This window comes from Sceloporus occidentalis, unplaced genomic scaffold (genome assembly GCF_023333645.1).
Source record: "Sceloporus occidentalis isolate IW3139 unplaced genomic scaffold, rSceOcc1.0.p SCAF_4, whole genome shotgun sequence".
NCBI classification, from domain to species: Eukaryota; Metazoa; Chordata; class Lepidosauria; order Squamata; family Phrynosomatidae; genus Sceloporus; species Sceloporus occidentalis.
This window is the reverse complement of record NW_028316984.1, coordinates 83,999,596-84,287,953: the sequence shown is the minus strand read 5'-3', so window position 1 is coordinate 84,287,953 and position 288,358 is coordinate 83,999,596. Positions and strand designations below refer to the sequence as shown.

Below are 288,358 nucleotides of genomic sequence, written 5' to 3'. Positions count from 1 at the left end.
TATGAGGTAGAGCTCTAAACTAAAACACACTTGTCTTTAAGTATAAGCGATGCTTATAGGGTGCTCATAGGGTGGCCAAAAAAAAAAAAACCCCAACCAGAAACAAAACTGATTATGTTTAGACCCAAGAGAAGTCCCTATGAGAAAAGACTATCATAACTGGGATATTGTGACACCAGAAGCTATTACGACACAGCCAAATGCTCAAACAAATTGTGACTTAAGTAAATCTTTGAAAAGTCACACTGCTTTATTATGTTCTACCTCAAGTGCTAGGCATCTTTCACTTTCTGGAGACATTCAAGCCATCAAATTTCACAGAAACAAGATTGTATGTGCCTACATCAGATGCATGACTGAGGAGATCTGGAGTTGCTGCTACCTGATGCCAGTTTTGCTTCTAAATGTGTTTTCAAGGGCAGAACCAAAGAGTTTAAAAGGCAGAAAATATTAAGAGTATCAGCTATCATGCTGTTTAGAGTTAATATAACTTCCTCAAGGCAAAATTTGCTGCTTATTCATCAAAGTTAGAGAGAAACACAAAGCTAAAAAAAATATACACAAGGAAAACATTAGGGAAGTTGGGGATGAATGACTAAAGGTCAAATCTTTAAAGCAGTTCTCACACCTCCACAAAGAAAGTCTTTTCCAGCAAACACAACAAATACTAAAGCAAGCAGGAGCCTCTGTAAGATCTATACTGCTCTATGAGCATTTCCTTCACTTTGGGCGAGGGGCAGTTCCTAGTGTAGTTTGCTAAAGAGATTCAGACGTGGAATAAAATCCTTCCTGGACAGCAACTAAAACAGACTTTTAAAAAAATCAAATAAATAAAAATATTTGTTACCACAACTCAAAAACAAGACATGTTCAAAGTGCAAGTTTTCTTTTACAAGCTTAGCACCCATTCTCTCTGCCTCTCCCACACAGAACCTTTGAAGCCAGAGCAACTGTACAAAAGAATGGCACTCCTCTTTGAAAAAGTGAGCACCAGAGTGCCAGTATTCCCTCCCTTTCCTTATGGAAGCAGAGGGAAGGATGCAAGGGGAAAGGGAGGGAGGGAGAATATATGCTGTTTTACAGCTCATCCTGCTGAGGGGTTCTAAAGTGCCAAGCTATATTCCCAAGCCCTAGAGGGAAACAAAAGAGCCTGCAAGGGTCAGAATTCTGTAATGCATAGAACAGGATGATGCAACTGGGGGAGCAAAGAAAGGTGCTGAGAAAGATACTGGTCCAGAGTACAAACACCTTTAATCTTGCAGCATGGTCAAGAAGCAAAAAGTCTGCTTACTTTGGGAGAGCAGGGAGAGGGAGAGGCTCTGGCTGCTTCCCTCCACTGCATTGCAAGAATTCTTTTGCTTTGTCAGTCTGCGTAAAGGCAACATTCCTCTTCAAGAAGGGAACTGTGAAAGAATGTGTAGTGATCCATGGGAGGGGGGAGAGGGGTAGCAGGCCCTTTAGTTATTTGACTAGTAGTTTAGTTTTCATCTATGTTGAGTAAGTTTTCCCCAATTTATTTTTTTTAAATACAAGTTCATGTTGTCCTAAAAGGCATGTGCTCCTTTCCCACTAAGGTCCTGCAGAATCCGAATCTTCAATTAGAACTTCAGTGGTAGCCCCAAGGATTTCTGTGTTCATGACGAGCCCTTCTGCATTCTCCCCACTAGCACTGTCAACAAAAATCTTGCCATCAGCCATTAGATTGACCCGGTCACTCCCACTACAATATGCCTTAGGCATCCCATCAGGGTCCAGCAGTAGACACTCTCCAGGAGTGCTATTTCCAAGGGGATCTGGAAGAAGAGAAAGGCCCTGGTTATCAGTGGGCTGGACAATAGATTCTGGACTGGTACCCAAGATATCAGTGCTGGTGATGAGGGCACCTGCATTGGCTGCCAGTGCTTCAGCAATAAGCACTTCTGGATGACTCTTGGCCTTATGTGCTACTACACTGTCCTTTTTCTCGAACTTCTTTCCACAGATATTGCAAGAAAACTGGTAAAAGGTATCTGCATCATGCTTTTTCATGTGCCAATTCAATGAGGCTTTCTGCCGGCATGTGAATCCACAGATCTCACATCTAAAGAACAGTGGGGTGGGTGAAAGAGAGAAAGATAGTATACATATTATAATAAATAATATTTAATTTTTTATATCACATCTTATATTGCAAAATCTCAACGCAGTGTACAAATAATGTAAATTTAGAACAATTTAAAACAATTCAAAGTAAGAATAAAGTCTGAAAACACATCAGACAGTTTGGAACAAACTAGAAACCAGGCACCTGTACAACATCTATCAAAAATATTTAGACCCCATAAGCTTTGATAAAAAGCCATTTTAAAATTGGTGCTGGAATAAAGCTAGTGTTGAAATCAATCAGACCTCCAAGGGGAGGCATGCCACAGTTTGGGTACCACAGCAGGAAATTAACTCTCTCATTTCCTCACATAGTTTATGTGGCATATAAATAAATCCTATTATTATTATTATTATTATTATTATTATTATTATTATTATCCCAACCTGTAACACACAGAGGAGAATCCATGCATGAACTGCTATGTCCAGCTGGCTTCCAATGGCAGAGATGGATCCAAAAGTACACCCAAACTACACATTTAGTTGTTTGGGGGAAATGCAAATACATTCAGGGCAAGCTGCCTACCCAGTTCCCAGACCAAGGAATCACCAATCACAAAGCCTTACACTCACTCGGATTAACTTTCAATTTACTGGCCTCACCCATTAAAGGTCCAAATTTATGCCCCTCCCCCGATTACAGCCTCAACAGACTGTAATAACAAAGGGAAATACAGTACTGTAAGTGATAAATGCCGTTAACATACTGATGGCACCCCACTCACCAGCTCTGTATACAGCATGTGGGATAGTATGGAACCCTGCGGCACCCTAGCTACATAGCCATGGAACTGAACAAAAATCTCCCCTTGTTACTTTCTAGAGCCAGCACTACAAATAGGAGTTGAGCTATTGTAACACAGTGCCTCCTACAACTAGCCCATAGAGCTTGTCCAGAAAGATATCGTGCTCAATTGTAGCAAAAGCCGATACTTCACACTGGTCAAAAAACAGACCAAATTAAGTCCAGCACATTTGCTTATTCCAAAGTATATACCATATACAATCAACTATAAGTCGACCCCATGTATAAGTCGAGGACAGGTTTTGGGGCCAAAATTATGGATTTTGATATGACTCATGGATAAGTCGAGAGTAAAACTTAGGGGCATGGAACAAACAATGCAAAGGAAAACAGTGCCAGAAAACTTTTCAAAATTCCAGCAGGAATAACTGTTTGTGCTCATATTAAAGGCTTTATGGATGAGAGAATATAAATTATTATTATTAGTAACCTTTATTTATAAAGCGCTGTAAATTTACACAGCGCTGTACATACATATATAAAGAGAGTACGAGTGTTTCCAGAACAGATGACACTTGTCTTTCACCAGGAGACCGTTCCTTTTTTAAAAAGAATTAATGTACAGTACAGTATTTACAATGACCCATGGATAAGTCAACTCAGGTTTTTGGAATAAATTTTTTTGACTAAAATTTCTAGACTTATACATGAATATATACAATACAAACATACACTTATCAAATAGAGGCAGTTTAAGAAGAAGCTAAAGATACATTGTTTTTGTGGGTTTTTCAGGCTATGTGGCCATGTTCTAGAAGAGTTTATTCCTGATGTTTCACCAGCATCTGTGGCTGGCGTGTGTGTGTGTGCGCGCACACACATACACATATACACGCACATACATATATACATACTGTGTGACCCTGGGTAGGGAGGATTGATTTCCATGTTAATCTGTGTATTGTTAATCTGTGTATTGTTCTGTTGTTGATGGCATGGCCTCAAGGTGGGATGATATGTAAAGAGAATTAGCATTTGCTTAATTAGTGGTCATTATCTACTGGGGAAACCCCTGACCCTGGATGGTTTCTCATGTGCATTTGCTGATTCCTGATTTTGCAAGCCTTGTCATAAAGATACATTGTCGGACTTCGTGAGGAAAAATAGCAGAAAAACAACAAAACACTACTCACTGTAATGGCTTCTCGCCTGTGTGGATCATTCGATGAACTGCTAGATTGTGGGAACTCTTGAAAGCACGGGCACAATATTCACAGATGTAATCTCTTTGATCTGTAAAGCACCACAAAGTAATTTACACTCAAGATTTTGCTCCTAAGTCAAATCCACAAGCACACAATTCAAAATGGCCATGCTACCATTCACAACACTAATAAGCAAATGTTTTAAAGGAATGAGGTAGGCACAGGTAACTATTTCTCAGTTTTAAATATTAAAGCATGTAGAAGCTTGTCAAGTACCAACACTCCTATCCTTACTCTCAAACCATTCACTTAACACATTCTAACTTTCCTTCTGCAATACCCCACTAAAGAGAAATGATTATGCAAAACTCACTAAAAACGTTCCATCGTAAATAAATTGTGTTAAATCATAAGCGTTAAGAGTGCTACACATTGTCCATTTGAAATTGTTAGGAGGGCCATTACATACATTATTCATTTACAAGATGTGTACTACATATATTCAAGACAGAAATATGTGCACACTTGCACATGTTCCTACAGAAGCTTTGTTGTTGTTGTGTGTCTTATGGTGACCCTATCACAGGGTTTTCTTAGCAAGATTTATTCAGAAGGGATTTGCCAATATCTTCCTCTGATGTTGAGCATGATTTGCTCAAGGTTATCAAGTGGGTTTCCATAACTGAGCAAGGATTTTAATCATGGTTCCCTAGAGTCCTAGTCCAACAATCAAAACACTACGCACATGCTGGCTCTCAGAAACTTCACCACTTGCCAATTCTAGGGGGTTCAGGTTACACCAAAATCAAGATATGTACAACCAATATGCACCATGAAGAAATGGTCAGAAAAGACAGAGGTAGAAGAGAGCAAGTATTTCTGGCAGAACAGAAGATGGTAAATCCTTGGCACATCAGAGATATGCAAAGGGATCTTGTAGCGCCTTTGAGACGAGCTGAAAAAAGGAAGCTGGTAACATTAGCTTCCACAGACTTTTACTTTCACAGCTCTGAACTAGTCTGGGGTAACATCTGGAGAGCTGTATTATTCCATTGTAATGGTCCCCTACAGTGTAAGGCTTATAATATGACGATAATAAATCACACAGATTAAGAAGGCCAAAAGAAGAAATCCCATAATAATAAGACATTGTTTTTTCACCTTCAGTGTTGGGTTATCTTGTGTACATCAAGTGGCATCAATGCCAATTAAATCCATTTTAATTCAAGGTTGCACTCAGTGTAGCAGAAAGACAAATTTTAGATCCTTTATTATGTGTACATCCATTTTATTTCTTTCTATATGGAAGGATGCCAACATCTACTAGATCTGAAATGTTCAACTGAATGTATGGAAGTACATGAAAAACAAGCCACCATGGGAAAAGATATTTCAGTTCATTAAATGTGGAGAGATGTTGTAGTACCTTTGAGACTAACTGAAAGAAAGAAATTGGCAGCATGAGTTTTTGTAGACTTCAGTCTATTTCCTCAGATGCATTAAAATTTGTATATTTAAGCAGTGTGGATGTTCACTTGTACTAAAAAATTTGTGGGATGATACATTGTGCAAGTATTTACACAGCTAGTTCAGACTGTGATCCCAACCCTCTAACTGCACTGGAGCCTTGAAGAAACAAAATGCAAAGTAAGTCTGGAAAGCAGTATTACTACAGTATTACTAAAGCATTACTGAAGTGTTACTAAATTGATTAAATATGTCAGTTTGCCTCTCTACTCTGCAGAGAAAACAAATAAACAAAGAGTGCAGAGTTGTAGAGCTTTCAAGTAGTTTTCCTTGCCTCATCTCGGCAAAATTAAATTCTAAAGTTACAGTTGCCCCTCTGTTTATGCAGACTTCAGATCCGCGACCCTCGCTTATTCGCGAGGAGCAAATGGAGGGGGTTAAAATGAGGCGCACACTTGCACCCATTCAAGCCTATGGGGCTTGAATATCTGCGAGTTTCTGTTTCCAAAGAGTGTGTGTATGTCCACAATGGATCCCCCACGAAAATGGAGAGCTGACTGTATATTGCTTTTTAAGCCCCGAAAACTGTTTTTGTTTGTTGTTAGCTGCCATCAAGTCAAATAATGAGAGACGTCCAAGCTACCCGATCATCACCTGTCCTGCTCAGGTCTTGCACACTCATGACTGTTGCTTCATTGATTCAGTCTATTCATCTGAAATGTGGTCCTCCTCTTTTCCTATTGCCTCCTACTACACTAAGCATTATTTTTGTCTTCTCTAGTAAGAATCATGTCTTCACACAACAACAATAATAATCTATTTCTATTTCCCGCCTCTCCCTACGGATTGAGGCGGGATCAAAACAAATACAGAGCATACAAATGTTTACAACACTAAAATTCCAATAAAATTAATATCATAACACAATAATGCAATATAATATGATATAGCATAAAATACAATAGCCAAACCAGAGTTGGAATTCACATCTTATATAGCCGAAAATAGCGAGAAAGATGGATATGTTGCTCATGTTGGCTCTGGTGGAAAGGCCAGCAGGAAGAGATCCATCTTAATGGCCAAAGTACAACAGCCTCATTTTAATCATCTTGGCTTCTAGGCAGAATTCAGGTTGGATTTGCTCTAACACCCATTTATTTTTCTTTTTAGCTGTCCATGGTATCCACATAACTCTTCTCCAGCATTTCATCTCAGATTAGATAATTTTCTTCCTATCAGCTCTCTTCACTGTTCAGCTTTCATAACCATACATAGAAATGAGAAATCCAATGGCATGGACAATTCTAACAGCAGCCCTTCAAAGTCCTAGTCTTTTTCTCATTTCTTGACTACAATCTCCATTCTGATTAATGACTGAGCCAAGGTACGGAAAATCTTGAAATATTTCAGTGTCTTCACTGTCTACTTTAAAGTTATGTAGATTGTCTATGGCTGCTATTTTTGTTTTTTTAATGTTCAACTGTAAACCTGCCTCTGCACTTTTGTCCCTGACTTTCTTCAGTGATTGCTTTTAAGTCTTTGTTATCTTCTGGTAGTAGTATTGTGTCATCTTCATATCTTAAGTTGTTGAAGTTCTTTCTCGAATTTTTAAGCATTCTTCCTCCAAGTTTAGGTCTGCTTGGAATATGATATTTTTGGCATACAAATTAAACAGACAGGATGATAAAATGCAGCCTTGCCTGACCCCCTTGCCATTGGAAATCATTCAATGTTTCTGTATTCTGTCCTAACAGTACAGACTACGACATTTCCTTCAGAGTGATCCATAATTTTTCATGATTTACACCATCAAAGGCTTTGCTATAATATATAAAACACAGACTTATTTTCTTATGAATTTCTTTAGTGCACTCCATTATTTAACGTATATTTGCAATATGATGCTTAGTACCTTTTTCTCTGCTGGACTCAGCTTAAACATCTGACATTTCTCACTCCATACACTTACACAGAGTAAGTATCTTTGTTGTGGAATTTTGATCATCCCTTTGCTTACATAGGTCCTGTTGTTAATGCAATCCCAGTGCTGCCTTTCTTGGGGATTGGAAATGTATATTGGGAGACTGTGGGCTAGAAATGTATATTGGGAGACCGTGGGCTATTTTTTGTTTTCATATTTGTTGACACATTTTGGTTAGAACTAGAGTAAATTCTGTCTATGTGGATTGAAGCAGCTCTAATGGTAGGCCATCTGTTCCTCGTTACTTGTGTCTTTCAAGTACAACTTCCACTTCACTTTTTAAAATTAGAGGTTTGCGTTCATATGGTTTTCTCTCAACTTAATCTGTCATATTTTCATTTCTTCTATATAATTATTCTGTGTATTGTTCCCATCTTCCTTTTATTACTTCTTGGTCATGCAACGTGTTTCTCCTTCCTGGTAAAAGAGCAACCCCACTCTTGGTTTAAATTTCCCTTTGAAAGAGGTCTCTTGTTCTTCCCTTTTTGCTGTTGCTTTCTATTTATCAATATTTATTTATTATAGTAGTTTTTCTTGTCCCTGTACACAAATCGTTGAACAGTTGTATTCAGGGTTCTGACTATTTCTGTCACCTTTTACTTGCTTCTCTTCTATGCTGAACTGCTCAACGAACTTCATCTGTCATTGTTGAGGTTTTCCATTAATGGATGGTAATTTATAATGAACAATTTATTTGAAATGTAACAATACTGATAAATTGAATATTTTATCAATATAAAATTTTAAAAAGCTATCATTCTATTTTTGTATTTACTTATACCCCATTTCTCCCCCACAATTGGGACACAAAGAGGCTTAAAAGTGGCCTCATTCATTGAGGCTTCTCTTTCTTTCTGATTACCTGTAAATATTTAATGAATTATTTTTGTTCACTTGTGAGTGTACGATGCTTCTGCTTTAAACAGTATCAGACATCACTCTTGAATTCTACATGAAGCCCTATGCTATGGGTGAGCAGATACATAGGGCACATGGGCCAATTATCACCCTTTTAACAGGCATGGGTGATGTGGTATTACATCTGGTTTTGATTTCAATCAGTCTTTAATTTTTTTGGCTGAAGTGGTTTAAGAATGTGCAGGTCTGGGAGTAGATTGCCTGATTTACTTATTTTTTAAATGGGTGGGGCTGGGGGTTTTGCCCTACAACCATATTACCTGTGTGGTGTTTGGCATGACGCAAAAGCTGCTTCTGGAGCCGGAACAGTCGCCCACATGAAGGATGAGGACACACATATTTCTTTTTCAATAAATGCTGATATTTGATGTGATGCTGAAAACAAAAAACAAAATATTAAAGTTGACAGATTATAAATATACTAACAGAAAAAAAAGGCTGTTAACCCTCAGTCTAGTATCCAATCTCAGTGCTCCAGTTTAAACATATTTGCGTCAACAGTGGAATATGTAAAAACCATTATTAGTAACTTCTTATAGTTTAAAATTTAAGAAAAGAAACACTGATTGTACAGTCTGTGGTCTCCTGGATGACTGAAAAGACACAAAGGCAGAGGGATCTTAATGAAGTTTATAAGTATTTATGCTTTCACTCAGAATTGTTTTGGGGGTTTTTTTGTGTTTTTTGCAAAGGCACATAATATTAATTGAAATAAAAATAATTTCAACTAGAGCTCAAACATTGCCACTCTTAAACAACAAAGCTTCTGAAAGCCTGCAAAGAGGTTATAGATATGTAACGGTTCCCAAGAGCCTTTAAAAAAAAAAAAACAACAACTCCAGGAGGAGAGCAACAGTTGGACCAGAAAACCAACTGGGTGGGGCCAATTAATCTATTTTCCTCTCAAAATTACACATCCTCCAAGTGGCCCAAGTGAAAAGCTATTTGGAGATGTACATTTTATAGTGGGGAAGTGGCTGGGTTAAATCACCCAACTTGCTTCTGCAATCTAGCTCCTGTCCCCCCACCCCCCCCCCCCCCCAATACACACAGTAAGCAGATGTGCATGATTATGTTCACTATGTGCAACTGCCTGGGGGTTTACAGGTGTCTTGCAAAATTACACTGTCAAAATGCTACCATTATGCAAAGGGATCTTGTAGCACCTTTAAGACTAACCATGGCAGACTTAACTGTAACATAACACAGAGAAGGGTACCCCAGAAAGCAAGTAGGGGTAAGCTAATAACAGTACAGAAAATCATCCCCCTCAGTACAAAAGCTAACTTAGGAAGAAATAACACTAAGAATAAATAACAATCAGCTTCTCCAGTGAGGCAATCCTTTGAGAAGATATGTGGAGAGAATCTGACCAATCATCATCAGCACAGAAGGAGGCTGCTAATGTTTTTAGCTCTTATCTTCAATATTGGCTGGAGAAAAGAAGCTGTTTAGCCTGGGAAGGCTTTTCACAGAACAGAAACTCTACTTTGCAGCCTGAAAGGCTACTGCTTTTACACTTAATAAGACAGGCAAAAATTGAGCTCTGCTTTATTCCCAAGCAGAGCTATGCTTTCCATGCCTGGTGAGCACAGATAAGAATTACATCTGGTCCTCCATACTTTACTTTTGCTGTGTCCTGTGCCCTCAGCAGCACTCTCTACTCCCAGCATAAATTCATTTAGAAAAAGGCACTGCATCAAAGGAAGAAGAAAAATCAAGAGAACAAAGCCTAAGCAGACCTTTGGATCTGACAATGAGAAGACCATCAGTGTGTTTTGTGCAGGCATTTTCAGTGGAGTACTATGCTAAAGGCCATAATCAGAGGAGGTCAAAAACAGAGTGTGAGGAGAGAACATTGAGACAGCACACAGTCCCAAAGCATAGTCCAGTAGCTTAGCGATAAAGGGAAGGAAAAAACTGGGTGACAGAAGAAAGGGAGGAATGAGTCAAGGGAATGGAAACAGTAGCATGTATGGGTGCTAAACAGAGAGAGAGCGAGCAACACTACAAGCATTGGTCATGTAGGGTAGATGGTGGGTAACGGCAGGAGAAAGAACAACTAGAAAAGACAGGCTCAAGCAGACATGGGGTTAGATGAGGATAATAGGATAGCCAATTCAAATGTGTCAATGCTGAAAGAAGGAGGAGGGTGCTAAAAAGAGAGGTGGAAATGTGGAAAAGAAGAGGAGAAGAAATCAGGGCAGATAAGTGTTAAGTGGGAAAGAGGCACAAAATCTTGAGTATTAGGGAAGGGAAAACAGAAAGTAGGCTTTAGTGAGGTGTAAGAGACAAAGAAGTAGTACTTGGCATTCTTACAGTTAGTGTATGTCACAGAGGTACTGCTTATCTCAGAGGCTAAACAGACTGGCCAAAAGGGCCAGCATCAGGGTGGACTGGGGGAGTGGTGGCTGCACTCCCTGACTCTACCCCCAAGCTACCATCATGCCGTCTGCCTGACCGCATGGCAGGCAGTGTTACGGCGTTCCTTTGATGCCACACACCAAAAGGAGTGCCAAAAAGTGCCACCACAGTGCCTTTTCTGTGCCCAAAAGGAGTGGCATTTTGCCATTCCTTTTGGGGATGGAAAACGCCAGATTGGGGCCACAGTATGCAGTTCTGCAGCCCAATCTGGCGCTCAGAGGGATGACGGCAAGCCACTCCATTGGGGCTGTCCATTTTGCCCCTCAGTTGATTTATAGTGGACAAAGCAGACAACTTATTTAATCTCCTAGAGAAACTATACAAATATACACAAACTGATTACTGCTATTAATCTCACCTGTAGATAGCGAGGGTGTGCAAGAACTGTGCCACATCCTTCCATCTCACAGCGTACATATTGTATTGGGGGCTTCTTCCTAAGAAACAAAGAAACAGGAGAGGGAAGAGGTAGAGTAAAGGGTATGCTAACATGTCAAATGCATTATACTTTTCTAACCGATAGGCTAATGAGGATGTGTTTTGTCTATTACAAGTAGTGTGCTGTATAAGAAGGCATCCTAATTTGTCAATACCCATGTCCAAATACATTTAAATAATGTTTAAGAAGTATGTCAAAGTCCAATTATCAAGAATCAATACATTTTCTAAAATCCACTGCAGTCCAACACAACTCCAGTACTGCTCCTTTGGGGCAGGAGTTTTAAAGAAATAATTTGTCATTCAAACCCAGAAGCAACTTTCTGGAACATCAATTATGTGAAAATCAGCAATGCACAGAAGATGACATTATTGCTTTTAAGACAACACTCAACAGATGATCTAAGTCACTTGGGTTATGTTTCTTTTATTCAACATAACTGATCCTTTGTTTTTAACCATAAAAACTACTAAAAGAGTAGACTCTATTTTGACATTTTGACTCACCTTTACTGAGCACACCACCTCAGTTGGGGAACTCAGATACAAACGAAGTGTAGAAATAGCACATAAAGAACGTAAACTTTATTTTAATCTCTAAAACAGGCTTTATTTAAAAAGGAGCAGCTGAAGATGTGTTAGGTTCCTCAAAGCAAGATTATAACACAGATATACTGTAGTTATTCAGTCTTATCAAACAGCAGCACCATTATTACTCCGTGCAGTCAACAGCAGAGAAACTATGCCTACAACCATGTCATACTATCATCTACTATAAAAAGGCACTTTCTCCCATTTTACAGCTGACAAACTAAAAACAGTGGAGGGATCTTTCTAAACAGTATCTTTAAATAACCACTATTCAGTAGCCACTTTGTATTGTATCATTTAAGCAAGAAAGACAAAAGCAACTCACCTCCTTTTTGGAAGTCGTGGGCTCTTGTCATCTTTTCTTCTCCTTCCTCTCCTAGGATATGAACAGGAGAACAAGATAAAAAGCTGAAGAGCACCAGAGTACATTTGCATGTGTTAAAGCAAACAAATATATGCAAGGTGGCATGATGATTAAGAGGAAAAAAAACCTAGACTAAATAGTCTCAGACTAGGAGCAAGTGGTTTCTACACAATTCTATCTAACTCAATAAATGTACTTCTGTGCAGATCTGTAAAAATTCTGACCCATACATAATTTACTTCAACACAACCAACTTCCAAGCAAAGGTGGAGAGAGCTCTGCGATAAATTCTGGAAGTACAGGATCCTACCCAGGAAGATTAATGAATAATACCTTCCATGTTTACAGAATCTGGCTTGATTTACCTGAGGACAAGTTCTCACTTCTTTTGAAAAGGAGAGAAAATTATTAATCAATATTGCAAAAACCTAAAGAAGATGAATGTCTTTCTTCTTCTTCTCCAAATTCTCCATGGAGGGATGCAGTGGAATCTTTTAAGGACATTTTGCAAATGATGAAGGCAATGCCTTGCCATGGCTGACATACCATACTGTAGCCCTCTGGGAAAGGAAACACACATCTATTCTTCAGAGAAATTCCAGGAAGAAGGGCAGTGGTGGTTCTTCTTTACTCCCTACAAAAACTTAGCATGCAGAGGAACCACTGCCTCCTTTGTTCTGCTAGATTCTCTGAAAAGGGGTGACTTCATCACTGATAAAGAAGAGGCAAGTGAGTGCATGTAACCTGGATGTATCTATGTAAGGGCCATGGAAACTGAAGTTCAAGATGTGGTTGGGGTGCCACATGCACAGTTTCCACAGGCCAGATTTTCACCCCTGTAGCAGACTAGATCATGCCATTTTCAGTTGTAAATCATAACCAAAAGTCATATATCTAAATGTATAATCTGCCACTTGATAAGGTCTCAAGGTTAAGTAACTGACTCGGAAGCAAAAAAGACTAAAAATATTATGGGGCCAGATGGGGCACATTAATTCCCATCCCTAATGTATCTGGTGCTAAGTACACAGGTACAGTGGAACCTTATTATACGCGAGGGATCTGTTCTGGATCCCTCCGCGTATAAAAAATCCGCCTATGCTCGAGCCCCATTGTTTCCAATGGGGCTTGTGCGCGGCGGCGCGTGAGGCGCAACAGGTGCGCACGCCCATTCAATTGAATGTGACGCGCCGCCCCTTCCGCCCCGGCGGCTTTGAGCGCCTATGCTCAAAGCCGCCTATAAAAAGGCAGCGTATGCGGAGGCTCCACTGTATTAGGAATTTTTTGTATAAAGTGGTTATGACCAATAATGAAATGTGTCCGGCAATGTAAATTAATTATGACTGAGAAAAGCTACTGGCAATGAGAAGGATAATCTGTCTTCATCCCGACATGCTCAAATGTGACTACTACTGTCAAAGGTGACAAGACTGACATATTTTTACGTCAAACGTGTGATTCTACTGGAGCAATTTACTCATCATCATCATTCCACCTTTCTCCCAAAATGGGGCTCAAGGCGGTGTGAAATTAAAAAGGAACATGACTAAAAACTTACAATAAGTTAACATTAAAATAGAATTAAATTAATTGTAGGATCAAAACAGTTCAGAACTATACTCAATAAACAAAATACAAAAAGATTTTTGAAAAACAATTGGGTTAAAACAATCCAGCATCCTTTAGCCTGTTCTTTTAAAAAGACTGTCAAAATAAAAAAAGAGCTTTGCCTGCCAACAAAAAGACAACAAGGAGGAGGTAATTCTGGCCATCCTCAGAAGGGAATTCCAGACTCTAGGGGCAGCCACCCAAAGGGCACTATCTCATGTCCCTACCAACCATGTGACAATGGTGCGACTGAGAGAAGGGCCTCTCCTGATGATCTTAGGGTCTGGGCAGGCTGATACGGGGAGATATTTCCCTGTTCAGGCTCGCACACACATTCCCAAGTACTACATGTGCGATTCAGTCCCAATAACTGTACACAGAACAACTTTATTGTCACGGCAATTCATAATAAACCAGAACACAGAACTTGCTTCTGCACTTGTTCTTCCTTGAAAGGATTATAACAATTTACAAAGTATAAATGAGATGTGCAGCAAGATGTTCTAGAACAATCTCATATATTTATCATTCAGTCACTATTTTTAATCAAATTTTCCAGTGATTAAATTCATTAGCAACAATAAATGGATGCCAATAAAATATCAAGTATTTCTACAGCAGCACAGGTGAGTTCACAGGCATTCACAGTGAAACTGGAAATAGTCCAATGCCCTCAAGGCGAAGCAGATGAGTTGAAAAGCAGTACATCAGAAACAATTCTTTGGTCGTGGTAAAATGAGTGTATCAGTTTTCCTTTCCCCATTAAAATTAACCAGAAAATATAAAGCCATCACACACTGTTGTAAAAATGTACAGCATTCCACTAACATAATTTCTATTTAAAGTTTTTATGTTATTTTTAAATCTCTTTAAGTGTATGTTACTTTTTCCTAATCAAACATTTCTGTTCAATACCTGTGAGCTGTTAGAACATTTTAAAAGTTATGTTTAGCAACTGTAAGTCAAAGATTATTTTTCTGGAATATGTCAGTTTTACATTTTCTGGAAACCCCATATCACTTTTCTTTCTTACAGACCTTTCCAGAAATATAAATCCATGTCCCCTCACTTGAGAGTAAACAAATCCATTTTGGCTACACAATGATCTATACTTGGAAAATTAAGCTCTTCATTAGAAGATGATAGAAAGAACTCTTTGAACAAGTTATGGAAAGAGAAATGCGCACAGTATGACATTCAACATCTAATTCAGCTGTGCTTGATTCTACAGAAATACATTCCACTGAAATGACTGGCTGTGATATATTTATACTTCACCTGCTTTATTACTCTACTTACTGTGCAATTCTCATGTAAATGAAGTTTCTAAATACTGCTCTTAAAAACTCAAAAGCAGTCAAACTATATTCTCATTTCTACCTAAAAATGTACTTCTGAGACAGCTATGTTTATTGTTCTCCTGCTATCCTGGCAAACAGTATCTGTTGCAGGGATAGGTTGGGATTGAAGAATAAGTACTCCTCCAAAACCTAAAAAAATTGTTAAGCATATCTGTGTACACTTCACTTAGCTACAGGATCTAATGTCCAAATATGAAAGGATCTTCAGAGGTTTCTAGGACTCCTCTGTGAAAACCAACATGTTAAAACATACCTGTGGCTAATTTCCTATAAATGTTTTGAAGCCAAATGATCTTCAAAATCAGAAAAAAAAGTGGAATTCAAAACTCAAAATATTTATAATCAAAATTGATCCTTACTACTGGCAAGCAATAATTTGTGTAACCAAAAAATAGCATTGTTGTTGTTCTAACACATCTTTCTCAACACTTATCGAAGTGCAGCCAAGCTGCATCAACTGAATTTCACCTGGAAATAACAACTGCTTGAGCAAAGTTAAGTGTTACACAAATTAGTTTATCCTGCTCAGTAATGTGTTTATGTTGCAGTTCAAGGTCAGAGACTGTCAGAACTAAAAATGGAGGGACCAACCTAACAGAAGGTGATGTAGATGTAGGAATAAGAATTCCTTTGACTTCAGATTCGGTATAAATCACTTGCATGGACTTCAGTTTCATCTGAAGCCTTGGCTGCACTGAGTATAACGTGAATTTTCAGAAAGCTACAGAACCGTACTCACTTCCTAGGTGGCTCCTCATCTTCCCGAAATTCACTTTCTTCTTTGACCTCTACTTCCACTTTAATTTCTTTCTGTTTTTCCTTTTCTTCTTTTCCCTTCCCAGTTTTTTTCCTTTGCTTTGGAGCTTCCCTATAAATAAAGACATCATATGTTTAAATTTTTAGCAAAATCTTTCCTCTCTAGATGCATCCTGTGGTTTAATTTTATCCTCATGCTTTTAGAGAATTCTTCATCATGGATTCTGAGATATTCAACCTTCTGACATTTCCCACTCCTATAATTAAAAAATACACACTTGCTTGGATTTCGTTTTTTAAAATCAGTCCAGTTGATAGAGAAAATTTAGCAGCAATAGCAGCTTCATTTATATACCACTTCATACTGCACCAAGCAGTTTCTAAGCAGTTTACAACTGTAAGCTAATTGCCCCCAACAAGCTGGGTATTCATTTTAGCGACCTCGGAAGGATGCAAGGCTGAGTCGAACCTGAGCCCCTGGCTAGGAGTGAAGTCACAACCTTGTGGTTTTGTGAGTGAGTGGCTGCAGTATCAGCATTTAACCACTGTGTCACCAGGGTTGATTGATATAAAATTTAATATAGGGAGTACAGTTGGCCCTTCATATTTGCGGTTTTGACTTTTGCGGATTTGATTATTTGTGGTTTTGATTAATATGTTCTCTCTAGGAATCTCTAAATCCTCTAGCGCAGCTCTGCTAGAAGTTGACCATAGAGTTGTGCTGGAGAACCTAGATGTTCCTAGAGATAACACCTGTCTAGGCATTTGTAGGTCCTCCAGTATGATTCTGTGATCAACATATGGCAGATGTTGATCATGGAGTTGCATTGGAGGACATGGAGATGCCTAGAAAAGTGTTCTCTCAGGTAAAAAGAATAGTTTTTTTTTTTAATTTGTGGTTTTTCCATATTCACGGGGGTCCTTCACCCCTAACCTCAGCAAATGTGGGGGGTACCACTATATTTATTTTGAATTACAACAATGTGACATTCTACTAGCCTTTAAAAGATCAAAATGACATCATATAATCTCTCTGAGCCTGGAAAATAAAAGTGAGAGCACCTGTCTAAATGAGGTTTATAGGTTTCATCTCTGGGATCATCTCTGAAGGGAACCTCTTCTTCACTAATTAGCATTTCTTCTTCATCACTGGAGGAGCAGGGAGAGGAAGAGAAATTATTCATACATCAGTGGATTCCCGGACAAAGAAACGCACAGTATAGAAATTGGACTCTTCTTCTGTTGCTTACACAGATTATTACACAACCTAAACAAAAGGCACTATTATGGGAAGATGCAGTCTCACCACAGAACAACCTCTTCAGAATATGTAACAGAGAGGACATACTATTTGTTCAATTACTAAGGATCTGTGTATCAGAAAGAATTCAAAATATCATTATTTAAGACATAAATACCATCCAAACCAAAATACAGCCTGTAGGTGACACACATCACCCACTGTTGTTTTTGTGACAATTTACCCCTCTCTTAAACTACATCACCAAAATTCAGCAACAATCAGAAAATGCCCTTTAAATAAAACAGGAAGTGTTTGTTTTAAAGTGATTTCCAAATTTTAAAAAGAATCACTGACAAACAGTAACATCCCTTTAAAATGATGGTCTCCTATCTGATTTAAAGAACATTTCTTTAAAAAGGAGTGGTTTCTGGAAGAGAGAAACCACTCCCCAGATGTTGCCCACCCCTGATTTCAAACCCTTTTCTTTGTTGTCTTAACCACCATTAACCTAATGTCTTTTTTTCTACTTTCATTTTCTAAATTCAAAGGACATCAAGCCAGAAGATAATTAAATACATTGGAAGCTTCAGAGTGGGGGGGGGGGGGGGGGGAGAGAGAGTCAATTATATCAGAGGAATGGCAGCAACAGCAATGAATGAAGACCCCATGACTGAAACTACTACAGGCTGTTACCACCACTAATGCAATCAAATCACTCCTAAATCTCCCCCTTTGAGAAAGATTTTTATCATAAGCAAAATAAACAGAATTTGGCTTAGGGCATAAAACTGGCCAGATGAACCAAATAATTCATTTTATATGTATTATCCTATTATTTCTTAGATTGTACGCCATAGGCAGGTTTACTCTTATATATTTATTGTTTTTATGTACAGCGCGCAAATCTACAGCGCTATACAAATAAATAATAATAATAATAATAAATCAAATAGCAACTTTTGACATTAAAGAGGACTAATCACCAAACTCTATATAAAATCACATTATATCACACTGTCGGTAAATTTCTGAAGTAACATACAACTCATGGAAAGTATGGAGTAAGTATGAATGATTATCTTTGGTGGTGGCAAATGATCGGGGGGCCACCTCGATCATTGTCCTGTGCACTGAAAAAATCTAACCTTTGATTCATTCCATACAATGTATCAACTAAATACTCTAGCATAGGGGTTCCCAACCTTTTTGACTCACAGAGCCCTTATTTCTACGGCAGAGCCCATAAGAGGGCTACCCTATATCTTACAAGGTAATAGTGTTTAGGAGTTTATATAAAAATACAGCAGGCCCTTTCCTTACGTGGGGATCTGTAGGGGGAAATCCACGTATGCTCGTACCCCATTGTAAACAATGGGGTGTGCGCTTGCGGCAGCACAAGCGCCATTTCTTTAATTGTTGCACAGCTTCTGCATAAGTTGAAAGCCACATATAGTGTGCCACTGGATGGCGTGAGCACACTGTATATCCTTTAATTTCATTCCTTTCATTTTCCTGGAGCAGCCACAGAGCACCTGGGAAGTGTATGCCGAGCCCTAAGGGCTGCTCAGAGCACAGGGAACCCTGATCTAGCAGATATTTGTTACACAGTTATTTTGGAGCAATATTTCAGATTGAAAGTTATTTTGTTAAAATAAGGGCTTCTTTAAGTACCATATCGGTAGGGAAGAATATTACAATCAGATCCATTTACCTTATTCCAGCTGGAGAAGAATGCTCTTCTGTGATTTCTAAAAAAGAAAATAATCTTTAGTAACAGATTAGCTTGATTTTTAGAGCTTACAATGTACTAGTACAATGAAATATAAAAACAATATAACATGCTAATCTTAAACAGTCTGCTTACATAGTTAAAAGCTATTCCCAGTTTCACATGATGTAAACTAACATGGAAATTACTTAAACAGCATCTATAACAATAAAGCAAGATGTGTGCTGCCCCAATGAACAGTTTGCATTTTAACTATTGGAACTATATAGCACTGTAGCTGATGTACATATGTAATGACAGACAAGAGCATAAGCGTGATTGGCGTTAAGTGCTCTCTCTTAGAAATTATAAGCTTTACATCTCCTACTCCTATCAACATTTTTATTTTTCAGTGACTGAAAGCAGCCATACCAAATTCTAGCTGGTCTGTGTTTGGTTCCGACTTGCAGATAAGCTGTAGTGACCCAGTCTTGGATCTAGAGCTCCGTGAATTTTCTGCATCACATTGACGAATAGCAGCAGTTGCCCTGTTGCTACGCCAGCCCCGACTGGGCCTGGCTGAACTAACTGGGGTTCCAGTAGTAACAATACTGGAGATGTCTTCCTCTTCTGTCTCTTCTTTGGGATCTGTAATATAAATATATACAATGAAACACCTGGATCAAGGAGGGAATTCTCTCTGTGCTTCCAAAATAATTCAACTGGAATGGCCCAAGGAGCACGTTATTCTTCTCCCAGAAGACAGATCTATCCATTGTGTCCACAAATCAGCCCAGATTATGTAAGCCACAAAGAGCAACAAGTTGGGAGTTGCTCCTCCATTAAAATATAATCAGGGAACCCAAAGTCCTGATAAATCTCACAACTCTGCTAAATGGCCAAAGTTGTTTTAATTAAATTATTACAGACTGCTTAACACTATTAACAGCCATAATATATATGTATGTTTTAAGTTTTAAAATTGTGTGTTTTTTTAAAAAAATAAGCTACATAACATCTCCTTATAAATAACATTTAGTTCTCACCCACTTTTCCCTATGGATCAAGGTGGGGAACACAATATAAATCATCAATTAAACCAGGATATAAAACAAATACATATTAAAATCCATCAATTAATACTTTAAAAACACTACTTTAAAAATAAACTGGATAGGCCTGTTGAAAGTGATGGAAACTCAAACCTTTTCTATTCCAATGATCATTTCTTTACACCATCTGAACATTCACTCATTACTCTTAAATAAGAGTACTAAAATCAAATACTCTTCCAAAATACCTTCAACAGATTTCCATATTCTCTCTAGAAATGCTTAATAACTCAACTGAATAGCCAGTCCCTTCCCATCTTACCAAACTAAATCATGACCCTGCATACAGTGTTTGAGGAAAAAGGAATGAACAAATGTTGATTTGGATAGCCAACCTGCAATATGTTTTAACTAATACACAACAGTTTTTGTTTCACTTTATTTCAACTCTAGCAGTTCCAGAATAGAAAAAGAAGGCTTAAACAAACCTTCATGTTTCTATTTATATTACAGTGGGCCCTTGATATCTGCCGTGTTTGGTTCTGACTTCCAAGACCCTCCGTGGCTACCAAAATCCATGGATGCTCAAGTCCCATTAAGTACAATGTGACAGTAAAATGAAATGATAGGATCACCTTAGGCTCACCATGAATTGAAGTCTTGCAACAGCAGCATAAAATGGCAAAATTAAGGTTTGCTTTTTGGAATTTATATACTTTTAAAATATTTTCAAGCTGTGGATGATTGAATCTGTTGATAAGGAATCCACAGATATGGAGGGTCGACGGTATCTCTTTATCTGTATCTCTTAATACATTCTTATTTTTCCCCTATAATTTTGTCCTAAATACTGGGTACTCCAGAACAACCTGAAATGGATTTGTGAATAGCACTAAGATCAAATTTTGACGAAAATGAATCCAGTGGTTTACATGCTTTATTGATATAAGAAGCATGTGTATTTATACACAATTGAAATTTTATGAAAGAATAATATCAGAGATTGTCTGATGTTAACTCTCTACAAACTGGAAAAAAATGAGAGGTTTCAAGTGCAACCAAGGTCTAAATCCAATTTCTAGTCCCAATTAAAGTAGAACAATTGACTCAATTATCCAATGGTAAATCATTGGTATCCACTGGGGTTTGGTTGCAGGACCCCCACTCCCATGGATAGGGAGGGCAAACTGTAAATAGTCCCTCTGTTTTTGCAGGGGATCCATTCTGGACACACACATACCCAGTGAAAATGGAAAATCACCGGTATTCAAGCCCCACTGGTTTCAATGGCAGCGCGTGCCACAAGTGCACACCCAATTTTGTCTCGCTCCCTTTGCCACCCATGAATGGGCAAGGGACACAGATTCGAAGTTTGCAAAAAAGGAGGGGCAACTGTACTTACATAAATTCCACTGATTCAGTGGATCTATTCTAGTTTAGACTAAGAATTAGACTTAAGCCAATGTTGTTTTTAAGTAAAGCCAGGTAGTTGAAGGTAGAAGGAAAGCTAGTGGTAAGAGCCATGTTTGTGGTGTAGCGGTTTGAGAATTGAACTTTGACTCTGAAGACCAGGATTCAAATCCTATCCGGGCCATGTAAACCACTGAGTTAGCTTGTGCAAGCCACACACTCTCAGCCTCAGAGGGTGGCAATGGCAAACACCCTCTAAAGAAGCTTGCCAAGAAAACCCTATGATAGGTTAATCTTAGGGTCACCATAAGTCATCAATGATTTGAAGGAACACAACAACAACAACGCCTACATTAAAACAGAACAGCAAAATTATTAAACTTTGCTTTAAACACTCCAGTTCGAAATGATCCACTTGATTATTCTTAAAGTAGTTCTTCACAGTTTTACCAATGCAAGAACAAACAGATATTTTTAAAGGAGCTCATCTTTAAATACATCCACGCAGAACTGCTGAATAAAACAAATTCTGGGGAACTATTTAAAAGATTAAAACTGTAATACAGACAACTGCGGTATTTACCACCAATTTTAACTGAAGGTGCTAGAGATTATATCTGAACTACGCACTGTTTTTTTAAAAAAGGTAAAATAAAGGTGGCAACTAAGTTAAATTTTAAAATGTAATTTACAAATAAGATAACAGAATACATCTGGAATCCCATGAAGCTGACAGTCATTTCAGGATTGCAAGGAGGAAGTACTTCACACAAATACATGGAATCCACTGCCATGAACTGCTTTGATAGCCACAAGCATTTATTCAACTTTTCAAAGGACAAAACAAATTCATATCACAGTTATTACACATGATAACTAACACTGACATCACTGTTCCCTAAACAATACTTTTCTGTTACTAAATACTGGGAACAAGCAACACTCATCATTATCTAGGGGGCTCAATAGATGGGCAGGAAGGGGTGGCGAAACGCTACTCCTTTCTGCGCCGGATCGTTGCCGTGGCAACCGAACATAGTGGCAACCACACGTCACAGCAACAATCCACGCTATATGCCTGCGCACCATGATGACGTCCCTTCCGGCCAGCGCCATTTGCATCATCATGGTGCGCCCCATGTAAACAGGTGTGCGCTATCATGACGCCTGGGCAGTGGACTAGGGTTCTCGGCCGTGCGGACACCGAACCCTAGTCTGCTGCACACAGACTAGGGTTCAGCATCCACACGTCTGAGAACCCTCGTCCGCTGCCTGGGTGCCGCAAACTGCCGGTTTGTACGGGGCCAAAGTTTTGTTGAGGCACATGGGGTTGGTCCCTAATTGGTTAGACTTCTGGGCTAAGCAGGCATTTATTTTAGTCTACCAATACTTGCCAATATTTTTTATGAACAGCATTCAGATCTTACCTTTGACTGCAGCTTTATCCAGATATCTGAAATAAAAGTTGAAGAAAAACGTGATTGTCCGTGCAACCTTAAGAATAAAGATAAGGATCATTCTAAGCACTATAACAGCTTTGTCAACTACAGGAAAAGAGATTCCACCTAAACATTAGGAGGAACCGCCTCACAGTGAGAGCTTTTTGACAGTGGAACACACTCCCTTGAAAGCGGTGGAGTCTCCTTCCTTGGAGGTCTTTAAACAGAGGCTGGATTGCCATCTGTTGGGGGTGCTTTGATTGAGATTTCCTGCATGGCAGAATAGGGTTGGACTGGGTGGCCTGTGAGGTCTCTTCCAACTTTATGATTCTATGGTGCTGATTTCTCTTTCACAAGTTTAGTCACAAGAACAGTAAAGCATTATGTAGTGATTAAAATGCTAGATCAGGGCTAGAAAGAGCCACATACCCACTCAGCCATAACGCTCTACTTGGTCCAGCTACTATTGCAGAAGCTATCTTGCAGAATTGTTTGGCTACAAGTGTTGGTACTACAGGTTTAGGACAAATCAAGTGCTTCCAAGAGAGAAATATTAGTAGTTACTTCCCTTTTGAAGTACATGGTGACTGTGTCTCACAAACACTAATTTAAATTGTTTCAATGTAACTACTAGGCTTGGAGTATCGAATTCTGACTGTGCTCCATACATACTTCCTGGAGAAGCATCACTCCGAAATTTGAAATATTTAAAAGGATGCCTGATTGTACAAGAAAACAGAGTGGTGTATGTTTTGAGCACTGAACTATGGCTCTGGAGGCCAGGGTTCAAATCCCTGCTCAGCCATGGAAGCCCCCTGGGTGGCCCTGGGCTCCTCACACTCCCTGGCCTTCAGGAGGAGGCAAAGACAAACCCCCTGCGAACAAGTCTTGCCAAGGACAAGAGCTGGCCCCTCTTCCACCAGCCTCAAGACTGAGTTAAAGACAATGCTGCTCAGGGAAGCCTTCCCTGGCCTTGCATGACTGTTACCTGGGGTCATTTTTAATTTGCTGTCTGAATGCTGATATGTATTGTATTTGATTACGTTCATAGAACGTGTGCCACAGGCAGGTTTGTTTTATCTATTCTGAACTGTATGTGTAGAGCGCTATACAAGTAAAGCTTAATAGTCATGGTAATAATAATGCCATAGGGCTGGGCCATGGCAGTTAAGGCCCTGTCAACCTGCAGGGCGGAGGCAGCCCAGGTGAAGTCGAATGAGTCTCCGTTTCCTCCAGCAGGGCAGCAGCAGAGGCTTCATGTGGAGGGAGGGGGCTTGTTTCCTGCTGCTCCAGAGACTGGGACCCAATGGAGCAATGGATGCAAGCTGCAGGAGGAGAGAGTCCTCCTCAACCTTCGGAGGGGCTTCCTGAGAATCAGGGCTGTCCAAGAGTGGAAGACACTCCTTCCTCGGAGGCCTTTGAGCAGAGGCTGGAGGGCCACCTGTCACTGGGGATGCTTTGAAGGAGGGTTCCTGCATGGCAGAAGGGCCAAGGGCTACTCACGCGCCACGCGGGGTCCCCTTCTTGGCGGCTGGCGGCGGCGGAGGGGGTTCCGCTTCGGGGCCGGTCGGGGTCTCCTCGGGCTCCTGGCTCTGTCTGCGGCGGCAACAACGTCGCCGGGGATACTCGGCCTTCCTTCGGCGGGAGGCGGCGGCGGCGGCGGCAGCGGCGGCGGCGGCGGCAGCAGCAGCAGCTCTTCCGCGCTCGCGTCCGCCTCGGAGGACCCTGCTGCTGCTGCTGCCGGAGTCCTCCTGGGGCTGGGCCTTGGGCGGGGGCCGGCGTCGGCCGGGGAGAGGCAGAGCCCGCTCCTTGTCGTCTCCCTTCTCTTCCGACGGCGAAGGAGGGGGCTGCTGGAGTGGCTCCTGATGCTGCTGCGGCGGCGGCGGCTCTTCCTCGTGGCTCTGCGCCTTCTCCGAGGCCCCCGGCATCAGAGCAGCTGGCGAAGCGGCGTCTGCGTCTCCTGTCAGCGGCGCTCTGCCCGCGCGAAAAGGGCAGCGGCAGCACAGCCTCCCCGCGCGCGTGGCTCCAGAGCCAATCAAAACCCGGTGCAGAGTTCGGGCAGCTCTCAAGATCCCGCCCACCCAGCTCCCGGAGGCCAATCAGGGGAGGAGATGGAACACACACACACCTCTTAACCCGCTTCGATGCCCAAGCCGACCAATCAGAGTCGCAAACGGCGCGGGCCAATCAGCGGCGCGGAGTGTCCCTTCGTGCGCGAGGATGCGCGCGCGCACGCGCGGTAAGGCAATCCTGGCAGTTCCAAAGCGCGCTCACGCAGCCGTTTAACAGCCCTTTCCCCGCGAGAGCGCGCGCCCGCCCGCCCGCGTCAAAACCCTCAGTAGTTCGAAGGCGCACCGCTGTGGGAGCCCTTGCTGCAGGGGCACCTTCGCCTAGCAAAGCTAAAACTAAAAAAGTCCCCCCTCGGCTACCGTCGCCGCCCACCCTCCAGCATGGACCGGGCTATAGATCCCGCTCAGTTTGCAAGAGCGAAAGAAGAACAAAAAATAAAGCAGAGCCGATACCTTCCCAAGTTCCTCTCTCCTTTTTCGCACCGGAGTTTGAAGCCCGAGGGAGACTTAGTTTAGGTTAAAAAAAACATTGCCGCTTCTCCTTTAAGAAAAAAAGGCCCGGCCGAGCGGCGGGGGAAAGTCGGAGACAAAATGGCGTCCCGAGGGGGAGGGGGAGGTTTGTGGGAGACGCACGCATTTCCGTCCCTGTTTCGGAGTGCGCATGCGCTATTCCTGACGGGCATGATGGGAGTTGGAGTGCTTTCACCTACTCGCCGTAGAGCGCAAAGGGCGTCAGTCTCCCCCGCTCTTCCATAGACTTCCGGCTTCAAGATGCGTTCGTGTCTGAGAAGCGAAAGACGGCAGGAAACTCGCTCCCCAGTCGCCCCGCTTGGCCTTTAAAGGGCTGGAGACGGATTCCCCTGAACGGCTCTGTTTAAGTTTGTTTACTGGATGTAACTATAAAGTAGTTACCTTTAAGTAGTTCCTTTTAAGAGGCAGGGCTGCATCCTCCCCAGAAGCAGAGGCAAGGCCCTCCTGCCTCCCTCCCCTCTGCCCTGCCCTGGAAGAGGGAGAGAAGAGGAAGGGGCGGCAGCGTCGCCTTTGCCTTTTGGGCCCTGCCTTATGGGTTTATTCATTGCATTTGTACCCTGCCCCTCAGCCCTAAATTAGATGCTTCCCTGCCCTCAGGCTCACAACCTGAAAAGACAGGGCAGAAAAGGAGAAGGGAATGGTGGGGGGAAGGGGTCAGCTCCAGGGGTTCTTCTCTCCCTCAAGAATTTGATCAGGAGGGCTTTAAACTGAGTTATGTGGGGGAGGGAGACAGTATTCTGGAAGGCAAAAGGGCTGGAGAAAATAGGCAAACTGACACAGAGGGAACAAGGCAAACAGTGCAAGGACCCAAAAGTGGGAGGCAAAAGAACTTGCACAGGCAGCAAGTAAAGGGAACACATGGGCTTAGATGTCTCTAAACTAATGCACAGAGCATGGGAAATAAGCAAGATGAACTTAAACTCCTAGTACAACAAAGCCAGTATGATATAGGCATCACTGAAACCTGGTGAAATGAGTCTCACGATTGGAATGTAGAAATAGAGGGGTATAACCTTTTCAAGAGAAATAGGCCAAACAGGAAAGGAGGAGGAATAGCCCTATATGTCAGGGACATTTACACCAGTGAAGAGATCCAGGACATCAATCATGGAAGCCAGGTGGAGAGCATCTGGATAAAAATTAAAGAGGAGGGAAACAACAAGGATGTTATTGTGGGAGTCTACTACAGACCCCCAAGTCTGACTGAGAAATTGGATTATGACTTTCTAGAACAGATGGCCACACACTCAGAAAGGAGAGATGTAGTAGTAATGGGTGACTTCAACTATCCTGACATCTGCTTGAAGTCAAACTGAGCAAAATCCTCAAGGCCTAGCAAATTCCTCATTTGCCTTGGAGACATTTTTTCATTGTCCAAAAGGTGGAAGAGGCAACAAGGGGATCAGCTATTTTGGATCTGATCCTAACTAACAAGGATGACCTAGATGATGGCATGCAAGTGGTGGGATCCTTAGGTGGGAGTGATCATGCACTCCTGGATTTTGTTATACAATGGAAAGGAAAGGCCAGACATAGTCAGACATGCATTCTAGACTTTAGGAAAGCTGATTTTAGTAAACTTAAAGAAATACTAGGGGTGATCCCATGGTCAGGAATACTAAAAGAGAAGGGAGTTCAAGAGGGATGGGACTTTCTCAAAAGGGAGATACTGAAGGCACAATTTCAAACAGTTCCAGTGAGGAAGAAAAATGGGAGATGCCTCAAGAAACCAGGATGGATGACTAACTGAATTTTCAACTGAGCTAAATTTTAAATGGAACATGTATAAGAAATGGAAAAATGGGGAAATCACCAAAGAGGAATTCAAAGAAATAGCTAACAAGTGTAGAGATAAGGTCAGAAAAGCTAAAGCACAGAATGAACTCAGACTTGCTAGAGAGGTTAAGAACAACAAAAGGGCTTTTTTGAATATGCCCACAGCAAAAGGAAGAAGAAAGAGCACTGCATGGAGAAGATGGCAAAATGCTAACAGAGGACAGAGAAAAGGCAGAATTACTCAACACCTTCTTTGCCTCTGTGTTCTCAGAAAAGGAAAAGGGTGCTCAACCTGAGGATAATGGAGCAGAGGACAGAATAGGGGGATTTCAGCACAGAATAAGTAAAGAGATAGTAGAGGAATACCTATGAATATAAGTCTCCAGGACCAGATGAACTACATCCAAGGGTATTAAAAGAACTGACAAATGTAATATCAGAGCCATTGGCAATAATCTTTGAAAACTCCTGGAGAACAGGAGAAGTCCCAGCAGACTGGAGGAGGGCAAACGTTGTTCCCATCTTCAAAAAGGGGGAAAAAGAGGATCCCAACAATTATCGTCCAGTTAGTCTGACATCTATATCAGGAAAGATTCTGGAGCAGATCATTCAACAGAGAGTCTGTGAACATTTAGAAGGCAATGCCATAATCACAAAAAGTCAACATGGGTTTCAGAGAAACAAGTCATGCCAGACAAATCTAATCTCTTTCTTTGATAAAATTACCAGCTTGTTAGATGAAGGGAATGCTGTGGATATCGTATATCTTAATAATAATAATAATAAAAATTTTATTTATATACCGCCCTTCCATTGATCAGGGCGGTGAACAACATAATAAAAACAATACATACAGTATACATATTAAAAACAACTTAAAAACCCCGGTCAGCCATCCATCTTGCCGACAACATAGGGAGGAAGGCCATCTAGGACTTCATTCGGGGAATGCAGTTCGAAATAGAAGGGTTTTTAAGTCCCTTCTAAACTGAGCCAGGGAGGTAGCCGAGCGGAGCTCTGTGGGCAGCGTGTTCCAAAGGGTCGGGGCAACGATGGAGTACGTCCTCCTCGTTGTAGAGGAGAGTTTGGCCCCTGGAACCCTAAGTAGTTGCTGCCCAGAAGTTCTGAGGGTGCGGGGCGGAATGTATGGGGAGAGGCGGTCCTTCAGGTATCCTGGGCCCAAGCCATGTAGGGCTTTATCTTGATTTCAGTAAGGCCTTTGACAAAGTTCCCCATGACATTCTTGCAAACAAGCTTGTAAAATGTGGGCTAGACAAGGCAACTGTTACATGGATTTATAATTGGTTGACTGGATGAACCCAAAGGGTGCTCAACAATGGCTCCTTTTCATCCTGGAGAGAAGTGACCAGTGGGGTCCCACAGGGTTCTGTCCTGGGCCCGGTGATATTCAACATCATTATCCATGACTTGGAGGACAAAATTGGGGGCATACTCATCCAATTTGCAGATGGCACCAAATTAGGAGGAATAGCTAATACCCCAGAGGATAGGATCAAGATTCAAAATGACCTGAACAGACTAGAAAACTGGGCCAAAGCTAAAAAAAATGAACTTCAACAGGGAGAAATGTAAGGTACTGCACTTAGGGCGGAAAAATGAAATGCACAGATATAGGATGGGGGACACTTGGCTGAATGAAACTAAATGTGAAAGGGATCTAGGAGTCCAAGTAGACCACAAGTTGAACATGAGTCAGCAGCGCTATGCAGCAGCTAACAAGGCCAATATGATTCTAGGCTGCATCAATAGAAGTATAGTGTCTAGATCAAGGGAAGTAATAGTGCCACTTTATTCTGCTTTGGTCAGGCCCCACCTGGAATACTGTGTCCAGTTCTGAGCACCACAATTTAAAAAGGACGTTGAGAAACTGGAGCGTGTCCAAAGGAGGGCGACTAAAATGTTGAAGGATCTGGAAACCATGCCCTATGAGGAAAGGCTTAGGGAGCTGGGGATGTTTAGTCTGGAGAAGAGAAGGTTAAGAGATGACATGATAGCCCTTTTAAAATATTTGAAGGGATGTCATGTTGAGGAGGGAGCGAGCTTGTTTTCTGCTGCTCCAGAGACTAGGACACGGAACAATGGATGCAAACTGCAGGAAAAGAGATTCCACCTCAACATTAGGAGGAACTTCCTGACAGTAAGGGCTGTTCGACAGTGGAACAAAATCCCTCAGAGTGTGGTGGAGTCTCCTTCTTTAGAGGTTTTCAAGCAGAGGCTGGATGGCCATCTGTCAGGGATGCTTTGATTTAGATTTCCTGCATGGCAGGGAGTTGGACTGGATGGCCCTTGCGGTCTCTTCCAACTCTATGATTCTATGATTCCCTCTGATGCCTAGACCAAGGCAGATGGACTGGAACCCATCATTTAAATTGGTTTATTAATATTAATTTCTGTAACATGCGAAAGGTTACCACACATGATCGCTGGCAGTCCGAACGCACTCCGAACACAATCATGCGTCAATCCACAGTTGAGTAAATTCGGTGAACTAGCAAAGTCACAAACCCTACTCCTAGGCAACTCCGCACTCAGTGCGCTGTTTGGTGTGATGTGCATGTCTCCTTTGGTCTTGGTTCCCCCCCAATCTGGAAGGGAGGGGGTTCGCATGAAGCCATGCTGCAATTCCGCTTCAATTATGTTTCCACTTGTCCTTCAGCATTGCTGAGGGGGGGCTGCTGCCTGATAATTAAGGGGCATAAACCAGGAGCTATTGGTTAACCATTCTACTCACATTATAACATGACAAGAGTGAATATACGCTCGTTCTAACGTGAAAAGAGCATGTTCTTTCAACCATTCTTCCCCCCTCCCCAACCTCTTTTGTAAATTGTGGGGTTCCTTGGTTCCTCTCTCTCACTCATCTAAATATGCTATGCTCCAGTCATCTGGAGTCTCACTGAGCATGCGCAAGGGTGCCAATTCGCAATTAAGAACCCATCAATGTTATGGCTTACTTTGCACAATCTGGGTCGCATTCAGGGAGGCCATTACAGCGAATTTAGGTGTGATAAGTAATCATGTAAATGCGTGAATTTTCGAATTGACCTTGCTTTCTTCTCTTTCGAAATTGAGAGCCTCTCATCCTGTGTGATAAACTCACAAGGCAGATGCAATGGAGGGAGGGCTCTCCTGCTTGTCTTATTTAGATTAATCGCCTTCCCAGAGGAGGGCGACCAAAATGGTGAAAGGTCTGGAATCCATTTATTTATTTACGTTATTTATACCCCACCCTTCAGCCCTAAGGTTCTCAGAGCGGCTTACAATTATTATTTTTAATAGGACGGTTCCCTGCCCTCAGGCTTACAATCTAAAAGACACGACACAAAAGGAGAAGGGAATGGTGGTGGGGAAGGGGATGAAGTCCAGTGGTTCTTCTCTCCCTCTGATGCCTGGACCAAGGCAGATGGACTAGAGGGAGAGCTCTTCTTCTTCAGGCTAGCCCTGGTGGAGTTGGGCCAGCCTATTCACTCCCTGCCAGGGCGAAGGATGACAGTTATGGAGGGAGAAGCCTCTATCTTCAGGCTAGCCCTGATGGAGCTGAGCCAGCCTATTCCCTCCCTTCCAGGCCGAAGGATGACAGTTATGGAGGGAGGAGCCTCTTTCTTCAGGCTAGCCCTGGTGGAGCTGGACCAGCCTATTCCCTACCTCCCAGGCCGAAGGATGACAGTTATGGAGGGAGGAGCCTCTTTCTTCAGGCTAGCCCTGATGGAGCTGAGCCAGCCTATTCACTCCCTCCCAGGCTGAAGGATGACAGTTATGGAGGGAGGAGCCTTGATCTTCAGGCTAGCCCTGATGGAGCTGGGCCAGCCTATTCCCTCCCTCCCAGGCCGAAGGATGACAGTTATGGAGGGAGGAGCCTCTTTCTTCAGACTAGCCCTGGTGGAGCTGGGCCAGCCTATTCCCTACCTCCCAGGCCGAAAGATGACAGTTATGGAGGGATGAGCCTCTATCTTCAGGCTAGCCCTGATGGAGCTGAGCCAGCCTATTCACTTCCTCGCTGGCCGAAGGATGACGGTTATGAGGAGCGGTTTAAGGAGCTGGGAATGTTTAGCCTGATGAGAATAAGGCTAAGAAGAGATGTCATTTCATCTTCCTTCCAGAAGAAGATCATCCCTGTTTCACAGTTCAGATCTATAGCAGAAGACTGGGGTCATAAAACTACAATTCCTTTCCCCCGCTGGCCATCTGCCCCTCCCGTTTCAAGTCACCTTTTTCTACTGTGTCATAACCGTACTCCCCCCCCAAACCATGTGCACCATTGCAGAATCAAACTGCAGGCAACTGCCATCCCATTGAACCTCCACACAGTCACACATGTGACCCTCCACCATGACTGAGCATCATAGCAGAGCTATACCCATTAAGATGCTAGTAAGGTACAATCATGCCCCCCTCTTCACCCCATGCTGCCTCATCGACTATTTGGTTTGTGTATGTTGCAATGACATGTGTCCAGCTCTGGGCACCACAGTTCAAAAAGGATGTTGACAAATGGGAGCATGTCCAAAAGAGGGGCACCAAAATGGTGAAGGGCCTGAAAACTATGTCTTTGGAGGAAAGACTTAGGGAGCTGAGTATGTTTAGCCTGGAAAAGAGACAGTTAAGAGGTGATATGATAGCCCTGTTTAAGTATTTGATGGGGTGTCACATTGAGGATGGAGCAAGCTTGTTTTCAGGTGCTCCAGGCTAGAACACAGTACAATGGATGCTAGCTATAGGAAAAGAGATTCCACCTTAACATTAGGAGGAACTTCTGGACAGTAAGATATGTTCTACAGTGGAACACACTCCCTCAGAGAGTGGTGAAGTCTTTAAACAAAGGCTGGATGGCCATCTGTTTGGGATGCTTTGACTGAGAGTTCCTGCATGGCAGAATGGGGTTGGACTGGATGGCCCTTGTGGTCTCTTTCAACTCATCACAAGGAGAGTTTTGCAGCTCTGATCCGAAGCCACTGCGGTTCCAACCATGTGAATTCACGTTAAAACATGATGTATTCTCTCACGTGATTGCTTTCGGGGTGGGGTGGGGGTCATTCCAAGGCTGATCCACATTCAGTCCAAAGTGACTCCTCATTTTGGTGAATTCGGTAACAAGCGAATTCACAAAAATTGTTTCCAAGCTCACTTAGATTTCACTCCGAATTGGTCTGGTGTGGAATGCAACTTTGCTTCCATCCTGGTACACCCCCCTAAACCTCCAAGGTCCCACATTTCCAATGATGCTGCACTGCAATTTTGCCCCATTTGCTTCTGGTGCTCCTTCAAGAACGGAGAGCACGTTTGGATGTAGCTGACAGGGATGAAACAGGAGTCTGGGGGGAGAAATGGGAGCAATGGTGTGGGCCATCAGAGGCTGGGGAAGCAACAAACTCCAACTCCCACAATTCCATAGCACTGAGTCAAGAGAGTTAAAGTGGAGTCAAACCGGATTATTTCCCCAGTGCAGATGCAACCTAAGAGAAGGCAACTGTTACAAAGGGAAGGAGAGTGGATTGGATTCAGGGAGGTAGTACTTTAGGGAGCATGGAGAATAAGGGAAACCGGATCATTTCTGCACTCCTCCAAAACAGGTCTCCTTCAGATCCAAAGGATTTACTTCCAAGTAAACCTGCAGCTTCTACACTGATTATTTTGCAGTGAAAGAAATTTATTATTATTATTATTATTTTAAAATTCCTTTCACTGCAAAATAATAATAATAATAATAATAATAATAATAATAATTTTGCCTGTGATACATTCGGATGAAGCAGAGGGCATGCAGGGATAGGTACATTCCCTATCATTCACGTGAGGCTAGCATTCACGTGAAAGTGGAACCAGGAAGTGGCCCCCTTCTTCACCCCGTAAGTGCAAAGGTTCATGATGCGTTCAGAGCCCCACTGAGCCTGCGCAAGGGTCCCAATTTGAATCATTGAATCCACATGGTATGTACTGGTGTGATAATTTAATGTGCACTCGCTCCGCTTTGACTCAGGAATTACCACAATTTCATTCTTCATGTGTGATAATTCATCACATGATTGCCTTGGATTCGAATTTACTCTGCTTCCCCTTCACTTCGGATTGGCTCTGGATTGGAGTTCCAGTCTCACGTGTGATAAGGGCCTATGATTCTATGACATCAATTGGAGGTGTCACACTTTCACGTCTTTCCATTGCTGCCCTGCTGCTCGCATATGGTGGCTCTGTCCCTTTAAAATGTGCACTTGTCTTGGATCAGTGTGTTTGCACACGGGGTGGGGCTTCCCCTCCCCCCCACCCTTAGAGTGAGCAAGGCACAGTTTCTGGCCACTTCAGGGGCATGCGTCATCTATACACCACACCCCTGAAGTGGCCCAAATCACTTCTTTTGGCCTATCTATTTGAGAGCTATGACATATAGACTGATTTTCTTCTAAATTTCTTTGGTGTGCCACAGTATAATCCCTAGTGCTTTTTCCTTTTCTGCACCCAACTTGGATATCAGTTTTGAGCATGACTTGGTGCCATTCCAGTTGATACTAATAAAGTTATTGTCCAGCTGCGGAATCTGAAACTAGTACATAGAATGGTGGTCTGTGGATTGATGGTGTTCTACTGCACGTTCACAGAAAATTATGTGGCTACAATAATAATATGGCACAAATATGGTACTGGCGGTTGGCACATTGGTGTAAACATGTTCATCCTCTGCATCTGATAGCTTGAGAAGCACTTCTCTAAGAAGTGACAGAAAAAGAAAATGGAGGGCAAATGGGAAATAGTTATTTTCAATTTATTTTGTATGGATATTTTTGTGGGGAAGGGCAAAGCAAGCTCCTTATAGCAATTCCATCTATTAAGCCAGGCTGGTCTTTCTCCCTAGTAATGTTTTTCTTTGAGTAAGGGAGTGCAGCATCTCAGTGCCCTTTGGTTCCTTCACTTGTGGCCAATACACATTCACTTGCTCCTTAGATTGGTGATAGTACTCCTTTCGTTGTACTTCAGTTGTGTAATGTTGCCATTCAAAACAAGTGTTACATAAGATAATCAGTGCAAAAGTCTGCAGAGATTTACACAACCTCAGGGCAGGACTTTGGGCAATTTCTATGTTGAAGAAATATGGAGTACATATTTGCTACTGGACCAGACTATCTGGTCCAGGAATCTGAAGAGGTAGGCTCAAGTCTATGAAAGCTCGTGTTACAAGCTTCTTTGTCTCAGTTAGTCTCAGGTTATTGCAAAACATGAATGAAAAGGAACCTCCAACTTTGCCTGGTGTTCTTTAGGTGAAATAGTTTCACTATTTTTTGTCCACACGTATTCTAATTATACCCAAAAGTGAAGGTGGGGACATTCTGATTTCCTGGGATCTGTGATTTATCTCTTTGATTGAAAACACATGGCAATGTATGTTGGAAAGTAACCTTAGTTCACAATCTGGTCTTTAATTATGGTGGATTTGCTGTGTTTCTTATAGGCTTTGACCAACACATTGCTAGAACCAAACTCTGACCTTGTTGTTACACAGATTATAACAGGCTCAGTACACATGGCAGGAAGCAGCATGGTGCCGCTGCTTCTAGGGTTCCGGAGGGTGCAGCAACCACACACTCCGGAACCCTAGAACATGCTGCCACCGCCATCATACCGACATCCCATCCATACGGGGGCCACCAGGATGACGTATGCAATGCATAGCGTCCACACATCGTACACAGGAAGCGGCGTCATGCAACCCTTATGACGCCGCAAGGAAGAAGCTGCTCTAGGCAGTTTCTTCCTGGCTGTGTATCGTTCCCGTGTGGTTTGGCTGCTCCGGGAATGATACACAGCAAATAGGGGTGGCGTTTCACCACCCATATGTACAGCCCCATAGAGAGAAAAAGCAAAGTGTCACACTTGGGACTTACATCCTATGAAATAAGTCCTTTACTGTTCCCCAGGGGAAATTTTTAAAATACCTTTTGTCAGTTCTTATATGTTAGCCGACATGCATTTTTTCAAGTAATTTCTTACTAGATATTAGGGAATAAGAGCAGCATTAAGTAACTCTGGCCCAGTACAGATGGGAAGAAAGCACTATCGTCAGGCCAAAATTAGGGTTCGGGAGCACGCAGCAACCACATGTTCCTGAACCCTAGCGCACAGCGCTGGCACCATCATGGCAGCCTCCCATCCACACAGGGGCTGCCATGATGACGCAAGCACCATGCAGCATCCAGACACCGTCATGGTGGCACCCAGAAGCCACTCTAGGCATCTTCTTTTTGCAGCACATCGGTGCTACAGCGTGAGGCTGCTGTAGCACCGACTCGGGGCAAAGCCAGGTGGCGTGGAGCTGCCCATCTATTGAGCCCCTCAGCCATATAACACTTTAAGAAATGGGATATAAACAGCTAGTTTTGTAAACAGTCCATTACTGTCTGCAAGTCATTGCATTCGCACATACACTTTGAGTAGCTATAATTTCTTTACATCATCAAATGGAGTATGTCAGTTATGAAAAAAATATTTATTGAAACATATGCATAACAAAAATAAGATGTTGCTGCTTATGGTGACGGTAGAGATGACAGATATAATCAAATGAAAATATTACAGATTTTTGGTCTATTCTCACAACCACAAGTCCAATGTGCCATAAGATTCTATTCTATTTTTTTTTAAATTACTTAATAGTTATACTTGAGAAGTGTTTTTGTTGTGTGCTTTCAGGTTCTGACTCATGGCAACCCTATCATGGGTTTTTCTTGGCAAGATTTGTTCAGAGCGGGTTTACCTTTGCTTTTCTCTGAGACTGAGAAAGTGTAACTTGCCCAAGGTGACGGAGCAGAAATTTGAGCCCCAGTCTTCAGAGTCATAGTTCAGTGTTCAAACTACTACACCACCCTGGATGTACATGTTTACAAATGACAACATTATTCATAATGCAAAACAATTTGAAAAGACATTTGCAGGTCTTTATCTACAATTACCATACAACTATTTTCCCCAATTCAAGTAGGAATTATACAATAGCATTTATGATGCTCTTCATTTGCAAACTGACTCTGACATCCAGTGGCCAGTTTAAATAATGCAGGTTACTATATTAATTAAAAGCCAAAAAGTCTTCAGTGGGGAGATCCAAGCCAAACCCTCTACCTAAGGACACAAGAGCCCTTCCAGGATTAGACTAGAGGTCCATCTATTCCAAAATACTGATCAGTCCATTAAAGTTTATGCCATGATAAATCTGTAGGGTTTTAAGGCGCCACAGGGCTCTGTTTGGACTCTGTTGTACTTTGGGCATATCATGACATGACATGACTCATTTGAAAAGGCAATAGATGATAAAGTAGGAGGCAGGGGGATAAGTGGATATATTCAATCAAGGAAGTCATGGTCCTGAATTTTCAAGACTGTTGATGACAGGGTAAATTGCAGGTCTCTGATTCATCAGGTCACACAGTAAGTTGAGGCCAACATGATTGCAATTACAAAAGATGAGGGTAGGGAACTGTCTAATTTTTTTTTTAATGTAAGCTGCTCTGATAGCCTTTTGACTGAAGAGCGGGGTATAAATACTATAAATAAATAAATAAAATTAAACAATCAATTGAATCAAACATTCATTTTAAACAGTTAAAAGAATTAAAAACATATTAAAAACAGCACGTTAACTTTAACTGGTTGGGGTAGAAGGATGTGCAATGTATCTGCTGTTTCTTGATACATTGCACATCCTTCTACCCCAACCAGTTAAAGCTGGGGGGATTGTTTGAATAAGATCTTTGCTGGCAAAAAGAGCAGAGAGGAAGCCACTTTTGGAGGGAGTTGCATAGGAGAAGCCACCGGGAAGCAGTGGTGTCACTGGGGTTAGTGTCACCTGGGGTGGTGCTCTCCTTCCTCCCTCCACTCCCACTCCCTTGGTCACTTGTCCTCTGGCCGCCACCTGGAGACACCCAGAAAAGGTTGCTGGGGGGGGGGGGCAGATGGGCAAACAAGGCAAAGAATGGGAGAGAGACAGTGGATGAGGCTTTGGGCTTCCCCACTGCAAGGGGAGGCTAGCAGGGTCATGCATGCATCTGCCGCCCTCACCTTCTTTCCTACTGGTCTGGCTACCTTGTCGAAGGGAGCAAGGGCAGCAGGGAGGCTTGCAGTGGTGTGCATAATTCATCCATACATCTGCTGGCCCGTCCTTGACTTTCCCCCATTGCCTTGATTTCCTTAGTGAAGGGAACCAGGGCAGTGAGGGGGCCAGCAGGGGCATGTGCCCATCACCCCCAGTGTCTTCCACACCCTTCCCCTAGTGGATGAAGGGCCAGGCTGGATATCACCCCCCCCCCCTTTATGGTGTCACCCAGTACAGACCTCACACCTCACACTCCCTTAGTGACCCCATTGCCAGGAAGGCCCTCTCTCCTGTCCTCACCAGACAGGCCTTTGAGGGAGTGTGTTAGAGACAGTGCACTCCCCCCGAAGAGTGTTCGATGTAGACATGTTCCCATGGGTAGATATAGGGCTTTATTGGTCATAAGCAGCATTTGAATTTTGGATATCTCAGTTGAGTTTGTAGTTTCATTTGCCTGGCCTGTAAAATCCTACAATGTAAAATCTTTTCTTACCACATCACTGCACTGTATTTGCAAAATCAGGTTTCCATCAACAGCTGTTTATGTGTTTATTTTACACATTTTCAGCTGCACTTCAGCTGAACTCTATTCTTCAACTGAAAAGGTTTTAGAGCAGCTTACAGATCAATTAAAAGGATTCAAGCTTACAATCTAAAAGACAGAAGGCAAAAGGAAAGGGGAGATAAGAAAGGAAAGGGAAATGAGAAAATCTAATAATTATGAATAGCTGCGACAGAAGCAGTTCAAGGCAAGAAGCTAAACAGAATTAGGGCCCTTTCAGTGAGCGCAGTGGGTAAAGGGCCAGACTGGGTGTCACCATCCTTTGGTACCACCCCACACTACAAACCCCAGAAATCCATAGAAGTTCAAGTGCAAACATAGCACTATATTTCTGTAGTGTAAAAGGGCCCTTAGTCTCAGAGCCAAGCTAATGGGGGGGGGGGGGGGGGGCTTCCTTCTCATCTCTATTTTGTTGTAATGGAATGGCAGCTGTCAGTCAAGTACTGAATCTGCAGCACTTAACACTTCATTTGCCTTTGGATAGATGCAAAGTTCTTTACAATTGTATCATTCCCTATATGATTAATGTTGTGACTTTCAGTCACAAGGTCAACTGTCTCTATGCTTTCTCCAAACTCATGTATGAGCAAACTGAAGAACATCATTCTGAATGTGAATCCCTGAGTAACCCTTGGAGAGCTGTCCATTTACCATTTATACTGAAGTGGGCAACCAGGGAAGGTTAGGAGCGTATAATTTTGCTCACAAATCCTTCTAGGAGTATGGGGGCATTTTCTATAGATTTTGGGTTTCACAAAAGGACTTTCCTGGGCCTAAATTGGCCCAGGGGAACAACAAAATGTGGTGAAAATGAACCCCCACCCTCCCTCAGTGGACATTTTAGGGCAAGTAGGTTTTTTTTTTTAATGTTTTCAATCGGGTGGGGGTGGGGGGTGGCAAAGGAGCTTCAAACATGATGGAAATGCATTTCATACTGTCTAGTGCATTAGAGGTACTCTGTTGGGGGTAGAAAATATATGAGAGAATGGCCTCTGGGAGCCACAAAAACAGCCCTGGGGCTGCATGTGCCCTACTGGGCACACTTCGCCCACCCTGATTTATACCATATACTTTCAGTTCATTAATCAGTTACTAATTCACAAAAAGATCTGTCTTCTTATCTCTTGATTGCTTAATTTACCCAGGTATTTTAGGAAGAGAATTTTCATAAGTCCTTTGAAAGTCCTAGCATATAGTGTGCACTAAAGCAGTCATTCCCAACTTTCCTCCTCCTCCTCCTCCTCCTCCTCTTCTTCTTCTTCTTCTTCTTCTTCTTCATTCACATGCTTGCTAACTCTCTGATTGCTGATTTTTTTCCTAGCAAAGGTTCTTCTTCTGTAACATAAAATTTATGTTTTATAACACTAACTTTAACAATGCTTTCTACCAGTTCATGTAGGGTTGTGATTAGGCTCATCCTTAATTCCCAAGTTTCCATCACTAACCCTTTTGACAATGTTCCAATCCCTGAATAAGAACGCTACATGCTTCTGTTATGAGAACAGCAATTTGACATTTGAATTCTTTAGGATTCAGTTCTCTTCAGCCTCTTGGGAGTGAATGCCTTGGATTTAATGTAGCTTAGTTATCAATAAACAAGCATGGGTTTGAACTGTTGAGGACTTTGGGGCATGTGTAATGTCTGGATCCAGTGATCTTCTTTTTAAAAAAAAGTAAACTTGAAATATGTTCTGTCATCTCTATGTAATTTAGCTCCATAACGGCCTTTCCTGAAAACTGATGCAACATTGCTATAGTTTCCCTATATAGTATCTTCCCTTAGCATTACTTTCATATCTTTGTTATCTGACAATCCAAGTACAGGCAAACCTTAATTAATAAAGTAGATGTGTTCCTGAGCATTACTTCTTTAAAAGAAAATTTGTTCTCAGAGACAGAAATAGCATGGAAAGAATAGGGATAGGTTCTTGCACCGCCAAGGAAAAAAAGCCATTCTGCATGTTTCAGCAAACTTTTTACAAAAGATTTACAATATACACATGCAACATTAAACAATCAGATCAGATAAGCTTTGGACAAAGTAAAAAATATAATCTTCTACAAACCACTTGAAAATGCACACCGGGATTATTTTTTTCCTGAGCCTCCACTTTTCTCATGATTTCTATTTTGGTGGCCAGATCTATGTTTTTTTAAAATGCAAAGGGAAACTGATGAAACAAATTTGTCTAATTTCCCCATTTCTCTCTATTTTGCTCTTCACACATGCTCAGTAAGGGATTCTGGAGGCCACGGCTGTTTACCTTGCCTGTTGTAGGCAGGCACATACAGCTGTTGTAGGATCCTTCCCGTTCTTTTCCAGTTTAGGACTTTTTCAAGGACGGGAGCATAGCACGATGCTCCCATCGGTGTTGCACGATTTGGCAAAGATTTTCAGATGATGTAACACAAGATAACGTCAGGATAATTTTGGCCACTTTTCATTCATGGGAAAATTTATTCACGGGATAATGGCAGAATTATCCCGATGTCACACAACATCATCTGAAAATCTTTGCCAAATCGTGCAACACTGATGGGAGCATAGCACAATGCTCCCATCCTTTTTGCCCATTTGAAAAAGTCCTTAGACTTTATTGCATTGTTTACTGCAGACATACTGCTACAGCCTAATACTGAAAGTCTGTGTTTCTCCAGTCCTCCTTCACCCACTGCCAAGTTCCTCCCAATGCCAATGCTGCTAAAATCTTCCTGATAAGCTGAGCACTAGGAGGAAAAGAGGGGCTGGGCTGTTGAATGAAGCTTATTTGTCAGAGACTTAATAACTAGAATCATGTTAGTACATTACACCAGAGTAATTGCATCAACACCGACAGTGGTGTTGGGGAGAAATTGCCATGTGAGTGCAGTGAAGGAGGTCAAGCACTGAAAAAATAGACTGCTCAGGGGTCTAATCTGCACTGCAGAAATAATGAAGTTTGACATCACTTTAACTGCTATGGCTCAGTGCTATGAAATTCTGATATTTCTAGTTCATTATGGCACAAGGGTTCTCTGAAAAAGAAAGATAGATAGATATCTCACAGAGCTAGAAAATTCCAGAATTCCACAGCATTGAGCCATGGCCATTAAAACAATGTCAAACTGTATTATTTCTGAAGTGCAGGTTAGATTTAAACCAGCAGATTTGGACTGGCTTCCCTTGCTACCACCTTGCCACCCTAAGTAATAGCACAACCACAAGCATGCTATACCAAGAGGATCCTGGCCTTAATATTGATAGAGGAAACTTTACAAAATCAAAGACATTAGTTAGAAGTTGAAAGAACTGAATCTTTTCAGGATGCTTGTTGGTTTTGTAAAACCACACCCCCAGAAGCTCAGATTCAGAAGGGTACAAAGAATTCCACTTTGCCAGCATAATTCATGAACAAAGGTTAAGAAACTATGGTCCAAACCCCACTGCAGAAATAATCCAGTTTGAAACCACTTTAACAGCCCTGGCTCAGTGCTTGGGAATCCTGGGAATTGTAGTTTATTGTGGCAGCAGAGATCTCTGACAGAGAAGGCTGAATGTCTCACATAACAACAGTTCCCAGAATTCCCTAGCATAGAGTCAGGGCAGTTAAAGCGGTCTCAAACTGGATTATTTCTGCAGTGTGTTTGGGACCTTTGTTAACTGAAGTATGGCCGTTATCATACGTGGGATATGTGCTTCCATCCCGAAGGAAATGCCAAGCAGGGCCAATTCGAAAATAAGCCAAATTACGTGATTAATTACTACATGTGACGAACGACACTGTGGTCGTACCAAATGTAAAGCGGAACGAGTGCAAATAAATTATCACAAAAGTACATACCATGTGGATTCTCCAATTCCAATTGGGATCCTTGCGCATGCCCAGTGGGGCTCTGAATGCATCGTTAACTTTAACGCTTCCGGGGTGAAGAAGGGAGCTGCTTCCTGTTTTCTGTGTCCTGTTTCGCATGAATGCAGGCTGCACATGAAATATAGATGAGAGAATAGATATATATAGTATCTGTGGGTACAGGCATTTGGTCTACACACATTATAAGTTCACTTTATACATACATATCTGCACATATAGATGGACGCACCTACGCATATATGTATATATATGTGCCACCAGGAAAAGTGTCAGAAAGTATGCCACTATATGCTCCAAGCACATGTAGTTGAAAATAGAATGTGTGTGCTTAAGCCCCTCACGGCGTGTGTGTGTGTGTGTGTGTGTGTGTGTGTATACACAAACATATACATATATACAACTATGTGTATATGTACACACACTTATATACATATCTATATATATCTATATCTATACACACACACACACACACACACACACACACACACACTACTTCCCGCATGGGTGTGCCATGGGCTATGTATGAACATTTATATACATATTTATATATACACATTACTTCCCCCATGGGCGTGCCATGGGCATGGGCGTGCATGTGTGTGTGTGTGTGTATGCATATATATATATCACAAACATGTGTTGGCAAAATAAGATACCTCCCTCCCCATCACATTGGATGTACAACGTGCCCGGGGACATCAGAATATGACTACCCAAAGTAAACCCCCATTTGCAGATCTGGGGGGGGGGGATTTGCATACACTGCTTTGTTCACGTTAAAATGATCACATATGCATTTTCCACTAGCTCTCCGCCCATACCATCAGAAACATCTGCTTTTCCCCCTTGCCAGCACTAGAAGTGGAAGGAGTACCAGAAGCAAAATAGAAGCAAGATTGCAGCGAAGCTTCATGGGAACTGTAGTAGCTTTCTAGGTTGGGGGAGGAATACCAGGCCCGAAGCAAAAATGCATTCCATAGCAACACAACTTTGAACTGAATGCAAATCAGCCTGGGAGAAGGTAGTTCACTGAATTTAGCTATTCCAGGGTTGACTTTGGCTCGGCCTCCGAACAATTCCACAATGACAGCGATTGCGTGTGATAATCTCTTGTGCATTAACATGAATACCCTTGATTGACTCCGGGATGACTTTGGAATAGACTGGAAGTTTTCATCGTTTGATAATGACCTATGTTTGTTCCTGTCCTACTTTTTGATTATCTGCTTCTGACATAAGACTTCTTATTGCCTTTATACAGTATATATTTTTCTGTCAATCAGAGATTTAAATTCTCCCTTCTCCCAGTCCTTCCACACACGTGGGCATTTTTGTAATGTTAACATACAGGATTTCTGAGAATTATGTCTCTTCTTGTTTCTCATAGAGGCAAGTTATCAACTTTTTAAAGGCACATTTTTGTGTCTTTCATTATTTTCAAGACTTTGTTCATGAACTATGCTGGCAAAATTTTAGAATTCTTTGTACTCTTCCGAATCTGAACTTCTGGTGTTGTGGTTTTAAATAACCTACAAGCATCCTGAAAAGATTCAGTTCTTTCAACTTCCTTCTAACTAATGTCTTTGGTATTGCAAAATTTCCTCTTTTAAAATAAGGCCAGGAACCTCTTGGTGTAGCATGCTTGCGGTTGTCCTATTACTAGGGTTGCATAGTGCTAGCAAGTGAAGTCAGACCAAATCTGCTGGTTTAAATGTAATCTGCACTTCAAAAATAATACGGTTTGACACCACTTTAACCACCATGGCTCAATGCTATGGAATTTTGGAATTAGCTTTCTTTCTTTGTCAGGGAGCTCTTCTGCCATAATGAACTATAGACCCCAGAATTCCATAGCATTGAGCCATGGCAGTCAAAATGATGTCAAACGGCATTATTTCTGCAGTGCAGATTAGACCCCTGGTCAGTCAGTATTTCTAGTGCCTGACCTCCTTCATGGCCACTACATCCACATGGCAATTTCCTCCATACCAACACTGTATGTGGTGTTGCAATTACGCTGGTGCAATGTGGCTCACCAGTTAGGATGCTGACTGACAATTGCAAGATTGGCAGGCCAGCAGTTCGAGGCCCAAGCACCATGTGATGGGGTGAGCTCCCATCGCTAGTCCCAGCTTCTGCCAACCTAGCAGTTCGAAAGCATGTAAAAGTGCAAATTGATAAATAAGTATCACTTTGGTGGAAGGTAACAGCATTCCATGCAGTCATGCTGGCTACATGATCAGAGTTGTCTTTGACAACGCTGGCTCTTCTGCTTAGCAACGGAGATGAGCACTGCCCTTACAGTCAGACATAACTTGACAACCTTGTCAAAGGGGATACCTTTACCTTTACCTTTTTAAAGTACAGTGGGCCCTTGGTATCTGATGTGGTTTGGTTCCAGGACCCACCGTGGATATTAAAAGTCCCATTAAATACAGTGGCATAGTAAAATATGGTGTCCCTTACATAAAACAGCAGAATCAATGTTTGCTTTTTGGAACTTATATATTTTTTTAATATCTTCAAACTGTATGGTTGAATTGGTGGATAAGGAATCCATGGATACAGAGGGCTGACTGTAATGTCAGAATTCTAGTTATTGTGTGACCCTTTTGGACTTTCTCGCCACTTTCTGCTTATGTGTGAAATTTGATAGTCTCTCTAATTCAGTCATTCTTGATCTTTGGTCCTCCAGATGTTTTGGACTTCAGTTTCTAGAATTTTTGACCATTGGCCAAGCTAGCTGGGAGCTGAAATCTGAAACGCCGGGAAAACCAAAGGTTGAGAACTACTGCTCTAGTTAGCATACCCTCCAATTGTGCCAATTTGGTAAGGTCAGTCCTGATTAATCCTCTGTCATCCCAATTTTATAGCTGCTTTCAAAATGTCTCAATTTCTGTGTCTTCCTCCCACTTTCTCCCATGCCCTCAACTTTCTTCTGCTGCAACTGAGTTCAAAGTGCAAAAGTTGTTTATATTCAATTAACTCAGCAGGGAAGAGAGGAAAGGAGAAGAGAGGGGAGAAGAGGAGGGTGTAGACTCTTGCATTTCCTTTTAGGTCAGGCAAAAGCAAATTGATGCAGCTTCTCCTAGCTTGGTTGCTCTTTCTTGTTAATAGCTTCTGCCATCTAGACTACTCTCTGATGTTGCTTGTGTCCTCGTTTTCTTCTGTAAAATGCTGGAAAGTGTCAGTTAGTCCCTTGATCTATTGTTCTAAGACAAGAATCATTTCTTGAATCTGTTTTCTATGTTTGCAATAGGTTATCCAAAAGTACTTCCTATAACTGTTGGATGTAATGCAGGGCCTTTCATTGCTAAACTCTACTCATGTGGTTTATACAGAATATGTATTTATTTCATTTCATTTCTATGCTGCCTTTCTCCCAGAAAGGCATCCATAATATTTTTTTAAAAAAATTAAACAATAAAGATGTTTTTAAATTTTTACAAGAAAAAATTCTAAATAATTAAAATCAGCTAGCTAAAAACAGTATAAAAAGCATAGTATAAAATGACATAAAACCTACAAAACTTGAAAAAGATATCTAAAGCACATGCCCCATTTAAAAGCCTGCCTGACATGATTGGGCACAAGTAATTGTGTGTCTAGGCTGGCAATGTTTTCACATTAGATCTTATTTTGTTCTTTGCTATCTTAATATTAACCTTTTATATGTTTTCTGGATCTTTTTGTCTCCCTCTCAAGTATGTAGGCCTGGCATTTTATTTTACAGCTTCTCTCCAAACAAAAAGTATGTCAGAAAATTGTACTCATGTGACTGTACATATGAACTGCAATGTTTGAGTGTGTTGAAGAGGAAGGGGAATCATCTCCCTTTGAGAGATAATTGTGAAATAGTCAAATTATGAGATGTTGATATAGCTTTCTTCTACTAGAAGAAATGGGAAGGGCCAAATATATGGACATAGTGGAACCAACTCATCAGACTGTTTTCAGTGCTTTGATAATGAAGGAGAGAGGGGACTATAGCTAGGAAAGGGGACATTGGGAAGATCCTGTCTTTCAAATTACTTACTTGCTAATTAGCTTACTTGCTGTTCACCGCTATGATCTTTGGAATAGCGGTATATAAATAAAACAAATTATTATTATTATTATTATTATTATTATTATTTAAATACCATGGTGCGTTCAGCTCAAGATGGATAACTGCCTGCGGTACAAAATTAGAGGAAACTAAAAATGTGTGTACATGCTGCCTGCTGAAGTACAGGTCCTGTACTGGTTGTCTCATCCCGCTTGTTTGGTCAAGACCTTTCCCAATGGTAACTTCTGTAATGTGGTGGGAGAAAGAGACTAAGTGTAAGACAGCTGCTAGTTCAAGCCAGCTATGTGTAAGCATTGCAACCATCAGTTGCCAACTAAGGAGACTGGGAAAGGCAGGAAGAAGGATATGGAGTGGTAGTACCACTTCTGTCCCCTCCAGTATTGTCCACCTAAGGTAGTCATATCACATTGTCTAATGACAGGGCTACTGAGGCTTTTCAACAACCCAGTATTCTCATCATAAATAGATCAAGGGAAGTAACAATACCACTCTGTTCTGCTGTGGTCAGACCTCACTTGGAATACTGTGTCCAGTTCTGGGCAGCACAATTCAAGAAGGATGTTGACAAAATGGAACATGTCCAGAGGAGGGTGACCAAAATGGTGAAAGATCTGAAAATCATGCCCTCTGAGGGGCAGCTTAGGGAGCTGGGTAAATTTAGCCTGGAGAAGAGAAGATTAAGAGGTGACATGATAGGCATGTTTACATATTTGAAAAAATGGCATATTGAAGATGGAGCAAGCTTGTTTTCTGCTGCTCCAGAGAGTAGGACAGGGAGCAATGGATGCAAGCTCCAGGAAAAAAGATTACATCTAAACCTTAGGAAGAACTTCTTAAGAGTAAGAGCTGTTCGGCTGCCTCAAAGTATGGTGGAGACTCCTTTGAAGGTTTTATACAGAGGCCAGATGGCCATCTGTCAGGAGTTCTTTGATTGTGTCTTCCTTCATGGCCAAATGGGATTGGACTGGATGGCCTTTGTGGCCTCTTTCAATTCTATGATTCTATGAAATACAGAAAGAGGAATTATGAATGCCAAGAGAAAAGTAAATTTCAGACTGCAGATCTGTAGTCCAAAAAAGGAACTGTTCCAAGCTTTGTGAACATCAGCGTATAACTGACATCTTTAGGTTTTCAGCATCTGTCAGGTCATAACCTCAGTGATTCTTCTACTCATGAGCCATCAACCCAGTTTGAAAAGAATCAAGGAATGCTTTAACCTCTGTTTGTAAAATGCAATTACTCAATGCAACAGCAGGGACGTAGCCAGGATTTTAGGAAGGGGGGGGTCCAGACTAAGTGCCACCATTATAATGGGGCTTGGGTGCAGCGGCACAGCAGCACACACCATTCATTTTTCTAATGGAAGGGGGGGTCCGGACTCCAAGAACCCCCCCTTGGCTACATCCCTGGCAACAGGATAGGTACCTTACTGACATGAAAGATAACCCAACAGTCACATCAGATTTGTACGTATCTGAAACAATCAGACTGTTACCACTTCCTGTTCAACAATTTAAGTACGTTTTTTAGCTCTTCAAAATATGACTCATGGGGAGGGGGTGAGAAGTGCTCAGCTTTTAAAGAGGGGAAGTCCTGGTAGAGAGGGGAACTAAAGAAGTCTATATGAACTGCCATACCACACATTCACAGTTGTGCTCATTTCTGCCTTGCTTCTACTACCCACCGGGCTTATCAATCTTTTGGGGAACCTTAAGCCGATTAGAGAGAAAAACGTGTGCAAATAGTCAATGGATGATTTAGGTAAGTAGCTCTTTTTCTCAAAAGCAAAAGAACAGAAGCTGAAGGAATGGGATCTAAGTGCAGAATACTAGGATGTTGCGTTTTGCTTAAAGTCTACTTCATGGAAGGGAAGAGGGAGAATTGTGGAGATGAAGATATCAAGCATCCATTGAAGCAAAGTTTTCTGGCAGAGGCTTTGAGCCCTCAGCAGCAGACAGTTTTTTCCAGGTTTCTGACTTCTGGGCAGTTGAGAAAACTAAAAAGAAAAAGAAAAAAGATTTTGTTGGAGGAAATGCAGCAACCTTATTTAGATCATTTTTTATGTCCCACCAGAAACTGTTTCCAGTGTAAATAGTTCACAGAAGAGGAACAGAGCATGGAAAGATTTTTGGACTAGATCTCTCAGAATCTCTGGCGAACATGATCACTGGGGATTCTAGGAGCTGTAGTCCAAACAAGTAACTTTTCCAAACCCTGTTATGGAGTTGACACCTGGCCATGGCTTGGCATTAAATCTCAACTATTTCAAAAAAACAAAGTGGGTGTCACAGAATCAACCAGAGCTTGGGACAGTTACACACCATGCTTGCGATTCTGATAGTTGTACTCCAAAGTTACATTTGCAAGTTCTTGTAAGGATTGTCTCTGAACCATAGGCCAAGAGATAACAGAAGGGAGCTATTTGCTTGTGAGCCACATGCTGTCTATGCTTGTTGACCCTAATATCATAAGCTAGGAGGGAACTGGCAGACCCTGCATCAATCCATTTCCTGTCCAGTGAGTCTCCTTAGTTTCTCTTTGGTCAGGGGAGATAGATATCAGGGATATATGCCCAAGAAAGGAGATGGGGAGGGGACAACATCTAGAATACTGTGTCCGGGTCTGGGCACAGTTCCAGTTCAAGTAAGATGTTGACAAGCTGGAATGTTTTCAGAGGAGGGTGTCCAAGATGGTAAGAGATCTGGAAACCATGTCCTTTAAGGCATGGCTTATAGAACTGGGAATGTTTAGCTTGGAAAGAGAAGACTGAGGCTCGACATGACAGTCATTTAAAACTATTTGAAGGGATGTCATATTGAAGATGGAAAGATCTTGTTTTCAGCTGCTCCATAAACTAGAACAGAAACCGACGGACAAGCCAGTGTGGTGTAGTGGTTTAAGTGTTGGACTATGACTCTAGAGAGCAGGGTTCAAATACTGGCTTGGCCATGGAAATCCACTGGGTAACCTTGGGCAAGTTACACTCTCTTAGCCTCAGAAGATGGTAATGGCAAATCCCGTCTGAAGAAACTTGACAAGAAAACCCCAACGGTTCCCAACCTGTGTTCTATTAAGCAGTTAGGTTCCCAACCTGTGTTCTATTAAGCAGTTAGGGCTCCATTGATCAAAAAGATTGGGAACCCAAGGCTTAAGGGTTGCCATGAGTCAGAAACAACTTGAAGACACACAGTAACAACAACAACAACAACAACAACAACAACATGTTCCAGATGGAGCAAGCTTGTTTTCAGCTGCTCCATAGACTAGAACACAAATTGTTGAATAAAATCGCAAGAAAGAAGATGCCTCCTAAATATTAGGAAGAATTTCCTGATAGTAACAACCGCTCCACAGTGTTTCAGATGATAGTGGATTCTTGTTTTTTGAAGGTCTTCAAAGAGAGGGTGGATGGCTATCTTTCAGGAATATTTTGGTGATGTGCCTGCATAGCAGGGCTTGGACAGATGACCCTTGTAGTCCCTTCCAACTCAATGATTCTGTGATTCTGGCCATCTCATCTCTCTGAAGATACCTATGTCTGCACAGAGACCTGCTTCCACCAGTCAAGAGCAGTAAGGAAAGTTTTAGCCTTATTAATCTGAGGGTGTTAGAAAGCATAGTGGGAGGTCAGGTATATGGCGAAGGGTTAGAAAACTTTATATTCTGATGTATTTTTCTCTCCCACCCACCCCTTTTTTTGCATTCTTCATCTTCACGGTTTTTAAAAAACATTTACATGCAGTTAGAAAAATTTATAATGACTTGCCTACCAGTCTTGAGCCTCTTAAAAAGAGTTCTGGGGTCTCTGAGGAACCATATAGTAATTTCCATAGGGAGAAACAATACCTCATCCCATAGGTTTGGAGACTGTAGCTGAGTGGCATGGATATAGAAAACCTGAAAAATGGAAACAAAATTCTTCTGAGAATGGATAGTAATGGATAATAATTAATTTTGACTCAATAGTATATGTGGTTGTAATGATATAGTAGATCTTTGGGGATTCTTTTTTATAATTCATTTTTATTAAACACAAATAACACAACAACAAACTCAAAATAGCTTATACATATATATGGCTAAAATTACTATACCAAAACTACAAACAAAAAAACCAACAACCCTAACGTAACACAAAAACTAACAAACACTCTGACTCCCTACAATGACATCATTGGAGGGTGCAGGGGATGTGGGGGTGCGGAGCACACCGAGTGACATCTAGAAGAGGGAGTGACACTTGATTAGGCCTCCCTCCCACTCTGGTACAGGAGGGGTGTATGTATGTATCATTGCTAGCTGCTCTCTCCCTAGGCTTCCTCCCATGGGGGAAAGCCCAGGAATGAAGCAGCAGAAGGGATGCATGTGTGCACTTCCCACACCGAGTGACACCATAATTAGTGATGCCACTGACTCCCTTCCTCCCCCAAATTGATGGTTATATCCCCGTTACTAATATGCCTTTAATTCATAATACATAAAGCTTCTGTGATATAAGGCCTGAAACAGACGGGCCCAAAAAAGCAGGTTCTGGCCACTTCATGGGGTGTGGTGTTCAGATGATGCAAGCCCTCAAAGCAGCTGGAAGCTCCTCCAAAGCCATACCAACACAGCAGTAGCTTGGCTTTCCAGGAGCGGATTAATAATAATAATAGTATTTATTTATATTCCACTTTTTCGCAAAGGAATCAAAGTGGATTACAACAGTATAAAATTAGAACATCGTACAATTAAAGTTACATTTTAAAAAGAAAAAAAAAGAAAAAATCAATTCCTGATGGTGGCCCATTTGGGACTGCGGTGGCAGCCTGCTTCAGGAGTGGACCATCCAGTCGCCATGGTCCCAATCTCCTGATCAGGCCCAGAGTTGCCTCTGGTTGTTCTTTCATGCTGGTCTCCTTCACCCTATAAGCAAACTCTGTTCAGTTCACAAATCCTAAAACTGTTAACTGACCCAAATAGGAATGTATGGAAGAAATAAACATTTCCCAACTTTAAAAAAAAAAAATCAAGGATTTCAACTTAACTAGGGTTAACAGTTTGCTAGAAAAAGTGAAACAAACAGGTTTGCCTATCCCGTAACAAAAGAAAGTGGTTTGGGCATAACACTGTATCATGTGGGACACATACAAGTAAATTACATTCACGTTCACACTGATTCCTTCTAACATGTAAACTGGAGTATATGATAAGGATGGAAAGTACCAGCTTTCCTTTCCGCAAGGGAAGAACATACCATATATAATGAAAGAGTGTACGCTATATAGTAACAGCATCTTTCTTATGCCTTCAAACATCACTAATTTTGGTTATTTTGTGAGGGGAAAAGCTGTATGATTAACCACTTACTCACATATTTGAAAGACAAAAGAGGGGCATTTATACACCCTGACAAAACTAGAAGTGGCAGATACCAAATATCAAATTGAGGAAGAAGAAATGATGATGTGTCCTTTAAAGGTCTCCTCCCAGTCATGACAGAATTATGCTGCCTAAAGTTGGTGTTAATTTAATTCTTCAGAGGTTTGGTTCAGTTCATCTCTATTACGGTCATAGACCAGCACAAAGAGGATTGGTAAGGAATGTGAGATATTATATGAAAAGAAGACATGCTAGTGAATCATGCTGAGTGGAAGAAGGTGCCTTGCAGGGCTCAATAAAGGGGTGTGAAACAATTGTATGTATGTCCAGAGCTTGAAAAGGTTATTCTTTTGGACTGTATCTCCTAGAATCTCTCAGCCAACATAGCCAGTTGCCACAGTGATAGAGGATTTCTAGGAGCTGTCAACTGAAAAGTAACTTTGACAAGCTCTGTTTACAGCAGGTTAAGGAAGATGTAAAGAAGCAGTGCTTACTGATTTATGCAACTTCTATCCCAAGCTGTCTTTTATTTTAAAAAGAAAGGGAATTTTTATTTTATTTTAAATGCAGCAAACCTTTATCATTGGACCCTATTGCATGGGGTTAAAACCCCAGCTAACCTTTCCAGAATTCAGTCCTATTTTGGGATGCAGCTGGGTGCTATCGCATAGAAATCACCGCCAAAATCGCTGCCTGGGTACATCTCAGATACATCCCAGGTCCTGTAAGCTGCTTTGGTGACCATTTTTAGAAGTTGGAAACTTCTGACTTCTAAAAATGGCTTCTGAAGTGGCTTAGAGGACCTGAGCTGCATCTGGGATGAACCTGGGCAGCAATTTCAGCGGCAATTTCTTTGTGATAACACCTGGCTGCCTCCTGAATTAGGACTGAATTCGGGAAAGGTAAGCTGGGATTTTAACCCCATGCGATAGGGTCCCATTGCCAAAGATGGGAGGTATCAAAGAGCATTTAAGAAACAAAAACACAGAGAAAAACTATTTTTTCCCTCCAGATGCTTTGTTGGCAGAACTGGAACAAACCTCACTGAGTTTGAATGTGAGTGATTCAGAACCAGCAAAAGTTTGCTTTCTTCTGGAACGTGACAACAAGGAAAAACCAGCAGCAACATCAGCAGAGACCAATGCCACTCAGCACAAGAAGTTAGCCCCAGGACCGCCAAAGGTATTTTCCTTATCTTGTCTACCTTCCATAAGTTACAAGTTAGGGAAAAGTGAAGTTCCCCATGGTGAACTGCATAGCAGGTTGTCTCCACAAGAGAATTCATTCCTGTCTTTGGTGCATGTGCTCTGATGTCTGATTTGTAATATCTAAATTAAAAACTCAGGAAGCACAAAATGTGGCTAAGATATGAAAAAGGTCACTATAAAATGAAAGATCTATCACAAATGCAAATCTTGAATCCCTTTCAGCAGTTTTGAAAGAATACCAGGACCCTGTTTCAGCAGCTCTGATATCACTGTTGTTATATTTCTTCCCTGCCTCTTCTCCTCCCAGGGCCTCAAAGTTAAAATAAAGTTGAAAAAATTAACATCCTACAAAAGTTAAAATATGATTAAACTTGCCACAAAACTAAAAGCAGTTAAAATTAAAATTAATAAGTACAACAATAAATATAAACATGATAACAAATTTATGGAACCATGGGTCTGTGTTGGCATGCATGCTCCAGATTTGGTCTGGCAAGGACATTGTCCAACCAATGGGATCCCGCTGACATCTGCCCCACTCCCAGTCCCTCCCTTTACAGACAAAATAGTGGTGGCAGCTGTGCCAGGGGTACATTAGTTACTGGTTGCTCTGCCTCTAATGTCCTCTGTAGGCACATAGTTGCTTGTGCAAGCGTGGTTGCACCTTTCTTCACTTCAAACAAGTTTGATGTAAAGTAGCATTTTAGTTACATCACTGAAGATGACCTTTCAAGGTATAAAAATCTTTCTCACAAAAAATGCAAAAATTGTCTCCCTCTGGGCAAGGTTATTAGTGTTTTTGTGCATTTTCATTCCACTTGCCCAGAGGCATCACATTTTGCCCAGATGGAGAATATTTTCTGCAAAATAAATTCTTGCCCCCACAAAAGTCTAAGGATGCAGAAAATCATCAAAGAAGGGAAAAGAGAACTGTCATAAGCTGTAGAGATGTGTAAAGATACCCTTTGTCATGGACAATGAGACAATGTATTAATATTCTACATACCCTTAGTCCTTTTTCCAGAGCAAGAGACAACTCATAGTTGCCCTCATCCTCTATTGCAGAAGTTAATTTGTCTGTTTTAGCCTAAATCCTGTTGATAGTACTGACTAGGGCAGAATTGTTATTTGGGAGGCAATGCCCTCATTTCCCCCTCCTGTTAGCTATATCCCTATACTTGCTCCAAACTAATTTTTAAAGGAACACATTGGAAGATAGCCACCCAAACTGAAGAGTACTCTAGAAAAACAGGAGTTCTAATAATTTCTCATGTTTCATCTCTTCTAGAAATTTAATTTAATAATTGATGGAATAACCAATTTTAGAGATCAGGATATGTTTGGATAGCTTTGGGGGAAGGCAATGTTCTCTTTGAAAATCTACTCTCTACTTCCAGGTGCTATCAGGACGCAGCATTCAACATCGGGAGGAAGATGTAGATAATATTTACAGGTAAATGCGACAGCAAGAAGGCAGACCAGGCTTCCAGTTGCACTGGCCCCTTGTGCTTCATGTTTTCTCCATTGTTAATGGCCAAACGCCTAGTTTTCAAATTACCTAAACATTCCCTAAAAACTTAATTACCATTTCCTCAAAAGTTATTATAGGTGTAACTGCTTCCAGTACAATTGTATGCACAACTATGCCATAATAAGTCCCATTCAGGTCCCATATACAATTGCAGCCAGATTCAATGAATATCTCTTGAAAGACACACATATCTCCATTCAGCTGTATCAAAATTCCTTTTTAAAATGCATATAACAGTTAGGAGTTTATCACACGGGACGAATTTCTCTTAATTTCGAATGAAAAGAAAGGGGGGCCAGAACGCATTTAGGTGAATTAGCTAGTTTCTTCAGAGGTGGTTTGCCATTGCCATCCTCTGACTCTGGAAGTGTGATTTGCCCAAGGTGAGCCATAATTCAAACCCTGTTCTCCAGAGTCTTAGTCCAACAAAGCCCTATAATATGCTGGCTCTCAAAAATTCCAGAATTTCATAGGATGCAACTATATCAGTTAAAGTGGGACAACAGAATCATAGAGTTAGAAAGAACTAAAAGAATAATCTGATCCAACCACAGGAATACACAATGTGTTTTGATTGCGTGACAGAAACAGACCAACAAATATTACTACTTTTGGTCTGAAGGATATCCAGATCTCAATTTGTAGTTCCTCTCTCTGCCCAGACCACACAATTGGAATTTTTTTTATCTCCTCAATTGCGCTAATTTCCGGTTTCCATATCGTAAGTCTGCTTTGAAACTCTATATAGAGTGTGGGTGGGTGGGTTTTGTTTTGTTCTTTTACTCCATTTTGTCTTATGGATGATTTTAGAATCTTCAGTGCTATTATCTTGTATACACTCAGCTCAGCTGATGGTCTAGAAATAGCTATGCATGATTACAATAGCTTTTGTTTTTGTATTAGAAATATGAAACTTAAGAGCAGGATGTATTATGTTAAGAAATGCTTTGACAAATTTTACCCACACAGATGATTCAGTATATTTAAAGCAAGCTCACACCTGCTTCCAATAAAATAGTTTTTTTATAACAAAAGGGGGAGGGGGAAAACACAACCTATCATTTATCCTCATTTTCATCTTGTGATGGATATGCTTTCTATAAATTTGTTGAACTCTAGTCTGATCCAGATGGCCTGATTTTATCTGGGTTAATTGGTCATTTGGGTCATTCACTTGAACATCAAAACAGGGAGCTGAACAGAGACTACATTCACACATCCCATTCTACTGATCAGCAGCCCAAACAAGTAACATTATAGGCACTCCTCTAATAAATCTGTCCATTCATTTTTCTCTGTGATTATCTTTGTTCCACAGCTGTTGGTTTAAATATCTGTATGAGGATACAGCTCTTTTGAGTCCCTAAATATCTGTATGGACATATCAATTCTTTTTTTCCAGAATAGGGACCAGTATTAATATTTTAAACAGAAGGAACATGTATCCTCATAACTCAAATTTTACTGAGTCAGTAATTTCCCTGAGCTGGAAATTATTCTGCCCATTTTCAAGTACCACTGAGTGGTAATTTCTGGATTCTTAAAGTGTGTGAAAACCATTATAAAAAAGAACAACACAGCTTAATGATTGTTACCTATAAAAGATACATATACCATTACTTAACCAGATAATGATCTTAGTCTAATTTTAGATCAAAGGCAAGCAACAGTAGCCCTCCAGATGTTGTTGGACAACAATTCCAATAATTCTTCCACTATTGGCTATGCTGGCTGCGACCGATGAGGGTTGCGAGCTAAGAATACCTGGTGGGATACAATTGTCCACTCTTGTTTAGACGAATTAAATGAGCTAAGAAAGGAGAGGAGGACTAAATTTCCACTTGTCTGATAATTTCCTTGGAACCTTTCAGTTACTTCTCAAGTGAAACTTCCTATTCTGCCAGTTTCTCAGATGTGTTTTTAAAAAGTTATTCATGTTATGTGGCATTTCTATAACATTTCACAAGATGGAGTGTGGGTTCTATGCTGACACACTCTCGTGTGAAATGGAGAGAATTAGGGTGAGGATAGGCAGGCAAAATTTTTGTATGACTTATTTAATGCAGAGACACTGAAACACTTTGGAATAGAGATGTTGAAATGTTTGCTTGTTTTTAAGACTTGGTTTCTGCTGGCACATTTACTGAGATGCTACATCATTTCAGCTTAATGTAAAGATCCACCAGCAGTTATGCTATGCTAGCACTATGCATTCCTCATACTGAACACCACTGTAGCACAACTTATGAGAAATGGTGGATGCATATAGCTAATACCTGATTGTGCAATGGACAGAGACAGTCCATAATGCACACTGACACATTGCTTTGGGTGCATTTTTAAACATCTGCAATAGTTCTGCATCCAGAAATCCACTCCTCTGACCATCAGCTGGATAGGGCCATTTTGCGTTGTCCAAAAAGGTCACTCTGCATGTGTAATGCAACTTATACCTGTGTATGTCACCAAAAGGCCCCTGGCTATGTTTCTTTTTCAGACTACAACTTCCGAGGCCCTGCCCAGTGGGAGATGATAAATTTATCTGCTGTTACAAATTAAGCATTCTGTTCTGTTTCTTCACTCATAAATGTGCCTTTGTTTCTTGTGCAGCAAGGTGCCCACTCCACAGCCCCTGCACTCCTCACCTTCTTCCACCTCAGCTGCTCATCAGCTGGATGACCTTCTGGCTTCCCTGGGAACACTTCAGTCTAAGGTGATGTGTGGATACCTATACCAGTCTTCCCCAACCTGTGCTGTCTACTGTAAATAAGTTTGCCTTGAACTCTCTTCTGCCCTAATCAGCATGGCCAATGGTTAGGAACCCTCAGGGACATAGCCAGGATTTTGGGAAGGGGGGGGGGGTGTCCAGACTAAATGCCACCATTATAGTGGGGCTTGGGCGCAGTGGTGCGGCAGCACGCACCATTCATTGTATCTAACAGAAGGGGGGTCTGGAACCCCCCCTTGGCTATGTCCCTGGAACCCTGAGGATTCTGGTCAAAAGCATGTGAAGGACACCAATTTGGGAAAGGCCATCCTACATTCTTTCTATGTGGCACAGTATGCTCTTCATAATATAGCAAACTAGGGGCCTTGCCAGCGTTCATTGAACTTGCATACTACAAAAGTAGCATGGGCAGACGGAAAATAAAGGGAGACTTTTAGTAAAAGTTGAAAGGATATACAGAGGGTGGAACAAAAGAGGATGAACAATGTCCAGGGCACCAGTGTGGGAAATAGTCTTACCAGAAAAAATGATTAATATGATTAAGCAGGAAGATCTGGGAGGCATAGAGCTGGAAGGGAGCTAGATGTTATAACCTGTGTGTGAGAGAAGGAGACAGTGGGGAAATTGGAGCTCAGGAGTGATCCTTCCAGTGCGCTCTATTCTCTCCAAGGTCCATCTCAAACATAATAAACTGAACAACACAGAATACTGTAGGTCCATGGGTGGGGTAGCCCAGAAAGGGCTTTGCAGAAGTAGGAAATTTTGAGGAGTGTGGTGATAAGAACAAGGAGCCATGACCAATATAAAAGATGAATTTATGCAATACTTTATACCACAATTGCATCTTTGCCTAGAGATTATTGCATGAGAATAATCTTGGTGCTGTATTTATGTCAGGTTATTTGAAAATTAATTTTTTCCATTTGAAATAATCTGTTAATGACCCCCTATCCTGCTATGGTTTAGTAATCATTTTGAGTATGAATGTTTCATTCCACTGTGATATGGGAGCATAGTGGGTATGGTATAGGTGGGTTTCATTACTCCTTCTTTGGGGATTCCTTGGGGACTACCAGCAGGGAAACTGCAGGCTACTTCCAGTGGTTGAGCTGGGGGGACTCCAGGATTCCCAAGAGGTCCCAAGAGAACCATGTATATTCATTCTCTGTTCACTAGTACTTTTTAAATATTTTTAAAAGGAGGGAGTAGTGCAATAGCACAGTCCTAATGTAATCCTAATAAGGATTCATGCCCAGGGAAACCACAGTTTTAGGAAAAAATTAAAGAGTATATATACAACAGTTTAAAGAGTAATATGCAAAAGTAGAGCCAGGCAGGTATTAGTTGACAGGGAAAACATAGAAAAAATGCTTTTGGAAGTGGTGTGCTATGTTTTCATGTTCCCAATCTGTGCTGGAAATGCAGTCAGCTCTATAATAGTGTTATAACTCTGGAATTGCAGCTTCTTTGATTTTCTTTTTGTAAAGAAAGCAGGAGCAGGAGGTAGGGAGAACAAGGTGGTATGAATGGTATTGTTGTGTTTCATGTGAGAGAAAGTGAACATGGGAATTAAAGCCACTGAAGCACAAATGCACTGATGGTTCAAAAGAGTGCATTGTTATCTAAGTACAAGAGAAACAGTTTTCAAATGGAATGACTCCTTTTATATTTTAATTAACATTTCAATTTCAAAATACAGTTCATTAGAGAAATTTGCTAAAGAATGTTCCATAATATTTAATTTTTAAAAAGAAAAGTGGGGGAATATAGCAGTATTGAGTGTACAGGTGAATTGAATTGTGAATAAGTGAAATGTGCTTAATCAATGTGAATTAATATCTGGAGATATAAGTGATACAATGTTGATTCTTTTGAAGGAATAAGTAGGGAAGATAGTAGACTGGGTTATACTAAAGCACATTACTGTAAAAGAAAGTCATTCAGATGGCAAGAGATGGTCCAGTATTGGCAGAGAGGAAGTATGAGACGATGAAGTACATTAGGGAAGGTATGTGTAAGTGGAATGAAGATATGAGAATGTGTTATGATGGTAGAAAATGGATGAGGGTATGTAAAATGTATATGAAGGTATGAAGAAGTGATATGATAGGATGGATCAAGTGAGTTTGAAGAATATATGTGCAAAGGAAGATGGAGAAAGGAACGATGAAGAAAAGATGGGTATTCAAGGAGATACATGGATCAAAAGAAAGAAGAAAATGTAATATGAATAGAAGGATAATATACACACACACACACACCATCGATATCTCCCAATATATCATGTTACTTCTTCTTTCTCTTATCCATCTATTCATATTACATTTTCTTCTTTCTTTTCTTTCTTTCGTTCGTTCGTTCGTTCGTTCATTCTTTCTTTCTTTCTTTCTTTCTTTCCATGTATCTCCTTGAATACCCATCTATTCTTCATCGTTCCTTTCTATATATGGCTATGTAAACATTTTATATATTTATAGTTTTTTGTGGTTTTTTTCGGGCTATGTGGCCATGTTCTAGAAGAGTTTCTTCCTGATGTTTCGCCAGCATCTGTGGCTGGCAACTTCAGAGAAGATTCAAGAATCTTCATTCCTCTGAAGATGCCAGCCACAGATGCTGGCGACACATCAGGAAGAAACTCTTCTAGAACATGGCCACATAGCCCAAAAAACCCACAAAAAACTATGGATGCCGGTCATGAAAGCCTTTGACTCCACATTTTATATATTTGTTTATATATTTGTATTTGTGCTTATAAGTTAGATGTGTGTTTTTATACTTAATAAAGTTTACATTAAAAATATAATGACCCAAAACAACTGGCTAGTGTGATAAGCACCGTGGTATACATTCTTAAAAACTAAATATAACTGACATAAAATGTTAAGACTGGGGAAGAGTTTAATGAAAGTGCTTCCAAAAATAGTGAAAGGAGGTCTTCCAAAGGGAAGATAAAAGAAGACATTAAACAGGGGAAGAGGAGTAGATGGTTTATATTTAAAGACAAGAACTAGGAGGTTAATGATGAAGGATGCTTTATATCTTTCACATGACACACAGAGAAAGTCATGGTTCATTTGTTAACATGGTGACTCTTGCCTTCTGGGTATAAATGACTGGACTCCTAATTGGAAAAATAAGAATGGGAGGGAGGGAGGGAGGGAGAACATTCACGTTCAAGTCACATATAGGATGCTATCAGTTCTCATGCAGACATCCTTTGCTTTTTTGCAGATTTCAGATGCAAAGGGCAGTCTTGAGCAGTCACCATCAATAGAACACAAAACTACAGACAATCTCGATAGTATACTGAAGGATCTGACACATGATTTGCAGGACCTTGGTATTGCCACTGTGCCCAAGGGCCACTGTGCTTCCTGCCACAAGCCCATAGCTGGAAAGGTGAGAGAAAGAAATCATGAGATGTAAATATGCCTTTCTTCCTGTTCACTGCCTTATCATGGTGGCCATGAAACAATTGCATATTTGTCACTGCCCAAAATAAAATTCTTGCAGTGTGTTCAGTTTGGCCCAGGTGGAGGGAACAGCCCTCTTCTCCTGCAACCTGTTCTTATTATTTCTGTCACATACAGCTGAGGATCCTGCCTTATCAACCCAGAGACTGTGTTGCTTACTGAGCAACCAGGACCCTTGTTAAAATACCATATATATTGCCCTGAACAAATTTGATCCCATGTGATTTTGGAAGCCAAACAGAGTTGTGCCACCTGCAGAGATCCAGGAAACATTCCTGGCTGAAGCCCTAGAAAGCTTTTGGGGCCAATTAGAGTCAACAATACTGAACTAAATAGACCAGTGGTCTGATTCAGTATATGGTAGTTTTTAATGTTCCAAAAAGAATGGTCCTTTTTAGAACATGTGGCACCTATGACAGATAGTTTAGTGGACAAGAAAGTGGGCCTCTGAACCATACCTTTTACAGGGCCATTGCTGAATTTCTGCTTTCCAGGTAGTTACAGCTCTGGGAAAGACATGGCACCCTGAACATTTCCTCTGTGCCCACTGTGCAAAGGAAGTGGGCTCCTGTCCCTTCTATGAGCGGGAAGGCAAGGCATACTGCCAAGAAGATTATCATCAGCTCTTCTCCCCTCGCTGTGCTTACTGCACAGCACCCATCCAAGAGGTAGGTAATATTGGCCCTGCCTTCCAGCTGTAATTTCTCAATTGACACATTTCCAGTTCGGAGTGAGGAGAAAGTGAGGGGTATGTCCACTATCTCTTTCTATTTCTTTTTCTCTTTTCTTGTTTACCTACCTTTGTCCTTCTAACTACAGAGGATCTTCTGTTGTTGTTGTTAACTGCTATCAAATCAGCTTCAACCTACATCAACCCCATGAATGAGAGACTTCCAAGTCATCCTGTCCTCAACAGCTCTGCTCAGGTCTTGCAGACTCAAGGCCATGGCTTCTTTGTTTGAATATATCAATCTAGAATGTGGTCTTCCTCTTTTTCTGCTGCCTTCTACTTAACAAAGCATTATTGTCTTCTCATGATATGGCCAAAGTACAGGGCCGGCTCGCCCATATCAGTCACATAGGCAGTCGCCTAGGGCGCAAAAAGTCCAGGGGTGCCATTTGTGCTCCTCTTGGAGCGTGCACGCACATGTGCACAGCTCCAGCCCCAGGCAAGCAGGGCACCAAAAGCGCTCCTCCTGGCTTTGCTGGGCTGCACAGCCAGCCATGAATGAGCAAAGGGCGCTTGCCTGGAGCATGCGCGTGCACACAGCTCCAGCCCCAAGCAAGCAGGGTGCCAAAAGCACACCACCTGGCTTTGCTGGGCTTTGCTGCACCTGCTCTTTGCTCCTTGGCCCTTGCAAAGCTTGGAGGAATCCACTGGCTCCACTCGCACTCTGCCTGGCTTTGCTTAAAAGGCAAAACTCTGCTATTAATCCTCTGATGACAGCTACAGCACCTGTGCCCTGTGTTTTCCACCCAGGTAAGAATAGACAAGGTGCGACATTTAGCTTTCTCTCTAGGAGGGGTCCTCTGGTACAATTGCAAACTACGAATTCCATAACTCTAGCATTAAGGAGTTAAAGTGGTGTAAAACAACATTGATTCTCCAGTGTGATAGCAGCCTGAATTAAAGTGATGCAGAAAATGTTGTTGTTAGATATTTGGCCTTCTCTGTTGGAGAGCTCTGGTGCAACTGCAAACTACAAATTCCATAACTCTAGCATTAAGGAGTTAAAGTGGTGTAAAACAACATTGATTCTCCAGTGTGATAGCAGCCTGAATTAAAGTGATGCAGAAAATGTTGTTGTTAGATATTTGGCCTTCTCTGTTGGAGAGCTCTGGTGCAACTGCAAACTACAAATTCCATAACTCTAGCATTAAGGAGTTAAAGTGGTATAAAACAACATTGATTCTCCAGTGTGATAGCAGCCTGAATTAAAGTGATGCAGATAGTGTTGTAAGATATTTAGCCTTCTCTGTTGGAGAGAATCAGATTCTCATCAAATCCTGGTCTCCACAGTCATAGAATCATAGAATCATAGAGTTGGAAGAGACCACAAGGGCCATCCAGTCCAACCCCTTGCCATGCAGGAAATCTAAATCAAAGCATCCCCCACAGATAGGCTTGCCATTTCACAGCAGTGGGCGGGACTTTCCCGCCTCCTGGGGACGTGCCCGGTCTCTCCCCGCCCTCCCCCACATTCCTGGGTGGCTGCCCGACTTAGGGCTCCCAGGGCTGCTGCCTCCCTTTCATACAGTGCTGAGCAGCAGTGCTGGAGCAGCAGCAGCGGCTGGAGCTAGCAGGGGGCAGGGTCTGCTGCTCTGCCCTGCCCCTATTGGCCAGCCCTCTCAAGGAGCCAGCCCTCTGCTTCCTTATTTGGGTATGCTCCAACTCCAAGCAGGGAGGGCTTTGCACTCAGGCAAGCTGCTTTTAGTTCTTCCCCTCTTTCTCTTTCCACTCCTTCTCTTCTTGTTATTCCGTTTTTTCTTCTCCTCTTCTTCCTCTCCTCATCTTCTTTTTCTCTTTGTTCCTATTCTTCTTTCTCCTCCTTTTCTTCTTTCTCCTTCCCCTTTTTTTCCTCCTCCCCCTTCCTCCTCTGCTGTTGCTGTTGTTATTGTTGTGTGCCCAACTCCTTTCTGACTTATGGCAACCCTGCCTCTAGCCCTCTTATTTACTCCCCTCTCTCTAAGCCCCCCTCCTCTTCTTCTCAGGGGTCCAGGGCTTCTCAAGGCTTTGCCCCCATTACAAAAGAAAAAAGACTTTGCAAGGGATCTGACCCATAAATCCCCCCTAAGTTGAGACATACCTGGGGAAAAAGAGCGGGTGAGGGGTTTGGGGGGGGGGGTTGGGGGAGGCAAGGAAAAGGAGGAAGGGGGGAATTGCTAAGAAGGCTTGGGAGTGGGAAATGTAGTTTGCAGTGGCAAAAAGGGGTGCCTGTGGTCTTTCAAATCCTATGCCTGCTTGGGAGTGGGACTTGTAGTTTGCAGTGCAAAAGGGGGTGCCTGTGGTCTTTCAAATCCTATGCCTGCTTGGGAGTGGGATTTGTAGTTTGCAGTGGCAAAAGGGGGAGCCTGTGGTCTTTCAAATCCTATGCCTGCTTGGAAGTGGGACATGTAGTTATAGAATTGGGCAGGGGGGGGTATTTGGCCAGAAAGAGAAGTACATTTCTGCCATCTGTCTAGGAATAATGCCAAAATGTCCTCCATTTTGAACAGCCGAAAAAACATGCATTTATATTAACATTTTTTTAAAAAAATCAAATTTTTCATGTGTCCTCCATTTTTTAAAAATGTGTCCTACATTTGAAAATGTAGTCCTACATTTGTCCTACATTTGTTCCGGTTTGGAGGTCCTGACTTATGGCAACCCTACCCACAGATGGCCATCCAGCCTCTGCTTAAAGACCTCCAAGGAGGGAGACTCCACCACTCTCTGAGGAGTGTGTTCCACTGTCGAACAGCCCTTACTGTCAGGAAGTTCCTCCTAGTCCAACACACAAAACATATAAAGCTACATCCCAACCTCCAGGAAGAATATCAAAATGTTTTCCATTTTGAGCATGACTGAGAAACATGAATTTATATTGTTTTTATTAATGTTTTTGGCTTTTAGTTGGTTGTGTTCTCCATTTATTGAGTGTCCTACATTTGTCGTACATCATGTCCTACATTTTTCCTACATTTTGAGGGGCTACCGGGGGGGGCACCAAAATATTTCTTGCCCAGGGTGGCCAAATATCTAGAGCCGGCCCTGCCAAAGTACAATAGTCTTGGTTTAGTAATATTGGCTTCTAGTGAGAGTTCAAACTTGATTTCCTCTAGGACCCATTTATTAATTTTTTTTGGCAGTCCATGGTATCCACAGAACCTTTTTCTAGCACTCTGTTTCAAATGAGTGACTTTCCTCCAATCCACTTTCCTCACTGTCCAGCTTTCACAACCATAACTAGAAACTGGAAATACGATGGTATGGACAATCCTAACTTTAGTATCTTTACACTTCAGGATCTTGTCTAGTTCCTTCATAGCTGCCCTTGCAAGTCCTAGATTTTTTGTTTGCTTGTTTGTTTGTTTGTTTGTCTGTTTATTTTTTGATTTCTTGACTTTTTAGTGCTGGCGTCCAATGATTCTTTCTCTTTTTTGTTGCAGAAAATTCTCACAGCCATGGATCGGACCTGGCATCCAGAGCATTTCTTTTGTGCCCACTGTGGAAATGTATTCGGCAATGCAAGTGAGTCTTTCTTTTCCAAAGTCTGTGTCAGTTCGTTTAGCTTTTGTGTATCTGCTTATACAGCATTGTTCATATAATGTCCCAGAGTGTGGCAACATTATGTTTTGGAGTTCACCTCTCAGAACTGCCAGTTTCTGTCTAAACAGGCTTAGGACTACAGCATCTTGAAATAAGGCAGATCAGGGAAACTATTCCACAAATCTTCTAGTACCATTACAGATAGTGCTCAACACTAAATCGATCCCTTCCCATCTGACATCATGCTTGCACCCAGCCCTTGGAATTCCTTTTCCCTCTTCTTTCCCCTTCAGCCCTTTGTACTACTAAAAAACTGACTCTGGGAGGTTTGTGGAAGGTTGTGCTGGTGGTAGCTGTTCCATCAGTAGACTACCCTATGGGATATCTTTCATACAGTATTGGTATGAACTACAGGATACAATGGGTGGGTACTCTGGAGGAGGTGAGGGAGTGTTTTCTTTAGGTTAACCTGTATTATAATATGCATTAATGTAAAATCAACCAGATGCTGCTCATAATAACAGCTTTCTCTCAGATTCATTGTCACTGCATGCATTTTATGTTCACACCCATTCTGTCTGCTCAACATACATTATAGATAAGATTCATATGTACCCTACTTCTGCATAAAGCTCATGTGGTCACAGCCTCTCAGTCAAGACAAGCCTACTTCTTAGGATTAAGACAAACGGGGGGGGGGGCAGAGTTTGGGGGGAAATCATGTACAACACTTTCAGCTCTAGGAAGTATTGGTTCAAATACATACCACTGAGGAAAAATATGATTGTCATAAAGAACTAGATGCATTCCAATGGCCTTTTAAGATGACACATAGGTTACACTCTTGTAGTTATATACTTGAGAGTAAATTCCACTCAACTCACTAGGACTTGCTTATGAATAGAAATCTGTATGATTACATTGTCAACATAAATGAACTGTTGCTCTACAGAGGAAGCTCTCTCTCTCCAAACACACACACACACACACACACACACACACACACACACACACTTCCTCTCACAAAAATACATTCCCTCTCCCACACAAATACAAATGCACACACACTCTCTCAGCTAGGACATTCACATGTGGAAAAACGAACATCCCCTCATTTTCTTAAGACACACACACAGGCTGGAAGAAAGACCTTGAACTGTTCATCACCTCCTGCAGCAATGTCCCTGCCTCTCCTTTTCTTCTTGTTCAGCTTCTCCAAAAGGAAACAAAGGCCCTATACAGACAGGCCCAAATAAAGCTGCTTTGAGTCACGTCTTTGGAGGTATGGTGTTTCAATGATGCATGCGTCCTAAGAGTCTGGAAGCTGCACCAAAGCTGCACTCCAGTCCTTAGGACTGGAGCGTGGCTTTGATGTGGCTCCTGGACTCTTAGGATGCATGTACCATTGAAACACCATACCTCCAAAGTGACTCGAAGCAGCTTTATTTGGGCCTGTCTTTATCAGGCCAAAGATCCTGACAGCCTCCATCCACTTCTGATTGGTTGTTTGCCTCCCCAAGACTGCTTCCCAACCACATTTTGGTTGACTTCCAGTAGTCATGCTGAATTCTGAATCTGGAATTCAGTCAAGATACAAAGGGATCTTGTAGCACCTTTGAGATCAGCTGAAAGAAAGAAGTTGGTAGCATAAGCTTTCACAGACTTAAGTCTGCTTCCCCACATGCACCTGATGAAATATAGACTCAAGTCTATAAAAGCTAATGCTACCAGCTTCTTTCTCTCTCTGTTACTCAAAGTTGCTACAAGATCTTTTTGCATAATGATCCAGACTAACATGGCTATGGAGTTTATCACAAGGGGGAAATCCCATGCAAAAAAGGAGGTTTAATGATTTTCACACAACGTCATTGTTAAACTAATGTTAACCTGAACGGAAAGTAGAGGGAAAGTAGACAAAAGCTGCTTCTTTTTACTTTTGGAAAATCCCCAAAATAAAAAGGAGCAACTTTTGTTTATTTTCCGTTTGGATTAACACAATTTTAACAATGGCATGTGTGAAAATCAACCTGCTTTTGCGGGGGGGGGGGGGGTGTGTGTTACCTTTTAAATCACATTTTTGCACAGGATTTCACCTGTGTGTGATAAACTCCAAAGTCTTGAATTCAGTCAAGATAGTTAGTATACCAGGACCACTGTGTATTCACAGGGACAGTTGGGCTGTTTTGGGCATCTTTTGTGAGCAAGGTCTTAATTATGATTAGGTTATACAAGGAGTAAGCAACTGCTATGGCCTGGGCAAAGCCACATTGCCTTCCCCATGGGATCCTGGAGATCTATTCCCATGCCATCCCCCGCCACCACCACCCCTGAATATTTTTTTAACCTTAAAAAAATGCTTCATTTTTTTTTAAACCAAAAAGAGGCTTCATTTCCAGCCAGGAACTAAACTAGAAGTCAATTTACAGTTTATTTCCTGGTTGAAAAGAGACCTCTTTTCAACCTGCTGCTATCCCAAATATGTGCATGCAGGAATTTTTAATGAAAATGTGCAAGTGCTGGAGGCACTTGGGAGTCTTGCGGAGTGGGTGTCCCACCGGCCACTGGCTGCACTTTACCCATCGCTAGGATAGATCCATTGAAAACAGTGGGGTTTAACTCAGTTATAGCTAACTTGGCTCACCAATTTCATTGGGTAACCTCTTAGCTAAATCTGGTTCCAGTCCATCATCCAAAAATAATCTCTAAATTTACTCAGACTGGTCTGTTGTAAGGATCAGCCAGTTTTCATAACTGATAGTCCATTTGATCTATGAAGGAATTGTTGCCAGTGCTTTTGGAAATGTTAATGTGAAATTTCTTGGGGGGAATCCAGTCGTTGTCTGCCCTAGGAGCTAGAGAGTAAACTGAGTATTAGCAGACATTCCTGTCTTTCAATGGCCTTCAGCACCACAGTTCTCATTAAACCAGGGGTGAGAGTCATGTGGCCTTTCAGAAGATTTTGGGTTGCAAATGATAGCCAATGGTGACAGAAGAAGGGTTTTGCAGTTTAGCAATATGTGGAGGTCTGCCTGACTCCCACTTCTGTATTAAATGCCTCTAAGGAATAAGACTATACAAAATGTATTTCAGGAGGTTAGGTTTAGGAGGGATGAATGTGTTTTAACTTCTTGGCTAACTAGATGGTATGTCATGAGCATTGTTTTTCCTTGTTGTGAATGACCCTGAGAAAAGCATAAGCACAGCCATACCCACTGTGGGGCATTGATCACAGAGTGGCACTAATGTGCTCCACCAGGTCCTGTTCCAGTAATTGGGCCCCCAGTGGACTGTGGAGCACTTAGTGTTTCATTCAACTCCCAAAACTATTAATTATGCAATGCAGAAAGTTTTGTGGATGATGTCTGCCTCTCCTCCCAGGACTCATAAGTGTGCTTGGCTCCCCTTGCCAGCTCCTGGCAACTGTTCTTTGTCATCATCACTAAGAACAACCTCCCACTGTTATCACTTCATGCTGCTCAAAGTAACTTAAAAATTCATTGGAAGCCATTTCTTCATCCATGGTGTGATGACTCCAGTTCTGGTATATTAACTGCTTTGTGCAACCACAGATTGTTCCTCTTGGGCTGTAAACATTTAAGAGGAACTGTCACCACAAGAATTTAGCAAGGTACTCTGTGACCCTGTGGTGACCTGCCCAAGGCAGTACTAGATTATGATTTGAATCAGTAAGCCTTGCTGTAGCGAGTGATCATGTGCCTAATCACATGAACAGTATGACTGTCTGCTGCTGAGCTTGTTAAAGTTCCTTTTTTTAAAATAACACCTTCCAGAATCCTCTACCCAGCATGGCCATTGGCCATTAGTAGTTATGTTTTGCTTTGGAGATATGAGGAGCCCATTTTGCTACTATGGATCTACTTTAGTTATGGAAAATACATTTGACACCAAGTCAGAGAGGTCAGCTGCAAAGATCCTGACCACAAGGGCTTTACATTTCCAAGGAAAGCACCCTTGGCAGTAAAAGACCTGAGGTCTTTGCAAAGAACACCCAAGAATGTTGCTCACTAGCATTTCTCCGGAAGAGTCATTCAATTCAGGATGAAAAATGTGAAATGGTGGGGAAGGGATATTTTTTTTCACATTTAAGACTTTTTTTTATTATTTTAGCATGAGCTTTCATGGATATAAACCCACTTCTTGGGATGCAGTACCAAGTGGATGCATCCATAGAAGTTTTGGGGTTTTTTTTATATATATATACCGCTATTCCAAAGATCATAGCAGTGAACAGCAAGTAAGCTAATTAGCAAGTAAGCTAATTTGCCGCTAACAGTCTGGTTACTCATTTTAACAACCTCGGAAGGATGCAAGCCTGAGTCGAGCTTGGGCCCTTTTGCTGGTCTTGAATTCGCAACCTTGTGGTTTTGAGTGAATGGCTGCAGTACAGGCATTTAACCATTGCGCCACCAGTGGTTATATCCACAAAAGCTAATGCTAAAATAAAAACCAGTTAATCTTAAAGGTACTGACACATTTCTTTTTTAAATCTCCTCCTCCCTTCCTTCTTTTTATGCTGCAAGAGACTAACACAGCTTTGAAATCAACCCAGGATGGTAACACTTGCTGGGACAGTTTCTCAGCAAAATGAGGGCCCTTTTTCTTTTGTCTTCTTTAAACAAGATGGCATGTCTTCAATGCTGGATAATGAGTTCCCTATTGTAAAATGGACTCATGTTTGTCTTCCCATGCCTTCCTCTACAGGTTTCCATGAGAAGGATGGGAAGCCCTATTGCCAAAAGGACTTCCTGGCCCTTTTCTCTCCAAAGTGCAGAGGCTGCGACCGGCCTGTCATGGATCAGTATTTGTCAGCTTTGAACACTGTCTGGCACCCTGAGTGTTTTGTGTGTGGAGTAAGTATACAGGAGCGCTTATTCCAGACAGAAATTAGAGCTTGTTGCAGTTAGAAACCATTTGAGGTAGTTGGGTAGGAAATTTATATTGGCCTCAAAATTTAGCTACACCCAATAAATGAATAAAGTTATTGGGTTTTAAGGAATCTAATTTCATATAATTGTTATTATTGTTGCACTTCTAACAAAGTTTCCTCTCTTTTCAGGACTGTTTCTGCAGCTTTGACAATGGCTCCTTCTTTGAATTAAATGGCCGCCCCTACTGTGAGCTTCATTTCCACCATCACCAGGGGACAGTGTGCCAGGGTTGTGGGAAGCCCATTGTTGGGCGTTGTGTCAGTGCCATGGGGTACAAGTTCCACCCAGAGCACTTTGTCTGTGCTTTCTGCCTTACTCAGTTGCACAAGGGCATTTTTCAGGAGCAGAATGGCAAAACCTACTGTAATTCTTGTTTCAACAAACTTTTTGCTTGACTGGGTGGTTTGAGCAACTTAATGCTTTCTCAAGCCTGCCGCTCCCCTTTTTCAAGAACCAAAGCCTAACGAAAATGGGGAAAAATCCTTAAAGGGGGAACAGCTGGAATCTTGTGCCCCTTTACCTATTGAACTTAATGGGGTTTACTTATAATTAAAGATGCATGGAATTAAACTGTAAGAAATGCAGTGATATAAAATACTGCTGTAGCCTCCATTTCCACAAATATACCAATCTGCTTCAATACATCCAACTCATTAAGTTTTCGGCAATAGCTCTATTCCAGTGCCTTTCAAATAACCTACACAAGTTAAGTATCTGGTCCAATACTGCAGCTGAGTGAAAAACAGTAGCTTATTTCATATTTGTAGTCTCTGAGGTCAACCAAGTAATATCAGCTTTTCAATAAAATCTTTTTTTTTTCCTGCTATGTAGCTAGTCTCTCTCTTTCTCTCTCCATAGATAGATAGATAAGGTAGACAGATAGTTATTGAAAAATATTAATCTATAGAAAAAGTGAGTAATTCAATGCTGAATGGATAGATGGATGGATAGCAACATACAGCACAATCTATACTTATTTGCTAAGCAGTAAGCCCACCAAATTCCCTAAGGCTTACTTCCTGGTATAATTGTAGCTGGACAAGGCAAACCATCCTATATAGCAGTTAATCTGGTTGCCACAGAAGGAGGCAATCCACTGTGACTTGAAGTCAACAGGAAAATTTCTTGCACCATGTCTAGGACTTGTGTAAACTTGTGCTGATGGTGTAGTTTAACTCTGGGATATTAGAAAATATGGCATGTGCATGCTTTGACTTTGTTGCCCATACTGTACTTACCTTTCACCTTATGTTGACCACAGTGGTAGAATTCAAAAGATATAGCCATTCCCCTTCTTGCCTCACAGCAACCTCTGCTTCTTTCTGATTTGAACAGAGGTGAGAAAATACTTTAAATACAATGGTGGCAGTCACTTAAAGCAGAAAGATGCAGTCAGTTTTCAGTTCTTTGTTCTTTCCTCCACATCCTCCTCCTCATGTACCGAATAGAACACACACACACACACCAATTTTCATGGGAATAGGACAAACATGCATAAAATTCTTGTGGTTTCTCCCTCTCCCTCATATCTAATTTGGCTCAGAAATATACATAGCCAAGGTAATGCTCAAATGAAAAAGCAAATAAAATAAATTTAATATTATGTTGAATAAGTGCCATAATCCTTCCTCCCTTAGAAAGCTGAGTTTGGTAGCAGTGCAAAAGAGGAAAATAGCTTTCAATGTTTGACATGTTTCTTGTTTGTTGCACTAAGAATGTGCATTCTCATAGTTGGTGCACACCAAGTCCCACGCTGGTTGTTGTTCTACTCCCCCAAGCTATTCCTTCCTGCAAATAGGCATAAGGACCTCAAAAGTTTGGAACCAGCTTTGCTATGGGGAGCAGACCAGAAATGACTGAAACTGATTGTTGCGTGGAGGCACTAACACAAGTAAGCCAGCAAGCCCCTTACTATGAGTAAGTTGCTGCTTGAGGTTTAGAATGACTCATCTGTCAGGGTTTCCTCTAAAAATTGTGATCACCAATTCAATTGGGAGGGAGTGGAAAATCTTGTATTGACTTCTGATCAAGGAAATAACACCTCTATTGCTTTTGTGTGGGGCTAAAAAGCATGAATGTAAAATCATAGAATCATAGAGTTGGAAGAGACCAACAAGGGTCATCCAGTCGAACCCCCTGCCATGCAAGAACTCACAATCAAAGCACCAACCACAGTAAATTATACCTTCAGCCCTCCATATCCACAGATTCTTTATCCACAGATTCAACCATCCACAAGTTGGAAATATTTTTTAAAAAGTATAAATTCCCCAAAACAAACATTGTTTTTGTCATTTTATGTAAGGGATACCATTTTACTGTGCCATTGCACTTGTGCATCCACAGATCTTTTTATCCACTGGCTCCTGGAACCAAACCCCAGTAGATACCAAGGACCCACCTATAGTGGCCATTAGGTGTAAAGATGTTTTTAGCCCAGTTGGCTTTCATTAGATAATTTTGAAGCATTTGTTTTAGTTTAGAGATTCAATGTAATGCAAAAGTTCTCTCAGCTAAGAAGTCCTCCTGCCTTGTTCTTTTGATCAGGGAGCATTCATTCTTTGCCTGTCACTTCAGCTGCAGATAAGGGAACAACTATAGAAGTCTGATAACCACAGCAGTACTTGCAGTCAACAGTGGGCCAATTTGGAGAAATTTCAGATATATTTCAGTTAAAAAAGTCAAAGTGGTCCTAGCCATTATTTCTTTAGCAGAAATTTTAGTACTAAAGGTAAAAATAGCATGCAAAGAATAGGAATATGTTCCTACACCATAAAAAAAAGCGCCTGTCTCAGTAAACTTTTTATCCAAAACTTACAATATGCACATATGAAATGAAACAACCGGATAAGCTAAGTCTTACAGAAGTTAAAAAACAAATAAACCTGTAATATTTTGAACCTTCTTGAGTCCACTTGAAGGCTTCTTCCAAAATGTATCCAGTGATTTTTTCCTTTTCACCAGGTTCACACCACTCCACCACCACCTTCCACCTTTCTGACAATTTCCATTTTGGTAACCAAATTTATAGATCTACACTGTTTTATCATGGTTACAGGGACTAATAAAGCAGTCTTTCCCCCTCCCCTTCTTTTTCTTATTCTAAAGCACTCACATGAAAATGTATCTAAAGCCTCAATCCTTGTGAGGCAGGTTGAGGAAGTTGTCAGTATTTTGAAAAATTGTGCTCTCTCTTGTTGTTCTTCTATACAAGTCAAAATGGATTTTAAAAAAGTCTAATGATTCATTTTTCTTCATGATGTAGCAAAATACAAGAATCTCAATTTAGTCACCCTGGCTTCCAGGAATAGTTCAGGTTTGATCTGCTCTAGAACGCATTTCCCAAGACACGTCCTCCATCTCATCCCTGTATGAGTCACCTCAAAATCTGACCAAAATCTGACCATTATCACACTACACTGTTATAGAGCTATATTCCACTTTAACTGTCATGGCAACCTCCTGTAGAATTTTGGGGATTGTGGTTTAGTAAGGCCCTAGATCTCTCTGGCTGGGAATTCTAAATGGCCCTTCTTAAACTGCAAATCCCAGGATTCTATAGGATGTTGCTATGACAGTTAAAGTGGAAAAGTTAAAATGTTGTCAAATACAGTCAAGTTTCAATGCCCTCTTCCAAGTCAAAATTCCAAATTGGGGGGGGGGGGGGGGGCTCATGAAAGCAAAGTGGGGCTTGCTATAATTCATGATGAACTAATGAGGGGAGGTGGCAGCTCCTGCTACTGACCCACAGGAAGAAGAGGGGAAGGCAATTCAGAGAAGAAAGACGTAGCTGGCCTCAGTTCTGAGGGGAAGGGTGCACTTCATCTAGGAAGGCATTCTCATTTCTTTTCCCCTTGAGAGCAGTTGCAATTTCTTCTTCTGAATTATTTTTGCATGTGACATCAATAGGATATCAACCATTATGTTTTAAACTGATTTGCTGTTTTTTAAATTAATTCTTATTGGTTTTAACATCAAGAGAAAACTGGGGTGGGGGGTGGGGGAGAGAGAATCAACTGGTTTGCTTTCTTGTAAACTTTCCAAGTACATTAGATTCCAATTAAAACACATACCTGGGAGTGTATTTTTGTCATCTCTACCTATCAAAGCCTTTCCCTGGAACCCCCTTTATGATGACTTATCCCTAAAGCCTCCTGCCTCTTCAGGGTTGTCTCCTTTCTCCCAATGAAAAATATCTGTCTCTATCACAGGGCATTGGTGGCCTCTGATAACATTTGTTGCCCATCATGCCCACTAATTCATCTGGTGGATAGGATTTTTGTAGTGCTTAAAAAAACAAATCAAACTATTTGTTTGACCATAGATGGCAGTGGAACAAAATAAATGTTGTGTACACCAAGAGCAATACTCATATATTTTATTAATGGCCAGAATTCCCTATGACAATTACAAATGTGTAACCTAGAGTTTCACACTCATAACAGTTACATATCCATGATCTCAACATAGTCCCTAAACTACATCCAAGGGAAGGCTGTTCCACAACAACAGTTTAAACTCTCCTTCTATCAACTGCCTCTGTGGATCTATGTGCTGCTTTACATTGATTTGTCTTTCTTTAAATATACTGTTTGAGGAAAAACAAATCTCAAGGGTTTGGAGTTAGCAAATTTAACATGCTCAGTCTGGAAATACCTCCAGACCTTCAGGCTGCAAGTCGCAGATTCATCATGGTCACCCTGCTCTTGGATGCAAGAGGAAAAGACCTGATGGGTCAAGCTTCGGAACTGGGCTCTTAGGCTCCTCCTCTTCTCTTCATCCCACAGGATACCTCATGCATGATGATTTCCAATGCAGAATGGTATGGGCAAGATTCCCCTCAACCACCTCTCTCTCTCTCTCTCGCTCTCTCTCCTTACAAGAAAGCAAACTACTTTTGCACTTTGACCTCACTTTGCAGCAATTAAAGTAAGCTGAAGATAAAAGGGGAAAGTGGGAGGAGGAGAGAGAAATGGGGACATATCAAAAGCAGCTCAAATAGTGGAACAGTAGAGGATTAACTAGGATTGTCCGTGCCAAATCAGCACTGTTGGAGAGTATGTTAGGAGGCAGGTAAGGTGCCTGACAAAATCCTATCAGCTTAAAGCAAGCGACCTCCATCTGTTGTTGAAGTACCATTCTCACAAGAATTCATCACTGCGCAGGCTGGAAGGCATGGAGAGAAAATGGAATGGGTGAAAGCTACAGCTTCAGCACTCTGGCTGACAGATGACAGAACGCTGATGCAACTGAGCCTAACTGTGGTGGGTAGGGTCTAATTTTTTTAAAAAAAGATGCAAAAGTCAGGCAAAGTGTAAGTGTCTCTTAATAATAATTTATAATGTGTATCCTGGGAGAGAAGAGATGTGGCTAAGGGCATATTCATTCTCTGAAGTTAAGCCTTCTTCCTGCATAATACAGGGATGTATCAAAGTGTGTCGAAAGAGCAAAAAGAGATACTCTGAATTTTTACCACTTTTCAGACTTGCATTTCTCAGATCACTCATATAATCGCTGTAAAACTGATTTGATTTTCTAGCTCGATATAGCCCTGCAGTGAAGAGGGCTTGAGGAAAAAAGATTTCCTTTATACAAGACCCAAGTTCTTAAATATTTGTATATGAGCTATGCAGAAAATGCCAGAATAAATATGAAAAAAAACAAAAAACAACCCTAGATATCCTAGCCAAAGAGAGTTAGAATGCAGGGAAGGAACCCCTCTGCAAGCACAAAAAGGCTTGTGAAGATAATGTTTTATCTACAACATAGCCCATGACAATTGGCTACATAATAATGAATGAATGTAAACTCACTTATGGTTGCTGAAAACAGTGTGAAAGCCCTATGGAGAAGAGATAGGATGAAGAATCCCTGGTATGAGATACATTTATAAATTATAAATGCAATTAGCCGCAAGATGTAATCATCTTACATGAAAGAGAGGAGCTGAGTGTAGAGAGAAATGCTGAAAATGCCCCAAGAGAGCAGTAAGATTAGTATGGCCAAAGGTGCCCTCATACATTTGGGATGATGAGGAGAGACTTCACCTCAGAGAAGGCCTGTGGTGAGTAAATGGCCTGCTAATCTCACCCAGTAGTTAAATTGAGCCTCACAGGTTGCTGAGAGAAAGTAGCCCACTCCAGATGAATGAGAGAGACACTTACAAGCTTTGCTTAAAACAAGAGATGCCTTGGATGCTTATGTTGAGGAAAGAGGTGATAGATGCCACATTTGTGATACAGAAATTCCACAGAGAAAGAGTTCTGGCAAAGGTTGCCAGGAGCAAAATAATAATCTCAGGTGTGGATGAGATTGTAAACCATTCCAGAGAGAAATGAAAGTAAAGAAGAATCACAGGGGTAAAATCAGGAATATCCCAATCTTGGGAAGTTTAGAAAAGACCTTTGCTAGGCCACCTTATTTGACCAAGTTAATAGTACCCAAATTTAGGGTGGCCTTTACCACAGCCCACTTCAGTGTTCTTCCCTTTGCAGTTTGATAGGGAAATATAAGAACCTCCCTTATGAGAACCGGAGTTGCTTATGTTCTGACTCCTCAGTTGAATCACTCTAGCATATTGTACTGTATTGTCCATTCTATCAAGGTATGTGTTCCTCTTTAATTTATCCAATCTTACAAAATTTACCGGGTAGAACAGCTAATTACTATTTGACTTTATTACTCGAGGATGTAGATCCACTAATTACTGAGAATTTGGCCCGCTTTTGTGCAGTTGTTATTGCCACATGCAAAAAAATCATTGAGGGTCAGAATCACTGGTAATAGTTGGAAACAAGATCTCAGAAGAATGCTTCCTTTATGGTGGTGTGTAAGGTTCTGTTTTCTTGTATATTTTTGTTTTGTTTTAATTTGATTTTACCTAGATCATTATTTTTATATGAGTGTTATATTAATGTGCATTCAATTCTGAGATATTTTTGTTCAAAGAGCATAAATAAAGATTGAAAGAAGATTAAAGGCTGCAGAAAGCTGAAACACTACCTAGAAAAAATGTGAGTGAATACATGTGGCCAAGTCTCGGTTAAAAATGGGTTCTTTAAATACTAATAATAAGAGGCATGCCTCCTATAAAGGAGATATAAGCCAGGGTCAAGTATTTAGACGTAGGTCCGAACACAATAATGAGAAGCACTGGCACAGAACAGTCAATGAAGGAACAGGCAAACAGGAACAGTAAATCTCAGGGCAAAGAGTGATGTAAGAGAATCAGCATGATGTATGAAAATGGCATGTAAAATGACAGAGATAAAGTCTATGTACAAAATATGTTCTATAGCTTGAAGAAAGGTTGTAAAGAGTTCTCCTTCTAAAGATGGTGTATATGATGAACAGGATGTAAACACTATAATAAACTATATTTCAGAGGAAGGAACCAGGAAAACCACCTCTGAGTATTTATTGCCTAAGAAAACCCTATGAATTTCATGGGATTGCCATGAGTCAACAGGTAACTTGAAGGTGGATGAATGTGCACACAAGCACACACACACACGATAAATATGATAAGACATAATTTGTTGTGATGGTGGTGGGTTGTGTGTCTTCAACTCGTTTCTTATTTATGGTGACCCTAAGGTGAACATCTAAGTAGACTTTACCCATTAACTCTGTTTGGTGTAGTGTAATCCATTGAACTAAACTCCTTGAAACTACATTGTAAGGATGTGTCTTACACAAATGAGGCCCTTTGAGTTCCTAATTGCTGAACATTAGATAACAAAAAGGGACATTCAGTAAAGAGCAGCTGTCTCTTCTCCTAGACACACAGAGGGTAAGAGAAAAAACTATGGCTTCACAAGAAATCTCCAATCATGTTTATGACAAGCGGTCTATAAAGAACTGAGTTCATAATTGTTTTAAGAGACTTGAAATGCTTTAAAAGGGATAGAACTATATTTGAAATGTTGTACTTTTATGTTATATGGTATGTTTATTAAAGTAGGCTTATGAAGAGCAGCCTTAAGCAACTAGCCTTGCTCCAGAAATCGAATGAGCCAACAACCAGCTGGGCTCCAAAGGGACAACAGGCCAAGAAAAGAGGGACTCCATAAAGAACTGATAAACTCACACAAGGAAGGCATAGTCTTCCAGTAAAGAGCTGACACCTGCTTCTCTACAGGACAAAGAAGACAGAACAGCTACTGAGCCTACATAGAAAACCACCCACTTAGAGGATGTGGTGATGAACATGAAGATGCTGAGATGACTATCTCTCCAAAAGACAGGTTGCTTCATAGTCTGAGCACATGCAGGAAGCAATCCAGAATCATAGAATCATAGAGTTGGAAGAGACCACAAGGGCCACCCAGTCCAACCCCCTGCCATGCAGGAAATTTCAATCAAAGCATGCCTGACAGATGGCCATCCAGCCTCTGTTTTAAAACTTCCAAAGAAGGAGACTCCACCTTACTCCAAGGAAGGAGTGTGTTCCACTGCCGAACAGCCCTTACTGTCAGGAAATTCCTCCTAATGTTGAGGTGGAATCTCTTTTCCTGCAGTTTGCATCCATTGTTCTGCATTCTAGTCTCTGGAGCAGCAGCAGGTAGTAAAAGAAATGGTTTTAATATATATATGTTGTTGTTGTTGTTGTTGTTGTGTGCTTTCAAGTAATCTCTGATTTAATTACCTAAGGCGAACCTGTCATGGGGTTTTCTTGGCAAGTTTCTTCAGAAGGGGTTCGCCCTTGCTATCCTCTGAGGCTGAGAGAGTGTGACTTGCTCAAGGTCAACCAGTGGGTTTACATGGTCTAACCTGGATTCAAATCCTGATCTCCAGAGTTACAGTCTAGTGCTCAAACCACTAGACCATGCTGGCTCTTATTATATAGCTACCGTTTATATACTCAACTACAAGTTTAGAAATTTATGCCCCAAAATTGACCCTAAAATCCTGGATCAACTTATATACAGGTCAATAACTATTACTGCTTAGAAAGGTCTTAAAACAAGCAAGCCTGATGCCCCACTCTTGGTGACTCAAGGCACTGTGTTTTCCTCTCTCTGTGTGTGTGAAAAAGGTTCCCAGTCCGATTTGCAGGGCTTCTCTTCCCATGGAAAAAACCAGCTCATTTAACACCACTTGCTTCCCTCACCAGTCCAATTTGCAAGCCTCCTCTTCCCATGGAAGAAACTCCATATTTAACACCACTTGCTTCCTTTCTCGATCAATGTTTAAATCTCTTCTCCAGCAGCTAGGAACTGATGTTAGGTGGTCAGGAGAGATCCAGAGAAGGAGAAGGAGGGATGGAAGTGGTATTTTCCCCTTTCCATCCTTCCTTATAGTCCCCATAGTTTTACCCTCAACTTATCTATGGATCATATCAAAATCCATGATGTTGCCCCTGAAACTTTCCCTCGACTTATACATGGGATTGACTTGTACACAAGTATATGCGGTATCTCAATTTATATTTGTTTATTTATATATCTTAATTTACTACTCTGCATAGCAGCTAATAGCTATATTATCATTTTTCTTTGGAATCAATTAATTGTATGTTGGTGCAACTCAAATAGAATGAATTATATAACTTTCTTTCAGCTGTTGATAAAGTATGGTCAGATACAACAGAAAAGAAAATCTGATAAGCAGTACATGGCATATGACTCAGGAAGTATTATCTGTGTAAACTGAATGAAATATGTCAATTAACTTTATATTTTCATATTGACAGGTTCAGTTTGAGGGGATATTTGGAAACTATTACATATACAAGAAAGATGGCACTATGTTAATGATGATGGAAGTAATATCAGCATAGGATGGAAACTGTATAACACAACAAACAAATCACTCTCTTTCTCGTGTTTTACTTTTTAAAAAAATTAGACAGGACCTCCTGGTGTGAAATAGACAATATTAGGCTGAGAGAAAACTGAATAAAATTTGTAAAACCAAATGAATTGTTCTCAACAGTGGTGTCGTTCAAAATAATTAACAATGGTTCTGTAATTTTTTTGGTCAAAATATGTACATGTTAACCAAACATGTTCCTTGCAACATGTAGTGGTGGTGATGATGACAATAATAGCTGGAATTAATGATTGCAATTACTAACCTAGAGTTATACATTCATAACTGATTTATACAGTGCATCTTTGGTATTCACTGTGGTGTGATTCCATGACCCTCCTGTGGATACCAAAATCTATGAAAGCTCATGTCCCATTATATGCAATGGCATAGTAAAATGGTGACCTTACATAAAATGGCAAAATCAAGTTTTGCTTTTTGGAATTTACATACACACACACACACACACACACACAGAGTCATCCCTCCATATTTGCGGATTTGATATTTGTGGATTTGATTATTCACGGATTTCATTAATATGTTCTCTCTAGGACTGTCTAGGTCAGGGGTCGGCAACCTCCGGCCCGTGGGCCGAATGCGGACCGCGGGCGCCTTTCTGCCGGCCGCCGGTCCCTCCTGCCGCCAAAATCGCCGCCGATTTCGGCTGCTCTGGCCACCATTTTGAAGGGCAAAATGGCGGTACCCATTAGGAGGCCCGATGTGGCCTCCGGAGCCCTGAAACAGGGCTCCAGGAGCTGCACCGGTCCTCTGGGAGGCCCGATGCGGCCTCCAGAGCCCTCAAACGGGGCTCCAGCAGCAGCACCGGGCCTTCAAATGGGCGCCGCCCATCTCCCTCCTGGAGGAGGAGGCAGAGAGAGAGAGAGGGAGGGAGGGAGGGAGGGGAGGAGGGAGGGAGGGAGGGGAGGAGGAGAGAGAGAGAGAGAGGGTGGGAGGGAGAGAAGAGAGAGGGAGGGAGGGGAGGGGAGAAAGAGAGAGAGAAAGGGTGGGAAGGAGAGGAAAGAGAGGGAGGGAGGGGAGGAGAGAGAGAGAGAAAGGGTGGGAGGGAGAGGAAAGAGAGGGAGGGAGGGGAGGAGAGAGAGAGAGAGAGGGTGGGAGGGAGAAGAAAGAGAGGGAGGAGAGAGAGAGAGAGAGAGAGAGAGAGAGAGAGAGAGGGTGGGAGGGAGGGAGGGAGGGAGGGAAAGAAAGTGGTTTGAGACAGTGGCATGCATTTTTTGCTGTTTTGTGGCCTTGCCTAGTCACTTCCATTCTTGCAAATATTGCTCTTATTATTGTTGTTGTTATCCTTTGGTATTCTCTTTGCAAAATCCCCCCACATGGACTTGCTTGCTCTTTTCTGGGTTGAGACAGTGGCATGCATTTTTTGCTGTTTTGTGGCCTTGCCTAGTTGCTTCCATTCTTGCAAATATTGCTATTATTATTGTTGTTGTTATCCTTTGGTATTCTCTTTGCAAAATCCCCCTGCCTACATGGACTTGCTTGCTCTTTTCTGGGTTGAGACAGTGGCATGCATTTTTTGCTGTTTTGTGGCCTTGCCTAGTCACTTCCATTCTTGCAAATATTGCTATTATTGTTGTTGTTGTTATCCTTTGGTATTCTCTTTGCAAAATCCCCCCACATGGACTTGCTTGCTCTTTTCTGGGTTGAGACAGTGGCATGCATTTTTTGCTGTTTTGTGGCCTTGCCTAGTTGCTTCCATTCTTGCAAATATTGCTATTATTGTTGTTGTTGTTATCCTTTGGTATTCTCTTTGCAAAATCCCCCCACATGGACTTGCTTGCTCTTTTCTGGGTTGAGACAGTGGCATGCGTTTTTTGCTGTTTTGTGGCCTTGCCTAGTCGCTTCCATTCTTGCAAATATTGCTATTATTATTGTTGTTGTTATCCTTTGGTATTCTCTTTGCAAAATCCCCCCACATGGACTTGCTTGCTCTTTTCTGGGTTGAGACAGTGGCATGCATTTTTTGCTGTTTTGTGGCCTTGCCTAGTTGCTTCCATTCTTGCAAATATTACTATTATTATTGTTGTTGTTATCCTTTGGTATTCTCTTTGCAAAATCCCCCCACATGGACTTGCTTGCTCTTTTCTGGGTTGAGACAGTGTGCATGCATTTTTCCTGTGTTATGGCATTGCCGGCCCTAGTAGCTTCTTGCAAATATTATTATTATTATGTGGCTCCGCCCCCGGAGGGTGGAAACTCTGCCCCTGACATGTGGCTCCGCCCCTGGATAGTGGAAGCTCCGCCCTGGCATGTGGCTCTGCCCCAGAGGGTGGAAGCTCCACCCCTCGTGTGCGGCTCTGCCCCGGAGGGTGGAAACTCCACCCCCCGGCTTCGGCCCCCCAGTTGTCCGAGGGACAGCAACCCGGCCCCCGGCTCAAAAAGGTTGCCTACCCCTGGTCTAGGTCCTCCAGTGCAACTCTGTGGTCAACTTTAACTAAAAGTTGCACTGAAAGACCTAGAGATTCCTAGAGAGAATACTCTACTAGGCATTTGTAGCTACTCCAGCGCCATTCTATGGTCAGTGTATGTTGGACATTGACCACAGAGTTGCACTGGAGGACCTAGAGATTCCTAGAGAGGTGTCCTCTCAGGGAAAAACATGGTGTTTTTGTTATTTGCGGTTTTTCCATATTCACGGGGGTCTTGTTCCCCTAACCCTAGCGAATATGGAGGGACAAGTGTATTAATGTTTTCAAGCTGTGGATGGTAGGAATCCATGAATAAAGAATCCGTGATTATGGAGGACTGACTGTATTCATGATCTCTAGTCAATAGCATAGGGAATTTGTAAGTATTATAAAAATCCCCTCATTCTGTGATCTCTGGTGCAAGGAAGAATTGCAAGAGGGATCCTGCTTCTGACCATCACACCAGAGATTATTTTCAGGTGAAGGGTAGAAACATTAGTCGGCTGAATCTCAATTGACAGGAAACCAAGCCCTTGACACTTGCAGTGGTTGCTACTGGTAAACCACAAAAGGGGTGTCGGGCCAAGAGATGACACTTAGCCATGCAACTAACACTGGGGCTAATTTCAGCACTAAAGAGATTAAAGCGCATTTAAAGCATCCCACAAATAAAGTGAAAATGGTGACTAATTGCGCAAATGATTATCACATACAATTGCACAAATAAAGTGATATTAAAAATGCATTGTCGCTGAAATCCAGAAAGTAAAAATATGTGCATTAATTCTTCTTTGTGACCACTTTAATGGTGGGTTTTGTGCGACGTCATGTGAAATTGTTTTGTGTAATTACACGATTTTTCCCTTATATTCACAGGATAAACCCCCAATCTTTTTCATGTGATAATCTCCTTAGGTAGTTTTATCACTAAGTAGCACATGTAGAATTCTGGCCAAAAATAATAATTCATGCAACAAGCTTTTGTTTTGTTTTGTTTTGTTTTAATTTTATTGTCAAAACTCACCATTTCCTGTCAAACAATTACAAACGAGACCACAAGGCTACTTGTGGCATTGAATACTTGGAATTCCCTTTCTTCTTGACCTGTCTTAAAAGCACTTTCTCTTGTTGGGAAAACTGGAAAAGAGGAATTGATTGGAGAAATATGTGTGGATACACACTTGCCTACAGCAGAGGGAAGGGATCAGGGCCATGGTTCTCCCTCTCTTTCTCCCTCCCTCTTTTTCATTCTACCATGTTCTCCCACCTTTCTTCTTTCCTTCTTCTTGACTTTCTTTCCCAATGGGAGCTGCCTATGCGGTGGTGATTAACTCCTATTTCTCTTTAGCTACCTCACCACTGTGCACTACTGTGGCAGAACCAGGACTGTCCAGGAAAACATTTGGCTTGCTGCTGTTGTTGGAGAGGGCAACTTTGGATGAACCAAAGTATGTGGCAATTGGAGGGGGAGTGTGCAACAAAACTTTTCATTTTCTGTCCTCATAAGAAGCAGTATGCGAAACCTGACAAATGTAAACAATATGTTAAGGCGAACCAGTGAAAACCAGCTGAATGACACTACTGGTTCTCAGTATTATGTAATTCAATTTCAGTATAACTGGGAAATGTTGTCAGTGTAAACATCTAAGAATGAAAATTGGAACATATCTTTCTTGCTAATCATTCCTGAAAGGCATCCATTGTAGGTTATCCAATATGGTGGAATGCTTCCAATGGAATAACATACTGGGACAGAGCAATTAGCATTACGCAAGAAAGCAAAGATTATGTAACAAATTTGTATGTGTGGGATGTCAGATAAAGAGCAGGGAAAGGGGAAGCTGAGCCCTAACATACATTTTGTTCATTATTAAAAACTGAATGAAATGGCAGAATGAACAAGGGGTCCATTGGCTAAGGAAAGTCAAAGGTACAAGCATCCTGAGAGTATGAATAGACAGACAAATAAATAACAGACCTGAGAAGACAAAGAAAAATATTTCACAGACTTGTCACTACGTGTCTTCCCCATTATAGGAACATTGTGGGTTTCTCCATTTTTAACAGAACATACAAATCTGGAACAGTGAATACACCTCTGGTTTCAGAGGTGCTACTTCAAAGCTTCATTTAAGGTTTCAGGGTTCACTTATGGCACTTGTATCTTTGTGTCCTGTTTTATTATTGTATTGCTATGTTATATTGTTTTATTATTTTCATGTCAATCGTTATTGCTTTGTATTATCCCCACTGTTGTAAGCCGCCGGATTCCCAGTGATTGAGCAGGATATGAATATAAGTCCCCAGGACCTGATGAACTACATCCAAGAGTATTTAAAAAACTGGCAAATGTAATATCAGAGGAGGGCAAACGTTGTCCCCCATCTTCAAAGGGGGGGGGGAGAGGATCGGAACAGTTATTAACCGCTTAGTCTGACATCAATACCAGGAAAGATTCTAGAGCAGATCATTAAACAGAGATTCTGTGAACATCTAGAAGGCAATGCCATAATCACAAAAAGTCAACATGGGTTTCAGAGAAACAAGTCATGCCAGACAAATCTAATCTCTTTCTTTGATAAAATTACCAGCTCGGTAGATGATGGGAATGCTGTGGATATAGTATATCTTGATTTCAGTAAGGCCTTTGACAAGGTTTCCCATGACATTCTTGCAAACAAGCTTGTAAAATGTGGGCTAGACAACGTAACAGTTACATGGATTTGTAATTGGTTGACTGGCCGAAGCCAAAGGGTGCTCAACAATGGCTCCTTTTCATCCTGGAGAGAAGTGACCAGTGGGGTCCCATAGGGCTCTGTCCTGGGCCCAATGCTATTCAACATCTTTATCAATGACTTGGATGACAGAATTGGGGGCATACCTATCAAATTTGCAGATGACACCAAATTAGGAGGAATAGCTAATACTCCAGAGGGCAGGATCAAAATTAAAAATGACCTGAATAGACTAGAAAGCTGGGCCACAGCTAACAAAATGAAATTCAACAGGGAGAAATATAAGGTACTGCACTTAGGGCGGAAAAATGAAATGCACAGATATAGGATGGGTGACACCTGGCTGAACGAGACTACATGTGAAAGGGATATAGGAGTCCAAGTAGACCACAAGTTGAACATAAGTGAACAGTGTGATGTGGCAGCTAAAAAGGCCAATGCAATTTTAGCTGCATCAATAAAAGTATAGTGTCTAGAACAAGAGAAGTAATAGTGCCACTCTATTCTGGTCAGGCCCCACCTGGAATATTGTGTCCAGTTCTGGGCACCACAATTTAGAAAGGACGTTGAGAAACGAGTGTGTCCAAAGGAGGGCGACCAAAATGGTGAAGGGTCTAGAAACTATGTCCTATGAGGAAGGACTTAGGGAGCTGGGGATGTTTAGCCTAGAGAAGAGAAGGTTAAGAAGTGATACGATAGCCCTGTTTAAATATTTGAAAGGATGTCATATTGAGGAGGGAACAAGCTTGTCTGCTGCCTCTCCAGAGACTAGGACCCAGAACAATGGATGCAAGCTACAGGAAAAGAGATTCCACCTCAACATTCGGAGTAACTTACTGATAGTAAGGGCTGTCCGACAGTGGAACACACTCCCTCGGAGTGTAGTGGAGTCTCCTTCCTTAGAGGTCTTTAAGCAGAGGCTGGATGGCCATCTGTCAGGGATGCTTTGAAGGAGGGTTCCTGCATGGCAGAATGGGATTGGACTGGATGGCCCTTATGGTATCTTCCAATTCTATGATTCTATGATATAAATAAATCCTATTATTATTATTACCCCATAGCCATCAGCATTTTTCATGAGGTCAGTGCTTGGTGTTTCTGGCTTGTTCATTTTAGCCACCTATCTTCAACAAATCCTCACTCACAACCCCTTTTACATGCTCACTATGTACTGATGTTTCCTGAACATCAAAATGCAGCCTTACTCTGGGAGATGTTCTGATGATAAGTGCCCAGTTTTTGTTTACCTTTCTGGTGCCATCTACTGGCACTTTTCAGTGCAACACTGGACAGTTTTTTTCTGAACCAATTGTACTTTTCCAATTTGCTAAAATATGTGCTTACTTTTCCATTCTTGTCTAGCTTAGTGAAGAAATCTTCACTGAGGTAGATGCAGAATCTATAAATCATGCATGAGGTTAATTGGCATAGCTTATTTTGGGGAAATCATCTTCATCTATCATAAATCTTCTACATCTGGCTTTTCCTGTTTCAGTTCCTCTGGGCAATGTCTTTCTGGTTTATTCAGAAAGCATTCTGACAAGGATTTTCTCCTTTAATTCACCCTCTTTGGCCACATTCTCTTTGAAGCTTATTTATAAGCAGCTCTAAACATGGTCTTCTTTCAATCACATTTATGAGAGGTCCAAATGATTCTAGCAAGCAATTTTGGTATTTTGGTATTATTCCTCCGCTGTTCCTTGACTCATCTTGTGTAGCTCAATTGCTGGTTCAAGCACGATGTCAAGATGGGAATTAAGATTCTCACTTTCTAGCAATGTCATACCATAAATCTATCTTAAAACAAAGCTTTTGATTTCAGTCTTTCTTGTCATTTAATTCCCTAAGTGCATTCCACATACCTTGAGCTGCAAGCTCATATATCTGAGTTGATCATCCACACTGCTATTCATTTTCTATTTTTCCTGCCCTGGCTGCCTTGCATATTCATTGCAAATCTCTCTGTTTCCAGGACCTCAAGGGATTAATCCTAAATCAACAACACCTGCATCTTAAACTTCCAAAGATGAAAATTGCTGTTGTTCAGCTTTGTAAATATGGTACTCATGGTACATATTCATGCTAAATTCCATTGTTTCCCTTTTTCTGCCATGGGTTCTAGTATGATTAACTTAATTCCTTAGCTGTCTTGGGTTGGACCCCATCATTAGTCTTTTGCTAATGATTCCAAACCAGCTTCCACATAGTATGTTTTCTGTTAAGGTAAAGATCCTTTGGAAAACTACATATCTGGGTGAAAGGAAAGATGAAGGATCTGCTACCACTGGCAACAATAAGAGAGAATGGGAAAAGTCATGTTGGGAAGACGTAAAGATAAGCCTCAGTCTATAGATGAGAAAGCAGCAAAGCAGGCAATACAAAGCGGGTAAAGTGAGAGAGACACCAAACTGAAAGTTTACATTGAACAGAGAGAGGGAGATGTCAAGGTCAAACTGCAAAGCTACCAGTCCAGATGCAGTCATTCTGACTGACTGAATGACTCCGATGAACCAGACAGTATTGTAGGACTCTGAGTCAAAGCCGTTACATTTCAGATGTGGGGGGAAAAGACATTGAAAGGTCAAAAACCTGGATGAATGACAGATAAAAGCAACTCAGAACATTTTAAAGAATGCCTATAAACGCATATATATGTGATTCTTGTTAGAAAAATGATTTTCTGTTGGAATCCTGTTCATGTCAAGGCACTATGGATTATCTGTATGAATTAACCCATCTGGCCCATATTTCAGGCCTTTTACTATGTGAAGAACATCAACTTCACCATTTCATCTGAGAAGATTTTCTTCAAGAACGGTAAGGTTCCAGCTGCATATGACATTATGAACCTACAGATTTCACTCAATGGCTCCTTACAAGTCATGAAGGTTGGACAGCTTCACTCTGGATCTCTTGTGGAAAAGTTGCTCATGATTCAGGACAGAGACACTATGTGGACAAAGAGTTCTACTCAGGTAACTACACTGCATATACAGAACCCTTCCTTGCATTAGGCTGTGACTGTTGTGAGCCCTACTAAATCTCCTTTTTCTCTCTAATATTAGGCCATATGCATAAAGGGAGTCTAACTTCTCTGATTCTCACACTTTAGGGAGATTACCATACGCGGCTTTTAAATCACAATTCCCCTGGAAAGGAAGCGGCATCAGCTATGCTGATCGCACAACACCATGTCCCCATAGCTGCTCTGTTCCTGACCCATCCCTTTTCATTAACAGGGAAAGCCAGTGAATGAACCGCCAATTGCGCAATGCCCCAGGTGTGAAAAGCCATTCCTGGTCTCTTGTGCAATTGGCAGTCACATGATGTCACAATCCCCTCCTCCCCCCTTTCCCCGCTCCCCCTCATTATTATTTTTTCATTTTATTTTATTTTTTTCTCAGTTTTTTCTACAATTCCAGAGCTATGCAGCTCTGAAGCTTTAAAAATCTTTTTAAAAGATTAAATCAAGGCTGCAGCACTCCAGAACTGTGAAAAAAATGAATTTTAAAAAAACCCTATAGGCATCCTGGGTAAGGCATAAGGGAGGGAGGGCAGAGTTAAAGAAGAAGACAGGAAGAGAGTGTGATGAAGGCAGTAGCCCCTGTCATGCTAATGAAAAAGAATGTGATGATGCCTGCTCTAAAATTGGTATGTTGTCATTTTTATGGCATATCTGCAACAAGAAGGGGTCTGGTGTAATAAAGCCCTAAGGCACAATTCCATCATTAGTGGCCAGTTGTATGTGCAGAGAGAGAGCGACTTGAAAGTTCTGAATCAGGACCTTTTGACCAATTCAAAGATCACTAGTGTGGAGAGGAACTTATGTTGCATTCCCAGACTTCTCTGTCTCTGCTCAGCTGAAATGACAGTACTTTGAGGTTCTTTCATCATGCTAGGAACTCCTAGCAATAGCAAGTACATTTCTATACCGCTTATAAGCGGTTTACAGCTGTAAGCTAATTGCCCCCAACAAGCTGGGTCCTATGGAAGGATGCAAGGCTGTGTTGCCCCTGAGCCCCTGGCTGGGATTGAACTCACAACCTTGCAACTGTGAGTGAGTGGCGGCAATACCGGCATTTAACCACTGTGTCAACCCAGATAACATCCCTACAATCAATACGGGACCAAGTAAAATAATAGCTCAATTCGAGTTCACATTCTGCATAGCAGCAATGAAAGGCGAGCATTTCCTACAGTGGCAGCAGTTTCCTCCTGTATCAGAGCAAAAACAGGACACAGTTGCTCTCATGTCCTGCATGTGGGCTTCATGTGAACAATGGTATGTAAAAAGAATGCTTGACTACATAGATTGTTGACCTGATCCATCAGAGAATCCTCATAAAATGTCCTACATCAAGCCAGAGCCTTGAGAAGCCTTCTGAATCTTTCAGAGTTGCACAGAAGGCACCATGTTCCATGTTGTGCATTCTTTTTCACATCAAAGTGGTACACAACAGGAGAGGCAGCATATAGTGCCATGTTCCATTCTTCTCAGAGACTAAATACAGGGGTCCCACTCTCAAACTTACTTTAGAGAATGATGCTTAATTTCATAAACTACAGCTCCATTGGCCATGCTGGCTGAGGCAGGTGGGAACTGGAGTCCAACAACAACCACAGATTCCCTGCGTGTATTTAAATGGGCTGAATATAAAAGGCCTGTGCTTGTGTCAATACTGGTTCCACAGGCAGAGGAGAAGAAGGTGGGCAGATAGGGGGAGAAGCGGCTTAAACAGTACAGTCGTAACCATGCTTGTTGAGAAGTAAGGACTTCTGACATAGTAGGAGGTAGGACAGCATTGCTAGATGGAGAAACCAGTGGCTGCTCATGATAGCTAATTTCTGTTGGGCTGGATGTGGTAGTAACGCTCCCCCACTAGTAGTAGCAGTTTACTTCAGCATACCAGAGATCTGACCAAGACTTCCTCCTGCTTTTAGCTTGCTCATAAAAGGAAGGAAGGAAGGAAGGAAGGAAGGAAGGAAGGAAGGAAGGAAGATCTGGTAGACAAGGTTCAGGAAAGAAGACTCAGATGACTAGAGATAGATGATCAACAGAATTTTATGGGGTCAGAAAAGGTGCCAAGTATGGCAATGGGTGAAGAATCCATGACCCTGAATGTATTAACCATTTATGGGCAACCTTTGGAATTCCAGATGTTGTTGACCTGCAACTGCCACCAACCTGAGCCAACATAGCCAATGATGAGGCAGGACAAGAGTTGCAGTCCCACAATCTTTAGTGTTACACAAGTCATCCACCCTGATTTAAGCTTTTTTAAAAAAATTACCCTTCTGGTTGTTATCAATAGGTTAAACAAAAAGTCTTATGACTAATAAAACTAACATATTAATTATGACATGATCCATCTTTTTTCATCCTGGTACTTCCTTGATGTTAAACTATAGCCTTCATCATTTGCAACAAGCATGGTCATGATTTTGAGGACAATGGGAGTTGTAACCTAACTAGGTTGGTGAAGGCTGGGTTATGTCATAATAAATTTGTTAGTCACACCACAGACTCTTAATTTTTTGCTGCAACAGGTTATAACAATAGTATAGGCTAGAATGTTTGACCTATGCCTGGGAAGAACTTTAAAACATGTGGGACAGAGGAGCTGATTGAATAATATTCTGTTGTAATAGATTACACTTTATTAATCATAGCTCATTACTACTCTGCACAATCAGCAGAGCCATATATAGATATACTAGATATAGTTACAGTGGTATCCCTAGGATTGATGTCACCCGGTGAAGTAACTCATGGTATCACACACACTCCGTGACCTCCTCCTGCTTCACACCATACAGAATCCTTAGCAATGCTTTTTTTTTTTTTGCACTAATGTTATTCATAAATTGTAATTCCCATATACCACTGAGTGTAATGCTAATAAATAGTTATGACACAAACAAGTAGCAAAATTAAAATTATACCTTCAAATTACAATATCATATGCACAACCTAAATGTATTTACATATGCATAGTGAAGAGTTGGTTAAAATGTGATAGTTTTAAAGAAAATGTAAAAAGAAATTAAAAATTTAAATTTCAAAACTTAAAAGATTAAATTTAAAATTTTGCAATTTGAATTTTAAAAAATCCTGGTGCCTCTCCTTTCTCCTCCCACAAAGTGCCACCCTACTCTCACCATCTTTTAAAACATTTTAAAGGGAAGCTGATGAATGCCACAACCCATTTCTGCTAAAAGGTAGGTGTCTTACAAGCAGTGATGGCACCCCCCCTTAGGGTGTCACCTGGTGCAGTCCTCACCCCCACACCCCATAGTGACACCACTATATAGATATATATGTAGATATAGATATAGATAGCTATGTATGCAAGGCATGGAACTGGGCTTTCTTGGTGCACAACTAGTCTGGGGATGGAACAGATTTTTTTACACAGCATTGAATATGTATTAAACATAATGTTTCAGGGCATTCAGCTGACATGTTAACAGCTCACATTTATAATTTCATCATGGAGGGGCTTTCTTCTCTTGAAGAAATTGAAGCAGCGACTTCTACTGGTTATAGGAAAGGACAAGTCTCTCCCTTTCAGAGTTCCCCTGAGTGATGCAGTCTTAATTTTTTAAAAAATCATTATGTAGCCACAATGTGACTCTGTTTCTAGTATTGTGTATGATGATGCTACACTATGAAAAGAAAGCGTGTTTCATTCTGTGAAAAAGAAACATGTTCAGTAACAATCACTGTTCTATGTACACTTCTCCCCCCCCCCCCAGATAGTGTCAACTGCTGGAAGTGCTCATGAGGACAATGGCCTAACCATTTACAAGACCGATGTCTCCCAACCATCTTTGACTTCTTGTCCTACACCAAACCCTTGGGTGCTGCTCTGGCTACATGCAATTCCTTGTTTTTCCTCCTCTCATTCTCCATCTTATTCATCTTCATACTTGACCACAACACACCCATCGTCAAGGACAACAACCGTTCGCTCAGTTACTTCTTCTTGATTTCCCTGTCTCTCTGTTTCCTCTGCCCACTGAGGTTCCTTGGAGGTCCCTCCTTGCTCACTTTCTTCCTCCCTCAGGCTGCCTTTGGCTTGGTCTTTGCTGTTTGCCTCTCTGCAACACTGCCCAAAACCTTAACAGTAGTGATGGCTTTTAGGTGTCTAAGCCTGGCAGCTACTAGCAAAAGTGGGTGGGGTGGGTATAAGCTCCCTGGTGCAACCACTCTTTGCTGTTGTAGGTGTTCTCTGGATAATGGAATGGCCCCCATTCCCAACACAGAACCCTTTAGATAGGCCCAAGTGACCCTGGAGTGTGACAAACGTTCCCTGGAGTTTTTCTACACTGTGTTGGGGTACCTAGGTTTGCTGGCCATCATCAGTTTAGGAGTGGCCTTCCCAGCCCACCAGTTGCCAACAGCTTTTAATGAGACCCAGCACATTGCTATTAGCATGCTGATTTTCACGTTTGTCTGGGTCTCCTTTGTGCCATCATATCTCAGTGCCAGCAGGAAGTATACTGTGGCCGTGGAGATCTTTGTCATCTTGGCCTCTGGGGCAGGGTTACTGATTAGTCTCTTTTTCCCCAAGTGCTACATCATTCTCTTGCAACCTGAGAGGAATAACAGGAATCATCTGCTTGGGAGACACTTCACATACAACTGAGCCTTTGTTTATCTTCAACCACTGAACATGTATATTTACTTAAAAGTCCTCTACATTCTACCTTGCTTTTAAAGAAAACACTGAAATAGCTAACCACTGCAAGATATAGATAGGTAGACAGACAGACAGACAGACAGACAGACAGGTATCGAGAGAGAGAGAAAGAGAGAGAGAGAGAGAACATATGTGCACTACAGTTATATCAATTTGATGTCACAAACTGTCATGGCTCCATCCTATGGAATATTGGGATAGTTTGGCAAGATACTAAGAATCCTCTGCTAAAGAGTGCAAAAGGAACGTTGGGTACTTACCGTGACACGTTCATTTCCTGCAGAGAAGGGTCCTGGCATCCTGTAATCTGGGTTTAGCTCCTCCTATTTGCTCCTGTAGGCAGGGACAATAAACAAAAGACCGGCCCCTATATAGGGAGGAGCTAGCTCCCCTGAGCCTCAGTCAATAACAAGCCAAGTGACTAGTAAGGTAATCAAGGAACTGAACTTTAGTAACATCAGCTAAGGGTTAACTAGAACACCTTAGAAAAAACTAGTCCAAGAACAAACAAGAACTCAGAAAAACCAATCCAGCAACAAGAAGAAGAACAAGGCAGGTCCACCAACAGGCAGGCAGGGTCGGAGGCCGCAGGCAGCACCCGGGTGGGCAGGATGCCAGGACCCTTCTCTGCAGGAAATGAACGTGTCACGGTAAGTACCCAACGTTCCTTTTCCCAGCAGAGAGGGTCCTGTCCTCCTGTAATCTGGGATTTACAAAAGCCCTCTCGAACTGGGAGGGAGGTGCTGCTAGGAGACTGTGGGCCCCGACACAATCTGTTGGAGGAACCTCTTTTGAAATGACACCTCTATGGACTGAGACACATCCAGTTTGTAATGTCTTATGAAGGTCGAAGGCGACTTCCGTGTGGCCACCCTGCAAATATCTGACAGGGAGGTGCTAGTGGTCAAGGCCGCAGAGGTAGATGCACTCCTGGTTGAGTGCACCATCAACCCCTCGGGTGGAGTGAGATCAAGAGTTCAGTAGCTCTTTTGAATACAAGACCTGATTCACCTACTCAGAGTCGAGACTGGTACCTTGCACCCCAAAGAGTCCAGGCGAAAGGAAAAGAACATCTCAGATGACCTTAAGGTTGAAGTCCTCTTGATGTAGATTTTGAGGGCTCTGCACACATCCAATGTGTGCCAGGTCTTTTCCAAGTCCTTCTTAGGATCGGGGCAGAATGAAGGCAGGAGAATGTCCTGTGACACCTGAAAGGCTGAGTTGACCCTAGGCACGAAGGTAGGGTCTGGACGAAGGCATACTGAGACAGGCCTAAAAATACACAAGTCTTTATGTACCGACAGGGCCCCAGCTCTGACACCCATCTGGCGGAGGGAATGGCCGCGAGGAAGATGACCTTGAGGGAGAGGTGTTTGAGGAAGGCCTCCCAAAGGGACTTGATCGGACCAACCGTCAGAGCCTTTAAGACCGTGTTCACATCCCAAGATGGAAAACGATGTCTGGTGGGCAGGCCCTGTTGGAAAACTCCCCTTCACAGCCTCTTAATGTGAGGATGGCTGCCATTCTAGCTGCTCTCGTATGGAGCAGAAACGACGTGATGGCAGACACCTGCCTTATAACCATATTGGGTCAAGCCCTTCTTAATGTCATCTTGGATGGACTATAGCAGGTCAGCCACTGAAAACCTGAAGCAGTTGATGAGAACTTGCCTAAGCAGTGGATTATGTGATCAATCAGAATAGAACCTGATCTAATCTGGACCTATGGCAGCTTCCAGCCTGTCACTGATCACCTTGTCAACTGGTTATAGCAATGAAGGTGATATTAAGGTGATTTCATTTGTAGTAATTAAGACTTACCACTCTGAAAGAGGAATGTTAATGTCTGACCTCCAATTAAAAATTTCAAAACAATGTGCAGTTCTTTACTGGAACATCTGTGACCTGTGTAAAATAAGACTAATCCCATGGTTAGGCAAAGAAGACACTGGATTAACCTTTATCTCGCAGACATTGGTGAGTCCATGCAGAAACATAGATGCACTCTGTGTTAACAGAGCATGTGGTCAGAATTAAGTCTGATTTCTTTTGAGGATGAACTTGTCTAGAGACTTCAAAAATCACCCCAACTCCATGTAGTAGACTATCATCAACCTGTATGAAGGCTGAGGGGTCTCGCGGCTAAATGAACTGCTGATTAAGGAGTCATGAAATGGGAACAGAGGCCTTGGCAAGGATAGCCCTCTGGTATCTAATTTCGAGGAGAGAATTTTCTCCACAAAAGGGATCTGTCAAAGGAACACAAACCTAAATTTAAAATAGTATAGTGGGCCCTCGATATGTACTGGAGTTGGATTTAGGACTTTGCATGGATGCCAAATCCATGGAAGCTCAAGGCACATAACATATAATCGCATAGTAAAATGGAGTCTCCTATATAAAATAGTAAAATCTTAGTTTGCTGTGTTGTATTTTTGTTTTGTTTGTTGTTATTGTTTATATATATATACATATATATATATATATATATAAGCTGTGGGCATAAAGGTGGCTGGTGTAAGTCTCTATATGGAGCTGTATGGTATATTAAATCTGAGCATTTTTGCTAGCAGAAAACAAGGCATAGGCACTAGGGAGTCTGTTTTTCCAGCCCCAAAAGGTAGTAAACAATGGCGTTGTTTGGACCAGACCATGCCATGAAAACCCAATCAGGGATAAGACACTCACCCACACAGCAGCTAACCTTATAACCATAAAATCATAGAATCATGGAGTTGGATGAGACCACAAGGGCCATCAAGTCCAACCCCCTGCCATGCAGGAAATCACAGTCAAAGTATGCCCAACAACATGGAAAGGAATCTTGTAGCACCCTGAGACCACCAAAGAAAAGAGATTAGCAGCATGAACCTTCATGGCCTTGAGCCCAATCCATCATATGCATGATAGATCCTGTTACAATAGGCTTTTCAAGCCAGGCAGCAGTTGAATGGCAAGCCCATCAGCAGGCATTCTTATTTAAAATTTAACAATCTAGACAAGGTAAAAGGTAATTGTGATTTTTGTGGCAGACCCCTCAGGGCTCTGTAGGATGTCTGAATGGGATCTGAAGCAACCCCTTAGTAGAGAAACCTGATTATATTGTTTTAAAACACTCATGGAGGAAGGGGAGTTTCTCCTCCCATGGAGAGGAGTCTGTCTGTTTTTGATAAGAATTCTTCTTAACCCCCTGTATTAGTGAGAACCATCTCATGGAAGAAACTGTGTTGTTTTTGTTTGTTTGTTTGTTTAGTTTCTTCCCTTTAACAGACATCTCTCCAACAAAGAAGGGAAGGCAAGGGGAGCCACATCTTTTGAGGCTAGCTGACTGAGGTTCACTGTGTTTTATAACAGGAACATAATCCTTTTGCCACTAAAATGGAGTTTGGTTGGTCACCTTAATCCAATATATCTATCACCTCATATGAGATGTTTTTACCAAAGATCCTCAAAGCATGTAAGCATTAGAGGTCTGTTGAGTGACCAGAGACCTTCTCCTTGCTTGAGTCACCCTGTTTATTAGCATTTAAATGAATCTGTATTGTTAAAGCTTATGCTCTTAATGAGAAGTGCTATGGCTGATAACAGTTTGCACAAAGGAGGTAGAACCATGTGCTCTGGACCTAATGGAGACAGTGATGGAGGCTCATAAGGAGGCAAGAAAAGTCATCATGTGGCTTTTATGGCTAGCCCCTCCCTTGAAGAATTAGTTTCCAGGCATCTTCTCTGGCCTGGAAAAAGGAGAGGGGGGTGAGCAGAAACAGCACAACTCAAACCTCATGTGCTAACATTAATAAAATGAACACCAGAAAGGTTAACCAGTATCTCTTGTAAATCTGAGCCCCCAGACCTGTTGATGTGGGGGCTCTCCCCTCCTTTATTTGCCCCATCAAGGGAGGCTGCCTGGGCAGTGGCTTATTCCAAGCACTGAGGAAACTGCTCTTAAGTTAGCAGTGACTGAAGACCATTGCTAATCATGGGTAGATAGCTGCCTATGGCCTGTAGTGTAGCCCTGATACTCACAGGGCATTTTGTTTTATTTATGTTTAAAACAGCCCCAACTTCAAGCTGGGGTTTACAGCTTAGCCCTTTTAATTTCAGGCAGGCTTTATAGTAACCTGGCTGCATGATAGAAGCTAGCTTGGTCCTCAACTCCCTCCCACTTGCATAGGTAGCTGGGAAGGGCAGAGGGGCTGCTGTGGGCCATGGCTCTACATTTACCTCAGGTAAGTCTGCGTCCTGAGAAAGGATAATCTCTGATGGAAAGGAGAGGCCAAGCGCTCAAGCTTTTCTCTCAAGAGTGCCATGGTTTGGGGCAGCCAAACACAATTGGGGGTGAAGGGAACTCTCCACCCATGATATCCACAAATGGTTTACCCCTTTTTGTTGTTGTAATTTTTGGGGAGGGAACACAGGAGGATTTGTATCCATGTGGTCTCTCAAAGAATCCTTGGGTTGGAAGAGATCCCAAGGGCCATCCAGTCCAACCCCATTCTGCCATGCAGGAACTCTCAATCAAAGCATTCCCGATAGATGGCCCTCCAGCCTGTTTAGAAGTGGGTGGCAGAGGCCCTGTTCTCTCTGGGGAGGACATGAAGCCATATTGTGCTTTTTTGTGGGATGCTCTGTGGCAGCCTAAAAAGACCATTTTAGAGTTGGAAGCTTCAGCTCCTGCTGGGCCAAGTCCAGCTTCCTTTACAGCCATGTGTCTGTGCAACACAGAGGAGGAATCCTCTGCCTCCTTACACACCATCTCATTATAAGAATTCAAAAGGAATGTGCAGGAGCCCTGGCAACACCACCATGTGTTTCCCAGTCTGCAAAAGGATCCCCCACACCTGTTAGGGTCCTGGATGCCATTGGGGCCAGAGATGGGAAGGAAGGGGGAGACCAAGGGTTAATGCCCCCATCTGCCCTCCTGGCAGAGTCCCAAACCTTATGCTAGGCATAGTGCCTGCAATGGCCATGGCAGAGGCCTCATGGCAATGCCTGCCCTGAGCGAGGGCATTAGATCTGGCAAAGGTTCTTTGGTGGCTAGAGAGAGAGGGCCCCTGGTACTCACCATTCTCCGTGACTTCTGGCTGGCTTGCCTCTCTGACCTTGGCCATTTCAGGCTGGGCAGAGGTGATGCAGAGAAATCCTTTGCCATGGCTTTTGGCTGGCCTGTCCTCTGAACTCTGGCCCCAAATGGGCTGAGCAGGGAAGTTTCCATGACTTCTGGCCAGTTTCCTCACTGATCCCTGGCCTTAAACAGGCTGGGCAGAGGTGATGTGGAGAAACAGAGACATGGAGGGGATACCCCTCACCATCTCTTCCCACGGCTCCCATGTGCTGCAATGCTGCTTGCAGAAATCTCCAGTGCTCCCACCATGAAAGGGGACAGCTTTGGAGCAGAGGGAGAGTCATTGGCAAAGCCAAGACCTTTCTCCAATCCTGGGAGCCCTTGCCATTTTAAGTCTTCTTCATGCTTCCAAGGCTGTAGTAAAGAAGCTGCAGAGCAACAGCAAACACATCCCAATGGGTCTCCCTCTGAAGCCAGCTCCCTCTGTTAAGCTGGCAGACCCTGAGCTAGGGAAGCCTGGGTTAAGGATGGCCCTTCACCCATGCTCTCAGGGTCCTCTGCCATAGCCACCACCAAAGAAGGGGGGAAAGGCAGGTGAGAGGAGAAGAAGGGAAGGCCAAGAAAACTCTCAAACCACTTTTGTAGAAAGGAAAAACTTCGCTGGCTCGAATAGAACATCCGGCTAGGAGCTTAGGCAGGAACAAGACTGAGGCTCAGGGGGGCTAGCTCCTCCCTATATAGGGGTCGGTCTTTTGTTTATTGTCCCTGCCTACAGGAGCAAATAGGAGGAGCTAAACCCAGATTACAGGAGGACAGGACCCTCTCTGCTGGGAAATGAACGTGTCACGGTAAGTACCCAACGTTCCTTGTAGTGGTTCTCTGGGTGTTTTGGACTTCAGCTCCCTGAAGAGCTAACCAGCTTGGCCAACACTTAGAAATTCTGGGAACAGAAGTTATGGGAGCACCTGAAGGACCAAAGTTTGACCACCACTGTTTTAGTGCATTTTCCCCAAATCACAGCAAGTGCTTCATGAAATGACAAATCCCAAGATCCCATAGGATGGAACTTTGATGATTAAAGTGATAGCACACTGATATAACTGTTTAGTATATAGAATCATAGAAAGATACAATCATAGAGTTTTAAGAGACCCCAAAGGGCCATCCAGTCCAACCTCTGCCATGCAGGAATACACACTCAAAGCACTGCCAACAGATGGCCATCCAGCCTCTGTTTAAAAACCTCCAAAGAAGGAGATTCCATCACACTCCAAGGCAGCATATTCCATTCTCAAACAGCTCTTACTGTCAGGAAGTTCTTCCTAATGTTTAGACACAATCTCTTTTGCTGTAGTTGGAATCCAATGTTCTGTGTCCCAGTTTCAGGAGCAGCAGAAAATAAGCTTGCTCTCTCTGTGCAACTCTGAAAGTATGACATTCCTTCAAATACAAGAGCTTATTGTTCATGTTTTAAAACTGGCTCCACCCTCCTACGCTGGAGCCAGGGCATGGGATGGAGGTGAGGATTATTGCTCTCTAAACCGCCGCCAAACTGCCAGCCACCATCAGCCTGCGTCCCAGCTGGGCCTAAGCCCCACTCTCCCACCACTTTTTAGAAGTTGGAAAGCTTTCTGACTTCTAAAAAGTGCTGGCGCAACGTGGTTGGGACCCAGGATGATGGCAGCTGGTGATTTGGTGGTGATTAGTGTACAATAATCCCCGCCTCCATCCCATGTCCCGGCTCCATCCCAGGAGGCTGGAGCATTTAATGGGACTTGAGCATCCAAAGATTTTAGTATCCATGGAGTGTCCTGGAACCAAACCCCAGGGGATACCAAGCGCCCACTATTTTTAAACATGGCTATCATTCACCTCTTCCTCAGACTAAACATACTCAGCTCCCTAAGCCACTCATATTGGCTTTTTTTAGCTGCTGCATCACACTGTTGACTCATATTCAACAGATCCATTTTGTATGTACTTTCATCAAGCCGGGTTTCTCCCATGCTATATCTGTGCATTTCATTTTTACTGCCTAATTGTAGTGTACCTTACATTTTTCTCTGTTCAATTCATTTTGTTAGTTTTGGCCTGACTTTCTAATCTTTTATGGTCATTTTGAATTCTGATCCTGTCCTCTGCAGTATTGGCTGCCCCTCTTAATTTGGTGACATCTGCACATTTGATAAGCATGGTCTCTATTCCTTTGACACCCTGATAGTCACTTCTCTCCAGGATGAAGAGGGGCAATCGCAGAGCACCCTTTGGTTTCAGTCAGTCAACCAATTATAAATCTACCTAACAATAGCATTATCTAGCTCATATTGTACTAGCTTTTTTGCAAGGATATCATTGGGGACCTTATCAAAGGCCTTAATGAAATCAAGATATACAGTGGTACCCCGGGATACGAATTGATCGCGTTACGAAATTTCCGGGGTACGAAAAAGTTAGATTGGAAAAAACTGTTCCGGGTAACGAAAGATTTTTCGGGTTACGAAATTCATTTCGGCGCGAAATTCAAATGCGAAGCGCGGCTAGCGGCTTTCCAGCGCTAACGGAAAGCCTTTTCGGGTTGCGAAATGTATCGGGTTACGAACGGCGCCACGGAATGAATTAATTTCGTAACCCGAGGTAGCACTGTACTACATCCACAGCATACCTCTCATCTATCAAGTTTGTAATTCTATAAAATAAAAAGAGTTAAGATTAGTATGACATGACATGTTTTTGAAAAATATTAACACCAGAGAAACACAGGAGGGTCTCAAAAATAAAACTATGCCTAACAGACATAGGGAAAACCATATAGGTACCAAATATAATATAAAAATGAACAAAAAATAACAAGCCTGACAACTAAAGAAATGAAGTAGTGTTTACTCCAGGATACAAGACTTGAGGTTGTTGTGATAGAAATAATTCTCTGTGAAGTTGGTTTGTTTATTATTCCACTACTATAGTTTGCCACCTGAGGAAGCAAAGTAGTATTTAATCCAAAATACAAAGTTGGTGTGATGGAAACAATTCTTTTCATGGACTTCCATTTAGCTTTTTAGCAATTTAATCAAGCACTGGTATAGTAAATAAACTATATATTAATTATATTAAATACTGTTCGTCAGTAAAGTTAATTTTGCAAAACACTGTTACTTTCTGTATTTAAGTTATATGATTATATAATTGTTAGTAACTTTCTTCATTTTTTTTGGTTTGTGTAATTTTAGTTCATATTATTATTGTTATTATTATTATTATTATTTACTCTCTGTATGTTCTTTAGTTACATTTTTGTTCATTTTTTATATTATATTTCGTACCTATAAGGTTTTCCCTGAATTTGTTAGGCATAGTTTTGTTTTTGAAAAACTCATGTTAACTTTTAGTGTGGATACAGTCTGATGTAGCTAATCAATGAACAGAGATAGAAATAGCACATGACAATTCAGAAAATGGCAACATAACTGAGTTTACAACTTTTCAGGTTTCTTGACCACCACACTCTGTTTTAAATTCTTTCTGCAGTTTTCCAGTATATTCAGAGTTAAATTCCTTCATGGAGATTTCACTGCACATTTTGTCTCACACAGAGTAAGAAGCCCTGCAGCTACACATGCTAAAATATCCTTTTTATTATGGCATTATACTAATGAAATCCAATTCAGTTGCCAAAAAGACAAGAGGTGGGCAACCTGGAAATGTTATTGGACTGCAATTCCCATGGGCCCATCATAGCCAGTGGCAAGGGATGATGGGAATTTTTCATCCATCATCTGGAGGACTCAATTTTGCCCAACTTTTACAGACATTGGCATGACTCTTCCTTCTTGAAAATATATTTAAACATTCAAATTCAAAACTAGCTTTCACTACTGAAGAGCTCTAGTATGGGAGATGTAGAAAAGATAAAGCTGTTTTGTTTGTTTGTTTGTTTGATCCCACAGACACATATCTTTCTCTCTTGGTGTGTCTGTGTGTTTAATTTCTGGACCATCATAATTATTGTTCATAGCAAGCAACAATGGACCTGTGTTAATCCACCATCAGACTCATTCATATGTCTACTTTGGAGATGGGATGACCAAACTAAGGTTTGTCATAACTAAATATTAACTACAACACCACACTGCCTGTCCACTACAGTCAGTGAGGGGTATTATGTCACTTACTATGAATTTTGTTAACCCAATTCTGCTATATTTCCTTCCCCTACGCAGCTACCCTGCTCATTCTGCTAATGAAGCTCTGGAATTTCCCCCCAAAGTACCTGCTCTGGTGGCAACACTGATTACAGTACTGTGATGATACAGAGGCATACAATATACAGCATTCACTCGGTACATTTTAAATACTTATTATTGGCTGTTCTTCTGATGCTGATATATAGATTAGTTGATGGGTGGATACTTTTCTGAAAGCTTCTCTGGATAACCATAGTCAGTGTGTTGTCCCCAGGCGTTGCCAGTTCAGGATGCTTCTTCGAGATGATGGTTATGCTGTGAGTTTCATTGCCCCATTCATGGAAGGTCAAGAGGTTGTTATCTTTTAGTTTGTAGAGCCTCTCATTTTCCTTCAGTGTTTCATCCATCTTTTTTTCTTCCCAGAGAAAATCTGTTAAGGAAAAGGATGGAATAGCTCCACACTGCCTTTTTCTGGAGGTACTCTTAATCACAGAAAGTTATAGTAGTGTTCTTGGGGGTTGGGGGGTTGGGGGGGTTGGGAAGCCAACCAAGTTCTTAAAGCTTTTAAATAGAAACCTGAAGAAATATTGGGTTTTGATGAACTCCAATTTTGTCTACCAAATGTGACATGGGGAGTGGAATCCCCTTTACCCTGAAGCCCTTAAAATCTTCTCCAGAGGGGAAAATATGGTGGGAAGCAACAAGGAAAAAAAGGAAGTCTGGCAGCATGAGCAGAAGCCTTCTTATGTGGCATGATGTGTCACCCTGTGTTTATTTTTTGGCATTCTAGTTCCAAATTCCATAAAGCCATCTGGTTATGAAATATAATTTGATTATTGCGATGTATATCAACACCCTCCAAGTGAACAATTAACATAATGCAACAATTTGCAAATGCTGAACTGTGGAATATGATTAAACATCTAAAGTTACTGCCAACCAATAAACTCTTTTAAACATAGGGGGAAAGTTTAATGCGGAGATATTCTACCTAAAAGGAAAGTCGCTCACACTCTTCCCCATCAGGAATTTACCAGTATTTGAGATTCCCTCACAAGACAGGACTAGAAGGATTAGGCCACTTGATGAAAATATGGCAGAATCTGTGGTCTGGCCCTGATTCAGCTATCCAGACATGTGCGTGCATATGCACAAGGCACATCTGGGATCCAATGGATTTGATATAACACATCTGTAGAGGCAGATGGAACTGTCTAATCATGCCCAGTGCTCATTGGCAGAGCTGGAGGGAGACATCAGTGCCTTCAAGCCAGAACTCAGAATGTTACTTTTAGAAAGTAATTAATTCAACGAAGCTATAGTACTGAACCCCCCAAAACTAGTTACTTACCATTATAGTTACATGTTTTACAATTTGGCTTTTTCTTCTCCCAAAAAGTTAATTCGTTCATTTAAAAAAAATTAACTGCAATGCCACCACGTTCCCTTTTAATTTTTTTATTTTAAAGATTTAAAAAATCCATTTCCATTGGGCATTTGTTAATTTCTCCAAATGTAGCTATTATAGGACAACTCCAAAACATATGCATTCAGGAAGCTTAACGTTTGGATATCAGAGTAATATAGGCATCATTTATTGATGGAGAAAGGGAGAGAGATTCTAAGATATATTTATGAAGCTGGAGCACTCTTGGTGCTAACAGACTCGAAAAAGCATTGTATCATCCAACTGGAAACCCATCTGGGTCAGGAGACTCCCCACCTCTCTTATTTGTTATAACACTGATAATTTCTTCTAAGTGTAAAGGTTCTGAAAGAAACTGTTGCTGTGATATGGAAAGATGCGGAAAGCAGGTATGAGACAGGAAAGTCTCTGTATCCTAGGAGGTGGAGCTAGCAACCACTAGATCTATATAACTACTTCTTCAGTCTTTATGATGGAGTACTGAAACATTCTTGGCCCAACCATGAAGGGAATGACCTAGAGCCATGAAACTTACATGCTATTCCAAATATTCACCTTGAAGTTCCACATAGTTGGCTCATTGTTTTTCAAGTTTCTTTAACTCTTCCAAAAATATTCTGATGTCATTTTCATTGCTTCATTTAGCATAGTTTTGGGATGCCTTCCTTTGAGTCATTGGATGTTGTCCATTTATTTTGGCAGTGGAAGACGGTGGCTTCCTTGTTAGAAAGGTAGTGACTCCACTCTAGGTTTTAGCCCCAAATTTATAAGAGCTGTTTAATGTGCTGAAGCTATTTGGGGCTGGTATTTAACACTTTGGACAATTCCTTTAAAGTGTGGAGCAAAACCAAGTGTGAATTCATCACCTCCATTGAATGTCTATTGTAAAACTATATGTAGAGTGCTTTAAATGGTTCCATTATCATCATGAGATTAATAAAGTGCAAGCAGTAGCTCATGATGTAGATGGAGCATTCCTACCCACCCTGCCTCCCAATTCTATGACAGTAATTAAGAAAAATAGCCTGGTCTACATGGTGATCATTGTCAAATGGAATGATTTAAATTGGCATCTACCTGGTTGTCACAACACATGCATCAGAACTTAAAAACAAGCGCCAAACAGGCTATCAATTCAATTGAATCTGGCAATTCCAGACTGAGTTTTCTTCTAGGCCAGAGGTGGGAATCACACATCCCTTCCAGCTTCTGCTGGTTTGCAACAACCAGTGTTCTTCATCATTGGCTTTGCTGGCTGAAGCTGCAGTTGTTTCCAACCCATGTGGACCCTCAGGGGAATCTATTTTGAGGTTTTCTTGACAATATCTCTCCAGTGGTTTCCATGGCTGAATGGGGAATCAATTTCCTGGAGTTTTAGTCCAACACCAAGACCACTACAACACCCAGGCTCTCGTGTGCTACATACTTTTATTATTATTTTTAATAGAATCACCAATAGCTTTTTTTAAAATGGAAAATTGCAGGCACATTTAATCTTATCAGCACATGAAAACAGCTAAGTTTCAGATAAACAGATCCACAGTGGTCTGTTTTTTTAATGAAGAATTTTTCCAGGGCACGGGTGGGGGAGGTATCCAAACAAGGATCTACTTAATCTTCCTATGTTCCTAGTCTGCTATAAAAATGACAGACAGCACAGAAGTGGCCATAAACCAGAAATCTAGAGAGAATTAGAAGGTGTCATGTAGAAGGAGAGTCCTAAACATCAGAGGAAGGAAGTGATTCATTTTCCTTTCTCTTTTGATTTTTGAGCAGTTTATTCAAAAATGGCACACACCACAAAAGTGTCCCCAGGCCAGAGAGTGTGTATGTGCTGTCAAGTTGCCTGTCGACTTATGGTGACCCCATTAATCTCATGGGGTTTCCTGGGCAATGAATATTCAGAGGTGGTTTGGCCATTTCCTTCCTCTGAAATATTGCGTACAGCACCTGCTATTCCCCGGTTACCTCCAAACCAAGATTTGGTTTTGTTACCCTCACAAGGAAACCATTTTTATCTCAGTAATCACCTGAAGTAAAACAGAGGCTTGCTTCTGTTTAGACTTTGGACTGGATGAATCTGATGGACATCTTTACTTGAAAATATATTGTGGAGATATATAAGAAAATGAGGTTGCCTAGCTTATTTTGTCCTCCAACCACTTGGTCACTGTCTTGAACTAGTTCTTACTGCAAACTGCGCCATTTCTGACTACCTGGCACTTGACTTTCCACTATCTGATCATCATTTAATCTCCTTTGCTCTTACTTATACTCCTCCTCCTCGCCATACTATTCAAGGCCATTTTCGTGATCTTCAATCTGTTGACTCTAACCATCTTGGTCAGACCCTGGATTCATCTCTCTCTTCCCTAAATCTCGGTAATTCTGCTGATTCAGCAATGTCTTTATTTAACTCCACTCTTTCCTCGACTCTTGACCATTTTGCCCCTGTCTCTGTACGCACTTCTTCCTCTAAGACTAGGCCTCAGCCCTGGCTTACCCCCAACATTAAGTTTCTCCGGTCCTGCTCTAGAGCGGCCGAATGTCTTTGGAGAAAGTCCAAAGAGTGGGCTGATTTTATCCATTTCAAATTTGTTCTTTCTTCCTTCTCACGCGCCCTCTCTATGGCAAAACAGAATTATAACAAATCATTGATCTCCGCCAATGAGAGGTGCCCGCAGCAATTATTCTCCACTTTCAACACGTTGCTTAAACCTCCCTCTCCTCCTGTCTCTTCATCATTCTCTCCTAATGACTTTGCTAACTATTTCATCTCTAAGATTACCACTATTCGCTCTGAGATAGTCCCTCCTGATTCTTCTTCTGCTCTTAATCTTCTATCGCCTTCACCTAACAAATTTTCTGTCTTTCCTCCTGCCTCTTTGGATGAACTCTCTACACTTCTGAACTCTTCCAAACCTGCAACCTGTCCTCTTAATCCAATTCCTACTCCTCTTCTAATCTCTATAGCTCCCTCCTTTCTGCCCTCGCTTCTCCATATCTTCAATCTCTCTCTCTCTCTCTCTACAGGCTCCTTCCCGTCGGACTTCAAACATGCTCTCATTTCCCCAATTCTGAAAAAACCTTCTCTTGACCCCTCCTCTTTGTCTAGCTATCGTCTGATTTCTCTTCTCCCCTTTCTTTCTAAGGTTTTGGAACGGGTTGTTTATTCGCGCTGTCTTAAGTTTCTTGAAACCAACTCCATCCTTGATCCCTTTCAGTCTGGTTTCCGCCCAAGGCATTCCACAGAGACAGCTCTCACTAAGATCTTGAATGACCTTTTACAGGCCAAGGCTAATGGCCTTTACTCTGTTCTCATCCTTCTCGATTTGTCTGCAGCCTTTGACACCGTTGATCACTGTCTTCTAGTTGATATACTCTCTGACCTTGGGTTCTCAGACTCTGTTCTTGACTGGTTTAGATCTTACTTGTCTGGCAGATCTTTTGCAGTAGTTGCAGGTGGTCAGACTTCTTCTCCTGTTCCCTTATCTGTTCGAGTTCCTCAGGGCTCTGTTCTGGGTCCCCTTCTGTTTTCTCTCTACACATTGTCCTTAGGAAAACTCATCAGCTCTTTTGGTTTTTCCTACCATCTGTATGCTGATGACACCCAGCTGTATCTTTCTGCCCCTGACCTTTCTCCAAGGCTTGAACAGCAAGTCTCGTCTTGCCTTACAGCTGTCTCGCAGTGCATGCGCCATCGGCGTTTGAAGCTCAACATGTCCAAGACGGAGCTTCTTGTCTTTCCTCCTAAGCCCACCCTTCAACACTCCTTTTCTGTCTCTGTGGACAACATTTCTATTCAACCAGTCCAGCAAGCCTGCAGTCTTGGTTTTATCTTTGATTCTTCTCTGTCGTGTATCCCTCAGATCCAGACCACAGCCAAGGTTTGTAGATTCTTTTTGTACAATATGGCCAAAATCCGACCATATCTCTCCGCCTCTACTGCCAAGATCCTGGTCCATGCCCTAGTGATCTCCCGACTTGATTACTGTAACGTCCTCCTGGCTGGGCTTCCTCTTTCTCACCTCCGTCCTTTAATCTCTGTCCAGCATTCAGCTGCACGCATTATCACTTCCACCCACCGCTCTGACCACATCTCTCCTGTGTTGGCATCCCTTCACTGGCTCCCCCTCCCTTTCTGCATTCAGTATAAGCTCCTGCTGTCGACATTCAAAGCCCTCCATGGACTGGCCCCTCCTTACTTATCAGACCTTCTTTCTCCTCACCTTCCCACCAGGGCCCTCCGTTCTGGTAGTCAAGGGTTCCTGTCCCAGCCCAGGATTTCCTCTGCCCCATCCCAGATTCGCCCCCTTTCACTTGCTGCCCCTCACTCCTGGAACCTTCTTCCCCCACAAGCAAGAGCCATCACTTCTTTAACTAGCTTCAAAACGGAGTTGAAAACCATCCTGTTCAGAGAAGCCTTCCCAGGCATTGCATAATTGTCGCTTACTATCTGATGTTCTTTTGTTGCCTGTTTATCGAACCATTTCCTGTATTGCTATGTATTGTATATGTATTATCCTACTTGAGAGTATGTATTTTCCCTGAATGAAGATTAACCTTCCATTTTGAAGCCAAGCCCTCCCTCCAGTCCATCTGCCTTGGTCCAGGCCTCGGAGGTAGAGAGGAACTGCTGGACCTCTTACCCTTTCCCTCCACCACTCCCTTCTCCTTCTGTGTCATGTCTTTTTAGATTGTAAGCCCGAGGGCAGGGAACCATCTAACTAAAAAGATTGCATGTACAGCGCTGTGTAAATTTACAGCGCTTCATAAATAAAGGTTAATAATAATAATAATAATAACAATAAGTAAGGGACTGTGCTCCTGTCCTTTTAATGGTTATGCAGAAGGGAGAGTCACAACAGGTGTTCCTTGTCACACAAGCAATGCCTGCTGAAATTCTTCTATATTACTCTGCTATATAACTCTATATATTCTTCTATATAACTCTTCTATATAACCATTAAAGGGACAAAAGCCCTGCCCTTTATTTCATCTGACAACCATAAGAAAAATACAGAAGAAATATATGGTTACTACCAATGAGCATTCAGCCCCCATATACTCCAGACATCCAAATAATTCAGAAAGCCCAGTTGGAAAGCATCTATTGACAAAATGAAATATTTGATTTTACCTCAGCCTGTGGCAATCTCATAGCTGCAGACTACTACTTTGTGATGATGGCTCCAAGTACTATCACCAATTCTGAAGGAGTCAAGGTGACTTCTGCCATTGCAACAAAGCTATCAGTTTTCCAACTGACCATGCAAAACACAGCTCAATACAATTTATGTTTGTTCAAGAATAAACTCCAGTGCAACACTTTCCCAGGCTACAAATCCCAATCCCATTTAAGAGGTTCTCAGTTCCCCAAAAAAAGATATCATTCTGTCGTCCTTTACAATTAATTTTTGCCTCTCCATTCTTGTTTCCAAAATAGACGCACTCTGACTTTACCAAATAATGGTAAAATAATTTTACCATTTTACCAAGCTCAGCTTCAAATTCATATTCAGAATGTCCAAGCCAACATGAAGCAATTTGATCGAAAGTCATTTACATTATGATGACATTTTCATGTTTACATTCTTCACATTGTAAGAGAAAGGACCAATTTCCTGTTAAGATTTTCCACATCCTTCTCGACTTCCTTACCACTGTCTTCCAAAAGGGTCTTATTTTTCAAAATTACAGTTTCTTCTATCTCTACAAATTTTCTAAATATCACTTCATCTATCTATACATTCTTACAATATCAATATGAAAATAGCATGCTAAACCATAAAACATGATACATTTATAATGCTTAAATATGCCACCTAGCAAACACGGGCAAAATGCTATTGTGATGTAAATAGATCAGTTCAGTAAGTTTATTGTTCTAGTCAAAAGCCATGGCAAATGTAAGAGAATAATAATAATAATAATAATAATAATAATAAAATTTATTTGTATCCTGCCCCTCTGAGAACAATTGGGGCGGCTAACAAAGTTAAACTACAGAACATTTTAACTTAAGAGAAGTATCCATAAGTACAAAAAATATGACAAACATGGAAAATATTTAAAAAATTCAGAATTAACATCAGCAAGCTCAGCTTCAAATTGGTATTCAGAATATCCAAGCCAACTTGAAGCAATTTGATCATGCACTGAAAATATATTGCTAACTTTTGTAGATGACAGCTGTGCCCCATTAGAAGAACTTGGGGATGTAGTTGGAACACCAACAAAAAGCATATGTAATGAATATCTGCCTTGCAAAATTCCTCAGTGAGAGTACACCTTCAATGAACAGCCCTCATCCAGCCTGTGGATTATGTTTCCTTAGCTTTATGACAATACCATGAGGAAAGCCTTCCCTCTGTGCTTCAGGCAGTTGTCCTTTACTTGATTGAGAACTTTCTCCAGAGCTCTTTTTACATCTTTGTTTCTCAAGGTGTAAATGATAGGATTCAGCATTGGAGTGACAACAGCATAGAAAACAGATATCATTTTGTCCATGCCAGAAGACCGGGTAGAACGTGGACAGAGGTACATGAAGATGACTGTGCCATAGAAGATGGTAACCACCATGAGGTGGCTGGAACAAGTGGAGAACGCCTTGTGTTTTCCAGAAGCAGATGGGATATGGCAGATGGTAAAAATGATGAGACCATAAGATGTCAAAGTCAGAAGGAAGGACGTGAGCACAACCACTGCAGAGACAAGAAAAACTGTTGTCTCAGCCAAAAAGGTATCACCAGTTGACAGCTCGATCAAGGGACCCGTGTCACAGAAAAAGTGGTTGATCTGGTTGCTGCTGTTGAAGGGGAGCTGGGAGATGGAGGCTATGGACAAGAATGGAGTCAGGAAGCCACTCAGCCAAGAAGCCAAGGCCAGGCTGGTACAAGCACAGCCATTCATGAGCAATGGGTACTGCAGTGGGTGGCAGATGGCTAAATACCGGTCATAGGCCATGGTAGCTAAGAGGAGGAATTCTGTGGTACCAAAGAAGAAGAAGAAATACATCTGCGTCATACAAGTCCAGAAGGAGATGGCACGGGGGCCAGTGAGGAAGTCCACCAGAAGCCGGGGAACAGTGACTGAGGTATAGCATATTTCGAGGAATGAAAAATTGTTCAGGAAGAAGTACATAGGGATGCGCAGATCCACATCCATGTTTGTGATGAGAATGATCAAAGCATTTCCCAGGAGTACAAAGAGGTAGGCTGTCAAGAAAGAGATGAATAAGAGGAACCAGAACTTCTGGAGCCCAGGGAAGCCCAGCAGGATGAATTCAGGAGTTGAGGTGGCATTCAGCATATTTTCGGTGTTGCCTGTACAGCTAATAGAGAGGAATTATGAGAAGGAGAGTGAGGAATTGGATACAAAAAATGTGGTTGATGAAGAAGACCCAAACAGAATACATAACAACAATACATAACAATCAGCATTCCCAAGGTGACTTACAATATAGGATTAAAAACAAATACAGCTAAAACAATAGAGAATACAGACTTTAAAAAGAAATTAAATAAAGAGCCATATTAAAAATATAAACAGTTAAAAAGCAATTGCAACATTGGGATGCTGATAAAAAAAATCCATGCCAGTCCACAAGCTATCAATTGCCAGTATATGACAAGTTTCCAGGAAACTATGCAAATATCCATATTTCAATATGACACAATTACAGTATTTGTTCTGTGCTTTAAGGAATAAAATAGCTGATGTTGTAGTAAATTTAAGAGCTCCTAAATAATACTGAGTTAGATGAGCCAGTAATCTGGCTCAGTATAAACATGCATTCCTAGGAGCTCCAGTTTGCTCAATAAATGACACTGCCACAATTTTGTAGACCTTTGAAGCCAATATTGTAGACTTTTAGGGTGGAAGAGTAAAGGGGCTTTGAATCTAATAGTTCATTAGCATTATAGGAATGGAAATCAGATGGAAAATTTACAGATCTTAAAGATAAAGCCCTCTGGTATGTGGACATATTTGGTAATGGTTCCACTCTATTTGTTCTGTTCATTCATCCATAGTATTGTCAAAAGCTGACCTTTCCAGGATATACTAAGTCCATCTTCCATACTCTATCCACCCCATGTATGTGTCACACTCACATTTTCTATACATTTTGCATAGAACCGAGAAGCAAAGAACTATACAACAAAAACAATTTTTTGTTTCTAACAAATGAAATAACATATACATATAGGATTAAATCCAGTTGACTCACCATGTTTCCATTAATTAAGTGGATCTACTCTAGTTGTGACTAGCTATTAATTTAGACCTTGATGTACACACAATTTTACAGCAACTGTTTTCAGGGATTGCACTAGATTTTGTTAAAAGCCAGATATGGTGTGTAAATGGGATACTGGGAGGTAACTAGTTGGTGGAAGTTGGGAACATGCTTTAGTGGCCAAGGAAAAGACGTCTATGGAAAGAAGACCTCCCCATTTCCATACCCATGCCTGGTATCTCTCCAATTTTCTAAACCTTTTATAACTAAGCTTTTTGTGGGTTTTTTGGGCTGTGTGGCCATGTTCTGGAAGAGTTTATTTCTGATGTTTTGCTAGGTTCTGTGGCTACATCCTCAGACAAGATGCCAGCCACAGATGCTGGCAAAATGTCAGGAATAAACTCTTCCAGAATACGGCCACATAGCCCAAAAAATCCCACAAAAAAACTATGGATGCCAGATGTGAAACCCTTTGACTTCACTTTTATAACTTGTCTAGACACCTTTTCATTTTTTGTATGCAGTCATTTTTAAAAGGCAAGAATGCTATGCTTGTCTCATAGCAAGCTTGGATCAGAGATGCAGGGATACATTCACCACTTACCTTAAATCACAGGGTTATGTAGCTGTTGTTAAAATAAAGAGAGAATCCGTTTGCTATATCTCACTAGCCTAGTTCACTCTAGTTCACAGAGGAAATAATCACTCTAAAATAACACTTTTTCCCCAGGTAGTGGGGAATGCAGAGGAAGAATGTGTTCATAGCTCTGTTGGTTATTGCTTTATTAGGATTAGAATCTAGCCCTACATGCTGGCCAGTTTGGCATTGCCTTCCCAGCTTGCCCAGAAGGGTGCTGACAGATGCACAACCAACACCTGACTACAGAGTTGTATCTCTGGCTATCTCAGCTGGCAAACTGAACTGTGTGGGTGGCATGACACTAGAGCAACTGGTGGGAGGTGCTGTGCTTCTCTAACTTCTGTGGAGGGCCCTAGAGAGCTCCAGAATGCTGCTTGTGGTAGATTTACATGACAATTATCCCTTTGTAAGGTCATTGGGAAATTGATCAAGATCAATTGTGCAAAACATTAACTATTTTACAGTGTTATGTAGGACACATGACACCTTTCCATCCTCTTGGCAGAGCTGGAAAATCCAATGGTAAGGAACAATGGGAATTGGTTTTATCAACAACTCCATGCTGTTGTTTGCACATGCACCCATATTGCCAACCTGTGGGGTAGTACTTCAGTATACATATAAAGGAAAGAGAGGGTGGAGGTGGACAATGCATCCAGGAAAGACAGAAGACAGTGAGCTCCCAGCTGCTTTCTTGGCTCTCAGCGCATTCACACAACATAAATAACTCACATGGACCAGTGCCGTAATCACAATGTATCTGGCCATTGAGAGAAAAACTAGGTTAGCCTTCCCAGTCTTGGTGCCCTCCATAATTGTATTATAACCTCCAGCAGCCAGTCCTAGCCCACGTGACAAAACTGAAGAAGACTGCGTTAGGCAATACTGTTTCATCTCTTTTTGGCTTCCTTTCTTGTTACATGGCTTGAGCATGCATAACACAGTTTTTAAGCTTTGACTTCTGCTGTGGCAGTGAAAAATGGAGCAGCTCCTAGAATTCAGTTCAGAAACCTTTTCCCACCTTATTTCAACTGGGATATTTAATGTGGCAGAATTCCACTATTCTTACCAACGCATGACTTTCAAAAATGTGGGATTACCCCACTGAAGTGGACCCTTAGTGTAGGGTGTCCCCTACACCCTGTGCAGGCTGGATTGGGATGGGTGGGACTACCTGTAGGCCAGATTAGATCCACTGGCTAGAAGAGTATCTCTCCTGATCTAAGTGTTGTTCAATGGATGTTTGTGTTTTTTTAAAAAATAATATTTTTTGACAACCAAGAATTTCTTTCCAGCCTCAGAATAAAATATCAAGCAGAGATTCAAAGGTAATTTTCTTATACATAGCCTTATACTGTACATAGTTCTGGCTCATTGCAGGAGAAAATAGTATCTTGAACCAATTATTCTGCAACTTTATTTGATACTAATCCTCATGAACTCAGTTTTAAAATGATCCAAGCCACTAGCACCATAATAGATAGATAGATAGATAGATAGATAGATAGATAGATAGACAGACAGACAGACAGACAGACAGTCAGTTCTGGAAAGTAAGTTGGAAGAAGAGATGGCTGAAGGCTTTGAATATAAAAACTTGAAAGTAAGTGGCCTTAGCAATGGCACCTGGACAAGAGAAAGGGGACAAAGAGTAACAGGCCTAGAATGGACAACATGGCAGGCAATTCATTCTACAGTGTGTTATAGTAGCTTAGAGAAAGTTTCAGCAAGAGCTGCTAGCACTTTAGCACAAATAAAAATTAAATTTACTAAATTGTCCTAGATTCTCAACGACATCAAATTAACAACTATGATACCTTGGACAAGGCTGTAGTACATGACAAAAATGACTTGAAGACACACAACAACAACAATAGTCTACTTTGTTGATAGGGATGGGGAAACTATTTCACAATAAGTATGGTGAGATGAGAAAGACTAATTGAAATTGAAGTAACCTTATACTCTAGTGGGTAATTGCCATTTAAATGGTATTGATATTCTACATTGGCTACTTAGGGCTAGTTTACGCGTACATGTATTATGCGAACTGGTGTGAATTTTCTCACATTCCCATTGATGGTTCATTGTCTACACTTTCCTGTGTAAAATCACATCTAGAATCATAGAATCATAGAGTTGGAAGAGACCACAAGGGCCATCCAGTCCAACTCCCTGCCATGCAGGAAATCTAAATCAAAGCATCCCTGACAGATGGCCATCCAGCCTCTGCTTGAAAACCTCTAAAGAAGGAGACTCCACCACACTCTGAGGGATTTTGTTCCACTGTCGAACAGCCCTTACTGTCAGGAAGTTCCTCCTAATGTTGAGGTGGAATCTCTTTTCCTGCAGTTTGCATCCATTGTTCCGTGTCCTAGTCTCTGGAGCAGCAGAAAACAAGCTCGCTCCCTCCTCAACATGACATCCCTTCAAATATTTTAAAAGGGCTATCATGTCATCTCTTAACCTTCTCTTCTCCAGACTAAACATCCCCAGCTCCCTAAGCCTTTCCTCATAGGGCATGGTTTCCAGACCCTTCAACATTTTAGTCGCCCTCCTTTGGACACGCTCCAGTTTCTCAACGTCCTTTTTAAATTGTGGTGCTCAGAACTGGACACAATATTCCAGGTGGGGCCTGACCAAAGCAGAATAAAGTGGCACTATTACTTCCCTTGATCTAGACACTATACTTCTATTGATGCAGCCTAGAATCATATTGGCCTTGTTAGCTGCTGCATAGCGCTGTTGACTCATGTTCAACTTGTGGTCTACTTGGACTCCTAGATCCCTTTCACATTTAGTTTCATTCAGCCAAGTGTCCCCCATCCTATATCTGTGCATTTCATTTTTTGCCCTAAGTGCAGTACCTTACATTTCTCCCTGTTGAAGTTCATTTTTTTTAGCTTTGGCCCAGTTTTCTAGTCTGTTCAGGTCATTTTGAATCTTGATCCTATCCTCTGGGGTATTAGCTATTCCTCCTAATTTGGTGCCATCTGCAAATTGGATGAGTATGCCCCCAATTTTGTCCTCCAAGTCATGGATAATGATGTTGAATATCACCGGGCCCAGGACAGAACCCTGTGGGACCCCACTGGTCACTTCTCTCCAGGATGAAAAGGAGCCATTGTTGAGCACCCTTTGGGTTCATCCAGTCAACCAATTATAAATCCATGTAACAGTTGCCTTGTCTAGCCCACATTTTACAAGCTTGTTTGCAAGAATGTCATGGGGAACTTTGTCAAAGGCCTTACTGAAATCAAGATAAAGCCCTACATGGCTTGGGCCCAGGATACCTGAAGGACCGCCTCTCCCCATACATTCCGCCCCGCACCCTCAGAACTTCTGGGCAGCAACTACTTAGGGTTCCAGGGGCCAAACTCTCCTCTACAACGAGGAGGACGTACTCCATCGTTGCCCCGACCCTTTGGAACACGCTGCCCACAGAGCTCCGCTCGGCTACCTCCCTGGCTCAGTTTAGAAGGGACTTAAAAACCCTTCTATTTCGAACTGCATTCCCCGAATGAAGTCCTAGATGGCCTTCCTCCCTATGTTGTCGGCAAGATGGATGGCTGACCGGGGTTTTTAAGTTGTTTTTAATATGTATACTGTATGTATTGTTTTTATTATGTTGTTCACCGCCCTGATCAATGGAAGGGCGGTATATAAATAAAATTTTTATTATTATTATTAAGATATACGATATCCACAGCATTCCCTTCATCTAACAAGCTGGTAATTTTATCAAAGAAAGAGATTAGATTTGTCTGGCATGACTTGTTTCTCTGAAACCCATGTTGACTTTTTGTGATTATGGCATTGCCTTCTAAATGTTCACAGACTCTCTGTTGAATGATCTGCTCCAGAATCTTTCCTGATATAGATGTCAGACTAACTGGACGATAATTGTTGGGATCCTCTTTTTCCCCCTTTTTGAAGATGGGAACAACGTTTGCCCTCCTCCAGTCTGCTGGGACTTCTCCTGTTCTCCAGGAGTTTTCAAAGATTATTGCCAATGGCTCTGATATTACATTTGTCAGTTCTTTTAATACCCTTGGATGTAGTTCATCTGGTCCTGGAGACTTATATTCATAGGTATTCCTCTACTATCTCTTTACTTATTCTGTGCTGAAATCCCCCTATTCTGTCCTCTGCTCCATTATCCTCAGGTTGAGCACCCTTTTCCTTTTCTGAGAACACAGAGGCAAAGAAGGTGTTGAGTAATTCTGCCTTTTCTCTGTCCTCTGTTAGCATTTTGCCATCTTCTCCATGCAGTGCTCTTTCTTCTTCCTTTTGCTGTGGGCATATTCAAAAAAGCCCTTTTGTTGTTCTTAACCTCTCTAGCAAGTCTGAGTTCATTCTGTGCTTTAGCTTTTCTGACCTTATCTCTACACTTGTTAGCTATTTCTTTGAATTCCTCTTTGGTGATTTCCCCATTTTTCCATTTCTTATACATGTTCCATTTAAAATTTAGCTCAGTTGAAAATTCAGTTAGTCATCCATCCTGGTTTCTTGAGGCATCTCCCATTTTTCTTCCTCACTGGAACTGTTTGAAATTGTGCCTTCAGTATCTCCCTTTTGAGAAAGTCCCATCCCTCTTGAACTCCCTTCTCTTTTAGTATTCCTGACCATGGGATCACCCCTAGTATTTCTTTAAGTTTACTAAAATCAGCTTTCCTAAAGTCTAGAATGCATGTCTGACTATGTCTGGCCTTTCCTTTCCATTGTATAACAAAATCCAGGAGTGCATGATCACTCCCACCTAAGGATCCCACCACTTGCATGCCATCATCTAGGTCATCCTTGTTAGTTAGGATCAGATCCAAAATAGCTGATCCCCTTGTTGCCTCTTCCACCTTTTGGACAATGAAAAAATGTCTCCAAGGCAAATGAGGAATTTGCTAGGCCTTGAGGATTTTGCTCAGTTTGACTTCAAGCAGATGTCAGGATAGTTGAAGTCACCCATTACTACTACATCTCTCCTTTCTGAGTGTGTGGCCATCTGTTCTAGAAAGTCATAATCCAATTTCTCAGTCAGACTTGGGGGTCTGTAGTAGACTCCCACAATAACATCCTTGTTGTTTCCCTCCTCTTTAATTTTTATCCAGATGCTCTCCACCTGGCTTCCATGATTGATGTCCTGGATCTCTTCACTGGTGTAAATGTCCCTGACATATAGGGCTATTCCTCCTCCTTTCCTGTTTGGCCTATTTCTCTTGAAAAGGTTATACCCCTCTATTTCTACATTCCAATCGTGAGACTCATTTCACCAGGTTTCAGTGATGCCTATATCATACTGGCTTTGTTGTACTAGGAGTTTAAGTTCATCTTGCTTATTTCCCATGCTCTGTGCATTAGTTTAGAGACATCTAAGCCCATGTGTTCCCTTTACTTGCTGCCTGTGCAAGTTCTTTTGCCTCCCACTTTTGGGTCCTTGCACTGTTTGCCTTGTTCCCTCTGTGTCAGTTTGCCTATTTTCTCCAGCCCTTTTGTCTTCCAGAATACTGTCTCCCTCACCCACATAACTCAGTTTAAAGCCCTCCTGATCAAATTTTTGAGACAATTGGCAAAAACATTTTTGCCAACTGGCATGAGATGAAACTCATCCCTTGCCAGAGGTTCCTCCTCATGGAACTGCAGCCCATGGTCCAAGAATCCAAACCGTTCTTGGTGGCACCATCTACGGAGCCAGTTATTCACCTCTGCTATTTTCTTCTCCCTTCCTGGACCATGCCCTTCAACTGGGAGAAAAGAGGAGATGACAACCTGTGCATCCATCTCTTTCAACTTCCTACCAAGAGCTTCATAATCCCTTATGATATTCTGAAGGCTATGCCTTGCAATATCATTGGTTCCCACATGAACCAAAAGAAAGGGGTAATGGTCAGTAGGCTTGACCAGTCTTGTCAGCCTCTCTGTCACATCACGGATCTTTGCCCCAGGGAGACAGCACACCTCCCGAGATATCTTGTCAGGCCCACAAACCAGTGGTTCAGTACCTCTCAGCAAGGAGTCCCCCACGATCACCACATGCCTCCTCTGAGGCTTAGCAGCAGCTGTTCCCTTTAGTGGAACTCTCAGGGTCCCCTGCTCTGTCCACAAAGTCTGTCCCTGCTGCTGTTCCTCATCATCCTTTATAGTAGAGAGAGATTCAAATCGATTCTATTTGCATCTATTTACACTCTCTCTGCCAAAAATTTTACACTCTCTCTGCCAAAAATTTTACACTCTCTCTGCCAAAAATGTGCAGTCACCCATGCAAAGTGAATGGACAACCACATATACAATAATGTACATTTCTGCGGATTTCCATGGATACTCCAGTACAAACTGTAAATCCTTTTTCGTGATGTTTAAGGGTGTTTTGTTTTGTTTTGTTTTGTTTTGGAGGAGAGATCAAAAAGCCCAAACTCCTGCAATGTACAGATGTGAGAGCAGGTCATGAAGGAAGCTGACAGAAAAAAACCCCAAAACAAATTTGAGATGTGGTGCTGGAAGACAGTGTTGAGGATACCATGGATAGCCAAAAGACAAACAAATTGGTTCTAGAACAGATCAACTCTGAATTTTTTTTGAAAGCCAAGATGACTAAATTGAAGCTGTCATATTTTGGCCGCATTATGAGGAAAAATGAATAATGGAAAAAAAAAACAACAATGATGCTAGGAAAAGTGAAAGGCAGTAGAAAGAGAGGGAGACCACATGCGAGATGGCTAGACTCAATCAGGGAGATCATGGGCCTGAACCTGTTGTAGCAGAGGAGAGATGTAGAGGAAAAGGAGTCTTGAAGACATCTCATACACAGAGTCGCCATAAGTTGAACATGACTTGAAGACAGCTAATAACAACAACAAACTAAGTAATGTATTCTAGCCCAACCTGCCACCCATCCTTAAGAGCCAGGAGCTACATAGGGCAAAGGAAGTCTGTTCAGTGCAGATCGGGGTGCTCTAAATACAGTGAGATAGTAAAATGGTGTCCATTACACAAAATGGCAAAATCAAGGTTTGCTATTTAGAATTTATACTTTTGGATACTTCCGGTGGTATGGCCGCCCGATAAGCACCTCAAAGACAAGGCTCCGAGAGGTGCTTGCCTTTCACGGGGACTAGCGCGCCCGCGGGTGATTTCCCGGACGCGATCCAAACCCCGAAAGTAGGGGGTAATAGAGGGGCTCTCCTAAAACCTCCCGCACCTCCCACGTCCCCCCGGAACAGCTAGCTGGCGAAGGCGCCTGCCTCGCCAGCAGAGGAGGAAGAGACGCGGAGGGGGACGGGTAGGAAGAGCAAGCCACGTCCGTGTAAGTGCAGCCGCTCCGCGGCTCAAGGGCTGCCACCATCTACTGCAATTAGCAACTTGTAAGCAGACAAATTATCTTGTTTCCTTTCTGTACTGTGGAGGGACTTTCCAATACTGACTCCACTGGCATTGCGAGTTATCTCATTGAACCTTTGGGAGATTATCTAAGGAGATCTAAGTGGAAGGAATATACTGTTTACCTTTATTTTTACAGAAGCTCTCAGCGACTTGGCTTTATAAATTAAAAAAAAAAAAAGGAAAAAAGCGGGGAACATTGGAGTAAGCTTCAAAGTAAGAGCATTTTTGTGAAGATTGGGACATGGAAGATACTAAAAATTGAGGATTATTTTCCTACAAGTGTCTGTCTCCATTGTTTTTTCTTTTTTACTCTCTTTTGTGTAAACCCAATCGCTTTTGGATTGAAAGAACCAGAAAGTTAATTGTAAAACGCACAAAATCGCTCTGGAGGATCCGAGTAAATTATGGAGGACATTGTAGACTGAGGGAAGATCCACCTGCCTATCCTTAACTTCTAACATATCTTATCCGGGAATCTATAAGGGTGAAGGAGCTAAGATACTTTGGACTAAACGGAAGAAGGAATTGAAGGCTCGAGTCACTGTTTACTGCTCCATTAAAACTGTGTGAATCTGATTTAAGAAGAAACGCAGAAAGAGGAGAAGGAAGGAAGAAAGAGATAGAGTGAGAAAGAGAGAAGGGGAGGGAGGGAGAGGAGGAGGGAAAGGAGAAAGTGACCTGATTCAGACGTGATTTGTTCAGGCTTGCTGTGTTTTTTCTTCTGGGGGTTCCTTTTTTCCTTTTTTTTTTTTTTTCTCTTTGTTTTCTTTCTTTTTTCTTTTTCCCCTCTCTCTTCCCTTTCTCTTCAGGGAGTCTCTGCTGGTATCTCTGCAATAACTGAACAACATTGTAACTCCTCAATTGAATAATATTGCAACCTGGGGAAGTTTTTGGGGTGGATACAGTTTGGGTGTTTGTAACCTTTCCTAAGTGGGACTAGAGTTATTCTCTACCAAGTGGTTACTGTACAATCTTAAACATTGTATACTTAGGTTTTCCCCCCTTTTCATTTATATCTCTCAAGGGAAGAAAGAGCCAGGACTCTAAAACATTCAGGTTTAACAGAATATAATATTTATAAGTAAGCTGGTAACAACTTCCACTCTCCCCTCTCTCTCCCTTTCATTCAAAAAGAGTACAAGTTATAATCAGCAACAGCTGTTACAGTAGCTTGTGATTTACTGTGCTCAAGGGCATCTGCCGAAACATCCAGCTGATAATAATATAGCAGGGACAGTAATTGCTTACCAAAGGATTGCAATTGGTAGAAGTGGAAGGACACCTTGTGGGCAGTTGATGTAAAGTAACTCTATTGACTATTCTTTTTAGGTAGAGAGTGGGGCCCTCACCCAGTAGTCTAACAGACACCTTAGTGATATCACTGTCAAATTAAAGGACTAAAGTTCATAGAAGCAAGTTAAATATAAAGGATTACAATCTATAGATTCAATCTAAATATACTAGTATAACTTAAATCTTTAAGAAAGACATCTGATTAAGAAATATTCTGAGAGAATTTAATTTAAAAGTAGATAACAGAGAAATTCGAATATAACATCAACTTAATAAAAGTAAAATAAAAAGAAGAGTAAGCCCCGTAACTTGTAATAACTTAAAGAATTTTACATCCAGGTGCCTGTTGGAATAGAGGATTTTGAAGAAAGTGATGCCAGTCACACTAAGAAATATGCCACCAAAAAACACCACCCAAAGAAGATTATCTACAGATGTGAACCTTAAAGGTGAAGACCAATTCAACCAACTGATGGAAGCAATAAAATGCTCTCAACAAGAACTGCAACAAGAAATTAGGGAATCCAGAAATGGGATGTCAGCGGAATTAAAAGCTGAGACCAAACTAATTAGACATGACCTGGACAAAATTAATAAAGATATAAGTAAAATCACAGGGAAAATAGAGAAACTGGAAGCGACATCAAAAAAACTAGAGAAAAGGGTAGACGAAATCTCTATGATACAACAGCAGGAGCAAGAAACGATGCTAAAGGTGCAATTAAAGCAAAGAGAGTCGTGCCTAAAATTAAGAGGAGTCCCGGAGCAACCTAATGAAGACTTGTATGCTTTCTTAACACCAATCTTAGCAAGATATTTAGACAAAACCTCCCAAGATCTCAGTTGGGAGATAGATCGGATGTACCGTCTGAATTCGAGGATAGCAAGAGAGAAAGGACTCCCGAGGGACATTGTCATATATTGGATCAGAAAACGCATTAAAGACGAGTTATTACAGAAAAACTTCAAAACGAGATTGGTTATCCAGGGGGAAGAAGTCCACGTGTACAAAGATGTCCCCTCAAATATTCTGAAGAGGAGGAGGAGCTACAAATTTCTGACGGATCCCCTGAAAAAACATAGAATTTCATATAGATGGGCCGAGATAGAAGGAATATCACTGATTTGGAAGCAAAAAAGAGTTAACTTGAACTCATTAAGCGCAGCTCAACTATTTTGGAAGACATATCGAGAGGAAATTGAAAATTTCAGGACAAGAGAAGAAGACCATTCGGCAGACGAAGAAGGAGGGGGACCTGAAGACGAAGAATTGCTGGGAGAAGAACTGTTGTCAAGGGAGGGAGTAACGGGCGAGGATTTGGACTTAAATACTGAAAACCAAGAGGAGAACAGGGGGGAAGATCTGGAATTCTGACTATTAGACTGAATAGGTAAGTACTAAGAAGGAACACAAAAAGAACCAAGATTAGTAGTAAATCAGACTTGTAGTTGCATCAGTGGAAGTGAGTGGAGACTAGCAAAGGGAAAATAATAAAGAAATAAATAAAAAATGAAGCTCACAACTTGGAACGTAAAAGGAATGAATTCACCAGTGAAGCGTAAGAAAGTGTTTAATATAATTAGGAAAGGGGGTTTCAATCTGATTTGTTTACAAGAAACGCGTATTAAAATTAAAGACAAAAAATATCTAAAATGCAACAAATTGGGTAAAGAATTTGTCTCGGCGTCTAAACAGAGGAAAAAAGGAGTGGTGATATATGCCAAAGAGAGCTTGAACCCAAAAGAGATATTTAGCGATTCTGACGGACATTATGTTGGCATAGAAGTGGACTGGGGGAACGCGAAAATATTAGTGATAGGCATATATGGGCCCCAAATAAACAAAGGGAAATTTTATAGGAAACTTCATGAGAAAATTAACACATTAGGATATATGGAAATCATACTATTAGGCGATTTCAACGGGGTGGTAAACCCAGAGATCGATAGAAAATCGGACAAAAAAATAGGGACAAATCAAGGGAAACTTCCCAGGTCTTTCTTTAACCTGGTTAAAAATCTAGATTTGACTGACGGGGGTAGACAGTTATATAAAAATAGGACAGAATTTACGTTTTTTTCTGAAAGACACAATTCATTTTCCAGGATAGATATGGCCTTTTTTTCCAAATCTCTGAATGCACAGCTAACCAAGACTGACTCTTACCCAAGAACAATTTCAGATCACAATCAAATTTCATTTACATTAAAAGAGGTGGCGAACTCCTATAATTGGAGGCTTAATGATGACCTATTAACAGACCAGGACTTCATTAGCGACACAAAACTAGTAATTAATCAATATTTTAAAGAGAATATGACAGGAGAAACAAAAACCACTGTCGTGTGGGAAGCCTGCAAGGCAGTGCTGAGAGGACATTTTATGCAACATAACTCAATTAAGAAAAGGGAAAAATTAGAGAAAACGAATATATTAAATAAAGAATTAGAACAAAAAGAAAAAACGCTATTAAGAAACCCAGCTAATAAAAAGGTAAGGGAGGAAATTAAGATACTTCAAAAGAAAATAGATATTTTAAATATTTCCGAAATAGGGAAAAACCTAAAAAAGGCAAAACAAATCACATTCGAACATTCTAACAAGGTCGGTAAATGGTTAGCTGCAGAGCTAAGGATAAGGAAAAACAGAGGTATAATATCAGAGATTACAAATGAAGAAGGGTCCTTGGTTCGCAATGAAAAGATCAGAGAAGTTTTTCTAAATTTCTATGAAGGCCTATATAAAGCACGACCTTTAGACACAATGGAAAGTAAGAACTATGTGGATAGGGTAGGCGTCTATACTCCCACCCCAGAACAACTGGAGAGACTAAATCAAGAAATAACGTTAGAGGAAGTCACCCATGCTATAAATAACTCCAAGGAAGGTAAGGCCCCAGGGATGGACGGATTCACGGCGAAATTTTACAAAACATTTTTAGTAGAATTGGCTAACCCTCTAAAAGAAACTATGAATGCCATTTTGAGAGAAGGAATCCCGCAATCATGGACTGAGGCATGCATAGTTGTTATCCCTAAGGAAGGCAAAGATTTCAAGGACCCGAAAAATTATAGGCCCATATCTCTCCTAAACCAGGATTACAAAATTTTTGCAAGTATATTAGCCAACAGACTGAAGGAGTGCATGAGATGCTGGATTGACACTGAACAAAGAGGCTTTCTTCCAGGCAGACATATGCAGGATAATTTAAGAATAATATTAAATATATTGGAGTTCTATCAACTAAGAACTGACAAGAAGCTAGGTATATTGTTCGCTGATCTGGAGAAAGCCTTCGACACTGTTAGCTGGGACATTCTACGATATATTATTGGAAAAATGGAACTGGGAGACAAATTTGAACACTGGATTAAGGAGATATATAAAACACAATCAGCTAAAATTAGTATCAATGGTCAGAGATCCCAATTTTTCCGCATAGAAAGAGGTACGAGACAAGGGTGCCCCCTCTCACCACTACTTTTTAATTTAATAATTGAACTCTTAATCAAAGATATAAAATGTGACAGGGAGATCAAGGGACTGAAAATAAAAACACACTCGTATAAAATAAGAGCGTATGCAGATGATTTGGCAATTATACTTGATGAACCTAATGAAAGTGTAGAAAGGGTGATGTCAAAGTTTGAAGAATTCGGTGTTATCACAGGATGCAAGATAAACAAAGATAAGTCAGCTTTTTTAATCAAAAATTTAACATTGGAAGATGAAAAAGAGCTATACATCAGGACGGGTATAAAAATACAGAAATCTGTGAAATATCTGGGTATAAACCTTTCTAATAACAACAGAGATTTATTTGATAAAAATTACAAAATGATCTGGGAAGTTATAAAGGGGGATATGAGGAGATGGAGTAAGCTTAGGTTATCCCTGTTTGGAAGGATGGAAGCAATTAAACTCTCGATACTCCCCAGATTGATCTTTTATTTTCAAATGATCCCGATACCAATAAAGAAAAAAATATTTAGGAATTGGCACAAAGAAATTTCGTCTTTTATCTGGCAGGGGAAAAAATCCAGGGCTCGGTTAAAAATTTTACAAGATTCAAAACAAAGAGGCGGATTGGCGATACCAAATTTTGAATTATATTATGATGCTTGCTGCCTGTCGTGGTTAAGAGAATGGATCAACCTTGAAAATGACAATATGTTAGCCATTGAGGGGGCAGGTCTTCGGTTTGGGTGGCATGCCTATCTTATTTATGATAAAGCGAAAAGTAACCCTGAGGTGAATAATCATTGTATTAGAAGGTCTTTATTAGACGTGTGGAAAAAATATAAGAAACGGTGGATATCTAAATTACCAGACTGGGTGCCTCCTACGGAGGCGCTTCAGAGGAGGGATACCATCCAGAACGGAAACTGGCTTACATATAGAACATTATTAAATTTCAACATGGGTGAAGCAAAGCTAAAGACTAGAGACAAATTGGAAAGCGAGGGAATTAGGATTGACTGGTTTCCATACAGACAAATCTTTGAAAGATTTCGTTTGGATAAAAAACAGTGGGGATTTACAGGTAAGAACAGAAATCCAGAAATATTTAAAGCTATTCTGGCAGACAAGAAAGGTATGATTGGGAGAATATACGACATATTACTGAGAGAGGACATGGAATCGGAAGTAATTAAGGAGGTAATGGTTAAGTGGGCTAGAAACATTGGACATGAACTAAAACTGGCAGACTGGGAGAAATCATGGCGGGATATCAAAAAATACACTGTTTCGCAACGAATCAGAGAAAATTGTTACAAATTATTTTATCGCTGGTACCTGACACCCGATAAAATTTCTAAAATATATAAGAACAGTTGCAACACTTGCTGGAAATGCAAAAAGGAGCCTGGCACTTTCTTCCATTGTTGGTGGTCTTGTGAGAAAATAGGGAAATACTGGGATATGGTCAACTCAATATTATCAGAAATGTTAAAAACTCAAATAGACAAGAGGCCAGAACTGTATTTACTGAATATGATTGATGTATCCTTGGAAAATAACTGTGGTAAAATTTTGTTCTACTCGATCACTATAGCAAGAATCCTGCTGGCACAAAAATGGAAGGAAGAAGCGATCCCGGACAAAGAGGAATGGCTATCTAATCTCTATGAAGCAATAGAAATGGATAAGCTAACGCAAATTCTAAGAGGAAAACCAACAGAGATAGTTAATGAAAACTGGAAGCCTGTGACGGATTACCTAAAGAAAATTTGGGTAGCCTAGGAGATTAATGGATGTGCTAAGGGGTTGTAATTTGGAGATACTTGGAATATAGGATATTTATAGTTTACATAATTGAGAGAATGGAATGTTACAGTATGATAGAATAAGTTGGAATAGAGATGATCGCTGAGATTGACAAATGAACCGAGTAATTTGTATAATCCGATCAAATTAAGATAATCTCAACAATTTTATTATTTTACTTGAATATCGTAGGTTAATAGATTTAGGTGTAGTCACAAAAAATGTAATGAAGGAAAGAAGGTCACGATTTGTTATTTGGGAAATAAACAGTACGGAAAGGAAAGGAAGTTGTATGAATGTTAAAGTGAGAGAGAGCTAGAGAGAATGAGAAGATTAGAAGACCCAGACTCAAGGTCTGAGATAGAACCTGTAAGAAATTAGAAAGAAGTAGGAATCGGGTTTTAGAGTCTTGAGTACGGTATTGTTTGAACATTTGCTATAGTAGAATGTCTGGAATATGTTGTTTGAGATGGGACTATTTGTTCTATAATTTTGATGTCGTTGTCTGACATGTTGTTTGATATGTGATATCAGAATCTGTATACATGTTTGTTTTATATTAATAAACTTTATTAAAAAAAAAAAAAAGAATTTATACTTTTAAAAAACTATTTTCAAGCCATGGATGCTTGGCTCTGTGGATAAAAATCTGAGAATACAGAGTGCCTACTGTATTATGCTCTGATTATTAATACATTTATTGTGACATACTTTATCAGAATTTTATGGTTTGAGAATTAGGATAGCCAAAAATCTTACAGGAGTTATGTTGATTCCCAGGAGCTATGATCCTGTTACTCAGTGGTTAAAAAAATATTCAAAAATTGGAGCAAACTAAAATGATCATTCTTAAGAACACCTATAAAAATGTTTGCAATTCCATTTTTAATTCATATTTCAAGCAACACCACTGAAACAAAACTACAAATATTTAACAGCTGACAAAGGTATATTGTCTAATTTGCTTCTAAAGGCAAGAAATCATGCTTTGCACAGGCAAACAAATATAATTGATTAAAAAGGCATATTTACAACTCTACTTTGATGCTTTTTGAATAATGTAAATGATGCACACTAAAAGAAATGCATCCACTTTATGGGCACACCTCAAGATACAAGAATATAATCTTGGAAATCAGGCCTTCCATTTATGAATATATTGAATCCAAAAAATAAGCCAAAATAAAAATTCTTTTTAAAAATATTCTTTAATGGTTTATCACCATAAATGCAAATCCATCACCAATAACCACCTTTTTATGATTTCCAGTTTTATCACTCAAATAAAATTGGCCAGTTTAAACAGTGGACAGTAAAAGTAACCTAGCACTGTTCCCTTTAATCTTTATTGTGCTGATTTGAAGCTGCTACTTGCTGAAAGAGACAAATAGGGGAATGCATTCCCATTAGGACTGAACAAAAAAATTGGGGAATATCTTGCATTTTCCCTAGAGTCAACCTTCAGTTTCTTGGGCCTCTGAATACAACTTAGAATCCCAAAGGAACTTGTTAAGAAGTTTTGTTGTTTTATTCTAAATGTGACCCTGCACATTTAATAAACTTGGAGTTGGTGCTGTTATTGTCGATGCAGTGCCACCAAGGAGGAAATTGCTGTACAACTGTACATAATCAGTATATAGCCAAAGTCTCCAGCGTGTACTGTTCTAAACAGTAACAACAGTATGACTCTGTAAGCTATTAAGGAGTAAGATTATTATTTCTATGGAGCAGCATTGCCCGTAACAGCACTCAGAAACTAAGACAAGAATGTGCAAGTGAAAGAAAGTTTGCTGTAGTGATGGAGATAGGGAATGCTCATATTTATATGTATTTATGTGTCTGTGTCTGTGTGTATATTCCACCCAATAAGCACTTGCAGTTATCATATCAATATGCGAACACATGCATTGCTGCAACAGTGGTCTTTCTCTTTTAGAGTTCTACCCGAAGTGCAAGAACACTATATTTTGTATTTAATTCAATTTAAATAGATAGCACTATGCATACTGATTTTCTAGACTAACACAGATATGTCTTTTAATCCTAACATGATTTAAAAACAGAAAAAAATAGTGGAAAAGTATTAAGTAACTCATCATTCAAGCCAGGATGATATAGTGGTTTGAGTGTTGTCTAGAACTCTAGGGCCCTTATCACACAAGCAAAATTTGAAGTTATCCCAGGGTCAATGTGAAGGCAATGTGAAGATCAAGGCAATGCAGGGGCAATCATAGGGTTTCAAGTTTGTTTATCACACAACACCAAACGCAATCAGGAGCCATCTTAAACACAATTGGGGGTCATTCCAGGGTCATTTCAGGGTTAGGTAAATTCAGGGAAAAAGAGGATTTACCTAACCCTGGAATGACCCCCAATTGTGTTTAAGATGGCTCCTGATTGAAACTCCATGATTGCCCCTGCATTGCCTTCACACTGACCCTGGGATAACTTCAAATTTTGCTTGTGTGACAAGTGCCTAGAAGACTAGGATTTGAATACCACATCAGCCATAGAAACTCACTGGGTGGCTTTGGGCAGGTCACAGTCTCTCATCTTTAGTAGAAGGCAATCACAAACATCCTCTGAATAAAATTAACCAAGAAAACCCTATGAAAGGGTCACTATGAATTGACTTGAAGGCACATGATGATGATGATGATGACGACGACAAGGCATCAGCCACTTGGAGCTTCCAGAATACACATATTCTATACGTGTAGTGTTTCAGCAGTACTTTTTGTTTTCCACAGCATCTCACTTGAAGAACATTGTATTTATAGTGCGTTGCATTTTCTCCCACATTATTGGCAGCCAATCATTGGAAGGGGGTTTGCAATGAATTATACAATGAATTACTTGTAATTTTCCCAGCTCTGCATGTAACCCAGCTTTTATCTGCTTATGTGAGAGGAACAATTACTCAAAACTAATCTGAATCAATACGATTCTCTGCCCTTGTCTATCAGAGCCTGTTTTGAATTGTTAACTCAAAGCACCATCCTGTTCCAAATCTAATGTCAGACATCTTTACTCTCACCTGCCTAACAACTCTATAGAGCAGAAGCTATTGTAAGATAACATTAAGAGAGAGAATTTTCAAGCTTCTTTGAGCCTGAAGTACTGTGGAACCCTTTGTGAAAGGATGGTAGAAAAATGGTAAATATAAAACGTTAAGGGAGGCTTGTGAAGCATAATTGATTGAGAAGCCCTGCCTTGAACTTCATGTTCAAGTATCTCTCAGGAGTTCTTATCTCATCTATATTCTCAAAAGCAGATGCACACAGGAGAGAAAGCCACATTCACACATGTTCTCTATGAGAAGATCTTGTAGAACCAAACAAAGAAGGCCAAGCAAAGTTGCAAAGTGTCCAAATGACACTGACGAGCTTCTTTTAGTATTGGGCAGAAATAGATGCTGAGAAGCTGCTAGATTTGGAAGGTAGGTTTATAAATATTTTCCAGCTTCAGGAAAAAGAAATGTGCAGAGACCAATCTCCTGTCTCATTAAGGATGTCAATTCCTTGATCTCTTTAAGTCCTTGTTGTAATACTGCTATATAGAAATTCTTCTGAGAATCTCTGTAGGCATTCCAGAGTTTCTAAAATAATCTCTGAAAGAACTAGCTATAGTTAGAACAATTCAAGACTATCAAGATCTTCAGTACACTCAGACACATACAAAATATGGTTGTTTGGTGCCCCTTTGGCTGACAGAGGTTCTGTCCCTGTAATAGCTGGAATCTACATAGTAATACATTGCTCCAGATGGAAATGGAGTAGGACTTACTTTATTACTTGAATTTGCATGCTGTGCAACCATTAAACCTACAGAAGTTAATTTCAGAAAAGAAAAGGAAGTGGTGGTGGTGGAACAGAGGAAGAGGAAAAACAGAGACCCATGACCTTTTTCTTTGGGTGTGTACAGAGAAAACCTTTATTCTGCAGCCACCTAACTTCTTTCACACAGCATAGAAAGCAGATACTGTCTTCTGTTTGGAACCCTCCTCAGTCTTCTTGCTGCTTCCTCCATCTTTTCTTTTACCATTTAAATATCTCTCAATAAAAGGAAAGGTGGGCTAGTATCACAATGCCTTTTTACTGGAAGTCCTAGAAGCCCTGTTTAGAAGTAGCCTTATATTTACCACGTCACTGGTAAAGGTCACCAACTGCTTCAGATGCCTCTTATCAAATTAGCATTCCCCACAGCAGAGGCAGGTAAAGTACGGCTCCTAAGCAGAAAACGTATGACATTCATATTCTGGAAGGCTGTTTTTGTGACAAAATGGACTGGATCAGAGGTAGGCAACCTGCGGCCCGCAGGCCGGATGCGGCCCGGCGAGGCCTTGGAACTGACCCCAGCCCGGTCCTGCCGCCGATTGCTGCTGGGGCCTTTGGCCTCTCGCGCACAGGGGCAAGGGGGGCAATTGTCTATAGACGCCTCAGAAACATGCATTTATATTAACATTTTTTTAAAAAATCAGCAATTTTTTTGCGTGTCCTCCACTTTTTTTAAAAAAAGTGTCCACCATTTGAAAATGTTGTCCTACATTTGTCCCGGTTTATTTATTTATTTAATTTAAAAAAATTATTTAATTATTTATTTTTTGGCTTCGGCCCTCCAGTTGTCTGAGGGACAGCAACCCGGCCCCCGGCTCAAAACGGTTGCCTACCCCTGGACTGGATGGAGGGTATATTCAATAGGAAAAAGTTCTGGGGTTGGAGCGGAATCCAAGGGGATGGATAGTACCCTTCCCTAGAGGCCAGATTTGGCCAATGGGCCACATAAAAACTTGTAAGTTGAGCCAGCAGCCGTATTACCCAGAAAATTGTTGCTGGCCTTTGCAAGCTAAGAACAGTTGTTGCACTGAGACTTACTCTAGAATAATACCTAGAATAGAATTGTGCATACTTAATGGGAAACGTTTTACATTGGTAAGAACTATATTCAGAACTTGCAAGTGTAACTTTTCTGGACAATAACTCCCAGAATCCCCACATTAGCCTAGACACTGTCACAAAAAATTAACTTTGTATGGTCTGTGGATCTGGCCCTGCCCATGTTTTTCTGTTCCCTTTCAATTACACTATCTTACATTGTTTACACTGTAAGCAAAATTTCATGTTACACAATCTTTCAGTCATGCATTGCAAAAAGGCAGCAAATTCCATACCAGACGCAGTGCAAACATAGCTGTTTCCCCAAAATCTCAAGAGTGATAGCAATAAATCTATTTTAGAAATTATTAACCTAGCTCTGTTTGCTTGTAAACCTTTACAAAGTATGATCAGATCATCCCCTGACCATTCATTAATTCATTCAGATATTTATATTCAGCTGTTCACTACTCAAATCTCAAAGTAGTTTTTGTGGCAAGGCTGTTTTAGTCACTGTGAAAAAGTGAAGAAATAGTTATCACCATCCATCCCTACAAAACTATTATGTCCAGAGTCTAAATTATCTATCTGCAGCACTAGATACGTCCTGAAAACCTCAATGGCAGCTGAGAAACTTGCATTTAAAAATGGGAGACCTTTAAACCATCCACTCTCCAAAACAGAGAAGGAAATTATCGTTTTCAATGCCCATAAGAAAGTAATTGTCCTAAATACCCTAAAGGCATTAGATCCTATCTGATCTCAGAAGCTAAGCAGGATCAGGCCTAGTTAGTATTTGGAAGGGAGTCTGCCAAGGAGTACCAGGTAGTGTACTGTAGGTTGTATTTCAGAGGAAGGCAGTGCTGAACCTCTGAATACTCTAAGCTTAAGAAAACACCATGAAATTAATGGAGTCACCCTAAATTGACAGGGTCACAAAAATTAAACTTGGCACAGTATCAAAAGCTGGTAAGAGTTCAATTTCTAGAATTCCATGCCTATTAAGTAATTGTATAATGTCTACATATTTCCCTCCCCCTTCAACAGCACATTAACTTTTTGGCCTTGAAAGAAAGTTAGTTTCAGTCTCAGAGCAAGGAACGAGTCACCAAGCACTCTTTCCTCTGGACCAATGTTACATTATAGGCCTAATGGAGACCTGATGGGATGATTCCCATGACTGAATTATTACAGTTTAAGGGTATACAAAAAGAATATATGTGACTGAAAAGGAGGAGAAGTGGCATTATATGTCAAAAACAAACTCACTGGTACAGAAACCCATGAGGGGGATCAGAATGGACCAGCTGAGAACATTTGGGTAAAAAATAAATAGCGACATAAATAAATGCATCATTGTGATAGTTTACTATAGGTCATCAAACCAAAAAGAAGTAGTGGACGATGCTTTTCAGAAGTAAATTTCAGATATCGCAAAGATGCAAGAATTCATAGTTATTTGTTGTTGCTAGCTGCCCTCAATAATAATAATAATAATAATAATAATAATAATAGTTAACATCGGCTCATGGTGACCCTGTGGCTGAGATCTCCGAGTCTCGCTGTCTTCCACTGCTCTGCTCATTTCCTACAGAAATGACTGTATATATTAGTTCCAAGAAACAGAACTCCAGAGTACGATTTAAAAATAGTTTTATGATTGAAAGATAATAATCATCCACGCACACTCACTCACATACTGTACATGTTCAAGGAATAAGCAATGAAATGTGATAGCAGATAGTGACTTAAGGGGTTGCAGAGGGAGATACTGTACTGTTTCAGATGTGGAGCTCCAATCGGGAGATACCAGGAAGAGAAATATCTCAGCAAGCTGCCTTAGGACCATGGCATGCCCAGCAATGCTTAGGAGTCAAGTGGGATACAGACAATGGTAGCCATATTTATAAGGCAAAATCTGTCCCAGGGCAGAATTAGGGATTAAAGGATAGCTTCCAGGGGACAAGAATGAGAAGGGATGTTGTGAATGGCTGGATACTCAAATGTCCTTGGACAAAGAAGTATCACTCCTAGAGGAAAATGTACTGGGATTTCTGTTCACTTGTAAAACTATTGGCCACCATCACTCCTATAAATGCAGGGATTATGCAGATCCCACTCTTGATGGCTCTATCCTGGCTATGTGCTGTTGAGCTCCCTCATACTGAGCCTCCTGGATCTTCTTATATGGTAAGGCTAGTTTCTCACACTGGGGCATCATCTAGCTACAAGCTCTACACATTCCTTTTGATATCAATATATCTTTACACTTTAGGAACTTGTCTAGTTCTTTCATGGCTGCCCTTCCAATTCCTAGTGTTCTTCTGATTTCTTGACTGTAGTCCCCATTCTGGTCAGTGTTTGATCTAAAGTGTGGTAAATTTTTGGCTATTTTGATTTCCTCATCGCCTAGGATGAATTCATGTAGACCTTCTGTGGTTGTTATTTTTGTTTTCTTAACATTCAGCATTAAGCCTACTTCAGCACTTTCTCCTTTGACTTTCTTTAGTAATTGTTCCAAGTCTTTTTTGTTTTCTGTTAGCAGAATGTGTCATCTGCATATCTTAAGTTATTGATGTTCCTTCCACCTATCTTCATTCTTTCTTATATAATAATATAATAATATATAATCTATTTATATTCCTCCTTTTCCCGAAGGAATCAAGGAAGATTACAAAACAAGATCAACATAATACAAAACAAAATACAAACAATAATGCATTAAGCTATCCCCTTACACCCCACCATCATTACATAACAAAACATAATAACAGTAACATAGTTATACAAAAGGTTAAAATACATAATACAAAATATATAATATAGCATAAGAATCAAGACATAACATGGCACAGTAATCTAAAGGACAATGCTCCACTCCCCCTGGACAGCAAAACCACAATCAGATGTGGTTTTTCTTTTTCTCTGTAGTCTGTTCTAATGGCAGCCTCCTGTCCAGAGTACAGGTTCTGCATCAGGACAATCAAATGTAGTGGCACTCCCATTTCTTTAAGAGCATTCCATACCTTTTCATGATCTAAGCAGTCGAAGGATTATTATTATTTTTTTGGTAACCAATGAAGCACATGCTGATTTTCTAGAATTCTCTGGTGCGCTCCATTATCCATCATGTTTGGAATGTGACCCCAAGTGCCCCTTCCTTTCCTGAGCCCAAGCTTGCACCTCTTGATTTCTTGCCCTATACATGGTAGAAGGATTTGCTGCAGAATTTTGACAAGACTTTGTTTGCATATTAAATTAATGCAATGTTCCTGTAATTACTGCAATCTTTTGTGACTCCTTTTTTGTGGGTGAGAGTACATATTGATTGCTTCCGATCTGTAGGCCACTGTTTTGTTTTCCATATTTGTGGGCAGATTTTAGTTAGGACTAAAGTTGATTCTGTCTCTGTGGATTGTAGTAGTTCTATTGGTATGTCATCTGCTCCTGGTGATTTGTTCTTCCCAATCACTTTGTGTAGCTTTCTTTCACTTTCCAAAATTTGGGGTTCATCTTCTTATGTTTCTTCTTCCTATGTGTCATTCTTCTTTTTCTATTTTTTCTATAGTTCTTCCATGTTCCTTAACAGCACATTTAAAGCTCAAGGGCATATAGACATGATAGATTGATTGAGATAATAATCTGCATAATCTCTGCACTGATAAGAATGATGGTGGGTGACAGACCTGGGGTTTACAAATAAACAGAAGTCCAAGTGCACTTCCTGCCAGTAGCAATATTCTTTTGTCCAAGGACATTTGCACTGATAGCCCAGCCATTCTCAAATTCCTTGCTCCCTCCTCCTTCCTGGGAATTCTTTCACTTCCCGAAACCTGTGCCAGGATGTTTTGCCCTATAAATATGGATGCTAAAACACCTCCCATTCTGTCTCATTTGAATCTCAGGCAGGCACTCTTTCCATATCCCACCTGACTCCTCAGCATAACCTGGCCATGCCATGGTCCCAAGGCTGAGATATTTTCCTAAGTCGCTATTTGTTACCATCTTTATATTGTTAGTTCTTGTGTGTGTGTGTGTGTGTGTGTGAATGGATGTCTCATGTGAACATTATTTTAGTGCTAAGCTTGTAATATGTATTGAAATGAAGAGAACATGGGAAAAGATACTCTGGTTGTATCAAAATAAAGAAGAAAGAGCCCTCTACACCCAGCCAGTCTTGGCACTCTCCAAGGGATGGTTCAGACATCATAGCATCGCCTTTAGTATCATGACCTGCTTCATTTTTTATTTGATCTCAAGCAATCAAAGAACCTTTTAATACAACACATATAGGACCTAAGCATGCCAATTGTCTCAATTTTATTACATCAGCCTGGAGTTGAAGTCCAAAATTTTTGGAGGACCAAAGACCTCTGGAGGACTCTAAGGACAAGAGCCATCTGCTGGTGTTGGCATTTGGTGAGAGCTGCTCCTGGTATTGCAGAACAGCTCCATTCCAAAGTACATTGCATTTCACATTCATACTAGGTGCTGAGACTGGGGTACATGTACACTAAATTATCAACCACTTTAAGACACTGTATAAAAACAAATCCTGAAATATCTCTACAACAGTTGGCAAACAGATGCCATATATGATTTCCACATTTTCTGCCTCTATTCCGATTTTCCCATTATTGACCTTATGTCCTAGATTCGGGAAGCTATCTCAAGTATAAAATTCTCCCAGTAAGATGAAGCATTTCATCTGTGAAAGCTATCACCAGATAATCTTAAAGCTACAGTGTTGCAATTCCACCAGTACACAATAGGCAGTAATGTATTAGGGGCTGTACAGGCTTGGGACAAAAATAAACGAAACTGTGTAGTTCTCCTTTTAACAGTTTTTTTTACTGCAGATATCACCGTACTGATCTGTACCTTTAAGTCAGTTGTGTTTGGCACAAGCCCAAGCACGGCAGCTACTAGTAAAACACATACCCTCATGTCTCCAAATACAAGAACATTGAAAAGCAAACTGTTGCAACAACATAAATGCATAACATTACAGTGGACCCTTGGTATCTGATGTTTGGTTCCAGAGCCCCACCATCAGACACTAAAACCTGTGCATGTTCAAGTCCCATTAAATACAATGGCACAGTGAAATATATCTTATATAAAACAGCAAAATCGAGGTTTGCTTTTTGTAATTTATATTTCTTTAGAATATTTTCAAGCCTTGGATGGTTGCATCCATGGATATGGAGAGCTGTCTGTAGTTGTTAAAGTGAACCACATCCATCTGGTTTATTTGTACCAAATGAAGGATGTGATGGTTGAATCAATTCTTCTTTGTCCACTGGATCTTTCAATGAAGGTTTTCTTTCTCTAAAGAGCAAGTGGGCCCTGCCTCAGACTTTGCAAAAGCTGCTTGAAATAGGACTTCTTTTAAATCGAAGTTGTAGTACTGAGGCGGGTTATAGACCGCCCATTTGGGGCGGTCTAGACCCGCCCCTTTCCCCGGAGTATCGGGGCCTCAGTGGCCAGAACGGCAGCTGCTGACGCCCTGATCCGCCCTTTTCAGGCTGCGGGGAAGCAGCAAAACGCCGCTTCCCCGCAGCCTGAAAAGGGGTGTCCCTGGGGCTTCAAGCCCCAAGGACACCCTGCGGCGGCGGGGAGAAGAGAAAGGGGCCGCTTGGCCCCTTTCTCTTTTAGTCCGCTGGGCGCAGCCGTCTGAAGGCTGCGCCCAGCGGACTAAACCAGGAAGGAGCTCCGAAGCGGAGCTCCTTCCTGCTCTGTGTTCAGGGCGCACTAAGTGCCCTGGCGCGGAGCAAAGACGTCACGTCCGCGCCGCCCCGTCTAGAGGCGGCGCGGCCGTGACGTCCTCACGGCAGCAGCCATATGCAAGGGCCGCCGCCGTTTAGTGCGTGACGAACATGCACTAGGGTTAGGGCAGTGCGGAAGCACCGCCCTTTTGTAACCCTAGTGCGTGCTCGTCACACACTAAAGTGCCGGTCTGTAACCGGCCTAAGTGTAGTGAGGTTCATTGTAGAATTCTCCATGAAACCTCTATACTCTGAGATTCCGAATAGTAAAGGGAGGGGGTAACAAACAGCCTTCTGGCAACTGGACTCCTTCAGCTGGAGTCATCATTACTCCAAGATCAGACATGTAACCCAGCCTCCAGAATGACACCCTGGGAAAAACATCCAGCCACATTCTCAACTACTTGTCTGCTTAAGATTTACAAGCCAACCTTTAGTAAGCAGCAACTGGCTACCTTTTGTTTGTCCAAGTCATGTTATCTGTGAATTATCTATTTTGCCACCCAGTCACTCTGTGGTGGCATATCTGTGTGTTCTCTCAAAGCCTCACACTATTTACATTCATGGGACTGGAAAAGAGAGTATTAAAATGGGTGAATGCATGGAATGTGTCTGTTTCTGTTTAACAGCAGTACTGTACTAGAAATCTAGATTTCACTCTTCCTCTCTGTTGCCCTCTCCCCCTTCCCCCAAATACCAATGGGAAACTGTCAGAGTGAATTATTCTTTTGGTTGCTGACTGAACTTTGGAATGGTTCCAACTGGGTGAGCAGTAGTGTTATTGAGCTAGAAGTACAATCCTCCTCTTCCCTCCCCTATCTGGCCTCCAACCAGTCACAAAAACAATAACAAAAAACAAACCAATAAAACCAGCCACCATCAATTTTATAACCTAGTTCTGTAACTCATTTAGGAAACCAGAAGTGTTCAAGTGAATAGGATGGGGTGGAGGCAAGTGAAGCGGTTAAGACTAGCTCAAGGCTATGGTGGTCCACGAACCAGTGTCAGTCCACAAGCCACTGACTGCTAGTCTGATGTATTTTCAGGAAAGAAACAATTAGAACCAATGGGATCAGGTATGGTACTGGTCCCTGGCATGCTTGGGGAAAATTTCTAATCTCCCATACAAAATAGCTTGAGATAAGGGGTTATCTCCCTTCACGGTTTTGAGCTTTATCAGCAAATTTTTTGATCTTTCTTCCCAAGGGGGACAGATATTGCTAAAGGCAGGAAATGCTAGTTGAAGATCAAAGGCATGAAGTTATAGAAGTTCAAAGTCAGCTAGTCAGCTTAGAGCATTCATTACTAAGACTCTCCAAACAGCCTTTTGCAATTCATAGTAGACAGTGATAGGCTAAACAGGTCAAGGAGAGGGATTATAGGAGTTGCATTTCAATGCCACAAGTAGCCCATCCTCTCCTGTCTTAAATAGACGGACTGTTGTCTTTATTATAAATAGGCTTTGGAGATTTCTCATGCAAACAGTTGTTTTCAGTGAAACAGTTTCATTCTCACCCAAGACCTACCAGGCCAAATCTCCCTCAACACCTTTTATGCACAGCTCCTCCCCACTCCTTTCTAGAATGTGTACTGAGCCCCTAAAACATGGAATCAAGAGCATTCAGAAGGGGAGGGATGGACCAGAAGACGAGCAAGCAAATCAGAGAAGAGAGAGAAAGGAGTGTATACCTCCAGAGACAATCCACTGACTGCTTATATAGCATATTTTATATAAAATGCTGTAGGAAATTTGTTTCCCCAAGACCAGAAGGTACACTCACTCTTTCCCCTCCCACTGCATTCTGTAAACGACCTTCATTCAAACAGATGCAGCAGCTTTGGTAGATGCAAAAATTGTGAAACACTGGAAAACAGGAAATTATATGACTTTAAAAGTTGTTGTGAGAACGAAAAAAGAGAAATAGTAGAGGAGGGCTGTGTGTGAACATACTTCTGTACTCTGGCACCAACAGTTTTTAAAACAAAAAGTAATGATGGAGCCAGATGGTATTTCAATCCTGCTGATTTAACCAGCAATGATTAAAGGTGGGTGACAGCAGTAGTGTATTTTCTTTCTGCTTTTGATATCTCAACTGGAAAGTTTTGGGAATACAGGAGGCAACTTTGACAGCAGGGGGTTAATTTTTCTCATCCACTTCAGAGTTTTCCTTACACTGGACATTAAAGGGACCTTTTAAAGCTGCATTTTCCTCATTTGCCCTGCATCACAATACCAGCAACTTACAAATAGAACTCAGAACTTGCTGTAAGAGGAATAGGAAGCAGATTCTAAGGTAGTGGAGTTGTTAGGGATGAAAAGAACTGTGTAAAAAAATCCCAATCAATTGGAAGATTGGAAAGGGGGTTATATTTCAGAGCAAGGAAATGGCAAAACCACCCCTTGAGCATTCCTTGCCTAAGAAAAGCCTATCAAATCCATGGTCTTGCAGTAAGTCGACAAGCAACTTGAAGGCACACACATACACATACGATCAACTTTGCCTTGAATAAATTCTTCACTGGTAGGTATTTCACAGTACATTGCCATTTTAGAACAGGGGGAGGCTAGTCAGTGGGTCAATCCACAAAAGGTCGTGGAATTTGGCCATCAAGACAGCAGGAGGGAGAACCCTGGATTTGCCTTTCCAAAGATGTCTTGTTTTGCAGGTTGTCTCTTCTAGCGGAACCACGGCTAACCCCACTTAACATCCCAGATCAGACAGCTTCTGGTGCCTTTAGGATATTTAGCCCCCCTACACAGCCATCCTAGAGTTGCCATAAGTAAAAAATGCCTTGAATACACACAATAACTATAGCAAAGTATTTCTGCAAGCTTCCATGAGTGCATGTTTTCTTGAAAAAAAGTTGCACATTCCTCAAGCACCTTGTGTAAAGTGCCACTCTCCTGTCTTGACAAATTTAGTCTCATTTTTAAAATAAGTTACACCTCCTGCTTCTAAGATTACTAGTGTCCCCACAAGTGCTTGCCATCATGTGAAAAACAAGGCGTTTGCTCCCCAAGTGGGAAAGAGCTTGGTTTTGCTGTCATGCATCTGAAATTCTGTGGAGGACAACACTTAATTAGATGAGGTGCATGAGTCTGCATGCTGTCTGTTGCACAACCTCTTTTTCAGAACTCCAGTTCACCTGAGAAAGTGCAATTCCACACAAAGCAAATTCAGCCTGGCAAGAAAATTAAAATATGAGAGATATTGAATAGTATCAAGCAAATCCCATATTTAGCAGAATTCTCAAATGAAGACATACTTAACAAGATGTGGAGAAGGCACATCCATTTTAACAAATACACACTTTAAAACTTTATTTATATAAAAATCATTTCATTTTAAAAGCATTACAGAGTGAGCGCAGGACTCAAAGAACAGCAGGATGTTCCCCTCCCCCGGGGTGCAAAGGAAAAGCCAAAAAAAAAAAAAAAAAAAAGTCAGTGAGTTATTAGTTCTTCCTACAGCTTTGAATTGGTCAGTGGGGAAGGGTATTTTTTGGTAGTCTGGAATTTTAAAAAGAAAATAGTGTTTTACATTAGAAAAGGTTGAGTGACTCTGCCCTTAGAAGGCTGATATACATGTTTAATCCCTCCCACGTCCTCAAATGGGGTGAGAAAACACCTGGGATTGGAGCATGTCAGAGGTACCAAGAATCTTCTACCTTATTGTGCCTTCCCTCTTACTGTTTGTGTGGCGCACATTCCAGGAGCCAAGGGCAGCAGAGCTCCCTCCAGTTAACTAGGCTGAAACAGTTTGGAAGGAGGGATGAGGTAAAAGGCTGCAATCCTCTTCAGTACAGAAAAAGACGGAATCACCAATATGGTGCCCAGAGCTTGCCACTATTGTCTCCTTTACTGCTGCTTTGTTGATTAGGATAAAGATCTGTCAGCAGAGCCTAAATTCCTTTCATTCCCTGAAGAGGTGAGCCATTAAGGTGCACATCGTGATTCTTACCCCATCCTACTTTCACCTCCCCCTCTGCAGCCCACAAGCCTTAAGTAGTTGACAGATTAGTTCCTGGTCTTCCCACACTTGGCTCCCAATATGTACTACTCAAGTCCTTCTGTCAAACATGGGGGCAACAGAATTCTGGCTCTGATGTAGGGAATAGGGAGAGAGCAGGAGCATCATAGGCTCTGTGCCAAAATCCCTCTCTCCAGTCCAGGCAACTATTAACCTTCTTCACTTGAATTAGAAAAGCACCAAGCTATTTCACAGTGGCAAAGAAAGGCACGTGTAAATAGTGACAGATAACGGTTTCATTCCCCTGCCTGCATGGGAGGATCTAGGCAATATTTACAAATGGCCTTCTCTCCTCAACAACCTTTTGCATCACCAAGCCTTCCCCATTTCATCAGCCCCACCACCACCACCACCACCCCATCCTCTGCCTCTGCACTTTGCAGCCTGCCTAGGCACCCACCACAGAAGTCAAAATTGTCCATCAGCAACCCAAAACCTGACACCTTTGTGTTGTCCCCCCACAGTGGAGAGCTAAAATTGCCAGTTAAGAAATCTGAACACTCTTGTCCCTTTCCACCAACTTTCACATACTCCCATCCTCTTCTCTCTCCCCACACCCCTGCACTCTAAGCTCCTCTGCTCCCACAAATAAATAGCTCCTTCAACTTGGAGTTAACCCATCTAGAAGCAATAAAGAAATGGGAGAATACAGATGCAAACCCACACATTCCTCGTCAGCCTATGAGGATACAGAGGGCTATCACCTCAAAGAGGCACACTTGGCCTAGATGCAGTCACTCAAACTCCTTTGTCAATATTTCCCACCCTTCTCCCTCACAACCACCACCATCATCCCCACCCCACCCCACCAGGAATGTTCCAGTATTCCCAGCATCCTTTGTTGAAAAAAATGAATCACACACAAAAATATATTCTATAGGCTAAGAGAAAAAGGAGATGAGTTCTCTTTCTCCCTTCTCTATGAAGAAAGCTGACATCTCATTAAGGAAAAAAACCTAGTTCCAGTATGGTTGAGTTTAGCTGAGATCCATTTGCACCAATGGCTTCAACCACTGTTGTGGACGCAGCAGAAGCTTCTACTTTTTCAAGTGTCTGCCTTAGTTGCTCAAGAGAAATCCATCAGGAGAAATATTTGGTCTTCAGGAATGCTGTTGGTTTTGCTTTATTTTTTTAAAAAAGAAGAGAGACAAAAAGTGTCCAGAGGATTGGATGCGCAGCCATCTAAGGGAGGTGTGAGGCGCTGCGGGCATAAGGCGCCAGTCATTTTGGCTGGGTGGCTGGACTTGGTGCCAAGAGATTAAAAAAAAGTCAATCCATTTCACCACAAAGAGTTATACGTAGTATGTTATAAACCCAAAACAGAGAAGGCAGCCAGTGGCAACACTAAATCTTCTGCTGTAGAGAGAGAAACAAAAAGGCTAAGGTTAGTATTAGACTCAGTACAATTCCCACAAGCAACAGGTTTACATAGGGCAAGCAGAACACAGATACAGAATCATCAAGCAGCCAGACATGCATGTTATCTTGAAGCTATAAATCTCTAGAAGCAGATTGGTTAAGCAAGAAATCAAATCTGACCCGATGATATTTCTGATTGGAGGAACAGGTCTGATTTCTTCTCTCCCCTACCCGTGTGGCCCCATCCACCCACAACCCATGCTTAAATGTAGAAGCCATAGAGCCCTGTCAGAAAGCAAAGACATACCATAGGAGGATAAAGCAACTGGTCATGCTCCTCAAGAGATTCTTGCCCTTCCTCCTGCTGCAGACATAGGTATTGTTAGTAAGGGTGACATCTGATATAGGAGAGGGGGAGAGGGGGACAAGAAGTCTAAAGGGAAAGTCATCAGAGAAATAAGGCAGAAAAAGTCAAAAAGGTTAAGATTAGCTACTGGGTCTTCCACCAGGGTGGGGAAAGGATGATATGCACCAGCATTTGTCCCTCTGCATCCTCTAATTCTAGAAATCCTTAGCCTTTCAACCTTGGACAGTGGGCTTTCCCTTCACAAAGAGCAGCTACTTAAGAATTAAATTTCCTTCTTCACTGCTTCTTGCTACTTCATTCTGTAGGGTAAGATCTCAAAGGCCTCAATCAATGAGAACCCCAGCTATTTACCATCAGTGGTGCTCCCTTCATAGATTCCATGTCTTCTCCAGATCGTTCCAATGTCCTATTGTGGTCCCGTTCATTCAGTGTAGAGTAGTTGTCTAAAATCAAGGAGTATTTAATATGAAAAAATTTAATATAGATGATAGCTAAACAAAGTAGTGGGGAAACCATCTTCCTGCACAGCAGAGTTGGTCACTCCACACATCTCCAAAGGTTCTGGGCTGCAACCAGAGCTTGGAAATATTAGTGTTGCCATTAACATCAAATTGTCACGGAAAACTGACTTATTAACATGTATTATTAAGGGAAATTGATAATATTAATTCATCAGTTGATTTATTAAATTGTTAAGAAATCATTTAAATTATTAAAAATGGTTACAGCCATCCCAAAATTAACTCCAAAATGTTAACTAAAGTAAAACATCAGTTCTTGCACCTTAAGTTAGAATGACTGGTTGTTTTTGTTTTGTTTTGTTTGTTTGTTTAAATTGTCGCTGCAAATGATGATATAGTAACATGATTTATAGTAAAAAATTGCTACTAGTAGCATTTTGATCAGAAGTGGGGAAGTGTGGGTCATGAGTTGAACATGGGCCTAAATGTCCATTTTTGAGCCCCAAAGTTCTCCTGTTGATACCAGATTCCTCCATTTTAATAAAAAAGTGCCAATTTGCAGCCAATTTGTCACCTGAAAACCACCCAAAATGGTCCCAAACTAGCTTCAAATGCAACAATTTTGGTCACACTCAAACCCCACAAGTTCTCCTTCCTCAGAACAAATATTAGCCAAAATGTCAGCCAGAGGTGGCAGACATCACTTCTAGTATGCCCAAACACAATGGTGTGGCCTTGAGCAGGCTGCAGCGGCTAAAATAGCCACCACACCTCCCTGGATAGTTGACCATCCATGACTGTAGGCAAATGGAAGACTGCAATAGCTTCAAAAGCTGAAGTGTCTCCCCACATGTTAACAGCAAGAGCACTGGTATATTTATGCAATTCAATGCAAAAATCCGGCCTATGATGTTGCTCAGTAAAGTCAGTACTTGCATGATAAGCAGTGCTGGCCATGATCCAGCACAGCACCTATAACAGTCAGAAGACAGATGGACTGGAGGTGTATTGCTAGATATGCAGGGATAGGTAACTCAAGAGCCTTGTGTGTTATAGTGGCTTGTGTGTTCAGTTAGGATTCTGGGTAACTAGGGATCAAATCTCCTCTTGGACATGGAAACCCTCTGGGTGACCCTGGAGAAGTCATGCTCTCTCAGCCTCAGAGAAAGGCAATGGCAAACACCCCTCTGAAAAAATCTTATCATGAAAACCCTGTAACAGGCTCACCTTAAGGTTACCATAAGTCAGAAACAATCTGATGGAACACAGTAGCAGCAGCAGTAACTGTGGTCCATCAGGTTCTTCTTGAACTGCAACTTCCATACTCCCTCACCAATGGCTTTGGTGGTTAGGGCTGATGGTAATTATACAGGCAAAAAATATCTGAAGCATCTCACTTGTCCAACCCTAATTTAGGTAGGTGACAGAAAAGGCATTGTAGATAGTCTCAGCACCATTTTGGAACTGTGCAGAAGGGGTCATCTGCTGGACTGGTGGGATCTATTCACTAAAACCTCTCCTGAAGATGTCAACATGCCAAAACATTATCTTGTGTTTTCAGCCAGTGATGTTCCCATACCTGATCCCATGTTGCCCATCTGGATCTCCTCTCGTGAGGATTTCTTGTCTAGAAAGAACAGTTAGAAACAAAAAAAAATAATAATAATAACACCTAATCAAAATCGTTTACATTTGACTATATAAATAACTGTTCTGTCAAGAGTAGTTCACTAGATAACAGGCTCTGCAGAAGATTATCATGTGGAGGATGACTGTAGCCAACTTCAACTTTCTTTGATGAGAGAGCAATTTTCTTGCTCTGACAACCACTCTTTCAGAATACAGTTTCAGGGTTTCAATTTCTTCTCAGTCACAGAAAACACACCAGGTGACCTTGGACAAGTCACACTCTCTCAGCCTCTGAGGAAGGCAAAGGCAGACTTCGTTTGAACAAATCTTGCCAAGAAAACCCCATGATAGCTTTTTGCCTTAGGGTCGCCATAAATCAGAAATGACTTGAAGGTATGTAACATGACTTTCTGTAGTGTTTGTAACACTGAATAACTCCACTTCTATTTCAATTTATATCTTGCCCCTTGATGGAGAGCCTGTCAATGCAACTCGCAATGACTAGACAGTGCATGTTTTAATCACACATTAACTTTACAGGTAAAACCGTTCTTAAGAAAACTTTAATATTGCTAAAAACTATAATGTTGCTAAGAACACCCCCAAAAGGCACTCCTAAAAAGTAAATACATTTGTCAGGCTCTCAAATACCATAAAAGGCAGTTTGGGAATATATAACTACTGCACTAATACATGGCAGATTGCTTTCTCTTAGAGAGACGTCCAGCACACAGAAAACTTAGATGCCAGGTCAAAATGACTTCAGATTGCTGTGTGCAACATCTGGCATCTCCTCTTCTCTCCAGGTGTGCCCCACCCAAGAGTATCAAAATATGTAATCTGTAGATGTACTAAAATGATGGGTTCTGAGGAAGTCTGAAATAGAAAAGCACCCCACTGCTAAGTATTCTTAAATATGTAGTTCTAATCACTGGGTTTGATAGCATAGAGAATATACAAATGCTAAAAGAGATTAAAATAGGGCTGGCAAGGACTCACATCTGATATCTCTGAAAACTGCTTTCAGTCAGTACGGCATGCGCTTATGCATACGGCAAGCCCCATAGGACAAAATGGCGGGTGCACCGCCATAAGAATAAATGGAATTTCACTTTATGCGTTTTCTCCATATGCAGGATAGGTGGGAGGTGGAATGGATCCCCTGCTCATCAGCCCACTGTACTCAAAAATGGCCCCATCTGGTCCACCTCCATGTGAGGCAGCTTTCCTTGTTCCTCCATCACACTGAGTCATTTGATAATACATGACTGAAGGCTTCTCTCTCTCTCTGAATTTAGGGAGTCAAACTGATGTAATTGCCATTCCTGTACTTACCTCCTTTTTGGTTCTTATCAATGAGAGGCAAGGTGCTGTCATCAAAGGAATTGCCACCCTGGCTTCTAGAGGTGTTATTCAGGTTCACCTGAAATGGAGGAATTTTTTCAGTAGGTTTAAGAGCTCAAGATACAAGGCTCATATGGCTAGGTACTTTCTCAGTACATGGCAGCATGTGTTGCCATTTATACAGCTCCTAGAAGGTACAAATTAGACTTTTAACTCACGGCTTGGATCTACAGTGGGTTTTTTGTTTGTGTTTTGTATTATTCTGAGCCGGTGTAGTGTAGGGGTCAGAGCAAAGGTTAGCAATTTTTTTGCCGGGTGGTGGTGGTGGTGTCTATGCCTTTCCCCAGACATTGGCAGGCTGCACTTGCACATTTTTCAAAAAAGGAGACTCACTTCCATTTTTTTGAAAAAGGCTACCGCAGGCTTAAAACAGGCTGGCAAGGATGGGGAAATGGGAAGAGCTGTTTTGTATTGCCTTTAAAAGGCTGATTACACTCACTAGAGGCAAGACCGGCCAATTTTGTATCAATTTTTTCCTAGGATGGGAAGTACCAGAGAGGCTAAAGGGGTGCACTGTGGCTTAATGCAGCCTGCTGGCCACACTTTGCCCACCCCTGGACAAGGATTAGGGAAACAGATGTGCAAATCTTTCCTCAGCCATGATCCTCCAGCCGTGGCAAACTAGGCAAGTCTCTACTGATCTTGTAGCCTCACCTACTTCAAAGGGTTGTTAGAAGAAAAAAGGGAAGTGTTACATATCTTGCCTCAAGAAATGTCAAAATATACAGTTGGCCCTCTTTATACACGGATTCTTTATACATGGATTCAAGCATTAATGGCTTGAAAATATTCAAAAAAGTATTAATTTCAAGTATCAAACTTTGATTTTTCCATTTTATATAAGGGACACCATTTTGCTATGCCATTCTATTTAATGGGACTTGAGCATACACTGATTTTGTTATCCATGGGGACTCCAGCGGATAACAAGGGTCCACTGTAAATGTAATACATAAAAGATTGGAGCTCTGCTGTGTTTTCAAGCATTTCATAGGGCTGGGTGCAGTGAGAAGTCAGGACTGACATGATCCTCTAGTTCTACTAAACAGCCACTGAGAATAATTTTCAACTTGACTTGGCCTAGTTTCTATGTATGTGCTTTTTTTTTTTTTTTACAAAAGGAAAAAGAAAAGAATAATAGTGCTTTACGTAATAGTGACTTACAGGAACATCCAATCACAGATCTGACAGTATAATGTGTAGAAAGGTCATCAAGCCCATCTCTGACTCATATTTTACTCCAAACTATTTCTGTTCACCTCCAGACCCTCCCATTCCCTCCTGCCCAATACCTGGAAGTCAGACTTCTTCCATCCTTCTTTTTCCAGTGGCTTCCGCAACTCTTTATAACCCCAGATGGTTTGCAATACAAGAGCAGCTGCTCTGACCTCTCTCTCTGAACGGTTCCTAGAAGATTAGAGAAACACAACTGTATGACAGAAGAACTAATCCCGCCTTCTCAGTGGGCAGATTTTATCCTCCAGCTATTTAAGAGCAAAGCACCCAGTTGTGTAACCAACCTTAAGTATGCATGATTTTACTGCATTGCTTTTATATGTAATACTAATGTATTATTATTAAAGCATTATTTTTAACCATAGTGTTTTAATGTTGTTGCTGGTGGTTTTTTTTGTTTGTTTGTTTCATGCTGGTCTTTGACCATAATAAAGTATATTCTAATCCCACCTGGCCCACAAGCACTTGATGAGGGAGACTCTGTGGAAGAAAATGGGGGAAGGCACAATCTACCCAGTTCTCTGACTTGGGGGTTGTACATACCCAGATTTGTTGATCAGCACCAGTTTCTCAATGCCTTGTGTCTCCCGCAGTTTCTTTGCCGCTTCCAAGTTGTCCACAATAACTTCATTGATGGTATTTAGCACAGAGACCACGGTGTCTTCAGAGAGGTTCTTAGCTGGTGTCTGCTGTCCCCCTGGCAAATTATTCACTAAACTGGGGATGGCATGTTTACCTACAAGTGTAGATCAGATCTCCAATTAGTTTAGAATGGACATTATGAACAGAGGTGGGCAGAAGACAGAAGGGCAAGGGAACTCTGTATCTTGCAGACCTTTGCTTGAGAGCTTCAAATACCAATAGAGAAAGCTCTTGCCAAAAATAGTCATTTTAGACAGGGGCCAAAAATGCTATTATCTAAAACGTAGAAGACTGCAAGTACCACAGAGGAGGTTTACTGACAGGTTCAGAGGTATTCATTTCAAAGCTCAGTTTTGGACTGAGAATCCTGCAGCCTTCCAGTTACTATTAGACTTCAAATCCCAGCAGCCTTATCTAGCGGCTAATGTTAAGGAATCCTGGGAACTGCAGTCTAACATATGGAAGATCAAAGAATGTCTATTCCAGAGCTACACTGATTTGCTTGTCTGCCTGCCTGCCTACCCACCCATCTAATTTATATGCCAACTTTTCATGACACAAGACCTAAGGCAGCTTACAAAGGCTAAAAACAATATTTGCTTTGAAAAAACAAATTGAGAATAAAAAATTAAAACACAATTAAACAAACATCACATCAAAATACAATTACATTTTGCACTGTGCAAGAGGTATAAAAAATTGCCTCCAAAATATGTGCATTATGGTAAGCATTTCCAGCACATCTGTTTCCCCTACCCTGATCCTCCAGAGGGTCTAATTTTTTTCTTGGGTGTTTGTGATGCATTTCTACCATGTTTTAGGCCCACCCTTGGCCAACTTAGGCCCCAAAGAGACCTTTTTCTAAATCACAGTGACTTTTACTTGCATCTTGTTGTTTAAAAATGGCTTCCTTTTTGGCTTAAAACATCCAGGAAAGTGCCATAAAATGGTAAACATGCCCCTTTGTCCCCTTGAGGGCATCTGGGAGCAAAAAAGGTGACTTTTATTTTTGTAGGAGCAGGTCGGGGAGATGAGACCCCCCCAAATTCTCAGGGGGGGCACTAATGCAGCCCTCAGTCCTTGCACAGTTACCCACCCCTGTTTTAAAGCTTCCCAGGAAGCAAAGGGGCAGTTTTATTAACATAAAGAAGTCACCTTTTTGCCCTATACTGCACAGAATTCCTTCAGCTAGTATAACTAGCAGTCATGCTGATGGGGGACTTCTGGAAGTTGTCAAAATGTAGCTTTCCAAGTTCTGCTTTAAATGACACATTACTTGCTCTCAAAAACTTAACACCTTGTCCTTTTTCTGCTCTCACCTATCAGCTCTTTGTTACGGGAATCCACCGCCAGGTTGCGCAGAGCTCCAGACGCCGCTTTCACCACACGCTCTCCATCATGTGTTAGAAGGTCAGCAATAGAAGAGAGGCCTTTCTCCTGGCGCAATGCAGAACGAATGTACCGCCCATACTGTTAAGGAGACAGCACAGCTTGAAAGGAGAGCTATGGAATACGTGACAAGGGTTTGCCTCCATATACAGAACTGCACTTTTTGCTCATAATGCCAAAACAAAATGCCTGGTTTCACCCACAATCTCCCTAACAGGGTGGGGATTTATTTTCCATACAAATCCCCACAACCAAAGCCCCCAATCAATTCAGTACTGAGCAAATATACATTTTCCCTGAAAGTAGCTGGCTATTTTTACAGTTAAACACAGAACTGGTTGCATGCCTTTCTACCACAATGTTGACTTCGCTATTCCATTCCGGAAATTCCACACTGCCCCAAGGCTCTGGAGCAGAGACAGAAGAAATCTTTGGTCTCCATCTGAAATCTTATCCAAAGAAGATTAGGACACAAGGCTCCTGCAGCCACAGAAGTAGTGTTGGTTTGTTTCTAATTTTTCTGTGGCTGCTGATTTCAAAATTCAATGTGCCAACCACAAAAACAATCAGAACCTGCATTCTGATTGCTAGGACTATGCAAGTAAGTGGGACAGAGGGGTGATGGAAGAAGGCAAGCAGAGCTGCTTAATTATTCCCTTCTCTATCTGCCCCACATTCCATCTTCTGTGAAATGTGTTCCAGGCTCTAGCTGGAAGTCAGTATTTGTGCACTCTTTCCCTCCTCAAGGAGCCTCTGCTAAATCTACAGAGCGGAATGGGAGGTAAGACCCAAATCTAGGAAAATTCTCCATCATTCCTCTATTAGAAACTCTGGGCAGCTGTAAATAATCCCATCCAGACAGTCTTCTGAAGTTAGAAAGTGAAGGTTGGAAGGATAATAAGGGCAAAATGTATGTATGTATATGGAGAGCAAGAGGGGGGAAACTGGGGCAGGATGGGATGGAGTAAGAGAGGACCACTGGATGGCTGAGCACACAGAAAAAGAAATTAAGGACGAGACCTACACATAATTCTCTCTCTTGCATGGAGAAATTATGTAGCAGGAATCTTCTCCCCAAAACTTCAACCAAAGGCCAAGAACATATTAAGCAGTTTATTATTTTGTGAAATCAAAGGCTTTCATGGCTGGCATCCATAGTTTTTTGTGGGTTTTTCGGGCTATGTGGCCATGTTCTAGAAGAGTTTATTCCTGACGTTCCACCAGCATCTGTGGCTGGCATCTTCAGAGAATGGTTTTATTCTGTCCAACTTTGTTCCTAACTATATTATTAACCGCCTTGAGCTTCTTCTTTTTTTTCTTAACTGAGGGTGCAAGAAAAAAAATTACAGAACTAATGGGCAGGCCATTATCCTCTTGCAGTTCCCAGTAAACATCTGGGAATTGCTTCTTTTGAGTGAACAACAAGTGATGGGCAAATTAAAGTGAGTCCTCACACATTCATCACACAAGCAATTGAAGAGGGTGCATGTAGAAGTCTCCCCACTGGCAGAATTTTCACTGGACCTGCCAAGGCAACCAGCAGGAGCCCGAACAGGAAAAAAACACCTCAGGAGTTGTTGGGTTTTTTTTTTTGGGGGGGGGGGATTCTAACTGCACCTCAAACCAGCAGATCCCTCCCTCTTTGTAGCAGTATAAATGTTGGATGGCAGGTGTGTCCAAATGGACACAGAGAAATGGGCAATAGGGGCAACCTACCCCTGGTGCCAAGGAATCTTCTTCTGCTTTGCCCATTGTCTGACACCCAAGCCTTTCATGGCATTTCCATTTTTTAAAGAAACACACATGCTCCAGTTTCCAGTCATTGCCTCTCTCCTTTTTTCCCCCACCCTTTCTTTTTGTGCTCACTCACCATCCAACGGCCAGCACAGAGATTCTGGATGGCTCCTGCTGAGGCTTCTAAAATAGCTTGGGCTTTGCTCTCCTTCAACAGTGAAATGTATATACGGACAATTTCTGGCTGGAAGAGGAGTTCATAACCTACAAAAAGATGCATAATAATAATAATAATAATAATGCTTTATCTGTATACCGCTTTTCCGGTGATCAAAGCGGTTTACATCAAAACACAGTTACATACAATTTACAAAATATAAAATCTTCATGTATCAATAGCATAATAAAAATACAACCATAAAATCTAACAGTCCGTAAAGTGAACTTCTATCAGGAATGATATCTATAAGGAGTCACACGGGTATGCTAGCCTAAATAAAAGTGTCTTCAAAGCCTTCTTAAAGGCATCCAAGGTAGGGCAGACCTGGATTTCATCAGGGAGATTGTTCCAGAGAGTCGGTGTTGTTGTCGCAAATGATCTTTTGTGAGTTGTTGTCAATCTCACTCTCGGGCACTCTAAGAGATGTTTCCCTGTTGTTCTGAGAGTGCGGGGTGGATTGTGTGGGAGGAGGCGCTCCTTCAAGTAGCTCGGGCCCAAGCCATATAGGGCTTTATAGGTAATAACCAACACTTTGTATTGAACCCGGAAGCTAATGGGCAGTCAGTGAAGAGATTTTAATACTGGTGTTATGTGGTCTGCCCTAGATGTTCCAGCGACCAACCTGGCTGCAGCATTTTGGACTAACTGAAGCTTCCGAACTTGGTACAAAGGTAGCCCCATGTAGAGCGCATTACAAGGCTACATTATAGATCAGAGGGAGAAAATCATTATATAGTACAGCAGGTGTTTTTGGACTGTAACTCCCAATATTCCTCAGCACTGGAAATAGTGGCTAAGGCTCTAGGACTTGTAGTCCAGCAACAAATGGATGGCCATAGGATTCCGACCCATCACATATGAACCTCATCATGTTTGTTGGCCCTTTCCCCTTCCCATTCAAGATAAAAGGCAACAAACAGAAGCAGAAAGTTGTGAATCTGGAATGCCCTTCGCAGAAAGGCCTGCCTGGTTAACAAAGCTTATTTGTTCAATGCCAAGACAAGACATTCTTACTGTCATAGTCCTCTAGATCATTAAAAAACATCCCATGCACTTTAATGGCCTGAATCCTATTGTTAGACCCAACTAGAGTGGGTCCATTATATGAATGGAGCTGACACAAAGGAACATCTATCAAGTTACCACTCAGTCAACAGGTCTACTCTAGTTAGGACTAGCTAGTTAACATTAGGACTTAGTACAATGTGTTATCTATGTAGTATGAATTGTTTTGGTAAACAACTACAGAAGTCTTGTCACAATGCCACAGAAATATTTTAAAGTTCTAAATCCAGCTGCTCATCAGGAATAGTCATCCAGTATCAATACAATACATGGAAGAATATTTTCATTTTTAGATTTGGCAGTTTGCCAGTGATTTGCATCCAATCTTCCATTCTACCCTGCAGCTTCTCTTCCACTACACAAGCGACATGCTGCTTTTCTTCTTCTTCTCCTCTTCCTCTTCCTCCCTTCTTTAAAGCTCATGCACAGTGGTCACTTGAGGCCAGGTGACTGAGGCTACAGAACCAAGCTGCTCTTTTTTCCTCACACACCTGCACACCACACCTTTGTTAGACTTGGAATCATTTTTAAGGGTGGAAAACAAAAACAAAACAAAAAAATACGCCTCTTCACCCAATCCCAAATAAAACATGCTTCGACAAAGCAGTTCTGTTTCTGAAGGCTGAACGTAGGGAACTATATGCAACAAGGCACACAAGAAGTCATGCAGTTGAAGAACATGTTAACCCTTCTGCTTCCAAAAGGCAGTGTGGCAGGAAGAAGGGAAGAGGTACCTATTAAAAACATTAGGAGTTGCCTCTCATGCCACATGGTACTACTTGTCCACCAAGCCTAGAAGTGTCTATTCTGGCAATGGCTCTGTATAGTCTCTGATAGAGGAATTTCTCTTCCTCTGTTTGAAGAACACACTCAAATGTTGGGATTTTCAAATTACAGCTCCTAGAATTTTCCAGCCACATGTTCACTGCCTGTGGCACTCTGGAACATGAGACACCGAATCTCTTACATAAATATTGTATTACATGTTGAGTACCTCCTATCCGAATGCTTGAGACCAGAAGTGTTTTGTATTTTGGATTTTTTCAGGGGACCTATATTTGTATATACATAATAAACAATGCACAACACAAGTAGTGATGTGTTCCAGACCCCCTGAGGAAAACAAATTCCTCAGATGCTCAAGCCAGCATTGTCCCCAATGTCAATGCACACACACGGCTGCACCACCATTAGGGACAGCCCCCGTTGTCCTGTGATGGCATGTGCACACAGCCACACTGTCACTGAGGACAACGGAACTTAATGGCGGTTCAGATCTACGGATGGCAAATCCGCAGATAGCAAGGGCCGACTGTACTATATTTGGGAAGCTGCAGAGATGTGAGGTTGAAAAGCGACACAAGAGATATGTAGCTAGAGGATCTGTGAAATGGTGGCAACCCAAGCATAGTTCTTAGTATGAATCCATGCCTACCCCCATTTAACAGATTCTCCCACCTCTCTCCAGTCTCATGTCTTGTTCACTACATGTGTTGTATATGAGACATGAGGCTTAAGAGAGACTGAGGAGCTGAGAGACTAATGAACAGGAGTGTCACAACCACCACTTCAAAGGCAGAAGCAGATGGTAAAAAGTTTCGTGTTTTAGAGGTTTGGGGGTTTTAGATTAGGAATACTCAATCAGTAGTTTTCTTTTTTTAATAAGCAGGAATACAGATGAAGCCTGCTGCATCCATGCTGGAGGAAGTGCTTTTAAATCCTAAATTCCTTTGCATGGGGAGGGGGTAGCCCTCCCATGGAGATTCTCTTTCTTTTTTAGCTTATGATCTTTAAAGCCCTATACAGGTCGGGCACAGATTATCTGAAGGAACATATTGTCCCATATGCCTCCCATGCTTTGAGATTTTCTGAGGAGCTCTCATAACATTTTTGTATAAGAATTAGGAACAATACCTTTTGCAGGGGTTGTTCTTTTGGGGAAGTCCATGATATCAGTAGAAGGATCCTCTGTTGGTTTTTTACCTTGAAACAAATAAGCAATATTGGGAGTGAGAGAGGTGAAGGAAAGGAATTCCAAAAAGATCCAAGCTGCCCAAAGGGAATCACCGGGGAATTTGGTATAGACTCCCTCAAAATATATGAGTGAGAAAGCGGAAGTAGGGGGCATAGGCCTTTCCTTTAAATAGAAACACCAGACATGAACTAAGGGTTTTATATGTGTAAAGCATGTGATGGTCTGATACTGTATGGTCACCTCTCCAATTGAACTTAGGCTCCCAAGGCCAGAGAAGCTCTTGAGTTATCAGCCTTTCAGCACTATCAAGCAGAACATATTTCATGTCTTGCTTGTTTTATCCTTAACTATGCCATCTGAGCTTCAAGATTAGAATTATTGCCTTCTTTCAAGCAGCTGTTGCCACCACACTCAACTTTAAAGGAAGAGACTCACTGCTCCCCCACTATTCCCATCTAGACCAGGAAACATGTAGCATGCAAGTCCACTCAATGTATTTGGATTAAGATCCAAGTGGGACCAGGTTCTGCATCCAAGAGCCTCAATAACAGCCAAACAAAACAAGGCCAAGTTGATATTTCTCCAACAGGCATTAGTCATTTTCTTCAAAAGCCATGCTTCTCAAAAGGTAACTTGGGAGTGGGGTAGGAAATATGATTACAAAGACTGCCAGAAAGTCAGAAACATGAGAAGTAACAAGGATGGAGGAGAGGTTGTTCACAGTGAGGTAAGAAGTATGCAGAAACTCTTCTAGTTAGTCAAATATTTTCTTCTAATAAAAAGTACTCTCAGAAGTCAAGTATGACTGCTGTTTTCATGGGCATTATCTCTGCCACACAGAGATCCTTCATGATTTCATGAAAGAGGCATTTCACATGGGCTTACCAATGTGGGTTACCCAAGTTCGTCACAAAGTGTACCCTCAAAGAACTGAAATCAAGCAAGCACCTCTCCACCCTAAAAAGCACCCATGCACAATATATACATTTCTAAATATGCTTGTTGCATACATGCTTTCAACAGCTTTGGGTTTACACCTTAAAGTGTGTGGTACATAAAGTGGCTTTAAAACTAGTCCATGCTACATTCACTATCCCTTTTTCCTTGCTGGAACATTCTGACACTTTCCCCTAAATAGAGGACAAAGGTAAGAAGAGATAAGAGGTCATTCTCATCTTCCCTAGAGAAAAGACCAAGCAGTACAACAAGGTGTCCCAATACATGATAGAGTCATAGTGGTGAGAACTGCAGCAACAATTTGATGTCATATGTTTTACAAGAACAAGCATGCCAAAGAAAAACAAAAACAAAAATAGGAAAAAGCTCGACTCACCTCTTGCAAACCACTCGTCTTTTGGCAGGAGAGAAGGACAGGGAAGAAGGGAAGCAAGAGAGAAGAAATGCCAGCAGGATCACAGGACATTTGGAAGAAAACAGGGGGGGAGCAAGGAGGAAGGAAGACAGGCCACAAATTAGTTGAAGACCATCCATCACCATGATTGCCACACAAACAAAAAGCCCACCATTACAAGTCGTTAGGCCTTGAAAGATAAAGAGCAAAATAGCCAAGGGATTACCACAGCTACAGAATGCTCCTATGGAAAGCAGCAGCAGTAACTTGTGCTCTGACCGCAAGGGGGAGTTTAAAAATCTTCAGGAACTAGCTCCTTTTCCTCCCTTTCTTGCCTCAACACTCTACCCAACATCCCCAGTGGGCTGGACAGACCATGGGAACCAAAAGCCATACCTTTGCCTTTTTTGGCACCAAAACAGCTGGCTGCATGCGGACCAGTGTTGTTGGCAGCACTGAGAGGGGCTTCCTGATAGCGCTCTGCGTGGGGGATCTCGCGATGCACCTGGTACGAGAGGTTCCTCAGGAGGCAGACACAGTTTTCCACAAGCTGACACAGGAGAAAAGACAATTCTCCAAGTTAGATGTCAAAGTTACTGAAGTTCTACAGGTGCGGAGATCCACACCCACACAAGCACAAGTATGACAAAAAAACAGTAGCCCTCAAGGAAGCATCCTGCAGCTCAGAAAAAAGGGAGCCTACTTGCCCATGCCAACTCCTAAGTCAAGAGAGCTAGATACACTCAGCTCTCCTCCCTACATTTAGAGAGAAGGGTAGAGACCAAGGGTTACAATTTACTGTGACAACTCTGCTCTTTGCAGAGCTAGGAGAAGTAATGTTTGAGAGGCACCACCACCCAGAATCCCCCAAAGAAATATGGGAGTTGTTGTACAAAAACAGTCATTTCCCTCAAGGTCTGGTTAAATGAAGGAAGTGCCAATAAGAAGAAGAAAATGATACACACCAGTTGTATTAAAGAGCCAAAATGTTTATGAACTGCTTGTTGGCTTGGAGGGAGGGATTATGCCCACATGTCACCTTCTCTAAGTCAAATGAAAGATTGCCAGAGGTACTGATCATGATAGCACAAGGGCAAAGGGATAGAGGTAGCTTCTTCCAGCACTAGGCAGACTTTCCTAAGAATATGGGAGAGGTCTAATTTGCGCTTCTGTGCTATTTTCATTTTGCATGATCTGAGGGCATGGAGACAAACTAGCATTCCCAGAAGCAGTGGTGCAATAACCCACATATGCCAAAAGGCAATATAGCCTTCTTAAATGACTCATCATGAAAGAAACCCTATAAAAATAGCTGGAGGAGCATGAACCATACTGTCCCTTGCACATGGACCTATGAAACCAGAGGTAAAGAAATAATACAGCCATATTGCACCCAAGAATAAAGATCAATGATTGCCCCTCAAGCCCAACAAAACCCTGGCTCTCTGCCCACACATTGCTCTTCCTCTGCCCCCAAAATTGGGTAGAAGAAAAGCCCCTGAAAACAAATATTCACTCAACCAGAAGAGCAAGCTGCAGAAAGAATCACACTGTCTCTTCCACCCACTTCTTTTTACCTTGCTATCTAAATCTTTCTGGCCAATTTCAGACTGAACGATATATATAAGGGCATCCACAAGCCCATCACACTCTCGCAGCTTGCGGCGGGCTTCACTTCTCTCTGAGCTGACGTTTCTACAAAAAGAGAAGGAAAACTATTAGAATTATATCACTAAGAGAAGCAGACAGACTTTTCAAGGACACTAGTTTTTCTCCCCTCCCCTTTTCCTTTTTACATTTGGCCAAGCTTCCACTCTCTCCCAGGGGTGATGGTTTGCTGGATGGGAATTTCTAGCTTCTACCATGTTAAACTTTGTATAACATATCAAAAGCCTTTCAGAAGCTTCAGCAAACACCATCATGCTGAGTCCTGAGATTTCAGCCGATTCTGCACTTTAGCCTCTTAGAAATTAAACTGAATTTTAGTCAAATGCTCTCTAATCTAAGCAGGGACAGTCCAGCCATCAAACACTTCACAGGTTACCACTTCTTGCAAGAATGTGAGGACAGCCAGCAGCTTTGCTTTGTTCATTTCCACCACAGCCCCTTTCAACATCAGATTATAGGGAAAGACTCCAACATCTAGGGCACCAGTGGCCTACAGTCAAAAATTTAACAGTAAAGCAAACAGAAATTTTTGCTTTAATAACTGCACCTCCAGTTCACCAGAAGGCACCAAATTTATCCAAAACTGTGTCTCCAATCTAGCACTACACCTCAGGCCTAGCAGATACTCCAAGAGTTGCAAGGTTTCTTCAAAGTGCCTCTTCTAAATAAGAGGGTGAGTCTGATGTCATAGTCAGTTTGCTGGATTCAGAAGATCTGGACTCTAGTTACCACAAAGTCATGAAGTTCACCAGATGATCTTGAACCAGCCCCTACCTTACAGGGATGTCATGGGGGCAAAAGGAGTGAGTGAGTGCCACATACACTGCATTGACAACAAATAAATGAATAAATCTCATTGCTCCTATACAGAAAGCCTTTGGGACCACAGAGATGCACTCCATCTTACCTAAGGCAGCCAATGGTATTCGTGAGCACCGACTCCCACTCTATGTGGCGGGGTTTTGAGTCTTCGCTGGGCTCTCTCTCCCAGCCAGAGCGTGGAATTATCACCTCATCTGTGAGGGCATGTAAGGCATTATCCACAATGGCCATCTTTATTGAGTCATGAGAGGAAAGGTTCCACAGCGTCCCTATAACAGAGAGTCAATCATGAGTAAGGAGTAATTGCATCAGAAGAGCCCCAAAAGCTCACCTCACACATCTGTCCACTCCCTCAGAGAGAGACTAGTGACTACCTGTGATGACTTCTGTAAGGTCCATATCACGTGCTTTCCGCAGAAGCCGCACCAGAGCAGGGACGCCGTCACAGTTCTTGATGGCGATCTTGTTGTCCTGATCCTTCCCAAAGGAGATGTTCTTGAGGGCTCCACATGCCCCATAGTGCACCTCCTTCTTGGGGTGGTCCAGAAGCCCCACAAGTACAGGAATGCCCTTCAGCTTGCGCACCTCTGTCTTCACCTTGTCATTACGGAAGCACAAGTGCTGAAGGTAGGCTGCAGCATTGGACTTGACTGCATCTAGGCGGAACCCCAGCATGGCAATCACCTCAGGAAGCTCAGGTTGGCGCCAGTTTCCTGGGGGCTGGCCTCCTTTCCTCAGGCTATCAAGGCTTGCCAAGCTGCCTCTCTCATGCTGGGCCAGCGGGGCCCAATAATACTGGTCCCTAGCCAAGTCATCCACCAACATATCCTCATAACTTCTGCAAATAAGGGAAGAAAGGAAAAAAAGAAATGCAGCAAGTGAGAAGATTAGTCATCCAAACCATTACTATTGGTAATGTTAGCCACCCCGAATGTGCTGCATCACCACAACAACAGGGTATACACTTTTAAAAAATAAGTGCATGTGTGTGTGCCATCAAGTCACCTGTCCACTTGTGGCAACCCCATGAATTCCCATAGGATTTTCTTGGGCAAAGAATACTCAAAGGTGGTTTTGCCAGTTCCTTCTTCTGAAACATAGCTTACAGCACCTGGTATTCACTGGGGGTCTCCCATCCAAGTAACCAGGGCTGACCAAGATCAGATGGGATCTGCTTTTTGGGTATTTAAGACCCCCAAAATACAAAAGTATAATTTTAATTTTGCTAGTTGTTTTATGTCACAACTATTATTACATTAAGTGATATATGGGAATTAAAAGTTATGAGTAACATTTATTACAAAAAACTTTGCTAGGGATTCTGTATAGTGTGGTATGGGAGGAGGTCAGTGTGTGTGTGTGTGGGAGTGACACCATGAGGTATTGCACAGGGTGACAACAAGCCTAGTGGTGGCACTGCAAGATGGGCCACTCAAGCAGGGCGACAAAAAAGATACAGTCGGCCCTTCTTATACACGGACTTTTTATACACGGATTTAAGCATACACGGTTTGAAAATGTTCCAAAAAAGTATAAATTTACCTTGATGTTCCATTTTTTATTAGGGACACCATTTTGCTATGTCATTATACTTAATGGGACTTGAGCATACACGGATTTTGTTATACACGGGGGATCTTGGAACCAAACCCCAGCATATAACAAGGATCCACTGTACAGTGCTACCTCGGGTTACGAAATTAATTCGTTCCGCGGCGCCGTTCGTAACCCGATAAATTTCGCAACCCGAAAAGGCGCTGGAAAGCCGCTAGCCGCCCGCTAGCCGCGCTTTCAGATTTGAATTTCGCGCCGAAAAAAATTTCGTAACCCGAAAAAATCTTCGTAACCCGGAACAGTTTTTTCCTATCTAACTTTTTCGTACCCCGGAAATTTCGTAACGTGAGCAATTCGTATCCCGGGGTACCACTGTAGTACAATAGCCACTGCTAATGCTACTACTTTGAAAGAACGTACAGCACCAAAATGTCTGTATTCTAATGGCCACCCCACTGGCAGCACCACTGGTAAAAGAGAAAGTGGAAGTGCACTGTCAGGGTCATCAAGTAAGAAAACTTCAAAAATAAAGGTTGTACTTGCTGGGGATGCTCTAGCTGGAGTTCCAGCACTAAGTGGGGTTCTTCTTAAAGGCCTCTGTGGCCCCTTCTAACTCTGTTCTTCTGTGATTCTATGCTAAGTCACCCACTCTTGATCAACTCTGATCAAGGACAGATCCAGCAGGAGGCAAGGGAGCATACACTTGCTCATCATTCTCCCTTATGACTCCAGTATTTTGGAACACCAGAGGATTAATTGCAGGCCTTCAGCTCATCTTTCAGTCTGGGCTTGAATGAGAAATGTCCAATTAAGAACATTAGCAACAATGTAGCTAAGCGAGGCACAGTAATTGATCCTTAAGAGGGTTGAGAATGAAAATTCTGAAGAATTTCGTTTTTAAAAACCCTGTCACTTCTGTTACTTGGGATTTGGGGGCAGGGGAAGGTTTCCAGTACTGTTCAGGAACAATTCCCTCTCTCCTTTTTAATCAGCATCTGAAAGTGATTTTTCTAAATCTATCTACTAGACGGCAGGTTGGTGCTATTCATGCCTAATTTCCTGGGTCAGCCTTCTTGGTCACAAAGGCAGTGGATTATGGGAGTTGCTGTTCATTACATCTAGATGATGGAAGGCTCATCAAACTATATCAAGAGTTATAACACCAATGCCTTATTCAGCCAAGTGTTCTACTCTACCATACTTTCTAAATGCAGCAAGTACAGTGGGCCCTTGGTATCCTCTGGGGGTTGGTTCCAGGATCCCCCATGGGTCCCAAAATCCATGCGTACTCAAGTCCCATTAAATACAGTGGCACTGTAAAATGGTGTTCGTTATATAAAATCAAGATTTGCATTTTGGAATATATATATTCAAGCCATGGGTGGTTGAATCTGTGGGTAAAGAATATGTGGACATGGAGGGCTGACTATAAGCAAGGCAGAGGATTCTCAGGTGAGATTTCAAAGACAGTAGATTGGCACAAAGTGCAAATGCTACTATCAGCACATTTCAGGCAAAAACTAGCAGGCTATGCTCAAGTGTACACTTTTTTTTAAAGAAAGGGTTATTTCTTACAATCTGGTTTAAGGTGATTTCTGCTCCCCTGGAACTCTTACATTCGATGCTGTTGGGATCAGGCAGAAGGGAGATGGTCTGGTTTTCCCACCAGCTCAACAATGACTCCAAGCATACACGGAGAGAGAAATCCCAGAGGTTCAAGCAGGATTCAGGAAAGGAAGAGGCACTAGGGATCACATTACAAACATGATGCCTAATGAAGTGAATTCCTACACACACACACACACACACACACCCCAGCATGTGCTTTATAGACTATAGCAAAGCCTTTGACTGCATAGATCATGAAAGGCTATGAAATGCCCTTAAACACATGGGAGTGCCAACACATCTGATAGTCCTGATGAGGAATCTGTACTCAGGATAAGAGGCTACTGTCAGAACAGAACATGGAGAAACAAAATGCTTCCCAATTGGCAAAGCGGTGAGACAAGGCTGTATCCTTTGATCCTATCTGTTAACTTGTATGCAGAACATATTATAAGAAAAGCAGGCTTGGACACAGAAGAAGGGGGAGTGAAAATAGGAGGAAGAAATATCAATAATCTAAAATATGCAGATGACATAGCAGAAAACCTCAAGAGACTTGGGACACCAACTAAGGAAGATCAAAGTTCTTCTTTGATCTTCCTTAGCTGGTGTGCAAAGGCAGGCTTAATGTTGAACATAAAGAAAACAAAAATAATGACCATCAAAGACCTTCACAAGTTCAACCTAGACAATGAATAAATGGAAATAGTAAAAGAATTCCAATACCTGGGATCAAACATTGATAGAAATGGGGGCGGCAGTTAGGAAATCAGAAGAAGATTAAGAATGGAGAGGGTGGTTATGAAAGAACTAGAAAAGATTGTACTGTAAAATGCAAAGATATTCAACTGAGCACAAAAGTTAGAATCATACAAGCCATTGCATTCCCTATTACCATGTATGGATGTGAGAGCTAGACAGTTAAGAAAAAAGATAGGAAGAAAATCCATTCATTTGAAATGTGGTGCTGGAGACAACTGCTGGGGATCCTACAGACAGCCAAAACAACAAACAAATGGGTCTTGGACCAGATCAAGCCGGAAACCTCCCTGGAAGCCAAGATGACCAAACTGAGGCTGTTGTACTTCGGACACATCATGACAAGGAAGGACTCTTTGGAAAAGATAATAATGCTGGGAAAGGTGGAGGGAAGTAGGAAGGCCACATGCTAGATGGATGAACTCTATTAAGGAGGTCACAGTATGGGGTTGCAGGAAGTAAGCAGAGCACTGGAGGACAAAGTCTTAGGGATGTCTCATTCATAGGGCGCCATGAGTGGAGATTGACTATGAGGGCAGTTAACAACAAAATATCTTTGAAAGTGCTACTGAAATACAGTAATGCAAGACCTGGTTGGGTGGGGATTGTGGAAAGGAATACAAAAGCTCTTCTCATCACCAGCTTGAAACAATGGAAAGCTACAAGTCAGCAAGCAATAGATGCTGATCTAAGTACAGAAAGAATCCTAGACTGTCTGAACTTTTCTGTCTTCTAATGTATGAGTACTGTCAGTGCTCCATATCCATGGATTTTTTATTCAAGCATTCATTGTTTGAAAATATTTTTTAAAATACAAAAATTCCAAAAAGCAAACCGGGACATCATTTTACTACCCCACTGTATATAATGGGACTTGAGCATCCATGGGTTTTAGTATCCATGGGGGGAATTGAAACATACCCCACTGTATATGATGTGCTTATACAGATTACGTACATGCACTGGAGCAGGAACATCATTTAACAATGAAAATGCTTCAGCTTTCTATGTGCATGCATGCATGCATGCTCTCTCTCTCTCACACACACACACACACACACACACACACACACACACACAAGACCTACAGTCTCCATACAAGGATTGTGGGAAAGATGTTGGATGAGGCTAATTAGAACAATAAACAGGGCTAGACAAGATTTTCCAGAGCTCTCATAGGCAGGTTTAACATTGTTGAGACCCTGAGTTTCCTTCAATTTTACTGCTTTTTGTTAAGCAGGAGGGGAATGAATGAATGAATGAAATTTTATTTCTAGACCGCTATTCCTTGCAATCACAGCGGTTTACAAAAACACCATCAAAACCAATACATAGCCCAACAATACAAAAACCCACCCATACCATTTAAAAACAATACAAGGGAGGGTCTGTCTTCTTCAGGCAGGCAGTTGGAGCCAGCCTGCCTCTCTCCCCCCACGATGGTGGTTGAAGGGAGGGCTTTTCTTCTTCAGGCAGGCAGTTGGAGCCAGACACAGATTTTGTCATTTTGGGGAAGTACTTACTGAACATAGGGTTCACTTGTGCTCTCTCCACATTTGTATGCAAAGAACAGGTCAGTCCACACACACCCTCTTTTAAATGGAGAAACTTAATCACAGAGAAACTGGGTCCTTTATCTATTCCTGATTACAACACATACTTTGAAAGGCACCTATGAAAGTTGTTACTATGCTGCAGCAGACCAGCCAGCGAAGCATGGGTGTGGAGAAAAGCAGCATTAGTGTGCTCATGCCAAGAAAAACCTGCCAGGGCCTAGCTTTTTTACAATTCTACCCTGCCCATCTCCACCAAAACAAACTTTGGCTGCCCTTCACTGAAACAGAATCAATTCACTTTGACCAGTATACTTACTCCTATGCTTGGTGACACAGAATGAGGCAGTTGGGAAATACATCACTGCAATCTCTACCAAATACAAGTGTAGAACAAAAAAAAAAACCCCACCCAGCCACTGTGCTATCAGGAAGTGCACTGGACATCTACACTATGTGTAATTTGTGCCCACGCAGAGCCAGTGCCAAGGAAGTACAGCTAAAGCCTTATCCACTCACCATCTGGAATAATTCTGTACACAGGTATACTAGATTTAAAGAATTCAATGGAAGGGGTAGAGGAGAAAGGACTCTCTCCCACTGCAGCCCCCAAGTCCAACTTTTCCCAGTATTTGGCCCTCCAGATGTTTTGAACTTCAGTCACCAGTCTCCAGGCCAAATGGCCAATACACTGAGATTCTGGGAGTTGATATCCAAAACGTCTAGCAGGCAACAGACTGACAAACACTGTTTTCCTGGAATTCAATTTGAAAAAAGACAAAGTTCACCAGCAGAAAATATATGCTGTGCTAGCAATCTCTTGTGGAACTAAAAAGCCCCTAATTCAGCAGTGCTCAACATTTGGTCCTCTAGGCATTTTGGACTTCAACTACCACAATTCTTGAGCACTGGTCATACTGGCTGGGACTTCTGGGAGATAAAGTCCAAAACAGCTGGAGGACCAAAGGTTGAGAACCACTGCCCAAATGAAACCAGAAATCAAATTTACACTGTATCAACAGAAGTATAGAGTCCAGATTACAAAATAATAATAATACCACTCTGTTCTGCTTTTGTCAGACCTCACTGGATTACTATATCCAGTTCTGGACATCATATGGACAAACTGGAACATGCCCAAGGTGAGTCAGATGATAAAAGGTCTGGAAACTCAGAGACATGAGGAATGGCCTCAGGTGATGGGTATGTTTAGCTCAAAAAAAAAAAAAAAGGGACGGACAGGTGATATGATAGCCATATTTAAATACCTGAAGGATGTCACACAGAAGATGAAGAAAGTTTGTTTCTGCTGCTCCTGAGACTAGGAGAGAGGCTAAATTGCAAGAAAAAAGATTCCTCCCAAACATCAGGAAGAACTTCTTGGTGGTAAAAGCTGTTTGACCATGGAGTGCCGTGACTGCTTTCAAGGGTGGTAGACTCTTCCTCTTTGTAGGTCTTTAATCAGAGTTTGGAGTGCTTTAGCTATGTATTGCTGCATGGCAAGGAAGTGGACTATGTGGACTTTGCAGTTCCTTCCAGCTCTATGATTCTATGATCTTGATGTACTATGTGCATGTATTCATGTAGCCCCCTGGCACCTCTATATGGGAGACAGCAGGGAGATTCCACAGTAACAGCACTGGGACAGACCTCTGCCTGAGATCATGCTGAGTTGTTTCTAGGGGGACAAACTGATCCACATATGGCATTCACCAATATTCTCAGTGTATGGACTTGCGCTCTTTGATCTTCACATTCATCTGTTGGAGGTAAACATTCATCTGCTGGTATACTCAATAGTTCATGCTTTGAAGGCCAATTACCCTTGAGTTACACTACATGTCAGGATAAGAAAGGCTGACTTTCCAAATCTACTCAGTCTTTTAAGGGTTTATCAGTTAAGAAACCAGAAAGTGAGCCGTTTCTGGACACTAAATATTTTTGGACACCATCCCACCCAAGAGGACACCAGACTTTCAACTTTCAGATCATCCATATCTGCAGATTAGGTAACATACAGGATTCCTGTTTTTACTGCCCTGCCCATACAGTGTCAGCCTCAAAAATACAGACTGATCCCTGTACTACTGATCACTGTTCCATGATAAACTATGAAGAGACTTTGGCTAGACTTTCCAAGCTACTGAAGACAAGGTGCATTTTCTGTGTAAACTGTTCTTTTGTCTTGAAGGATGTTGTTTAGATGAGTTATCAGGCAGCAGAACCTGTCATGGTTAGGTAGCCCTGGCAGATTTCTGACTCTCTCTCTCTCTCTTTCTCCCCACACATAGTTGGTCCTTCTTATCCATGGATTTTTTATCCATGGATTCAAGCACCCATGGCTTCAAAATATTTTTTAAAAAAGTATAAGTTCCAAATAGCAAACCTTGATTTTGCCATTTTATATAAGGGACACCATTTTTTCCTTCCATTATATTTAATGAGACTTGAGCATCCACAGATTTTGGTATCTACGGGAGGTCCTGGAACCAAACCCCAGTCGATAGCAAGGGTCCACTGTATACATGTACACACACACACACACACACACACACACACACAAAATCAACATGATTTAATGAAAGCAACATAGCTCTTATAAGACAATCCATAAATGTCAAAAACCAAGTTTTAAAAAACTCTTCCAGTTAACACTATTAAACCACAGTTCTTTAAAAACAATAGCAACAACAACACTCCTGAAGCAAAACAAAAGTAGTGTACAAAATCAACATCATGAGAACTACAAAGATGTCTTTTGCCTCCTTAAGGTATCAATTCAGATTCTGTACCAGTGGTTCCTAACCTTTGGTCGTACAGGTGTTTTGGACTTCAGCTCCCATAATTCCTGTCTGTTGGTGAAGTTGGCTGGGGCTTCTGTGATCTGAAGTCCAAAACAAATGAAGGACCAAAGGTTGGGAATGACTGTTTTATATCATTTCCAGTCTGTATTGAATAAGAAATCTACTCTTTTGTTAAATTATACCAATAATTTGTTTGGATACACTTTAACAAGCAATCTTTCAAGGGCTGCATGGTATCCAGTCTAGTTCTGGAGTGATTTTCCTAGGACATTTATCAGGGATAGATATGTGATTGTAGACAGACTTCCCTAGAAGGCACTGTCTACTATTACCTTGTTTCCTTGCAATGAATGATTGAGAAGCAGGCATTCACTCCTTTCTCAAGCAGAAGAAAACTGGAAGTATTGTAGATTCAAATCTACTGGCATATCTCTACATGATTATTTTCAGTAGACTGGCAAGGTGTTCTGACTCCCAATTGTTTTGACAATAGAGAGCCAGCATGGTTTGTATGTTGGGCTATGGCTCTGGAGACTGAGGTTCAATTCCCAGCTCAGCTATGAAACCCACTGGGTGACCTTGGCAAGTCACACTCTCTCAGCCTCAAAGGAAGGGAATGGCAAACCCCCTCTGAACAAATCTTACCAAGAAAAATCCATACTAGGTTTGCTTTAGGGTCACAATAAGTCAGAAATGACTTGAAGGGACACAGCAGCAACAACAACAACAAAGTATAAACCGACTCCTCTCTCACCTACATTATATGGCTGAAATAAAACCAAGTGTGGGTTTTTTGTGTGGAAAGATTGTGAGCTCCATTCAGATTTATCTATAAGTGCCCCAATATCCTCTGAAACACAAAGAGCAGGCACATACAGCATTCCTTATCAGACCAGTTGGTCCTGCAAAATGATCTCTGAAGAAACAAGCAGAAAACTACCCATCCAGACTGCAAGCGCCTTATGTGCCTTCCAAAGGCAGATGACATTTCTTACAAACGCTATCTATCTTGCAAACTTGTTCATACAAGACATTCACATAGTTCTGGTTTATTTTTGAAGCCACACACACTGCTGCTTGCATGTTCTAATCTCTAAAATCACAGAGAATAGAGGAGATACTTGTTCAAGTTTAGCCCCTCCTGGCTCCCCCTTTCCTGTACTGAATTCAAAGCAAGGGGGAGCTTCCTAAACCTTGGTGTAAAGCCAAACCCTTTGGTCTGAAAACAACTTTGGAAAATTGCATTGAAGTGCATCATATGCTCTCAAAGCAAGAGCAGCAACAGCAAACAAGACCAAGCCGATGCCCTTCTGTGAGTGCAAAGGGGGGAAGGATCTTCTACACAGAGACCACATCGTCTCCTAATCCTCTATGCATATAAACTCTTCACAGGTGGGCCCCTCCAAACCTCATGGTACATTAAAGCTAGAGAACATGGCACACACTCAAAACTGGGAAGGCCCTCCTTCACAAGGGCAAACTGTCACATCACAATGGAGAGGGGTAGCAGCCATACTGGACTAGCTGCCATAAATCAAGCCAAAAGAAGCCCTACGAAACCTGAAAGACTACCTTATTAAGGAGGCTAAGCCACCTTCCATAAGAACAGAAGGAATTGGGGGTGGGTGGGTGGAGAAAACCACTCAAGTCAGGATAGTAATTAAGGAGACATGGATAAGGGGTCAACTGCAACAAAAACATGGATTCCACAGATTTCTGCAATCTTTATCAGTCTCTACAGAACAAAGCAAGTTTCTCAACTGGCCAGCTGGAGGCTGAAATACACGCATGCAGATTCCGTTCATAGCAGTTTTTACAGCAGTGTTAATTATATGGTCCTGGATCAGGCTGATATACTATAGAAAATAAACACCACTTTTAAACTATAGTCAAAGACAAGGCAAATGGTTTAATCTTTCAGTCCTCTGACCAAACATAAGAGTAGTATTACTACTAGCAGATTTCTTACAACAGCCACAATCTTACCACAGGGAGTTTATTTTTATTTTCAGAATGAGCAACTAGATCTGCCAGAATTCTGGGACATTTTTCATAGATTTATATTCCACTTCTCCATCAAATGTTGCTCAAAGCAGCTAACAAGAAAATACAAAGCAAAATTAAAATATCAAAACACAAAAAAGAGATAAAACATCAATATCAAAGCCGAACATACCTGCAGGAAGACATATTTGGTTGAGAGAAGATCATCAGACAAGGAGACTACACAGGTCTTGCTTGTCAAGAAATTCTAGACTACAATTCTAGACCAGACACAAAGAAAGTCATATCTTAGTTGACACCACTACCACCACCGTGCCCTTGAGATGTTGGCAGGACAGAAAGAAGAGTGTCCACAGAGGTCCATAAAACCAATCAGGATTTTATGGGAAGACACAAACTTCACGATAATCAGTCATGCGGAGCTTTGTAGATCACAAACAACACTTTGAACTGTGTCTAGAAATGGACCAAGAACCAGTAATGTAAGAATATGGGGATCCCATATCCTCCCATTTAGTCCTGGTCAACAGTTTGGCTTCATCATTCTCAACTCTTCAAAGGCATCCCCCAAGGAAACAATCTGAACATTTTTGCTGCAGAAAAAGCGGAAGTGAGTGAGCAATTGTAGTCTGCCAGATACTATTGCACTACAACTCCGATAAAGCTACATGACTGGCTATGCTGGTTAGTGCTGACAAGAACTGCAGTCCAACAGTCCAGTCTGGAAAGTTATATTCGCCCATCCCTGAATTACCTATATGGTTATTGTATGCTACTACAGGGACAGAGTTTGCATGCTAGAAACATTTCTTACCACCACAAAAAACATGGACATCCAAGCTGAGGTCTGAATCCTTGGATACATGTTCACCGTGGCCCTCCAAACAGAGCTAGAACCACTGTCTTCCAAATAGTCCCAGCCACATGAATCAGAATGACATAGTCATTGAGAGGCTCAACAGAACCACTCATCCGCCATTAGCAGTGCACACACTGTTATTTTCCTAAAGAGCTGGACTTAATACATAGGTTATGACATGCCATGAGGAAAGGGGGGTACTTGCTTGTGGAGAAATCACTAATTTTCACTACAGCAGTGTTCAGAAAGCCAAGGGGGAAACAGACAGAGAGGATAACTGCCACAATCCTTCCCCTGGATTCCTTGATCAGCTAGCTGCAGTGTAAGTTCCATCTCCTCCTTCTGCTGTGGCCCTTCAGCAGCTGGCTAAAGTTATTTGACAGCTAACCCAATGGCTGCTGTAAGCTAGCAGATGGCAAAGAGCAGAACCTGCTGAGGTGGCTTCTGAGCAAAGAACTGCCGTGCACGCTCTATGCTACAGTCTGATGTAATGATTGCTGCTAAGTGACATCTGAAGGGAGAAGCCTAATGGTGTGGCTTCTGAACAGAACATTAAGGCTACATTGGACATGATGCAATATGGGAGATCCATGATCATGACATGCCATTTAAAAAGGACAAAGCTTGCAGATAGATTCCTGAATTAAGATCAAATATGTGGCAAGCTAGTGAACCAAAAACCTCACTTTTCCCTTCAGGACTGTTTATTTTTCCCTGTTGCATGGGGAGAAATTGTTCAAATGGTGATTAAGCTTCACCCACCCTCAGCAAGATACGCAGGAGCTCAAGAGTAGTTTTAATCAAGGTCCAGGCTATCTGAAGGACTGTACTCTCCAATATGAGCCTGCCTGGACACTAAGATCATCAGTCATCCTTCAGCCCAGCTACCTTCCAAAAGTACATCTAGTAGCAGGGCCAAAAGAAGCCTGATACCATGAGAGTGGACAGTCTTTTAATAGCCTGCCTGGATCTAAGCCATATGGGGTTTTATGGTGCTGACTGTAATTGTCATCTACAAATAATCAAAACTACACTAACTTCTCTTGCTACAAAAAGGGTCTTTCAACTGTATGAGTGCTATATTTTTCTTTTACTGGTGTGCTGTGAAATGGTACTTTAACTCTGTTATGCTCTTATTCATTTTATGCATTTGCTTCAAGCCACCCTGAGCTTCATTCATGAAAGGCAGAATACAAATTAAATCAGCAAATATTCTGATGAAAGAACCCACAGTGGAATGCATACAATGGGCAAGCTAACAGATAAGCAATGACATGCCTTCACCTCTTCTAGACTACGCCCTTCTACTGCCATAGACGTCAATACAGCACATCAAGAGCTACCATGACATATTGCTCTACTGAGCTGGATGCATATGTTATGGATTAACAAAGGGGTGGTAGTGGAATTCTTCCTCTCTGATTATGTCAAGTAGTGACTATTACACAAACTGGTCAATTAGCATATATTTTATCTACACGTGCTTCATTAGAACTGTAGACTGTAAAGCAGAAGACGGTGGGCAGAACCGGAATGTTCTGGTATCATCAAGGCTTAATAAGGAACGTCACCTCAAAGACAACACATCTGTATGTGCTTTCTGCCATAATACCTGAAAGCCAATAATAGGCGACTCTCATTTCAGAATCAGGTGTTATGTATTGGAAATAGAAATATCAAAACTGTGGCCAGGTTTTGTTATTTTGTTTCCTGTATAGAGACTCACATGAACAGTTAATTGCACCTTTACTGCCATCTCACCCAGGGCAACTCAGACGATTGTTATGTAAATTTTCATTTGAAGACTGTGATTCTGGGGTCAGAATTAAAACTAAAATTTTAGCAACTGTTATTAAAACGCAGGCTACAATCAAGCCTCCTGTTTTAAATTGCACAATTTTATTTTTTTAACCAATTCATTTATTTTTATATGCTTGCCACAGCATTTCAATTTCAGTACCAGATACATATTTTTGATAAAAAGTGGGCCCACTGGATTGGCAGGCTAGCGATCCATGTATTCGACTGCCTGTGGATCACCACTCCCCATATTATTCAATGGCAATGCATATAAATGGATGTACTGACACGTAGACACACACGTTACCACCCACTGAATAATATGAGGCTTTAGCATTGGCATTTTTCCCATCCACAAGGGAGGAATCCCAGAACCGAACCCCCATGGATGGGAAGTGTCCACTGTATGTTTGTTTTAGTATAACTATTAATATGCTTTTTAAGTTGATCATGTTAAATGAACTCAAACAGTTTTATACACCTGCCAAAGCTCTTCGTTGTGAGCATCAGAGGTATATTTCTGATGTACGATTACTAAAGTATCAGTATGCACCATGTTAGTTTAAACCAATAATTACCAAACTTTGGTCCTTCAGATGTTTTGGACTTGACTTGAAGTTCAGGGCCCAACACTGAGAAAAGGGCAGATAGCGAACACAGGCTGCCATTAAGAGAGACTGAACCCACAGAAGACAGTGGGAAGGTGCCCCAAGTAAATAACCAGTACCCTGTCCTATTTTACTAGATGCCTTAACCAGTCTCTTTTACTTGAATGCTTTGGGGAAATGATCAAATTCATGATAATTCTGGCATTTCCCCCTTTTCCAACTAGCTACACACTCTTCAGGATTATGGTAGAAGGGGAGTCTACTCAAATGATATGCATGTGGTTATTTTTAACTACAGCCTAAAAATAATCACATGCATATCTCTACAAGCTAGTAAGTGTGTGTGTGGGGGGGGGGGACTGCTTTTAAAAAATTAATTTCATGTTCCCAGGATCTTACAGTGGCCACTAGACTGTGTCATGTTTACAGTCCATTAGTTTTGTCAATTAGATTAGTCAATCTAGGAGAGATTCAGTCCTTCAAAGGAATAAGCTTTAGATCTGGGTAGAGAACCTCTGGCCCTCCAGATGCTTAGGAATTCATTCCCTCCAATGCCCCACATGGGACAGTCAATGGCAAGACAATATAGGAGTTGCAGTTCAAAATATCTGGAGTGCCCAGGTTGCCCCATCCTTAAGTTTGCAAGAGAAATAGGACTCATGTGGCCCTCCATATGATGTTGCACTGCAACACCCAGGATTTCTCACCATTGGCTATGCTGGGATGGGACCTGCAGTCCAACCACATTTGTAAAGTCAAGGGTTTCCAACACATGGTTTAGAATCTGGAATTCATCAAATCTAGGCATCACACATCTACTTGCATGTATACTGTTCCAGCAACCACGGTCCCTTGGTCCTGTCAAGCAGTAACCATTGCCAAACCAGGGGAGGGCGCCCGTCTGCTGCTGTAGTCAGCCTGATTGCTCAAAACACCTTTAACAAGGGAAGGGAGAGAAGGCTAGTGCATTACATCATTGCTTTACGTTACATCTTGCACACACTCTTGCTAACTGTGAAAAGTAAGCTAGTATTAAGTCCACCATTGCAGGTAGGAGACTTCCATAATGTCACTTAGTAAGTGCACAGATGAGGCAAGGTCTACAGTGGGGACTTTATATTCCAGAGTCAGCCCCAACATTAGCCTCAAGCAAAAGTATATAAGACCAAAACAAAAACAAAAACATGGCTTCACATCCTGATGCAACACCACCTAATATGCATGGCTGGACATGTCAGGTGGGACATATAAACCCTTTAAAGAAACTTCTCTGGACAGAACATTATACAAGGTGAGAAGCTAACAAAAATATAAACATCTACCTGACCTTAAAAATGTTAGTGAAATTGATATTGAAAGGCCAATGCTATTTTAGGCTGCATCAATAGAAGTATAGTGTCTAGATCAAGAGAAGTAATAGTGCCACTGTATTCTGCTTTGGTCAGGCCCCACCTAGAATATTGTGTCCAGTTCTGGGCGCCACAATTCAGAAAGGACATTGAGAAACTGGAGCGTGTCCAAAGGAGGGCGACAAAAATGGTGAAGGGTCTGGAAACCATGCCCTATGAGGAACGACTTAGGGAGCTGGGGATGTTTAGCCTGGAGAAAAGAAGGTTAAGAGGTGATATGATAGCCCTGTTTAAATATTTGAAAGGATGTCATATTGAGGAGGGAGCAAGCTTGTTTTCTGCTGCTCCAGAGAACAGGACCCGGAACAATGGATGCAAGCTACAGGAAAAGAGATTCCACCTGAACATTAGGAGGAACTTCCTGACAGTAAGGGCTGTTCGACAGTGGAATGCACTTCCTCGGAAGGTGATAGAGTCTCCTTCCTTGGAGGTCTTTAAACAGAGGCTGGATGGCCATCTGTCAGGGATGCTTTGATTTGGATTTCCTGCATGGCAGGGGGTTGGACTGGATGGCCCTAGTGGTCTCTTCCAACTCTATGATTCTATGATTCTATGATATAGACTGGCTAGTTCTGGAAGTTGTTCTATTGGGGGAAGACAAATTCAGATGTAAGACAAAGGCAGGGAACCATTTAAGTTCAGAGCTTCATTTCCTCAGGAACACTGAGTGGGGCTGAAGAGTAGACAAGCACAATGCCAAAAGCGGACAAGATCCCTTCTCACACACTCTTTGGCATTTCCCCATTTTCCAACTAACTACACACTCTTCAGGATTATGGGAGAAGGTGAATCTGCTCAAATGAGTGGGGTGAAACAGTTAGGTGGCAAGGAGGTAGGGCCCTGGATCAGATAGGGAGACCCCTCAGTTTGGTGGTCGCCTTCTTCCTGATATGAACTCTGACAAACTTCCTAGAACAGTAAAGAATATTATTACTGAACAGGCACTTGATCGAGATTAGGCCATGTTCGGGAGGGTGAGCCAGAAGAGAATTACGTTTTCCTTCACTGATTTCAATGGTCACTTTTTATCTTAAGAAGTGAAACTCAGCAAAAAATTCCCCTAGATTCTGCTCCTTCTTAAATCCCAAGAGCAGAATTCACAGAAGAATTCTAAATCTTGCTTTCTAGATTGTGTTGTCACCCAAAACTACAGTACCACATAAAAGAGTAAGGTAAAAATAAAGATCCTTCACCATTCTATTCCTTACAAAAGAGCATAAATGCACTAATGCATCATTGGTTTGATGGTCAATTTATAAAGCATGGCAGAAATATCAGCACACTACCAAGGACAACTCTATTATTACCTGAGTCTCTGGCGAGGATCAGAAGGGGTCCCGGTCCGTCTGGCTGTACCATAGTCTGGCATTGTGCCGTAATCTAGGTCATCATATCCCACGCTGCGCTGGTCATCCTCCAACCCATAAGGTTCTGCGTGGAAGCGGTTCAAATCCATATTGCTACCCCCTACCCGCACCTGTGGCTGAGGACCATAGACATCTTGCCGACTGGGAGCCCGGTAGCCATCCATAGAGGGACGGTAACGCTCATCGATGCGGGTCACACGAGACAAGCTTCCATAGTTGTGTTCACTGCCATGGTAGCTGTCCTCATATGGGCGGCCATAACCATCTGGGTAGTGGTAATTGCGTGGGAGAGTAGCTGTGCCAGGTTGGCTCATGTAGGCACCAGGACCGCCATTGGTGTTTTTCCGGAAGTTCCTATCTATAGTCTGGATGTAGCTGTTAGTAACTGGAGATCCATCCACAGGTAACCCATCTGAACCAACTGGAACTTGCTGCACTGTGCGTGTTGTCATTGTCTTCACTACTTTTTTCACCTGTAGAATGTGTAACATGAGCTATTAGTCAACAGGCAGTTCCTCTGTCAGTAAGTCAGAGTGCTAAGCTTGGATCACTGTTCATTTCCTGTAGCTTAACTGGCCTATGACCACAATAAATACTGTTGTTATTTTCCTGTAGTGTATTTCCCCAGTCATCCCACAGGGCAGTGCTCTCTATACTCTCCACTGCTGCATACATACACAGTTTCAGAAACTCTCACCACCTCGCTATTTAGTAGAGATGGGAACTGTGCAACCTTTCAGATGCTGCTGAACTGCAATTCCCAGCAGCCCTAGGTGGGGAATGCTAGGAGTTACGAGTTTAACAACATTTAGAGGACTGCCCTGCTATTTACAGCACTGTCAATGCCTACAAATCCTATGTGCTGCAAGAGGATAAAAAACTGAAAGATGCAGAACAATGCAACATGGTAATTGATTAAGCAATTAAGAAATGGTGGTAGAATCACATGCTTCCCCCCTGCCAGAACAACCCTCTCCCAGCCCCCACTGGCTAAGATTTCAAATCATCAGCTAAGTTAGAATCTTAGAGTTGGAAGGGACCACAAGGGCCATTTAATCCAAACCCTTGTCATGCAGGAATACACATCTAAAGCACTACTGAAAGATATCCATTCAACCTCTGTTTAAAGACCTCCAAAGAAGGTGAGTCCACCATCCTCTGAGTCAACCTATTTCAGTGTTGAACAACTCTTACAGTACAAAAGTTCTTCCTAATGTTTAGGTGGAATCTCATTTCCAGTAATTTGAAGCCATTGGTTTGGGTTTTAGTCCCTAGGACAGCAGAAAACAAACTTGTTCCATGATTAATTTAAACAACGTAGATAACCTTTAGTCCTCCATATGTTGTCTGACTGCAACTCCCATCAACCCAGAATCCCATCAAGCCTAGCTACCAGAAACAATGGCAAGGGGTGACCAGAGTTGTAGATGAACAACCTACAGAGGGCCACCAGATGCTCTACCTCAAGAGGAGGAAAGATGTGGCCTGCAGTCTGCCACAAGACATCTTCCAAGCTGCCATTATTATTATTATTATTATTATTATTATTATTATCCAGGACAAAAATTTCCAAAAGCTATTAAAAAGCACTGCAAAATTCAGCATTCGTGCTCCAACCAGCCTCCTAACCTCACAGAAACCTCAGGATAAAGATAGAAGAAAGTCTCTCAAAGATCAACAAAAACACAAAGCTGGAAGCAATGTGGTCATGTGTTGCTGCAGCCTGCTGAGGGGAAAGAGGGGAGAAATATGTGTGAAAATGGTCCCCATCCACAGTACAATTACACATACTGGCTCTCCCTGATGACAACATCACCACCAGTAGAACTGTTAGTAACAGTAAGGCCAGAATAGGCAGAATTCATTATCCAGAAGACATTTGAAAGGGAAAGAGGCAGGAATGTATGATGATGTATACTTCTCGCTACTGGCAGACCAGCTGACAACACAATGCTTGCACTGACCTTTGGAGATGATAACAAATGGAACAAGCCATCATGTGGAAGCAGCTTCAAATAATTATATGAAGGCAGCTGCCAGAGAGAAAAATGTTAAGTGCCACTTGTTTGTGTTATCAACTTTTATTTTGTTATCAGAAGTTTTTTGCTGATACATATAACCCTCATCTCTTCCCTATCCTGTTTCCATAGGACAGACACATTCCAGTACACATGAAGCATGAGATAAGTTAATTCCTTTCTAGTCCCTCACTGTGGTCTCTGTGCGACGAGTTGTCCCATCGTCGGAGGTTTCAACTGAAACAACTGACATGGCACCCTCTGGGTCCTCCTCCATGGTGTAAGTCTCCTCCACAATCTGCCCTGGCTCCTGCATCCTGGGAATGGTGCTGTAGATAAGATGACTATGGTCCTAAGAAGATGGAAGTAGGAACAGCACATCAGCCTAATTCTGCCCAGTCAATACTAAAAGAGCTCATTCCCCAGCACACAGCTTAGAAAATTTACTTGGTTTTGACTACAACTCTCAGTATCCCCCAACCTGTACTGGCCACTTTCTAAAGAAGCAGATTTTTCTAAACCCTGCCCCAGCACTACTTGCAAAATTCCCTCAATACCTAGCAGCTACTCCTGGAAACAAGCAAAACTTTTTCTAGACTTGCTTGTAGCCAGCTTTTTGTTTTATTATCTAAACTGACAAGGTTCAGATGAGAGCTATGATTCTATTGCATTGGTCAAGGTTTTCAAACTCAAGCTGTAATTCACAGCAGAGATATGAATCAAAGAGGATAGTGTCAATCAGAAGGCAAAATACTGGATAACAATCAGTTCAGAAGATGAAATGTTTAACTCTTCCCACCCCACAAGCACCCTACACTTCTATAACCACCAACAATTCCTTTCCTTAACTGTCTATCTCTTGTAAGAAAGAACTGGGAGACCTTGTACACCTCTAGATGTTTTGGACTCTAATTGCACAACCCTTGATCACTGGCAATACTGGGAGACATAGCTAAAAACATCTAGAGGATACAAAGTTGTCTAGCCCTGGTAGAATGGTCCTCCAGATGATGTTAAGACTACAAATCCCAGCACCAATAACACCACAATAAATGGTGAGGAATGCTAGGAGTTGAAGTCCAACAAAATGTTGAGGGGCACATGACTCTAAATCTATTATAAGAGCTTATCAGCACTTTGTGGTAAAATATAGCTCCCCCCCCAAAAAAAAAAAAAAAACAGCAGGAGAATCAAACCTACCAGATTTGGATTCAATTAATCCAAACAACCAGGTGTAGCACCACCACCACCTAAATAAGCTTCAGCCAGTGGTGTCACTAGATGGACGCAAATTGCACTGGGTGACACCATTAGAAGAGGCAACACTGGGCAGCAACAAGGCATCCCAAGCCCCCACCTCCCAAAGGAAAGGGGAAATTCTTCCTGACATGCCACTCCCCATTTGGGGTGTGAGGACGGGGATGAAGCCACAGACCTTTCTTTCTGCTTCCCCTCCTGTAGCCTCCCCCTCCTGCTCAGTTTGGCTCCTTTTCACCATTGTCCAGAGTGGGGGAGGTTGTTTGCTGTGACTTGCTCTTTCCTTGAGGGTGGAGATCTTTTGTAATTAAAAACAATGTTCTTACTCAGGGGGGCATCCCATTTTGGCGGTATCAGCTGGAGGGGGAGGGGGACTCTGGGTTCCCCAGGATGAGACCCTCCTTCTCATCCACACCCTCTTCTCAGGAGGTCCATGGAAGTGACACCATGTGTTACCACACTGGGTGACACAAATCCTAGTGACACCACTGGCTACAGCTCCTGGTGAAAGAAAAGCCCTTAGTCCCTTCCTTTCACCTGTGGTCCGTTGAGTTTCAGTTCTGAGAATTTCTGCCTCTCCAGGTCAGCATTGCCCAAGAAACGGCCGTTCTGCAAGAGACAACAGTGGTTAAGCCTCAAGAACGAGTGGGGAATCCACCGCTGGCAACTGGGCAATATCCATCAGGCCAATACATCCCACCATGAGCAAGAGCATAATTATCATAAAAATGTCTAGCTTATATATTTTGAGAAGCCAAGACACAATGGCTTTTGCTATCCAAAAGTGACATGGTAGAAAATGGCTGCCTGGGGTATACAGCTCTTTTGAGGTTTGCATGGCCCTGCCCTTCTGGAGAAGTATATAGAATTACACCTACCAAAAACCTTATTTTGAAGAAAATGGCACATTCGAGAAATGACTCAAAACACAGATCCTATGCAACCCTACAGCACCAAAAGCTCTTACTACAGTAGTTGATTTAAGCACAGACAAGGACACCTCGAGACAAAATTCAGAGCAGGGGGTGGGGGACGACGACAAATCACCCACTAATAGTTCACGAATCTCAACCACCTCTTCACTCAACAGCTCTAGGGTGAGCCATCTTAAGAGATATATCACCTCCCAACTAAAAAGCAGGAGTGAGCAACTGCAGGGAATCAACTGGTCTAGGGGCAAATTTTCTACTCCAGGGAACAATGTGGGGGCTACACAGACAGGTGAAGAGCCAAAAAGAAAACAAAACACACACACATACACAATTCACAACTTGCTTTGAAAAGCATGTCATGTTTTAATGTTAACAGAACAATGACTGAAAAGGAGAACTGACACTAGCAACCTCCAGGAGAGACAATGCATTTTTTACAGGGGTAGACAAGGAACAGTCCTGAGAATCTGGAGATGTCCCAGCCTTGCGAGGCCACAACGAAGTCAGGACTACATTGTGCCCACCCCCGTTTAAAAGGAACTACAGTTGGCCCTCTATATCCATGGATTCTTTATCTACAGATCCAACCATCCATGGTTTGAAAATATTTTGAAAATATATAAATTCTGAAAAGCAAACCTTGATTTTGCCATGTTATACTATTCTATTGTATTTAATGGAACCTGAGCATCAACAGATTTTGGTATACATGGGTGAGGGGTTGTCCTGGAACCAAATCTCAGTGGATACCAAGGGCCCACTGTAAATGCAATGAAGCATTCTAACTTAGTGTACAATTCCTAGTCTGTTTGGCTGCATTCTTCCAGCATGCATCCAAAACAGTTTTCACCCTCTAGCGGACCAGTAATTTTGAACTCCTTGTGTGAAACAAGACTCACACAGTAGCATGTATATTCTACATTTAAGCTTAAAACAGATATTCTTACCCTCTGAAATTGTCTATTTCCTCATCTGTATCCTGTAGGTTAAAGGGGTAGAATGGAAACAGCCAGCAGAAACCAAACAGAAAGGGAAAAGAAAGATGAGCTTGGCCTAAAAACCTCATAGAAGTCATCTGAGGTACCTCCTATAGCTTACTGAGATATTTCCCTTATCATAATTCATTCCTCTATTCTTGCAAATTTAAAAGTTGGCAACTACATTTGAGGACATTTTATTATCAATGCCTAAGACAGGTATTACCGCTATGAGTAAGGATGGCTTCATTTTATTGTCTGGCCTTCTCTTCAGTTTATTAGTCCTTTTGTCTGCCTCACCTATTTAAGAGCACTTCTTGCCAAATATATGACAAACAACTAGAGGAAGCAGACTTCAACTGCTGCTTGAGCTTATACAGCAGTTTGTATAAGGCACTGGCAAGCAGCATCTTAAAAAACTTTAGGACAATTTTTTAAACTGCAGAATATTCTCCAGATACCAAAATACTCTAGTGCGGTGGCTTGTTAGGGCTTAACTCTATTTTCCTGCTGCACACCTGTCACACAAAAAGTAGCTGTGCACTCTCACATGTCACTGCATTAGCACGTTTGAGAAGAACTGTGAATGCAAACCTAGCAAGGCACTATGAAATTTGACCAAACCAAGGATGGGCAGCTTCCCAGTGATGAGTATCTGTAGTAGACTCTAGAAGCTACTAGCAGCTGCACTGCTACTGAGATATGGTAGGCGGCTTGTGTGGCAACCCTCCGTGGTAGATCATATAGCCCTTTGCTTCTGGAATGGAAGGGTGACAGTCCTTCCCCCTCGACTTTGAGCATCACTGCTGAATTTTGATCTCTAGTGAGCCTGAATGTTGCTTGTTCCAGTTAAAGGACATGTTATTTAGCCTATCTTTCAAATCAGTCCTAAACAAAAAAGCTGCACTAAACCAATGACCAAATGGGCATGGGCAAATACACTTGTCAAGTAGCTATTCAAGAGCATAAAAAATATGACGTCCCTAAACCAAACTGCTCCACAAACTATTTCTGACAAAAACCAAGCTACCAAGGCGGCACTCCAGCAGGCACCATCCAGCCTGCCCACCTCACCTGAGGCAATTTTTACCTGCTGCCGGCGGGTGAGAGTGCCGTTGGCCATGGTCTGGCTGGCATCCTGCGGGGAGACACGGACACGCTCCAGCTGTGCAGAAACATGGCGCCGTTCTTCCTCTAGTGCCCGTGTCAGCTTCTCAAACTGTGCCTCCTGCTCTTTGACGGAGGCAAGTATACTGGCAGTCGACTCCACTTCCGAGTCATCCATGGTTGTGAAGGCCCCACGTGGGGGAAGAGTGGGTGCAAGGCAGGGAGACGCCACAGGGTTTATGAGAACTGACGTCACACAGAAAGAGGGCTGGAGGGGTAGAAGGAACCCCTCACTTCATATACAATTTGGGGAGAAAGTAAGAAAAAGAAAGAAAGATCTTAGGTCAGGAAAGAAAAGAGATTTCTTTTAAAAAACTGAATAAAGCCAAGTTCCACCTAATGACCCCTTCCTGCTAAATCAACAAATCAGGAGGAATCAAGATCACCAACTTCCCCAAGGTAACAACTGCAACATGTCGACTGGTTCAAGCAAATTTTAAAAAAAATCTTATTCACAAGGGTACCTCTTTAACAGTGGAGAAGCAGTCATGCTGGGTAAGGAATCAATGACTAATACTGGGCAGAAGAGATCCGGCCACCTCATGATGGTATATTAATTCAAAGCCTTATTTTTAAAGGCCGGTGGTTTTATCATGGTTTTATTTACTGTGGATTCAGGCAATAATTTCATCATAGAAGGCTATGGCCTTCTTCTGTTCCTCTGTGCTACGGTTTAGCTCACTTGATCTACTAATATTTTTTTTCATAAATTTTCATTAAAATCTTGTCAAATCCTACTACTTATGCTACAGAAAACAATAGACAAAAGAAAGCAGCTGTATGATTTAGAATTTTTACAATGCTGCATTGTTAACTTGGCTCATAATAGAGGGATATCTGCCTTGAAATAGCAATTTGGACTACAGTCTCAAAATTCTTCTTGTAAACAAGTCTGGTCAGAGTAGTCTTTTGTTGTAAGGCACAAAGCAACTACTGGTTAATCGTTCTTATTATACTATTTATGATATAGAGGTCTTTATGTGAGGCCACCTCTATATGTATGGCTTTTATGTGTCTAGAACAAAATGGCTGCAATTTCCAAATTCTATTGTATCAGCATTTTCAAATCTGAATACCCTGTATAGGGCCAATGCCTTGTCTCCTAAACAGGAAGCTGCATGTCAGCTTAGTCCATATGCAGATCCTGTTAGGGGGCAACAGTCTCTACTTCTATAAAGACATGGCATTTGTAACCTAGTGTCTTAATTCAAACACAATACATGTGGTTGGAAGGAGCAATAACATGCTGCCCTTTGTATAAATAAAAGGTTTGCAATATAAGGTTGTTTACATGCTTTTCAGTAACATATTTACAAGAAGACATCACTGGTTCTTGGTCTTATCCAGCTTGCCCAAGATATTATGAGGTCTGAATGTCCATTTTCTTAGCTGTGTACTTCCTTGTAGATTTATTCCATTTTGTAGACTGTAGACTAATTTGTTCCACTTCATATTTGCATTTTAAGCATTTACTATGTGTTACCCAGAGAATCTCAGTTATGAAGCAATGAAGAAATGCAATAAATAAATTTGAGAATTTAAAGTGGGAAGGAATATCGCTTGTTTAAACTGCTTGAATTTATTTATTGGTTCAACGTATTTCTCAAGATGTGTTCTTTCCTTCATCATCTTTTATCATCTTAAAGCCACAGGTGTTGAGCTATAAAACCCTGAATAAAACCCTGTCAGGAATCCTAACAAAGCCAATAAGATAGGTAAGGAGAGCAAACCAATTTACAAACCTCATCATTAGACCTAGGGCTGATGCCAGCGTACATTAATAATAGGGCATTAGCATATGTCCAACAGGAATATCTTGAGACACAACCTATTTATAATGAGTTGATGAAGCTGATCTGTTTTAATGTAACCCACCCACAGACATTTATAAAAGTGGTTGAGTGGAAGGAGTTAAGTCCTATGTTTGCATATCCCCCTCTCTTCCCTCCCTGTCCATGGAATTTCTGCTCCTCTTACCACAGGAGGAATTCCAAATATTTAAGATGGTTAGTCTAGAGGTAATAGAAACCACCACCCAGATTGACAGAGAACATCATGACATTACAGACTGATTTTCCATATCATACACACCTGTGAAGGAAGGCCGGTCTGAATTGATTGGTTAAGGCACAGCTTGGTCTAAGTGCAGAAAATCATGGGAGAGGCAGCCCAGCCACCAACAGCAAGGAAGCAGGAGAAAAAAAGGCTGCAGGAACAGCAGAAAGGGGAGGGAAAAAATACAAGTGTGAATTTAAAAAAGACAGCAAAGGAGGCAAGTGAAGAAGGATGTACTAACAACACTGTATAATTCCACCATGTAGCCAAAAAGGGATGCAAGTTTTAATACAGTTTTGCAGTTAAGTCAACTAAAATGAAATAAATTCATTAACCAGTAGAGGAGGTCAAGGGAAGAGGGAAGGGACGCTCCAAAAGAGAACTACTCAGTTTCAGGAACTACTTTTGAAATTGCCTAACCATGGCAATCATTCTGAAGGTCTTCTCTTCCTGGGTGCTGCTAGTTATTCTATTGTTTAGTTTTTATTTATTGGCAGAGCAATCCTATAGCTTAACAAGAAACAGAGATGGAGGTAGCTGTCCCTTCCTATGCCCCACTAGCACAAATGGGCACCCATCCACACCTTTTTGGGGGCCTTTTGCCTTCTATTCCTGTCAGCTGGAAGAAAATAAACTACAGGAGTTCCAACACTGGCATAGTTTTTGCCCAGGTTTGGACTAGGTGGGTATCAGAAGGAATGACGTTCTGGATCCTGAATCTCTCCTGGCATGCCTCCTTTTCCAAAGGAGTAGCACTGGCTGTATCATGAAGCTGAGCCTCCTTTCTGAGATCTAAAAAAATATTTCAAACTACAGATATTTGGATTTATTTTGTTACAATTTTAGTGGATAATTATCATTCTGAAGTTTTAACAAGAGTTTTGGTTGATGATGCATCCTCTGGAGGTGACTTACACAAGTGTGAAATGTATGGACGCTCCTTAGAATTCCTAATTCAGAGGGGATTTAAAATATTTGCATTTGTCTGATGGAAGGCAGAGTCAGGAGGGGTGATTCCCTCTGTCATTTATATCCCACCTAAGGTAAAACTTGTGGAAACATGCTGGAGGATGGGTTTTTTTTTTTAAATTAAAAAAAACCTAGCAAAAGACGAGGAAAAAAACAACAACCAAGGCAGGGATGACGTGCTTGGACTAGTCAGGCCTCCAAGACAGATAGCGCCTCAACCCACTTTCCCACGGTGCTGGTGACACACCATCTGCTAGAACTGATTTAACCGTAAGGCCATGGACATAACCACTGGAGGAAAGGAGATATCTTTGAAGAACACTGAAAAAAAAGGACAAATGTAGCAGAATCCCATGACCATTATCTGGAACATGCTGTCCCATTCTGTGGTTATCCAACAGTCACAACCCACAGCTTTCCTTCACAGTTTAGGAGTCTTTCAATAAGTAATCCCCACCTGAAAACACCCACCCACCCTAAGACTGAAAAGTTGGCTGGCAAAAGCCAACAGCCTTTCATACAGTTGCCCCTCTGTATCCACAAATTCTGCATCCACAGATTCAACCATCCATCATTTGAAAATATTTTTTTAAAATCCAAAAAGCAAACCTTGATTTTGCCATTTTATATAAGCGACACCATTTTACTACACCACTATATATGATGAGACTTGAGCATCCACAGACTTTGGTATCCACCAGGGGTCCTGTAACCAAATCCCCAAAGTACCACTGTACTACTTCAGGAGAAAACAGCTGATCTTAAGCCTCTGAAGTTCTCAACACATGCAGAATGACTTTATTGGGGGGTTTGTTCCCTGAGAGTCATGTTTTGGCAGAGAATGATCATGAATAATGATTCCAACATCAACAGGTACAAATCCTAGTCTCTTTTGTTCCACTAATTGAGGCCACAATTATGTTAGCAGAACAAAAGCACATACGTGTGTACACACACACACACACACACACACCTTCTTTGTAATTTACTGAAGCAAATAAGGCAAGTGGCCCACAGACCACCTGTTTTGTGGGCCCCCCAGTGATCTGTGGGATTTAAAAAAAATCAACATGCATGGGTTGTTACCAGAATTCTTCAGCAAACTACAAAATACATTCTTATCAATGAAAAAAGAACTGAAGTCACTAAAATCAATGGAACTAATCAACATCGTAGTCAACTAAAATCACTTTAGTTCAGTATCAGTTAGTATCAGCAGTCCCTATAGTATTAAGTGAATTTAAGGACATCTGTGGTTAATTTATACATAAACATGACAATAATTATAATAATTATGTTTAAGTGGTGAAAACTGGAATCATTTTAATATTATTTAATTAAGAATTTTTAATTAATTTCAGCTAATTTTAGGGCTAATATATATGTATCTATTTTAAAGTGTTTTTCAAACCCTAGATCTTAAAAAACAAAAAAGTTGGATAGTTAACCTGAAAAATGGCCCTAGGCCTTCATGACAGTTGCTTACTGCTGCCACCCAAGAACAATTAATGTCTTACAGAACACAAAACATAGTGAACAAGATCACAGAATCAGCAAGAGGTGAATCCACACTTTCTTTGATATGTTAGAGACAAGCTATTCAAGAGAAATGAACATGTGTTACAACTCTGGACTGTAACAGTAAGACACATCACAATGTCATATTTTTAGTCACATGTTAGAGGAATTGCTTATTTGACTTTTCCAACTTCAGTTCAGACACCTTGGCACCAAGAGGACTTTGACCCAAAAGAGATTGTTAGTTTGCTTTAGACAGTCTCATGCTTTGCCATCTGATGGTCTCCACCCTGTAATCATCCTTTTCTTCTTCTTTTTTTTAAAATGGCATTCTAGGTCTGTAACAAATATGTATGTACCCAAAGGCCCTGGAAGTGGACATGGCTCACTCCCTATTCTTTCTGGGGTTTCTGAGGACGATCTTCTCAGCAATCCAGCAACAGTAATGAATTGTGCAACCCAAACTGACAACACTGCATCTTGCAAAGATACAGTCACAGCTTTCCCATACCAGAGAGCACTTTGGTGACTGAATGTCCAAGGCCAAGCTACAGTCACTGGCATTTAAGACTGGCAGTTCTGGATCCACGTGCCAGGCTACTGGTACAACCACATCCTCCCACTCCAGCCTAGGAACCTATGTTGCAAGAGGCACACAAAGACTACTCTCTGAAAGGCCAAAATTACTACTGGCAGAATAGCTGTGCCCCTCTTCTTAACCAATATGGGACACATCACCAAATGTAGGACCCCACTCATATTCTTTTCCCAAAACAAGCAGCTTGGAGCCAATTCACAGACACTACATTTTGTTTTGGAAGCTGGGTACCTACATACAAAGTCATACACTAAAGTCACATTAGACTGCTGTTAGCTATTGCTTCAAGAAAGACAGAATACTTTCCTATGTTGCTGTGCCACCATGGAGATGGTGCCTACTGTAGTGCCACATGCCCCTCAGTGTAAGGCTCCCCAGGACACACTCCAAAAAAATAAACAGAACTAACATTAAAGACTTTGGCTTCCCGAGTTCAGTGGACACAATGTACCAAGAACAGAAGCAAGATTTGCACAGCGAGCCAGATGCTGTTGGACTGCAACTCTCAGCATTCCACATTTTTGGCTATGCTGGCTAGAACTACTGGGAGTTGTGATCCAATAATATCTGGAGTGCTGCCTGAGCCTCATTCCAGCAACAATTCTTCAGAATTGCATATGTGTGCAATACAAACTAACAAGACAGTTCAGTAGCATCCTGCTCCCCCCTCAGTAAAAATTTCCAGTCAAGTTTCACTCAAACATTACTGATATCACAAGGAGGAGGGGAAGCCATAATTAACACCACTCCCTGCCATCTCTAGCACCACATCCCCCAATGCCCTGACATTTTTCAACCGACTTAAACAGATCCTGGGACACAGGGGACCAAAGGGAAGGGGCAGAAATCAGATGACATTTTCCACCTCAATCTGGAAGAGTGGCTTGCCAAAGAACAGTCAGGGAATTCAGAGCTCAACTTCAGTTTAAAGACAGGACTCCTCAATGGTATTACTTATTCACAGCATTTGCATACTACTTGATGTAGTAAAATTACTAAGCAATTCTCTATGGTATAGAAGAGTGCCACACAGCTGTTCTCTCACAGCATACCTAGATGACACGTCCCTTAAAAGCCCAGCTCAATGTAATCTATTCAAAAAAGTAGAACCAAAAAGTATAGCACAGGCTGGACTGGCCAAGAATCCAAAACAGAACTGGGCAACACACAGCCTGTGAGACTGCACCCCCTCCAGGCTATTCTATCAGTCTCCAGGATCCCCAGAAACCTGAATGAATGGGGATTTTGTAGTTTGTTGCAAAACACTGTGGCAAGTTGCAAAACCCCTCTGAAACTAACTTTTCCTGCTTGTGTTAAAACTCTTTTCTCTATTTTGCTGCCAAATTTTTGGCAGTGTGGCAATAGGAGGGGCAACCCACAGTAAACTGCAAGAGTGGAAATTGGCCCTTGGGCCTGCCAAGGATCCCAGCCACAAATTCATATATCCTTCTAAGCATCTCAATTAGCTTTTCATAAAGCTGCCCCAAGGGGAAGGTCAATACAGGGTGGGAAGGGACAATCTTCCTCCTTGCTTTGCCATTGTGTTTTGACTGCCAGTAAAAAAGGTCAAATTCAGCTTGCACTTCAGAAAGGTAGCATGATCCTTAGATGAGAACTGTCCTGCTGGATCCCACTATTCTGGATCCCTATATAGTCTGCCCCACACTCTTAGAACTTCCGGGGGGGGGGGGGGGATTGTTGAAGGCGCATCCAACTAGATTGGTTTCAACCTCCCAAAGAACCTTTATTTCAGTGGCTCCTAAACTAAGGAATAACCTTCCGGAAGAGATCTGTCTTACTACCTCCTTGGAGGTTTTCAAGAGGGCAGTTAAGACAGATCTCTTCTGGCAAGCTTACCCATCCAATATCTTGTAAGGACTTCACCCCACTCTTCTATTTAGGATGATGTATTGTTTTTAAACTGTTTTTAACTATGAATATTATATGTTTTATTATTGCATACTGTTGTTGTTGCTCAATTGTAATCCCACTTCGATCCATCTGGGAGAGGTGGGAAAATACAAATATAAATTTTATTTATTTATTTATTTATTTATTTATTTATTTATTATTGTTGAGGAGTTGGCTAGATTTGCCCAGATCAGGCTAAGAAAGATTTGTGGTATCTGAAACACACAGGACTCTCTAACTGTTAAATAGAGTAATAGCAAACAGCAACTGATACAACTAGCCTTAGCAGAATGTACTGTTAGTGGCCATTGCAAAGAACTGTGACTACAGCCATTTGTGCATACCAATCTCTATGCAAACTTCCTTGAATCTAACGTCACCCAACCAAGAACTGCAGAATATGTTTACAAGGATGTTGTGCTCCAGTTCTAACACACCTGGACAAGTCATGTTCCAACCTGCACTTAAGACACCACATTGGACTCCCAGGATCAAAGGCAGAGAGCAAGCCCAGATACCTCTAGGTATCTTGAAATTATCTGAGGTGGGACTGGCTAAAGAGATAAAAGGAGCAGCACCTTGAAACTCACGCTGCCATTTAAAAATGAAAAATCAAGAAAGGTTTCAACTAGCAGGCCTATTTGCACAATGTTTTGCCACTTGTCATGAAGAATTTAAGCCAGTCGACTGGCACTTGTACTGTATAATTGATGTCAAGAAAGACACGTGTTTCCTGCAACAGGTAATTTCAAATCTGACACATCATACATTAGAACTGGGTTAGGCAGCCTGTTGCCTTCCAGGTAAATTGGACTACAACACCTACAGTCTCTGAGCACTGACTGCAATGGCTTGGCTTATGGGAATTGTAGTCCATCTAAAGGGCACTGAGCTGCCTATCCTTGCATTAGAAAAAAAAATGCAGGTTCTGGGGTATTATCACTACAACCTGAATGAAGGATTACCAATCTTTTAGAAGCTTCTGGTTTCATTTTCATGCTTTTGCACATGCCACAGCTTCAGATTTCCAGGCCATGTTGTGTTCCACTAGATCTTGGCTAGGGAAAGGCTGGAAAAGGTGTGGCTCACAGCCACATGTGGCCCCCAAAACCATTTCTGCAGCCCAGGCATGCCTACTCAGATACAAGTATGGGTCAATGGAAAAGCATTCTAAACTACAAAGCACAGCCATGCAACAGCTTCCTGTGCTTTAAAGTTTCTTATTTTTGATCTATGAGCATAGGTTTGTCGGTCAGACAGAGAAACTTTGCAGGCAACGTTTGGCCCACAGGCTGAAATATGCCTCTTTCTGCTCTAAACAGAATTTAATTTAAGCTCAGATGGGGGTGTCCTACTGCAGCCACTACATTACAGTATAGAAAAACAGGTATTTTCAAGTAGGCAATAATTTCTTCTAGCCAGGGTTGTGCCCTTTTCTGGCATTATTCAGAATGACTCTCCAAGTCATTTCTTTTATAGCATAAAGGCTGCTTGATTTTATGTTTGATTCGTGTAATCATCCTGGAAGAGCACGTAGTACGTACACAATTCTAGGGAAAGGGCAGTATTTTATTGAATGCCTTCCTGCTAAGGATAAGTTTGTATTTTTCCAGCATGGCTCAATGCACAAATTAACAAATATTTCAATGGTTGAAGTCTCTTAGGAGACACAAGATGTCACCCATGGAGCACTCCTCCATAGTAACAGTGAACAGAATATACACAAGCCAAGATGAAGTCAGAACAATCTCAAAGGCCTTTTCTAAATTTTCTTGCTGAACAAGATTGGATCTAAATATTCAATGGGTTAGCCATCAAAGAATGAACACTCTTGGTATATGCTCTATGTCACAAAATTTGAAGTTTGAACTTCATTACAATCACTTACTAGTAAATATCTGACATGCTAACAAGTACAACCAGCAGTGGTTATTATATGGCAATTTGAAGCCATTCAAGAACCTGCCAATCTAATAAGCTTTCCAGGAATGCTTTGTCATTTTCGTTGCTTGAGGTAAAAATGGAAGACCCATATGTTGTAGTTCCTGCATGCATTTAGGAAAACTCAACCAGTCTGTTAAACCTGAACAGGAAGCAGAGCTGTGGAGTTAAGAGTCAAAAATTTTTAGGATGGAGTCAGAATTGGTAGACGTACATCCAACTCTGGCTTCAAAATAAAAATGTATAAAATTAGAATCACAGGATCATAGAGTTAGAAGGGACCACAAGGGCCAACTACTGTCTTGTAAGCACACAGTCCACGTACTCCTGAGACAGTCATCCAACCTCTGTTTGAAGACCTTCAAAAAAGGAGAATGCACCACCCTCCTAGGCACTGTGGAACAGCTCTTATGTTTAGGAAGTTCTTCCCAGTGTTCAGGTGGCATCTCCGTTCTTGCAATTTTATCAATCGGTTCTAGTCTACAGAGCAGCTGAAAACAAGCTTGCTGCATCTTTAACATGGCATCCCTTCAAATAGTTTAAAACAGCTATCATGTCACCCCTGTCTTCCCTTCTCCAAGCGAAATATTCCCAGTTTCCTGAGCTGTTCCTTATAAGAGGTGGTTTCCAGACCTCTTACTATCTTGGTCACCCCCTCTTCTGAACACATTCCAGCTTGTCAACATCTTTTTTGAACTGGAACTGTGCCCAGAACTGGATACAGTATTCTAGGTGTGGTCTGACCGAAGCTGCATAGAGTGACACTTTCACATCCCTTGATCTGGCCTCTGCACACCTATTGGTACAATCCAGAACTGCACTGGTCTTTTTGACAGCCACATTGCATTGTTGACTCATGTTCAACTTGTGGTCAACTAAAATCCCTAGATCCTTTTCACATGTACTGTTGGCAAGCCAGATGTCACCCATCCTTGGGCCTTTAATTTTTCCTGCCTAAGTTTAATATCTTACATTTATGCTTTTTGAAATTCATTCTCTTAGTTTTTGCCTAACAATCTGAAATTCCTAACAACTGGCCAAGCTGGCTGAAGCTTCTAGGAGCTGAACTCCAAAATACCCAGGGGACCAAAGTTTGGGAACCCTGCTCTAGTGTGTTAACTATCCCCTTAATTTGGTGCCATCTGCAAATAAGTATGACCTCTAATACATCATCCAAGTCATTAACAAATGTTAAACAATAATGGGACCAGAACCCAGCCCTGCAGCACCCCATTTTAAAGAGGAAACATTGATTAATCCTCTGTGGGCTCAGTCTTTCAACCAGTTACAAATCCACCTAACAGTAGCACTGTCTAATCCACATTGGACCAGCTTGTCTGCAGTAATACAGTGGACCCTTGTTATATGCTGGGGTTTGGTTTCAAGAACCCCATGGATAATAAAATATAAAAAAATAGAAAATCAAGGTTTGATATTTGAAATTTATACTTTTTTTTTGGAACATTTTCAAACCATGGATGCTTGAATCTGTGTATAAAAAATCCGTGTATAAGAAGGGCCAAGTGTATAATGGGGGACTTTGTCAAAAGCTTTACTGAAATCATATATACTACATCCATGGCATTACCCTGATTGACTGAGAGTGTAGCCACACAGCAGTATTAAAGGGACCTGACACCATTTTAACTGCTGGGATTTGTAGTTTGGTAAGGTCTGCTCAGTCAGTGGGTCTGGTGCTTCACCAAACAACAAATCCCAGGATTCAGTAGGGCAGAGGCATGTCATTTAAACTGCTTTAATTCTGAAGTGTGGATACACTCTGAGCTTGTAACTCTTATTTTAAAAAGAAAAAAAATATGATTAATCTGGTATGACTTGTTTTTGAAAAACCCATTCTGTTAGTATTAACAGCATTCCTTTCTAAGTGTTCACAGACTGTCTAATTATCTGCTCTAGAATCTTTTGAGTTGTAACCATATTGTAACAATATATACATCATTTTATACTTATATTTCGTCTTTTAAAATTTATTAAATGCCTAGTGTGTTGCATTTTTACTTTCATAGGAATTCAGAAAAAAATTGTTCAAAAATTTAACCAAATAAATATATTTTATGTTACCCCAATAGCCTGATGATTCATGTGGTGATGATGAAATGCCATGTGCTACCATTCTGTGCATCTTTATGTGTGCTCAAGTCACCTGTCAACTTATAGCAACAATATGGATTTTTCATATGGTTTTCTTGGGCAAGGAATACTCAGAGATGTTTTTGTGGAGTTTTTAGGTTATGTGGCCATGTTCTCAAAGAGTTTCTTCCTGACGTTTTGCCAGCATCTGTGGCTGGCATCTTCTCTCTAGAACATGGCCATATAGCCCGAAAACCCCACAAAAACGATAGATGCCATGAAAGCCTTCAACTCCACTCAGAGATACTTTTACCAGTTCTTTTCTCTGAAATATAGCCTACATAACCTGATATTGGTTAGTGGTCTCCCATTCAATATTAACAAAGGCTGACCCAAGATCAGATGGGACCTGGTACCTTTAGAGCATTTACTACAGTAAACCTGGTATTACTAATTAATATATATTTACCATTTGTGAAGGAGTTGGAATTGGATAGTAGAAAAACAGGAGTCAAAGATTTGGTGTACCAACTTCACATCCCTGATAGGAAGATGTAGATTCTCACTTTTGTAAGTATCTTGCAATATTAGTCATGAGACCAAGAGAAACCCAAGTACACTTTCTGTTGCCTCACCCATATAAGCTAGGAATAGTACTCCACAGAATAAATGTCTTCTATCCTTGTCATCTCTTTGCCTATCCAGTGTATCAGGGCAAAGCTACACAAGATTTTAAGTCAGATGTTTAAAAGGACATTCTTAACCCAGCAAGCTTCATTTTGGAAACAAAGAGAAGTGTTGTTTACCAAACTGGGTCCCCATGACTGACCATGGGCGCCCCATATGTTTTAACAGCACATTTGGTTGCAAAAACCAGCCAAGTGGATGCAATTTTCAGCAAATAATCAAATTTCAGGAGAAAAGTAGTATTAGGAGCCTTTGTGGATAAGGAGCACAGCCCAGACAAGATATAGTTGATTTTCTCTGAAACAAAAGCAGCCACGTTTGACACATGTTTAAATGGGTGTACTTAAAATCGCAAGCAGTACAGTGCAACTGGTATTACCATAACACAGCAGTGCAGTTACATTTGACAGCACAAGTTGGCTCTCCAAGCAAAGACTGACTAGACAAAAAGCAGAAGGGACACTCTTTCACCTCTATGGTTGACCAGAAAAGGTGTGTTTCTCCACCTCTTCATCACAGGATCAGCAAAAATCTCTTTTTATCCAAAACAAAAAGTTCTACAGTATGAATGTGAATTACTTACTAATGCTCCAGGAATTCTTAAAACAACTTGGGAATCTGATGTCACTGCAGTTACGGTATTCCCCGCATATAGATTAAGGACTGAAGACAAAATACAGTGACCCGCCTAAACTTTCTCATTTTAAATAAGGAGCTTCTCATATTCTCCTTCATACTGTTAGTGGTGAGCAAGAGGTAGATCTGGATACACTGCAGATCTTGAGGTAAACTGTAAGTATATCAGCAAGGGTTGCCAACTCCTAAATATTTAACACTAACAATTGCAGTCACTCCTATCTCACCCTAAATTATACTGCTGAAATAAAGAAAGCTTAGAGTAACCAGGAATGGATTTCTACATGGAAGGATTGCAAGTTCCCTTTAGTTCTAGTACTTAAAACAACCCCATTCTAAGCTGATGTCTTTTTGCATCCCAACTCCATTTGGTGGATCTCTGGTTTGTAGAAAAACAAAAAACAAAACAGATTCCCAAACTTGAATTGTGCTTAAGCCCTGAGAATGTTGTCCTTGGAACAAAAAGCAGCCAATGAAGGCAATACATGAGACTTCTTTATTCTAAAGGCAGGAATACTGAGCAAGAGTTCTCCCACATGTGCCACCTTAGGTCAACAACAGGTTGCTGCATTTTTATTTTATTTTTTTGATAATTTGCTTTGCAAAAATCACTACTGCGAAAATAATAACAGTTCAAATCACAAATGAAAAGAATTTTGGAAATGAAGAGATGAATAGAAATGTAGTTATCAGATTGATATCACCATCACAACTTATGGTAAAGGTTTGGACTCCTTGTGCTCAGGGATCCTACATTCTGTTTATGATCATGTACAAAAGGTCACATCAACTATGCATGACCTCCAGTTGCACTTATGGAGTACCACTTTTCTCCAGCTTCATAGACATGTTTTTTGTTTGTTGTGTGCCTTCAATTAGTTTCCAACATATGGTGACCCTAAAGCGAACCTATCATGGGGCTTTATAGGCAAGATTTGTTCAGAGAAGGTTGGTCATTGCCTTCCCCTGAGGTTGAAAGAGTATGACTTGCCCATGGTCACCCAGTGGGTTTCCATAGCCAAACTATGAATCGAACCCTGGTCTCGAGTCATAGTCCAACATTCAACCCGCTATGCCATGCTGGCTCTCCAGAGACATAGAAAACAGAATTTAAGGAACTGCCATAGTCAAATGACTGATCCACCCAGCATAGAATTGTTTACACTGCCTTGTAGCACTTCTTTTCCTGGAAATTCCACAGGGCAGAGATTGAATTGGGAATCTCCTGCAAAGAAAACTACTGAACTGCAGATCCTCCACCCCAAATGTTACTCTAAGAAAGTGGAAATATGATGGTGTGGAATAACATGCCAAGCAGTTCTGAATGACCTCCCACATTTTCTCCTCTGTCCAAGATTTAAATTATGCACTTTAGAGATAGGCAAAGTATGACAGAGTGGTTTGAGTGTTGGACTACGACTCTTGAGACAAGGTTCAATTCCCAGCTCAGCTATGTAAACTCACTGGATGACCCTTGGACAAGTCACAATCTCTCAACCTCAGGGGATGGCAATGGCAAGCCCTTTCTGAAGAAATTTGCCAAGGAAAACTCATGATAGATTTGCCTTAGGGTCACCATAAGTCAGAAATGATTTGAAGGCACACAACAACAAACAACAAACCTAAGACCCTACAAATGAATTTTTCTACAAAGCCCATAATGCTCAGCCAAGAAAAAATGCTAGCTGGTAATTATGGGAATTGTAGTCCTAAACATGTAGATGGCCACCCAGCTGCCTAGCCTTGGTATACTTGGTGTGCCACCTAGGAGCCCTGGTGGCGCAGTGGTTAAATGCCTGTATTGCAGCCATTCACTCAAAACCACAAGGTTGCGAGTTCAAGACCAGCAAAAGGGCCCAAGCTCGACTCAGGCTTGCATCCTTCCGAGGTCACTAAAATGAGTACCCAGTCTGTTGGGGGCAAATTAGCTTACTTGCTAATTAGCTTACTTGCTGTTCACCGCTATGATCTTTGGAATAGCGGTATATAAATAAAACAAATTATAAATAAATTAATTATTATTAATTACTCCACTGTATGTGTAAAGGCTTGCCCCCATGTTCACTGTACAGGTAAACTTAAGGAGCTGCAATTAGGAGTACTTCCCATATCAAACCCCATGTGGGCTTGCTGCCACATATTGAAAAGGGTCTTTTGCCTCCAAAAGCACTCCTACCTACACTGCACCACCTCCATGCTACTTCATAACCCAGTACTTCTTTTAAGCTTTTCTTAGGTTGAAACCTTGCTTCAGGCTAGCATACTACTTGCTCCTCTCCTGATATTCTAGGAGCATAAAACAAAGTCTTCACCCATTCTTTAATTTTTGCCAAGCTGCACCTTCAAGGACACAGGCATAGGGCAGAGGAGGCTTGTGCCAAATCGTCAGCTCCACCTACAGACTGCTGGATGCCATATTTCCTCACTAAAGAGCTAGAAAGATGTCCAAGACATGTTCCAAAGCCATACTATTAGGAAATATTTTTATCAGGGCAGCTAAGATTTCTATTCTAGATTATGGAGCGTCTACAGCCATACTGGCTGGCAGCTGCCTATTTCTTGGCTAAAGGTGGGGCTGTGTGTATTCTGTGAGCACATAACTAAGTTGGCCATTAAAAAGCAGCCATGTTTTTTAGTCCTTGAAAGAAGCAAAAAATCAGGAGGGAGGAATTTGGGATCAAACCTGTGAAGGCACAGCCTATACATAGAGATGACAACTACGCTTCAGTGCCCTGCTTAGCTGCACACTTTTTCCTTAAAGAGTGGAAGGAAAGAAACCTTTTGCACATAGTTCCTATGCACTTTAGTTAACATGTTTTGACGAAAGCACAGAATGCACACTGTCTGAGAGCTGAATGTGTATTTTATATCAACTTGGGCTATTGATAGCATTTTAATTAACAACAACATCTGTTTAGTTTGGCAAGCAGTCTGGTGGCTACAAACACACACATACCCTTGCCTGTTAAAAAAAAAAGCGGAAGCAAATCCATTTAGATAGAAAAAAACTAGCTTTATCAGTTGAAGGTTTTTTTATGAAACAGTTATAAGAATAAGGATAATATTTTATGTATATGTACATGTTGTACGGGGATATGTATGGATTGGACTAAGAGGATTTACGGCCAAGAGCTGTTTGGTAAGATAAGAGATGTACAGGTGTCTATGTGATTATATGTTTTTATGTAATTTATGTTGATAGGTTTATATGTTTAGGTTTGTGTTAATAGAAATTATATGTATTGTATGTATTTGTTTATAAAATAATTTTTAAAAAAGAATAAAAAAAGCAGTACAAAAGAGAGGCCAGGGAACAAATGGAAAAGATTCAAGTGCTAGAAAGAAAGAAAGAAAGAAAGAAAGAATCACCCAGCAATTTACAGAACCACAAAGCAGAAGAGGTTTCTTGCTCCTGGATTGAGTTTTCATTCACCTGTTTCTTATCCCATGATTCGCTTTCCACATTCCTACACTAGTTTTAATTTTACTGCAAAGATGCCTTCCTTTGCCAAGTGCAGAAGAGGAAGGGAAAAAAATCCCAGTGTGATAGCTTTGTTCGCTGTGTTGTGTGGACTTTGAACATTTTGCCACTCCCTGCACCACCAGCAAGTTCATCCTATACAAGAAGGAACGTTAAGGGCACCACAGACCATTGCAGGCCAGCCCAATCCCTTCCAAAGAGCTCCTTCTCTTTTCTTCCTGGTAGCCAGCCAGGCTTCAGCAAAAAGAGGAAAGGCTTGAGCCGTACTCAGGGTGTGTCCCACACCCAACTAGAACTGGCCCAAGGCAGAAAGGTAAAGCTTTGCCCCAATGTACGTACATGTGTGCGTGTGCATGTGTGTGAGAGAGAGAGACTTACACAAGACTGGTTTAGCTAGTTGATCTGATTTCTTCAAGAGACTCGTCTGGCTCCCTACCCTACTTGCAGCCAATCCCTGAACCCTCAAGGGCTGAAGATTACATGCCTAATCAGGAAGAACACTCACATTACTAGTGTCCCGGCTTATACTCATGAATGCCTTACCTGTCCATATATGGGGAAAGCTAAGCAACCAGGAGAGAAAGATAAGAAAGGAGAGATAAGGGAAGGGGGGGGGGTAGGAAAAGGAAAGGCTAACATTTAGACTGCTGGAGAGAATGAGTGGAAGACATGAAATCACATGGGACAGAAGCATCAAGATCAATGTAATCAAGACCCTAGCAAGCCTCAAGAACAGTTCTGTTTAATTCCTTAACGAAGCTGAATGAGGAAGTAGTAGCAGAGGAGGTGGATGGGAAAAGAGACACCTTTTGGTCCCAGCAAAACAAAAACGAACCTCCCAAAGCCATATTCATACAATACCTTTGTTAGGCCCAACTAAGCTGCCGTGAAAGCATGTAAGTTTTGGACTCCTTCAGAACTTTTTTGAAAAGTTAGGTGGCATTAAAATTAGAATGCAAATCATAAAGTCTTATTGTAGCTTTGATGCAGACTCTGCCCCACCCTTCTATCTGTATTCAGGATGCTTGCTGTGCTTGTTGACAGGAGCCATTTTGCTATTCAAAATTCAGTGATCAGGTCTGTTTACAGATGTACAATTTTCAGCCACAGAATAGTTTTTGGGGATGGGACAAACAGAAGCAGAGTAGTCACACTCCGTGAAACAATGGGACAAGGTAAACACCAAAATCCAATGAAACATGAGCCCTGGCCTGCTCAGACCAAGGGTTACACCCCAAGCCTCTCAGGAAGGGAGTAGCAGCACTGAGGTGGGGGAAGGGAGAATGTGGCGGATATACACAACAGGAAAGGAAATGATGCCCAGTCGGCAGCAGAACAGAGAGAAGGGATTGTTCCAATGGTATGTCAGAAATCTGGCTGGAGGGCAGCTGTCCTTCTGGGGAGTCAAAAGAGGGTTTGTGTGTGCATTTCTGACGCAGGGCTGCTTCAGTAGGTACACAAGCTAAATTTCATACGCTAGAGATGCAGCACCCCTATTATTCCAGACCCTTCTTTTCAAGATCTGAAAGAAACCGAAAAAGCGAGGTACACCGTGGGCCTGCAGGTTTGGGAAGGGGGAAGAAAGATGGTAAAATCCCACTCATTTTAGAAGCGTAAGGCGGCTTTGTGAATGAAAATGGGGGGGATTTTGTAGTGTGACAGAGGAGCTATCCATGGACCATGCTTTGCCCAGTCCCTGACTGTAGCAGATTCAGATAGTTGAAAACACCACCACTCCCATTCCGGTAACTGGACAACAGAGAAATTAGCCAAGTATCAACTTCAAGAAGCACCATCATGGCTTGAGTAACCCTGGAACTAAGCAAGAGAAGCAGGAAAACTGTGGCTGCTAAGAAATAAAAGTAACAGCTTGTGGCTGCAAGGCATGGACATTACAGCCAAAACACAAGAAAGAGCTCCACAGAAAGACCAACACCTCAAGCACCTCTTTTTGGGAGACTAGCAAGCCTATTCATTTAAAAAGAAATAAAGGCATCAGTGGGTCATTTGTGGTTCAAAGTCCAATCCCGTCATCAAGAAGAGCATGTAGAGGAAAATTCATGGCTTCCAAATGCTGTGGACGGCAACTCCCACCTTCCTTTATCCCACCAGCTATACTGGGGATGATGGAAGCTGAAGGCAAAATATCCCAGAACTAGAACCAGGAGAGAAGACTTGCTATTAGCACAGCCAAAGCAGTAACAAATACACATGGGGGAAAGCCTTTTAAGAGGGCCTATACAAGCAAGTACCACATTAATCATTGAGACAACTGGGGTTAATGAGGAAAGAATTTCTACAGCTGAAAATAGCCAGAGAAAGTCTACATGCAGCCAGGAGAGCTTGACTACAGCTGAGGCTGTTAAGAGTGTATTTGCTCCTGCAATGATCGCATATGTATCTGGAACACCTGCACACACGCACACCACTGGTGACGTCTCTTGCATAATCTGAAGTGCCCAAACATCCAATAAGCACTCCCCTAATTTAGTTTGTAATGATGCATGGCCTCAAGAAGAAGAAAAATATGCCACTGAAGAGATCTTCTCTTGTACAAGCTCTTGTCTTTGCTGCTCATGGAGGCAGTGGGCAAAAATGCCAGGATACAGATTTCCAGCCTCTTCTCACTAGGCGCAGGAGCTAGACAAGTTGGAAACCCTTTGACAACACAAAGGCCAGTCTTTTCTCTGTGGGAATTTGCAGCTGAGCTCTGGGGACAAAGAGATTTCACAGGCACATAGACAGACGCCTCCCTTCTCTCTCCCCCCCCCCCCACCCAGCCCTCCCTTCCAGCTTCCCCATTTCCTGTCACAGTAGCACCAGACCACAGGCTCAGAAACAAACAAACACACAGAGTACTGGATTCTGGGAATCGGGCCAGAGCATTCTTGAGCAGCTAGGCCACCAATCAGCAGCAAGAACCCCCCTTTTGCCCTGCACAGCTCCTTATCATATTAGAGGAAAAACAACCGTTCCTGAGTCCCACTCCCCACCCCCCACCCCCAGGCAGGTTTTGACTAAAGAGGAGGCAATGGAGCTTGGCTTACAGATGGAGTGTCAAGGCGGGTGGGTGGCAGGGGAGGAAAAGGAGAGGGTAGCTATCAGATAGTTGGCCGTTCAACTAAAAACTGCAACAGACGCATGGTAATGAACTACAAAAGTCTACAAAACATACCCACCAACACAATGCATTCCAAGTTGCCTGGCTGGTCCAAAATATCCCTTGGAGTGGTTTTAAGGCTCACATACAAGTTTCTTGGTGACATCAATACATCACCAACCTGGGCAAAGAGGCCTTAACTCATTTGCAGGTATCCTCATTGCAGCAGATACTTCCAACAAAAAGCAAAGAAGAAGAAAAGCCAGCTCAAGCTTTCAATTACAGCCCCACAGCAAATACAATCTGGGTGTTCTTTGAGATAAGGCTGGGCCTATCAGCTTTACAGGAGCAAAGTCCTTTGCAATGCTCACCAGGAGAGTCACAGCCTGCCCTGGATACTGATCACAGGAAGCAGCCACTAGGGATCGGTCCTCTGGCCAACGCCCAGCTGACTCTTTATTTTACCTGCTCTTTTTATGCTGAGAGGGAGTGTTGAGGAGGAAAAGGCAGCCAGCACAACAAACCCCTGCACTTGGGCTAGAAAGATCGGGGTGCATAGACAGGATATAGTCTGGAAAAAAATCTAAGCCTTTCCTCTCCATCTTCAAACCTCTCTTAGACTCAAATCTAAGAATGCAAGAAGAGACCAAAAGGGCCTCTTCCTCTTGAGTCCAAAATTGTGTTCCCTCCATTGCCAATCATCCATGGTAAGCCACCCCCAAGTTGAACACAAATAAATGTCCTCTTGCTTGTGTTCCCAACTACTACTGCTTCTGATCCTCCACAAAAAATACATCCTACGTTGGGCAAGTCACATGCTCTCAACTTCAGAGGAAGGGAATAGCAAACCCTTGCCAAGAAAGCCCTATGTAGATTCGCCTTAGGGTCCTCATAAGTTGGAAAGGACTTAAAGGCATACAACAAAATATAGACAGATAGATCTTAACAGCAGCCTCTAATAATCATTCCCTTCAGGAATTAGTCCAATACCCCTTTAAAGTTACCGGTTTGGGAGTTCCAAAGTTTAACTATTCACTAAGTACTGCTTCCTTTTTATTCATTCTGATCTGCCACATTTGGCAGCAGCAGACGACCTCAGGTTCTAGCATTATGGGTGGGAGAGCAAAAACTTCTCCTGGGTCCCTATCCCTTTTTTTGCACACTATGCATAATTGTATACCCTTACATACATCCTTTTACCTAAATTAAACAGCCCCAAACACTGTTCACAACTTACAGGGGAGTTGCTCTAGCTCAGAGGTTCCTATCCTGGAGTGCACCATGGATTTTCAGGGAAAGCAACCAAGAATGATTTGTGTCCTTGAATGACAAGTCACAAGTAATTACGGTACTCAATTTTTTTCTGAATAAATTAGAATCTAATTGCTCAATTTAGATTTGCATTTTATGTACTGAGTTAAAAGCTTGTTTTTAACACCTAATTTGTTCCTGCACATTATTATATACAGTTCAAAAATTAGACTTCCTTATCTTCAAATGTGTCATTACTTTTGTTGGGGGTGCAAACGTTAATCAAATATTTCCTAGGGGTGTGGGGCATAGAAAAGGTTGGGAACCACTGCTTTAGCCACTGGGTCATTCCAGTTGTCCTGTTTTGCACCTTTTCCAGCTCTACAATTTATCTTGACGTGTACAGGAAAAGTCATCCTTTGTAGACAGATTTGTCCAGTATGAACTTAACACCCCTATAAATCTGCGGGGGGGGGGGGGGGAGGTGCAGCAGCCACTTCAAACAGCAAGATACTATCATTCTGTAACGTTGCTAATCTACTGGTTCTCTTCACTTCCCAGTCCCTGAATTATGATACCCACTGAAAAATGGATCAAAATGTTACAGAAGTAGTATTTGCCTTGGTAAAGTGCTCTTTCCCACATCTGGTCCCAATAGCCAACAACTGAACCACTGAATCTGTTGGCTTAAATGCACATAGGATCTTGTGTGCTGTAGTGTCTCAAACACTGTTCTGCAAGCTTGCTTTCACCCATGTGGAACAGTCCCGAGCTCTTATCCCACCTGATACTCCACCCTCAAAAGGCTAATTAGCTGGTACTTAAAGGACATTTGTTGTTTTTTTCTGGCCTGGGGCCCTGATTCCAATTTGGGAAGGGTCACCAGGAGTGCATTCCAGGGACAAAGGGGTGGGGGTGGGGGTGGGGGTTGAGGATATAAGTCAGGTAATAACTTTGGGATTCTTAGCACTGGCAAACTTTCCCACCAAGCATCCAAAGGGCAGCTGAATTTTTTAAAAACATGCCAACTCAGGAGTAAGCCACAGTTTAACTATTTTCATGCATCCAAAGCACAACTCTGTCCAGGCCTGTCTCTTCAAAAGTAAATCACAACATAACAGCAAAAGCAGAGCTGAATTCCACACAACTGAATTCAAGACTCAAAGCTTGACTTAAAACATATGAGCCAGGAACTAACTAAAGAAAACTGAATGTCAAAGGTGCAAAACCAACTTTGTTAGTGTCTGTGGGTAGCACATAGGTGCGTAAAGCATTTCCAACTCAGTATTACTTGGTACTGTTGGGCTGATCTATGGATATGGACCAATTTCTGACAACAATGATGACTTTGCATCTCCTGCATTAGTCACAGAAATCTGTAACTACACAGCCATTTTAAATGATGTGCACATTTTGAAAGCTCGCTATTCAATACAGAATGAGATGCCTTGGAGTGGGGTGTTTTTCCTCTCCTAGTTCTTAAACCAAGAACTCTTTCAGAGTCCTGCAAATGGTTAACACTAGGAGCCATGGCATTAGCTCAGTTATTGGGGTATCTAGCATAACTTTTAACTGCAGGATCCTGCACCTTTTACATATTGACCTCAGATTCTTTTAAAAAGTTCAAATTTCCAATATCCTACTACCAACAGAAAATAGATATGAACTGATAGCAACACTTGGAAAAAGCTCAGAAGACACAAGGGAGATGTGCAGAGCGGGGAACTTTCCATTTTCTCTGATCTGACACTTTACTGCTCTTCATGATTGCTTCCCAAAAAAGTCTTCACACCTTCTGTGGTTTGCCACCTATTTCTCTCAAAATGTCAAAGTTGGAGGGAGCATCCATCTTGTAAGACTAGACAGAGTTTATTCTAAACGTAGAATGTGGCTTTCCTTCAGAATAAAATATTTAAAATTGTTCACTAAACATATTTACAGTAATATACATATGCCACAAACTGGGTCCAGAATTTTGTTTCCTGATAATTTCAGTTTTCATTTAAAGAAGAAAATAAGTACAGAAGCAAATCTTTAGTCCTTATAGTTGTAGAGGTAAGCTAGAAAGCATAAGGGAAATAATTTTTAATCATATAAAGCAGAGTTGTTGACTAGGATTTCAAGTGATTATGATAGAGACTTCTTTGACCTTCAAAGGCATTCCATTTACATACTGTACAAAAGTCACCTTTCTGTCACGCTGGGTATTTAACATAAAATATATAGCAATGACCACAATGCCTGCACCATACTTGGGGGGAGATAGTTTCAACAACTCTATGCCTTGCGATAGCCCTGTCCTCATACAAGAAATCCCTAGTATGTAAAGAAATCCCTAGTATGTAAAGAGGCAAAACAAATTATGCTTTATGTCAGATCTGTTTACTTTATCCTAGTTTTGTCTACCTGTCTGGCAATGCTGCTTTTTCACCACCTATTTTAACTGCCAAGATTGAACTTGGGAACTTCAAAATGGGAAGCATATGCTTCACCACCCAGATATTGCCTTTCTGCCTAGCACAAAAACAGTGCATACTGCCCCACCTCCATTATAAAGATGGTGTGTGTTTTTTCCCCTATGAGGAAGTCAAAGTACCAAGCCATTCAACCCAACCCTACCATGCATGTCACGTCATTCCTGCATAGTCCAAGTCATTTCCCCTTTCTCTTATCCATAAGATCAAAAAAAATTGCACAAACAACCTACAGAGAATATGGTCAGTTCAACCTCCAAATAAGACTAGCACAGCACTGGTCTGGAACAACAAGTGCTACAGGTTTATTGAATGGTGTGCACCAACAGATGGGCACAAGATGAAGTCTTCCATGACACCATTGTGAGTGGGTGCTCCAGCCTACTCCGTCTTCAGTCATTCATAACTATTATGCCTTAGCTACTCCTTCACTGTTGGAATCACTAACTATAACCTTAGAGAAAAAGTAATTTCCAAGCATTTGTTCAAAATATAGAATTTTATGTCAGTGATAGCAGAAGAAAGTGGAAGAAAGGTTTAGATTGTCCTCTGTAATCAGTGGGAAACTGCCTTCATAGCTTTAATATTGAAAAATCTGTTTAGAAAAAAACTAGCCACTTCAGCTAATGCTGATGATGTAACACAGGGAATGCTTCCTTGTTGTATACAATGTCAGCATATTTAGTGGTCATTCATTTCTGATTGTATACAGTACACTAATAAAATTTTTGCAGTAAAAAATACTTTTAATATTTGCAGACATTTATATGTCACATAATCACAGAATCAGAAGAGACCACAAGGGCCATCCAATCCAAACCTGCCATGCAGGAAGACACACTTAAAGACCTACACTGGCTGCCTATTCGCTTCCGGGCGCAATACAAGGTGTTGGTTGTTACCTATAAAGCCCTAAATGGCTTGGGCCCAGGGTACTTAGAGGACCGCCTCTCTCTGTACAATCCGCCCAGCACATTCAGATCAACCGGGCAGCAATTGCTAAGGGTTCCAGAGGCCAGATTAGTTGCTACTACTAGGAGGGCCTTTTCCATCTCGGCCCCCAGCCTCTGGAACGCGCTGCCCTTTGAGCTCCGCTCGGCCGCCTCCCTTACTCAGTTTAGGAAGGGGTTAAAAACATTCCTATTTGAGCAGGCCTACCCCTGACTCTCTGACCCCTGAAGTATTCTCTCCTCGCCCCCTTCGTCAGCATGTCAGCTGGCATGAGTGGTGGTTTTTATTGTTGTATAAGGTCTTTAATGTTATGTTTTTGTGATTTTATACTGTTTATATTGACATATTGTCACATTGTTATTGTTATGTGGAATGTTGGAAACCGCCTTGGTCTTAGAAAGGCGGTATACAAATAAAATTTTACTTACTTACTTACTTACTTACAATTAAAACACTCCTGGCGGGTGGCCATCCAGCCTGTTTTTTTAAAAAAACACCTAAGAATGAGATTCCACCACACTCTGAGACAGTCCACTGTCGAACAGCTCTTATTATCAAGAAGTTCTTCCTAATGTATAGGGGGAATCTTGTTTCCTGTAGCTTGAATCCGTGTTCTAGTCTCCGAAGCAGCAGCAAACAAGCTCGCTCCATCCTCACTATGACATCCTTCCAAATATTTAAAATGGCTATCATGTCACCTCTTAATCTTCTCTTTTGCAGGTTAAACATACCTAGCCCCTAAGCCACTGCTCATAGGGCATGGTTTCCAGATTTTTCACCATTTTGGTGGCCCTCCTCTGAACATACCCAGCTTGTCAACATCCTTGAACTATGGTGCCCAGAACGGGACACAACAGATATAGAGTGGCACATTTACTTTTCTCACTCATGACACTATACTCCTCATATTGGCTTTGTTAGCTGCCACATTACACTGCTGACTCATGTGCAACATAGAATTCAGCAGATGGTCAACACAGCTGCATCCTGATTGCTCTTACTTGAGCTAAAAGACTCATATTTTGACAACAAAAAGACCAACATTTACTATCCATTATCCAATTAATGGTCAGATCTTACCACATCAGCTGCAAATGAATGTGTATTCTGTAAAGGACACCTAGAGAAAAATGTGTTTCAGGACATATAGTTGGCCCTCTAAAATGCAAACCCTGATTTGTCATTTTATATAAGGGACACCATTTTACTATGCCATTGCATTTAATGGGACTTGACCATTTACGAGGTTTGGTACCCACCGGGGGTTCCTGGAACCAAACCCCAGCAGATGCAAGGGCCCACTGTACATTCAGCCTGTGTTGATTATCAAAACATGTGCTAGATATTTCTCCCCAACTTCCCCCCTTCTTTTTGCCCATTTCACTGCATTAATATTTTTAAAAAGAATTATTACGTAAACTGGGATCGATATCACCAGTAAGACCTATAAGAGTGCATCTATTTTTGCCACAGCTCCCCACTCTTTTATGGGGCAAGGGAAAACATTCAAGTTCTCATAGGCCCTATACAGACAGCCAAAATAAAGCTGCTTCGAGTCACTTTGGAGATATGGTGTTTCAATGATGCATGCGTCCTAAGAGTCTGGAAGCTGCACCAAAGCTGCATTCCAGTCCTCAGGACTGGAGCGTGGCTTTGGTGCAGCTTCTGGACTCTTAGGATGCATGTATCATTGAAACAGCATACCTCCAAAGTGACTCGAAGCAGCTTTATTCTGGCTGTCTGTATCAAGCCATAGCCACATTAGTCAAAGTGAGAGGCTACTTTGTTTAAGGTGACCAATACTTACTAATGCCCCTTTCCTCCTACATCAGCTGAAGATAATACAACTGTGCAACCCGAACCCTGTCATTTCTCCAGCCCAACCCCTCCAAATCTATCTATCTATCTTTACCTGAGAAATGAACTGGCTCTGTAAGCTAGCATTAAGATGTTTAGTACATTTCCGGTCAGCCTATTAAAGGTATTGTCACAATATAATTCTGGAATAACTGACGGAGGCATCCATTCCACAATACAGGTTCTTTTCACTTTACTGAGACCAAGGGAGTCTTACTTTTCCATGTGGCTGGCAATGACCACTTCCAGATTTTTTTATAGACCCTAGCAGCTCTAGGGTCTATAAAACTCCCTTCATTTTCCATTGCAGAAGGGAAGAAATTTGGGAACCTTTAGGCATTGCAATTTAATTATATTCCCAAATATTGGTGGTAAACTTCTCATTAAAGGCCTCCAGATTTTACTTATACAGTTTTGATTGTAAAATGATTGATTGACTTATACTATTACACCCTGAGAGGGTTAAGTCAGAAGCCACATCTCGACTCAGAAGCTTGTTCTTTACAAGCCTCCCACAGCCTAGTAGATTAAGTTTCTCAAATTTCATTCCATCCCAGAAAGTGTTCAGAAACTGAGAAGGCGTTTGGCCTAGGAGTGGTGATTAAGATGTTTTGGACAGTCACCTAATGCAGCATTTTGAGCATAATGTGGGCCTCATGCATAACAAGGGCATGCATCTTTATTTACCAAATACTGTATATACTCATGTATAAGTCGAGAAATTTTAGTCAAAAATTGACCCAAAAACCTGGGTTGAGCCATCCACAGGTCAGTGAAAATACGGTACTTTAACTCTTACTGATGAGTAGAGTGGTAAAAGACAAGAGCTTAATCTATCCCAGAAGCAGCTAAAAGAAGTACCAACTCCCTCTATTCTTTCTACTGTGGCACCACTTCTGACCTTTTTGAATGCTCCTTAAAGGAGGGCTAAGAGGAATCCGGCTTTGAAGGATTTAAATAACATATTTGTGTATGTTTGTCCGCTTTACTGGGTAAAAATCAGGCAAGGTTATCACATTAAAGTTAAAGGCTATAATCATTGCTAACTGAGCTGCCATTTTCTTTACTTTGCCTTTACATCCATTATTTATCGTAATTCCCTCCTCATCAATCCAGCTTTTAGGGTGAGCACATACAGGCCTGCCTGAATTTTTTTTAATGTTCTTTGGCATCATTTTCCTTTGCTTCATCCTTTACATCCTTTGTTACAAGCTCTTTGACTTATATATGAATTTCACTTATGTACATAAGGTAGATAAGAAGGTCTCTATTTTTGTAATATGCCTATTCCCAAAATAGGAAAGCAGAGAGTGCACTGAACGCAGGATATATTTTTGTGTGCTACTTCTGCATTCTACCCCTGTTCTTTTAAGCATGAGTGCCTCAGATTCCTCTTGGATCAACTAGATACACAAAGCCTAACAAGCAAGGAAACAAAACTGGGTGAAAAAGCATGCTGGAAAACAATTCTGCACAAGTAAGATGGTGCACTTCATGTTCTGTATTACTGCACATATTATGAAACTTTGAACAAATGAGAATTCTGTCTTTTTTTTACCCAGAAAGCACATTTTTAGGGTCCAAGTGTAATGCATGCATAAAGTATCACCTGAATGACAACTCAGCTAAGTCAGAACATTCCATAATTTTACTCTCATCAACCCACACTATGCAAGACATGAACTAACTGCAGTTGCAACAACACAAGTTAAGCTAAAGAACCTTGCAGAATCTCTTTCATACAGATGGGAAGAGGAAATAGCCTCATCCAAACAGATTTTTTTAAGTCTTTTGTTGTTTAGGCAGAAAGGAAGGAAGGAAGCAAGCATTTCCTGATCAGACAGGAAATGACATTGTTTAGAAACATGCAGGAAAGAGAATGCATGATTGAATACCAAATGCTAGATGTGCCTTACCTGAACAAAAACGCAAAGGTGCAGTATAAAGAGGAAAATTACAAAAGGATATGGTATTGATACACATGAATATTTGCCAAAGAATCTCTATTTTCTATTTATTTATTTTATATGCTGCCTTTCTCCAAGGCTGGGAGTCAAGGTTTCCTATTTTCTTTACTAGTGTGAACCACTGCATCTTTAAACAACTTTGTATTATCCTAGTCTCCTTGTCCTCCTGCTCCCCAATTCCATGAAACTGAAAAACAGATCTGGTCTCCTCAGAGTTCCCTCTTTTTAAAGAGAACCTTAATTTTCACTCCTACCCACTGCCAAATATCTAAGTAAATGAAAACTGTCACTCTCAGGCCACAGGTACACCATTTTATGTTTTTGCAAACAAGCTAGATGGATAACTTGCTAGAATTCAGCAGGGTAGCTCACTTCTGCTTTAAAATATAGAAGGATGCACCTTGTTTTAAATGTGAAATCACACTCCCATGAGCACAATATCCTTTAAAACAAGATATACCCTCCCTCCATTCTTTGTTAAAGCATCTGTCATAATGCCAAACAGTGAGTGGCACAAGTTTAAATGGAGTTGCATGCAGACCTTGTATTGCCCACACTTACACAAATCAAACCCCAGAACCACTACACGAGGGCACAAAAAAGTAAGGAATAAGCAGGGGTGCTAGGGTGAGAAAAGGGTAGCCTACAACACCTTTTTGCAGGCCCTGAAGCCCCTCAAGACACCCCTTTAGCTTCAAGAACCCCCTTTTTTTAATTGGCAAGATCTAAATATCCCAAAAAGGTGTAAATACAGTAGTTTCACTCCTCCACACCTATGAACCCCACAACACAGAAAGATGATTGAAAAAAGTGGTTGGAAAGAAAATGATGTCATGTCACTTTTAAAGTTATTTCTATAGAGTATAGCAGTCTGCTGGTGGGGCAACAATTGCCCCACATCACAAAACACTTACCCATGCTTAAGCACTCTGTGTCTTATTAGACCTTCATCCATCTGGACACAAATACATTAAAGGTTCCCAGCTATGAAGCATTTGCAAAATGCCATCAACCCCCTTTACCACCAGCTCCTGTAGGTGAATCAGATACATAACTTTATGCTGCTGCCTTATGACAATCACCCCATTATGAGAAATCAGCCAGGTTATTTTCAGAATTACTACAGACAAAGAGTTGTGAATTAGCTAGGCAAAAAAACCCTCATTACACAGACATATTACTCAATCCAGAAGAAAAGATTTGAGAGAACCAGGGTGATATCTCTTATGTGTCACTGATTGAGAAAGCCACTCAAGCAGGGCCACCATCACATAACAGGACAATTTGGCAAGTAGTAGTAGAAGGAGGGAATAGCTTACCCCAGTCATTCATTTCCCATCTCCTGGGAGGGAGTGGCTCAACAAGACATTTGAGCCAAGGAGAGGCAAGTATTGCAGGCTTCTTCCTCACTTAGGCAAAACCAGATAATGTGATTCACAAGCTAGGCAGGGGCAGCAAACATACATGCAACAACATGTCCAGAAGAATGTATGTACTACTCTAAAGGGCAGGAAAAGGGGTGTGCCACCAACACCCAGGGAGGACTGGGCTGTATTGCCCTTCTGCTCAGTAGAACCTAGTTTTAGCAGTCTTACTGAGGAAGGAGACGATCCAAGGCCAGCAACTCATGTTGCAATAGGGCTGGCCTCTGGTTGTTCTTCACCAAGCCCTGTTCCCCCTAAAGAGTACTGGATTAAGTGGATTGGTATTGGGAGGGGGTGAAAGAGAAGAGAAAGAAAAGCAGTAACTCCTTTTTAGTCCAACACATTTATTGGCAAGGATAAAAATGTAGAAAGAAGACAGCCTCCTAAAAATAATGTATCATCTTTGTCCCTCTTTCTGGCTAATGAAGATTAATTCTAAGAAGATGACGACGAAAACAGGAACTGCAGCTTTTTAACCATCCTGAGTCTTAGGTTGTTCCACCAGACATTATGAATCAGCAAAACCTGCCTGGTCACACCTGGCAGGGACCTACTTTTGCCAACCCTGATTCTCCAAGACTGATTCTCAGGTAGATGGATTTCTAGTATGGGTGGTAATCAAATAAAACATTTCTATGCACCAATCAGCGTTCAATCAATATATAATGGGGGTGATAACAAACCTAGATCAGTGATTCCCAAACGTTGGTCATCCAGGTGCTTTGGATTTCAGCTCCCAGAAGCCCCAGCCAGCTTGGCCAACAGTTAGGATTTCTGAGAGCTAAAATCCAAAACATCTGGAGGACCGAAGTTTGGGAACCACTACCCTATATCCATAATTGTTTTGGAACTCAAGCTAGTAATGTCAACCTACTGAATGTCACCTATGATCACCTGAGAACTAGAAGAAAAGAGTAATAAGGGGTACATTCTACAGAAGAAACCTGTAATCTCCAAATGTCACTGGACTTCCATTCTTATGAGTCCTAGACAGTACAGGCAATGGCTAGGTACTACAGGAGTTGTTGTCCAACTATTTCCAGATTATCACAATTTCCTTGCAACTGCTCTACAGACTATTTCAGCAAGATCATGTTCTGTTGTTGTTTTTTACTTTTACTTGTAGAGACTGCAGCAGCCATATTAACCGTCTGGCAAGCCTTACTCAACATTTGGCTTTGTTTGAATATTGTGGGTGCTGGCAGTAGCTGTAAACTGAAGAACTGCGCAAGGGTGTGTCTCACGAACTTGCTTCTACTTAGCCACAAAAGCAGTCAAAGCTGCTACTAGAAGAAAGGCAAGTAGATTGCTTCTCCTAATGGCAAATACCAACAGTAGTTCCTCATCTCATTATTTTGAAGTCAGTCTGCTAACATAATACCTCTGCTAACATAATATTTTCTCTACATTTGCCCTGAAACTAGGTTTGAAGAGGGAGAACAAATGGCCTTGCTGTCAGCAGTAGTTTGTTCCTCCAATCATCATTATTCCAGTTGTCTTCCCTTCCCAGCTTTCCCTCAGAACTCCAGAAACTACTGACAAAAAGATACACATGCTCATCCATATGGTAGTGTTTTGTAGATCCAAAATTCTTCTTTCTCCTCTCCCCCTTCTGACAACCCTAGACAGATGAAACACCAGGGGTCCAAAGTCCTTAGAGGGCAGGACTGTTTGCTGTCCAAGCAAAAAGATAAGTTGTCACTTTCAAATTCCGTATGCAAAACCTGAAAGGGCTGGCAATTGAATCTTCCCTCAAACTGATACCAGGACAACATCACACCTGAAGGCAGCAGTTCAGGTCAGGGGACACAGAGAAAGAAATACAGTTGAGCAGTTAATTCAACAGACTTGCAACTGGACTAACATGTGCCAGCTTGTCAGGATATGTTACCAAACATAAATGGTAAAAATACACAATTTTACAAAAGGGCAAAACATATATGATTACGAGCCTCAGAATTGCCTAATAAAAGATGCATGTTACACATTGTTATAGTTGATCTCAGTACACAGATAGCCATTCCATTTCTCACATAACTAAACAGACTAAGTAACACATGGGAGGGGGGCAGGGTATACTTCAAGAAGCATACAGTTCAAATTTTGATAAAATAGAGGAGAAAGATACAGCCAAAGAAGAAAAATATAATAGAAGTAAAGCTGATAAGGGCCAAAACTAATGTGTGTTCCACTCTGGTCATATGAAAGATGTGTGAGCCCACATTATCACTGCTATCTGAAAACACCTTACTGTCTCCTTTTTTTCAGTTCTTGTGGTTGCAAACAAGCCACAAAATCGGAAACTTTATTAGAAGGAAAAGGCACTTCTGTGAGAAATCAGCTGTGGACCATGCTTTGATGACTCAAGTAATGACAACCACCACCGTCTAGTCATCTCCTACCCACTTTCCTGTCCCACTACCCAAAATAGTTCTGCAACCAACTCACAAGTCTCTCGATTAGCCAATAGCTGAGCAGCTTCTAAATCATTGTGTTTCTAAGATGAATAATCCAAGTCATCACTGATAACATCACTATCACTTAACATTAACGGCCTCAATGACCTCACTGACTTCAAGGGATGTCCTGTTCTAGATTTCCAGTCTCACCATATTGATATCTAGATAGGACTAATTTAATTACTGTTTATAATCCGAATACTGCTTATATCCACGGCATCTCAATTAACCACCGTTATCCATCACTAGAACATCCAAGAATGAAACTTCCATCCTGTACCCCATTTCAACCAACACTTTTCAACCAAGATGGTTCAAATTTAGATACAAAGGACTGGATCCAGATGTAGATGTAGTCAATTAAGACTAAATTCTGATTGACTTCAATGGGTTTATTCCAAGAATTTTTATAACTGAATCTGCCCCTCTCTGTTCTGCATTATAGGGTAGCCACTTTTTCAACCATAAACCCAATGACAAGATTAGAAGAGTAACCAGGCTCAAATTACAGGATCACAATTCATTTTTTTTTGTTTGCTACAAGCCACCCTGCTTATCCACAAGCTCCAGCTGGCAATAGTGCATTTTAAGTCATTAAACCTATCTGACCTTCCAACTAACAATACCAACAACTGTCTTGGTAACACAGTCTAATTCATGTAGGGAACAAATGGTTTTAACTTGTACAGTGCACCATACTTAAAAGGTTATTCTGTTTTTTTACTTAAAACCGAACTCACCACCTCTAACGGAACCTCCTTGCAGGAAGTTTTATCAGAGCAATTATAAGAAACAGATTTCCTGTAACTTCAGCAACTTCGACCAATTGCTTGCCACAATGAAGTAAGAAATAACTGTTTACAAACCAATTTCCAATATAGGAGAGTACACAAAATACAAGTAGAAGACTCTTTAGTTCAGCCTTCCCCAACCCACTGCCCTCCAGCTGAAGCTGGTACTTCAATTCCTATCAACCCCAGACAGCATAGCTGATGGTCAAGAATGCTGGGAGAAGAAGTCCAAAACACAAGAGGGGGAAGCTGCTTTGCTTCATTCAATCCCCCTTAACAAATTTCAGAGCATAAAAATACCTAATCCAGATAATGCCTGTGTGGTTAAAGTTTGTCTACTCTGTGTGTGTATAGGGGAAGCAACTAAAAAAAATATCCTGAGCCTGACACTACTTTTCTCCAATCCACTTTAAAGCTTACAACAGAAAAGGCATCCTAGTGAAGTCTGCCACTTCTAAAGAAAGAAGAACAATGTTAGAAGCACTTGTATTGGGAGGAGAGGGGGAATGAAAGATCTCTGTCTAGATCCAATGTGAGGACAGGAACCAAGCAGTATAGCAAGTTCTGCTACTATTGCTTGTTCTACTTCAGCCCCCTCCTCCCTTTTACCACAGAGCTGTCAAGACACATTTGTTCTGCCTTGCATCACACTGTCCTATCTGAAGTATGTATCCATGCTAGCTAGCTAAGCACAGAAGTCAGTTCCTACTTCATTCCACATTTCTACAGCGGCCTGTTGACACATGCATGTCGTGAGATACCAGTTATGCAGCAACAGGCTAGGATATGCTGAATTTACGTTCTTTTAGGATTTTTGAAGACATCTGAAATGAAGGGAATGCTGTGGATATAGCATAACTTAATTTTAGTAAGGCCTTTCGCAAGTTCCCCCACAATGTCCTTGCAAATAAGCTAGTAAATTGTGAGCCAGACAATCCTACTGTTGGGTGGATTTGTAACTGGTTGACCGGCCAAACCCAAAGGGTGCTCTCCAGTAGCTCACCTTCATCCTGGAGAGAAGTGACCAATGGAGTGTCACAAGGTTCTGTCCTGGGTCTAGTGCTAGTCAACATTTTTATCAATAACTTGGACAGTGTAACAGAGAGCATACGTATCAAATGTGTAAATGACACCAGATTAAGAGGGTAGGTTCAGAATTCAAAATGACCGTAACAGATTAGCAAACTGGGCCAAAACTAACAAAAATTAATTGCAACAGGAGAAATGTAAGGTATTACATTTAGGCAGAAAAATGAAATGCACACACATAGGAAGAATGACACCTGATTCGACAACAGTATATGTGAAAGGGATCTAGGAGCATCAGTAGACCACAAGCTCAACATGAGTTAGCAGGGTGATATAGTAGGTAAAATAGCCAATGCAATTCTAAGCCATATCAATAGGAGTATACTATTGAGATCAAAGAAAGTAATTGGTCAGTCCTCACCTGGAACACTGTGTACAGTTCTGGACAACACAATTCAAGGAGGATAGATATGCTGGAACATGCCCAGAAGAGGACAACCAAAATGGTGATAGGTCTGGAAACTATGCCCTATAAGGGGCTTCTTAGGGAGCTGGGTATGTTTAGCCTGGAGAAGTTAAGACATTACATGATGGCCGTGTTTAAAGATTTGAAAAGATGTCATATTGAAGAAGGCACAAGTTTGTTTTCTGCTACTCCAGAGACTAGGACATGGAACAATGGATTCAAGCTACAGGAAAGGAGATTCCACCTAAACATTAAGAGGAACTTCCTGATGATAAGAGCTATTTTGACAGTGTAATACACTGGCTCAGAGTATAGTGGAGCCTCTTATAGTGGGTTTTTAAACAGAGGCTAGATGGCCATCTGTCAGGAGCACTTTGACTGTGTCTTCCTGCATGGCAGGGGGTTGGACTGGATGGCCCTTATGGTCTTCTTCAAACTCTATGCTTCCATGTTTCATCTGGGAAAGAACCATATCCATCAAGCATCCCAATCTTTCTCTAAGACCTCCATGGTGTATCCACAAGTTTTATTCCATTTTAGTCTCACATCAAGTCTGCAAGAGAAATTTCTGAAGCTAAAGCTTGCAGTTTCCAACTGCAGATTTGGCTAACAGACAATACTTCTAATAGATTTTGTTGCTGGCATGTGAACCAAGGGCTTCTTGGTAAAGTGGAAATGAACTCACACCTTCCTATAATGCAACATTCTTTCCACATCAAGCCCTAGAAGTTCCTATGTAAAGGTAGCTAAGTGTATTAAGAGGTTCTCTGAAGATTGGGGCTGCAGCCGCAACAAATAATTGGCAATCTCTACTCTGAATTTACAGCAAGCCTTTGAGAAGTCACAGCTCTCTTTAAAATGGAGGTGAGGGGAAGTCCCTCCAGTGTGCATTCAGCCTGGTGTTCTGCCCCACCCCATCCCAAAGTGCAAGCAAGCAATCCACCATTCAGGTACTGGGCAGCTGAACTTTACTTCCTCAAAAGCCAGGTATAAATACATGCAATTGCAAGTTTCCTTAACAATACTGTGCACCTACATGACTTCCATGCACTGATCCTGTTCACAACCACAGCCACCCTAGACTGTTGAGAATTAGCATCTGTTCCTACAAGAAACTCGTGGAAGCTCTGGCGTTCTAGACTAAAAGGCTCAGATTCTCCCCATCCTTTGTTCATTCTGTTCTGAAAAGGCAGAGTCCAGGCGGCAATAAAAGGGGCAAGGGAGAATGGGAAGTTGGCAGCACCGACTATGCCACAATGCTACTTGCACCCTGACATCCAGACATTCACATATATGCCTTAGAAAAAGCAAAGGGGGGAAGAATGGTGGTATTCTCAAGCGTCTTTTGTGTTAGGGAAGGAAACCATTTCTTCTACTATACATTTGCTCACCCTGGCAGAAATGCAAGGGTTTTAGCATCTGAGGGGAAATGGTCATGCTGTAGGGGCGCACCCGCCCACCACATGCTGTGTTGTTGTGAGACCCAAAGGTAGGAGACCCCTCCCCTACTCCTTTTTGAAGTGCCTTTGTGTTCAGGCTCCACAGGCAGCAGGCAAGCTCTTTCGTAAGAGGCTTATAGTAGGTACATAGTAGGTACGGCCCAGCAAAGTTATGATTGTAATTCCACAGAATTATCTACCTCAGAGGACCTGGGCTGGAAGGGCAGAAGAGACAAAAGGGCACAGTATAGGAATTCAACCTATGTCTCTGACAGCTGCCTCTTAAATTCTCCCCTCCTTTTGGGATCCTGTCCCTCCACTGTAATGTTCCAGAGGCAGAACAGGCTGTGGCAACTGTTGGCCTGGGGCTTTTGCATCTTTGTCTGGCAGCCTCATCCTCCACAGGACCCAGGATCTACTGCAAAGGCTTTCCTGTTCCAGGGCGAGAGAGTTCCCCAGAAAGACTCTTGCTTTGAACTAGAAACCCTCCATTCTCTGGAAAGGCCTATCAGCCCTTGCAATACTGAACCGAGTTAACAAAGGCAGGACGTGTCCTAAGGAAGGTCCAGCCTAAAGTCCAACAGGGGAGGAGGGGAAAGGGGGCAAAGCGGGTGGGGGTCAGCAAAGGAAGACCAGCTTCTTAGCCTTGCAGAGGGCATCCTGCCAAGCTTTCACACCCAAGAGGAGGCACAGAAGTCCCCTTTCTTCAGAGCCCAGCCCCGAGGGTTTTTGGAAGCATGCCTCTCCTTAGAAAAGCAAGCTCCTACGTTATTCAGCTTAACGGGTGAGATAATGGGGCGCCGGGGGAGGGGACTGGTTGCCAGACTCCCAGGTTCAGCAGCCTCTCCTTCTTGTCCAAATCCAACCAAAAAGGCAAGCTCTGGAGTCTGGCCCAATCGCCCCAACAGGCCCAGCTCAGCCCCCCCACCGCCCCCCTCCTTCCACAAGGTGACTCCAGCCCAGGAGGGAAAGGTCTCTGGCACTCGCCTGGTGCCCACCTGGAGGAAGAAAGAGAAGGGGAAGGGAGAGAGAGAGAGAGAGGAAGGAAGGAAGGAGGAAAGAAAGAAAGAAAGAAAGAAAGAAAGAAAGAAAAGAGGAGTGAGGGAGCAGAAAAGAAAGAAGGAAGAGGAAGAAGGAAGGAAAAGAGGAAGGGAGGGAGGAAGGAGGAGGGGAAGAAGAAAGGAAGGGGAGGGGAGGGAACGAGGAAAGGGGAAGGGGAGAGAGGGGAAGAAGGAAGAGAGGAGGGGAGGAAGAGAAAAAGAAAGGGAAAGAAAGGGAGGGAGGGAGGGAGAGGAGAAAGAAGGGAAGGGTAGCAAGTAAAAGAGGGGAGAAAGAAAGAAAGAAAGAAAGAAAGAAAGAAAGAGGGAAGGAAGGAAGGAAGGAAGGAAGGAAGGAAGGAAGGAAGAGCCCCCCTCCCTCCCTCCCTCCCTCCTCCTGGTCCTCACCTGGGGCCAAGGCTGAATGGGGCCCTGGGGTCTCTCTCCGCCCGCGCCTCCTGCTCTGCTTCCAGGGAAGCGGGGCTCCCGGGCTCTCCTTCCCTGAAGGGCGGCCGAAGCAGGCTGACTCTTCCTCCTCGGGACCTCCCAGCCCACATTCCTCTCCGGAGGGAGGGAGGGAGGGAGGGAGGGAGGGGCGCTTTAGGAAGGAGCCTCCCCCCTTCTTACCTTTGTCTCCGGGCCCCCTCCGCCTCCGCCTCCGCCTCCTGCTCCTGGTCTTCCTTCTTCGGGAAAAAGAAGAGTCCTCGGGAATGGCAGCAGGCAGGAGACCTCCTTTTCGGCAGGCTTTCCTTCTCCCGCTTCCAAGGCTTAAAGGAGGGCGCTAAGGATAGCCATCCAGCAGGGCAGCCCTCGGGAGGGAGGGAAGGAAGGAAGGAACCGGGGCTCCGCTCTTCTTCTGCGCCCAAAAGCAAGCTGACAACTTCACACCGAAACAACTGAGGCAGAAAGAAAGAGGAGGGCGCTCCTGGGCCCAGCCCCGTCCCCTTCCCTTCCTTCCTCACTTCCCTTCCCTTCCCTTCCTTCCTTCCTTCTGGCAAATGCAAAAGAAGGGAAAGGAACAAAGATAAAATTAAAAGAGGCGAGCGTCCAAGTTTCCTAAGTGAAGGCTAAAAGCTACTACTGCACTGTACCTATAGAGATCTCTCTATCTAGAGATATGCTTGCAGTCTAGATAGATACGGACAGCTAGAGGAGAAGAAGGGAGGGATGGTGGGAAAGGAGGGGTGCAGAGATGCAACCAGCACTCCCCTCCTCCTCTCCTTTTCCTCCTCCTTCTATTGCTTTTCTCTTGCTGCTGCCGCTGCTCCTTCTCCAGTGGGACCTTCCTCTCTCTTTCTTTCTCTCTTTCCTTTCCCTTCCTTCCTTCTTTCCTTCCCGGGGCTTTCTGGGTCCCCTCCTCCTTCCCTCCCTCGCTCTGCTCCAACACCTAAAATGGAAGTTGCGGTTCTTCCAGGCGGCAGGGAAGGCGAGGGCGGCGCCTCCTGCCCGGAGTGACGTCACTCCCTCCCGCCTCCAATGGGAGCCAGGCGTCAACCAGGGAGCCCCAGGCCCAGCCCTCCAATGGGGAAGGCCCTTCTAGCATTGTTTGGCTTTGTGAGTGGGGGGGGGGGGGGATAAAAATGAAGCCCTCCAGAAACCCCCCCCCCAGACACACATGCCCCAAAAACATAATGAAGGAGGCAACAGGGGGCTGAAAGCCACTGGACACTTTCACAACCCTGAGGGGAAAGCTGTGATCCAAAAAGCACACACACTGCAGGAATAATCCAGTTTGAGACTGGTTTAACTGCCCCTGGCTCAGTGCCAGGGAATGCTAGGAATTGGAGTTTGTTGTGGCCTCAGAGCCTTCTCTCTCTCTCTCTCTCTCTGACAGAGAAGGCTGGATGTCTCACACAACTACACTTCCCAGAATCCCCTGGCATTTAAAATTGGTCTCAAACTGGATTATTTCTGCAGTGTATTTTGGACCTTTGACAGAGAAGGCTGGATGTCTCACAAAACTACACCTCCCAGGATTCCCTAGCATTTAAAGTGGTCTCAAACTGGATTATTTCTGGTTTTTTGGACCTTTGTTGCTGTGGTGGTGTGTCTCCCAAGTCATTCTGGACTCAGGGGGAACCTATCAGGAGTTTTTTCTTGGCAACAAGAAAGAAACAAGCAAAAAATTAATACTTAATAATAAAAAGACAGCTCTGAAAGTGTGTTGTGCAGCTTCAAGTTGTTTCCAACTTATGGCAACCTTATCAAGGGGTTTTCTTGGCAAGTTTTGTTCAGAAGGGGTAGCCCTGGCCATTCTCTGAGGGTGAGACACTGTGACTTGATCAAGATCACCCAGTGGGTTTTTGATGCAAGTTTCTTCAGGGGGAGTTTGCCACTGCCATCCTCTGAGGCTGAGAAAGTGCGACTGGTCCAAAGTCACTGGGAGTTGAGCTGGGATTCGAACCCTGGTCTCCAGGGTCATAGTCACTGCTGTACCTTTACTGTTTGCCAGGCATCTGAGGAAGTAGGCTCAAGTCTACCAAAGCTTATGCTACCAACTTTTCTCTTTCAGTTAGTTTCAAAGGTGCTACAAGACCCCTCTGCATACTGTTTCCTTCTAGGCATCGTTACTCAGAAGTATATTCAACAGCATTTATTCCTTCACAAGCTTCCAGACAATTATAGCTGTCTCTCATAAAATCCTTAATGCTTACTTAAAAGTAAATTTCACTCAGATGTCATAATCACAAAGGAGGACATGGCACCACCAAATATAGGATATTCAGTAAAAATGTAGGGCATTGCCAAATAAAAGCTACATAGGCGGGTTACAGACGGGCAGGGGAAGACGTCTTGAAGGTGTCTTCCCCTGAATACGGAGCCTTCAGACCATCCGCCCTGGGGGCATGGCTCAGGTATATGGGGCTTCCACACCGGGGGGCAGTGAAGACGCCTCACCTGGGGCCGTTTCTGACCCGTAGCTTCCATATCGCTGCCTTGCAGGACGCCACAAAGAGAGAGGCAGCTTCCGCACGGGCGGCCAAAAACGCAGCTTTTTTTTTCTTTTGCCGGCTGAGAAGTGCGCAACTGTGGCAGTCTAGCACCGGCCGGCAATTTCCCTTTTGCTGGCTGCGGAATGCGCATGTGCGCCGTTAAAGGGCCCAGGCCCCTTTAAACTTTTTTCCCCGCCCTACCCAAAAACAAAGATGGCCTCCTGCCAGCTGGTGATCAGCTGATGTTGGCATCCTTGTCCACTTGCGCGGTGCCAGTGTCACCGGCATCATGGATGCCTCCACTCCCTTGGTCCCCGCGCTCTTACTGAATATGCAATGCATGAGACCAGGACGTCCCCCTCCCTTTTTTCGGGGTGCTGGTGGATGGCTGTGTCATCCTGCCTGGTGGCAAAGGGGAGCCGCCACACAGCTGTGCCAGGAGCAGCTGAACTGTGCCCGTTCCCCAGGTGAAAATGGCGCAGGAATGTGTGTAGGGGTTCACTTTAAATTCCAAACTTTCCCTTATCACTCTCTACAACCAAAACATCCGCCGGCAAAACGTACAACTTCCCGCGATTCTAGCAGCGCACGCGCACATGCGGCTCTAGGATTAGGGTTATGAGCATTAAAATATAATGCAGCTGTGCCACAGCTTCCACAACTGCATGGCATCTGACGCTGCAATTAAAGCCTGGCTGCAAACCGCGCATGTCCCGGGACCCCGACTCATTATGCGATGCAGCAGACATGGAGCTTTTAGATGGGCAACTTAAATTTGTGGCATGACAATTGTGGTGTACCGGTGCAGCAGCTTATATACGGAGATGCGCACGTATGCTGCTTATGAAAAAGAAGCGGAAAAAAGCGGCACCTTTTTAATGCCGCTTCTTCCCACTTGGGGCATACAGGCGGCACGTTCATGGCAGCATTCAGGTAAGGGCCATCTAAAGGCTACACCTTCATGACGTCATGAACACACCCCTTTTTGCCCGTCTGTAACGCGCCATAGATATGTAAATTAATGCTTCTTAGTGCTGCTAAAAATGGAGGGCATTTTGAAATTTCTCCTAGACCGAAGGTTGAAATATAGGACGTGTTCTGGAACAAGAGGACATTGGTCACTTTGGTTCCTCTGAATTCAAGAAGACTTAGTAACTGGAAATTTTGGAGTTGAGACTTGCAACTCTCATTTCTTTTTAGGCTCCACTTTGATTTTTCTTGCTGGCATGCAACACTGGATTTGGAAGAAGGGAAGAGGACGCTGCCCCGCCTATAACAAAAGGAATGCAGCTTCAGATCCTTATATTAATTATATTATGGCTTCTTGTAAATATACCCGGTCAGATTTGCAATTTGCAATCAAGTCTTAGAGGAGTTGAGAAGCATTGCTAATTGACATCAACTGACAGGCTTTATTTTACATATAATTATGAAAATGTACTCAAGGTTACAATGAGTAATTTATCCTTTCTGCCTCCCCCAACACACCCTTTTCTGTTGAAAAATATTTTTGTCTCGAATGAGACAATGTATTTGGAACATCTGTTTGGATTTTTTTATTCTGACTCTAAAACATAGAACTAGATGCTACATAGGGTGGCCAGATCCAAAGGAAGACAGAAGGGTTGCAACTTCAGTAGTTGCACAGAAGGATTTTCAACATATGCTTTTGTAATGTAAAATCATTATGTTATGTTAAGTTGCAGGAGCCTTTACCTCTTTTGGCAGCAGGCAAAGATATAACACTGAACACTAAAGTTAGGATTGTACAAACAATAGTATTCTCGATCATCATGTACAGATGTGAGAGCTGGACAGTGAAGAAAGTGGATGGAAAGAAAATAAACTAATTTGAGATGTGATGCTGGAGAAGAGTGTTAAGAATGCCATTGACATCCAAAAAGACAAACAAATCAGTTCTAGAATAGATCAATCCTGAAACTTCCCTGGAAGCCAAGATGATGAAACTGAGGCTGTTGTATTTGGCCACATCATGAAAAGGCATGACTCATTAGAAAAGATGATAATGCTAGAGAAGGTAAAAGGTAGTATAGAGAGAGGAAGACTGCATGCCAGATAGATAGACTCAATCAGGGAGGTCATAGGCCTGAACTTGTAAGACCTGAGCAGAGAGGTTGAGGACAGGGGATCTTGTAGATGTCTCAGCCACAGGGTCACCATGGGTTGAGGTCAATTCAAAGGCAGCTAACAATAAAATCGTCATCTTAATTTTCCACTGATAGCCCACAAAATATTGTCACTATTATCTAAAATAATGGACAAGTCCAGGGAACTAGTAATTCAAAATGGAACTACTATCAGGATGGTTTTTATGCCTTAAATATTCCAAGAAAAAGTGCTGATATAAATGCTTGAAAAATATAACTGTTTTTGCTCCCAAGTTGTTGTTGTTACATGTCTTCAGTTCTACTACTTATGCAACCCTATTCTACAGTTTTCTTAGATTTATTCAAAGGAGGTTTTCTATAGCCTTCCTCTGAGGCCCAAGGTCACCCAGTAGATTTCCACTTTGAACGCTGGTCTGCTGGAGCTCTAGTTCAACATTCACACCACTGCACAATATCCAACATTTGACAGCAGAGAACCAGGACACATGTGGTCAAGAAACATCAGAGTGTGGTCAAGATGGCAAAAATAATTAATGAGTAAGAACACATGAACTAGGAGAGGCTGTAGTATTTTGCTTTTGCCTGAGTCTACAAGGAAAGGCAAGATTTCCCATGCCCTCTCCTCTCCCCTCCCTGCCTTAATTCAGTGTGAACTACTTATGCACTTTGAACTAATGTTGCAGCAAAGGAAGAAAGCTGAGATTCAAGGGTGATAAGTAAGTGAAGGAGAAAGAAACTGGGAGATTTTATAAGTAGGTGAAAAAAGTGAGACAACAGGATTAATCTGAACTCTCCCTGCCAATTTGAGGCAGATGGAGGGCATGCCTACACTATGCAGTCTCCCAAGTAAGTGCATAGAATTACATCCATGTTTGGAAGTATTTGACTGAAATCAGTATAGATAAATTAGAACACTTGGCCGTACTATAGCAAATGGGAGGATAAAAAAACCTTAACTATTAGGCTATAATCCTAAACATAAGGGGACTGAACAAATACACATAGAATTATCCTGGAATTTGTACATACTAGCCCTTAGATTCTGAAGTAAAATTCCCGTTGCTTTGGTCTTTTTCAGTTTGTGTTTTGTTTATAACAGGGAGACACACATATAAGACAATTATGTATAAAAGCAAATTAATAAACAGATAACGTGACATAATGTTGTTCCCTAGCCTATAAAAAATGGAACACCATAAGTTCTTCAAATTCAAATGCACTATCATTTTAAATATTTCTACTGTAGAGTGATCTTGCAGCACCTTTGAGATTGAAAGACAGAAGTTGGCATTGTGAACTTTCGTAGACTTCAGTCTACTTCCTCAGGTGCATTTGGCCATTTTGTTTCTATTGTTATTGCAATGTTCACCTGTCCAAACTTTACCAGTCCTGAAAGAAAGACTGATGTACTAACTGAACTGGAGCATGTAAAGCAGGCATGAGAAAAATGCAAGCAGAGGCTCCCAGTAATTGGGAGGATTCCCCCCCCCTCATGTTTTCAACATGTTTTGAGGCTCCATGGCCCATTTTAGACACAGAAAAGGTCTGCTTTGAAACAAATCAACCAGAAAATAACTTCCAGTTTGTTTTGATTCTTGTTCCAGATTTGTTTTTTAAAAGCCTAAGTATAAATTACATCTTGGCGAGAGAGGAGAGACACGGTGCAATTTCCCCCCTTTTAGGGGGCATAGAAGCCATCTGGGGCCATTTTTTATGTTTATTTTTAACATGATGGAAGGTAGCCCTCCAAAATGCCTATTCATCTCTCTCCTGGCTTTTTCTTCCTGATGTAAAGGCAGGGTGGGGGGTGGGGGCATTGAACTACATGAATAAGTATTAGTTTAAAAGCACACCAAAGCACCAGATACTAATTATTATTATTTTGCAGTGCAGTATGCATGTGTGTACTTTGACTATATATGTCACAGTATTGTATTGCTCACATAGATCAGCTACTTAACAAGAACTGAGCCATCCCTAAACTGAAAGATGGCATGTATGCCATCCTGTCTCACCTCCCTCTTGTTCAGTTTTATTCGGTTATTTCATTTATCTGTAAATATTTATAGCACACCTTTGCCCAGGACAGATTGAGAAGACCTATTAATCCCTTACTTTTTAATTGTATGTGTAGCTCATGTCACTATTTGGTATGAAATTTGCACATCCCTATAAAATAAAACAATAAATGTGCATGCATAGACTACTTTGTAATCACCATTTTTGGTATGAAATTGGCACACCCCTATAAAATAAAACAATAAACTTGCATGCACAGATTACTTTGTAATCACTAGCCAGCACTGACAGGATTAAAGTGCCAGGACTTTCTGAATTGCAAGGATGAGTATATCATCTTCCCCCACCCTTCCTCCTCTAGATTGCTTGGCTGTAACCCTGAAACTGATTGGAAGATAAAATGGATTTTCCCAATAGCACTGTATTGTTGTGAGCTGTCCCTATTGTAATGCTAAGTATCTGGGGATGGTTTGCTCTTGAATGGACTATGAAGACCCATTCGTTTTACAAAAGGCCTGCTGCTGCTGGAGATGAAAACTCTTGCCTAATATGGATCATTGCAGATCCCTGCATTTTTTGGATTCTCATTGAGGGTATGGTGTATGGCATAGAAACTGCCATGATGAGTAACTGCACTTCAAAATGTACCCCCCCCCATTGTTATGCAGTTTCCTATAAAACTGACAACATATATACTCAAAGAACACATAAAGCTAGCTGTGTGAGTGTTCCCAGCTATACAAGTGAACAAATAACAATAGTTTTTGCTGTTTCAGACACTGCAAGGATTTCTGGAGTAGATAAGCTTCAATAGGCACTCCCCACCTCCACAAAAGCAAGGAAGCAAACCCCCAAAATGGCCCTGATAACTACATGGGTTTCAGTCCCACCCCAGAGACAAGCAGGGATGTGGGAGATGCCATATTTCAGGCACTTTCAAAAGGGCTGCATCTGCATGTCATTTGACAGGGCGGCCAGTACAAAAGAAGACAGCAATAATCACTATATAGAAGAGGAACTTTCATCAGGCATAGTTTATAATGCAAAACTATGTAATGGCTTTTACCCTGCTTTCTTTTGCATCAGTCCACCTTCAGATTGGTGAGCACATGTTATGTTTATTGTTGTTGTGTGCCTTCAAGCCATTTCTAACTTATGGCAACCCTAAAGTGAACCTATAATGTTTTTTTTTCCTTTTAAGTTTCTTCAGAGAGGGTTTGCCATTGCCATCCTGAGGCTGAGAGATTGTGACTTGTCCAGGGTAATCCAGTGGGTTTCCATGGCCAAGCAGGGATTTGAATTTGGTCTCAGACTGATAATCCAGTGCTCAAACTTTTACACTATACAGCAGTGCTATTCAAAGTGGTGGTCCCTGGATCCATCAATCTTTGACCCATTGCCTGCTAATCCCCAGCATGTTCCTAGGAAAGAAATAAACAATTGTACCCAATTGGTGCAAATGTAGGGCAATCCCTATCACATTAATGGGGAAATTTTGTTGATTTCCCACCCCAGGTAGCTTGAGAAGGACTGTCACAGCAGAGATGAATCTAAATCCTTACTTTCAGACTATACACTTTTACATCCTACACAGCCCTTCAACTAGTGTAGCCTCTCTGCAAGACCACTAACCTCATTTTAGGCAGCCAAGCTAAAGAACAGGGCAGAGTTTATAAATGGCGGATAAATCTAGCTAGTTATTTTTCTGATTAGTTACTCTATCACCATCACCACTACTAACCCAAGGAGGTTTAATAAACTGTTGGTTACTGTATCCATTATCAATTGTTTAAAACATCTAGTTACATGTTATTCCTATATCTTGATTCTTGGCTTGAATACAGAAACTGGATTTATTCCATATTCATGGCTTAACAGATATCTATTACATATCCTTGACTTAACAGATAATACAGTAGATCCCAAAATACATATCCAGACATTTCCTCTTCATTATAACAATTGAAGGGTATGGGAACCTGTATCCTTTTTCATCTGGTTGACCTACTAAGGCAAGATTAACTGTAGCTCTTCAAATATAGCTAGACTACAAAACCCATAATCACTATTGCCTCTGGTGGCTAGGGCTGGTAGAAGCTGTAGTCTAACAACATCTGGAGGACCATGAGTCCCCCAACCCCTGTTCATTAACCCACAAATCCTGGGGTTTGTAGTTTATTGTGGCACCAGAGATCTCTGACAGAGAAGGCTAAATATCTTTAAAAACTACAGATCCCATAATTGCACAGCATTGAGCCATGGCAATTAAAGCTGTGTCAAATTGCATTAATTCTGCAGTGTAAATGCAGACCTAGTATTTGTTTAGTTTATTCTGTGTTAACACATGTCGTCTTTGTTCTGTAAAGTAAGTGTATTGAAGTTCTATGGCAACATTTCATCAAGTGGCCATCTAAAGCAACGTAACATTTCCTGAGGGATAATTGCTTGACCTTAGTGACTGGTAATTTGCAGGTAGCTACAACATTGAGGTATTTCTCTGGGAAATATAAATAACCATATAGCAATTGTGCCAAGTGTATGTACCTTCAAAATGCCTGCCAGTGTATGGTGACCCCATTAATGTTACTTCTCTTTATACAAATGTCAGCCCATCTTTCATCCTAAGAGAATGTAGTGTGGCTTAAATATATTACAGAACAATTTGCTTACCTTTCAAACATATCCAATTTATATTATGATTTATACTACATAGATAACTACAACAAACATTAACATGTTCACATAATTTTCTCATCAACTTTAGACTAAAGGTTTGCATATTTGTTTTATTTTTACTATCCTTTTTGCTTCTCCATGTCCTTTTATTCTAGACTGAGTGACCTGGAAAACTGATCAGACTGAAAGTTATCTGCAGATGAGCTGTTGCAAACAGGACCTGGTTCATGGGAATTGTTCTTATTGCCTAAAACCAATTCAGCATTATGTAGGTGTCCATGTGGCAAAAGCCATTCTGTCAGGCACACACACAGCCAAAAACAACCCCCAAGAAACAAAGACAACCAATGTAATGGTTTGAGTGTTGCATTAAGACACCACAAAAACAGAGTCTGAATTCCTGTCCACAATGGAAACCCCTTTGATATACTTGGGTAAGTGAACTCTCTTGCCTTTAGATTAGAAAGCAGTGTCAACCCTTCTCTGAATACCTCTTGCCAAAGGATAGAGTCACTATAAGCTGGACTCAATTTGAAGGAATATGACAACATGAAACAAACAAGCAAAAACAAAAAGTAAAAATATAAAGATGGACAGATCTGAAAATGTGTGTTGTGCATCTTCAAGTCATTTTCGACATAGGGCAAACCTAAGATGAGCCTATCAGTGGGTTTTCTTGACAAGTTTCTTCAGAGCCGGTTTGCCATTCTAATCCTCTGAGGCTGAGAGTGGGTTTCCATTCAAATCCTGCTTTCCAGAGTCATAGGCCAGTACTCAGACCACTACACCAGGCTCTAAATGTCAACTTCTGGTTTTGAATTTTTTTTTTTAATAAGAAACTATATGGATGGACAGGACCTGGAATATTTTTGAAAGGTGAATTGCACTGTTGAAAGTGTCCAGGAAAGCAGTTCACCCTTTGGGAAGAGATAGAAAAAAAAATCTGCTGAGTCTGAAGGGACCAAAGGGTCGAATAAACAGCTTTAGGGGGGCTCACTTTGCCCTCCCCCCTCCATATTAGTTGACAAGATCAGAAAATGTGTGTTCAGATGTAAGAACATTGTTTTTATATTCATAAAAAATGTGTAACTATAGCTGTACATTGTAAAGAAACACAGCTCTTAAAGTAAGTGTGCCTTGGAGCAGAAAGTGAGCCTCTCGTTTCCTCTGCTGAGGCAATTAAAAAAATCCCATTAGGAAGTCATGGCATTGTTTTCAGTGGTGGAAAAGAACCAAACAAAAATACTGCTATCCAGCATAGCTGAAAGAGCAGGATTGTTGAAGTCTCTGACAGATTAAGGATCGGAAATGCTGACTTGTGCTGTTTCTTGCTGCCTTAAAAATAAAATAAGAAGGGAGGCCTATTAATGTGTCTTTCATACTGATCGGACAGTCAAACAGTTAGCTTGGAAGACATGGAGAAGCTGCAGTTGTGGACCCTGGAAGCGGAGTGTGTTTGAATCCTCCTTCTCCCAGTTTAGGGTGAGAAAGACTGAGCAACCCTCTGAAATTATCAGGCAAAATTCAGGGTGACCAGATGACCTAACCACAAAGGAGGATAAGTTACCACAAAATGTAGAACATGATCCAAAATAAAAGCTCACTGAAAAATAAAAACACTCACAGAAATGTAAGTTTCATGCTTCTTAGTGATGATCATAATGGAAGACATTTTGAAATTCCTTCTGGACAGAAGGCTGAAATGGAAGACATGTCCTGGAAAAGAGGGATGTCTGGTTTAAGACAGCTATCGAACTTTCCAGGATTATTAAAGGCTACATGCTTACTTACCTAGAAGTAACTTATACTAACTACTCAGCACACAGGGAAGAAATCTTTTGTGACTTATGGAAACTAGCCCAGTGGTTTGAACTTTGGACTAGGATTCTGGAGACCAGGGTTCGAATCCCACTTGGCCATGGAAACCAACTGGGTAATATTGGGCAAGTTACACTCTCTCAGATGCAGAGGATGGCAATGGCAACCCCCCTCTGAAGAAACCTGCCAAGAAAACCACATGATAGGGTCACCTTAGGGTTGTCATAAGTCAAAAATGACTTGCAAGCAAACAACAATAAGGAAGAATTAATTACTACTTGCTTTCCAATATTATGGATCAGGGAGGTTAAAAATAGTTCTGGGATCCCAGGCTGCACTGAAGTGGTGCAATCCTAAAAGCACTGTTGCCAGCAACAACCCAGTTGGTTGGTCAGTCAGGCTGGTTGTGAATGCAGGGCAAATCCAACTCCATATTCCTCACCACCACCAATCACTCCATAATAAAAAGGTGATGGGTACTGTGGAATGATGTAAGATATTTTCTCTGCTAGTTCTTATCTTGTCCTCAGGCGTGGTAGAAACCATGTTTCGGAATTAATCTTGGTTTGTACACCTCAGACTTTCAGAGCAAGTCTTACTCATACTGAAAGTAGCTCCAATAAAACTGTTTAAAATTCAAAATAAGCTGTTAAGCTTGAAGTCCCCCCCCCCTTTAGTTGCTTGGTCTTTTTTTGTAAAGTCATTGTGTAAATGCACAGGTATGCTTTATTTGAGCCAGTGTGGTGTAATGGTTTGAGCATTAGGACAAGGATCCTGGAGATCGGGTTTCAAATCCCTGCTGGGCTACAGAAACCCACTGGGTGACCTTGGGCAAGTCACACCCTCTCAGCCCCAGAAAACCCCATGATAGGTTTGCCATAGGGCCACCACAAGTCTGAAACAACTTGACAGCACATAACAACAACGATTTTTTAAAATAATGGTTAAATCATCTATTTTAGCCTGTACAAGATCTCTCTCTCTCTCTCTCTCTCTCTGGCTTTGCTTCACGAACGAAGATTCAGGAAGGACTCATCCCGCGCTTTGTACAAGATACCATATGAATAAATACCATAGACCACACTGTCATTGTTAGTGGAGGGCCAGTGTGGTGTAGGGGTTTGAGCACTGGACTGCCACTCTGGAGGCAGGGCTCTCTTGCCAGCTCAGCCATGAAACCCACAGGGTGACCTTGGGCAAGTCGCATGCTCTCAGCCTCCTCAGGGAAAGCAGCGGCAAATCACCTCTGAACAAATCTTGCCAAGAAACCCCATGATCGGTTCGCTCTAGGGTCACCATAAGTCGAAACAACTTGACGGCACACAACAAGAAGTATAGACATAGGTCTGAAGCATAACTGTTTAGAATTTGGATAATAAGAGCAATAACAATTGTTTTAAATTCTTCAGTAATTTTGTTATTCTAGTAAAGAAAAAAATGAAACAATTTGAAAGGTACATTTCCATATTTATTGTGCAATTTTGATATTTGTATTACTTCTGTGTTCTTAAGAGGAGAGCGGTAACAGGCATTACTATTGTTGCATGTTTCTTTTTCTCTACAAATAGTACTTCTGGCTTGTTATTATCTTTTGTTTTGTTAATATTTAAACTTTGTCCCAATAGACTGTGATTCCAGCGTTCTCTAAAACTGGATTAGGAATGCTTTTGTAATACAGTGTGGGCTTTATAGCAAGTAGTACATGTTTTACTGATAGCCATCTGTGTATATATTTTGCAATTTCATTTTGTCTTCACATAAGAATTGTCCAGGGCAATGCATTCAGTCATCACATGGATATACACTATGGCTGCAATACTTAGACTTGGAATTAATCCACTGTTGCTAAACTTTGCTTAAATTTAGGCATATCTTGAATTTATATCCTGCTAGGAAAGGTAGAAGGTAGCAGAAAGAGAGGAAGACCACATGCCAGATGGACAGACCCAGTCAGGGAAGTCATGGGCCTGAATCTACAAGACCTAAGCAGAGCAGTGGAGGATAGTGGGACTTGGAGATGTCTCATCCACAGTTCGCCACGAGTCGAGGCCGATTTGTTGTTAGCTGCCCTCAAATTCTGCCTTCTCTGAGAAAGAGCCTAGGGTAGCTAAAACATACATAAAATACATTTTTACTAAAATAATAATTTTAAAACCAGAGATAAATAATAAGGTAATATAAAACAAATGTAGCATGTATCTTTCCTTGCAAGGTTGTAAAATTAAATGCTTTTTCAGCAAATGACAAAATGACAACAGCAAGGGAACAACCAGATCTCTACTGGGGCAGAATTTAACAGCTGGGGTGCCATTGTCTGGAAGGACCTGCCCTCTGCGATTGCCCTGTGAGCAAGACACATCTCCAGCTGATCTTCACTCCCACATTGGTTCTAGAGAAGTTGGTCCTTCTGGTACTTATACACATTCAAACTTGGGATGGGTGCAACTTTTTATCAAGTAGTCAGTCACCTTGGAAGACTGTAATCCATAGTCTGAGCATAACCTGAGACAACTTGTTTTCATATCCTTTCTCCACATTGTAGCAAGTATTTGATTAAGGTTTCCTTCACAACATGGCCAGATAGTAAAGACTGGATCACATCATGACTGAATGGAACACTACATACACAAAACACAACAGCCCTAACATGGTTAACAGTCGTGTCAAATCACGTATCCAGACACTGGTTAGTTTTTCTGTGTTTAGGGATTGTTGTGTTTGTGCTTTCTAGAGCTGTCTGGCTCTGTTGTTTATTTTTTACTGTGCTTTCTTTTGACCTGATTAACAATGAATAAGAAACCAGTCATGATGTAATAATTTACACCTCTACCTTTTGTGAAAACAGGGCATTAAGTAACAAGTGACTTTGAAGAACTGAGTTCCATTATATTTCAGAGGAAGGAACTGTCTTATTCCCTGCCTAAGAAAACCCTACAAAATTAATGGGGTCACCATAAATCAACAGGCGACTTGAAGCAGGATGACCAGATGTCCTCTATTTCCAGGCATTTCAAAATGCCCTCGATTTTGAGCATGACTAAGAAGCATGAATTTGTATTTACAGTAGTGTTTTTAAAGCTTTTATTTTGTAATGTCTGCAGTTTCTCTTGAATGTCCAACATTTTGCAGTGCTTTGTCCTTCTTTGTGGTTAGGACAGTTGATCGCCCTGACTTGAAGGCACATACACTTTCACAAACAGCAATACCAGCAATCCTTCCCTTAGAAGTGACTAGTACCAAGTGTGCCACCTGTTGGATCATCTGTGCTACGGTTGCACCTTTCTCATGCTCTTAACATTGTTCAGCTTTAACCTTTGGAATCAACAAATATCTTACCTAAGGCTTTAGGTATTTTGAGAATGTGCACTCTAAACTGCCCTGGGATAGTTATTATGAAGGGTGGTATTTAAATGCCTTAAATAAAATATTCCACAATGGAAGGTACAAGGGGTGGCTACTTGAGCCCTACCCTTGAAAAGAGGTGACATCCCCAGGCAGCAGATTTTGATCTGAATGAATGAAAGGGAAACAGATTATTAGTGGTGTGTTGTTATTGTATTGTTTTTTTACTGCCAGAAATATGTGCTTTATAGGATTTTCTGCCTTATTCCATATTACTTTAACTGACATTGGGTACTATGCACTTTGACTTTAATGTTTTTGGAGATGCCATTTGCTGCTTTGCCTCAGGCAAATAAACCCCTTAAGGCATGACCTGGTAGTTGTAATCTTGAAAAAAATACTTATTCTTAATTGGATTAGCAATTCTTGACTCTGCCTTCCCAGTTTAACAGTTAGTTCCAGAGAAATACATGGAGCTTGTGTTATGCAACATTTTGAGGTCTTGCTGTTAGACTGAAAACTTAGATCTCCACAGTAATTTTCTCTCCCTCTCCCATTCCTTGTCCTATTTCAGGGTGGTTTGAAGACCTTAAAAATAAAATAATTATGATGGTGATACTGAGGTTCAGAGCGTTTTTACTTTAATAAACTTGTTTCCAGCCATGACCTAATGGCTTAAGACTACCATGACTGAGTGGGGGAAGAATGCATTCTTTGTTGTTTCTAATGACAAACTTTTCCCCTGTCATCTATGAGAGGCCTTGATCCAAAGCTCTTCAGTACAAATGAAAAGACTTATTTTGGACTGAGCGGCTCATGCAAAGGGACTCAAGAGTTTCAAATTCATTTGTAGTCTTCACAGACAAGCAAGAGAAGAAGCCAGCCAGATGCAAAATACAATTCAAATCAAAACAGGAAAGAACTAAAATGCCATCTAAACTTCAGACACAGAATTATTTCAACTTATGTTCGATATATGTTTAAAATATGTTTTACTTTTATTTCCTAGATAACCTTATTTCATGTTGAATTAAAAGAATTAAAGTATCTATTTTAATTTTAAAGATGCATAAGCTACCTTTTAGGCTCTGAAATTTAAGATAAATCCTCCTCCTCCTAATAATAGTAATAATAATACATTTTTATTTCATTCCCACCTCTCCTTAAGGCGAGGTACAACATACTAAAATACAAAACACAATTTAAAACACATAGACTCACAGTTAAGATAAGAGTAGATATACAATTTAAAAAGCACGATTTAAAATTGACTGGGTAGGCCTGCTGGAAGAGGTATGTCTTTAATATTGTTTTAAAAGAAGCCAGCATTTTCAGCTGTCATATCTCTGGCAGGTCATTCCACAGTCTGGGGGCAGCAGACGAAAAAGTGACATACAACAAAATTTAAAACCATATCACAACATATCAGATAATAAAAACAAAAATTTAAAGATGTTACATTGGAAAGTAACTGCCTGTAAAAGGAAGACTGTGCCATAAACACAGTAATAGCAATAGCAGTTTAATTTATATACCACTTCATATTGCACTAAGCAGTCTCTAAGCGGTTATCCCAGAGGAATACAGTCAGCTCTTCTTATTCACATATTCTTTATCCATGGATTCAAGCATCCACGGCTTGAAAAAAACTTTAAAAATATACAAATTCCCATAGGCAAACCTTGATTTTGCCCTTTTATATAAGGGACACCATTTTACTGTGCCATTGTATTTAATGGGACTTGAGTATCCAAGGATTTTGGTATTCACGGGGAGTCCTGGAACCAAACACAGCAGATACCAAGGACCCACTGTACTAATTTGTTTATAGGGCAAAGTAAACAAATGGGTTTGGGGGGCAAGAGTGGGGAAATTTTGGTCCTTCATATTTTTGGTCTACAACTTCCATCAGTCCCACCCAAAACAGCTAATGGATAATGGAAATTACACTCTAAAACACATGGAAGGCCAAAGGTTATTCACTAGGGTTCTTGGCTCTCAAGGCACTTCCTCTCCAGGGAGATTACCTCACTAGGGTAAAAGCGTTCCCCAATGTGTTCTCACGGGCGCGAGCCTGGAACGTCATGAGGGCCAGAACGCTAGTTTACCGCACAGCGGAACGCCGCCGTTGTCGCCGGGCGTTCCAAATGTGTTCCAAATGTGTTCCAAATGTGTTCCAAATGTGTTCCAAATGTGTTCCAGGGAGGCCATTTCTGGGAACGGTTTTGAAAGGAGGGGAGTAATCTCAGAATGAGAGCATTGACTTGAAATTTATTTTAAAACTGTATGCTGTGAACCTACACTGCTGCAGTCTGTTTTGGAGTGGCTGCTGTGTGTTATCCAGGAGGTCATTCTGGCCAGTTTTTCCTCCTTCTCTTCTTTTTAAAACTGCAACTGACTTCATGACCATGACTTCTCTGATTGAATCTATCCACCTGGAATGCGGTCTTCTTTTCTTATTGCCCTCCACTTTACCAAGCATTATAGCATTTTCTAGTAAGTCCTATCTTCTCATTATATGGCTAAAATACGACAACCTCAGTTAAGTAATCTTTGCTTCCAAGGAGAGAGAGTTTGGGCCTGATCTGCTCTAGGACCCATCCATTGGCCTTTTTAGCATTCCACGTATTCTCAGGACTCTCCTCCAGCACCACGTCTCAAATTAATTTATTTTTTTCCCTATCAACATTCTTCACTGTCTAGCTTTCACAACCATACATAGAAATGGGAAATATGACGGCATGGATGATCCTAACTTTGATATTTAATTATATATCTTTACCCCTCAGGATCTTGTCCAGTTCCTTCACAGCTGTCCTTCCAAGTCCTAGTCTTCTTCTGATTTCTCGATTGCAGTCTCTGCTCTGTTTTGAGCTCAAGAATGGAAAATCTTGAACTGTTTCTATCTCTTCATCATTCATTTTAAAATTATGTAGATCATCTGTGGTCATAATGTTTGTTTTCTTGCTATTAAACTGTAAACCTGCCTTTGCACTTTCTGCTTTGACTCTGCTAGTATTATGGTGTCATATCTGCATATCTTAGATTGTTGATGTTCTTTCCTCCAATTTCCATGCCTCTCTCCTCAGAGTCTAATCCTGCTGTTCGCATGATGTTCCTGGCATACAAATTACATTTATGTTTGCTATATGATCCTTACTGCCTCTTCCTTTCCTGAACCTTACTTGTAAGAGTCTTTGTTGTAGAATTTTAAGCATCACCTTGCTTACATGAGAAATTAATCAGTGTTTACATTATTACTGCAGTTCCTGGTGTCTCCTTTTTGGGGGCCTGGAATATATACTGAGCTATTCCAGTCTGTGGGCCATTGTGTTGTTTTCCAAATGTTTTTGACATATTTTAGTTAAACCTAGAGTAGATTCTGTTTCTGTAACTTGGAGCAGCTCTGTTGGTGTGCCATCAGTTCCTGAGTGAAGCTCTCACTTCACTTTTTAAAATGTGAGATTCGTCCTCATATGGTTGTTCTTTAAATAAATCTGTCATCAATTCAATATTTTATATTGTTCTTTTGTATATTGTTTCCATTGTCTTTTTATTTCTTCTTGGTCATGTGATATGTTTTTCTGCTGGTCCTATAGCATCCCTCCACTCTTGGCTTAAATTTTCCCTTGATTTCTCGGATCCTGCTGAAGAGGTCTTTTGTTCTTCCCTTTTCACTGTTAGCTTTTATTCCATTGCATTGATTATTATAGTTCTCTTTATCCCTGTGCATAAGTTGTTGTACATTTGCATTCAGAGTTCTGCTTCTATTTCTGTCACCATTCTTTTTTGCTTCTTTCCTGTCCTTGACTGTAGGGTTTTGTCTGTCATTCATTGTGTGTTGTTTGCCTTCAAGTTGTTTCCAACTTATGGTGACCCTATCACAGAGTTTTCTTGGCAAGTCTCTTCAGAGGGGGGTTGCCATTGCCATCCTCTGAGGCCAAGAGTGTAATTTGCCCAAGGTCACCCAGTGGGTTTCCATGGTTAAGCAGGGATTCAAACCCTGATCTCTAGCGTCATAGTCCAACACTCAAATCACTACACCACACTGGCTATTTAATAGTATTGTATCATCTGCTTATCTTAAGTTGTTAATATTTCTTCTTCCAATTTTCACTCCTCCTGCTTCAGAGTCTAAGCTTGGTCTATGTATGCTATTTTCTGCATACAGGTTGAATAGACAGTGATAGTATGCAGCCTTGCCTGACCCCTTTGCCTTTCTGTTTTTTCATATTCATTTCTGACTGCAGCCTTTTGTCCTGAAAACAGGTTCCACATCTGTCACTCCAGATTCTTGAAAGCATTCTATAGCTTTTAATGATCTACGCAGTCAAAGATGTTGCTGTGGTCAATAAAACACATGCACATTTTATTTTGGAATTCTCTGTGTTCTCCATTATCCATCATATGTTTGCTCTTCTTTTCCTGAATCCAGCTTGCAGATTTCTGGCAATGTGTCTTACTCCCAAATAAGTATCTGAATGACTGCAGATGTGACTCAAGTTCACTCTTCAGTCCCCTGAAGTCAACACAGACATAATCTGGACAACCCTGCAATAGCTAGCAAAGAGGTATTATAACAGAGGACAGATGGTTAAACATTAAAAAGCCAAGCCAGGTAGTACAAGGAATGTATGCTTGGGGAAACACACAATGATCTGAATCCTATCATTAATCGAACTAGAGTAGACCCACTGTATCATTGGGATTTACCTATACGCTGACTCACTAATCAACAATTGATTGTATGTATCTGGACTCTAGTTGGGAGTAGACTACAGGATCCCAGCCTTTGCAGCTGGTGGCATACGGGTATGCCAGGAACAGTCAGAATATCTGTCCGTTTTCTCTTTCTCTTTTTATTTTTTTGCCAGTTTTCTATTTGACAAATAACTTGATTTTATAACTTCTCTTCAAAATTCCCTTTTGTTTCTCACATTTGTAGTTTATGTTGGGGAAGGTAAATCTGCTAGCTGATAGACAGACAGATCAGCAAAAAACATTGGCTCCCATTTGTTTGACAATAGCAGCAACAAAATGACTCTGCTACCCATAATATTTTGCTGAAATGAAGGAAGAACACTTAGGACTTAGGTAGCTAGGGGTGAATTTGCAGGTGGAAGAAGCATTCATTTCTGCTAATCAGTAACAAATTTCTGGGATCAGAATTTTTTTCATTCTAAGCAAAAGCACTTTGGTCTGGCTGATTAACCTTGCAGTTCCAGTAAAACAAAAAAGGTAGACCTTACAAGAATGAAGTCTACACACTCCTGGCAAATGCAAATGCACCAACTTCTCTTATAATGCCTGAAACTTTCATGCTGTTCATTAAGAGAGTCACAGATATTCCCAGTAAATTCTGTTAGGACATTAACCATTTTTTTTTTACGATATTTAAAGAATGTATGGTAAGTGTTTACCAGTTGGCATCATGTCATGGTGCAACTGCCATTTTCACTTTATTAATGTCTATTATTTTAGATATACCATAGTTACAGTATTTTGCTGGTTATCTATGTAAAATTTAGTGTGGCCAGGATCCCTGCCCCTTTAATAGCTATGAAGGAATGTTAGTAGATGTAGCTCTGCATGACAAGCTACACCTGCTGAGGTTTTCTCTTTTAGGTAGCTATTAACAGTGCAGGCACTATCTCCTCTTTTCACCTCAGGTCACTCTATCTAAAATGTAGTTTGTCTGGAAAACTGTCTTTTTGCTGTGTTCTTTCAATTAATTTCTGACTTATGGCATTCCTAAGGCAAGTTTATCACAGGGGCTTCTTGGCAAGAGTTGTTCAGACAAGGTTTAGCATTTGCCTTCCTCTGAGTCAGAGAGAGTGTGACTTGGTGAGCCGGGATTCAAACCCTGGTCTCCAACACTCACACCACTAACTACATTATGCTGATTCTCAGGTAATTTATCCAATAGCATGTAAATACACTATAAAGTCCTGGAGAAGGCCAGTAGCCCTGGAAATTAGGCAAAAGCCAGCTTAAAGTGAAGGAACTTAAATTTCTTATAAACAATGCTGTGGAATGTTATACTGTGTGTTAAGTACCACCACCTGGAAAATCTCTATGACGATAAATAGATTGGGTTGGATGCAAGATCTCTCTTTATGTCCAGAATAGTTTTACTGGCCTGGTTGTCTGCCTCTGCATACACCACAGGTTGCCAGTTTTCTGTAGGGGCTGCTGGGAGGAGAGAGGTCAGGGAACTTCACTTGAACCCAACATGTTGCAAAGATTTCAAGCCAATGTCACTAGAGCATTGGCAAACATTTTCTTCTACCTGTATGTGTTCCCTCTGTTACGGATATACCGTTCTGGCTCATATGACCAAAAACAAAAGCTGGCTTCACTGAAGAAGAGAGAGTGCTACTTCCAAATTCTAGTAGCATCAGCAACTTCCACTATCCCATTGGGTGGCTGTGTGAAAAAGAGGCAAGGGCTCCTGTACCTTTAACAGTTTGTCAAAGAGGGAATTTCAGCAGGTGTTGCTAGTAACACAGCTGCATCTGCTGAAATGCCCTCTTCTACACAACTGTTAAACATTTATGAGGCCTACCCTCTTTTTCATGTAGCTATCCTAGAGTCCCACAGGACAAATATTTATGTTTGGGTGTTGAATTGTAGGCAGTATCTCTGCCAAGCTTCTTGGCTTCTGTGCAACTGGCACCTACCTTTCTCTCCTTATGTTTCACCATCCTCTTTCCTTCCTCTGCTAGCCTGGTTTCTCCACTTTCTTTCCCAGTCCACAGCTTCTACTTCCCTGGCAGTGAAGGAAGCAAATATCTTATTTTTCTTAACATTTAGTCTGGTGTGCAAGATGAACAGTTAATTTTGTTTATTTATTTCATTTTTATGCCGCCTTTCTGCCAGACCCATGACAGCTCACAAGATAAACACATTTTTAAAAGTTTACAATAAATAAAAAAACAATTAAAATTATTTGTTTAAAACAGTATAAAATTAAAATAAAAACATACAAAAGTTAAAAACACAACATGACCAAAGCACACACCCATCCAGTTATGTCCACCATCCTAATCACCCCAGAATGCATCCGGAGGTCCCCATGTGAGGATAACAGGTGCCTTGGCGGGAGAGATGGTGCTGCACAGCATGTCTGCTCATCCAAATGTCAGAAAAGAAATGAGGTGTTTTGCCACGATGACAGGTGTCAGCCCAAGTGTATCACTTACCCATGCTGAGTGTTGCTGACACAGAGCCTGTTTTCTGCTGCTTGCATCCCACATCACCTGCTACCTCTGCCATCTTTGGTGGTTGTCTCCTGCCCCCCCCCCCCCAAGGTTTCAGAACTCTGGGACTGCCCCAAAGTGAGCCTTAACTGTAGCACAGCCCATGGAAGCGGAAGTTTAAAAATGATGTGAATCTGAAGAAAATACAAACCAATGTAAAGACAAGCCAGTTTAGCAATCTCTAATTAGGGCCACTCCTCAAAAGGGCACTGTTATGGGGAAATGCATTTGTTCCACACACACACCGGAGTCATTCACATGTTGTTGCTTTTTAGGCTGACTGAGGTCCAGAACACAGTGCAGAAATAATCCAGTTTGAGACCGCTTTAACTGCCCTGGCTCAATTCTAGGGTATCCTGGGAACAGTATTCAACAGTGGAACACATTCCCTTGGACTTGTAGAGTGATGGAGTCTCCTTCCTTGGCAATCTTTAAACAGAGGCTGGATGGCCATCTCTCACCATCTGAATAACCCCACACATCCACATACTGAGCAAGAAGGGAATGTGGTTGTATCCATCTAGGGAGAACTTTCTTTCATTTGATTCCTGTCAGGGCCAGTTCATATCAGTGATGGGTGTGGTGAAGTCAACAAGGGCTGCTGAGTTTTTTTTTAATGACTCACTGAATTTCTCTTACTAATCTTTTCACACATGACTAGATTACAACCCACTTTCAAAAGCTACTAAAAATAGGGTTAAAAACCAGGATGGGATGCTAAGTATACATGCAGAAAGGCACACAGTTGCATGATATACCTAGAGCATGGAAAGAAACTTGCATATTATTGTCCTTTCATATAATGCACAAAGTGTCCCTTATGATGTATTTTGTAGAATATACACCAGGTTTCATTTTTATTGATTTTATTATTTGTATGTACAGCACTGTGAAAATCTACAGCGCTATATAAATAAACTATAATAATAATAATAATAATAATGGATGATCCTTTAAAATATAGTAAACCTAGCATAGTTTAGATTCTAATTCTCTGTTTTTTCTGATCTGTGTGTGCTAAAATGTTTATAACCTGCACTTCAGTTCCAAATAATCTTCAATACAGATAATAACAACAATGCATAATTAATATATACCAAAATAATACAATGAAACATAACTGAGCAATATAAGACATAAATATAATAACTAGGGATAGAAGCTATAATAAAAACAATATAAACTACACATGTAGCGGAGGCTGATTTTAAAAACCCAAAAGCAGAATATAATTTTAATTTGTTTAGGGAGACTGATTTTAAAAAATCCCAAAGTAGAATATAATTTTATTTTTTCTGTTAATCCTCATGAAAGCTAGTCCTCTTAATATGAATCAATGAACATATCCAGAGGTAGCCGCATTGGCCATATACCAAAATACAATAACATCCAAAATCCACAAAACAGTGATACCTTTATGGGGCCAACCAAAATGCAAAATATATATGTTGCAAGCTTTTTAAGCCCCACTGCCTTTTTCATCAGACAAAGGTGTTAAAAATTAATGCAGGTCGGGGGGGGGGGATTATGACTATGTTAGTCCCAAACCTGCACTTTGTCAAGATGTGTCTGTTGTTCTCAGACCTCAGTTCAGTTTGTTGTTGTTGTTGTTGTTGTGTGCCTTCAAGTTGTTTCTGACTTATGGTGACCTTAAGGGTTTCCTTGGCAGGTTTCTCCAAAGTGGTTTGCCATTGCCAGCCTCTGAGAGAGTGAGAGTTTCAGGTGGAAATGGAGGGACATTCATGCAGGCCATTCCCTCCTCCTTCTGGCCATTTGGGTACTCCAGGATTTTCTTTTTTAAAGTTCATTAGCAGCAAGGCAAAAAGAGTACTGGGCAGAGGGACTGGTGGTGGTCCATACATATGTGTGGGTGTATATATATATATATACACACACATAAATCTATATATCTGGAAAGCCTTATGTTCCCCCCCCCCTCCTCTCCAGGCCTTCCACCTATTATTCCATGTGTTATACATAAAGACATTTGACAGGTGAATGCTGGATTTTAAAACAGCACTGAAGACCACTTTCTTCTGGCAAGCATATCCAGATGGTTTTTGAATGATGAGTTTTAAGTGCGGATTGTTTTAGAATGTATATGCCTTATTTGTCTCCTTAAACCGTTGCATGTTTTAATTGCATTATTTATTTGTTGTTGTTTCCTACCTTGATCCATGGGGAGAGGCAGTTAGATGATGATGATGATGATGATGATGGAGGATTTGGAAACTAAAATGGAATCACAGTACTATAACTGCATAGCATGATGGGGCCCCAAGACAAATATTCTACATCCGCCCCTTGTGCTCTCAAGGCAAGGCCCATCCATTTAAGATGAAAGACATTAATTAATGGGTTAAATGCAGAAATATTTCATTAACAGGGCAAAGCATACAACCTGCCTAGGAAAAGCTGTTGCTTCCAAAGAGAACATTAATAATAATAATAATAGTGATGATGATAATAAACAATACTAAAACATTATTACATTTCCAATAATAATAAAGTATTATTATACAAGAAGCAATACCAATAATAAATAATTCAATTTCCATTAATAATAAACTATTATTATTATTAATACAATAATAATAAACAATAAGTTATTAAATTTTCAACAATAATACTTTATTACTAGTGTAAATTTAATAAATTGTTTATTATTGTCTATTATTATATTTTAATAATGATAATGATAATTTTATTATTATTGGAAGTTGAATTATTTATTATTATTATTTATTGTTATTTCTGTTAATAATAAACAAAATAATAAATATTATTATTTTTATTATTATATTTTAATAAGTACTTAACATTATTGGAATTTTAATAATTTTATTATTTTTCTTTATTATCATTATTATTATATTCTATTTTCATAACAATACTGATTTATTATTATTGGAAATTCAATAATTTTATTAATGTTTATTATTGTTTTATTGTTTTATTTTTCATTTCTCTTAGTCAGCACGCCATTGATTGTACAATATGCACTCAGTTAATTATACGGTGTACATTCAGTAAGCAGAATACGTACATTAAACTTAGCATAATCAGTTCTGTTATCCAACGCATCTCTAATTTTTAAACCAGCAGTTTAGCATTTGTCTTTATATTAAAGGAGGATAAAAAATAATAATTAAACCTGTATAAATCTTAAATAGTTTTCCTGTTGACTATTCTATTCTATTATTAAATTGACTGTCACTCCTGACATTTATCCGTGTCCTTTTTGTTTAATATTGGTCTTAATCTGTCCAATTCCTTCATTTCAAACGCTTTCTATCGATGGCGTATTTGAGGGTCTCCATTTGTTTGCCACTAGCGTTCTAGCTGCTGTTATTAAATATAGGCCTATTCTCCGGTGCTTTCTTTCTCCTCTTTTGCCTCATACAGAAGTTACAGTTAACAAATATAGTTCTGGGTTCATATCGAACGCTGTATTTAACATCCTTTTCATTTCTAAATGGATCATTGTCCAAAACCTCTCTGTAACTGGGCAATTACACCACATACACAATTCTTTTATTGTTATTATTATTATTATTATTATTGTAATAATAATAATGATGATTTATTATTATTGGAAATTCAATATTTTCATTATTTTCTTTATAATTATAATTATTTTAATAATAAGAATTTATTATTACTAGGAATTCAATATTTTTATTATTTTCATTATTATTATTATTATACTAACAATTTATTATTATTATTATTATTATTATTATTATTGGATATTTTATATTTTTATTGTTGTTGTTGGGAATTCAATATTTTGTTAATTTTGTTTATTACCACTGTTTATTATTATAATTATTATATTTATTTTAATAATAATAATAATAAGGACAACGGTTTATTATTATTGGAAATTCAATTCTTTTTCTTCTTCTATCATCATCATCATCATCATCATCATCACTATCATCGTTCCACTGCCGCGGGCCCCATTTTGAAGCGAGGTCCGTAACCCTCCCGCCAAAATGCAGCCTCCGCTGTGATTGGCCGCTCCCTCAGCCAATGGGAGGGCTGTTTCTGAGACTGGGCGTCGGGAGGGCGGGGCCTGTTGAGACGTTGGTGGGTGGCGGAGGCAGAGGCTGCGCGTGGACAGAGAGGGGCGGGGCGTCTCGCGAGCGCAGTGGAAGGGCCCTACTCGCGAGCCCTGGTCCTGAAAGAACACACAGAGGAGAGACAGAGGGAGAGCGAGAGAGGCGCGCAGCTGCATTGGCCGCAGCCTCTCTTCCTTCAGGGGAGGGGGAACTGCCGTGGCGAAGGGCTGGGAGAGCCCCCGGCTTTAACCTATTGGAGGAGGAGGGGGGGGGGATGCTGTAGGAAAGCAGGGGAGACCCTCTCAGGCTTCCTCTAAGCGGGGTCGGGGAGGAAGAGAGGCAGAAGAGAGGCGCTGGAGCCGCCAAACGGACCCCGGCGGCCGTTTGAGTGAGTGCAGAGCCTCTCCCGCTCAGCTGCCCCTTTCGCGTCTCCGTCGTCGGATTAAGCCTCTGGCCACCTGCCTGAGAGCAGCAGCGCTTCCTTCCCACTCAAGCTATCTTCTCACCTTTGTCTTTTGGAAGCCTGTCATCCTAATGGGCTTTCCCTCCCTCCCCCCCCATGGTCCTCCCTTGTGTGTGTCTCTATATTAGATATGTGTGTGTATTGTATGTCTATATATTACATATTAGATGTGTGTGTGTGGCTATAGGATATATGTATGTGTGTGTGTGGCTATATATTATATAATGTGTGTATGTCTATATTATAAACTAGATATCTGTGTGTGTATCTTTACCTTTAAGTCGTTTCCAACTTATGGCAACACTATCATGGGGTTTTATTGTCAAAATTTGTTCAGAGGGGGTTTGCCACTGCCTTCCCTCTGAGGCTGAGAGAGTGTGACTTGCGCAAGGTCAACCAGTGGGTTTCATGCCCAAGCAAGGCTTCGAACCCTGGTCTCCAGAGTCCTAGTCCATTACTCAAACTACTGCCTCAGGCTGGCTCTCTCATAGACATATATATATATATATATATATATGGATTAGCAGGAAAGGTGAAATATGTGTGTGTGTGTGTTGTGTGCCTTCAAGTTGTTTCTGATTTATGACCACCCATCATGGGGTTTTCTTGGCAAGAGATTTGCCACTGCCTTCCCCTGAGGAGGCTGAGAGAGTGTGACATGCCCAATGTGTGTGTGTTGTGTGCCTTCAAGTCGCATCTGACTTATGGCAACCCTAAGGAGAACCTATCATGGGGTTTGCTTGGCAAGATTTCTTCAGAGGGGGTCTGCCATGGCCTTCCTCTGAAGCTGAGAGAGTGTGACTTGCCCAGGGTCACCCAGAAGGTCCCCATAGCCAAACTGAGAATCAAATAGTCTCCACAGTCGTAGCCCAACACTAAAACTACTACACCACGTTGTCAATTGAAAGCTGGAGAGGGTAGATACATGCTGTTCAAAAGTACATTAAAGTATTTAACCGGTGAAAAGCCAAGCCAATGGGAATAACATACAGGCACCTCCCACCAAAATCCATGGATTCCATGTTTCAGTACAATGGTGTCTCTCATATAAAATGGTAAAGTTAAGGTTTGCATTTTGGAGTTTATGTATTTTGGGGATATTTTCAAGCCGAGGATGGTTGAACCCATGGAGAAGGAATCCGGGGATGCAGAGGACTGAGTGTAGTACAGATTCCAACGTCTGATGCTGGTGGCAATAGAAGAGTGTACAGTACATATCAAACTTTGCTCTCGCTAGGGTCTGGTGGAAGTCCCTCATGTAAAAGTGGGCTGTTGGCAGCTTTGCTTGTGGGAGTGGCTGGCTTTTTCAGCTGTGGAGACTTAACACCCAGAACTAGACACTGTGTCTTAATTCTGGCACAGAGGAACATTGAGGGAAGCTTTCCCTGCTGAATTTGTGCCTGTTTTAAAGCATTGGAAGTCTGTCCAGGGCAGTGACTTAGGATAGTGCTTTCCAAGCTGTCTGATGTGGGAAACAACACCCCCCCCCCCCCATGTACCAGGGTGTGTGTGTGTGTTCTGTGTCTTCAAGTCATTTCCAACTTGTAACCCTAAGAAGAACTTAGAATGGGGTTTTCTTGGCAAGATTTAGTCAAAGGGGGTTTGCCATTGCCTTCCCCTGAGGCTGAGAAAGTGTGACTTGCCCGAGATCACCCAGTGGGTTTCATGGCCGAATGGGAATCGAACCCTGGTCTCCAGCATCGTAGTCCAACACTCAAACCACTGTGCAACACTGTACCAGGGACCAATGCCATATTCCAGTGCATTGACTACCTCAGCTTTGTGTAGAACTGATTTAGGATATGTATTCAAGATGGCTTACTGTGCAACCCTTGTATATGTTTACTCAGAAGCAAGCTTGTTGAGCTTAGTGGGGCTTACCTTTTGTTTAAATACGGGTAGAGTCACAACCTTAGTTTGCATTAGCTATTCGAAAGAAGCTGTCTTGTTCTCACAGAAGAGAAGAAAGATTTTGGCTATACTCTTTTGAGTTGCATTAGAGGACAAAGGGGAACATGATGCTTCATGAAGGTGATGGTAGGAACCCATTGTGAAAAGGTGTAGGTATAATACATTAATTTAGAACAAGGGAGTGGCACTTTTGAGACTTTGATATGCTGATCCAGTATGTACTTAAATTTGCACAAACTTTTCCATATCAAAGTGTTTCAAACAAGGTTCTGCCTGCCTTATAAAGCTGTAGAATTCTAAAACAAAAAATCTAGACATTGCAACAGCAGCTTCTTTCATATAACGCTTCGTAGTGCCTAAGCAGTCTCTAAGATTACAACTATAATTTCCCCCAACAAGCTGGGTACTCATTTTAGCCACCTCGGAAGGATGCAAGTCTGAGGAGCCTGAGCCCTTGGCTGGTATTGGACTCGCAACCTTGTGGTTTCTGAGTGAGTGGCTGCAGTACAGACCACCAGGGCTCTTATAATACTTAAAATACTATAATGATAGGAAAGATCAAAGTGGATTAAAACTGCCTTTGTAATGGAAACTGGTTAGTGCCTGTAAGAAACAAAATACTACATGAGATGGATCTTTGGTCTTATCCATTATTATGAGTTTTCTGGTCTGAAGCACCAGAAACTGAATTTAGAGAAATCCTGCCTTTGTAAGCTGTCCTCAAATCCACCAACTGATGCTTAAGTGTGATGCTTTTTAAATACCTTTAAGATCAATCTTGCTATATTAGGTCAAAACACACTGCAGAAATAATCCAATTTGAAACTGCTTTAACTGCCCTGGCTCAGTGCTAGGGAATCCTGGGAATTGTAGTTTATCGTGGCACCATAGCTCTCTGACAGAAAGTTAAATGTCTCACAAAACTACAGTTCCCAGAATTCCCAAGCATTGAACCAGGACAGTTACAGCAGCTTCAGACTGGATTATTTCTGCAGTGTGTTTTGGACCTAAGGCCAAAGGCTTGGCTAGTCCATCTTTTTACCCACACCCAGTTGCCCATCAGGAAAGGTGTGAGGGCAATAGCACCTCCCTGCAGAGATGTTACTTCAGGTTATTCCATCAAGATAAATGCTGGTATGAAGCTAAATTAAATATTCTTTGTATATGTGTTAAATAATAAACTGCCACATCCATTTTGTGGAGTTGCAGAGAATAACAGATACATACTGTGAGAGTATTCTTTCCTGAAGGTGTTAAGTTACAGCTGTGGCAGTCCCAAGTCCATTATAGCAGACTGAATGTTGATTGGGCTTCTTTAATTTGACTGTCAAGAGACTATTAAAACCTGACTTGGATGAGGCTTTGGTTAAAAGCCATTTCATGGGTGATAGTTTATATAGGCTTCATGTTTTCCCCTTTTTGGTGGTACTTTTTTCTTGTACTTAAAATAATATTTTTTCTTCTGTTTGCCCTTTTATAAATGTCTGTCTTTTGAGGATGGGTTGCAGCTTGTTAAATGTCATTCGGTAGAACAAGTTGGTTCTATTGACTGCATTCCCATATTTCTTGTTCCATTTTCAATGCACGTCTTCTGTAAATCTTGTAGTTTCCCTCACACAATAAACATAAATAATTCAAAATCTATACAGTGGGCCCTTGGTATCTGCTGAGGTTTGGTTCCAGGACCCCCTGAGGATAAATACCAAAATCTGTGGATGCTCAAGTCCCGTTACATACAGTGGAATAGTAAAATGGTGTCCCTTCTACAAAATGGCAAAATCAAGGTTTGCTTTTTAGAATGTATATTTTGGGAATATTTTTAGGCCATGGATAAAGAAGGGATGGGAAGGGCTGGCTTTATTTTTAAATGGTTTTTAAAGTTTGTGAGGTCAACAGAATCTCCTGTGTAAAATTGTAAAGCTTTGGGTTTTGTTACCCACACTGGTTTTTATAGAATGCTGAGGGAAGAATGGTCAGCTCTGAATGGACTGAGCTAGCCTAGGTTGATAGTAGCTGTATAGTAGTCCAATCCTTCTATAGTAGTCCACTGGAGGGGCTTAAATGCTGGGGAATACTGTACTATGCAGGAGGTTTGATTTTAATGGTTCTTTCTTGGCTTAATGTCTACTTCTATTTGTGAGTTGTGTGGGTTTTTTTTAATTGACTGTAGCATCTTGAGTCAGTTTCTGTCATCCTTTCCCTGTGCCCGATTGAAATCAGCAGCCTGAGCATTTGAGTACCTGTGCCTCAGAAAGAAATACTACATATTGTGAGGAATCATTTGAACCATTGTCACAATCAGTATTGCAAGAATGAGTGATAAAGTTCACTGCTTCTGGAACTTCCTTCTGGATCTTTTGGGCACTTTGGAACACCTTTTCTGAATTGTATTTATTAAATTTAATTCGAGGTAAAATAGCTCTCATTGATAATGTCGTATAAGAATACTATTGACTGAGTTACTTTTTGGCAGAATGAGCTGAAGGAAAACTTATACAGGTCTTTCTTGTGCCCAAGTGTGCTGGCTGAAGGCTTAATTTAAAACATACAACATGTCTGTGATGCTGTGCATGTCTATTTATGTATTTTTAAAATCAGTGGGACTTAAACTTGCATATAATGTAAATAGTCCTGTGTTTGCTTTACAGAAGTCTGGCACCTGACAAAGAAAGGGAGGTTCTGCCGCCATGAGCTCTCCAGCAGCAAATCCCAAAATCCTGTATCGGAATTCCCGCCTGCTCCGCATGGTGTATCTGCAGCTTCATCGCCAACAGAGGGCTGATTTATTTTGTGATGTTGTCCTACAAGCAGAAGGTAATTATCTTTATATTGGGAGGGATTCAGGTAAAGGTGCTTTGACTGATATTAGGGCTACAAAATGTCAGGTGTCTGGATGCTTAGAAAGTATGTTCCAGTACTCAAGAGGATTTGGACACCAAAGGGCTGATACATAAAATTCTGATAGTGAATCTTAGAAGGTTTCTCCTCACTAATATTGAATGGTATCTTGCCTGTGCAGTTATCACTAATGTTAAATTAGTGTGGAGATTAACACATTAATGACATGGAAGCCTCATGTAGAATGTGATGAATGAGGCCTAATAATTGCCTTTGAACATCTGTAGAGTATCTTGGCCTCAGCACTGAATGATCACAACCTATCTCAACTCATCTGATAATAGGGCAGGGATTTCAGTGCACAGGGTATGACTTCTGTGTAAAGATGGCTGTGGTGCGTTTCCTTTTAAACCAGGAGTGGGAATTGTGTAGCCCTTCAGATTCTGGAACGACCTGCCGGATGAGATCCATCAGATTACCACCTTGGAAACCTTTAAGAAGGCTATTAAGACGGATCTCTTCCGGCAGGCCTTTCCAGACTAGGTCCACCTCTTTTTTCCTGCCTCCCCCCCTCCACTTCTCTCCCCTTTTCCCCATCCCCTTTTCCATCCTATCTGGTCCCTGCTATACATTTCTTTTTCACAAATCTTCCACTGATTTTAACTGTGATTTTATACTATTGTTTTAACATCTTTCTGGTTTAATCTCTTTTTAGTATTACGTACTATGTTTTTTATACGGGGGGGGGGGGGGAGGGATAGGGGTTTTTAGAATTTTAACTGTATCTTGTTTTATTGTTGTAATCCACTTGAATTCCAAGTGATTAAGCAGAATAATAATAATAACAATAATAATAATAATAATAATAATAATAATAATAATAATGTTGGCATGCAACTACCAGCACTGTGAAGACTGATATTTTCACAGGTTTGCAACAGGATGTGGACAGTTGTGCTCATCCAGAAGCAGTACTTTGGTTGGACGACCCTAGGCTTCTTATGCACATGTACTTCCACTAGTAGCAGATTAGCATTTCCCAACATAGCACCCTCAACATGTGTTTCACTACATCTCCCATCCCCAAGATGTAGATAATGGATGTAGTCCAACACCTCTGGAGGACCTCAGGTTGTTGAAGACAGGGCTAATTACATATTAGGTAATTGCTCTTGACCTGTAACATGCCTGCCAACAAGGATCTACTAAGAATTGCCCTAAGCAATCCCCACAGAAATAAGAGTTTATTTGTACTAAGGAAAGTCTGTGTGTGCATATGTCTTCATACAAAAGGATACCTCATCTTGTCCAGTGGATTGGAGGAGCAAAGTATCTTCACAAGTAGGAGGTCAGGCGACAAAGTGAGCTAAAGTAAAACCCCTCAACCATTTTTTTAAAGTAGTAGCATTTTCAGAAGGAATGGAGGAAACAGGTATAACTTGTTTAACCGAGCTGTTCATCCCTATGAATTATTATACTAAATTATCTCAGATAATAATATACCTCTATAGTTATGAGGTTGGCCTATTCTGAGGCCAGCCCATGGGGACCATTTTGTGTTTTCAAAACACTTCAAGATACTTGTAGATACAGTAACTGCAAATGACATTGTTCTTTTCAGGAGAAGCTGTTCCGGCTCACTGTTGCATCCTATCAGCTTGTAGCCCCTTCTTCACCGAGCGCTTGGAGCGAGAAATGCCCCCCAAAGGACACAAAGTAGTGCTGGAAATCCGGGGGCTGAAGATTGGAACCTTGCGTAAACTGGTCGATTTCCTCTACACGTCCGAGATGGAGGTGTCTCGGGAAGAAGCCCAGGATATCCTTGCAGCTGCACGGCAGCTTCAGGTGTCAGAGCTGGAGTCACTTCAGCTGGAGGGTGGAAAACTTGTCAAAAGGTCACTGGGCCCACGGTTAAACCGTGACTGCTTACAGCACTCCAGCCCAGTATCCATTCCAGAGGCAAGCTTGATGCAGTCTCCTGCTGTCTGTGGTGATAGTTCTTTGACATCTTTGGTGGTTGCACGCAAGCAGCGCACTGAGGTGAAACTTCCATGCACCAAAGGTAATGATAATAATGACCAGAAAGAGACAAAAAAGCAAAAACCAGCTACATCATTGCCAAGTAATGACAAACAGCCGATGCCTAAAGGCCCAATAGTTCCTGCTGATCCATCGCGAATAAAAGGTAAAAAACGGGCAACAGGTACTTTAAGGAATATATTGGGCAATGGTGAGACTGGCAATCTGCAGATAAAGAAGACTGTTGCTGGAGAAAGTCAAGAGACAGTGAGCTTCCAGGAGACAAAAAAGATCAAGCTCAGCCGCTCAAAGCTCTCCTTGCCACCTTTGCCTGTGCCAAGTGATACCAAAGACCATAACACCATGGCATCCAGCAAGTCCTCAAGGTCCACTAGGCGCCTTTGGAGGCAAAAAAATCCTAGTAAGGATGGAAACAAAGGAGACAATAGCCATTTACAGAGATTTTGTAGCCCCCCTCTCCTTCCTAAGTCTGCTAAGGGCAGGAAGCACAATATCAGTGAATCAGCTCCCAGCTCAAATCTTTCTGAGGCAGGACAGATTGGTCGGGTGAAGCTTCGGAAAGTTATCAATGGCAGCTGCTGGGAAGTGGTGCAAGAATCACCTGCTGCAGATCCCACAAAGGCAGAAAATGCTGTGCATACTTTGCAAGATGAGGAGCCCCAGACTCAACCTCATTGTCCTAAGGAAGAGAAAGTTGATGCACAAGAGTCAACCAGCTCTGCTAAACTGTCAGCAAAACAGAAGGCCACGCCTTGTAGTGAAAACAACTTGGTGGAACAGGATAAAAACAAGGAGGTGCTAGGTGAAGATAGTGCTGCTACATCCCCTTATGAGCTAAATGTGTTTAATCTGGCTGAGGATGAACAGTATGGTAGTGTGGCTTCAAATGGGGAGTTGGAGCACATGCTGGATTTGCTTCTGGCAGATGATGATGCTCTTGGGGAATCCCAAGGCACCACTGTTCCAGATGCACATGTAACAGGCCCTGCTCTGGATGCAAAAGAGAGTCCTCTGGGAATTGCAGGAGCTGAAGAAAAAGACAAGCGTTCTGCTGATATGTTAGTTGGTCAGCCACTGGTTGAGACAGAAGAGAAGCCCCTAAAAAAAGAAGAGGAGGCTTCTGATATGGAAACTGTTAAAGAAACTCAGGCCTCAGCAAATGTGGTCCTCTTGATGAACTCTGTTCTTCATTCCCATCCTCTTGCAGCATCTGAACCCCATCATGATAGTATTGCCTCCTCCAAGCCAGCCTCCCTTCATGAGGTAGACGACTGGGCAGTGCCTTCACATCAGTTGGCTGTCTTAGAGAATGAAACTGCAAGGTTTCCTGAGGCTTTGGCTGTCATTTCAGCAGGTGACAAGAACCAGGGGCTGCTGTCTCATGGAGTGCGAGTCTCAGGTACAGAAGCACAGCCCCATACTGAAATGGTGCTGAAGAACCCTTTGCAACACAACTTGGACTGTAAACTGCATCCCCTCTTAGTCAGCTTAGAAGAAGAAGAACTAGATATTGGTGGGGCAGATGAACTCTTTGTTAGCATTGAGTGTGTCCGGCCAGATCTCTCTCCAGTGTCTGAAACGGAAGTGGATGTTCTAAACTAGAGAGTGCAGGGTGGGGCCTTGGCTACCTACTGATGTATATGGAATACTAATTCCATAGCAAGTAAATACTGATGGGCCTCTAGCAACAGGTGGGGGAGAGAGGTAATCTCAAGTATTGAGTAACCATACTGGAAAGGCTGAAGGAAAAGTTTCCCCTGCAATTCATGGAGCCGGGAGGTGGGGGGCTACTTCACTGTCATCACGCCTTATCCTAATTATGGCTGTTACATTTATAACCGTCTTATATAGCACACTATACAATATCCTGGGACCTGTTAATCTATTTTGTGGAATAGGCAAATGCAGGTCTTTAAAAAGGAAATCTACAGGCATTGCTTCTGTGAAGAATAATGAAACTTCAGTGTACAGAAAGAATTCTCAGGTTGGCCAAGGATTGCACGTTATTTTCTGTTTTTACCTTTGACTTTAAGAAAAGCAGATCATACAGATGCCTCACATTAAGTGGGCTGTCTAAACTCCACAACATATTGGGAACTAAACATTTTCCAGAACTTATTTGGATCCTATAACTCAGTGGACAAAATCACTTGTGCTTTCTAAAATAAACATGGGTATGTGTGCCATGTAGCAATGTTATGTTCAACTATTCAGACTCTTGCACTTTCTCTCTGTAGTTTAAAAAAGTTTAAATGGTTAGGTAGCTAAAAGAACTTATTTCATATTTTTCTTCACTGTTAGGGTGACTTCCCCCTCTTAATTCTTAGTGGGTGAGCTGTTACACTAAATCATTCATTCAGATTGACAACAGTAGAGCAGGGGAAGTAGACACAGATGTATGTCCTTGTTCTGCTGACCCGATCAGCTGTCCATATATGCACTTCCTTTCACAAAGGTCACCTGGGCACTAAGAACAGCTGCACAAGTATTATCATTGAATGGTACAGCTTCATTCCCCAAGAATGGGTTCTTTGGGCTGTACTGTACCATTTTGGGACCATTTGTTAAAGATGTTGCTGACTAGAAACAATAGAGCGCCTTCCTAAGGAAGACAAAATGCATTGCCACAGGCAAAACCCCTTGCCTTATTGCTTTTGTTAGAACTGGCCACTTCAACAGCATCACCCTCTGACAGCTAGCCTTCTGTGCGGAGAAGCTGATGCAGAGAACAGTTAAGGATCAGAATGGCTGATAAAGATACGACCATCCAAGGGCTTAAAGAGAAATGTAAATTGCTTGTTTTTCATTAAAACCATCTTCCTTGTGTTTACAGTTTCTTCAGAGAAGTGTATTCAAGTGCAGTGACCCATACCTCTATGAAGCTGTGCCAAATATTTCCTTCCTTTCATTCCAAAGCTTTCTATGTCTGGAGAACATGCTGAGGAGCAGATGGTGCAAAGACGAAAATAAATGTTGAGTTGTACTTATTCAAATAAAGTTATACGTTTTTCTGGGACTCTACTTTTTGTAGACTTTTGTCAACATTGGGATTTAGGTGTGCCATAGGGAACAAAGCCATGTGTAGAGATTATGGGGTAGGGAAGAGGATTTAGCAGACTCACTCCAGATATTATAGGTTTCTAGTGTGTTTAAAAGCTAACCAGTAGAACACAAGAACAATCAGACATGCTATGGATTTTTGTGTAGTAAGATGTAAACTGAAGAACAACATAGTCTCTGAAAGGCAGTGGCCTGCTACCCTTGATGACAGGCAGCAGAACATTTTTCATTCCTTTCCAATAAAAATAGGTTCAAGCCCTAAAGCCTTTGTCTTTTAGTTGTTTTGGGCTTTAGACTCCCAGAACATTGGTTATGTTGTGTAGAATGTCTTGGATTTTAAGTCCAAAAACATTTGGAGGACCAAAGGTTACAAACTGCTGCTCTAAGACTTTAATCCTAGGTTCCCAGAATATTTTAGATCGGTCCCCATGGAAACTGCTGCCCTATTCACTTTGGAATCATTAGAAGCAAAAAGGTCATTCTGGTGTCTATGCCAGTTTGGAGCTATCATATATAATTTCCCACTTATTGTGAGTATAAAAATTAAAATGCTAAAGGAAAAATAAAAAACACTCTTGCGTCCTTTGTATCTTGCTGGCACTGCTTCATCTCTGCTCTCCCCATCCATAGCACTGCTTTGTAAGATACATGGGCCAGTGGAAGAAATTATGGCTATGACAGTTCAACACAAGCTTGCACAAACATTTAGACATTAGATTATAGGATGAGAAGATCTTAGCAGAAGCTGCTAGAAGGCACAAGTGGAGATGTGACCATGTGCTGCACAGTTTTGAAGGCAAAAACATACTTCTCTCTGGAACAACTAAGCAAGGCTATTGTTACAGGAATGGGTCACTACTATAAAGAGTTAATATCTTTATATGGACAGAATTAAATGCAAGATATGTAGAAGTTTAGGCTTTATTGGGGAAAAAAAGCTTACAATTTTCCTCAATTCCAAAAAATAAAGAAGCAAGCATACTTTTAAAAGAAGGATGGGCAGGAAGAGCAATTTAGGTCCATTTCTCTGTGGAGGAGGGGCGACAAGTTCAGAGATGTGACTGGAGTTACTCCACTTGATCATATCCCATCATGGATGCTCCAACTTGCACAGGGTGAATGGATCCTCAATGCTAATTAAAAAACAAAACAAGATACTGTCCATTACAGTAAACTAGCATATTTCCCCCCATTTGTGTTAGGCATTCCTGTGAAATTACTGAACAATAAAGAGTTGAAACTTTCCATCAGATTCAAGAAAAAAGCAACTGCAATCACAAAGTGGGAAGCCAAGGTCTTTACTTCAATCACTGTTGTAATGACGTTTCTCTTAAGACATAATGGATGTGTATGGCAGTTAACTGCCTCAAGGTGCTACCTACTCCAAGCCTTTTGAAACTCTTTGTCATCCAGAACCTCCCATTTGCTAGTGCCCATGCAGCACTCTTAACTGCAACAGAGGCACATGATAGGCATACTGGGCTAGTAGACAGGTGACCTCTGACTATCTGACTTAGTAATGGATTTCTAAGCAGTTGCTTTGCTTTTTTCCCCTGAACTGTACTTCATTTTGCTTCCTTTGTGCCCTAATTTCTGGTAGAACAAAAGGCAGCAGCAGGAGAATTGCAGAAAGATGTTAAGGGCTTTCTCACCCCATAAACATGTTAAAACGAGTAAAGGTAACAATTTTGAGTTGGTAGCAAGCAACTGCACCAGAGAGTTAGGTTTGCCAAATAAATAATTTCAGCAGAAGAGGGGACAAACCTCTTTCTAGACCTACTCACCACTGGCAATGGTGCACATTTGCTGGCTTTAGTCCAAATTGCCCGTCAGGATTTCAACCACCTTGCATGGTTCTGGGAACTTCAGCTTGCGCGGTGGCCCCTTCTTAAGGCCCGTCCATAACTCGACCTCTAAGATGAAGAAAGACAGAAGGCAAGTCACTGGCAGTATTTGCATGATGTGACTGCCAGTCAGTGGCAAATAAAAAGCCACAGAGGTTGTTTCCTTCTGGTTTGTATGCAGTGCTAAGGGTATTCATGACACTGCTAGCAGTATTTAAAGAGAAACTAGAGACTGCTAGCAATCTTTACTAGATTGTGGATGCATAGTCTGAAATACAGAAATAATGCAGTTTATCACTGCTTCAATTGACATGGCTCAATGCTATGGAATTTTGGGGTCTGTTATTTTATGAAATGTGTAGCCTTCTCTGTAAGATATATCTTGTGCCATAAAAACTACAAATCTTAGGATGCCATAGCATGGAGCCATGGCAGTTAAAGTGGTGTCCAATTGCATTATTTCTGCAGTGCAGATTCAGCCCCAGTCTTGCAAGTTATATACTAGGCAAAGAAATATTTTCAAGGCTCAGTTTTTGTCTCTACCAAGCTCCATGCCTTCTAAAATTTTGTTGATTGCAGAGGTCTTCTCACTCATAACAAAGACTCAGAATTGGCCAAACTAGGACTTAATGAGACAGGTTCTAGTCCTCACTAGGCCATGAAACTTGGATCTTGGGCTAGACCAGTGGTTCTCAAAATTCTTAATACTGTGACCCTTTAATACAGTTCTTCATGTTGTGGTGATCCCCAACCATAACATTACGGTGACTTGGTTCCTAACACAATTGGAAATAGGTGTTTTCCGATGGTCTTGGGAACCCCTGTGAAAGGGTCATTCGACCCCCAAAGGGGTCGCGGCCCACAGGTTGAGAACCGCTGGGTTAGACAGACTCTCGTAGCCTGACCCCACTTCTCAGGGTTGTGAAGACAAAGTGGGGAGGGTGAGGAGAATCATGTATACCATCTTGAATTCATTGCAGGAAAGGGGAATTTTAACTATAACAATTCACTAACAAACCTCTTATCACTGGCCACTTACTGGTGCCATCCTCTTTCAAAAGAACCACCTCGAAAGTATTCCTGCGGGGTTTCTCAGGATTGATTTCCACCATGATATCAGGAAATGCCTGGTTCAGTGCCTGACTAACAGCATCAGCATTGCGGCCAAAAACCCGTCAGCTTTTACTGTAGGATGAAGAAAAGTATTAGAATTTAGTTCCCCCATACACCAAATGTTATTTGAAAGTCCCAAATCCAAAGAGAAACCACCTATGGTTTCACTTTCTAGGAAAAATGACTTCTCTGCCCCTATTGGCACCTCCCATCTTCAAAATTCATCCCATACTTTGCATTCCAATCTCTTCGTTGGTAAAACTTTTAATACTAAAGTTTCAGTTCAGAATACAGAGATTCTTACTAAAGCTGCACTATTTAACTAATTTTGAAAAACTTTGATTGAAAAGTGATAAACTAATCAGCTGAGTTAGTTTTTTAAACCAGTATTTACAAGAATTGCAGAAGATGGTAAACACCTGTCTCAAGACAGACAAAAGGAGGGGATATATCTCTAAAGGTTATGCCTACAACAACAGATGTGCAAAGGATTCAAGCTGCATTGAATCCCATTTTGGGAGAAAGGTGGGATATAAATCCCATGAATAAATAAATAAATAAATAAAATGGTAAACACTTTACAAATGTTATATCTTTTTAGTGAAAAACCATTTTTCTTCATATGCAAATCTAGGGCCCTTTCACACTGCACAGTAGTATAATAATTCCACTCTAACTGACATGGTTCCATCCAAGGCAATCCTGGGATTTGCAGTTTAGAGGGGGCATTTAGATGGCAGTCAGAAAGTGCTAATGGCTCACCAAACTATAAATCCCAGAATTCTGCAGAAACGGCAGTTAGAGTGGGGTCATAGTGCTATAACTGTGTAGCATTTTGCATACAAATGCAAATAAAAACAGAATACTCTTACAAATAAAAAACACATATAACTTTTTAAATAGGATTTTTGAGTGGCAATCCTGTCCCGGCAAAAATGTCAAGTTGCCATCTTGCATGAAGTAACCCTCGTACTGCAACAAAGATATTTTGGGGAGAGGAGATGCTCACCAATGCTCAATGATGACACGAAGTCCCAATCCCTCCTGCTGCTTCAGTCTCTTGGGCAACTCTTCTGTGCCACCATTCATCTCCTCTGTGGCAGATGCAGAGGCTTTTGCTGGCAATGCCCCTGCTTTCCTCTTCCGCCCTTTGGGGGGCATCCTATGCCAAAGGAAAGGAGGATGAGGGTAAAAAGAAGAGGCGAGAGAGAGAGAGAACGGTCCCTTTCACACTACTTCCGGCATTGTACAGCATCATCCAAAATCCACAACATAGTGATACTTTTACTGGGTATGCATATTATACATGTTGCAAGCTTTTGAAGCTCCACTTGCTTCTTCATCTGCTAAAGGTGTTAAAAATCATTCAGGAGAAATTACATTTGGTCAAGAGGTTGTAGTTGTAGTCCTCTGTTCAGATGGTATGGAAGGGTATTGATGCAGATGGACCCGCCCTTCTTCTGGCCATGTGTATACTGGGAGATTCAGTCCAGGAAAGTTACATTTGCAAGGATGACATATGCACATGGCACGATTCTAGTTAACTGCCAGGGCAACATCCTACAGAATGTTGGCATCTGCAGTGTGGGGGATAGGCATTAAGGATCTTCAGTGCCTCTGACCAAAATACAAACCCCCAGGATCCCACAGGATGCAACCTTGGAAACTGAAGTGGAACCACAGTGCTATAACTGAGTAGCATGAAGGAGCCCTGGACAAATAATCTACACTCGCCCCTTCTGCAGAGGCTTGCTCGCAATGTATGGCTTGAACAGTTGAGATTAAAGAGATATTAATTAATGGATTAAATGCAGAAATACATCATCAACAGGGCAAAGCATGGCATAGTGATTTGAGTGTTGCACTGTGACTCTGGAGACCAGGGTTCGATTCCCTGCTCAGCAATGAAACCTACAGGGAGACCTTGGGTAAGTTACACACTCTCAGCATCAGAGGATGGCAATGGTAAACTCCTTCTGAAGAAATTTGCCAAGAGAACCCCACGATAGGTTTGCCTTGTTGTTAGCTGTCCTCAAGTCGACCTCAACTCATGGTGACTCATGGTGACCCTGTCAATGGGACACCTTCAAGACCCCCTGCCCTCCACTGCTCCACTCAGGTCCTACAGATTCAGGCCTGTGACCTCCCTGTTTTAGTCTATCCATCTGGTGTGTAGTCTTTCTTTCTTTCTGCTGCCATCTACCTCTCCTAGCATTCTTGTTTTTTCCAATAAGTCATGCCTTCTCAAGATGTGGCCAAAGTACAACAGCCTCAATTTAGTCATTTTGGCTTCTATGGTGAATTCAGGCTTGATCTGTTCTTTTTGGCTGTCCATGGTATCCTTAGCACTCTTCTCCAGAATCACATCTCCAATGAATTAATTTTCTTGGCATTTCATAGAATCATAGAGTTGAAAGAGACCCCAAGGGCCATCCAGTTCAACCCCTCACCCTGCAGGAACTCACAATCAAAGCATTCCTGACAGATGGCCATCCAGCCTCTGTTTAAAAATCTCCAAAGAAGGAGACTCCACTTCTGAAACATGTTAAGTATTGCTGCACAATGTATTACAAATGGGAGCATCTTCTTATCTGCTTTCTTCATTGTCCAGCTCTCATATCCATCCATACATGGTGATGGGCAATACAATGGCTTAGAATAGATGGTTCTAATTTTATTGCTCTGTTGTATATCTTTACACTTTAAGGTCCTATCTTGTTCTTTCATGGCTGCCCTCCCCATTCCTATTCTTCTTCAGATTTCTTGACCACAATCTCTATTCTGATCAATGGGAATGCTTCTCTCTGTATCACCACCCTCTCAGGCGCCTTTGATGGGAACAAGAGAGAGGGTTTTCTCTGTGGCTGCTCCTAAGCTTTGGAACTCCCTTCCTAGGGAGGCCAGGAGGGCTCCATCCTTACTATCCTTCCAAAGCCAAGTAAAGATGTTTTTGTACAGTCAGCCTAATAAGGACTGATTTTTTAAAGTAATATTTATTGCATTTTCACATAAACAGATTTATAATAGTCATATTCTGACATACTTAACAATTTTCTCCATCTTTACACCTTCTTTAGGTTTAACTTCAGTATCCAATTTTCAGAATTCTCTTCGACTTAATTCTTCCTTCCTATTATATCATTTATCATTAAAATTTACAGCATGTAAGGTTTGGGTTTTTAATGCTGTGCTATATAACTTTTAATGGTATGTACTTTTAATGTGTTATACAGTGGACCCTTGTTATCTGTTGGGGTTTGGTTCCAGGACCCCCCCCCCCCCCCGAATAACACAATCAGTGTATGCTCAAGTCCCATTAAATACAATGGCATAGCAAAATGGTGTCCCTTATATAAAATGGAAAAATCAAGGTTTGATACATATACTTAGGGCCAACTGTATTTTAATTTATAACTGTTTTAACTCTTATAATTGTTTAACTGCTTTTTAAATTTGAAGATTTATACATTTTAACATTGTTGTATTGTTTTTAAAGTGTATTGTTGCTCGCTGCCTTGAGTCCCTATATTGGGAGAAAGGCAGGATATAAGAAAATAATAATGATAATGATTTAGATTTCCTCATTGCCAAGGCTGAATTTATGCAGATCCTCCATGGTCATTACTTTTGTTTTCTTTTAAGTTCAGCAGCAAGCCTGCCTTTGTACTGGGCCTTCCTTAGTAATTGTAGAGAGGCTGAATTCAAGGGTCTGAGAAGGGAAACAACCCAGTCAAAAACAAGGAGGTGCATGGGGCAGCAGCAGTAGTGGTGGATGGCACTGATGCTGCATTCACACTGCAGGAATAATCCGGATTGATACCACTTTAACTGCCATGGCTCCATGCAATGGGATTCTGGGAATGGTAGTTTTTTGTGGCACCAGAGCAAAGCTTTCCCATTGCATGGAGCCATGGCAGTTAAAGTGGTATCAATCCAGATTATTTTTGCAATGTGGATGCAGTCATAGAGAACAGCAGTGGCACCATATCTAAATTGTGTTTACACTGCACCAAGGGAAGCAAAGATGAACCTCCTTGCAAGGCCTTTCCCCCAAGAAAACATACATTGGAGATGACTTGAAGGCACACAACAACAACCACAACAGGGCAAAGCATATGCAACCCACCTGGGAAAGGGAAATGCAGCTGTTGCTTCCGAAGAGAAGAAGAAGACCAAAAAACCCAGGGAGCACTGAGAGTAACACAGACCCCCAGACTAGTTAAAATGCAAACAGAGAAGGGAGCCGATTCTGGCTGCCCAGGGAAGGAAAGCCCCTCTCCTCCTGCTCCCCCTCTGTGGAAAATGGCACCGCCCACGTGCAGCCTGGCACCGAGGGAAGGAAAGGGCCCTATGGGCTCAACCATTTGGGCGGAGGGGGGAGTAAGATGGGGGGAATTTAACAACAAAGCAGGAAAGGAAGGCCAAGGCAGCCGCTGTCTCGTCTCAACAGCCCTCTTGTCTTGGTGTTTCCTCCTCGGCTGCCATGAAGGCTCAGTATGGAGAAGGAGAAACTAATTCTGGGCTTTCTAAGTCCCCCCTCCACTGAACTTTAGGCAAGATGGTCGCTGCCACTGTGAATCGCCTCAGCCAGACTCATAATGGCCGCCTGGCCTATCTATTATAAGCCTCTGGCAAAGTGGTTTTAAGTGTGGAAGCACCACTTTGGAGACCAGAGTTGGCTTGGAGTTTGGAGACCCCGTTCCCATAATGTATCAATAATAAAAATATGTTTATTCAATGCGCATGTGTTCATTTGCACCTTCGTGTATATTCGTATTTTAACATAACATGAGGTAGCTAGTGTGGCCTAGTGGTTTGAGCTTGGCCTATGGCTCTGGAGATCAGGGTTCAAATCCTGGCTCAGCCATGGAAACCCACTGGGATGACCTTGGGCAAGTCACACTGTCGGCCTCAGGACAGGGAAGGCCATGGCAAGCCCCCTCTGAAGAAATCTTGCCAAGAAAACCCCATTATCAGTTCACCTTAAGGCCACCATAATTTAGTACTAGTGCCTTGAAGGCACACCACAAGATGGGAGTAAGAACAACATGAAGCAAAGCAGAAGGAAGATTCCAGAAGCTTCTCTGGCTCGTTTAGAGGGAGAGGGAGCTTTTGAGTTGTAGGCTGCATCCGCACTGCACAGATAATCCACTTTGAGACCGCTTTAACCTTTCAACTCTACAGGATTCTGGGAGTTACAGTTTTCTGAGATATTTAGGCTTCTCTGTCAGAGAGTGTTGGTTTGCAAACTACAAATCCTAGCATGGAACCAAGGCAGCTAAAGCGGTTCCAAACTGCATTAATTCTGTGGTGGATCCCTCCGCTTTCTGGGGATAATATATTAGTTGTTTCTGAGATATTAAAGATGTAAGTGCATTCAACATAAACTATAATAATAAACCGTACTGAGCAGTTTACCCTCATCAGATAGGAGCAGCCCATAGCTATAGCTCTTGTCCCCTCAAATCCCGCAATTCCCAAGGTTCCACACCATTGAGCCATGGCAGTTAAAGTGGTGTCAAACTGGATTATTTCTGCACTGCGGATACAGCCAGAGGGAGGAAAAAATTACTGTTTTGGGCAGCTGCCAGGAAACTTTAGGGTAAAAAAGAAAATCACTCTTCAATTTCCCAGGCTATGCTTATGTGTGTCCAATGCTACTCACAGATGTTTAATCTATACTTATCCTGCCTCATTCACTGAGTTGTTCCAGGCACTCTCTTCTTCCACATGTTCTCCTGTATTTCCCCACCGCATATTTCATTTTGGTATTTCATAGAATCATAGAGTTGGAAGAAATCCTAAGGGCCATCCACTCCAACCCCTGGCCATGCAGGAACTCACAATCAAAGCATTCGCGACAGATGGCCATCCAGCTTGTGTTTAAAATCTTCCAAAGAAGGGAGACTCCATGTTTGAAACATGTTAAGAACTGCTGCACCATGTATTACAAATTACAAATGGGAGCACCAAAAGCTACTTGCTTGGTTATAGCCTTTGTGGACTCACAATCAACAGATAAAAAAGTATTGGAAAACACTGTGTGTGTGTGTGTATGTGTGCATGTGCGCACGTGCACCAATTTTCCAAATGAGCCTCGTAAAATCCAATTAAGGAGGCAGTGTGATTGTGCAGAGCAACACTAAAGATAATTTCTTGGTAGTTAGAAACAATGGTCCAAAATACAATCCAGTTTGGCACCTCTTTAACTGCCCTGCTGAGTGTTAGGGAATCCTGGGAATTGTAGTTTATTGGGGCACTACAGCTCTCTGACAGAGAAGGTTAAACGTCTTACAAAACCACAATTCCCAGGATTCCCTAGCACTGAGCCAGGGCAGTTAATGCAGTCTCAAACTGGATTGTTTCTGCAGTGTGTTTTGGACCTATGTAAACACTGTACCCCATCTTGCTACCATTAGTGGGTAGTTTACAATTGCTAAACAGCTTCCTGACTGAGTTTCTGAAGCACAGTCAAAGGACAGACACAGCCATTCATTCTTTTTTAGCTTTCCTCAGAAAAGAAGAAAATTATGGAGAGGGGCAAGAACTACACATTGAACACACTGTCTAGACCTCTTGAAGATTGCCATAAATGTGACATTGCAACTGCAGAGTAAAAGTATTATCTGAAAGCAACCCCTCAAAAGTCTACAGTGCTATATAAATAAATAAATAGTAGTAGTAGTAGTAGTAGTAGTAGTAAGCCGGATTGTTAATAAATTAAGAGTCTATCTGATCACAGATGGCAATTGATTTGCAATCATAAATGCAGCTGCTGTTTTTGCTATTTTTCATAACATTAATGCTGCCTTGTTCTACAGATAAAGCAGTTTGTATATATGCTAGTAGTATATATGTAGGAGAGCGAACGTGGTGTAGCGGTTTGAGCGTAGCACTAGGACTTTGGCAATCAGGATTTGATTCCCCATTTAGTCCTGGAAACCTGCTGGGTGATCTTGGGTGAGTCACACCCTCTCGGCCCTAGAAAACTGTCAAGGGTTAATAGCTGACAAGAAATGTTTAGATGTGTGGTGGCCATGAGCAATTAGCAGTCAAGGCAGAAGCTGATGAGCTTCAGCTGTTGCAGCATGGCAACACAGAGTGTACAAGGTCATTCTACTGCCAGAGTGCAGGAAGCCTATAATATAAACATGTGTCTGCTTAGACAAGGGGACAGTTTTCTGGGTGGCACAGGAAACAGTTAACAGCCATGAACGGAAGAGGCTGGATTTTAGGACCGCATGGCATTTGGTCTATATAAACTCAGAGGCTTCCAGGAATTGGTGTTGGGTTTGTGAGAAGGAGTTGGATGTTAGTTTTGTACTGGATAGTAAAAGTCGCGTTGGATAATTGGTTTGCACTTGTAAATAAAGATAAGCACTTTCGGGAGCTCCACTTGTCTGTCATTAATCATCAGAAGCCTGGTGAGAGCTGGACAGCTCCTGGTGACCTGCATTCCATCATTCTGGAAGACAACCATCCGGTGTTACCTTTGCTGCAGAGACCTGAGAACATGCTTCCAAGATACTTCAGTTTAGTCTGCTATATTCTGACAAAAACACCATGAAAAAGGGCACCATAAGTTAGCAACAACCTGAAGGTAAACAACAACATGCATAAAATATATATTTATAAATTCAACCAAGTAAGTCATGGCCCTAGCCTCCAAGATTTGAGCAGAGCTGCTGATAACCAAGTGACTTGGAGAACTCTCATTCACATGGTCATCATAAATTGAAACCAATTTGATAGCAATTAATACAAATAATATATTTATAAATTAGTCATTATAGTAACTATGACACTTTCACAGCCAGCAACATTTTCCCTTCCATCTTCCCCATTTCCCCCCTTTTAGTGTTCTGCCTTTACGTTAGGTGCTTTAGAAATCATAATGAAACAAACAATTTGGATCCACATTAAGGCATGTGAAGCTCTTCACAGCAGGCTATCCACTGGCTTGAAAATGCTACTCAGATCAAGAGACACTGTTGAATAGGCAAAGTACTTGTACAGAGAGAGAGTGGACTCCTCTCCTCTCATTGAGCAGATGCACAAGGAAGATCCAAAATCAAAGCCCCCAAAAGCTACATTTGCTACATGATCATCACACCATTCCTCCACATATCATTAGACCCACATATCACTAGAACACATGGACCTTGGCTCTAGAGTCATAGGAATATGCTAAGAACTGAAACACACTTTCATGACCATTCTTTACAGCTGCTCATATGGAATACCTGTTGCAACATAACCTTTGAAGGGATTGTTATTTGATGCCTTATTCATATCCATCACTTGACAGTGCCTCAGAAGAAGCCAACTGCAACCTCTCTGAACAGTTTTTGCCAAGAAAAAACCATGAAAGGGTCACCTTAAGACTGCTGTAAATACTAAATACTATAAGAACTAGACAATTTATTCTTTCAGTCATCTATTCATTCCTTCAGCGTCAAGCAGGAATTGCAATTAGCCTTAGCCCCCAGAAAACCTGTTGTTAAAATAAAATTGGCCAAATTGGATGCCACACATATTACAAGATCACCACCATTTGCAGGAACAAGACATTCCCAGATTTCTTTATTAGAGGCAATTTTACAAGACAATTAACAAAAGCATGAAGGGGACAAAGAGCAAAATGGAGCTTTTTTTACCGTTAGGCAAGCTCCTTGCATTAGCAGTAGAGTTAAATCAACTCTAACCTTACCAAGTTATAGCCCTGCATTTTGTACAGTGCAACATGGATGGGAGAAGTGGCAACTCCTCCAATTTAGGAAAAGGCCCATTCTCTGAGCATGTTACACTATACTAACAACTGCTGATGTTAAGGACACAAAGTTCTTGAGGGCTGCATGGCAGCCACTTACCCTCTGCAACAGTGGTACATTCAGGAAACACTCTTCTAAACCCCAAAGGAGAGCAGAGGAGATACTTATGAGATGCTCTGCTGTCATAATTAACAGAAGGCATCAAGTAGAATGTAGAAACTGCACGATATATGTGCCTTCTCAATCACAGATATCACTTTGCAGATCAATTCAAATAGTGCACTTTGGCAGGAGGGAAGGGAATCAGTTTCACTAGAACAGATGAACTGGTCAAGATTTTCCACTGACCCAACATGGATGAATAAACAAAGGATCCCTCTCCTCCCCTCCCAGTAGCTGAAGTCCTCATTTTTCTCAGTAGTTTCTATTAATTTCTAGGAATACTTAAAGTCCCTTCTCAGCTAGATTTGCCAGAGTTTTCATAGCCTCTAGCAAGCAGAGATTTTCCCTTACTGGTTCAAATCTACAGAATATGTCCTTAGTCACTCCTGGAATAAGGACGAGGGATAACTGTGGCAAAGAAACATGTACAAATCAAGTGGCCACCAGCAGTCAGACACCAAGTCCAGGTAGCAGAAGCTCTCTGACTATTACACTAATTTCCCACCTCCAGCCTTGTGAGATGGAAGCAGATTTCAACTGATATCTTAGGAAACAGAACAGGATGGAATGAGGAGTGGGAAGCTAAACAGTAAGGGGCCATGGCCCAGTCCCTTGGGGTCTTATTTGTCCTTCTTGCTCTCTCCGTTGGGAAGTTCAGTAACAGCAGGCTGTTCTGGAGATTCTTCAGGGGTCTCATCAGATTGCTTGGACACTTTCTTGGCTCTCTGATACAACTCATTCAGGTTGAATTCCCGGATCACATTCTCCTGTGACAGAAAGACAGATGGACATAATTTTGTGTAATTTAAATGTCTTCTCCAGCTCATTTAGTGCAAGACTCACATCTTCACTTATCAGCCAATCTGCTTTACACATCTGGAGCACTGCAGGGGCATCACCAAAGAATTTTGTCAACTCTAGCTATGTTTGTAGGGAACAGGGACATAGAAACTCTCTTCCACTTTTAGCAAAGAACCATGCAACATGATGTCAAACATGGCATACCTCAGAAAATGTCCATGAAACAGCTCTTCCCTTTTTATCGATCTGTGGCCGACGCATCACCTCTTTTCCACCTTGGAAAAGGATTATGGTAGGCAACTGCTTAGTGAGAGGAGAGGTGCTGACTTTGTACCTGGGAACAGAGAAAGGTCTCAAGCTCATCTATATCTATATACATCTATATATATTTGAAAGATTGTGTTGTTAGTTTCATTTTTCCCCTGACAGCCCCCTATTATGACATACAGAGGTTTCAAAAAGATTAGTCACTGGCATCTTGGCCTCTCCCAACTTTGAAGTGAGTTCAATATGCTCCAAAAATATTCCTACTGCAAAGACATCTGAAGAGCTCACCTAGTGCTTACATCAGGGTAGCGGCCCACATCTACCTTCCCAAAGTTCAACCCAGAGCAGTTATACCTAGTGAGAAACAGGCAAAAATTCCATGAATAAAAAAATATAAGTCTATTCATCATCATCATCATCATCATCATCATCATCATCATCATCATCATCATCATCGTCCCCCATGTGCTTCAGCATGGAATTCAAAACCATTCCGATGCAGACTACACCAAAGCAAGTGCAGATCCAGCAAGGTTGTGACATTATGTGTTCCCAGATATCTTAGTGTACAAGGAAAAACTTGAGAAGTATTTTTGGGTCAAGGATTGGCAATTATGGTCTTACAAATGTTTCTGGATTGCAATACTCCTGATCCCTCATTAGTCGCTCTGCTGGCGAGGGCCCATAGGAGTTACAAATCAAAATATATGAAGGGACACACTTACCTATTCCTTCTTTAGCTGATCAGCATGTTTCTTTTCTCTCTAATCTCAACCACCAACCTCCAATTCAAGAACCAGCCCAGTAAGAAGCATTAGATTTCACTATGCTGAGTTATAAAGATACAGTGGGACCTTGTTATCCGCTGGGGTTTGGTTCCAGGATCCCCTGTGGATAGCAAAATCCATGGATGCTCAAGTCCCATTAAATATAATGGCAGAGCAAAATGGTGTCCCTTATATAAAATGGAAAATCAAGGTTTGCTATATAGAATTTATACTTCTTTTGAATATTTTTAAGCTGTGGATGATTGAATCTGTGGATAAAAAATCCATGGATAAGGAGGGCCGACTGTACCTTGTTTTCTTTATAAATTACAGTTAGCTTCAGGAAGCAAGAATTTTTCTTCTTGAGGTAAAAAAAAAATTGAAATCTTCTACACACAAAGGCCACCTACTGGACATTACTGGAAGCAATACATTGTTCAGAAAAAATAGTAGTAAGCACTTGGTCAAGAATCATAGAAAGGGAAAAAACTCCTTCAGCATAGATTAACCTAATAACTCAGCATTAGATTAAAAGGCCTGTGCTTCTGTTGAGGGTCTGGCAGGACTGCCAGGATCAATAGTAGTGGCTCACTATTGGCTGGCTGTTCCTAGTTAAAGTTCAACTAGGAACAGCCAGCCAATAGTGAGCCACTGCCATTCTGCATCAGTTTTGCGTGTAGTTTTCCAGTGCCAATGGGAGGAGCAGAAAAAGAAGACAAAGGGAAAGAGCTTGAAACTAAATGGTACCTTGCTATCTTCAAGAAATGCCAGCCAGTATATAATTCATAGGATGCAGCATACCACTGTTTCTGGCACTGCTTCCTCAGCCACCACCTTATGACTGGCTTCACTTGGTATACACTTCAGGTTAACCGCTAAATGAAGAAAACCATGGATACCCAAAACTTTGCCCATCCCAGCACTAAGACACTGCCTTTTAATAAACAGTATACCACTCACTTGAGAGATAAGTCAGCATAGATGGGAGCAAATGACTGGCACTCATTGGACCAGTTGGCAAAGAATTCCACAATCCAGGTTACTCGCTTGTCCCGTGCTAATTCCTCCTGCAAAAGAGGGATCAGACACCAAACACATCATCAGTGGTGTGTACATTACTCCAAACGCATTGACAAGAATCAGGTTTTCTCAATTCATCTAATAACACATGGTGTGCAGGGAAAAATACTCACATCTATGGTTTTATCACTGAAATACTTGATGTATTCAGGACCCAGGTACAGAGGTGGCTTGCAGGTCATCAGGAACACTGAAATTGCACACACCAAGCACAGCTTAGCACTACAATGGAATGGAAGTAGGACACTGCTTTATACCAGATGAAATTATTTGTGTATCCAGCCCAGTGCTATTTAATCTTAATGACAGTGGCACCCTAGGGTCTCTGGCTGAGGCCCAATCCTTTTAACTGACAGTGCTAGATTGATTTTGAGACCTTCAAATGGAAAATTGTGCTGCACCAGATCTATGACCCTTTCCCCCACTTTTAGTTTAACAAAATCCTCAAAAGATTTCCTAGATTGTATTCCTCTCTTATTATGAACATAGGTCATGCCAAGAACCATTGCTCTCTTCTCCTAGTTCAAGCAACTGTAATCCAGTCAAGAGCATTCAGCTGCTATAGGCAACATGGCAACAATGGAACTCTGTTTCCTAATGCATAATAATCTATTCTAAAATCAGGCTATCCTCAAAACAGAAGGACTGGGAAAGGTTTGCTTTGTGATAATCAAGGATAGATGTGAACAAGAAGGGTGACTGCAGCTGCCCCTTTTAGTGCCAGATTGGGGCTGTGGCAACCACACGCCGTGGCCCTAATCTTCTGTGGCACAAAAAGCAGCTCCTTTCTGCACCATGGAAAGCTGCCGGTGCAGCAGCTTTTCAGCATTTCTTTGGCGCTGCGTCATCTAGATGCAGTGCCAGAGGAGTGCCATGATGCTACCTGCCATGCAGTGCAGCACACAGCATCACGTTGGCCTGGGGGCAGAGTCGGGGTGTGCACCATGTGGATGCCATGCCCTGACTCTGCCCCCAGGCCAGCCTAATGGCCAGTCTGTACAGTCTCTTAGATGATCAAAGGTTTGGAAACCAAGCTTTACGAGGAACAAGTTAGGGAGCTGGTTAATTTTAGCCTGGAGAAGAGAAAACTCAGAGGTGATACAATAGCTATTTTTAAATATCTGACAGGACGTCATGCTCCAGAAACTAGAAAACAATGGATTCAAATTAAAAGAAGAGATTCCACCTAAACATTAAGAAGAACTTTTAAGAGCTGTTTGACAATGGAATGGACTTCCTTGTAGGGTGTCCCTCAGTCTTTGGAGGTCTTTAAGCAGAGGTTGGATGAACATCTTTTGAGGTGCCTTAACTGTGTATTTCTACATGGCAGAGTTGGACTAGATGGCCATTGTGGTACCCTCCAACTCTAAGATTATATAATTCTGTGAAAAGCAGAATGATATTTTGGGGGGGGGGGGAAATCTAGTCATTGCTTCTTGTGTAGTACACCCCCCATGCACACAAAGCCCAGACCACAAGGTGCAAAAAGGCAATGTGAATTTCATATCTGAAGTCTCATTTCTCCCAGTGTCTGAGCTCTGTAGAAACTGTGTGACTTCAATTACCAAACCCAGAGGTCTTACCAATGCAGAGTGTGAGATAAAGCAGCCCCATCCGGATGTCAAGGCGAAAAAAAAGAATGACATTGGCTACTTTGCTGAACATGAAGATATTTCCAACATGCTGGTCCACAGTAACTTGAAAGAAAGACAAACAGATCTTTAGTATCAACTATCTGCATCATTGTTCAATCCTGTAGCTCCTACAGTAGGGATGGGCATATCTGCCAGGCCCAGAGGCCAGGTTTTCCCCAAAGACGTGCCGTAGGCCACCAGCAATGCATTGCTTTTAAAAAAAAACCCCAAACCAAAAAACTAAACTGAAAGTGACCATGAATTTAACTGCAGCTTTTAAAAACAGCATGAAATGTAGCACTTGCTCAGTGCCTTCAGGAACAGTATTCTAATTCTGAACAATCATTACTCCACTTGCAGCTGTGGTCCAGGTCTGACAAAAAAAGTAGTGGGAGGGACACATATGGCCAAAGTGCTGTTTTCACCCCTATCCTGTATCAGGTTAAGACCCTCAAACACTTGAGTTGGGAACCATCTTATAATTTGTGGACATTTTCTACAAGATGGCTCATGTGTCATTTTCATTTTGAATATCAAATGCTATGGAAAAGTTAAGAATGTGAGATGCTTCTTGTCATACAAGTGCTGTATGCTTAACCATCAACTCTTTTGTGTTTTTTACCATTTGTGGTAGTTTTCTACATTTAATTATTAGTATCATTGAAGTGCTTACTGGCATGTTATTTTCACACCGAGTTGAAGTACTCTTATTTAACTTAACTCTCTGCCTAGTCTCTCTGTGTATATCCTATTTCTTATTACCTCTAGGCTGCCCTTCACTTGACCCCCCCCCCCCCCATGCAACAAGCACTGGTGCCTGAAAGCTTCTGGCCTCCATATCTTCATATTGCAGATAAGATGTGGGAAACAAAAGACTCAGCAGGCACATTTCAAAGCCACTCCTTCAGTAAGAATGTATAGGGGATCTTACCAATAATGCGACTATGCAACTGCAGGATGGCTAACAACTAATATCTCAGAAGCTTTAGTTTCTGTGCATTTGCTACATAATCACATCTAATAAGATTACACACATACCTCATCTCTGATTAGCTACTTCTTGCATTGGACAGACTTAACCACCCCTTTTTTTTAAAAAAAAGAAAATACAAACCCTTCAATATACACAAAAACTATCTACAAAATGAAAATTACAGAAGTGATCATATTGCAACTCTCTCTTGCAAGACTGAGTCTTACTCTAGAAAACAATACATTATAAGTACACATATTACTAGGGCCTAAATACCCTAAAAGCACCAGATCCTGTCTGATCTTACAAGGTAAGCAGGGTCAGCCCTGCTTAGTCCCTGGATGGAAGATTGCCAATGGATACCAGGTGCTGTAGGCTATATTTCAGAGGAAGGAACTGGCAAAAACACTTCTGAGTATTCCTTGCCTAAGAAAATCCTGTGGAATTCATGGAGCTGACATAAGTCGACAGGCAACTTGAAGGCACATACACATACAGGTTTTACTTACTGGATCTGCGGTTCTTCATCATCACAATTGCACTGAGGAACATCAGGATCTCCACCTCCCGCTACAAGAAATAGAGCATGTTGAAGGGCAGTACAAGTAAGTGACTATAGAGGCTGTGTGCCCATAAAGTAGGTATCACATTTATCTGCGCATGAAGACTTTGAAGGCATTTAAATATTGCTTTCTAGCTGGTTGACAAATATTCCTGCTTCATCATCTGATAACACAATTAGTAAGTATTTTAATGCACCATAAAATCCTATTTTTGCTATATAAGAATATGTCACATTTATCAGACAGTACAAGATGACACTGAGGCTAGTTTATAACACATGAATCATTTCATATTTGTTTGTGTAATAATCTTGCCAGTTATAATTGAAATCTAAGGTGTTTCTACTTCCATAACCACATTGGATTAATTCAAGCATGGGTATACAAAGTGTGCCTTATGATCTACATGTGCATCTCCTGAAGTCCCCAGGCCGCAATACTTAATCAACTAAAATAGTGGCCAGAAGTGACACTAGTTACATAACCAGTAGACACATAATTAATCCGTTTTTCCAGGGATGGGAACTATATACCCTTCCAGATATTGCTGGCATGCAACACCCAACAGTCCTAAACAGCAGAGATGCATGCTGGATGCTAGAGACAAGCAGATTTGGATGGCCATAAAATTTCCCCACCTGCTTTACAACCACCACTGGAATGCAAAGTCTAAAGAATTCCCATGACCTCTTTTGATAGCCTCCCAGGAATTTTCCACACCCAGGAACTGTTCTTGTGATTGATCAGAAAATTCTTTGGTTAAGTCTAACAATAGCAGGGAACTTTACAGGATATCATAAAATTGGAAGAGACCACAAGAGCCATCCAGTCCAACCCCCTGCCATGCAGGAATACACAATTAAAGCACTCCTGACAGATGGCTATCCCATCTCTGTTTAAAAACCTCCAAAGAAACACTGTGAAGCAGCACATTCCACTGTTGAATAGCTCTTACTATCAGGAGGTTCCTCCTAATGTTGAGGTAGTCCCCCCCCCAGAGGTAATGGCTGAGCCTCCCCCTAGAAAAGGAGGGCGCCTGAGGAGGAGGAGAAAGGTGGGAGGTGGAAGGATCTGAATCCCCACTGAGCCATTCAAGCCACTGGGTGACCTTGGGCAAGTCCCACTCTCTCAGCCTCAGAGGACGGCTGAGGAAACTGGCCAAGAAAACTCCCTTGGCTTCCTCTCCTCCAGAGATGTTGGGCATCCCCCTCCCCCCCCCAGATCCTGAAATCCTCAAACTGCCAGCTCCCCAGGAGGCTTGGGAGCTCCTGAGCCCTGGGAAGCAGCCCAGGTTGGCACCGATGGTGCGTCATATGATTAACACATACACACACACATATATATAAAAGACCAGCTAGTGTGAATGACAAGCATGTCAAAAAAGACATGAATGCAAGGAATTCTTGAAATAATTCACTTCCATAGTAGGAACTAGGTATTGGCCTCAATCGAATCTGCGACCCGGTGTCAATGATTCATAAACTTGTTTAATGGGAATGGGCCTCATATCTCCCAAAATACATCAGCCAGTATGGTCCATGGTTGGGGAATCTGGAGAGCATTATTATTATTATTACTACCACTACAGCTAATAATAAAATAAATCCAGCACTGAGCTCCTCTTCTATGTAGACTCTCTCTGGGCCTATTCTCACAATTCTCTCAACAGAGGTGGACTATGGGTTTCAGCCAGGTTGTGCTGAGTTTTAGCTGTGTCATTGCAGCCTAAGGCAGTGGTGGTATAAGCCACATCACAGTGAACTGTATAAAGAGGCTTCCCTCACTCCATAAGAAAGTGATTCCCAAGGTGGGCACTCCGTCCCCCTTAAGGACAGTGGAAAGATCCAGGGAGGCGGTGCAGGGGAGAAAGAAGGGCAGTGGAGGGCCTTCAGTTAAAGTATTGGTGGTGCCCAAGAAAGACAAGAGGAACCAATAGCCTTTAGGATCATGGTGGGGATTAGAGTTGCATTTAACTTTTTTGTAGGGTCCCTTAAAAAAAACCCAAAGCCTCACTTTGCATGGTGTTGTTTTCTGCTCTTCACTCTTAGTTGTGTTTTCACTATATTGGCAGGAAACCCTTACGAGGCTTGGGCACAATGATGCCACAGGACATAATTTCTGTGGCTTGGAGCAGCCCCATTTTGGGACAGACTAGAGCAAGGAATTAGAGCATGTGGTGGTGGGGAAGCAGTGGATGGTAAAAAGGAGCTTTTAAATGTGAGATGTTGCTTAAGCTTTGCTGGGACTTGGCTGTCAAGTTGGAACTGCACTTCCTTTCATTGTACAGGCAGAGAGAAGAAGTAAAGGAAGGCGCAGTGTTTTTGTGTATGGGAGACATGTTTCTGGGGAAAGTGGGGAGGGGGGTGTCTGGGGTTGATTCTTGGAAATAGTCCTTCAGCTTGGAGCAGCTCCTGTGGCCAAAACCTCTCCCTTTCCCTGTCCACATCAGTTTCCAGTCCAGAGCATGTGGCCTGTGTAAACTCACTATACACATACTGGCTGTGCCTCTCAATCTGAAGGATCCAGTAAAAGGATTGAGAGCCCTTCCTTGCCAGAGGGGATGGGTGAAAGGCTGCTCAGCTGCTGCACTGGCAAGAGGCTTCTCATCCAGATGCTCAGTTGTGGCTTCCAAGGTGACCGGCTGCAAAGCGAGCAGGGGCTGTTGGGGCATATAGACCTTGTGGGAATTAATTTTTCCAGGTGCAGAAAGAAAATCAGGAGGAGGAGGAGTCAGGCAGTATCTGTTATCTGTCTGCTCAGCTGCTCTGGCTCTGAAGAAAGAGGGACGGTAAGCGTCAAGGTCACTCTGGGACCCTGAGCATCTACACCAGTGGTCCCCAAACTCTGCTCTTTAAGGGATTTTGGACTTCATTTCCCAGAATCCCAGACTGTTAGCCACCATGGCTGAGGCTTCTGGGAGCTGAAGTCCAAAATCTCTTAGAGGGCACAGTTTGGGGGCCACTGATGTACAGTGACTGGTCTCTGTAACCAGTAGGCTTTGTGCTGCCAGCACAGACTAAGGCTCTAGTGTTTACAACGTTTAACCAAGACTGGTCGTTGTAAGCCTGCAGTCCAGCCATCCCTCTGCTTTCGTGGGGGATTAGGGCTGCAGGAGGTGAGAAAAACGCGAATGCCTCTAGATGCCCAAACAAGGGCGGCATCTCCGAAAAGCACTGCAGGAACAAGCCCAGTTTGAGACGGCTTGAACTGCCTCGGCTCAATGCTGGGGGATTCTGGGAAGTGTAGTTCTGTGAGACATTAGCCTTCTCTGTCAGAGGGAGAAGGCTCTGGTGGCCACCACAAACTACCATTCCCTGCCTTCCTCGCACTGAGCCAGGGCAGTTCAAGCGGCCTGAGTGTGTGTTTTGGGCCTCTGCTTCCCACCTGGACTGCAAACCCTCCCAACCTCCCAGGCCTTCCTGTCTATCCAGAGCAGTCCATCTGCTGCCTACGGGGGCCGGCGGGGGCCTCACCCAGTCGAAGTCGCAGGGGTTCCCATCCTCGCGCTGGGAAGGCAGTCCGTGGCATAAAGGCGGCACTTTCCTCACCAGCAGGAAGGCCGCCGAGAGGAGGAGCGAGAGCGGGTAATAGGGCTGGGCGAGCCAGCGGCAGATGCCCGGCACCGAGTAGATCAGGGCCAGGAGCGGGGCCACCACCGCCATCTTCACCTCGCACTGACCGAACCCCGGCCCTTCGCCGCCGCCACCCTCCGCTCACGAAAGACTCATTGGCCCGCGCGAACGTCAATCAAAGGAAAGGCGGCGCTTAAGGGAGAATAAGGCACCCCCATTGGTCACTTCTACAATAAGAATATAAACAGAGGGTTGTTTTTTTAACACCTCCGACGCATTCTATTGACGCAACACGGCCCTCTGAAATTGCGTCACTGCGGGAACCAGCCAATCGGAGCGAGGCAGAGTTTCCAAGGGAGCGAGCCAATCACAGGCAGAGGCGGGCCCAAGGCTCTCCAATGGAATCAAAGGAAACGCATGAGGCGGCCGAGACGCGGAGCCAATAGGAGGAGCCTGCGCGGAGGACGCCGGGATGATGGAGAATTTTTCCGCTCTCTTCGGAGGGAGCGAGCCTCCTCCGCCCTCCGCGGGTGCGGCGCTGAGCTTCGGTCCCGGGAAACCAGGCGGGCCTGTGACTGGGCCCTCTCCCGTCCCTGCGGTGACCCCCGTCGGGGAAGAGGCGGCCCGCAAAGCAGCGGTGGCGGCGGCCAGCGGACCCTTCTACCTAATGCGCGAGTTGCCAGGTAGCGGCTGCGGCGGGGGGAGAGGGAGGCGGGCTGCGGGGATTCTTAGCCAATCGGAGTTGAGGGGCGGGGTCTGAGTTCTTGGCCAATGGTGGTCGGCCGTCTTCGTGACGTCAGCAGGGGCACCCAATACAATAGCTCCCTTGCCTTTGATGGGCATTCTCTCCGCTTCTGTGGGGAATTTAATCCCACCAACTGCCGAATAGGCGGAAGCGGCGCGTGCGGCCTCGGAAGTTGATGGGCACTTGATGGGACCAATGGGGAGGCCGAGAGCTCAGGAAGGCGGGCTCATTGTCTTCGGGCTGGTAAACCGGAAGTTGCAAGAGTACCTCGTTGGAAAGCGACCACAAAGGGCCAAATAGAGCCATGTTTCTGGCATTTGATCAGTGCAGCCTTGTTGCTGTTGCAGTCAGGTTTATAGTGTATAGACTATCATATGTAGTTGTTGTTGTTGTTGTTGTGTGCCTTCAAGTCCTTTCCAACTGAAGGAGACCCTGTCCTGGGGGTTTCTTGGCAAGATCTCTTCAGGGAAGGTTTGCCATGGCCTTCTTCCCCTGAGGAGGCTGAGGGAGCGTGACTCCTTGCCCAGGGGCACCCAGTGGGTTTCCATGGCTGAGCAGTGATTTGAACCCTGGCCTCTAGAGTCAGAGTCCAAGGCTCAAAGCACTAGGCCGCACTGGCTGCCTTACGGAAAGGTGCAAGAACCTTGTTCTCTGAAGCCCTAGTCCAGTCGGTGAACCACTGCGCCCATACTGAGAAAGTGCAATAACACCCAACAGGCAGGAGACATTGCTGCCTTCATTGGCCAACAAAGTGCACACAACGCATGTCACAAACTCTGGGAGCTCAACTGGCAAAGCCAGGAGAAAGAGGGAGAGAAAAAGGTGGTGCTGCAGTCACAGGGCTGCATTTCGTCCAGATGTTGCTACCGTCGTTCTCGGTTAAGAGGGTCCGCAAAGGAGCAGCCTGAGCTGGACTAGAAGGAAATGGCCAGGTGGTTCTGATCCAAGATACTGAACTTTCTTAGAACCCCAAAAGAAAAACATGAGTGCTCAGTGTGCCTGAACCCCTAGGGACACAGGCCTGCCTTGGGCACAGGCGTTTGTACAGTCTGGTCTCAGCAGAGTTCCTCTTGCCCAGTCAGCAGTTGGTGACACAACTCTGTCCGCCAGCCACAACCCAACAACACCTTCCGGCCCTTCTGTCATCATCTGCCACCGCTATTACCTTACATGGTCACAGCATAAGGACTCTCCACACATAACCACTACTACCACCGTGGCTGCGGCCTGGCCCACTTGCAGGGGACATCTGTTCAAGCAGAGGCCATGGATTTTAAACTGTACTTCCTATGTTTCTCTCTCTCTCTCTCTTCCCCAGAGCCACACATGGATATCCCTCTGCAGCATTTTAAACGAGAACAGCTGTAACAACACCTTGACAAAATGTAGGCCTGTGACTCCCAACATTGCAGTTTATCATGCGGGGCAAATCCCGTGCAAAAACAAGTGTTTACGTTGGGGGAGAAACCCACAAAAGCGGACTTTTTTCACATGTTAAAGTAATGTTAACCTGAACAGAAAGTGGAGGGAAAGTAGACAAAAGCCGCTCCTTTTTTACTTTTGGAAAATCCCAGAAGTTTTTACTTTTTTCAAAGAGCAGCTTTTGTTTACTTTCCGTTTGGGTTAACATAAGTTTAATGACGGCATGTGTGAAAATCAACCCACTTTTGAGGGGGTTTTTTTAGCCTTTTTAAATTCAGTGTTTACATGGGATTTCCCCTGCGTGGTAAACTCCTTTGTCATCCCCTGCTTTCTCTCATATGATTTTTAACCCCTTTGCCTGATGGAGAAGCCAGTGGAGCATTGAAAGCTTGCATCATGTATTTTGTGCATTTTGGTTGCAGATTTTGGATCTTATCATACTTTATTTTTCATGTTTATTATATTAATGCATGGGCATCTATATCTCTCAAAGCAGAAGCCTTTAGGTCAGTGTGACAACCCTTAGAAAACAAACATGAAGTACTACTTTCTCCTGCGTGTTGGTGGAGAGTTGGACTGCCAACTTGTGTTTTTTTGTCCTCTTGCAAGTTTCTTTGGAAGTAAGGCCCACTGAGTTCAGGGATGTTTATTTTCAAATCAGTATGCATCAGCTTGCAACCCTAGAATCAAGAGGATATCACTCCTGCCTGCTCACAGGTTTTCAAGAAGAGAGGGACTTGCAGTCCTTCAAGTGTTGTTGGACTACAACTCCCATCAGCCTTGCCCATTGAACTATGCTACGTGAGGCTGATGAGAATTGCAGTTCTAAAATATTTGGAAGGCTGCATGTTGCACACTTACTATAGATGTTAGTAGTGAAGGACTGCAAGCACCCTTACTGGGAAGTAAGCTTACAGAAATACCTGATCAACATGAATAGTATGGTGGGGTGTAACGTATTTCTAGGATGTCCCAACTTTTCCTAGTCAATATTGCAAAGCTTTTTGTTTCTTATCAGGTACCACTGAACTTACAGGAAGCACAAACCTGATTACCCACTACAACCTGGAGCATGCTTACAACAAATTTTGTGGCAAAAAGGTGAAAGAGAAGCTCAGTAACTTTCTGCCAGATCTGCCAGGAATGATCGATTTGCCAGGCTCTCATGATAACAGCAGTCTGCGCTCGCTCATTGAGAAGCCTCCCATCTGCGGAAGTTCATTCAACCCCATCACTGGCACCATGCTAACAGGATTTCGGCTCCACGCAGGCCCGGTGAGTTAGAGCTTAGGGGTGAAGGAAGGAGTGCAAGAGGGAAGCCTTGATTGTCAATGGGAGAAGATTCAGCAGTGCCTTAAATGACAAAAAGTCTGCCAGAACAGAATACACATGTTGACAAAGCTGTAACTCCAAAGCAACTCATTTTAAAAGGGAATATGAACTCCAATTCAAGGATGTACATATTAGGGTCAGCTTTTGAAGGGAGAACTGTGGGATCCATCTTTCCTGTTAGGCTAGATACTAGTACATGGCCTGAAGACTGGAATATATCTCAGGCTGAGGATGATAAAGGCTGCTTCCAGTCAAGAGAAATATTGAAGCTTCTCCAACCTCTGCTGCAGATCTAGCTTTAGGAAGGTGGATTCTTAGTTCATCCCCTGAGTATTGGCCTGGTCCTGCTGTCAAGGGGAACTTCTGTATCTTAGTGTTTATCTATTGTCTTCCTTCTCTGAGTGCTGCCCCCACATCAGAATACCCCTCTTTCACGCTAGTCCAGCATAATGGCTTTCATCCCTCCACGCTAATGAATCCTGAAGAGGGTGGTACATTTTGCAGCCTATACAGTGGTACCCCGGGATACGAATTACCCGGGGTACGAATTTTTCGGGATACGAATAAATCCCATAGGGATTTATTGTTTCGGGTTACGAAGGTTTTTTCGGGTTACGAAAAAACCCCGGCGCTGTTTTAAATGGAGCCGCGGCAGAGCCGCGGCTTTTTTTCCATTAGCGCCTATGGGAATTCGGCTTACGAAGGTTTTTCGGGTTACGAAATTAACCGCGGAACGAATTAATTTCGTAACCCGGGGGACCACTGTAAAACATACTTCCAGATATGCAGAGTGTTACTTGACCATGCTTATACCTGTAACATTTTTTACTGTCATTGAACACCCCCTCCCCATGCACAGCTTCTTTATTAGGAAGCCCTAGTGAGGGAGTGTCATTTTCGGTGACAATTGATGAGAAACAGGGTACAACTTTTCTTTATTAGACTTCCTGTTCTGGAGCAATAGCAAGTACATTTCTATACTGCTTATCAATGCATTTAAGCACTCCCTAAGTGATTTACAATGTGTAAGATACTTGTCCTCAACAAGCTGGGTACTGATTTTAACGACCTATGAAAGGATGCCAGACTGAGTTGACCTTTCGTCTTGATTTCTGTAATTCTCTCTACATAGGGCTACCCTTATGCAAGTTCGGAAGCTTCAACTGGTTCAAAATATGGCAGCCAGATTGGTCACTGGTACTTCCAGATTTGACCATATAACTCCTGTTCTAAAATCACTCCACAGGCTGCCAATCAGCTTCCGGGCGCAGTATAAGGTGTTGGTTATTACCTTTGAAGCCCTATGTGGCTTGGGCCCAAGTTACTTGCAGGAATGCCTCTCCCAACACAATCCGCCTTGCACTCTCAGAATAGATGGGAAAAATCTACTGGAAACACAATTTACCAGATTGCACATGACTTCCCAAAGAACTTTTACTTCCGCTGCCCCTAAACTGTGGAACAGCCTGCCAGAAGAAATCCATCTTATCACTACCTTGGACGCCTTTAAGAAGGCAGTCAAGACGGAGCTCTTCCGGGGAGGCCTACCCTCCTGAGCTTGATTAGGACATTCCCCTCGAAGATGACTCTTCGTAAATAACCACTGATCTATTTATTGGAACTGGATGTATTTATTGGAAACTGTTGGATTTTATGATTGCACTGTATGTTTTTATCAGGTTGTAACCCCACCTCGATCCGTAGGGAGAGGCGGGGCAATATAAAATGTTTTTTTAATTATTATTTATGAGCCCCTGGCTGGAACTGAACTAACAACTTTGTGGTTTGTGAGTGAGTGGCTGCAGTACTGGCATTTAACCACTGTACCACTAAGGCTTTTGGAGCAGGAAAGACTTGGCCACATTCTTTGCACTCATCACAGGTTGGCTTTTGATTTGTCAAAGCCTTTCCTAGCCAAGGTTTTTCCCAAATTGTATGGAGATGCTAAGGGTAGAGAAAGTTGAATTTACAGCAGTTTTGCAGTGGGTTAAAACCTGTAAAGTTCGGGCTAACAAGAAATGATACTCTGTTTGAAGAACATCTAAGTCCTCCCCCCTCCCTCCCCTAAGTCTCCAAACTTTGTGGCTTGAAATCAGCACAAGTACTGAGCAAATTGAAGTAAATAAGAATTTCCCTTTGCATATTTTGATGGGTGACAACAGTGGGACTAGGTCACCAAGGACACAGACCCTTTGAGTGACTGCACCTTTAGCTATCATCGCCCCCCCCAAAATGTGGTGTTCCATGTACTAATGTCCTTCCTTATTTCTTTTTGCTTTTCCTCAGCTGCCAGAACAGTGTCGCTTAATGCACATTCAGCCACCTAAGAAAAAAAACAAGCACAAACACAAGCAGAGCCGTACCCAGGATCCTGTCCCTCCAGGTAAGAATTCTGCTGCTTAGTTACCTGAGGTTGCCCTCCCCACCCCCCAACGCAGCGCCATCCAGCAGTCTAAGCCACCACAACCTCTGCCCCACTCACTGTAAGTTCCTGCCTCAACTAACCCTTGCTCTTTTTTGTTGGTAGAAACTCCTTCAGATTCTGACCACAAGAAAAAAAAGAAGAAAAAAGAGGATGATCCTGAGCGGAAAAGAAAGAAGAAGGAGAAAAAGAAAAAGAAGGTAAGCTAGGAAAGTCTTCTATCACCCACCTTAATTTTTGTAACCAAGAAAAAGAAAACAAGGCTGGAAACTGTTTAGAATTTGGCATGAGATATGGGTCTGTATTCCTGGCTTTAATGTCTTCATGGTTGTCTTTTATACACAAGTAAGAATTTCCCTCCTTATTTGCATTCTGCTTTTGATTTTCATTAGAATCGGCATAGCCCTGAACATCCAGGTGTGGGCAGTTCTCAAGCCAGCAGTAGCAGCAGCCTCCGATAAAAGCCCTGCCAAAGATTACAGTGGGGAAACTGCTCCAGGAAGGTACTACCGGGAAGTAACTTGCTTAGAAGAGGAAGAGCAATAATGTGGGAGCCATTGTCAACTCACATACTTCCTTTGCCGCTTATGCAGAAACATATAGACAATAACTACTTGGTGGAAGTTCTAGGAGTCCACTGGTCTCACCACAACAGACACAGACTTTGCCTTGGACTTTGATGCAGGCTGGTGTTTGTACGGGAGTCCTGTTTCTGTTTGTTTTTTGTACAAAATTATCCTGACTTAGTTGGGATGTTTCTTTTCCATATTATAATTAAATCTCTGTTGGAGGAGATGTTTGTGATTTGAAAGAATCCTGACCTCTGGAACCTCTTTTCCCCTTTTCCTCCATGTTGTGGGCTTGCAAACAACTCTGTGGTTGATAGATGATGAGCAACTCCAGACCTCCTTTATGTGGTGTGGCGTTGTCTGAGGCTAGTGAATGAGCAAGCAGTCTGCCCTGTTGAGGCTCTGCATAAGTAAGAGGAGAAACAGCAGACATTTAAGCTGGGAATAGAATGCAATGTTTAATTTCATCTCCCAGGTATTTGTCAGTGAATAGGCCTAGTTAAGGATCAGATGGACAGCTAAATGAAAAACATTGACCAAAATTCCTTTAACAGTGGAAATATGTCAGAGTTGAGAAGCTAAATTGTGAGTATAAGGACAGAATTTGTTTTGGGATTCTCTTCCCCAAGAACTAGCTTATTGGGTAAAGGCTCCTCAGCATGTCTCTTAATAAGACAAAAAGATTTAACATTTGTTAGCAGGGGAAAGAAATCCCCAACAGACATAAACTGAAGAGATTAAAGACTCTTTCTTCCACAAATTCTGAGCTGGGCAGAGACCAATGATCTGCCCTATTTCTTCTGTAGTATACATCTGTATTACTACCTCATTGTGAGCACCCTGGCAGAAATTGTTACTTTAATTTTCAGGTGATCATCTTCTCTGCTTTTACCTGTTTTGGTTCTAAACTACACAAAACAGTGACAAGCCTGGACCCCTGAACAGCAACTTCTGGGGGAAAAGTCCTTTTGGTAAATGACAAAAGGAACGTAGGCCAGTGTCACTGCTGCCTCGTGTTGCCTTGCCTTAAAAAAGGGTAATTCCATCCTCTTGACAGAAGGAATGGAATGAGGTTGGAGCTGTGCTTTAATCAGAATACCATTTGTGGACAAGTTAAACACAACATGAAATGTCCCTGATCATAGCTCCCATAGTTATTTCTGGAGTTGAGTGGAGAGTTCAGCATTGAAGCTGTGACATAGCAAGTAGCAATTTCACAAATAAGAAATTGTCTGCCCCAAGTAAAAAGACAGGTGCAGTTTGTGTGTACCTGTCTCACTGCTAACTGCTTCAAGGGGACAGTTTCTAGAATATGTGAAACAAGTTTTAAAAACTGGATTAGATCCAAATCCTGCCACAAGCCGTTACTTTTACAGAAATAAGATGTCTGGAAATCTGCCCAGGGATCTCCTTTGTCAAGTCTAGCTTTGCACTTTTCATGAAAATAAATGGAGATGCTCTGGCTTACAGTATTATTAAATAGGTTTTCAAATGTCTGGTTCTGTATTTTTACTCTTTCTTGTGCTGCCTTGCTTGTACAGGAGAGTGCTTCATCTCAAAGGAATGCATTCCATGCAGTGGAAGAATTACTGTACTTACTTTCTCTCTCTGTGGACTTTCATTTAGTTTCATTGTTAATCAGCTGGGAAGAGAGAGAGAAGTGTGGTTGTGAAAAACCCTTGAGCAACTATGTCAAGAGCTACTTATCTAAATACCTCCTTTAATAACTAAAAATAATGTAAATGTAAGAGTCTTGTTCTTGGTGAACAGCATTGAGTTCTCTGTCCCTACACACAGCTTTAGGTGGATGGTTATCTAAGCAGTGGAAGGTTCCATCAAGTTCTTAAGTACCTAAATGTAGAGGTTTAGAAAGGCAGTAATGGACTATGAATTGCAGCACTTTTTTGTATCATATTCGGATCAAAGCTCTGCATATTTACATTTTAAAGCTTTCTGATCATCAGACTCACAAGATAAGGCATATGAATGTGGGATGTACTCTGCTGTTGTATGTCAAGGCTAGTAGAACTTCTGCACCTATGCCTCTGGCCTTTGTTATTAGCAGTCCACTAATCCAAATGCATTCTGTGGTCCATTGCAGCTACTGTCCCATCTGAAAAGGCCTGTGTGTTGTACGAAACATAAGTAATGGGAATACAAGTCTATTTGTCATTCAGATGTCCATTTTTTTTCTGCCTGAAAAAAACTGTACTGCTGTTGGAGATACATTCTTTGCAAATTATCCTCTCAGGGAAATCTCTTTATAATGCCCTCTCTACCAGAGAGTGCAGCTCCATTCCTTCTAAAGAAAATAGGGGCAAGAATGTGTTCCCTATGCTGGGTTACAGGCTACATTGATCAAATGTGTCAGGGGCCTGTTACAGACTGCCAAAATAAAGCTGCTTCGGGTCTCTTTGGAGGTATGCTATTTAAATGATGCATGGGTCCTTGGGTCCTAAGAGTCCCGAGGTCGCGCCAAAGCCACACTCTGTTCCTAAGCACTGGAGTGCAGCTTTGGTGCAGCTTCCGGATTCTTAGGATGCATGCATCGTTTAAATAGCATACCTCCAAAGAGACCTGAAGCAGCTTTATTTTGGCAGTCTGTAACAGGCCATAGAAAGGTTACTACAAACCATCACTTGGCAAAAGGAGGGTGAGCTTCTGGATAACAGCACGATTCCCATAGGTTGAAATATGCACGTCTGTGTGTATTCTGTGCCTGGGATGTATCTTACTGTAAGGTATTCTTGAAAACAGTAGCTTCTATCCCTCACACTCAGTTTTCTTGATGGAACCAAATTGTTTTTCTATAGGGCTGCAGTGTAAAGGCTCTAGGCAAAATAGGGGTGAAATGGGTCCAATGTGGCTTGCTAAATGCAAGTATTGGAGGCTAATAAGGCCTAATTCTGATCTCTCTGCTTTTGTCCCTGCCTATGCAACTGAATGTTTGAAATAATCTATGTTAATAATATGTTTACACTACTACATTAACCAAATTTACTAGTTTTTGGAAGCATAATCCAGTATACAGTGGACCCTTTGTAGTCATTGGGGTTTGGTTCCTGAGTTCCCCACAGATAGGAAAAGATGTGGATGATCGCTCCCCATATTAAATGGCAGTGACATGAATGCAGACGTACTGAAGTGTGCACATTGCCATTTAATAATATGGGACATGACCTGCAATCTCTTGAAATTGTGGATCTGGAGCCTGTGGTTCCAGAGGTTCCACTGTAATTTCAGTGTGGCAGTGTTGCTGCTGTCCTTGAAACAATTTGACATCAGTTTCTTATTACCTTTGCTGAATATTTGGGACTATTGGATTTAAGGAACACTAGTAGTTATGTATTCCATCTCCATTCTTTTCGCCTACTACTTTTACAGAGAATAAAATAATAAATGGGGGCACAACCATACATGAAGTTTGTATAACAAACTTTTATTTACTGGTCTGTCTAATATATTAGCTATCTTGAGGTGCACTTTGAGTGTGGAGAGAGGCATATATATAAAAAGATTTATACAGCTTGAAGAGAACCTGAAGAATAAAGTAGAAATCTAATAACACTAGGAGGAAATTGAACTCTTGCAAGATTACTTTTAAAATCATTTGTTCCTGTTAAAGTGAACAGTAAACTGTTGTGATTCATTGTTTCTGTGGTGAAGTAAGTGGCTGTGCTGTTTCTTGCACAACTTTTTTATGTGTTACCTTCTATGCCGGTGGGGGCGGGGGGAGGCGGTTTAAAGTGATAAAATGACATAACATTTGAAAAATTCCTGTAACTTAACATATGTTTAAAACTAACTCTTGAAATTAAATAGAAACTTAATTGATATACCATATCACATTACTTTTCAAATGTAGCTTAGTTACATTACTTGTCACTCACTATTACTTGTCACTTACTATTCAGAGCTCTACCACTTGATTCTATACACTGTCACTTCCTTCTGCATCCTCTCCCAAATCTCTCTGCTGCTACCAGAGAAAAGGTGGTTGTGTGCTTTCAAGACATTTCTGACTTATGGTGAACCTGTCACATGGTTTTCTTGCCAAGATTTGGTCAGAAGGGGTTTGCTTTTGCCTTCCTCTGAGGCTAAGTGAGTGTGACTTGCCAAAGGACTCGCGGTGGGTTTCCATAACTGAATGGGCATTCGAACCTTGGTCTCCCAGAGTTGTTGTCCAGTGCTCAAACATTGCACCAGGTAGCTCTTAGAGGAAAGATACAAACATACATACTGGTCTCATGCTTCTAAATCGCAGGTGGCCTCTACCCCCTGAAGAACACAGGGGTACTTCCCCTCTTCTGATGCAGAAGCATCACAACCTTCGGCTTTCCCCCTGCAGGCCTAGTGCTTCCTTCAAGGGAGAGACTTCATACATATCATCTGTTTGTGGTTAGGCCATCCTGTGGCAAGATAGGCAGATTTTGTTTGCACTGTGACAGTTCTACATATATTAAGAAATAGAATGTGAGGTGAGCTGTGTAAACTGCAGTTATGAAAGACAGAAGCAGATGGTGTTCATTCCTAATAGGTTTGCTAGGAAACAGTAGCTGGGATACAATATTGGACACAGTTGACCGAGAGGAGCTACCTTGCAACAGGTGCATGACACTGGAGCCAATTTTAAACAGTGCCAGGAACCAGGCACACCTTTATTGATAAGATAACCGTATTTTCTGGTGTATAAGATGACCCCCAACTTTTCCAGTTAAAATATAGAGTTTGGGATATACTCGCTGTTTAAGACTTCCAACGCACACCAAATAATTTTTTTTAAAAACCATCAGATTTGATCTCAATATGGTAATTTTAATTCTAATGCTTATGACATGCAGGTACTTAGCAGGAAAACTTGTTGTATACAAAGCCTGCTTGGATTGGTCAGCTCTCCCTGCCTGCCCAGCCCTCCCTGTCTCCAAGACTATCAGAGTGGCGATTCTCCAGTCCGGCTCGGAAGTTTCAGCACCTGCCTTATAAGATAACACCTGGCGTATAAGATGATCCCCGACTTTTGAGAAGATTTTGCTGGGTTAAAAAATAGTCTTATACGCCAGAAAATACAGTATATAAGAGGTGAGAGAGCCAGTGTGGTGAAGTGGTTTCAGTGTTAGACTAAGACTGTAGAGCAGGATTTGAATCCCTGCATGGCCATGAAAACCCACTGAGTGACCCTGCATAAGGCACACACTCAGCTCCAGAAAACCCCATGATAAGTTTGCCTTAAGGTTGCCGTTAAGTCTGACATGATTTGAAGGTAAACAACATCATCAGTGGTGAACACACGAAATACCTTGGAGACAGCAAGATATTTTTTATCTTGGAAGCTAAGCGGTCTTTACACTTTGAAGGTAGACCAACATGGAATATCCAGCACTATAGGCTATTCTTCATAGAAAGGCAATGGCAAACCACCTCTGAATACTCCTTGTATATATATATATAAAAATCCCTATGAAATTAATTGTGATGCCTATAAGTCAACAAATGACATTAAACCAGTGGTGTGCAACTTGAATGGCATTGCAATTCAGTACATGTAGCAGGGACACTGACATTTATCAGAGTTACTGCTTTGGACGGACCTCTTTCTAAGAGGCACAAAAACTCTGACTCTTATCACACAGGCCCTAGAATGGGCCTGTCGTGTTACAAAAAGGGGGTCTGATGGGAACTGGATGGGGCAAAGAACACATCTTACCGCACAGGAGAATGCCACTGCTGAACGTTCTCATTGCCTTCCACCTTTGTCCCAGAGGGGGCAATTTTGAGAACTGTTCAAAAGCGTTCTCAAAAATTGCCCCCTCTGGGACGGATGTGAAACGCGATGGAAACGTCCGCCAGCAGCGGCGGTCTCCTGTGCAGTAAAATGCATTCTTTGCCCCAATTGGTTCTCATCATGCTCCCTTTTTGTAACACGACGGGCCCGTTCTAGGGCCTGTGCGATAAACTTAAATGACTTAGTTAACATGTACATAATTTATGTAATTTATGAACACACAAAACCTGAGTCTACATATGCATCTGTCCCTTTTTTTGGATGAGGTAGGAGAGATATTCCTAACCTCTTTGTACAATACCCTTCTTCTCCATAGTTTTCAAGTGGTGGAGCATACTGGCATGCACATTTACTGACCAGGAGAAAAGAAGGTACCATCTGGCTCAGCTACAGTTCTGCAGCTAGGAGAGGAAAGCTGACCTTACTTTACCAATGAGTTACTGAATATCAATGAGAGAAACTATTCTCTACCCCAACTGCAAACTAAAGCTGGATGGTACCTGATTGCCCACCAGTTGCACTAAATGGCTATGGTAGCAGGCACTGGTACTTTGAAAGCTGCCTTTTGGAGGCAATTGGATGCAGGACTGTGCAGGCAAAGCATTGCACTCCACATGCACAATGCAGGATTGGTTTATTAAAGTTACAGACGTGTTCTCTGCTGCCCAAGAGGATAGAAACAAGTGTAATGGTTTTAATTTACAGGAGGGTACATTTTGTTTGAACATTATAAGGGACTTTCTGATAGTGGTTTGGCAGTGAAACCAATTTCTTAGAAAGATGGTTGGGTCTCTTCTGGACATCTTAAAAAAGAAATGACAAGAAATCTAGCAATGCAAAGAGAGAGAAGTATCATATTACTATGCAGAATGAAAATGAGATCCAGACAAAAGAGGAAGAACTCAAAGTGAGTATGGCCTTCCCAAATTAGAATGAACAGCTAAAACAAGGTGGTCCATGAGAACCATTCCCCCAATTTAAGATTAAGTCCACATTTATGGGTTGTGTCAAACCTGCAAATAAATTCAAATGAAGCAGAAGCAGCAGGCCAGAACCTCCCTTTCAAACTTAAAGTATGGCAATATTAAAGTCTCATGAACTCATGGGACATCATTGAATACACATGAAAGTTGCCAGACCTCATTAGCAAGCACGCATGGGTCACACCTAGTCTGAGTATATCTTTTGTTCTCTTGATTTGATTTCATTTTCATTTGTGTTCTGCATTATGTGACACACCCTTCTTGTGCACTACAGAGCCTGCTGGCTAGATTGCATCAGTGTTTTGCTGACTTGGGATAACACTTCACTTCTCTGACAAAGGGGAATTGTAACCCATGAAAATATATGCCATTTGTTCATGTACTGATGTTTAACTCTATTACTGTATTTTATGTGTACACTGACATTTGGCAGGAATGTTATTGTGCTGCATTATTTGCTGAAAAGCGTTCCCTTTTCTTTTATTTTGGACCCATTTTGTTACACTTTCCTCTTCTGCATCCTCATAGTGTGGGGAAGGCAAGCTGGTAACCTCAGTCTGTTTTGGGCACCCATAAACTCCACTGACATGATTCATGAATTGTGGAAGCTGTAGCCCAACATTTGGAGAGCAAATGGTAGCGACAGACCAACTGTCTTCTCTTTGTAGATAGCCAATCTACAATCCACCACCCTTTCATCTTCCCACAAGTCAGTTTGGATCCTGAC

At 41.8% G+C, this 288,358-nt stretch overlaps 8 protein-coding genes, 1 long non-coding RNA gene and 1 pseudogene across 19 annotated transcripts in view; 4 read left to right on the top strand and 6 right to left on the bottom strand.

The window, feature by feature from the left end:
• Window positions 1–25,369, bottom strand: part of ZFP91 (ZFP91 zinc finger protein, atypical E3 ubiquitin ligase) — a 26,908-nt gene extending 1,539 nt beyond the window's left edge. The window contains exons 1-11 of the mRNA XM_089520641.1: window positions 24,359–25,369; window positions 22,844–22,869; window positions 19,387–19,602; window positions 18,958–18,994; window positions 17,066–17,152; window positions 15,987–16,115; window positions 12,240–12,290; window positions 11,244–11,322; window positions 8,722–8,836; window positions 4,084–4,183; window positions 1–2,080 (exon numbers count right to left, since the gene is read on the bottom strand). The exon at window positions 1–2,080 is cut by the window's left edge and continues 1,539 nt beyond it. Of these exons, the coding sequence (XP_089376767.1) occupies window positions 1,570–2,080; window positions 4,084–4,183; window positions 8,722–8,836; window positions 11,244–11,322; window positions 12,240–12,290; window positions 15,987–16,115; window positions 17,066–17,152; window positions 18,958–18,994; window positions 19,387–19,602; window positions 22,844–22,869; window positions 24,359–24,783 (1,776 nt within the window). The 5' untranslated portion in view covers window positions 24,784–25,369 and the 3' untranslated portion in view covers window positions 1–1,569. The remainder of the gene's footprint in view (window positions 2,081–4,083; window positions 4,184–8,721; window positions 8,837–11,243; window positions 11,323–12,239; window positions 12,291–15,986; window positions 16,116–17,065; window positions 17,153–18,957; window positions 18,995–19,386; window positions 19,603–22,843; window positions 22,870–24,358) is intronic.
• Window positions 24,987–70,137, top strand: LPXN (leupaxin). 2 transcript variants are annotated; one of them, XM_089520642.1, is made up of 9 exons: window positions 24,987–25,094; window positions 52,186–52,355; window positions 53,779–53,834; window positions 56,523–56,625; window positions 59,872–60,039; window positions 60,608–60,781; window positions 64,263–64,344; window positions 69,085–69,233; window positions 69,440–70,137. In XM_089520642.1, the coding sequence occupies exons 1-9, from the start codon at window positions 25,076–25,078 to the stop codon at window positions 69,704–69,706; spliced, it is 1,188 nt and encodes a 395-aa protein (XP_089376768.1). In that variant the 5' UTR covers window positions 24,987–25,075; the 3' UTR covers window positions 69,707–70,137. The 2 variants fall into 2 exon arrangements, with proteins under 2 accessions (XP_089376768.1, XP_089376769.1); XM_089520643.1 differs by lacking the exon at window positions 24,987–25,094 and adding an exon at window positions 47,486–47,573.
• Window positions 70,138–86,793: 16,656 nt separating this feature from the next.
• Window positions 86,794–91,937, top strand: LOC149314196 (vomeronasal type-2 receptor 26-like; annotated as a pseudogene).
• Window positions 91,938–108,969: 17,032 nt separating this feature from the next.
• Window positions 108,970–109,970, bottom strand: LOC149314195 (olfactory receptor 11L1-like). Its single transcript, XM_089523405.1, has one exon. The coding sequence runs from the start codon at window positions 109,968–109,970 to the stop codon at window positions 108,999–109,001; it is 972 nt and encodes a 323-aa protein (XP_089379531.1). The 3' UTR covers window positions 108,970–108,998.
• A 29,453-nt stretch (window positions 109,971–139,423) lies between these two features.
• Window positions 139,424–227,701, bottom strand: CTNND1 (catenin delta 1). Of its 9 annotated transcripts, none has more exons than XM_089520632.1 (21): window positions 227,659–227,701; window positions 182,237–182,351; window positions 180,069–180,378; window positions 177,607–177,678; window positions 176,006–176,164; window positions 173,735–174,267; window positions 157,844–158,307; window positions 157,555–157,738; window positions 156,557–156,674; window positions 155,376–155,529; window positions 154,962–154,979; window positions 153,568–153,636; window positions 150,505–150,632; window positions 148,565–148,715; window positions 147,147–147,339; window positions 146,660–146,774; window positions 145,299–145,386; window positions 143,914–143,961; window positions 142,225–142,316; window positions 141,814–141,870; window positions 139,424–141,503 (listed from the first exon to the last, which is right to left on the bottom strand). In XM_089520632.1, the coding sequence occupies exons 3-21, from the start codon at window positions 180,261–180,263 to the stop codon at window positions 141,492–141,494; spliced, it is 2,850 nt and encodes a 949-aa protein (XP_089376758.1). In that variant the 5' UTR covers window positions 180,264–180,378; window positions 182,237–182,351; window positions 227,659–227,701; the 3' UTR covers window positions 139,424–141,491. The 9 variants fall into 9 exon arrangements, with proteins under 9 accessions (XP_089376758.1, XP_089376757.1, XP_089376759.1 ...); XM_089520631.1 differs by lacking the exon at window positions 227,659–227,701 and adding an exon at window positions 216,905–217,690; XM_089520633.1 differs by lacking the exon at window positions 227,659–227,701 and adding an exon at window positions 216,686–216,783.
• Window positions 227,702–229,401: 1,700 nt separating this feature from the next.
• LOC149314193 (uncharacterized) lies at window positions 229,402–240,672 on the bottom strand. The gene is made up of 3 exons (XR_016280900.1): window positions 240,623–240,672; window positions 237,875–237,963; window positions 229,402–229,959 (listed from the first exon to the last, which is right to left on the bottom strand). It is a non-coding gene; the product is annotated as an uncharacterized LOC149314193 (long non-coding RNA).
• A 1,972-nt stretch (window positions 240,673–242,644) lies between these two features.
• BTBD18 (BTB domain containing 18) lies at window positions 242,645–252,767 on the top strand. Of its 2 annotated transcripts, XM_089520629.1 has the most exons (4): window positions 242,645–242,905; window positions 247,540–247,705; window positions 249,351–251,168; window positions 252,603–252,767. In XM_089520629.1, the coding sequence occupies exons 2-4, from the start codon at window positions 247,579–247,581 to the stop codon at window positions 252,632–252,634; spliced, it is 1,977 nt and encodes a 658-aa protein (XP_089376755.1). In that variant the 5' UTR covers window positions 242,645–242,905; window positions 247,540–247,578; the 3' UTR covers window positions 252,635–252,767. The 2 variants fall into 2 exon arrangements, with proteins under 2 accessions (XP_089376755.1, XP_089376754.1); XM_089520628.1 differs by having other exon boundaries at window positions 249,351–252,767.
• A 967-nt stretch (window positions 252,768–253,734) lies between these two features.
• Window positions 253,735–260,110, bottom strand: SELENOH (selenoprotein H). Its single transcript, XM_089523404.1, has 5 exons — window positions 259,913–260,110; window positions 256,796–256,948; window positions 255,713–255,858; window positions 254,614–254,742; window positions 253,735–253,962 (listed from the first exon to the last, which is right to left on the bottom strand). Exons 2-4 carry the CDS (start codon window positions 256,945–256,947, stop codon window positions 254,642–254,644), a joined length of 399 nt encoding a protein of 132 aa, XP_089379530.1. The 5' UTR covers window position 256,948; window positions 259,913–260,110; the 3' UTR covers window positions 253,735–253,962; window positions 254,614–254,641.
• A 4,229-nt stretch (window positions 260,111–264,339) lies between these two features.
• On the bottom strand, window positions 264,340–274,850 carry TMX2 (thioredoxin related transmembrane protein 2). Its single transcript, XM_089520626.1, has 8 exons — window positions 274,278–274,850; window positions 270,751–270,811; window positions 269,218–269,331; window positions 267,748–267,824; window positions 267,515–267,621; window positions 266,076–266,141; window positions 265,725–265,854; window positions 264,340–265,486 (listed from the first exon to the last, which is right to left on the bottom strand). Exons 1-8 carry the CDS (start codon window positions 274,464–274,466, stop codon window positions 265,340–265,342), a joined length of 891 nt encoding a protein of 296 aa, XP_089376752.1. The 5' UTR covers window positions 274,467–274,850; the 3' UTR covers window positions 264,340–265,339.
• On the top strand, window positions 274,711–284,700 carry MED19 (mediator complex subunit 19). The gene is made up of 5 exons (XM_089520627.1): window positions 274,711–275,059; window positions 277,562–277,818; window positions 280,162–280,258; window positions 280,403–280,497; window positions 280,690–284,700. Exons 1-5 carry the CDS (start codon window positions 274,849–274,851, stop codon window positions 280,756–280,758), a joined length of 729 nt encoding a protein of 242 aa, XP_089376753.1. The 5' UTR covers window positions 274,711–274,848; the 3' UTR covers window positions 280,759–284,700.
• The last annotated feature ends 3,658 nt before the right edge of the window (window positions 284,701–288,358 follow it).

What these genes read in the sequence shown, in the direction of transcription:
- LPXN (XM_089520642.1), top strand. An exon ending in ACAAGCCCATAGCTGGAAAG is followed by an intron (nt 60,040 to 60,607) that starts GTGAGAGAAAGA and finishes TCTGCTTTCCAG; the next exon opens with GTAGTTACAGCTCTGGGAAA. An exon ending in AAATGTATTCGGCAATGCAA is followed by an intron (nt 64,345 to 69,084) that starts GTGAGTCTTTCT and finishes CTTCCTCTACAG; the next exon opens with GTTTCCATGAGAAGGATGGG.
- LOC149314195 (XM_089523405.1), bottom strand. Translation starts at nt 109,970, where the DNA reads ATGCTGAATGCCACCTCAACTCCTGAATTCATCCTGCTGGGCTTCCCT.
- CTNND1 (XM_089520632.1), bottom strand. Translation starts at nt 180,263, where the DNA reads ATGGATGACTCGGAAGTGGAGTCGACTGCCAGTATACTTGCCTCCGTC. An exon ending in AAGAACAACCCCTGCAAAAG is followed by an intron (nt 150,633 to 153,567) that starts GTATTGTTCCTA and finishes ATCTTTTTGTAG; the next exon opens with GTTATGAACTCCTCTTCCAG. An exon ending in CCGTAACAAAGAGCTGATAG is followed by an intron (nt 147,340 to 148,564) that starts GTGAGAGCAGAA and finishes CTACACTTGTAG; the next exon opens with GTAAACATGCCATCCCCAGT.
- BTBD18 (XM_089520628.1), top strand. Translation starts at nt 247,579, where the DNA reads ATGAGCTCTCCAGCAGCAAATCCCAAAATCCTGTATCGGAATTCCCGC. An exon ending in TGTTGTCCTACAAGCAGAAG is followed by an intron (nt 247,706 to 249,350) that starts GTAATTATCTTT and finishes TGTTCTTTTCAG; the next exon opens with GAGAAGCTGTTCCGGCTCAC.
- TMX2 (XM_089520626.1), bottom strand. Translation starts at nt 274,466, where the DNA reads ATGGCGGTGGTGGCCCCGCTCCTGGCCCTGATCTACTCGGTGCCGGGC. An exon ending in ACCCCTGCGACTTCGACTGG is followed by an intron (nt 270,812 to 274,277) that starts GTGAGGCCCCCG and finishes TATTTCTTGTAG; the next exon opens with CGGGAGGTGGAGATCCTGAT. An exon ending in TACCCTGATGTAAGCACTAG is followed by an intron (nt 265,855 to 266,075) that starts GTGAGCTCTTCA and finishes CTCTGTTCCCAG; the next exon opens with GTACAAAGTCAGCACCTCTC.
- MED19 (XM_089520627.1), top strand. Translation starts at nt 274,849, where the DNA reads ATGATGGAGAATTTTTCCGCTCTCTTCGGAGGGAGCGAGCCTCCTCCG. An exon ending in CCTAATGCGCGAGTTGCCAG is followed by an intron (nt 275,060 to 277,561) that starts GTAGCGGCTGCG and finishes GTTTCTTATCAG; the next exon opens with GTACCACTGAACTTACAGGA. An exon ending in CCAGGATCCTGTCCCTCCAG is followed by an intron (nt 280,259 to 280,402) that starts GTAAGAATTCTG and finishes TTTTGTTGGTAG; the next exon opens with AAACTCCTTCAGATTCTGAC.